The sequence below is a fragment of the Bufo gargarizans genome, unplaced genomic scaffold (genome assembly GCF_014858855.1).
Source record: "Bufo gargarizans isolate SCDJY-AF-19 unplaced genomic scaffold, ASM1485885v1 original_scaffold_2047_pilon, whole genome shotgun sequence".
Classification (NCBI taxonomy): Eukaryota; Metazoa; Chordata; class Amphibia; order Anura; family Bufonidae; genus Bufo; species Bufo gargarizans.
In genome coordinates, this window is record NW_025334620.1 from 1 (window position 1) to 249,065 (window position 249,065).

General features: G+C 45.2%; 4 protein-coding genes across 5 annotated transcripts; 3 read left to right on the forward strand and 1 right to left on the reverse strand.

Annotated features, from left to right (window-relative positions):
* Window positions 1-8,702: 8,702 nt before the first annotated feature.
* LOC122923901 (DNA fragmentation factor subunit beta-like) lies at window positions 8,703-24,775 on the reverse strand. Its single transcript, XM_044274761.1, has 7 exons — window positions 24,598-24,775; window positions 19,924-20,050; window positions 17,395-17,583; window positions 16,977-17,056; window positions 14,348-14,518; window positions 13,079-13,179; window positions 8,703-11,982 (listed from the first exon to the last, which is right to left on the reverse strand). Exons 1-7 carry the CDS (start codon window positions 24,727-24,729, stop codon window positions 11,763-11,765), a joined length of 1,020 nt encoding a protein of 339 aa, XP_044130696.1. The 5' UTR covers window positions 24,730-24,775; the 3' UTR covers window positions 8,703-11,762.
* A 160-nt stretch (window positions 24,776-24,935) lies between these two features.
* Window positions 24,936-164,308, forward strand: LOC122923902 (centrosomal protein of 104 kDa-like). Of its 2 annotated transcripts, none has more exons than XM_044274762.1 (22): window positions 24,936-25,010; window positions 35,553-35,683; window positions 36,398-36,571; window positions 40,968-41,106; window positions 52,389-52,448; window positions 53,013-53,089; window positions 62,029-62,197; window positions 70,040-70,195; window positions 74,452-74,703; window positions 75,766-75,969; window positions 76,061-76,228; window positions 93,731-93,904; window positions 107,729-107,905; window positions 113,906-114,112; window positions 120,056-120,172; window positions 121,066-121,096; window positions 133,878-133,953; window positions 140,105-140,213; window positions 140,299-140,437; window positions 147,222-147,289; window positions 155,911-156,001; window positions 163,780-164,308. In XM_044274762.1, the coding sequence occupies exons 2-22, from the start codon at window positions 35,571-35,573 to the stop codon at window positions 163,920-163,922; spliced, it is 2,844 nt and encodes a 947-aa protein (XP_044130697.1). In that variant the 5' UTR covers window positions 24,936-25,010; window positions 35,553-35,570; the 3' UTR covers window positions 163,923-164,308. The 2 variants fall into 2 exon arrangements, with proteins under 2 accessions (XP_044130697.1, XP_044130698.1); XM_044274763.1 differs by having other exon boundaries at window positions 24,986-25,047.
* Window positions 164,309-185,886: 21,578 nt separating this feature from the next.
* LOC122923903 (UDP-GlcNAc:betaGal beta-1,3-N-acetylglucosaminyltransferase 7-like) lies at window positions 185,887-187,567 on the forward strand. The gene has a single exon (XM_044274764.1). It carries the CDS (start codon window positions 186,129-186,131, stop codon window positions 187,491-187,493), a length of 1,365 nt encoding a protein of 454 aa, XP_044130699.1. The 5' UTR covers window positions 185,887-186,128; the 3' UTR covers window positions 187,494-187,567.
* Window positions 187,568-242,717: 55,150 nt separating this feature from the next.
* LOC122923904 (leucine-rich repeat-containing protein 47-like) lies at window positions 242,718-248,256 on the forward strand (the record flags this gene model as incomplete). The annotated part of the gene is made up of 2 exons (XM_044274765.1): window positions 242,718-243,281; window positions 247,789-248,256. Coding segments are annotated over exons 1-2 (1,029 nt in total), but the record flags the coding sequence as incomplete, so codon positions are not given.
* Between the last annotated feature and the right edge of the window lie 809 nt (window positions 248,257-249,065).

Genomic DNA, 249,065 nt, shown 5'->3' on the forward strand with positions numbered 1-249,065 from the left:
GACCAAAACATTGACATTTTGGGTCCATGGCCTGGAAACTCCCCAGATCTTAATCCCATTGAGAACTTGTGGTCAATCCTCAAGAGGCAGGTGGACATACAAAAACCCACTAATTCTGACAAACTCCAAGAAGTGATTATGAAAGAATGGGTTGCTATCAGTGAGGAATTTGCCCAGAAGTTGATTGAGAGCATGCCCAGTCGAATTGCAGAGGTCCTGAAAAAGAGGGGCCAACACTGCAAATACTGACTCTTTGCATAAGGCCGAATGCACACGGCCGTTTTTCACGCCCGTGAGCGGTCCGCGGAACCGCGGCCTGGATTCCTGTTGAGAGCAGGAGCGCACGGCGTCATTGGTTGCTATGACGCCGTGCGCTTCCTGCTGCTGCCACAGTACAGTAATACACTGGTATGATCTATACCAGTGTATTGTTGTACTGTTGCGGCAGCAGGGGGCGCACGGCGTCATAGCAGCCAATGACGCCGTGTGCTCCTGCTCTCAGCAGGAATCCAGGCCGCGGTTCCACGGACCGCTCACGGCCGTGTGCATTCGGCCTAAATGTCATGCAATTGTCGATTTTTAAAAGCCTTTCAAACGTTGAAGTGCGTGTAATTATATTTCACTACATCACAGAAACAACTGAAACAAAGATCTAAAAGCAGTTTAGCAGCAAACTTTGTGAAAACTAATATTTGTGTCATTCTCAACTTTTGGCCACGACTGTACATTGCCACCCTTCCTGGTGGAGTACTTGCGCTACCACAGAGTGCAGTGTTTGCCATAAGCATTACCCCCTTTCATTAGTGGGATAATTGCAAAATTGCCCCTTCAACGAGTGATCCACTACCGTGGGGAATGAGTACACATCTTGGATGTTGCACTTCAACTACTCCACGGCTATAGGTGCCTTTTACAAGTGGAGCGTAGCGAGTATCGATACACGCTGGTGACCTGTACTCTTCTTCTATTGGTATTTTGGTGCCGCCAGTGGATACTGGGGCTGTTTCCACGTTGTGTTCCTTTCCTTCGGTGCTGGTTTGGGGCATGAATATGACAACCCCTCTCCTCAGGGGGTTGCCCAGAGTCTCTCATGTGTCCTGGAGTCCCCCCTCTTCATGGTCCTCCTCTGTCTTCAACAATATGTAGTGCGTACACCATGGCATGTAATATTGTGATTACGTTCCAGCAAGTCGAGTGTTACACTGACTCTATTCTCTATCCGCCATTCCTGATGTGGGAAGTGGTTGTGCTGGCACTCTGGTTTAGCTTTGCAGCGTGTTCCCCTCCACTGGTGTGGATTTTACACTGGTACTAGCGTTCGCAGTCGCTGCAGTGGGGCATTCCCTCAGGTAGGGGTTCTACCCTGACGCTGGCTTGGCGGTTGTTCCTGTTCAACTCCATTCCCAGGTGGAGTGTTTACGGTTAGCTTTCCTTCGCTCGGGCAGTATGGTACCACGGCTTCTACCGGATTCCTCAAGCCTCCCCCGCGGTTTGTGCTGGCGGGTACGCTGCGGCTCCTACGGTACGGGATACTGGAGTAGCCATTACATACTCTGGCTCCTTCGTCAGGTGTGGATTCTTCTAACGCCGATTTCGGTGGCGTGCACTGCATGGCCTCCTCCTTAGGCGAAGTATGGCAACACCACTTTCATTCGGTGGCTACTTCCGTGTTGTGCCAGTCTTAGATGGGGAATGGGCTTCGCCATGCCTCCTTTTTCCTTCCGTTTTTTTCTTCTCTGAGTTCACAGCCACTCCGCAAACCTTGGTAGCTTCTACGTTACTACTTCCCCTCATCTACGCTGATGCAGGGTATTGGTTCTGTGTTTTTTTTTTTTCTTTCAAGTCTTGTTCCGGACCAACTGTTGGGCTGTGACGTTTCCATATTCCTCCTTCTACAGGTGAATCCTACCCGTTGGTCCTGGGTGTACTACCCGTATCTACAACTACCTCTCAAGACTTGACTAATGACTGCCACGTCAGTCCGATGGTAGTCATGCCTTTTCACTGCACATTCCGTGGCTAGACTACGAGACTTGCCACGCTAGGCGGAGGGGGGTGCTGTCACTACTCACCACCGTTGATGGAGTTTCGTTCCTGGAACAGAACACCCCTTCTGTTCTTCCTCCTTGAGGCAGGAGTTTTTTCTCTCGTCTTGGTCTGGTCGAAAATTCCCGTCGAGCAGCGTTGCTACGCCGTCAATACACGGTCGCTGACGGAACTCAACCGCCGGTGATTCTCATATCGTCTCTACCTATCCAATCTATTGATTCTTTGGCTTGCGGTTGGACATACCTCATTCAGGCGTTTTTTTTCTCTGTAGTTTATCAGCCAGCTTCTCAGTCTTCCCACAAGCCTTCGGCTCTGGGGATATCAGTGGACCAATTACAGTTTCCGTGGAGCGCTTCCCTTTAGCAGAGGTGGACCCTGCGGTCCTGGGTTTTTGGTTTAGTCCTTGGCTCCTTGGTAGGTCAAGTTCGGCACATTTATCCTTTTCCAGCGTCCTCTGACTCTGACTTTCCTTCAGGAAATGGCACATACGATTCTGCCGTACCGTCCTCCTTACCGCCTTGGGATCTGAACTTAGTCCTTTCAGCGCTCCGGAATTCTCCCCTTGAACCCTTGCGGGAGATGTCTCTCCAACTCCTTCCTGGAAGGTCGTTTATTTCTTGTGGCTATCACATCCATCTGACGGGTGTCCTGGTTGGGGCGCTCTCTTGCAGAGAACCTTCCTGGTTCTTCGCAGGGGTAAGCGGTTCTCCGGCCCGTTCATTCCTTCTCCTCTGATTTCCATTTCAATGATGACATTGTCCTTCCGTCACTGTCCCTCACCTTCGCACCCTAGGGAAAGGGAGTTACACCATTTGGACGTTGTCAGGGCTCTAAAGATTTATTTGCCGGCCTCCAGTTCCTTCCGGTATACGGACTTCCCTTTTTTGGTCATCCCAGAGGGTCCTCAAAAGGCATTGGCGCCCCCCAGGGTCGCAATTGCCAAAGCATTCTGCACCTGGGGCAGGGTTCCGCCCTTCGGTGTCACGGCTAACTACACCAGAGCGGTGGGCGCTCTTGGGCTTGGAGGATTCAAGGTTCGGCCGCGCGGTTGTGCAAGGCGGCTGCTGTCCTCCTTTCGCACATTCACAAAATTTTGCCAGGTGCATACTTGGGCTTTGGGCCGCATGGTCTTGCAGGCGGCAGTTCTGATGCCTGCAGGGACGCTTGCTTCCATGGGTCTGTGGTTTTTCCCTCCCTGTGGCCTGCTTTTGGACGTCCCACGGTTCCTGTGTCCCCCAATGAATATGGGCGAGAAAAGGAGATTTTTGTATAACTTACCAGTAAAATCTCTTTCTCGCACAGCACCCACCCAGTATTGTTGTTCGGCCACAGTCGTGGCTGTTGCTGGTTAGAACCTAGTGGGGTTCTTAGCATTGTTGGTGTTCCACGTCGTTTCGTTGGTTTACTTGCTTCTCCTCCTGCTTGTACACAAACTGAAGCTCTCTCTCCAGGCTGGAGGGGGTATAGCTGCCAGGAGAGGAGCTAACAGCTTTATCTAGTGTCAACGCCTCCTAGAGGACATAGCTATACCCACGGTTCCTGTGTCCCCAAATGAAGAGCGAGAAAGAGATTTTACTGGTAAGTTATACAAAAATCTCCTTTTTCAGAATTGCTGAAAGCTGTAAACGTGTCATGTTTGACAGCAGAAGTGACCTACAGTTTCCAGTAACAAGCAGCAGAATTGTCGGCAGCTCTTGTTGTGATTGATAATAAAGACACAATAAATCTTTCAAGTTAGTGCAGAATAGTAAGTGAATTGAACACTCTGTTATACGGTATGTCAGTGACTTATGTACAAGCGTAGCAAAATTGAATTTGTCAAATGTAGCAGGACTGCATCCGTTTTCTCATGATCTACAATGCACAAGCAATACAGTATCCACAGAAATGACCAAGCGGGGTAACACTCTAATTTCTGTATTCTCCTGTCTTTTCAGGCACTCCGCAGCCAGCACACTGGAATGAACCCACTACCTTATGCTTCTTACACTTGAACTGCGTTCAAGCCAAAGTGCTTTTATTTGTGTATAAACTGAGATCCATTCGCTTGTAATCAGTTTCTGAAGTGAATGGAGGAAACGGAGGGTGAGCAGTACACCGTCCCAAAGCTTCTGGGCTTTTGTTGCCAATGGAAAAGTGTCTTCAGGGACTTATCGTGTTGAATCCTGTACCCTTCAGTGGTGGTATTCCTGCTGCCAGGAATATCAGTATTAAAGGGGCACTCCCATCTTATCAGGTATGGCTCATCTGCAGGATAGGCCATAAATATCCAGTAGATGAGGGGCCTCTGGGAACCACACCCTGACCCCATCAGTCCGGCCTCTGGCCACCGCATCCAGGCTGTAATTTAATAGAGGAGTGACCAGGATTACTGAAACTAGCTGCTTGTGGTATGCTGTTTCCGTAAATCCAGAAACTGCGTAGCACAGCGAGCGCGGCTGTTTCTGTATACCCGGCCACGTCTCTGTTCTGTCGCAGCCAGAGATCACCTTGTCTGGGTCAGAGGGCCCACATCTATCAGACATTTATGGCCATTCCTGTGGCTATGCCATAAATGTCTCAGATGGGAATCCCTTCCCCCACACACAGTGATGTGTAATTTATATTACTTTTGTGTATATTACGTTCACTACTTTTTCTGTATGTAACATTGAAGGAATTGGTGGAGCTGAAACTATTCAGAATGGAGGAAAAGAAGAAAGCGAATTGTCGAGCAACGGCTGGAGAGTCACAAGATGTGCGCCTCAGGTGTTAAGGTGTCGTGCGAGACAAAGGAATTTGAATGACATCCTGTAGGGGCAATTTAGGAAACAGTCAGATGTAGCAGAGCTGAGGTTGTTTTCTGTGGCTTCCCATCGGATTGCATTTGCTTTCGCTGCACAACTGCTTAGTCCCTAAGATTTGAATGACCCATTCAGCTCTGCTTCATCTGTTCACACAGCGATTGAAACGTTAGCGTTGAATAGTATTTTCTCTTTTGCTTAGTGAAGGCATGGCGCAAAGATTGACACTTTTAAGTGGAATAACTGCAGATTTAGGAGGGCGGAGTTTGTTGTGCGGCATGACGTGCACGCTGTGGCTTTCTAACGGACTGCAAGTTAACCTACTGCATTCTCTCAGGGAGTTAACACTAGAGACAGAACAAGCAGTCAAATCACAAACTCAGCCCTGCTGCATCTGTATGTGTGTGTATATATGTTTACTGTGTTTTGAAGAATTATGTATTGACTATATTAAATGTCACTTATGGTAGTGTTTGCATCTAAAGGCACCCGCAGGTTTAGTTAGTGGTTCCCTGCAGGGTTGTCTCTTCTATATATGTAAGCTGAACAGAGAAAAGCTTTAATGTCCTGGATGAGACCGAGCCAAAAAGTCCACTGCTGCCCCCAACCCGTGTCCACGTCATAATCCTTCCGTACTACTTCTGATTGGTAGTCGCTCAGGAGTGAGGTGCTCGAAAATTGTCACCTGTTCCTTGGTCCTCCTTTGCTAGGAAACAATGTAAACACAAAAAGTAGGAAGACTAATGGACTGTCTTATTATTAACTATTGCATTTGTAAACTAGGTTTTTACTTAAAAAGGTTGCGCAGATTATTATTTAATTTTTTCTTCACATTCCAGCCTCGAATATCTGTGGAAAACTCCATCCTCACCTGCTGCCGCTGCTGTTCCATTCTGACTCCCTTTACTGGTCTGCGGTCCCCATCTGTCAGCTTCTGCATGGACAGCATGACTCTGACCTCGGTGGTGATGAGTCCCCAAGCGGTGTGTCACTGCTTGGTCATGTTCATATTGGGGACATGTCACCGCCAATGCCAGCCGCCATGGCACATGCAGCCCTGTACATGCAGAAAGGAAACAAAAGACCAGTAAAGAGAGAACCAGGAGGGAGCAGGTGAGTATGGATTCTCCCACTAGTATTCCAGGCTGTGGTGCAAATTTAAAGAGGACCTGTCACCGCTCCTGACATGCCTGTTTTAATAGCTTCATGCATTCCCCATGTAATAACAGTTTTGGAGAATCTAGTCTTATGGCACTATTATGTGCCATTCCTGTATTATTTCTACTGGAAGTTATAAATAAAGTATTAGCAGTCTGCAGTAAGGGTACAGAGGGGAGGTAACAAGTTTGGGGGGGGGGGGGGGGTGTACCTGCACAGACTGAAAATGGCAGCTCTGATTGGATAGAGTGAGTCTGTGCAGGTTCACACCCCCAACTGGTTACCTCCCCTCTCTACCCTTACTGCAGACTGCTAGCAATTCAGTCATAACTTCTAGTAGAAATGATAAAGAAATGGCACAACATACAGACATAAGAATAGATGCTCCAGAACTGTTATTACATGGGCAATGCATGAAGATATTAAAACAGACAAGTCAGGAGAGGTGAAAGGTCCTCTTTAAAGAAAGAAAAAAAAATCTTGACAACCCCTTTTAAGTACCACCTGAAATTCAGTGACTGCATTTAGTGTGAACTGCATATAAACTGAACCCGGCGTCAGTAATTCCACCATGATATGCAGTCCTCCCTGCTTCTTGTGACTTATGCCAACCGCTCTCCAGCTCAGGAAGGTGCCACTTGTAATTAGGATCACTTATTAGTGATTGGATCCTGCTCATCTGTTCTCTCTGCTGCCTTCAGTCCAGTGGTCTTCAATCTGTGGCTCTCCAGCTGTTCAGAAACTAGAGTTCCTAGTATGCCATGGTGGCATGCTGGGAGTTGTAGTTTCTCAACAGCTGGAGATCATTGGTGTAATCCGTCCCCATATGACTCTCATAGTAAAGGTAGCTCTGCCAATCATTTACACGTTTACTAATGTCCCATCCTCCATTAAAGCTGGCGGAGGCGTGGCACGGTCACTTATGCCTTATGATGGGCATCATCATGTCAAGCCTAAGCACTACATAGCACCAGTGCAACGTGGCCCAGCATATTTGGGACATCCCAAGCCATGGTTGGATTGTCAGACCAAGCCCTCAGCGGTCCGGTAAGCAGTCTGGTTGCAAGGGACAGATGATACAGCCTGAGGGCAATTACCTGCTGAGTATGGTAGTGCCTGAGTAGGTGCCTTATGTCGACTGCTTCAGGAATGGAATGGAAGGTGGAGCTCACTGTTAGGGCAACCTTTGCCTAGATTGTAAAGTATAAATGTAATTGGCAAAATGCAGGGAAAGCAAGAAAAAAATGAACTGCTCGACTTCAGTAGTTCAGTTATGGAGCTGTGAATCAATGCCAAATATTAATAACGGGGTTTACTAAAGCGACCCCTTTCCATATGCTGTACAAGTGCATATGAACAGAATAGAGGGGTCTAGAGCAATAGTGTGTAAGATTGCCATCACACCCATTTTATTTTTGTATCTTTTTTACATTTTGATTCCCACAAATGAAAATCCCAGCAGTTCATATCAATCTATAATGTACGATATATGTTGTGTTCAGTGTTAACACCATAAAAAAAAAAGAAAAAAAATCACAATGGTTCATGTTTGCTTTTTTCCAGATGCATCTCCACCCTTGTCTGTAGGTTGTTCCTGGTATTGCAGCTCATGCCCATTAACTTGATTGGGTCTGAACTGCACTAGAGGAAGCCCATGGACAAAAGTGTTTCTGCAGAAAAAAAAAAGACCTGATAAAGTGCTCAGAGGGTTGAACGCTGGAGACGTAAGTACAGATGCAGGTCAGACAGGCTGCTAACGTGGGACTGGGATTCTGGCCCTTAGGTGTAAAGGTGCCGCCAAATAAGATCATTTGTGCCATCTAAACAGCATCTGCTGCCAGGAATGATTCTGTATGGGGACGAGCAATGGCATTAGCGATCACATACACTCCATACTGTAGAGGAGATCGTTGTATGTAAATGAAGCGTTCTTCAATGACGAGCAGACGATTGCTGGAAATGAATGCTTCCTTCCCGACAGCGGTCTGCTCAATTGAACAATTTAAAGGAGTTCTCTTATCTGAGACAATGTGGGAATATCGCTAGGATATGCTCCCATTGTCTGATAGGTGTTGGTCCCAGAAGTGAGACCTGCACCTATCTCTAGACCAGAGCCCAAAAGTGAAGGAGAGCAGACTGCTCATGTGTGGCTGCCCTCCATTCATTTCTAAGGGACAACCAAAAATAGCCACTTGATCAATATCGAGAACAGAGTGGGCCAAAGTGGTGGCTGGAGGACTCCAGTCCGGCCACCACCAAGCGCTCTCCCCATAGTGAATGGGAGAGCGCCACTCATGACTGTCCACCCCTCCCATTCACTTCAATGGGCCTGACTGAAAAAGTCGAGCCAGCACTCAGCTATTTTTGGCAGCCCCATAGAAATGAATGGAGGATGGCTGTGCAGTGCGCTGTCCACCACTTTTTAGGCTCCCTTTAGGAGATAGGTGCAGGTCCCACATCTATTAGACAGTGGGGACATATCCTAGTGATATGCCCCCATTGTCTCAGAGGAACAACCCCTTTAGGCCCTGCAAGGAGTCACAAGCAATCAACATAATAGCAGCCAATGTAGTTACCCACAAGGTTACTGGGAATGTCAGCCATTACATGTTGGTTTACACATCCAATACCTTTAAACCCAATGATAAGAGAGACATGTCTAGTAGAATGAAAGGATTTCCTAACAGTGTTACAAAGTTCAAATCCAGTATGTCACCAGCCACCTGCCCCCATACAACACTAAACATTTCTTTATCAATGCACGACAAGATGGAGAAGATAAGTTAAAAAAATATTATTTTAATAGCAATGCAAGACAAAGTATGTATAAAATCATCAGTGCATGTGACATTATTCTGGATATGAAATGATATAGTGTGTATAGCATACCTCCAGCAAACTTAAAATATTAATCTGAGTGTTAAGTCACGTTTCTAATCTAGAATTAAAACCTGAGTGATCTGTGCTTTTTAGTATCTTAAAGGGGTTGGCCCACCTGGGACTGATGGAATAGCGCTAGGATCAATGTCAGATTGGTGCGGCTCCCTTGTCTGGGACCTGGTTCTTTTTCTAGAATGGGACTCCTGGAGTGAACAGAGAGCGGTCACCCTCTGTTCACCACCATGGTAGTTCCAAAAATAGCTGAGTGCTGGCTTGGCTACTTCCAGCAGTCCTATAGTGGTGATTGTGGAGTTCTCCATTCACCACTTTGGGACCGTGAACCATAATGGAGTGAACTTGGCTACAGCAATAAATGAAGAGCACACTGTGCATGTGCGGTATGCTCTCCTTCACTTTAGAGGACCCATTCTCTAGATAGGTGCAGGTGGTCCCACATCTGGGACACACTCCTATCTGACATTGATGGCATATCTTAGCAATTTCAGTATGGAGTGGAACAGCCAGAAACCTGATTTACTGCAGCCCATTACTTCCTCCCTGCTCGATTCCCCTTCAGAGATAGTTCATGATAATAAATTAAACATCGTAAAGCAACCCTCTAGTTCAAGAAAAAATAAATTCACAGTTACTGGGGAACGAACAGAACATTTACCCGGTAACCTCCTTTTTATCTTTACCTCGGCCTACTCTTTAGCTATACAAGATGGCCGCACCGCTTCTCAGACTATCTGATACACACTGTGTATTGATGGTCCAAAACATTTCCCTGGTCTTGGATAGCACAGCGCTGCTTGAGCACTGCTGGCCAATCCGAAGGGAGCAGGAAGTGTCCTTGGTGTAGGAGGTGCACAGTATACATCAGGTAGTCTGAGAACCAGTGTGGTCGCCTTGAATAGCAGCCCAGGAACTGGCAGATCTGCAGCTGAAAAGAAGGGCATCAGGTAAGTGTTTTGCTAATTCCCCAGTTAATGAGAATTGTTTTTCTTGAACTGGAGGGTCACCAAACAGAACTGCAAACTGTTTATATGCCTATAGATGGAATTTGCTAGTTTAGTCATGTGATCACAGCAGCCTTGGCATGGATTCAAGCTGTATATAGGAGTGGTGGCTGTAATATGAGCTACCAAGTAATTTTGGAAAGTCACTGACCATCAGAGGGCTGAAACTCCACTGGTTCTGTAACAGGCTAAATGCAGCACACAACAATGTAAGATCATGGTTTGTAGATACCACTGGAGATATTTTAATACGGTGTGGGCCATGAAAAATACATTTATTTACTTGTTTGCTTTGCACAGGAATGTGGAAGAAGGACATAGTTATCAGTTACAGGAGATGCTGGAAGTGGTTTCCACCAGCAGCTATGCACAGTTGTGCGCATTTTAAATTTGGTAACGCCACATTTCAGTTTGGGCAATGTCTGGGGATTTATTTCATAAACCTTACCCTGCAGGTAACTCCACAGATAAGTTACACACATTTAGGTTTGGCGACTGTGCAGGTCACAACCCTTTGCCTACTGTATGTTCTTCTAAGCATGCTGCATGAACTTGGCAAGGGAATTTATGTGAAACTGGATAATGTCATGAGGCATGGACTCACGGCACAGGGATGTAATACTACCACTTTACAAAGCGTTGGTGCGGCCTCATCTCTAAACTGATTCATGGAGGGTTTTAGTAATGAGGAAAGATTAAAAGAAATGTATTTAGTCTTGGGAAGAGACATTATTAAGCTATAAAAATCCACTCAAAAGACAAGGGGGCACTGCCTCCGATTGGGGGAAAAAAAGGTTCTGGCTCCAGAAGCATCAAGGCTTCTTGACAATAACTGTGGAATAGTCTACCTCAGGACCTGGTCACAGCAGGAACATTGGACAGTTTTAAAAAGGGCTTAGACCAAATCTTAAAATTAAATAACATTAATGCTTATTTTAATGTGTAGAAGATTCGCATCCCCACCTGTCCCTTTTGTTGAACCTGTCTTTTTTTTTTTTTTTAAACCGTACCATGTACAGCAAGTTACCCCATCTTGCTGAAATAAACGCTACTCATGCTTGTGTTAACTGTGCATGGCAATGGTCGAAGAAGTCCATGTACACATGTGTTCCTATTTTCATTAAAGAATATTGCATCCACGATCCTGATAGCCCCGCACCAAACATCGATTTTTGGCTCGTGCTGTGTGAATGCAATTAACACACGTGTTTAGATGGAAGCACACTCTTCGGACATGATGTGTTATAAGTCCAATTGTCCATCTGCGATTATATACAGTAGCCATTTGCAATATGCCACACGCTTTTGTTACCCCTTGCAGAAGTGATACCCGGTACAAAATATTTCCGTACACGCTGACATGCGCCTCCGGGGATGACTTTCACATAGATTTCCTATGGCTTCTCATAATTCTCTCCCAAAAGCAACGATGATGAGTTACCAAACATGTGGCTGTCTTTTTCGGGCATGGGCCACGTCCGAAGCCGCTTACTTCAAAACTTTGGAATAATACTGTACAAAGATTAGTCTCTGTACAGTATTAGAATGTATGGCATCCAATGAGCCAAAGTTATTTACAAAGTGGCACATGACTTCGGTAATTGATTTTTAAAGTGAAAAACCACTTTAAAACTTGAAACCGGACTTGGCTTCGGTTCCGAGGTACCAGTTGAAAAAGAACTCTGCTTCGGTTCCAAGTTTCAAAGTTCTTTTCCACTACAAAAATCAATTACCGAAGTTATCATGCACGGCTTCGTGAATGACTAACTTGGCTCATCGGAGCCCATACATTCTTCGCTCAACACTAGACATAATATATAAGCTGCTAAAAATAAAAATAAGTTATATAAAATGTGTGTCTTGAGGATTCCTTTCAGTTCTTTGTCTTCCTGACAGGTTTTCTTTTGATGTAAATCATGGCGTCATCACACGTCAGGTTATGCGCAGTTTTCTTATGGCAGGCTATGTGAACCAGTTTCAAGTTTTCCACAGTAAACAAGAGATTAAAGAAATACTTCCAATTGATTTGCCTCCCGTTACATTCCCCCAGGGCTTCAGTAAGGCGAGGCAGGATGGTCCGCTTCTTTTCTATCCTTAAGATAAGAATACAGAATTGTCATCTTGTTAGAAATTCAGTGCAGACATTTGTTCTTTCACACCTGCGTTCTTTTGTTCCGGCATAGAGTTCCGTCATCGGGGCTCTATGCCCGAAGAATCCTGATCAGTTTTATCCTAATGTATTCTGAATGAAGAGAAATCCGTTCAGGATGCATCAGGATGTCTTCAGTTCAGGACCGGAACGTTTTTTGGCCGGAGAAAATACCGCAGCATGCTGCGCTTTTTGCTCCGGCCAAAAATCCTGAAAACTTGCCGCAAGGCCGGATCCGGAATTAATGTCCATTGAAAGGCATTAATCCGGATCCGGCCTTAAGCTAAACGTCATTTCGGCGCATTGCCGGATCCGAAGTTTAGCTTTTTCTGAATGGTTACGCTAAAGTCCTGTTTGCCATGGTAAAGTGTAGTGGGGAGCTGGGGAGCAGTATACTTACCGTCCGTGCGGCTCCCCATGCGCATGGATGACGTGATCGCATGGCACGTCATCCATGCGCATGGGGCGCTCTGACGTCATTCTGGAGCTCACTCCACTTTCACATATGGCTAAAGTCAGTTTTAGCCAAGTCAGATTTATGATCGGCCCTTTAAGACTGTAATAAATGTGGTTTGACGGTAGCAGTTTATCCGTCAGTAAGCAGCTTTACAAAAGTCGCACGTTTTTATGAAAAAGTCGCATGTTCTATTAAAAAGTCTTATAAGATAAGCATGGTCCTCACTGGAGTGAAATTGCGACTTTTTTAATAGTCCCAATAGTAAATCTGTCTAGAGATTCATTTACGTAAGAAAACACGCCCACTTTCAGAAAACTGGCGAGCATAGTACAGAGCAGAAATTTGTGCGCAGTTTTAGCGTTTGCGCATTTTTTGGGGACTTTTTCACTCCATTATTCTGACCTGAGCTAATGATAAATCTGGCCCCATGTCTTTACAGAATCAAACTTACAACTGAACTGAGGAGTCCGGGTAATAAGTCTGGAATATGGCCTGCTCTGTAACGTGGATTCCTGCATCCGCTGAATGTTACACTGAAGTAAAGGAGGCTATTACTTTTTTTTTTTCTACACTTGGCTCTTACCTGTGGTCCAGGTTCCAGGTACTGAATAGAATTCTACTCTCTTTGTTACTGTAGGGATTAATGGAGTGCCTGGAACTGCAGTCATCCACGTCAAAAGGACCCTACAACACAGTAATGCACATACATAAGAGAAATGCAGCAGTGCTGTGCGCGTGTACATACAGTATGTATATATAACATTTGGCAAGACTCTGCTTCCCACACACCAGTCTTCATCGCGACATATCTCAAAAACTGTAGTCTACACGAGCTAGGAGCTGGCATAGACTTCCGCTATAATTTACACCAATTTCTGGCAGAAGCCCTGCCCCTCCTGCTAAGGGTCCATTCACACGTCTGCAATTTCGTTCCACATTTTGTGGAACGGAATTGCGGACCCATTCATTCCTATGGGGCAGCACGATGTGTTGCCCGGACACGGAATTGCGGACCCGCACTTCCGGGTCCGCAATTCCGTTTCCGAAAAAAATAGAACATGTTCTATTCTTGTCCGCAATTGCGGACAAGAATATGCATATTCTATAGTGCCGGCAATGTGCGGTCCGCAAAATGCGGAACGCACATTGCTGCTGTCCATGTTTTGCAGCTCCGTGGATCCGCACAACACGTTGTGAACGTGTGAATGGAGCCTAAGCCCCACTCGTTTTCTTGCCACAGTAGAAGTAGGCATTTCTACAATGTGACCTGTAAAAAGTACAGGATGCACATGTCTGCATCTGTATTTTGCGGATACGATCGTGTGCACAAGGCCTTAGGGTACTTTCACACTATAATTTTTATTTTCCGGCATAGAGTTCCGTCCTAGGGGCTCTATACCACACTGATCACTTTTATCCTAATGCATTGTGAATGGAGAGTAATCCGTTCAGGATGTCTTCAGTTCAGTCTTTTTTGACTGTTCAGGACGGAGATAATACCGCAGCATGCTGCGGTTTTATCTACTGCCAAAAAAGCTGAACACTTGTCATAGGAATGTATTAGTGCCGGATCTGTCATTCAAATTGACGGATCCGGTATTGCGCAGACCTTTAAAAATGTGAAGAAAAAAAATACCAGATCCGTTTTGCCTCATGACACTGGAAAAACGGATCCGGCATTGCAATGCATTTTTCTGACTGATCAGGCATTTTTCAGACTGATCAGTCAGAAAAAATGATATGCATACAGTTTGCCTGATCAGGCAGGCAGTTCAGGCAACAGAACTGCCTGCCGGAATCAAACAACGCAAGTGTGAAAGTAGCCTAACTCTAAACGGCTGATGGATCTTACTTGGCATGAAAACCATCCCTCTGCAGTACATAGACGGCTGGTCTTTTCTTCTGTTCTATCAAAGTAACATCCATTGTACTTCACAGCTCGGAGTTCATTGCACATGGTCTCTGTGAGCATCTTGTAGTCCTCTCTCACCGGTGGATCTAATGTTGCAGCCAAGGACTGAACCTAAAGGAGCAGAATCACATAGGATTTATTGCATCAGACTAATGACTACTCCAATTCACTGCCATCTAGAGCTGTCAAAGAGAGCAAACCAATTTCTTGTGGTTCGATTGGTACATGAGACTCTAGGTCTCAGTTCTTGTTCTTCTAGTGTCCCCTACACACTTCCTGCTGCTAATAACTAGGGACCAATGTAAAATTTAGGTCATTGGATATGTATACAGATCCTTCCCCCTAGTGGTGGCAACTGGCAAGTGAGCTTTTTACAGTATACGTATAATGGAACAGAGGATGGCTTCTCTCTGTGGAAAGAAAAGCAGCATGTATGTAGCCTAATCAAGTATATCAGAATATGCTATTGATTGGTGGGGGTCTGACTGCAGGGGTCCTCACCAATCACCAGAACGAAGGTCCGGGCCTCTCCAGCATTTTATTTGTGCAACTCAAAAACAACAAAAGGAGGCGCTCTGTTCTGTGGGCGCCTCGATTCTAAAAATCGTGGGGGTCAGACCTCTAGGCATATTCTTGTAATTTTGTTACAGCTGGAAATCCCCTTTAAAGAATTTAGGCTTCTGTGTTTCACAGCCATTAACCCCTTAGTGACCAAGCCTGTTTGGGCCTTTATGACCAAGCGTTTTTCTTCCTTTTTTCATGGACTCGTTCCAAGAGCTATAACTTTTTTATTTTTTCGTCTATATAGCTTTATGAGGGCTTGTTTTTTACGGGACAAGTTGTAGTTTTTAATGGCACCATTTTGGGGTACACATAACTTTCTGATAAACTTTTATTAACTCTTTCTGGGAGGGAGATGGGGAAAAATAGCAATACTGCCACTGCGTTTTTACATTATAAATTTTACGGCGTTCATTTTTCGGTACAAATAACATAATATCTTTATTCTCTGGGTCAGTATGATTACAGTGATACTAAATACTTAGTTAATTTTTTTTAAGTTTTACTACTTTTTTTTTTTCCAATAAAACCCCTTTTATTAACCCAAAAAATGATTTTGCATTGCCACTTCACAAGACCCATAACTTTTTTTTTTTTTTTCTATGGAGTTGTGTGAGGGCTTGATTTTTGAGGGACAACTTGTATTTTTCATTGGTATCATTTTGGAGTAAATGCCGCTTTTTGATCGCTTGTTATTAAGTTTTTTTCCGTGGAAACTAAGGATAAATTAGAAATTCTGTCTTTTTTTTTTCGGCGTTCACCATAGGGGACAATTTATGTAATATTTATGTAGTCCGGGTCGTTACGGACAAGGCAATACCAAACATATGGGGGATATTTTCTTTTTGCAATTTTTTTCATTGAAAAGCGTATTTTCAATAGGAAAAAAAAGCATATATTTTTATTTTCTGGATTTTTTTAAATTTAATAAATGTGTATATTTTTTTTCTATTTTTTTTACTTAAAAGTCCCACAAGGGGACTATAATATACAGTATTTTGATTGCTTTAAAAATGTAATGCATTATCTCTATAATTCATTACATTTCAATAGCAATGCTATTCAAAGATTGACCAGCAGGCTGCACCAGAGAGGCACAGCCTGCTGGAGAGAACTGAAGACAGGCTCGGGGCCCTGATCGGAAGCGAGGTAAGCTTCCCAACACATCAGCACCCCGCAATCTTATTTTCGGGGTGCTGATGGGAGACAGAGGGAGTCCGCTCCCTCTGTCACCACTTTACATGCAGCGGGCGCCATTGCGCCCGGCATGTAAAGGGGTAAACAGCCCGGATCGGCACTTCTGCCAGTCCGGGCTGTTAGAGCAGGGCCCCGGCTCTCAGCCCCGGCGGTCCAGCCTAAGGCCCCTTAGTGACCACCGTAAAAACACGTATGGGTGGTCACTAAGGGGTTAAAGGGAATGGCCAGAGGATATCAGAACTCCCTGTAATATGACAGCAACCCAGAACCTGAGCCGCTGGATGCAATCGCCTGTTATCCCCATCGGGCACCTACTAAAAGAAATGGCTACTCATGTAGTCCATGGTCATCCTAGCTGGTTTTTGATGCTTCCCATTCATTTCAATAGGAAATTCTGTGGGGGTTCCACCCCAAGATAGAGAAGCAAGGGCTGCTTCCTATTGACATGAATGGCAGGCTCTTTTAAAGAGGCCCTGTCCCCTCTCCTGGAGCAACTATTCCTATGGCTCTATGTTGTGCCATTCCTCTATTATTCCTGCTAGAAGTAATGAATGAATTGCCAGCAGTCTGCAGTACGGGTACAGGGTGTTAACAAGTTGGGGGGGGGGGGGGGGGGGGGGGGGGGGGTCCCTGCACAGTCTGACTATCCAATCAGTGCTGCCATTTCAGACTTCGCTATTAAAACTGGCATGTCAGGAGCGGGGACAGGTCCGCTTTAAGGCATTTTTTCGGAGACGATTTGGGGGCGGAAAAGATCCAAAATCAGCACCAAAACTCTGTGTGAACTGGCTTCAAGTGTATGAGATGTTACCTCCTTCATATAACTGCGGACTCTGCTTTCACAGCTGTTCCTCATGTAGCTGGACTTGTTCTTGTATCGCGGCTCTATTCCTAGCAGAGAGAAGAAGACCATAAGGCTGGGAGAAAACCGACTGTCTGCGCTACTCATTTGCTATGCATTTTTCTTTATGTGAAAAATCTATAAAAACAGTCAACGCCCGATCTGTGGGGTCTTCCTGCAATCTCTGCTGATCACAAGGGTGAAAGATGATTGGAAAGCAATGTCACAATGGGACAACATTTTCCTAGGACCCCTTCTACTTCTTCTGATGGGTAGGGGTTAAAGAGGTGGGATCCCCATCTATCAGACATTGGTGAGATAGCCTACCTAACCCTACCAAGGTCTGGGGCGAGACAACCCCTTTTTAGTACAGAAAACCTCCACAAACCTTCAAACCAAGATTTGTCGTCTTCCCGGTTTTCAGCCAAGATATTTTCATTCAGGTTCTGAATAAAGTCCACCAGAATCTTCCTCCTCTGTGGAGCCTGCTCATCGGTCAGCAGCTTTCTGGCGGCTTCAGTAACATCTGTCTGTCGTGTGTAAAATGCATTTAGCAAGCGGCCGATGTCGGTGACAACTTTTTTTTCCCAGCAAAACAAAAAGAAATAGAAAAATATTAGTAGACAGACTATTGGGTTTAGTAGTGATTCTCTGTTACCCACAGAAGGCAAAGGGTTCCGCTGAGCCCAGGTCTTACAGAAAATGGTCAGAACAAACTTCACTCAGAGATTAGGGTCCATTCACACGTCTGTAGTGTATTGCGGATACGCAATACACACGGCCGGCACCCCATAGAAATGCCTATTCTTGTCCGCAATTGTGGACAAGAATAGGACATGCTCTATTTTTTTCCGGAGTCGCGGACCGGAAGATCGGCGGCGTGCTCCGGAAATGCGGATGCAGACAGCACATAGTGTGCTGTCCGCATCTCTTCCAGCCCCATAGAGAATGAATGGGTCCGCACCAGTTCCGCAAAATTGCGGAACGGATGTGGACCACAATTGCGGACGTGTGAATGGAGCCCAAGTCATCAGTATCTGATCGATGGGGGTCCGACACCTGGGACCCCCGCCGAAAAGCTGTTTGAGAAGGCACCGGTGTTCCTGTGAGTGCCGCAGCCTTCTTGCAGCTTACCAAGCACAGCGCTGTACATTGTATAGTAGCTGTGCTCGGAATCGCGCTCATTTACTTAAAGGGGGCTGAGTTGCTCCTAGATTATGTGAAACATGAACATGAAGTCACTCGGCCTAGGGAAAGCAGACCTTGGCGCTAACAGCAGTGCCGCTGCCATCTCAAACAGCTGATCGGCAGGGGTCCTGGGGGTCAGACCGCCACCGATCAGATATAGGTCATCAGTATTAAAGTCTTGGAAAAACCCTTTAAGCTCTGGACATTCTGTAATGTCAAAGACTCAAAGTGATCATGTTTCATCATCAAGAGCAAAAGTAGCTCTACAGGAAATACCCATTGGCTTACCACTCATTCAGCCATCTCTCCTGATCCCCCCAAACACATGCACGCTCAGCTCGACGAAGCGCGCATGTGTTCTGAACAGGGAGTCAAAGGGACTTTCCAGGAGGTTAATATTGATGGCCTTTCCTCAGAATAAGTCATCAATATCTGATCTTTGGGGGTTTGAATCCCAGCGCCCCCGCCAATCAGATGTTTGAAGAGGCTGCGGTGCTCCAGTTACCGCTGCAGCCTCCTCACAGCTTACTATCCTCCAGCGCCATACATTGTATAACTGCTCTCCTTGGTATTGCAGCCCAGGTCCATTCACTTGAAGGAGACTGTGCTGCAAATAGACCATGAAACCAATGAATGAGACATCACTGGTCTGGAAAGAGACCGCAGTGCCAGAGCGCCGCAGCCTTTTCAAACAGCTGATCGGCAGGGGAGCTGGGAGTGATAGGTCATCAATATCAGCTCGGCAGGGGGGTCCGACATCCGGAACCCCGGCTGATCAGCTGTAAGAAGGAAAGGCGCGCGCAGTGTGCACATAGACATAGCAGCGGTGAGCAGTAAGAGAGACAGGAGACGGCACACTGCGCGCGCCTTCCCTTCATACAGCTTATCTGATATTGATGACCTGTCCTGAGGAAAGGTCATCAATATTAATAGCCCAGACAACCCCTTTAAGTGAGTCCCAGACTCTTCAGTGGCAGATTATCTCCCTGAAAACAATGGGGTATGATGTGAGCCGTCAGCCCGATCTTTATCTTCCCCAACATCTGCTACCTGAGGAGAGTCAGGAGGCTCCTCCATACATGTTACATATTAGATGGTCAAGCAGTCCAGCTGATCTACTTCTAATGTGTATGGTCATCTAACGACGTCCACCCTAAGGCTAGATACGATTCATTCTAAATAGATCCTGTGCGCTCTGATCTGCACTCATGGTGGCCGAATTACTTACCCTTTTAGGCTACCTTCACACTAGCGTTTTTGCCAGATCCGGCAGGGTTCAGCAAAAACGCTTCCGTTACTGATAATACAACCATCTGCATGAACGTATCCGGTTGTATTACCTTTAACATAGCCAAGACGGATCCGTCATGAACTCCATTGAAAGTCAATGGGGGACGGATCAGTTTTCTATTGTGTCAGAGAAAACGGATCTGTCCCCATTGACTTGCATTGTGGGTCATCCGTCTTGCTCCACATCCCATGACGGAAAGAAAACCGCAGCATGCTGCGGTTTGCTCTCCGGAATAAGAACGCAACCAAACCGAACGGAATGCATTTTGGAGCGTTCTGTTCAGTTCAGTTTTGTCCCCATTGACAATGAATGGGGAGAAAACGGAAGCGTTCTTTTCCCGGTATTGAGACCCTATGACGGATCTCAATACCGGAAAATAGAAATGCTAGTGTGAAAGTACCCTTAGATCATCTATAAGCAGCAATGTATAATACTCACATCCATCCCAGGTCTGTCCAGGAGTCAGAAAGACAAGTTCTGTGTTATCCGGAAGATTCCTCAGGTATTCATCACTTAATTCTGTGCCATCTTCATACAAACAGACCCGAGCGCTCTTAAGAGGCAGCTACAAGTAATATGATCACGATAAATTAGAAGATTTCTAAACCAGGACAGAGATTGGACTTAGAACAGCCCCGATTCGCTTAATCCGTGTCACTGTAGTACAGTAAGGTACGTATTCTATGAGATGACTTTGATTTATTTCCTATGGAGTTTTTTTGTGTGTCGAATCCAACAGAAGGAAAATTGTGCCGCTTTCCATGTATGACGGATCATGGAAACAGCAGAATAGTAATATTATAATATGGTGCCATACAAAGGGATTACATACTAACACACAGAGTGCCTTATAGCAGTGCCCCTGTACTAGGGGTGGGCGATATGCAATATAAATTTGTGCCACGATATGGATTTTGTGCATATCGCCGGACCGCGATATGACCACGGAGCAGTAGTGAAGATCGGTTACCATGGCAGCCAGGAGTCACGCTACTGAAGTCCTGGCTGCCATGGTATGTTAGTGAGCAGCATTATACTCACGTGCGCTGTGGCCGCCGGTCGCTCCTTCTTCTGTCTGTGTGGCGCATTGCTAATGCTTATAGCATTAGCAATGCGCCGCACAGACCTATGAGAAGAAGGAGCGCCCGGCGGCCACGGCGCACGTGAGTATAATGCTGCTCACTAACATACCATGGCAGCCAGGACTTCAGTAGCGTCCTGGCTGCCATGGTAACCGATCGGAGCCCCAGTATTACACTGCTGGAACTCCGATCGGAACTGCCCACTGCCTCCAATGATGGGGGGGAGGAGGGGGACCCTGTGGCCACTGCCACCAATGATTATTACTGGGGAGGGAGGGGGGGTGGATTTGAGTTACCAGAGGGGGCTGATCAGAGGCTGGGGGGCACCTGAGAGGCTGGGGGCGGATCAGAGGCTGGGGGGCTGATCAGAGGCTGGGGGGCACATGAGAGGCTGGCTGCCATGGTCAGCTCCCTGCTGCTGTGTGCACAAAGCACAGGGCAGCAGGGAGAGTGTAAAGTCCTATTCACCCTAATAGAGCTCTATTAGGGTGAATATGACAAGGGTTCTAGCCCTTAAGGAGGCTAATAGTTATTAAATAAAAAGTTTTAAAAAAAAGTTTAACCCCCCCAAATATAGAAAACAATATATTGCACATGCTTGAAATTATATCGCAATATAGATTTTAGGCCATATCGCCCACCCCTACCCTGTACACACAACACTGCCGTGTATACTGTGCGCTGTTAGGACATGAAGGGAGTAGTAGTAGAATCATCACAGCTCAGTGCCATAGGCTACAGACAATGCTGGGTCAGGATCCGATTCCAGCACCATGGATAGCTTTAGTGATTTATAAATCTGTGTCTATCTTTTTCAATTTGGTTACAGTTTAGTATACAATTTGTTTTAATGTAGCAACAAAATAGCACTTCATTCTGTCTGTCCTGTGCGCGTCTAGGGGCTCATTCCGACGGTGGAATTTACCAGCAAAATTTTGGCATGGACACTGTGCCAAAACTCCGCCACCAGCCGCCTGGTGCCTGCCATCCTCTTTATTTTAAGGCTCATGCCCACAAACGTAAGGGCTCCATGCCCGTGCTGCGGACCACAATTTGCAGTCCACAATGCAAAGGCACCGACCATGGGGCAGCCGCATGCGGATCGCGGACCCATTCACTTGAATGGTGTCCGCGATCTGCCACCGACGGTTCACACCGCAAAAAAAGGAGTGCATACACTATTTTTTTGCGGTGCGGAGGCACTTACAGTAAACCCACGGTAGCACTCCGTAGGGCTTCCAATCCGTGCCTCCGTTCCGCATCTCCCGGATTGCGGACCCATTCAAGTGATGCAGGCAATACAGCCAAGGCCGGGTAGCGGCCGTGTACATGAGCCCTTAGGCCCCTTGCAGACGAGCGTATCTGGATTATGTCCGGATGCGTTCAGTGAAAACTGCGCGATTTTGCAAACAAAGCCATTCATTTTTGTTTATGATCGCGCTCAGTTGTTTAATTTTTATCACGCGGGTGCAATGCGATTTACTGTGTTTTGCACGCGCGTGATAAAAAACTGAATGCTTACAAACAACATCTCTTAGTAACTATCCGTGAAAAATTGCATCGCATCCGCACTTGCTTGCAGATGCGATGCGATTTTCACGCAGCCCCATTCACTTCTATAGGGCCAGCAATGCGTAAAAAACAAACAAAAAAAAAAAAAGCAGAATATAGAACATGCTGCGATTTTCATGCAACGCAAAATTGATGCGTTAAAACTAACGCTCAGCTACACAGACCCATTTAAATGAATGGGTCACGCATTGCACCCGCGCGGAATTCTCGCTCGTGTGAAAGAGGCCTTAATCTGTGAATGTTGTCCAGACAGTCACTGCTTGAAGCCACAGCGGCTGTCGGCTCGCAGGCTACTTTCACATCCGTCACAGGATCTCAAAACTGCAGCAAAACACTTCCGTTTTCTCCCCATTTATTTTCAATGGAGACAAAACTGAACAAACTTGAACGGAGCGCACCAGAATGTATTCTGTTCCGTTTATAAAACCACATAAAACCAATGTGTGTGCGTCATCAAGGGATACTGAGCAAGATGGATCTGACGTGACACACAATTTAAATCAATGCTGCTGGATCCGTTTTTTTGGGCGGCCACTGACTCACAATGGGTTTATTTTAGAGATAATACAACCAGATCCGTTCGGATGCAGACGGTTGTATTATTGACCGGATGCGTTAGCTCCACTGAGTTGTCGAGATCGGGTCCATTGCATGCAAAATGAACAATCGTGGCAGAAACCGCAGTGGTTTCTGCCCCGGAGTACCCGGCTGAGTTTGACAGCGCCAAAATCGGCCGTGTGAACAGGCCCTTACGCTACACGACTTTGCAGTTTGGCTTTATAGAGAAGCCACGTGGCATCCACAATGTCTCTGCACCCTCGAGGCTTTCTGTCCATCCACGCCACATGCCTTTGGTGACCTGTCATGGGTCTGCTGCACTGTAAACAGGGCTAGAATAGTAGTGCCTACTGTACCCACCAGTAGGCGGATGTAGGGTACGTGCGGCTGCTGACATTTTATGGACACCTTGTAAATGGAATGCCCCGTGTCTGGATGATACATAATAATCTATAAGGGTAGAAGGGGGTTGCTGGTGAGGGGTCCAGACGTGACCATAATCCGTGCGGCGGCGCTACATGCAGCAGTTTTCTAAAAGATCCTTAGAAATGGATTGTCAGTCTGTTGCTAAGGCTACTTTCACACTTGCGTTTTTCTTTTCCGGCATAGAGTCCCGTCCTAGGGGCTCTATACCGGAAAATAACTGATTAGTTTTATCCCCATGAATGGAGAGCAATCCGTTCAGGATGCATCAGGATTAGTGATGAGCGAACTTCTGTTTTATGTTCGGCGTCTAAAGTTCGGCTTCCGGTTAGCGGAGAATCCCGATATGGTTCCCGATATGGATTCCGACTTCCGTTGTGGTCCGTGGTAGCGGAATCAATAATCGGCCATTATTGATTCCGCTACCACGGACCACAACGGAAGTCGGAATCCATATCGGGAACCATATCGGGATTCTCCGCTAACCGGAAGCCGAACTTTAGACGCCGAACTTAAAACAGAAGTTCGCTCATCACTAATCAGGATGTCTTCAGTTCAGTCTTTTTGCCTTTTCAGGACGGAGATAATACCGCATGCTACGGTTTTATCTCCGGCCAAAAATACTGAAGACTTGCCTGACAGCCGGATCCGACATTTTTTTCCATAGGAATTTATTAGTGCTGGATCCGGCATTCAAAATACCGGAATGCCGAATACCGGAATGTGAAAAAAAATCGTTACGGATCCGTTTGTCCATATGACAAACGGACAGACGGATCCGTTCTTGCAATGCATTTGTGAGACGGATCAGGATCCTGATCAGTCTTAAAATGCATTCAGTTGGCATACGGTTTGCCGGATCCGGCAGGCAGTTCCGGCGACGAAACTGCCTGCCGCAAGTGTGAAAGTATACAGGTTTAGCTGCAAAACTGTGCGGCCATTACCAATAAACAGTCCGTTTTAAAGGATCTATTGGAAAAATGCTGCGGCTCGCACCCCCGTGTGGTCTGATGTACCCTGCCTAAGGGCTCATGCACACGAACGTATTTTTTACAGGTCTGTATGTGGCACCATTCATTTTAATGGGGCTTGGAAAAAAAATGGAAATGTCTCCGTGCGCGTTCCGTGTCCATAAAAAAAAAAAGAACATATCCTATTCTTGTCTGTTTTGCGGACAAGGACAGGCATTGTTACAATGGATCGGCAAAAAAAAAAAACATGTAACACGGACGTCACACGGATGCCATCCGAACTTTTTTTGCGGACCGCAATATACATACGGCCGTGGGCAAACCCGCTTCAAAATTAGACAAAAAAGGAATGCAAAACATGGATTTTGATGCGGAAATTCCACGGCCGTGTGACGTACGGGCGCTGTACGGATCCGGCCTGTGCGGTCCTTGTACTAGTAATGGCAACGATTTCAGCAACAAATCTGCAGCATGTGAACACACACAAGACATGTATCTTATTGTACCTGGAACTTCTTACAGCCTTTCTCCAGAAGTTCCCTCAGGTTCCTGCAGCCAATTCCATACTTGCTACTCCCTTGCAGTGTCCTTATTTTAAAAATCTTCATGTGCTTCTGGGTAGAGGAATGGCTGCCCATAATAGGAGATTCATATCTCTTTCACAACACCATATTCCGCTGTACATTTCCGACAGCTTCCTATGGCGCATGCGCAATCTAACAATTTGCCAGCAAAAGACCGCTGCCTTCCAGACTGTTAACATGAAACGCATGCGCGGTAGCTAGAGGGGCAGAGAGCACATGCGCACAAGCCCAAGTAGCCATCGCTATTGGACTACACATCCCACAATCCCTATCGGTTGGAGACTGTTGTCAAGCGGTGGTTATGGAGATGGTGAAGAGGAGCTAGCTCCCGCAGGGTAATGTCCTGGGTACAGGGCTGAGGAGAGTAACACTGTGGGTATTCTCTGTAGGGCTTCTGGGTGCAGTCCGGGCACAGAGGGGAGGCCGTTCTGCTGCCGCAGCCTGAGGTCCATCCGTGCTCCCTGTACTGTAGGTGCTATGTGATGGTGTGGGTGCTATATGATGGTGTGGGTGCTATGTGGTTATATGGGTGCTATGTGGTTATATGGGTGCTATGTGATCATATGGGTGCTATGTGATCATGTGGGTGCTATGTAATCATATGGGTGCTATGTGATGGTGTGGGTGCTATGTAATCATATGGGTGCTATGTAATCATATGGGTGCTATGTAATCATATGGGTGCTATGTGATGGTATGGGTGCTATGTGATGGTATGGGTGCTATGTGATCATGTGGGTGCTATGTAATTATGTGGGTGCTATGTAATTATGTGGGTGCTATGTAATCATATGGGTGCTATGTGATCATGTGGGTGCTATGTGATCATGTGGGTGCTATGTAATTATATGGGTGCTATGTGATGGTGTGGGTGCTATGTGGTTATATGGGTGCTATGTGATGATATGGGTGCTATGTGATGATATGGGTGCTATGTGATCATGTGGGTGCTATGTAATCATGTGGGTGCTATGTGATCGTGTGGGTGCTATGTGATCGTGTGGGTGCTATGTGATCGTGTGGGTGCTATGTGATCGTGTGGGTGCTATGTGATCGTGTGGGTGCTATGTGATCGTGTGGGTGCTATGTGATCATGTGGGTGCTATGTGATCATGTGGGTGCTATGTAATTATATGGGTGCTATGTAATTATATGGGTGCTATGTGATGGTGTGGGTGCTATATGGTTATGTGGGTGCTATATGATTATGTGGGTGCAGAACATTCCAGATCTTCATGCCCTGTGTATTTGGAGGCGCCGTCATCTCAGGACACAACCGAGCGAGGAAGAGGAGGTTACTACGTTATCAGCGGTGGTACTCTCATTACTGCTGTCATAGACGTATTATCAGCGGTGGTACTCTCATTACTGCTGTCATAGACGTATTATCAGCGGTGGTACTCTCATTACTGTGGTCAAATACATGTTATTATCAGTGGTGGTACTCTCATTACTGCTGTCATAGACGTTTTATCAGCGGTGGTACTCTCATTACTGCGGTCATATACATGTTATTATCAGTGGTGGTACTCTCATTACTGTGGTCATAGACGTGTTATTATCAGCGGTGGTACTCTCATTACTGTGGTCATAGACGTGTTATTATCAGCGGTGGTACTCTCATTACTGTGGTCATAGACATGTTATTATCAGCGGTGGTACTCTCATTACTGTGGTCATAGACATGTTATTATCAGCGGTGGTACTCTCATTACTGTGGTCATAGATGTATTATTATCAGCGGTGGTACTCTCATTACTGTGGTCATAGACGTATTATTATCAGCGGTGGTACTCTCATTACTGTGGTCATAGACGTGTTATTATCAGCGGTGGTACTCTCATTACTGCGGTGGTACTCTCATTACTGCGGTCATAGACGTATTATTATCAGCGGTGGTACTCTCATTACTGCGGTGGTACTCTCATTACTGCGGTCATAGACGTATTATTATCAGCGGTGGTACTCTCATTACTGCAGTCATAGACGTGTTATTATTAGCAGTGGTACTCTCATTACTGCGGTCATAGACGTATTATTATCAGCGGTGGTACTCTCATTACTGCAGTTGAAAGGTTTTTATTTTTTTCCTGTTGGGCCACCTCTCGCCTGGATACAAGATGAAATACTGTTGAGCTACAGTCGTGTCGCTATACGCTCTGTCTCTCCAGCAGTCGCGTCGCTGTCTCTCCAGCAGTCGCGTCGCTGTCTCTCCAGCAGTCGCGTCGCTGTCTCTCCAGCAGTCGCGTCGCTGTCTCTCCAGCAGTCGCGTCGCTGTCTCTCCAGCAGTCGTGCCGCTGTACGCTCTGTCTCGCTCCAGCAGTCGTTATCAGCGGTGGTACTCTCATTACTGCTGTCATAGACGTATTATCAGCGGTGGTACTCTCATTACTGCTGTCATAGACGTATTATCAGCGGTGGTACTCTCATTACTGCTGTCATAGACGTATTATCAGCGGTGGTACTCTCATTACTGCTGTCATAGACGTATTATCAGCGGTGGTACTCTCATTACTGCTGTCATAGACGTATTATCAGCGGTGGTACTCTCATTACTGTGGTCATAGACATGTTATTATCAGCGGTGGTACTCTCATTACTGTGGTCATAGACGTGTTATTATCAGCGGTGGTACTCTCATTACTGTGGTCATAGACGTGTTATTATCAGCGGTGGTACTCTCATTACTGTGGTCATAGACGTGTTATTATCAGCGGTGGTACTCTCATTACTGTGGTCATAGACGTGTTATTATCAGCGGTGGTACTCTCATTACTGTGGTCATAGACGTGTTATTATCAGCGGTGGTACTCTCATTACTGTGGTCATAGACGTGTTATTATCAGCGGTGGTACTCTCATTACTGTGGTCATAGACGTGTTATTATCAGCGGTGGTACTCTCATTACTGTGGTCATAGACATGTTATTATCAGCGGTGGTACTCTCATTACTGTGGTCATAGACATGTTATTATCAGCGGTGGTACTCTCATTACTGCAGTTGAAAGGTTTTTATTTTTTTCCTGTTGGGCCACCTCTCGCCTGGATACAAGATGAAATACTGTTGAGCTACAGTCGTGTCGCTATACGCTGTGTCTCTCCAGCAGTCGCGTCGCTGTCTCTCCAGCAGTCGCGTCGCTGTCTCTCCAGCAGTCGCGTCGCTGTCTCTCCAGCAGTCGCGTCGCTGTCTCTCCAGCAGTCGCGTCGCTGTCTCTCCAGCAGTCGGTCCGCTGTACGCTCTGTCTCTCTCCAGCAGTCGTGTCGCTGTACGCTCTGTCTCTCCAGCAGTCGTGCCGCTGTACGCTCTGTCTCGCTCCAGCAGTCGTGCCGCTGTACGCTCTGTCTCGCTCCAGCAGTCGTGTCGCTGTACGCTCTGTCTCGCTCCAGCAGTCGTGTCGCTGTACGCTCTGTCTCTCCAGCAGTCGTGTCGCTGTACGCTCTGTCTCTCCAGCAGTCGTGTCGCTGTACGCTCTGTCGCTCCAGCAGTCGTGTCGCTGTACGCTCTGTCTCGCTCCAGCAGTCGTGCCGCTGTACGCTCTGTCGCTCCGGCAGTCGTGTCGCTGTACGCTCTGTCTCTCCGGCAGTCGTGTCGCTGTACGCTCTGTCTCTCCAGCAGTCGTGTCGCTGTACTCTCTGTCTCTCCAGCAGTCGTGTCGCTGTACGCTCTGTCTCTCTCCAGCAGTCGTGTCGCTGTACGCTCTGTCTCTCCAGCAGTCGTGTCGCTGTACGCTCTGTCGCTCCAGCAGTCGTGTCGCTGTACGCTCTGTCTCTCCAGCAGTCGTGTCGCTGTTCGCTCTGTCTCTCCAGCAGTCGTGTCGCTGTACGCTCTGTCTCTCTCCAGCAGTCGTGTCGCTGTACGCTGTCTCTCTCCAGCAGTCGTGTCGCTGTACGCTCTGTCTCTCTCCAGCAGTCGTGTCGCTGTACGCTCTGTCTCTCTCCAGCAGTCGTGTCGCTGTACGCTCTGTCTCTCTCCAGCAGTCGTGTCGCTGTATGCTGTCTCTCTCCAGCAGTCGTGTCGCTGTACGCTCTGTCTCTCTCCAGCAGTCGTGTCGCTGTACGCTCTGTCTCTCCTGCAGTCGTGTCGCTGTACGCTCTGTCTCTCCAGCAGTCGTGTCGCTGTACTCTCTGTCTCTCCAGCAGTCGTGTCGCTGTACGCTCTGTCTCTCTCCAGCAGTCGTGTCGCTGTACGCTCTGTCTCTCTCCAGCAGTCGTGTCGCTGTACGCTCTGTCGCTCCAGCAGTCGTGTCGCTGTACGCTCTGTCTCTCCAGCAGTCGTGTCGCTGTACGCTGTCTCTCTCCAGCAGTCGTGTCGCTGTACGCTGTCTCTCTCCAGCAGTCGTGTCGCTGTACGCTCTGTCTCTCTCCAGCAGTCGTGTCGCTGTACGCTCTGTCTCTCTCCAGCAGTCGTGTCGCTGTACGCTCTGTCTCTCTCCAGCAGTCGTGTCGCTGTATGCTGTCTCTCTCCAGCAGTCGTGTCGCTGTACGCTCTGTCTCTCTCCAGCAGTCGTGTCGCTGTACGCTCTGTCTCTCCGGCAGTCGTGTCGCTGTACGCTCTGTCTCTCTCCAGCAGTCGTGTCGCTGTACGCTCTGTCTCTCTCCAGCAGTCGTGTCGCTGTACGCTCTGTCTCCTCCAGCAGTCGTGTCGCTGTACGCTCTGTCTCTCTCCAGCAGTCGTGTCGCTGTACTCTCTGTCTCTCCAGCAGTCGTGTCGCTGTACGCTCTGTCTCTCTCCAGCAGTCGTGTCGCTGTACGCTCTGTCTCTCCAGCAGTCGTGTCGCTGTACGCTCTGTCGCTCCAGCAGTCGTGTCGCTGTACGCTCTGTCTCTCCAGCAGTCGTGTCGCTGTACGCTCTGTCTCTCTCCAGCAGTCGTGTCGCTGTACGCTCTGTCTCTCTCCAGCAGTCGTGTCGCTGTACGTTGTCTCTCTCCAGCAGTCGTGTCGCTGTACGCTCTGTCTCTCTCCAGCAGTCGTGTCGCTGTACGCTCTGTCTCTCTCCAGCAGTCGTGTCGCTGTACGCTCTGTCTCTCTCCAGCAGTCGTGTCGCTGTACGCTCTGTCTCTCTCCAGCAGTCGTGTCGCTGTACGCTGTCTCTCTCCAGCAGTCGTGTCGCTGTACGCTCTGTCTCTCTCCAGCAGTCGTGTCGCTGTACGCTCTGTCGCTCCAGCAGTCGTGTCGCTGTACTCTCTGTCTCTCCAGCAGTCGTGTCGCTGTACTCTCTGTCTCTCCAGCAGTCGTGTCGCTGTACGCTCTGTCTCTCTCCAGCAGTCGTGTCGCTGTACGCTCTGTCTCTCTCCAGCAGTCGTGTCGCTGTACGCTCTGTCTCTCTCCAGCAGTCGTGTCGCTGTACGCTCTGTCTCTCCAGCAGTCGTGTCGCTGTACTCTCTGTCTCTCCAGCAGTCGTGTCGCTGTACGCTCTGTCTCTCTCCAGCAGTCGTGTCGCTGTACGCTCTGTCTCTCTCCAGCAGTCGTGTCGCTGTACGCTCTGTCTCTCTCCAGCAGTCGTGTCGCTGTACGCTGTCTCTCTCCAGCAGTCGTGTCGCTGTACGCTCTGTCTCTCTCCAGCAGTCGTGTCGCTGTACGCTCTGTCTCTCTCCAGCAGTCGTGTCGCTGTACGCTCTGTCTCTCTCCAGCAGTCTGTCGCTGTATGCTGTCTCTCTCCAGCAGTCGTGTCGCTGTACGCTCTGTCTCTCTCCAGCAGTCGTGTCGCTGTACGCTCTGTCTCTCCGGCAGTCGTGTCGCTGTACGCTCTGTCTCTCTCCAGCAGGTCGTGTCGCTGTACGCTCTGTCTCTCTCCAGCAGTCGTGTCGCTGTACGCTCTGTCTCTCTCCAGCAGTCGTGTCGCTGTACGCTCTGTCTCTCTCCAGCAGTCGTGTCGCTGTACTCTCTGTCTCTCCAGCAGTCGTGTCGCTGTACGCTCTGTCTCTCTCCAGCAGTCGTGTCGCTGTACGCTCTGTCTCTCCAGCAGTCGTGTCGCTGTACGCTCTGTCGCTCCAGCAGTCGTGTCGCTGTACGCTCTGTCTCTCCCGCCGTCGTGTCGCTGTACGCTCTGTCTCTCTCCAGCAGTCGTGTCGCTGTACGCTCTGTCTCTCTCCAGCAGTCGTGTCGCTGTACGTTGTCTCTCTCCAGCAGTCGTGTCCGCTGTACGCCTCGGTCTCTCTCCAGCAGTCGTGTCGCTGTACGCTCGTCTCTCCAGCAGTAGTGTGGCGCTGTACGCTCTGTCTCTCTCCAGCAGTCGTGTCGCTGTACGCTCTGTCTCTCTCAGCAGTCGTGTCGCTGTACGCTGTCTCTCTCCAGCAGGTCGTGTCGCTGTACGCTCTGTCTCTCTCCAGCAGTCGTGTCGCTGTACGCTCTGTCGCTACAGCAGTCGTGTCGCTGTGTACTCTCTGTCTCTCCAGCAGTCGTGTCGCTGTACTCTCTGTCTCTCCAGCAGTCGTGTCGCTGTACGCTCCTGTCTCTCTCCAGCAGTCGTGTCGCTGTACGCTCTGTCTCTCTCCAGCAGTCGTGTCGCTGTACGCTCTGTCTCTCTCCAGCAGTCGTGTCGCTGTACGCTCTGTCTCTCCAGCAGTCGTGTCGCTGTACTCTCTGTCTTCTCCAGCAGTCGTGTCGCTGTACGCTCTGTCTCTCTCTTCCAGCACAGTCGGGCGCTGTTACGCTCTGTCTCTCTCCAGCAGTCGTGTCGCTGTACGCTCTGTCTCTCTCCAGCAGTCGTGTGCTGTACGCTCTGTCTCTCTCCAGCAGTCGTGTTCGCTGTACGCTCTTGTCTCTCCAACAGTCGTGTCGCGAGTACGCTCTGTCGCCTCCAGCAGGCGTGTCGCTGTACGCTCTGTCTCTCTCCAGCAGTCGTGTCGCTGTACCTCTGTCTCTCTCCAGCAGTCGTGTAGCTGTACGGCTCATGTCTCTCTCCAGCAGTCGTGTCGCTGTACGCTCTGTCTCTCTCCAGCAGTCGGTCGCTGTACGCTCTGTCTCTCCAGCAGTCGTGTCGCTGTACGCTCTGTCTCTCTCCAGCAGTCGTGTCGCTGTACGCTCTGTCTCTCTCCAGCAGTCGTGTCGCTGTACGCTCTGTCGCTCCAGCAGTCGTGTCGCTGTACGCTCTGTCTCTCCAGCAGTCGTGTCGCTGTACGCTCTGTCTCTCTCCAGCAGTCGTGTCTGCGTACGCTCGTGCTCTCTCCGCAGTCGTGTCGCTGTACGCCTCTGTCTCTCTCCAGCAGTCGTGTCGCGTACGCTCTGTCTCTCTCCAGCAGTCGTGTCGCTGTACGCTCTGTCTCTACTCCAGCAGTCGTGTCGCTGTACGCTCTGTCTCTCTCCAGCAGTCGTGTCGCTGTACGCTCTGTCTCTCTCCAGCAGTCGTGTCGCTGTACGCTCTGTCTCTCTCCAGCAGTCGTGTCGCTGTACGCTCTGTCGCTCCAGCAGTCGTGTCGCCGTACGCTCTGTCTATCCAGCAGTCGTGTCGCCGTACGCTCTGTCTATCCAGCAGTCGTGTCGCCGTACGCTCTGTCTCTCCAGCAGTCGTGTCGCCGTACGCTCTGTCTCTCCAGCAGTCGTGTCGCCGTACTCTCTGTCTCTCCAGCAGTCGTGTCGCCGTACGCTCTGTCTCTCCAGCAGGTCGTGTCGCTGTACGCTCTGTCGCTCCAGCAGTCGTGTCGCTGTACGCTCTGTCGCTCCAGCAGTCGTGTCGCTGTAACGCTCTGTCGCTCCAGCAGTCGTGTCGCTGTACTCTCTGTCTCTCCAGCAGTCGTGTCCGCTGTACTCTCTGTCTCTCCAGCAGTCGTGTCGCTGTACGCTCTGTCTCTCTCCAGCAGTCGTGTCGCTGTACGCTCTGTCTCTCTCCAGCAGTCGTGTCGCTGTACGCTCTGTCTATCCAGCAGTCGTGTCGCCGTACGCTCTGTCTCTCCAGCAGTCGTGTCGCCGTACGCTCTGTCTCTCCAGCAGTCGTGTCGCCGTACGCTCTGTCTCTCCAGCAGTCGTGTCGCCGTACGCTCTGTCTCTCCAGCAGTCGTGTCGCCGTACGCTCTGTCGCTCCAGCAGTCGTGTCGCTGTACGCTCTGTCGCTCCAGCAGTCGTGTCGCTGTACGCTCTGTCGCTCCAGCAGTCGTGTCGCTGTACGCTCTGTCTCTCTCCAGCAGTCGTGTCGCTGTACGCTCTGTCGCTCCAGCAGTCGTGTCGCTGTACTCTCTGTCTCTCCAGCAGTCGTGTCGCTGTACTCTCTGTCTCTCCAGCAGTCGTGTCGCTGTACGCTCTGTCTCTCTCCAGCAGTCGTGTCGCTGTACGCTCTGTCGCTCCAGCAGTCGTGTCGCTGTACTCTCTGTCTCTCCAGCAGTCGTGTCGCTGTACTCTCTGTCTCTCCAGCAGTCGTGTCGCTGTACGCTCTGTCTCTCTCCAGCAGTCGTGTCGCTGTACGCTCTGTCTCTCTCCAGCAGTCGTGTCGCTGTACGCTCTGTCTCTCTCCAGCAGTCGTGTCGCTGTACGCTCTGTCTCTCCAGCAGTCGTGTCGCTGTACTCTCTGTCTCTCCAGCAGTCGTGTCGCTGTACGCTCTGTCTCTCTCCAGCAGTCGTGTCGCTGTACGCTCTGTCTCTCTCCAGCAGTCGTGTCGCTGTACGCTCTGTCTCTCTCCAGCAGTCGTGTCGCTGTACGCTCTGTCTCTCCAGCAGTCGTGTCGCTGTACGCTCTGTCGCTCCAGCAGTCGTGTCGCTGTACGCTCTGTCTCTCTCCAGCAGTCGTGTCGCTGTACGCTCTGTCTCTCTCCAGCAGTCGTGTAGCTGTACGCTCTGTCTCTCTCCAGCAGTCGTGTCGCTGTACGCTCTGTCTCTCTCCAGCAGTCGTGTCGCTGTACGCTCTGTCTCTCCAGCAGTCGTGTCGCTGTACGCTCTGTCTCTCTCCAGCAGTCGTGTCGCTGTACGCTCTGTCGCTCCAGCAGTCGTGTCGCCGTACTCTCTGTCTCTCCAGCAGTCGTGTCGCCGTACGCTCTGTCTATCCAGCAGTCGTGTCGCCGTACGCTCTGTCTATCCAGCAGTCGTGTCGCCGTACGCTCTGTCTCTCCAGCAGTCGTGTCGCCGTACGCTCTGTCTCTCCAGCAGTCGTGTCGCCGTACTCTCTGTCTCTCCAGCAGTCGTGTCGCCGTACGCTCTGTCTCTCCAGCAGTCGTGTCGCTGTACGCTCTGTCGCTCCAGCAGTCGTGTCGCTGTACGCTCTGTCGCTCCAGCAGTCGTGTCGCCGTACGCTCTGTCTCTCCAGCAGTCGTGTCGCTGTACTCTCTGTCTCTCCAGCAGTCGTGTCGCTGTACTCTCTGTCTCTCCAGCAGTCGTGTCGCTGTACGCTCTGTCTCTCTCCAGCAGTCGTGTCGCTGTACGCTCTGTCTCTCTCCAGCAGTCGTGTCGCTGTACGCTCTGTCTATCCAGCAGTCGTGTCGCCGTACGCTCTGTCTCTCCAGCAGTCGTGTCGCCGTACGCTCTGTCTCTCCAGCAGTCGTGTCGCCGTACGCTCTGTCTCTCCAGCAGTCGTGTCGCCGTACGCTCTGTCTCTCCAGCAGTCGTGTCGCTGTACGCTCTGTCGCTCCAGCAGTCGTGTCGCTGTACGCTCTGTCGCTCCAGCAGTCGTGTCGCTGTACGCTCTGTCGCTCCAGCAGTCGTGTCGCTGTACTCTCTGTCTCTCCAGCAGTCGTGTCGCTGTACTCTCTGTCTCTCCAGCAGTCGTGTCGCTGTACGCTCTGTCTCTCTCCAGCAGTCGTGTCGCTGTACGCTCTGTCTCTCTCCAGCAGTCGTGTCGCTGTACGCTCTGTCTCTCTCCAGCAGTCGTGTCGCTGTACGCTCTGTCTCTCCAGCAGTCGTGTCGCTGTACGCTCTGTCTCTCCAGCAGTCGTGTCGCCGTACGCTCTGTCTCTCTCCAGCAGTCGTGTCGCTGTACTCTCTGTCGCTCCAGCAGTCGTGTCGCTGTACGCTCTGTCGCTCCAGCAGTCGTGTCGCTGTACGCTCTGTCTCTCTCCAGCAGTCGTGTCGCTGTACGCTCTGTCGCTCCAGCAGTCGTGTCGCTGTACGCTCTGTCTCTCCAGCAGTCGTGTCGCTGTACGCTCTGTCTCTCCAGCAGTCGTGTCGCTGTACGCTCTGTCGCTCCAGCAGTCGTGTCGCTGTACGCTCTGTCGCTCCAGCAGTCGTGTCGCTGTTGGCTCTGTCTCTCCAGCAGTCGTGTCGCTGTACGCTCTGTCGCTCCAGCAGTCGTGTCGCTCTACGCTCTGTCTCTCCAGCAGTCGTGTCGCTGTACGCTCTGTCTCTCCAGCAGTCGTGTCGCTGTACGCTCTGTCGCTCCAGCAGTCGTGTCGCCGTACGCTCTGTCTCTCTCCAGCAGTCGTGTCGCTGTACGCTCTGTCTCTCTCCAGCAGTCGTGTCGCTGTACTCTCTGTCGCTCCAGCACATGTCAATTGACAGGATTTGATTTCAGTAAATCCATTACAAAGCTGCGGGCCATATGGAGGCAGCCGGCTATGTGGCTGCTGCTGTGGGTGGTCTCACAGTGTAACAGGCAGCTGTCAAAGTGACCTGCGACTGTAGTAATAACTGTAGACCGCCCCCAGTGGGTTACCTATGGTATAGACTGTGCTCTGTAGGGGCCCGCTATGTGCTCTCCAGAAGGGCATGACATCTGTCAGGCATCTACTTTCTATAAAGATCTGATAGATCTGTGTCCGACTGCATGCTGGGAGTTGTAGTTTTGCAACACCCGGAGATCACTGGTGCAGCACATCCTCCTAGGTTAAGATGCAGGACCCTACCCTGTATAAATGATGTACCGTGTCTCATACGCTTCCTGCCTGTCTTGGCTCTGCAGCACTGTACACCTGTGTCATTAGTCCAGACCATCCTTACCTTTTTTTTTTTTTTTGCAGGGTCTGCAAACCTCCAGCATGCCACACAAGATAGGATTTGTTGTGGTCAGCTCCTCTGGCCACGAGGATGGATTTAGCGCCAAAGAGTTGATGGTTCATGCTCCTACAGTCAGCGGCTGGAGATCCCCAAAGTGAGTACAAAGTTTGCCATGTTTTACCGTTTTCCCACTTTGAAGTATTAAAGGGATTTTCCAAGATTTTTTAACTGGTCACCTACCTTCTGGATAGGTCATCCGTATCTGATCGGTGGGGGTCCGACACCTGGGACCTCCACCGATCAGCATCTTGAGAAGGCATCAGCACTCGCACAGTGCCGTACATTGAGAAAGTGTCGTCACTGGCCTAGGAAAAGCTGTGAGAAGGCCATGGCGCTCGCAGGAACACTCATGTATCACTGTAGATAGTAGTCCAAAATCAGGGTGATCCGCAAAACACGGACACCGGCAATGTGCGTTTTCGCATTTTGCGGACCGCACATTGCCGGCACTCTCATAGAAAATGCCTTTTCTTGGACAAGAATAGGACATGTTCTATTTTTTGCGGAACAGAAGTGCAGATCCGCAAATGTGGACAGCACATTCCGGCCCCACTGAAAATGAAGGGGTCCGCACCTGTTCCGCAAAATTGCGGAACGGATGCGGACCCATTTTGCGGTCGTGTGAATGGACCCTTGCACTGCGGTATTTTTATTAATATGGTCAAGTAATTCTTTGCCGTTCCAATTTACCGCGTGGGGTACACTATCCCATATATAACGGACTGTCTCATTGCACCAATCGTTTATTTTATCCGCAGCCACCACAAGTGCAGTGTCGTTTTAGTTACTGTATTGTCTTTTTATGCAGGTTTTGTCAGTATCCTCAGGAGATCGTCATCCAAATGGTAGAGAGATGCCGGATCCGGAAGCTGCAGCTGCTCGCTCATCAGTACATGATCTCCTCCAAAATAGAGTTTTACATATCGGAAAGTCTGCCTGAGTACTTCACCCCTTACCAGACCGAGCGCTTTCGTAGGTTGGGGTATGTGTATCATGTTTACTCTACCCGGAAGCTTTGCATGTCTGTGTCTTTAAAGGATTCTTCTATTTGAAGGTCATATTCCTGGCCTGACTGGGGGTCGAATGGCCTGAACTGACCTCATTATAGGGATGTAAGATACTGTCCGTTTGGGTCATTACAGCTGTGAGCGATCAGGGCTCTCGTCCATAATACAGTGCCCATACCCCTTAAACCTTTCCATATTTTTTTACTTTACACCCGCAAACTTAGGGTCCGTTCACACGTCCGTAAGTGTTTTGCGGATCCGCAAAACACGGACACCTGCAATGTGCGATCCGCAATTTGCGGACCGCACATCACAGACACTATAATAGAAAATGCCTTTTCTGGTCCGCAATTGCGGACAAGAATAGGACATGTTCTATTTTTTTCAGAAACGGAATTGCGGATCCCGGAAATGTGGATGCGGATCCTGAAAATGCGGATTCGCATCCGTTCCAGCCCCATTGAAATTGAATGGGTCCCCAAATTGCGAAACACATCCCTTAAGGTGCTTTTGCCATCTCAGACAATGGGGGCGTATCGCTAGGATATGCCCCCATTGTCTGATAGGTGCGGGTCCCACCTCTGGGACCCGCAACTACAATGAGAACGGAGCAGGGAAATAAACGGAAGGCGCATGCGCAGCCGCCCTCCATTCATTTCGATTGGGCCGCCGAAAATAGCCGAGCGCTGGCTTAGCTATTTCCGTCTGCCCCATAGAAATGAATGGGAGCAGGGGCCGCGCGTGCGCTTGGTGGTGGACGGACCCCAGGAAATCTGGGGTCCTCCAGCCACAGCGCTCCCTGCTCCGTTCTCCTCGTAGGTGCGGGTCCCAGAGGTGGGACCCGCACCTAACAGACAATGGGGGCATATCCTAGCAATATGCCCCCATTGTCTGAGATGGAAATACCCCTTTAAATATATTTTAGTGGGATTTTATGTGATAGATGAACACAAAATAGCAAGTATGTGTGAAGTGAGAAGAAAATGATACATGGTCTTCAAAATTTTTTATAACTAAAAATCTGGAAAGTGTGACATCATTTGTATTCAGCCCCCGGTACTCCGATACCCCTAAATAAAATCCAGTGTGACCAACCAATATAGTACATAGAGTCCATGTGTGTAATGTATTCTCAGTATAACTACAGCTGTTCTGTGAAGGCCCAAGAGGTCTGTTAGAGAACATTACTGATTAACCCATTCAGTACCGAGCCACTTTTCACCTCAAATCCCAGGCTGATTTTTGCAAATCTGATATCCGTCACTTTATGTGGTAATAACTTTGGAACTCTTTTACTTATCCAAGCCATTCTGAGATTGCTTTCTCGTGACACATGACAGTCATAAATTTAAGTCAATATCGTTCACCTTTTCTTTATGAAAAAATCCCATATTTACCAAAAAAAAAAAAAAAAAAATGGCAATTTTCTAAATTTCAATTTCTCTGCTTTTAAAACAGAAAGTGATACCTCATAAAGTATTTATTACTTAACATTCCCCATATGTCTACTTTATGTTGGCATCATTTTGTAAATGTCATTTTATTTTTTTAGGACGTTAGGAGGCTTAGAAATAATTTTTCAAATTTTCTACAAAATTTCCAAAACCATTTTTTTTAAGCACCAATTCAGTTATAAAGTGATTTTGAGAGGCTTACGTAATGGGAAAAAAACATAAATGATCCTATTTTAGAAACTACACCCCTCAAATTATTCAAAACTGATGTTACAAACTTTGTTAACCCTTGAAGTGTTCCACAAGAATTAAAGGAAAATGGAGGTGACATTTCAAAATTTCACTTTTATGGTAGATTTGTCATGTTATTCAAATTTTTCTTGCTACACAGCAAGGGTTAACAGCAAAATAAACCTCAATATATATTACTCTGCAGTTTACAGAAATACCCCATATGTGGTGATAAACTGCTCTGTGGGCACATGGCAGTGGTCAGAAAGGAAGGAGCGCCATATGGCTTTTGCAGCGCAGATTTTGATGGATTGGTTTACGGGTGCCATTGGTTTTTATTTTTTAAGTGATTGTCTTATGTGACGTGTTCATTGGTACCATTTTGGTGTACATAGTACTTTTTGATCGCTTGGTATTACACTATGTGTGAGGCAAGGTGAAAAAAATTTGCTGTTTTGGCATAGTTTTTTAAATATAAGGGGGCATATAATGTGATATTTTTATAGAGCAGATTGTTACGGTTGCGGCGATACCTTATATGTCTATCATTTTTATTTTTGTTAAGTTTTACACAGTGAAAGCCTTTTTAAACAGAATAAAATCTTTTTTTTGTGTTGCCGATTTCTGAGAGCCATATTTTTTTTTTTTTTTTCTTTTTTCCCCGATTGTCTTAGGAAAGGGGCTCATTTTTTGCGGGATGAGATGACGGTTTGATTGGTACAATTTTGGGCTAAATACGCTATTTTAATCGCTTGGTATTGCACTTTTTGTTTTGGCACTGTTTATATTTTTTACGGCATTCACCTGACGGGTTTGAGTTGTAGTTTTACAACAGCTGGAGGGCCGCAGGTTGAGCATGCCTGGTTTAGATCAAATCATATTTATGCCCAGTCAAACTCCAGACCTAAATCCCATTGAGAATCTGTGCCAAGATTTGAAAATTGCGGTTCACAGACTCTCTCCGTCCAATCTGACTGAGCTTGAGCTATTTCGCAAAGAATAATGGGCAGAAAATGTAGCCTGTAGATGTGCAAAGCTGGACGAGACAAACTTCCAAAGACTTGTAGGATTACGATTCATTTGTATCTCAAATATATTACCTATTGAACCCATAATATCTCCATAACTCTGGGCAATTCAACATTAAATGAATGACCAAGGAAATTTTTAATCAAAATTATTGCTGGATTTTTATTTACAGATTTTTTTTTTTTTTGATGCATTGAAATTTCAAAAAATGTTTGCAAAGATGGACATGTCCTTTTAAAGGGGTAGTCCAAGCTAGCTGAAACATGAATCGCAGACAGGAGGTTGTGTAACAAAAGAAATAGCTAGTCGCCACCTGACTGGAAGTAAAGAGGTCCTATTCTTGGTCAAAAGACCGCTGCAGCCAATCACTGGTGTATACTGGTGAGGTATGCCCTAATAGTGTAAGGGTACTTTCACACTTGCGTTTTTCTTTTCCGGTATTGAGTTCCGTCACAGGGGCTCAATACCGGAAAAGAACTGATCAGTTTTATCCGCATGCATTCTGAATGGAGAGTAATCCGTTCAGTTTGCATCAGGATGTCTTCAGTTCAGTCGTTTTGACTGATTAGGCAAAAGAGAAAACCGCAGCATGCTACGGTTTTATCTCCGGCGAAAAAAACTGAAGACTTGCCTGAACGCCGAATCCGGCATTTTTTCCCATAGGGATGTATTAGTGCTGGATCCGTCGTTCCGTTCTGCGCATGCGCAGACTGAAAAAAAGGTGAAAAAAATAAATGCCGGATCCGTTTTGCCGGATGACACCGGAAAGACGGATCCGGCATTTCAATGCATTTTTTCAACTGAACAGGATCCTGATCAGTCTTACTAATGCCATCAGTTAGCATACATTTTCCCTGATCCGGCAGGCAGTTCCGGCGACGGAACTGCTTGCCTGATCTCTCTGCTGCAAGTGTGAAAGTACCCTTAGCTAGGTCCTTTTATACTTCCTCTCCGTGCCCCTAATAGGGCGTGTGGACAGGACTTGTCTAAGTGAGACAGCTGTTTTCATTGCAAGGTCCTGATGGGAGTTATTAGAGCTTTAGAACAGTGCAGAATGTCATTCCCTAATCTTTCCACTAGATGGCGCTGATAGTCAGCACTTTTCATGAGAACAATCTAAACGGCATAGTGCAAACTACAAATTGAACTGCAGGAAGTTGGGTTCTTTATTGAGCCCCAGTCTTTTTCTTCCCTGTCGGGAAAGCTTTTTGATAAATGCTAAATCCCTTGCCCTGAAACTGCTTGGCCAACCTCTCGAAAGGGTAGTCTAGGACAGTAGTAGCCAACAGGTGGACTGCATTCCAAATCCAGACCACCACTGATGGACTGCAGGGTGGTCGTAACGATGGAAACGCGCAGTGTATAATGTGATGGAAAAATGAATCCAGCCAGCAAAGGACGCAAAATGGACAATGACATTACATTAGTAAGTGCCTTGTATTACCATTTATTACGTAGAGGAAGTCATTTGCTGAAGCGAGACATCCCCTTTAATGAATGATAGGTGATCCATAAAGAGGTGATTTATTGTTCTTTAGGGACGTATGGATCCATCCTTCCAGTTCTGTCCCGTACAACATCCGTGTGATGATGAATGTTCACCTCCAGGTAGTTTATGAGATGAAAACCTTATTAGTCATCTTCTCTACTGTTCCAGGTATGTAGCGCTGTCAGATAATGAAAAGACTGGATACAAGGCCCGGGAACTGAAGTCCGTCTACGTGGATGCCGTAGGGCAGTACCTGAAGCTGATCTTTCATAAGAACTTTAGTAATAGATATAATCTCTACAACCAGGTAACTACAAGTGTCAGCTATCAGCCAAACCATTACTGTATTTTTTGCTTTATAAGACCCACCCGATGATAAGACGCACCTAGGTTTCAGAGAAAAAAATATTTTGAACCAAATAACAGAATATTTCACACTGGTATGAGGATAAATTGGGAGGTCGGTGGATGATGCACTGTTGTGTGGCTATAATCCCCCTCATCCTAAAGACCACAACCATATACTGCAGTACATTGGTGTATTCCTAAGGCTACATGCACACAACCGTATGTGTTTTGCGGTCTGCAAATTGCGGATCCGCAAAAAAAAAAACAACTGATGACATCCGTATGCCATCCGTTTTTTTTTTTGTTTTTTTTGCGGAGCTACGGAATGGACATACTGATGAGGACAGCACACAGTGTGCTGTCTGCATTTTTTGCAGACCCATTGAAATGAATGGGCCTGCATCCTATCCGCAAAAATAACAGAACGGACACGGAAACAAACAACGTTCGTGTGTATGTAGCCTAAGGATGAGGGGGTTATAGTCACATTTAATATTAACACTGTCCAGAGACTTTCCCGAAATTGACATGTGTACTACCACTGTAGTACATGGGTCCATTCCTATGGCTGAGGGGGTTATAGTCATATTTAACACACAGTAAATTTTTAAGTCGGCCCCTGAGTTATCACTCACCCAGGGCCTTTAGATGACAGTGCAGGGGATAGCACAGGGCGACGGAGGCCACTAAAACGTCTTCCTTCCTCCTGTCTCACATCAGCGGCGCTCTGTAGCAACATCGCTCGTAGCCGGGCTGGAGGGAGCAGGCTTATTGGTGGAGGCGGCAGTTCCCGCCTGCGCTCACCACCAATCAGCAGTATATGTGGGCAGCAGAGGAGAAGGAGCACTGCTCAACTCTCTCCTCCTCTTCTATGGAGCGGACCCAGGCGGCAGCTACGTATTAGGAACGTGCGGGCTGCGGCATTCAGTTTCAATCAATGTTTAACTTCTGCCACCCGCCCCACACTTAAATCGCAGGATCAGGAGTAGGCTAAGTAAAAGCTCCTGCGATCCTGCAGTACTGCTGGCCACCTTCATTTCCTGCACTATCGCTTTATAAGACACACTGGGACAGATTTATCATGACTCTGACAGCTCACTCCACTTTCACATATGGCTAAAGTCAGTTTTAGCCAAGTCAGATTTATGATCGGCCCTTTAAGACTGTAATAAATGTGGTTTGATGGTAGCAGTTTATCCGTCAGTAAGCAGCTTTACAAAAGTCGCACGTTTTTATGAAAAAGTCGCACGTTTTTATGAAAAAGTTGCATGTTCTATTAAAAAGTCTCATAAGATAAGCATGGTCCTCACTGGAGTGAAATTGCGACTTTTTTGCGACTTTTTAAATAGTCCCAATAGTAAATCTGTCTAGAGATTCATTTACATAAGAAAACACGCCCACTATCAGAAAACTGGCGAGCATAGTGCAGAGCAGAAAAAAGTTGCAAATTTTTGCGCAGTTTAAGCGATTGTGCAAAAATTTGCGACTTTTTCACTCCATTATTCTGACTTGAGCTAGTGATAAATCTGGCCCACTGACTTTTTCCTCCCACTTTGGGGGGGGGGGGGGGGGAGGTGCATCTTATAAAGCGAAAAATATGGTATGTGCATACATGTACAGCACTGTATCTGTTACCATGCATTTTCTATATGGGCAGATCTAGTCTGACAGACATACACTTGATTAACTGTCTGACTAAGAGTAAATGGCTGTGTTCATATCTACAGTGAATTTACCACAATTTTGAAAAACCACAGCAAAAACCATGACATGGCCGCAGCATGTAAACACAGTCTAAGGCCTCGTCATTCACATCTCCGACAAGCAGATCCAGCTGCCTGATCCAGCGCAAATTCCGTCAATCGGGAGTTTAAAAAAAAAACGTTGCGTTGCAATGGTTTTTGTACGGCCGAAATCTGGCATTTATGCAAAAAAGCATCCGTATTACAGCCTGACCTTAGAGTGAATGCGGATCCAGTGGTGAACTAGAGTCGGGGGATATCAAAAAACATTCCTACAATAACAATATTAAGAAATGTATTGCGATAACGATATATATCGTGAGAAATGCCCAATTTAGAAGGGAAAAAAACACTCAAAACATACTGGAAACTTGGTGACAGACTCTGCCCACTTCCTCCGTCCTGTCTGGTCCTCAGGCAGCCCAGACTTGCTGTCCTATAAAGCCTACAAGGAGACATTACACTGTATGGGGCCACAAGAAGAAATGATACTGTATGAGGTTTGTACAGTATAATGTTTCCGTGTTACCCCCATACATTATAGTAATGCCTGCTTGTACACCATGTAATGAGACCCGGGCCGGGGGAGTGAGCGGTGAACAGGGCTTTCACTCACCAGCATCTACAGCACAGTGTATACAGGTATATGGGGTACAGCACAGTGTATACAGGGTGCAGGGTCAGTGTATACAGGTATATGGGGTACAGCACAGTGTATATATAGTGCAGGGTCAGTGTATTCAGGTATATGGGGTACAGCACAGTGTATACAGGGTGCAGGGTCAGTGTATACAGGTATATGGGGTACAGCACAGTGTATACAGGGTGCAGGGTCAGTGTATACAGGTATATGGGGTACAGCACATTGTATATAGGGTGCAGGGTCAGTGTATACAGGTATATGGGGTACAGCACAGTGTATACAGGGTGCAGGGTCAGTGTATACAGGTATATGGGGTACAGCACAGTGTATACAGGGTGCAGGGTCAGTGTATACAGGTATATGGGGTACAGCACAGTGTATATATAGTGCAGGGTCAGTGTATACAGGTATATGGGGTACAGCACAGTGTATATAGAGTGCAGGGTCAGTGTATACAGGTATATGGGGTACAGCACAGTGTATACAGGGTGCAGGGTCAGTGTATACAGGTATATGGGGTAGTAGCACAGGGTATACAGGGTGCAGGGTCAGTGTATACAGGTATATGGGGTACAGCACAGTGTATATAGAGTGCAGGGTCTGTGTATACAGGTATATGGGGTAGTAGCACAGTGTATACAGAGTGCAGGGTCAGTGTATACAGGTATATGGGGTACAGCACAGTGTATACAGGGTGCAGGGTCAGTGTATACAGGTATATGGGGTAGTAGCACAGTGTATATAGAGTGCAGGGTCAGTGTATACAGGTATATGGGGTACAGCACAGTGTATACAGGGTGCAGGGTCAGTGTATACAGGTATATGGGGTAGTAGCACAGTGTATACAGGGTGCAGGGTCAGTGTATACAGGTATATGGGGTAGTAGCACAGTGTATACAGAGTGCAGGGTCAGTGTATACAGGTATATGGGGTAGTAGCACAGTGTATACAGAGTGCAGGGTCAGTGTATACAGGTATATGGGGTACAGCACAGTGTATACAGGGTGCAGGGTCAGTGTATACAGGTATATGGGGTAGTAGCACAGTGTATACAGAGTGCAGGGTCAGTGTATACAGGTATATGGGGTACAGCACAGTGTATACGGGGTGCAGGGTCAGTGTATACAGGTATATGGGGTACAGCACAGTGTATACAGGGTGCAGGGTCAGTGTATACAGGTATATGGGGTAGTAGCACAGTGTATACAGAGTGCAGGGTCAGTGTATACAGGTATATGGGGTACAGCACAGGGTGCAGGGTCTGTGTATACAGGTATATGGGGTACAGCACAGTGTATATAGAGTGCAAGGTCAGTGTATACAGGTATTGGGGGGACAGCACAGTGTATACAGGGTGCAGGGTCAGTGTATACAGGTATATGGGGTACAGCACAGTGTATACAGAGTGCAGGGTCAGTGTATACAGGTATATGGGGTACAGCACAGTGTATATAGAGTGCAGGGTCAGTGTATACAGGTATATGGGGTACAGCACAGTGTATATAGAGTGCAGGGTCAGTGTATACAGGTATATGGGGTACAGCACAGTGTATATAGAGTGCAGGGTCAGTGTATACAGGTATATGGGGTAGTAGCACAGTGTATATAGAGTGCAGGGTCAGTGTATACAGGTATATGGGGTACAGCACAGTGTATACAGGTATATGGGGTACAGCACAGTGTATATAGGGTGCAGGGTCAGTGTATACAGGTATATGGGGTACAGCACAGTGTATATAGAGTGCAGGGTCAGTGTATACAGGTATATGGGGTACAGCACAGTGTATACAGGTATATGGGGTACAGCACAGTGTATACAGAGTGCAGGGTCAGTGTATACAGGTATATAGGGTGCAGGGTCAGTGTATATGGGGTACAGCACAGTGTATACAGGGTGCAGGGTCAGTGTATACAGATATATGGGGTACAGCACAGTGTATACAGGGTGCAGGGTCAGTGTATACAGGTATATGGGGTACAGCACAGTGTATACAGAGTGCAGGGTCAGTGTATACAGGTATATGGGGTACAGCACAGTGTATACAGAGTGCAGGGTCAGTGTATACAGGTATATGGGGTACAGCACAGTGTATACAGAGTGCAGGGTCAGTGTATACAGGTATATGGGGTACAGCACAGTGTATACAGGTATATGGGGTAGTAGCACAGTGTATACAGGGTGCAGGGTCAGTGTATACAGGTATATGGGTTACAGAACAGTGTATACAGGGTGCAGGGTCAGTGTATACAGGTATATGGGGTACAGCACAGTGTATACAGAGTGCAGGGTCAGTGTATACAGGTATATGGGGTACAGCACAGTGTATATAGAGTGCAGGGTCCGTGTATACAGGTATATGGGGTACAGCACAGTGTATACAAGGTGCAGGGTCTGTGTATACAGGTATATGGGGTACAGCACAGTGTATACAGGTATATGGGGTAGTAGCACAGTGTATATCGAGTGCAGGGTCAGTGTATACAGGTATATGGGGTAGTAGCACAGTGTATACAGAGTGCAGGGTCAGTGTATACAGGTATATGGGGTACAGCACAGTGTATACAGGTATATGGGGTACAGCACAGTGTATACAGGTATATGGGGTACAGCACAGTGTATACAGGGTGCAGGGTCAGTGTATACAGGTATATGGGGTACAGCACAGTGTATACAGGGTGCAGGGTCAGTGTATACAGGTATATGGGGTACAGCACAGTGTATACAGGTATATGGGGTACAGCACAGTGTATACAGGGTGCAGGGTCAGTGTATACAGGTATATGGGGTACAGCACAGTGTATACAGGGTGCAGGGTCAGTGTATACAGGTATATGGGGTACAGCACAGTGTATACAGGGTGCAGGGTCAGTGTATACAGGTATATGGGGTAGTAGCACAGTGTATAAAGAGTGCAGGGTCAGTGTATACAGGTATATGGGGTACAGCACAGTGTATACAGGGTGCAGGGTCAGTGTATACAGGTATATGGGGTAGTAGCACAGTGTATATAGAGTGCAGGGTCAGTGTATACAGGTATATGGGGTAGTAGCACAGTGTATATAGAGTGCAGGGTCAGTGTATACAGGTATATGGGGTTCAGCACAGTGTATACAGGTATATGGGGTACAGCACAGTGTATACAGAGTGCAGGGTCTGTGTATACAGGTATATGGGGTACAGCACAGTCTATACAGGGTGCAGGGTCAGTGTATACAGGTATATGGGGTACAGCACAGTGTATACGGGGTGCAGGGTCAGTGTATACAGGTATATGGGGTACAGCACAGTGTATACAGGTATATGGGGTACAGCACAGTGTATACAGGGTGCAGGGTCAGTGTATACAGGTATATGGGGTAGTAGCACAGTGTATACAGAGTGCAGGGTCAGTGTATACAGGTATATGGGGTACCACACAGTGTATACAGGGTGCAGGGTCAGTGTATACAGGTATATGGGGTAGTAGCACAGTGTATACAGAGTGCAGGGTCAGTGTATACAGGTATATGGGGTACAGCACAGTGTATACAGGGTGCAGGGTCAGTGTATACAGGTATATGGGGTAGTAGCACAGGGTATACAGGGTGCAGGGTCAGTGTATACAGGTATATGGGGTACAGCACAGTGTATACAGGTATATGGGGTACAGCACAGTGTATACAGAGTGCAGGGTCTGTGTATACAGGTATATGGGGTACAGCACAGGGTGCAGGGTCAGTGTATACAGGTATATGGGGTACAGCACAGTGTATATAGAGTGCAAGGTCAGTGTATACAGGTATATGGGGTACAGCACAGTGTATACGGGATGCAGGGTCAGTGTATACAGGTATATGGGGTACAGCACAGTGTATACAGGTATATGGGGTACAGCACAGTGTATACAGAGTGCAGGGTCTGTGTATACAGGTATATGGGGTACAGCACAGTCTATACAGGGTGCAGGGTCAGTGTATACAGGTATATGGGGTACAGCACAGTGTATATAGAGTGCAGGGTCAGTGTATACAGGTATATGGGGTACAGCACAGTGTATACGGGATGCAGGGTCAGTGTATACAGGTATATGGGGTACAGCACAGTGTATACAGGTATATGGGGTACAGCACAGTGTATACAGAGTGCAGGGTCAGTGTATACAGGTATATGGGGTACAGCACAGTCTATACAGGGTGCAGGGTCAGTGTATACAGGTATATGGGGTACAGCACAGTGTATATAGAGTGCAAGGTCAGTGTATACAGGTATTAGGGGGACAGCACAGGGTGCAGGGTCAGTGTATACAGGTATATGGGGTACAGCACAGTGTATACAGAGTGCAGGGTCAGTGTATACAGGTATATGGGGTACAGCACAGTGTATATAGGGTGCAGGGTCAGTGTATACAGGTATATGGGGTACAGCACAGTGTATATAGAGTGCAGGGTCAGTGTATACAGGTATATGGGGTGCAGCACAGTGTATACAGGTATATGGGGTACAGCACAGTGTATACAGAGTGCAGGGTCAGTGTATACAGCTATATGGGGTACAGCACAGTGTATACAGAGTGCAGGGTCAGTGTATACAGGTATATGGGGTAGTAGCACAGTGTATACAGAGTGCAGGGTCAGTGTATACAGGTATATGGGGTACAGCACAGTGTATACAGGTATATGGGGTAGTAGCACAGTGTATACAGAGTGCAGGGTCAGTGTATACAGGTATATGGGTTACAGCACAGTGTATACAGGGTGCAGGGTCAGTGTATACAGATATTAGGGGGACAGCACAGTGTATATAGAGTGCAGGGTCAGTGTATACAGGTATATGGGGTACAGCACAGTGTATACAGGGTGCAGGGTCAGTGTATACAGGTATATGGGGTACAGCACAGTGTATACAGGGTGCAGGGTCAGTGTATACAGGTATATGGGGTAGTAGCACAGTGTATACAGGGTGCAGGGTCAGTGTATACAGGTATATGGGGTACAGCACAGTGTATACAGATATTAGGGGGACAGCACAGTGTATACAGAGTGCAGGGTCAGTGTATACAGGTATATGGGGTACAGCACAGTGTATACGGGGTGCAGGGTCAGTGTATACAGGTATATGGGGTACAGCACAGTGTATACGGGGTGCAGGGTCAGTGTATACAGGTATATGGGGTAGTAGCACAGTGTATACAAGTATATGGGGTACAGCACAGTGTATATAGAGTGCAGGGTCAGTGTATACAGGTATATGGGGTACAGCACAGTGTATATAGGGTGCAGGGTCAGTGTATACAGGTATATGGGGTACAGCACAGTGTATACAGAGTGCAGGGTCAGTGTATACAGGTATATGGGGTACAGCACAGTGTATAGAGTGCAGGGTCAGTGTATACAGGTATATGGGGTACAGCACAGTGTATACAGGTATATGGGGTACAGCACAGTGTATACAGGGTGCAGGGTCTGTGTATACAGGTATATGGGGTACAGCACAGTGTATACAGAGTGCAGGGTCTGTGTATACAGGTATATGGGGTACAGCACAGTGTATATAGAGTGCAGGGTCAGTGTATACAGGTATATGGGGTACAGCACAGTGTATACAAGGTGCAGGGTCTGTGTATACAGGTATATGGGGTACAGCACAGTGTATACAGAGTGCAGGGTCAGTGTATACAGGTATATGGGGTACAGCACAGTGTATATAGAGTGCAGGGTCAGTGTATACAGGTATATGGGGTACAGCACAGTGTATATAGGTATATGGGGTACAGCACAGTGTATATAGAGTGCAGGGTCAGTGTATACAGGTATATGGGGTGCAGGGTCAGTGTATACAGGTATATGGGGTACAGCACAGTGTATACAGAGTGCAGGGTCAGTGTATACAGGTATATGGGGTACAGCACAGTGTATATAGGGTGCAGGGTCAGTGTATACAGGTATATGGGGTACAGCACAGTGTATACAGGGTGCAGGGTCAGTGTATACAGGTATATGGGGTACAGCACAGTGTATATAGGGTGCAGGGTCTGTGTAGACAGGTATATGGGGTACAGCACAGTGTATACAGAGTGCAGGGTCAGTGTATACAGGTATATGGGGTACAGCACAGTGTATACAGGGTGCAGGTCAGTGTATACAGGTATATGGGGTACAGCACAGTGTATACAGAGTGCAGGGTCAGTGTATACAGGTATATGGGGTACAGCACAGTGTATATAGGGTGCAGGGTCAGTGTATACAGGTATATGGGGTACAGCACAGTGTATACAGGGTGCAGGGTCAGTGCATACAGGTATATGGGGTACAGCACAGTGTATACAGAGTGCAGGGTCAGTGTATACAGGTATATGGGGTACAGCACAGTGTATATAGAGTGCAGGGTCAGTGTATACAGGTATATGGGGTACAGCACAGTGTATATAGAGTGCAGGGTCAGTGTATACAGGTATATGGGGTACAGCACAGTGTATACAGGGTGCAGGGTCTGTGTATACAGGTATATGGGGTACAGCACAGTGTATACAGAGTGCAGGGTCAGTGTATACAGGTATATGGGGTACAGCACAGTGTATACAGGGTGCAGGGTCAGTGTATACAGGTATATGGGGTACAGCACAGTGTATACAGAGTGCAGGGTCAGTGTATACAGGTATATGGGGTACAGCACAGTGTATACAGGGTGCAGGGTCAGTGTATACAGGTATATGGGGTACAGCACAGTGTATACAGGGTGCAGGGTCAGTGCATACAGGTATATGGGGTATACAGGTATATGGGGTACAGCACAGTGTATATAGAGTGCAGGGTCAGTGTATACAGGGTGCAGGGTCAGTGTATACAGGTATATGGGGTACAGCACAGTGTATACAGGGTGCAGGGTCAGTGTATACAGGTATATGGGGTACAGCACAGTGTATACAGAGTGCAGGGTCAGTGTATACAGGTATATGGGGTACAGCACAGTGTATATAGAGTGCAGGGTCAGTGTATACAGGTATATGGGGTACAGCACAGTGTATACAGGGTGCAGGGTCAGTGTATACAGGTATATGGGGTACAGCACAGTGTATAGAGTGCAGGGTCAGTGTATACAGGTATATGGGGTACAGCACAGTGTATATAGGGTGCAGGGTCAGTGTATACAGGTATATGGGGTACAGCACAGTGTATACAGGGTGCAGGGTCAGTGTATACAGGTATATGGGGTACAGCACAGTGTATATAGGGTGCAGGGTCAGTGTATACAGGTATATGGGGTACAGCACAGTGTATACAGGGTGCAGGGTCAGTGTATACAGGTATTAGGGGGACAGCACAGTGTATACAGGGTGCAGGGTCAGTGTATACAGGTATATGGGGTACAGCACAGTGTATATAGAGTGCAGGGTCAGTGTATACAGGTATATGGGGTACAGCACAGTGTATACAGAGTGCAGGGTCAGTGTATACAGGTATATGGGGTACAGCACAGTGTATACAGGGTGCAGGGTCAGTGTATACAGGTATATGGGGTAGAGCACAGTGTATACAGAGTGCAGGGTCAGTGTATACAGGTATATGGGGTACAGCACAGTGTATACAGAGTGCAGGGTCAGTGTATACAGGTATATGGGGTACAGCACAGTGTATATAGGGTGCAGGGTCAGTGTATACAGGTATATGGGGTACAGCACAGTGTATACAGGGTGCAGGGTCAGTGTATACAGGTATATGGGGTACAGCACAGTGTATACAGAGTGCAGGGTCAGTGTATACAGGTATATGGGGTACAGCACAGTGTATACAGGGTGCAGGGTCAGTGTATACAGGTATGTGGGGTACAGCACAGTGTATATAGGGTGCAGGGTCAGTGTATACAGGTATATGGGGTACAGCACAGTGTATACAGGGTGCAGGGTCAGTGTATACAGGTATATGGGGTACAGCACAGTGTATACAGAGTGCAGGGTCAGTGTATACAGGTATATGGGGTACAGCACAGTGTATACAGGGTGCAGGGTCAGTGTATACAGGTATATGGGGTAGTAGCACAGTGTATACAGAGTGCAGGGTCAGTGTATACAGGTATATGGGGTACAGCACATTGTATATAGGGTGCAGGGTCAGTGTATACAGGTATATGGGGTACAGCACAGTGTATATAGGGTGCAGGGTCAGTGTATACAGGTATATGGGGTACAGCACAGTGTATACAGAGTGCAGGGTCAGTGTATACAGGTATACAGGGTGCAGGGTCAGTGTATACAGGTATATGGGGTACAGCACAGTGTATACAGGGTGCAGGGTCAGTGTATACAGGTATATGGGGTAGAGCACAGTGTATACAGAGTGCAGGGTCAGTGTATACAGGTATATGGGGTACAGCACAGTGTATACGGGGTGCAGGGTCAGTGTATACAGGTATATGGGGTACAGCACAGTGTATATAGGGTGCAGGGTCAGTGTATACAGGTATATGGGGTACAGCACAGTGTATACAGGGTGCAGGGTCAGTGTATACAGGTATATGGGGTACAGCACAGTATACAGAGTGCAGGGTCAGTGTATACAGGTATATGGGGTACAGCACAGTGTATACGGGGTGCAGGGTCAGTGTATACAGGTATATGGGGTACAGCACAGTGTATACAGGGTGCAGGGTCAGTGTATACAGGTATATGGGGTACAGCACAGTGTATACAGGGTGCAGGGTAGTGTCCCAGGCTCCGCCCCCCTCTTGCCCCTCATTTCGCGCCCAGCCGCCCCTGCCTCTTAGGCCACGCCCCTCTGTCCACCTGTATGTCAGCACTTATGTTTCCGGGTGATCGGGTCAGGGGTCCTCAGACGTTCTGTCTATTTAATACAGGCATCTATTTTCTCCTTTGCTTTCAGGTTGCACTTATAGCAATAAACATAATTGGGGACCCCGTGGACGATAATGAAGAGAACCTGGTAAGCCCCAATTTGTTGGTAGCGGTGAAGCAGGTCGCCCACTAGATAGAAAACGCATTTATAACGGTATTTCTAAGGTTTAACCCATTCCCACACAGGTACCCGCAGAAGGCTATGGGAGGCTAGCTGTGATTGCCTTTCATTTAACCCTTTCATTAGCTGGGTGGCCTTCCTGAGATTGGGACTTTCCATGTCTCTGGGTTTCAGGACGTACATAGGCGTGCCCTGAGAATTGCCAGTGGCACAGAGGACAGCGTGTAGGGATAAGCCGTCCCCTGTCCTGATATGTCTGTTTTACTAATTGATTGTATGCTCCCTGAGATATCACTTCTGGGGCTTTCATTCTTACGACTCGGTGTCGTTCCTCTGTTAATCCTCCTGGAAATGTCAATGACAGATTGTGTAGGGACACCAATCACCACCACCCAATTACACTCGCCGACTCCGCTCAGAACATGGTTGTAGTAGTCCACGCTGTGCCCTCTTCGTTCCCTGTATAGCGTACACTGCAGAATGGTTCTGTTAACCCTTTGAGTGACTGACTGCTTCTTTGTTTGTTCACAGCCGACAAGAGATAAACTTATTGACCAGTACCTGGGGAGCAGCCTGGAGGACGCTGGCATCGATACAACGCACACTGGGTGAGGTTTACCTGGGTTTCCTTGGGTTCTCTGGTATCATACTCCCAAAAAATATTGGTCCAAGTTTGTGTGTTAGGGTCCATTCACACGTCCGCAATTTTTTTCCGGATTTTGCGGACTTACTCATTTTCAATGGGGCCGGAACGGATGCTATGTGCTGCCCGCATCCACATTTCCAAATCCGCAATTCCGTTCCCGAAAAAAAAATAGAACATGTCCTATTCTTGTCCGCAACTGCGAACAAGAAAAGGCATTTTCTATTATAGTGCCGGCCATGTGCGGTCCGCGAAATGCAGAACGCACATTGCCGGTGTCTGTGTTTTGCGGATCCGCAAAACACCTATGGACATGTGAATGGACCCTAAGAGAGGTGAGGTTGTGGGGGCCTTGGGGACAAGGACCGATGTCAGTGATGGCAAACTCTGTATAGCCCTGTGGAGTATGTCAGCGTTAGAGCCTAAAGGGGTTGGCCCATCCAGCATATTGTGCCATCTATGTCAGGTAGGTTGGGGGTCCCACCTCTGGCGCCCACTCCTATCTAGAGAACTGGGCCCCCGAAGCGAAGGACACGTGCTTGACCTGCTTCTCATTCATCCGTGTGGTCTCAAAGCCTTCAATGGAGTGCACATTGTGCAAGCACGGCCACCTCTCCATTCACCGCTATGGGACTGGCGGAAATATGTTCGGAACTCCCATAGCAGTGAGCAGAGGGTGACCGCACATGCGCGGCTGCTCTCTGTTCACCTAGGAGTTCCCATTATGGATATAGAAGTGGGTCCCAGACATCGATGGCATCTCCTAGCAATATCCCATTAACTTCCCAGATGTCCATATGACTATGTATGCGATCGGCACACAGATGCAATTTGGTAGAAAATTCACTAGGGGGAGCAGTGACCTTGATGGTGTTTCATCATGTTATACTATACAGAAGTGAATAATAAACGGACTGGTGATACTTACCCGAGTAAGGGCTGTGTTACAGATATTCTGACCAGTCATTGCTCAGATCTATTGCTATACACACCAACCATTGGTCTGATTGGGCAGAAATTGGGCAGATAATCTGTTGGTGTTATACAGCCGTAAGGGAGAGTTCACACCTCCGTTTTATTTTCCGTTCTTTTGGTTTGTCCGAAGAACAGAAGAAAAAAAATCCTGTAAAAAAGAAAATAAACGGATCCTGTTTCACATTTGGCATCCGTTTGAGCCATTTCCTTCTGAGATCCGTTTTTTTTAGTCGGAAGAAAAAGCACTGCAGGCAGGAGGATTTTTTTCACTGTTTAATAAAATCAATCTCAAACGGAAATGGCTCAAACGGATGCCAAATGTGCAACAGGGTCGTTTTTTTTTTTTTTTGTTTACAGAATCCTGATTCTTTTTTCTGTTCTTCAGAAGAATGGAAAATGAAACGGTGATGTGACCTCCCTAAGCAGAGTATATCCTCCTGGCCTGATACCTTCATTAGCTGTCCTGTTATACTCCAGTGGTCTGTGTGGCACAACTTGCATCACTTTCTTCAACCAAGTCAGACTAAGATTTCTTAGAATCCGTTGCCAGAACTACCTGCCGGATCCGTAAATCCATATGCTAACGGATATCTTTTTTTTCCGCATACGGATCCGTTAGACTTTATTCATAGAAATACCAGATGTCTTTCCGGTATTATCCGGAATAACGGATCCGGTATTAAATTTTTTCAAAACCAGATACGGCGATGCAGCAATTTCCGGAACACTTGGTACCGGATGGCATTAATACATTTCAATGGAAACTAATCCATTAAGTGCGGTAGTGTTCCGGAATTTTGTCCGGTCAAATACTGTACAAGGGACGGAACGGAAGACATCCTGATGCATACTGAACAGATTGCTTTCCATTCAGAATGCATTGGGACAAAACGGAAGCGTTTTTTTCTGGTATTGAGACCCTTTACCAGATTTCATTACCGGAAAAGAATAACGCTAGTGTGAGAGTACCCTGACAGCAGGAAAAATACAACCTGAGTGGAGGGATCTGTCCAATACTGCCAGTGTCTGCCGGCTGCAGGTGATGTACAGTATACCTGCCCGGACTACAGGAGAAAACCTGCTACTAGAAGTGTCTCCAGATGTGAAGAGGCTCATCCAGAGCTCTCAGGGGAAGCCAAATGTTCTACAGAAGAAATCCTGTTAAGCTTTCATTTTAATTCATTTTCTGCACCTCCCTGTGTGTTCTGGAGCGTGTCATAGATATTGCTTTTAAAGGGCATCTGTCTGTAGACTTGTACCTATGACACTGACTGACCTGTTACATTTGCGCTTGGCAGCTGAAGACATCTGTGTTGGTCCCGTGTTCATACAGTACAGACCAAAAGTTTGAACACCTTCTCATTCAATGAGTTTTCTTTATTTTCATGACTATGAAAATTGTAGATTCACACTGAAGGCATCAAAACTATGAATTAACACATGTGGAATTATATACATAACAAAAAAGTGTGAAACAACTGAAAATATGTCATATTCTAGGTTCTTCAAAGTAGCCACCTTTTGCTTTGATTACTGCTTTGCACACTCTTGGCATTCCCTTGATGGCTTCAAGAGGTAGTCACCTGAAATGGTCTTCTAACAGTCTTGAAGGAGTTCCCAGAGATGCTTAGCACTTGTTGGCCCTTTTGCCTTCACTCTGCGGTCCAGCTCACCCCAAACCATCTCGATTGGGTTCAGGTCCGGTGACTGTGGAGGCCAGGTCATCTGGCGCAGCACCCCATCACTCTCCTTCATGGTCAAATAGCCCTTACACAGCCTGGAGGTGTGTTTGGGGTCATTGTCCTGTTAAAAATAAATGATGGTCCAACTAAACGCAAACCGGATGGAATAGCATGCCACTGCAAGATGCTGTGGTAGCCATGCTGGTTCATTATGCCTTCAATTTTGAATAAATCCCCAACAGTGTCACCAGCAAAGCACCATCACACCTCCTCCTCCATGCTTCACGGTGGGAACCAGGCATGTAGAGTCCATTCATTCACCTTTTCTTCGTCGCACAAAGACACGGTGGTTGGAACCAAAGATCTCAAATTTGGACTCATCAGACCAAAGCACAGATTTCCACTGGTCTAATGTCCATTCCTTGTGTTCTTTAGCCCAAACAAGTCTCTTCTGCTTGTTGCCTGTCCTTAGCAGTGGTTTCCTAGCAGATATTCTACCATGAAGGCCTGATTCACACAGTCTCCTCTTAACAGTTGTTCTAGAGATGTGTCTGCTGCTAGAACTCTGTGTGGCATTGACCGGGTCTCTAATCTGAGCTGCTGTTAACCTGCGATTTCTGAGGCTGGTGACTCGGATGAACTTATCCTCCGCAGCAGAGGTGACTCTTGGTCTTCCTTTCCCTGGGGCGGTCCGCATGTGAGCCAGTTTCTTTGTAGCGCTTGATGGTTTTTGTGACTGCACTTGGGGACACTATCAAAGTTTTCCCAATTTTTCGGACTGACTGACCTTAATTTCTTAAAGTAATGATGGCCACTTGTTTTTCGTTACTTAGCTGCTTTTTTCTTACCATAATACAAATTCTAACAGTCTATTCAGTAGGACTATCAGCTGTGTATCCACCTGACTTCTCCACAACGCAACTGATGGTCCCAACCCCATTTATAAGGCAAGAAATCCCACTTATTAAACCTGACAGGGCACACCTGTGAAGTGAAAACCATTTCAGGTGACTACCTCTTGAAGCTCATCAAGGGAATGCCAAGAGTGTGCAAAGCAGTAATCAAAGCAAAAGGTGGCTACTTTGAAGAACCTAGAATATGACATATTTTCATTGTTTCACACTTTTTTGTTATGTATATAATTCCACATGTGTTAATTCATAGTTTTGATGCCTTCAGTGTGAATCTACAATTTTCATAGTCATTAAAATAAAGAAAACTCTTTGAATGAGAAGGTGTGTCCAAACTTTTGGTCTGTACTGTATGTGCCCGCATTGCTGAGAAAAATGATGTTTTAATATAAGCAAATGAGGCTCTAGGAGCAACAGGGGTGTTGCCGTTACACCTAGAGGCTCTGCTCCCTCTGCACTATGATTGACAGGGCCAGACAGTGTAAATGTGATCATGTCTTCCTGCCCCTGTCAATCAAAATTCAAATAGAGCTGCAGCGCCCTCTCCAGAGAGTGTAACGGCAAAGCCCCCGTCGCTCCTAGAGGCTCATTTACATATATTAAAACACAATTTTTCTCAGCAATGCGGCCACATATGAACATGGGACCAACACAGATAGATGCCTTCAGATGCCAAGCGCACATGTAACAGGTCAGCCAGTTTCATAGGTACAAATCTGCTGACGGCACTACCCTCTATTCTCAGAGTCAGGGTCCATTCACACGTCCGTTGTTTCTTTCCTGATCTGTTCCGTTTTTTGCGGAACAGATCTGGACCAGATCTGTACCCATTCATTTTCAATGGGTCCTGAAAAAAAAAAATCAGACATTGTGCTGTCCGATTTTTATCAGGACCCATTGAAAATGAATGGGTCCAGATCTGGTCCGCAAAAAACGGAACAGATCAGGAAAGAAACAACGGACGTGTGAATGGACCCTCAAGCTGGGCGATATGGCCTAAAATCTATATCGCAATATAATTTTGAAGCATTTGCGATATTACGATATATTATTTTCTTCTGTATGTATCCAAATTACATGGCCATCATCATCCATTTCCCCCAGCCGGCGCCATCAGCCCCATGCCATTGCCATTTGCCATCATCAGCCCCATGTGCCATTTGCCACCATCATCATGTCCCCCAGCCAGCGCCATCAGCCCCATGCCATTGCCACCATCATCATGTCCCCCAGCCAGCACCATCAGCCCCATGCCATTGCCACCATCATCATGTCCCCCAGCCAACGCCATCAGCCCCATGTGCCATTGCCACTATCATCATGTCCCCCAGCCAGCGCCATCAGCCCCATGCCATAGCCATCGACCCCCCAGTAGATTTGGGCCCCTGCTACTTACCTTTCCTGCACGGCTGGCTGATAGAGTCCGCAGGAGACGGGCCGCGTCTTCTTCCCAGCATGCACTGGGAGGGACCTGATGTCACACACAGCGTCAGCCAGCTCACTGACGATGTGTGAATGCAAGGCCCTGCAGCGCGGTGCAGAGTCGGGAGGCCACGGAGCGGTGAGTGAGAAGCTTCTTCCATTCACTACCGCTCCGTGGTCATCTGTCACGATATGGCGATATAACTAAAATCTACAGTATATCGTCAGCCGAATTGATGACGATAATATCGTACATCGTTTATATCGCCCACCCCTACCTCAGAGTATGGGATAGGTGTTTGATCAGTGGGGTTGCAACTGAACAGGCGTACCACGTTCCCCCATTTTTGAATGAAGCAACGGTCACATATATTTGCTGCTACTCGTTTCTGCAGGATATAGACAAGAACTGTACTTGACGATCTCCAGCAGCCGCATACAGTTGATTGGAGTGATAGCGAACATGAAGGACCACCAATTCATTCAAACATGGGAACGTGGGATCCTCATTTATGTGATCGTGGAGGTTTCTACAGATGGACCCCCACCAGCAGGGCCGTCTTTACCAAGGGGCAAAAGGGGCAGCTGCCCTGGGCCCAGTTGCTCCTGGGGGGTCCAAGGCAGCTGCCTCTTGAGCCCTGCTAGCTACTGCCCCGGGTGTCAGGCTGTCGGCTACACAGGCATCATGATCGTACTGTGCTAATGATCTTAATTCTAGGACCTTAATGACATCATTACCATGTGACCAGTAACCTAGCAATTACTGGTCACATGGCTATGAGGTCATCACAGGTCCTACAGAAGTTAACTGTGGAGCTTTTTTGTGTAAAGATTACATCAGAAAAAGGTGACAGGGGCTGTTATGTTAATATACTGTAAACTACTGTATAGTGGGGTGCTGTATACTGTGTGGTGGGCTGTATATTGTGTGGTGGGCTATATATTGTGTAATGGGCTGTATATTGTGTGGTGGGCTGTATACTGTGGGGGGGTGGCCTGTATACTGTGTGGTGGGCTGTATACTGTGTGGTGGGCCTGTATAGTGGGGGGGGGCCTGTATAGTGGGGGGGAGTGCTATACTGCTGTACTGTATAGTGTGGGGGGCTGTATCGTGTATAGTTTGGGTTGCTGTATACAGTGAGGTGTTGTATACCGTGAGGTGCTGTATACTGTGGGCTGCTATACTGCTCTACTGTATACTGTGGGGTACTGTATAGTGTGGGGTGCTAAACTGCATACTGTGTGGTGCTGTATACTATAGGGTGCTATACTGCATACTGTGGGGTGCTGGGGTGCACTGTAACACTAGGGTGAGCCGAGCCCTGGTCTCCTTCCTGCAAAGCGGTGCCCACTTCCTGCCTGAGCCCAGCTGCCCAGAGCACTGATCCTGAGCCGCTGAAGTCTTCAGAACTAGAAGTATTTACAGTCATTCACTGGACTCTACCAGATGTGTGGATTTTTTGTGTGTGTGTTGTGGTGGAGAGCGTGATTGCATGCTAAGGTGTGGGAAGGCGGGATCCAGGGGGCCCAAGTAAATTTTTGCCCGGGGTCCAATCAATATTAAAGACGGCCCTGCCCACCAGTTAAACATCTATCCCCTATCCTGTGAATAGGGGATACATTTTGGTCATGGGAAAACCTGTTTAAAGGGGTTGTCCAAGTTATTTTTATTGATGACCTATCCTCAGGAGGGGTCCAACACCTGGCAACCTCCGATCAGCTGGTTGAAGAGAAGATGCGTGCCGTGCCAGTGCTACCTTCTCTTCATTGTTTACCTGCTCGTCATCGCAACAGCAGCTGTAAGCAGGTGTAACTACAAGAAGCCGTCCCATTCACTCCAATAGGACGGCTCGCTCCTATATAAGTGTTCCTATATTAGATGTAATTACACTGCTCACCGCTGCTGTTGCGACGTTTCCTGAATCCCCCGCTGATATCAGCCAGACAGCTCCTTTAAAGTAGCGCTCCCACAAAATGTTTTATTCATTGACCTGTTAGAAAGGTAATCTTCTTACTGGTGACTGTATTTGTGAGTTATCCCCTCCCTTCTACTTCTCGGCTGTGTCATGTGACCAGCAATCAGACTTTCCAAATAACACAGCTTCTTATGTGTGGACAGGAAGTATTCCTATGGGAGCCTCACTCTAAGTCACATAGGAATGAATAGAGAAGTAACTGACTTCCTGTCCTGTGTCAGATGGAGATCAGAGAGTTGGTCACATGACACAGCTGAGGATTAGAAGGGAGGTTATAACTCACAAATACAGTCACTGATGTGACGATTACATTCACTACAGATTACATCACGTACCTTTCTAACAGGTCAGAGAATATAAAATGTTGTAGGAGTGCTACTTTAAGGTTGAGATATAGCGGTACCACATTATGGCACGGAACAGAGGACACTGCAGTCCATGCTACAGTAAGTGGATATGTCACTGCGACCACAGAAGTAGTGTGCTATCCTTGTGGAATATCGCAGAATGAAGTGCACAGCTAGCCACGTAGTGTTTAGAAGAGACTGGCAGGTGCAGTGTTAGGGCTAGTTCACACTGCGGATTTTGCAATTGGAATTTTGCAGTTTATCGCCCACGAAAGGAAATGTCCTTTCTTGGGCTACATTCACACGGCCGTAAGTGTTTTGCGGAACGCACATGACCAGCGCTATATAGAAAATGCCTATTCTTGTCCATGATTGCAGAAAAGAATATGACATGCTCTATATTTTAGCGAGGCCGTGGAACGGAACTACGGATGCGTCCGCACCCTTTGTGGAACAGATGCGGACCCATTAATATGGTCACGTGAAAGGACCCCTAGTGTGTTGTCTGCATGGATGTCGCTGGAAACTGCAACAGGTGTCCGCTCACACCATCTCTCACCGTGATCAACCCTATTAAACTAGGTACACTGCCTGACAGCGCTGATCTTGCTGAATACAATGATACCTTCCATTTTTCAATCGGACATCCTGTTGCAGTGAAATCCTAATTTATGAATATGCTAATGAGATGCTCGGAGGAGTGAGGGGCATCTCTAGCCCCTCCGAGCACCAGTTAATTTCCTCCTCTCCTCCATCGCCACTCCCCCTCCCTTACTGATTGACAGTTCCATGCATCAGCTTTGACGCCAGACCTTGAAATCTTGCGCATGCGCCAATGAGGTTACAGTTGTTAACATCTTGTGAAGCTGCCTCTGCTCAGAGATTAGAACTGCGCATGTGTTGATTGCCTGTGCAAGATTTCCGGGCCAGGCATTGGAGCATTGAGGATGCTTGGTCCTGTCAATCAGTACGGGAGGGGAGGGGTGACACAGGAGAGGAAGAGGTGAGGTGGTGCTAGAAGGGGCTACGCCTGCCCCTCAGTGCTTTGAGCATCTTATTAGCATATTAATAAAAGTTAGGATTTCTTTGCAGTGGAACATCCGATGCAGAAAGAAAGGTAACGTTCAACTCGCCATGAACAACCCTACCAGGAATGTGCCTGGTGTAATAGAGTTGTTCATGGGGACTGATGCTCTTTAACTCCATTCAATGGGGCTAAACTGCAAGCAGGTCCTTTGCATTCAATTGAAAAACCACTGCAGCAACCAAAAGGCAATATCTGCCGTGTGAACTAGGGCTTATTCAGACATCCGTGTCTGCAGAGATCCGAGTTCAGGACAAGTCACTGTTTTTCTGGTGCACAGAGACAATGGTAATGCCTTATATGCAAATCTGGCCAGAGGGGTAAGTATAAGATGATTTTTTTATTTTATGCTATTGCAGGGCTTTTCTGAGATTTTTAGTTATCTCCGACAACCACTTTAAGATAGATTTCACATCCATATTTTCTAGCTGTAACATTTTCATGCTTTTCCACAGATTTGGCACTGTACCACTCTGCTGCGCTAAGACTAATTGTCTTGCTTTGCAGGAAACATGACACCATTTCACCACTTGATGACTTGGCGTTTGATATGTACCAGGATCCAGAAGTCGCACAAATAATTCGCAAGTTGGATGAGAAGAAGCAGGAGGCGGTCCACCATGAGCACTATGACTATGCCAAGAAGCTCAAACAAGCCATTGCTGATCTGCAGAAGGTGGGGGACGTGTACTGTCGTCATAAGTGAAGGCAGTTTAGAGGATGTGATCCTAGCACAGGCCTAGTGACAGCAGTACAGAACCATATAAAGGATGTAAATCCTTCAGAAAATAGCAGGAACCTGTCATCAACTTTATGCTGACCTTACTGATGGCAGCATAAAATAGTGACAGAAATGCTGATGTCAGCGGTGTGTCACTCATGAGCTAAGAGTAAGTGGTTGCTGAGAACCAGCATCATAATCACTGCAGCCCAGGCCTTGAAAAGAGTCCAGTCTACCTGAGAAGAGTCCTGGTTATTCATAATCTCCTGCTCTCTCGCCATCTGCTGATGATTGGCAGTTCTCTCCTAGAGAGAAAGGGAGAAAACTGGGTATTAGACTGTCAGTCATCAGCAGGTGGGCAGGAGAGCAGGAATCCATGAATATCCAGGACTCTTCTCAGGTGGCCGGGACTCTTTTCCAGGCCCAGTCTGCAATCATTGTGATGTTGGTTCTCGGCAACCACTTACTTTTAACTTATAAATGACAGACCGCTGAATCATCTCGCCCGTCTGTACTTTATACTGCCGTTAGTATGGACAGCATAAAGTTGATGACAGGTTCCCTTTAATACAAGGCACTTACTAATGTATTGTGATTGTTCATATTGTCTCCTTTTCCTGGCTTTATTCATTTTTCAACTAAATGATTCGCTCACCTTCAGAGGGTGCAGCCAACAGTTTAACGTGTTTTGGGTGCTCGATAGTCTCCTCTGACAGATAATGTCAGGGGAGAGAAGGATCAAGCGAAATGAATATTTCCCCCCGATCCTTTAGTTCTCCCAGGACATAAGCCGGGAGCTAGAAAATGGAAAATATGCCATTTTGACCCTTTTTTTTTTCATTTCGCCTTTTTCCGTATGGGATTAATACTTTTATATTTTGATCGTACGGGCATTTACGCACACGGCGATACCCATGATGTGTATTTTTTTTTTATTCTCATTTTGGGGAAAGGGGGTCATTTGAACTTTTATATTTTTTTTATTTGTAAAAACTTTATTTTTTTACACTTTTTTTAATAACAATCAGCCATTTGATTGCTATTATCATTGACTCTAATGCACTTGCATTGGAGTCTATGATGATTTTACTACTTTCCTATGGAGCCCTATTACAGGCAAGGGCTCCATAGGAAATACTATGCAGCAGCCTCGTGTTAAAGACTATGACAGGGGCTGCTGCACACATGCTCCGGCTCCTCCGATCGCCGCACAGGGGAGCCGGAGCTGAAAAAAAAAAAGACGTGTCTGTGATTTTTTTTTTTTTTGAGGCTGGTGGTACATGATTAGATTATATTGGTGGTAATTATCATCATTTTACAGCTCACAGTAAATGCTGGTAATGAGGAGTTATCAGTATGCTGAGCTATAGACATGTGATACTTCCAATCTTTATCATTCATTATGGTTCTCCAATTTATCTGTAAAAAATGTTGGCTGTCCTTGATTTCGTAAAAGTTATTCAGAAAAAAGAAAAATTCTGGTTGGCAACCCTGATGCCCACAGAGCCTAAATAACTATTTATCATGAAGTTGAGCCGTAAATGACAAAAGCTGAAAGAATATTGTGAGATATCACACTGAATAATCTCTAAATATAATGAAAGTGAGTATTGAGATAAATGTCCTCCAAACCTATCCATTTAGGCGGGACCGACCAACAGGCGACCCCAGGCAGATTTGGAAGAGATAAGGATCAGGCAGTTGGATAGACACTACTTAGGCTACTTTCACACTAGCGTTCGATCGGATCCGTTCTGAACGGATCCGATCATAATAATGCAGACGGAGGCTCCGTTCAGTACGGATCCGTCTGCATTATTTTTAGCATATAACAGCTAAGTGTGAAAATAGCCTCGTACGGATCCGTCCAGACTTTCAATGTAAAGTCAATGGGGGACGGATCCGCCTGAAGATTGAGCCATATTGTGGCATCTTCAAACGGATCCGTCCCCATTGACTTACATTGTAAGTCTGGACGGATCCGCACGCCTCCGCACGGCCAGGCGGACACCCGAACGCTGCAAGCAGCGTTCAGCTGTCCGCCTGTCCGTGCGGAGGCGAGCAGAGCGGAGGCTGAACGCCGCCAGACTGATGCAGTCTGAGCGGATCCGCTCCATTCAGACTGCATCAGGGCTGGACGGCTGCGTTCGGGTCCGCTCGTGAGCCCCTTCAAACGGAGCTCACGAGCGGACCGACGAACGCTAGTGTGAAAGTAGCCTTACCCGTCCCTGGCTCCGCTGATGCTGCTGTCCACTGCAGGCTCTTCTGCCTGGGTCCCAACTGGATGTGGCTGCTTCTTTTATTCTTGTTTAGCTTCATTTACCCTATGGGTCCATTCACACGTCCGAATCCGTTCCGCAATTTTGCGGAACGGGTGCGGACCAATTCATTTTCAATGGGGCCAGAATGTGCTGTCCGCATTTGCGGATCCACATCCGCATTTGAGGGTCTGCACTACAAGATTAGGCATTTTCTATTATAGTGCCGGCGATGTGCAAACGCAATTGCGGAATGCACATTGCCGGTGTCTATGTTTGCGGATCCGCAAAACACTTATGGACGTGTGAATGGACCCTAATGCAGCTGAACAGGAAAAGAAGCAGCCACATCCAGTTGGGACCCAGGCGGAAGAGCCTGCAGTGGATAGCAGCATCAGCAGAGCCAGGGACGGGTAAGTAGTGTCTAAAATATCTCCCTTTAACATGGTAACAGCTACGGATCAGGTGAAATGGCCGGAGAACCCTTTTAACAGACCCTGATCAGCGCTGTCTGTGTACAAAGCTCCCACAGGAGGCTGTTTCCTCTCTAACTCGGGCTCCTTTAGATGCCCAAGTTATAATGAAAATAGTGAAAAAATCTAACAAAAAAGTCAATTTAATGACCTTTTAGGGGACATATGTACCAGAAATAAAGTTTAAAATAAGTATAAAATTCCGTGAAATACAAATAAAATAAAAAATAAAACGCCAATGCCAACGGAAATCTTTGCTTTATCACCTCACTTACGCAAAACTATACATATTATATGTCAAAAATAGGGAACCCAGGACCCAAAATAGGGAGCCCATTTTAATAATGTGTCATCAGAAAATGACTTCTTGTTTAAATCACATTTTAAGTTTACCAAAGTTTTGATATTTTTAATTTTCCATGTCAATATCTATATTCAAACAAAAACCATGACATCCTGCAGTTTTCGCACTGTCCTCTAAGCCTAATAGGCGCCACTTCTTAGTCTTTACAGAGGACTTTACTACAGGTATCTGCTTATCTGTCATTTTAATCCTGCCTGTAATGAGATCACCTCTATGTATAGATTAGACAGGATCCACCATTCATAATAGGTGATTGTCAAATATTATCTATTCTTTCCTTGTACAATGACCTCTGCACAGGGCACAGAGCATGCCTAGAAGACTCTCCCATAGAAGTCAATGAGGTCCCCTCCTCACCATTGTGTCTATGGCCCATGTGGCTGCTGTAAAGTAATTTTTTTTGAATGGAAGGGGTATTCCCATCTCAGATAATAGGGGCCTATCGCTAGGATATGCCCCCATTGTCTGATAGGTGCGGGTCCCACCGCTGGGACCCGCACCTACAACAAGAACGAAGCAGGGAGCGCTGTGGCTGGAGGACCCCTGATTTCCCGGGGTCCGTCCACCACCAAGTGCTGCTCCTATAGAAGTGAATGGGAGAGCACCGCGCATGCGCGGCCCATTCTCCCATTTATTTCTATGGGGCAGACGGCAATAGCTAAGCAAGTGCTTGGCTATTTTCGGCGGCCCCATAGAAATGAATGGAGGGCATGCCTCCGTTCATTTCCCCGCTCGATTCTCATTGTATCCTAGCGATATGCCCCCATTGTCTGAGATGGGACAACCCCTTTAAGAACAGCTCAAGCAAGATGGCCGCCCCCCATAATAATTTTTTAGGAAATAGAAGTATATATGTAATCAGAAAATAAAAACAGATAAGAAAAAAAGGATATGTGCTGCTATCTGGTTTTAACTGGCAGATAAACTTTTTGGTGACCCATTCACTTAAATATAGCACTATAGTGTGAAGACTTTAAAGGGATTCTGTCATCAGAAATGAGCCCTTTAAGCTAAACATATGGCGATGTCCCTTGTAAAACACAGAATCCTAAAGTGAGTTTATCTAATGCCCCTGTGGCTCTATATTAATAAAAAAAAGACGTTTATATCACCTGCCAATCACTTCAAAATGTGTCCAAGGGGACGTCTCCTAGTAAAAGGTGCCCGGCTGCAGCCATGTCGTTTAGGTGCCCAGCGCCGCCTTCTGTAGTGAAATCGCCTTCCCCCCTTTCATGCGATCCGTCTACCTCACGTCATCACTGCTTCTCTAACCTCCGCTCGCTTCATCCAGATCCCACGCGTGCGCACTAGGTTGGATGGCTGAGATGGGCTGTAATAGGGCAGTCAGTGGAGGTTCGACCGAAGTGCACCGGCCGGCGCATGCGCACTTCGCTATACGAGGCCGCTGCCAATAGTCCGCACGGGCGCATCAGGATATACCTAGTGTGCACGTGCGGGATCTGGATGAAGCGAGCGGAGGTTACAGAGGCGGCCACGAACTGAAGTAGGCGGATATAATAAAAGGGAGGGCGGTGATTTCACTTGAGGAGGCGGCGCTGGGCACATAAACGACATGGCTGCAGCTGGGCCCCTTTCAGCATGAGACGTCCCCTTGGACACATTTCGAAGTGATTGACAGGTAATATAAACGTCTTTTTTATGAATACAGAGCCACAGGGGCATTAGATAAACTCCCTTTAGGATTCTGTGTTTTACAAGGGACATCGCCATATGTTTAGCTTATAGGGCTCATTTCTGATGACAGAATCCCTTTAACATTTTTGTACAGTATTCCCCCAATAAAACTAAATAAAGAAAAAAATGCTAAAAGACATATTAATAAAAAAAAAGCCCTGTGTGTCATGTAAAAAAAAGGTTGGGTTGCAAAAATGATTATGTTAGTCCAACAAAAAGTTCCTACCATTTAACCACCAGGTGTGCTAAATCACAAAAAAGTGTCTTGGTCATTAAGGGGTTAAATGTGGCCTGGGGCGAGAAGAATGTTTACTGAAGTCCTAAGGCCTCATGCACACGACCGTTGTGTGCATCCGTGGCCGTTGTGCCGTTTTCCGTTTTTTTTCGCGGACCCATTGACTTTCAATGGGTCCGTGGAAAAATCGGAAAATGCACCGTTTTGCAGCCGAGGCCGTGATCCGTGTATCCTGTCCGTCAAAAAAATATGACCTGTCCTATTTTTTTGACGGACAACGGTTCACGGACCCATTCAAGTCAATGGGTCCGTGAAAGAACACGGATGCACACAAGATTGGCATCCGTGTCCGTGATCCGTGGCCGTAGGTTGCTTTCATACAGACGGATCCGAAGATCCGTCTGCATAAAAGCTTTTTCAGAGCTGAGTTTTCACTTCGCGAAAACTCAGATCCGACAGTATATTCTAACACAGAGGCGTTCCCATGGTGATGGGGACGCTTCAGGTTAGAATATACTGAAAAACTGTGTACATGACTGCCCCCTGCTGCCTGGCAGGTGCTGCCAGGCAGCAGGGGGCAGACCCCCCCCCCCTGTTTTTAACTCATTTGTGGCCAGTGCGGCCGCCCCCCCCCCCCTCCCTCCCCTGTAGTTAACTTCTTGGTAGCCAGCCCCCCCTCCCTCCCCTGTAGTTAACTAATTGGTGTCCAGTGGGCCCCCCCTCCGTCCGCTATAGATAACTCATTGGTGTCCAGTGGGCCCCCCCTCCGTCCGCTATAGATAACTCATTGGTGGCCAGTGGGCCCTCTCCCCTCCCACCCCCTCCTAATTAAAATCGCCCCCCTATCATTGGTGGCAGTGGTGAGTACCGATCGGAGTCCCAGTGTAATCGCTGGGGCTCCGATCGGTAACCATGGCAACCGGGACGCTACTGCAGTCCCGGTTGCCATGGTAGCTTAGCAATTTGTAGAAGCTTTATACTTACCTGAAGAGCAGCGATGTCTGTGACCGGCCGGGAGCTCCTCCTACTGGTAAGTGACAGGTCTGTGCTATAAGCAATGCGCCGCACAGACCTTTCACTTACCAGTAGGAGGAGCTCCCGGCCGGTCACAGACATCGCAGCTCTTCAGGTAAGTATGAAGCTTCTACAAATTGCTAAGCTACCATGGCAACCGGGACTGCAGTAGCGTCCCGGTTGCCATGGTTACCGATCGGAGCCCCAGCGATTACACTGGGACTCCGATCGGTACTCACCACTGCCACCAATGATAGGGGGGCGATTTTAATTAGGAGGGGGAGGGAGGGGAGAGGGCCCACTGGCCACCAACGAGTTATCTACAGCGGAGGGAGGGGGGGCCCACTGGACACCAACGAGTTAACTACAGGGGAGGGAGGGGGGGCCCACTGGACACCAACGAGTTTACTACAGGGGAGGGAGGGGGGGCCCACTGGACACCAACGAGTTTACTACAGGGGAGGGGGGGGGGGGCGCCGCACAGGGGAGGGAGGGGGGGGGGCGGCCGCACTGGCCACCAATGAGTTAAAAACAGGGGGGGGGGGTCTGCCAGGCAGCAGGGGGCAGTCATGTACACAGTTTTTCAGTATATTCTAACCTGAAGCGTCCCCATCACCATGGGAACGCCTCTGTGTTAGAATATACTGTCGGATCTGATTTTCACGATGTAGCTCATATCCGACAGTATATTCTAACATAGAGGCGTTCCCATGGTGATGGGGACGCTTCAAGTTAAAATATACCATCGGATTGGAGAAAACTCCAATCCGATGGTATAAAAGAACTCCAGACTTTACATTGAAAGTCAATGGGGACGGATCCGTTTGAAATGGCACCATATTGTGTCAACTTCAAACGGATCCGTCCTTATTGACTTGCATTGTAATTCAGGACGGATCCGTTTGGCTCCGCACGGCCAGGCGGACGCCAAAACGACTTTTTTTTCATGTCCGTGGATCCTCCAAAAATCAAGGAAGACCCACGGATGGAAAAACGGTCACGGATCACGGACCAACGGAACCCCGTTTTGCGGACCGTGAAAAAAAACGTCCGTGTGCATGAGGCCTAAGTCAAATCAATTCAAGGTCCACCTGAATGCTGTACTGGGAGGAAAGCTGGTCCAGCATCTCTAGACCCAGTGAAGTGTACGAAACCAAGGTGCCCAGAAACAGATCTGTATGACTGGAGAAGGAAAAGTCTGCTTGTCAACCACTTTTTTTTTTACTTTTTTTTATTCTAATGCATCTAAAATAGAAGATAAAGCAACTCTGCAACTGGTCCTCAATTAAAATCTACTACCATTATGTGTATACAGCTCCAGTGCTGTCTGTGTCTCCATGGAAACGAACCCTGCGTGGATCGGCCCAGTGTCTTGCCCACTTCCTCCTGTCTTCTACTTCTTAATAACGTACATCTCATACATTTGGTAGGTTAACAAGGACTAGAGGACAGGCGAATGTCAGTGTGACTGCAGGATCTGTCTTCAGGGGTTTGTTTGTAGTCTGTTGCCATGGAGACACATAGCTCTGCATTTTTTTAATGTTAGATGCAATGGTGCAATAAAAATCATTGGTTGTTCAGGTGAACATACCCTTTAACACTTCCCCTCAAAAAAGACCACCATCATCATCACCTTCATGGTCGAGTTCTTACGGATTTTCATAAATCTACAGATTGAAAAATCTAGTAGAAGAATGGCTGCTCTATCACTAACATGAATTACCCTCAGCTAGAAGTAACCCTTCTTCTTCTCTGCAGGTCGGGGAACGTCTTGGGCGATATGAAGTGGAGAAACGCTGCGCTGTGGAGAAGGAAGATTATGATTTAGCCAAACAGAAGAAACAGCAGATGGAAGAATATCGCCTGAAGGTCTACCAGCAGTTAGAGCTGCACGACCTACTGGACATTGCCCTGGTAGGTACCAAGGTTTGATGACTTCTTCTTACCAAGTGATTTTCCAGTCTGAGGACTTCCGAGGTGTCTGCACAGTGAAGGGAGCATCTCATACTATTGTACCTGTTCCCTCTCAAGTTACCTTGACTGTGTTCAGGATCTTCAATGACAGTGACAACGGCAAACATTTGGAATGGGTTTTTCTCACATAGGCGGACTGGGAACTTAGTGGCCCTGGAAAAAATAATAAAAGTGACCCCATTTTGTAGTCGGGTCCAAATTGATGGAAGGATACCACAGTCCATCACAAAATACTGCCCCAGCAACACAAAATACATCCCCAAAAACCACTGGCCAGCCATGAGGAGGGCCCAGGCAGCCCCTTGGGCCTCAGCCCACCGAGAAATTTCCCTGTAAGGTCTATGGTCAGTCCGCCTCTGCACATAGGGGACTTAAAGGGAATGTGTCATCAGAAAATGACCTATTGTTTAAATTATGTTTTTATGTTAAACACATTTTTTTATATTTTTTGCTGGTTGTTTTTAATTTTCCATGACAATATATTTAAACAAAAAATATTAAATCCTGCTGTTCTCGCACTAGTCACTAAGCCTTAGAACAAACGCCTGTAAGGAAACCAAGTATATTTAAACCACATTCGGTAGTTTCCTCCCGAACTGCCAGAGCCTGGTGAATATGGCGCTCCGTTTGGCAGTTGAAGTAGACGAATTCCATCCGAAATGCCAATAACTTTATAAGATGATTCCCTTAATAAAGCATGCGGATCCCCAAACATCAGCCGAAGTCAAGAAGAAGGGTACAAATAGAACATGCTTTAATTATCACACACAGGCTTTTTATGCAAGTCCCCATGCAAGGGGACATCCCACAGGGAGGGACACAGTATAGCCAATCAAGTACAATGGAAACATAAAACCCTTCCAGCATAACCATGCAATGCCCTCCCCTAGTCCTGGAGATAATCAAGCCTGATAAAGTAACAACTTGATTATCTCTAGGCAGAAAAGTCACAGTTTTCCCCAATATCTGGAACACCCCTTTATACATGAGGTATCCCCACAAATCATATGTCCCCTGATAGCTCCGATCTGGGGGATCAACATATTCAAATTTCACCCAGATCGGTTTAGGGGTTCTCAAAGAGACATGGAAGTCTTCTGTGACTGGTTCACCCTGGGTGGGCTTCGTTCGGTAGTTACACGTACCGAATGGCATAGGAAGAAATATTGAAAGAAAAGGGGGATTTCTTCACAACGCCATTTTGTGGTCTGTGCAGATCACTTTACTGCAGTTATGTGCTTATCTGTCATTCTAATCCTGCCTGTAATGATATCACCTCTGTGTACAGATAATCAGGATCCACCATTCACATTAGATGATATTACAGCTTACCTACTCCCTACTCAGCTCTGCACAGGGAACACAGCATGCCCAGAAAACTCTCCTATAAGAGGTCAATGAGGTCCCCTCCTGACCAGTGTGTCTATGAATCATGGGGCTGCCATAAAGTAATTCTTTAAATGCTGTTAAGAACCGCTCAGGCAAGATAGCCCCCCCCTCCCCCCTCATAATCATGTTCAGCAAATAGAATTTAAAAAAATCTGTTATTAGAAAATAAAAATAGATTAGAAAACAGATGAGACAAATAGGAGATTTGCTGCTATCTGGTTTTAACTGGCAGAAAAAAATATTACTGGGATGACTCCCTGGGGGGTCAGTGGCTGGCATATAGATGCTCTTTCCCAGCATGCAACACTCCCTAGGGTCAATTTCATAGGAAGCCAATTTAAAGGGGTTCTGCAGTTTGTTTTAACTGATGATCTATCCTCTGGATAGATCATCAGCATCTGACCGGCGGGGGTCCGACACACGGGGCCCCTGCCGATCAGCTGTTTGAGAAGGCAGCGGCGCTCTAGCAACGCCGCGGCCTTCTCACTGTTTACCGCAGGCCCAGTGACGTGACGACTAGTATCATCTGGCCTGGGCAGGGCTAAGCGCTGTTCACTTGAATGGAGCTTAGCCGCGCCCAGGCCAGTTGATACTAGTGATTTCAGATGTAGCATCTGAAGCTCGCTGCTCTTATCACTAATTATGACAATAAACAATTTATATAAATATATATATATATATAGTGACACAGTGAGGAGTTGTGTCTGGCAAGGCAGGTATTTTCCTCCTAGCATGCGCGGCTGGGCTGGTTTCCAGCCAGGTGAGGTCAAATACCGGACCGGAGTTTAAGTACCGATCCGGGTTTTGGCAGCACCTGCTGTCCTTAAATAGGCAGCTGGGCTCAGCAGAGATGTCTCTGTTTTGGGGATCTGAGGCTTTGTGCCGTGCTGGAGGGCTGAGAGCTGCACGCTGGGGAAGCAAGATGACTTGTGTTACAGTATATGAACTTTCCATTGTGTGTGAATTAACACCAAGACTGCAAAGTTTTGTGCAATTGTCTCAAGTGTGAATTAACACTGACGTTTTGAGTTAAGAACTTGTATTTTGCCTCTGTACTGCGCCCGCTTACCCTATCTACCAGAGCGAAACCCCACAATATATATATTATAATAATTTTTTTTTAAGTGTTTTTTTTTCTGGGTGTTTTATATTGATGACCTGTCCTCAGAATAGATCATCAATACCTTATTGGTGGTGGTCCGACACCCGGCACGCCTGCCGATCAGCTGTTTGAAGAGGCATCAGTGCTCTGGGGAGGCATTTCACCACTCTATGGTCACATCTTGGGGGTCCCATGAGGAGAGAGAGGTGGGCCAGTCCTTCTCTCTAATCACTTAGATGCCGCGGTCAGCATTGACAGCTCATCTCAGGGCTTTAACTGTGCAATAACTCAGATTCCCTGCTGGGAATACGGGTGCCAGGACCGTATAATACAGCTGTCACCCACAAGTGATGGCACAGACGCAGCTCCTGGGTATCTGCCATCACATCACCATAAAATGCTGGGTGGTAACTCACTGCGCTCAGAAACGCAATACTACAGCGATGAAAGGGAAGGGGTTAACATGTTCATTGAAAGCCTTCAGACGCAGTATCAAAGCACCATTCTTTCTGTGCATTGATAGCAGTTTTTTTTCTATATGTTAACAGATACAACAAATATTTCCCTATGTGACAGGACATTCCCGAGGAATTATCACCCCCCACCACCACCCGAACCGAGATCAGGTTTCACAGAATAGAGGGATTTCTCCTTAATTCCTAATAGCTTTTTAATGACAGGAGAGGAAGGACAAGAAGATAAGATCTTTGACCGTGTGCCACAGACATTGAAAACCCAGTGCGTATTACTGCGGTATGGCACTGGTCAGAGACCTGTAGTCCTCCAACTTCCCTGACTTTTTTGTCCATGTTTCCCCTGGGGGAAAAAAAAAGTTTGAAAGGAAACCAAGTGTAATATCTAGTTCATATTCATAATTTTTTTTTTTGTAAGAAAACCTAAAACTGGGAATCTATCACCAGTTTGATGCTGCCCCAGCTGCTATGCTAAAATCTTGTACAGAACATCCGCAAGCTGTACACTACACGGTGCACACTGGCGAGTCCCGGCTCCCACCCTCCGCTTTGGAGAAAATATGTAACTCGGTGACGGGGGGCAGGTAGATGAGCGACGTCATGCATCTGGGGTCTGATCAGTGCGCTGTGTATTGGAGAGCTCAGGAGCTGGAACTGTTCAATACAAGATTTTAGCACAACGGCTGGGTCAGTTCTAGCAAAAAAATCTTGCTAAAAAGTTCCTGCATCCTATAGTTCACAGTAGGGTGTTACAGCAGTGCCTGAACTCCTTGACTGCTTCCTTAAATGATTCTGCAGAGCACTCATACAACTGATAGGTTTCCTTAATTCTGTACTGAACCTGACTTACATCCTGTATTATACTCCAGAGCTGCACTCACTATTCTGCTGGTGGGGTCACTGTGTACATACATTTATTACTTAATGTGTACTGATCCTGAGTTACAGCCTTATTATACTTCAGAGCTGCACTCACTATTTTGCTGATGGTTTCTGAAACCAGTCCACACACACGCTAATAGCTTAGCTCACTCCCTATAATGCAGAGGAACAATCTTTTCCCAACACTGTGGGCCAGGTAAGTAGGACCCCCCGTCTGGACCCTCTCTCCACACACTGCTCTCTGACTGCTGAAGTCTTATTGGTTAATGGGAATATGAATACAGTTGTTCCTTAATTAAATGTACGTTGTTCATTCTCTTAACGTTCTGTATGTCCTGCTTCTCGTTAAGATACGTAGAGCTCCTGAGCCATCTCTGGACCCACTGGAGCATGCAACCAGCCCCCAGCCTCAGCAACAGCACAAAGCAGCAGCCTCTCCCCCGCCAGACAAAGTGAGAAGTACAGAGAAGAAGAATAAGGAGAAAAGGGAGCGGCAAGTGGCACCCGAAAAACAACTGAAAGTCACCTCTCCTAAGCCTGCTCCGCAGCACCGTTCTCCATCTCCTCCTCCAGCTCCAGCCGCAGCTGTTCCCAGCGTCAGTGTAAGTGCTCCAATAGCCGGGATGTTAGCAGTATTCTGCATTTTGCTGCTATAGGATTTGCTCCGGTAATTTACTGGTAATTTAATAAGTATAAAAGACATAGGGGGTCATTTATTAGGACTAGCGTTTTAGACACTGGTCTTAATAACCCCTGTATCTGGCGGTGGATCCAGCGAAGTTATGAACAGGCACCGGCATCTACATAATTTCGGCATATCCAGCGCCCGTCTAAATGCTGTCTTACATTTAGACTGTTTTCTATGCCTAAAACAGGAGTAGAAAATGATGAATGAGACGGGCCTGCCAGCTTTGCCCCTCCCACGCCACGCCCACTTTTTTAGACCTGGTGTGAGAGCGGAAAAAAAATCACAGATTGCGCCAGAAATACGCCTAATATAGACGTGTTTCTGGATAGTATTTTATACTGATAACCTATCCTCAGGATACGGTCATCAGTATCTGATCGATGAGGGTCCAGAAGCCAGAACCCCTGTCGATCAGCTGTTTAAAGAGACCTCAGCGCTCTGGTGAACACCGCAGCTTACCAAGAACAGCGCCGTACATTGGATAGTCGCTATGATTGGTATTTCAGCTCAGCTTCATTCACTTGAATGGGACTAGGCTGTGCCTAGACTGATGAATGTGACATCACTGGCCTAAGGTAAGATGTGAGGAGGCTGTGGCGCTCACCGGAGGACCACGGCCTCTTCAAGCAGCTGATCGGCAGTTGGACTCCCGCCAATCAGATACTGATGACCTATCGCCAGTACACGTCATCAGTATAAAATGCTCAAAAATAATCTCTTATATATTTAAGATTTTTAAAGGGGTTTTCCACCCTTTCGATATTGATGACCTATCCTCTGGATAGACTATCAATATCAGATTGGTGGGGTCCGACACCAGGCACCCCTGCCCATCAGTTGATGGAGCCACACCTATACTTTGGATAAGTGACAAATATTGTTTGTGGCCAACCGATTTAAAAAAGCTATAGAGGATTTTTAGGGATTTTGGTGTAATCTTCTAGTTGACTTTTTATATTTCTTCTTGTTTTTTAAGGTTGATGCTTTACCCTATGACGAGCGACCTCTTCCAGCTCAGAAGAAGCAGAATGATGATTCATTTAATTACCTGGAGTCCGAAATAAATGACGATGTTGTTGGGGATACCCCCAGGAGCAGGATCACCGGTGAGCCAGAGCCACTGACCGAGAAAGCTTTGAGAGAGGCTGGATTTGCCATTGAAGTCTTCGGTGAAGCTTTGGTAAGCATCTGTCAATGAAAAATGCTAATAGATAAGCAAATAAAGAAAGGGATTGTATTCACTATATATTATGAATGTGTGTTTGTCTTAGGTTGCAGGAGCCTATTCTAAGACCTGGTCTTACAGAGAAGATGCCTTAGTAGCCGTGTATAAGAAGCTGTCAGACGTGCCCACAACAACCTCCAAAGACGATTTAAAGAATATGCTGAGGGCAGCGGTGTTCCTTATTCGAAGAGCGATCAAAGACAAAGTATCTTCAGTAAGTCACTGCAACGTTATCATGAACTATCTAGACAGGATTAACTATATACTATTAATAAAGTTGGTCAAATCAGAAAATTTAAAAGGGGTTCATAGATAGATAATCTTCAGGATAGGTCATCAATATGAGATCAGCCGGGATCCGAAACCCCCATCGATCACCTAGCCATGGCACTCACTGGAGCCCAGCTTATCAAGCACAGTGCCGTTCATTGAATAGTGGCCGTGCTTGGTATTGCTCAGCCACATTTACTTGAATGGGACTGAGCTGCCATTTGACCAATGAACATGACGTCACACGTCTTTATGCAGCTGATCGACGGCGCTGCCTGGAGTTGGACTCCCGCCGATCTAATATTGATGACCTATCCTGAGGATGGGAGAACCCCCTTTAATCACACCGTCTCCCATGTTTCATTACATTCTGGATCCTCTCCACTCCTCTTTCCATGAACCCTCCTATTAATGTGAGTCCACATGTATCGGACTTGCTGCAGATTTAAACTGGGATGGTACAAAATGTTATCCACAAGCTGCGGAGATTTTTCATGTGGATCTTGACCTGTGAAGCAGATTTTTTAATCTGAAGAACATCAATTCCCCATTGACTCACACAATGTAATGTTGCAGAGTTTGCCACAAGTTTCCTACCACTTATTTTATCAACTCGACAGGGGTATCTGCAGATCCAAGCCGCACTGTGCTCTGCATTAAATCTGTGTTCTTCAAAATCTGCACAATTCTGTCCGGCCATGTGGAGATAATCTGCAGCAAATCCAATATTGAATCATGGTTCCTGAATCGATTTGTCTCATCTACAAGAGTTCTTCACCCGCGAGGGGCTGTCCCCGCTGTTGAAGAAGCTCCTTCTCCCCCCATCTGCCGCGGTGCATGCAGTTCCTTCCCGGGAGCAGAAGTGGAGCCACTGTGCTTAACCCGCTTCTTGTCAGACCCGGGGGAGATATTTGCATTGGAGCCTTCTCTTTCCTGGTCCATCAGATTTGATGAGAAGAATAACACAGTTTATCCTTACCATAATAGGTCAGTGTGATCCATCAGGCGCCCGAGGTATCTTGCTTTATGATTGGAAGTCCTAATGAGAGCGTGAACTCCACACCGTTCCATGCCTTTCTCAATTCTTTTGCTAATGCATCTGTTAGAACAGATTATTTCTTAATCCCTCGAGTGCTGCCAAAACCCCCTTTTTTGGGCAAAAACCTGTGTTTGGACAGTTTTCTATATACTATGGCTCCAGTGTGGTCTGGTCTGTCACTCTAATCTGTGTTTGCATAGGTCTATAGGTGTTGGATAGGTGCAAGTTCACAAGTTTTCCCAGTAGCTGCGGTCGTCAGGTTAAATGCCATCAACCGGGCTTTTAGTTTATTTTTTGTTTTTTTTTGGGAGTAGAAAGTTCACCAGAAGCTAAAAATGGAAATAAAGATGATATCTAAGGGATGAAACATCCGAAGTCGATTTGCTCATCCCTAATGATATCCCAAGATGGTTCGTAATATACTGCAAGGAAAATGTAAAGAAGCTAAAATTGCGCATATTTTATCGGATTTCTTTTCCGCCCTATCTGCTGACATTTTGGCTGCTTGTTTGCTGTCGGCAGAGACTGAAAGTTATACGTCAGGTTTTATCCAGAGAAGCATGACTACGAGCTGCTGTACTCCGCTGCCAGCGGCCTGTAGTCAGAGCGGCTGCGCAGCCACTGGAAATTCCGTATTCCTGCAGCTCTTGGCTCAGCAGTAGCAGATAGATTGGTGACTATTATGAAACTGATGTATAAGTAGTTTTGCATAAAAGTTGGTGAAAATTGTAGCTTCAGTCTGAATTACCATACGCCAGACTGAAACTGCAGTTCATGGGTTCCGTTTTTCTCTCCACTGACTAAAAATGATGTAGGGCGATAAAAATCACAAATTATTAGTCACTAAAGGAATTTATAATTTACTCCTTTTTATGCAACATAAATGGTGTAAATCGCATGATAAATTCACCCTTCCATATCGGCAGTTTGTCTCCCTAGGTTCTTCAGAAATGCAGCGCCAGCGGCGTTCACAAGATTCGCCGCACCTGCGCACTTCATTCTCTATTATGGGCAGAGGCACAAGAGCGTTTACTGCGCATGTGCCAGCCCGTACATTTAGCCGGCCTTGTGCCTCTGCCCATAATGGGGAATGAAGTGCGCAGAAGCGGCAAATCTTGTGAACGGCGCTAGCGCTGGATTTCTGAAGAACCTAGGGTGGGCCAGAAAGGTGAAAGGGCAGTGTTTTCATATGAAAAGCGACGAGGGGCCTGGGCACTGGCCGCTTGAAAACCGCCACTGGGCACCTTCAGAACCTAATTAACATATTGAATAAAAGTGTTTTTTTTTGCGAAAATAAGCGACGGACAGCTATACGGTAAGTAGCATTCCAATATGGGGACTATAATGCAGATCATAGTGTATAATGGTCAGTTTAGGTGAAAGACTCCCTTTAAAAGGGTTATGCGATTTATTAAAGGATATTAACACCTTTGTAAAAAAAAAAAAAAATTTATTTTGTGGAGAAAATAATGACTCCAATTGGTTCTGTTTATCCTTATTTTTTTTTTTTTGTTTTGGTTCTACAGCCTGCTGTGCTTCCTATGCACAGCAGGCTGCTCTCGAGCGTGTGGGGAACATCCCCCCCACCCCCCGTTCTGTATGGCCGGTGTAGTGATGCAAGTCAAAACCACCCCCCTTCAGAATGGCATCACAGCTGTCCTGCATGCCTCCCGCCCCCCATCCTGTCAAGGCTGGACACATAAACCCATAACCCCCTCTCCTAGTTCAGGATGGCCGAGCGGAGCCCCTCCCTCCCCTTCAGGACGGCGCGGCAGCACAGAGAACCCCAACATCCCCCCTCCACCTTCAGGATGGCTGAGGGGAGCAGAGTGTCAGCTGTAACACACAGCTGACAATCTGCTTGAAATGGCCGACATCGGTGCTGGCACCCATGTCGGCCATTTAACCCCTCCCATACCACTGTCCTTAGGGCCCGTAGTATGGAAGGGGCTAATCATCGGGCTGCTGGCTTGCCATGGTATATCTGAGCCTGATCAGGCTCCTGCTAAAGGCAGGAGCCTGATCAGACTAAATGTAATTGTAAACCATTAGACCCACTGGATCTTCAAGAACAAAGTGGGTCTTGGTCAAAAAAGTGTAAAAAAAAAAAAAAAAACTAAGTAAAAAAAAAAAAATAAGTAAAAAAAAAAAAACATACTTCTTCCTATATCCGCACATATAATTGGTTAAAAAAAATACTAAACATGTTTGGTATCGCCGCGTCCGTAACGACCCGATTTATAAAAGGATCATGTTGCTTTCCCTGCACGGTGAACACCATACAAAAAAAAATTATGATAGAATTGAAATTTTGCCCACCTCACTTCCCAAAAAATGGTATAAAAAGTGATCAAAAGAGTCATACGTACCCAAAGTTAGGACCAATCAAACTGTCACCTCATTCTGCAAAAAATGAGACCCTACCTACGACAATCACCCAAAAAATATAAAAAATATGTCTTTCAGAAAAAGGAGACACAAAAACATGATTTTTTTTTTCAAAAATGCTTTTATTGTGTAAAATCAAATTTAAAAAATGCACATATTATGTATCACCGCGTCCGTAACAACCTGTTCTATAAAAAAAAATTTAAAGCCATTTTTACCACCTTAGGCTACTTTCACACTAGCGTTCGATCGGATCCGTTCTGAACGGATCCGCTCATATTAATGCAGACGGTGGCTCCGTTCAGAATGGATCCGTCTGCATTAGAACTTAGAAAATTTTTCTAAGTGTGAAAGTAGCCTGAGCGGATCCGTTCAGACTTTACATTGAAAGTCAATGGGGGACGGATCCGCTTGAAGATTGAGCCATATGGTGTCATCTTCAAGCGGATCCGTCCCCATTGACTTACATTGTAAGTCGGAACGGATCCGCTCGCCTCCGCACGGCCAGGCGGACACCCGAACGCTGCTTGCAGCGTTCAGGTGTCCGCTCACTGAGCGGAGCGGAGGCTGAGCGCTGGCAGGCGGATGCATTCTCAGTGGATCCGCCTCCACTGAGAATGCATTAGGGCCAGACGGCTGCGTTCAGGGCCGCTCGTGAGCCCCGTCAAACGGAGCTCACGGGCGGACACCTGAACGCAGGTGTGAAAGTAGCCTTACATCACAAAAATGTAATACCAAGCGATCAAAAAGTTATATGTGCCCCAAAATGGTACCATACAAACCATCTCATCCCGCAAAAAATGAGACCCTACATAACACAATCGCCCAAAAATTAAAAAAAGGCTTTCAAAAAATAGAAACACAAAAGCATATTTTTTTCCAATTTTTTTTTATTGTGTAAATCCAAATAAAATAAATTGACATTCGGTATCGCTGCGTCGTTACGACCTTCTCTATAACAATATCACATTATCTACTCTTTGGTAAACATTGTAAAAAATTTAAACTGTGCCAGAACAGCCATTTTTTGGTTACCTTGCCTCACAAAAAGAGTAATTAAAATTTATATATTTATATATATATATATATATATATATATATATATATATATATATATATATATATATATATATATATATATATATATATATATATATATATATATATATATATATATATATATAGCAGAAATCCAGGGCAGCACACCTAGTAGTAGATAGTCGGGTGCCAGCGATGAAAAACACCTGACCAGGGTGTATGATACAAAAAAATTGAGACACCGCAGCACATCCGTTGGTGAAAAATTGTGGACCTTTATTCACCCATGTGACGTTTCAGTCCGCTTACTGGGACCTTTCTCAAGGCTTGAGAAAGGTCCCAGTAAGCGGACTGAAACGTAGCATGGGTGAATAAAGGTCCACAATTTTTCACCAACGGATGTGCTGCGGTGTCTTCATTTTATATAATATATATATATATATATATATATATATATATATATATATATATACACACACACACACACACACACACACACACACACCTACCTCTAGTAAAAATTTCTATACTGCAGGATTAACCCGAATATATATATATATATATATATATATTGTAAGGGATCGCCTCTTATTTGGGGGTCATTCGCACAGATATCTTCAGGACACCAAGTTTAAGATCCAAACACTGTGCTTTATTGCGGCACATCCGCATAAACAATAATACAAAATAACAAACACTTGCCCGGCTAGGCTCTAACTAAACAAATAGATGCCTGACTCACCTAAGTCCCTGTTCACACCCTGTGAACACGTGCGGCTTTCTGAGCCAAAGTCCCACAGCCTCCTGGCTGTACAGAGCACAGTACGCCCACTGTCTCCAGTCCAGTGTCTTCTTGGGGAATCGTGGTCACTCAGCCCTCCTGGCTTGGACCACACTGAACAGAGCCTCCAGGCCTCTGTCCACAGGTAACACACTCCCCCCTTTCTGACACTCTAGGAGGTGCTTTGTGCTAGGCTGATTACCTCCAGCTTCTCTCACCTGTGGTGGAACAGGGGTGTGGACCGAACTATCCACCCCTTCCTTGCCTCTAACCTGAGTGAGACCTGTCACTGTCTCACAATATATATATAACAATGGCAGCACAGCGGGCCAAATATCAATATGGAGGTGCAGGCCAATGGATCCGGCAACAAATCCAGGACAATATAAGAATAAAAAATAAATGGCAGCACTCTCACAAAAAATTAGTGAAAAGAAAAACACTTTATTCACCCCTGTGGTCGCAACTAGGGATGACTGAACTTGTGTTTCAAGTTTGGCGTACAAGGTTCGGGTTATGTAAGAATTCCGTTATGGATTCTGCTACCACGGACCATAACTAAGGGTCCATTCACACGTCCGCATAATTGGTCCGTATCAGTTCTGCAATTTTGCGGAAGGGGTGCAGACCCATTCATTTTCAACGGGGCCACAAAAGATGCGGATAGCACCACCATGTGCTGTCCGCATCCGCACTTCCGTTCCGAGGCCCTGCAAAAAAATAGAGCATGTCCTATTCTTGTCATGGACATGAACAGGTATTTCTATCATAGTTCCGGCCATGTGCGGGCCGCAAAATGCGGAACGCGCATGGCTGGTGTCCATGGTTGGCGGATCCGCAATTTGTGGACCGCAAAATAGTTCCGGACGTGTGAATAGACCCTTATGGTCCGTGGTAGCGGAATCCATCACAGAATTCTTAGATAACCTGAACCCTGTACGCCGAACTTGTGTCGTAACGGTTTAGCTCATAGCTTGAAAAAAGACTCTGTGAATGGGGTGCAGGGTGCAGGACCCCTACTGATCAGATAGTGATGGCCTATCCTTAGAATAGGCCATCACTTGTAGACCGTTGAACAACCACTTTACGGATGCACAGCAGTGCTGACATGAGAAATCTCCCACGAGGGGCTTTTAGGAGAAACACTCTGCATGAGGTGTGGAATAGCGATCACAAGACTTGTGCTGGTATCTGTGTATCACTTGCTTATGTGAAGCTCGGCTTGGATTAAGCTTTGGTTATAGTTTCCATGCCAGTTCTGCGAGAGGGACTTTAATGAGTCCGAATGACTAATTGCAATAATAAATCCTGGATCTGGGCATTGTTTTTTTGTGTTGCTGCCATAGTGAAGCTATTGGAAGCTCTGCCCGACTGCATCCGCAGCCCTCATAGTCTCTTCAGAGACTCCCAGTCTTGTCATACCCCCTGTTTTTTACAAAGGGGTCTAAGATAGACTGTGTTTGTAATTTCCTCCTCATTTTGGACTTGGTTCTGTCTGCAGAACCCGAACAATGGATATGTGAGTAATGTACGAGCTAGCAAGAAAGGGAGCCAGCGCTGGTCTAATGGAGATGATATCTTAATCAGTAACAGCTGCTTTTGGGAAGTGGTCCTACTTAACATCAGGAGCTTCATGCAGCTCCTTAAAGGGAGTCTGTCACCAGTTTTATGGCGTCCTAACTAAGGGCAACATAAACTGGTGACATGACAGATCCCCGTAGCAGAATGCTTGTTTAATTGACACAATACGAAGTGGATGTGCCTAAGGCCTCATGAACACGACCGTGCCGTTTTTTTTGTGGTCCGCGGATCCGCAAAAAACGGAAGCCGTCCGTGTGCCTTCCGCAAATTGCGGAAGGCACGGGCGGCCCATTGTAGAAATGCCTATTCTTGTCCGCAAAACGGACAAGAATAATACAGGTTATATTATTTTTTTTGCGGGGCCATGGAGCGGTGCAACGGATGCGGACAGCACACGGATTGCTGTCCGCATCTTTTGTGGCCCCATTGAAGTGCAAAAAATGCGGCCCGGATGCGGACCACAAAAATGGTCGTGTGCATGAGGCCTAAGGCTCAAGAAAATAGCGCTCAATTGGGCAGTACGATCTAGCACTTCAATAGGACAAAAAGTGCTTAGTGATTAGAGGCTCTCCTTTTGGAGTTGTGCTATGGTAGGCACAACTCTACTGTAGTCATATCAAACGAAGAAAACGGGTGCCTTCGGATGTGCAGCCGCAAGATGAGGATCCAATGTAGAAGGTTGTCCAGTCCCTCTTCACTGGCCGTTGCGTAAAAGAAAGAAGAAATTCTCAGTCAGAGGCAGGTGGGCGAGGATAGCCGTGAGCTCATGAATATGAGGACTCATTGGCATGCGCTAGCAGCATAAAACTGCTGACAGATTCCCTTTAAACTGAATTCCACCTTTAGGCAGCACATGGGGTCACATTTAGAAATGTATAAAAGTCACACATTTTTATGCACCTTACATATTGTGTCAAAATGTAAAACTTTTAACATTTCTTTGTTGCTCTTGCCCCAAAAAACTGGTGTAAATTGGCAGAAACTAGCATAAATTTCAGTTTCTGGCACAAGATGCAACAAATGTATTAAGAGACACACTCTTGGCCACATCTTACTCCCATGTTCATATGTGCCCGCATTGCTGAAAAAAGAGATGTCTTAATATATACAAATGAGCCTCTAGGAGCAACGGGAGCGTTACCATTACACCTAGGGGCTCTGCTCTCTCTGCAACTGCCACGTCCTCTGCACTTTGATTGACAGGACCAGGCGGTTAAAACGTCATCACACCTGCCTAGCCCTGTCAATCAATGTGGAGAAGGTGCGGCAGTTGTAGAGAGAGCAGAGCCTCTTGGTGTAAAGGCAACGCCCCCGTTGCTCCTAGACGCTTATTTACATACCGGTATGTTAAAAATTAATTTTTCTCAGCAGGGCAGACACATATGAACATTTAAAAAAAAAAAAAGGGGAGGGACAGAAAGGGTTAAACATAGCAAATAATAATTACTCACCTCATTTGGGGCTGTTCCAGTCCTGCTGCCCGCCACTTACTGCTCCCAGCTTGACATACAGGAAATTAATGAGTAGATTTGCCCGCTCATCACTGGCTGAGGTAGGTGGCCACTGATTGGCTGAGCAGACATCTGTAGCCACTTCCTGTGTGGAGTCAGGAACAGAACGTGGAGAGCAGTGGGACCAGTGCAGCATCTCAACACCAGCGGAGGGTATTAATGAGGTATTTCTTCTTTTTTATTAATTTTTTTTATATATTTTTTTGTTTTAAAAATTATTTTACAACTTAAACCAAAATAAGTATTGGCACAATAAAAGCTTATGACATGTTGATATATATATATATATATATATATATATATATATATATATATATATATAAAAATAAAATAAAAATTGCGTAAAAATGATCCCATGTTCATATGTGCCCACATTGCTGAGAAAGGTGATGTTTTAATTTATGCAAATGAGGCTCTAGGAGAAATGGGGGCGTTGCCGTCAGTTCTAGAGGCTCTGCTTCATCTACAACTGCTGAGCCACTTTCATCAGGCATGATGAGGTTCTCACTACCTGGCAGATCCGAGTATCTAAGTATCCAGTGCCTGATCTTCACTTCTGTCTACACCTTTACTCTTTTGAGTTGTTTTCTATCTATTTCTGTGAACATTTTAGGCCAAATAAGTCAAATTCACTCCTTAAATTGTCATAAGAACTGCAGAATTTGACTAGGAGGTAGGGATCAGACGGACGCCTTCTCAGAATAAAGCTGTCATCCGTATCAGCTGTTGTGTGTGGATCCACTTATTTCCATACAGCAGGTATGAGGCCGGATTCACAGTGTCTTGCAGCGTCTTTTGTGACATTTTTAAAGCGCCACAGAATTTAGAGAAATAGAACAGGGATCAGCAACCTGCAGCACTCCAGCTGTGGTGAAAAGATGGCTATAGTGGTAGTTTTGCCACATCTGGAGTGCTGAAGGTTGCTCACCCTGTTCTATGACATATCAAAAGCTTTCTAAAAAATTCTGCTGACCCTGTCATAGAAAAAAGGGAGAGATGCACTTGCATATCACACGGTCTCCTCACTGCATGAGACGCCTTTCCTCTCTCCTCCTTCTAGCGATCAGTGGGGGTCTCAGCACTCGGATCCCCACCGATCAAAACTTTTCATATGGTGCTATAATATATCAAAAGTCTTTGAAACGTTTTCGACCCTTTAACCGCTTTTTTTTTATTTATTGGCAAACATTTATGTTACAAATGTAAAGAACAAATTTGAAATGAATTGCCATGAAAAACACCTGAAATCAAGTTTTTTTTTTAAATACACATTCAGAAACACTGAAACCATTGTGGATATGAAGGAGCCCTGAATGTAGTACTACACTGTACCCATTGACATTAATGGTTGATTATGTGATACACTATTGCGCCAAAAGCTTTTGTTGATAGGTTAATGGTTGTCTATGGCACATTATGTCTGTGTCTTTCGACAGTAGTATATGTGGGGAAGATTATACTGTTTTACTCCTTCTTTTAGATCCCATTGTACATTATTTTTGAACCAAAGTTCTGTCTGCAGGAGATGAAGGGTGGGTACGTGCAGGAGAAGAAGGGTTGGTACTTGCAGGAGATGAAGGATGGGGTACTTGCAGAGGATGAAGAATTGGTACTTGCAGAAGATGAAGGGTGGGTAATTGCAGGAGATGAAGGGTGGGTACCTGCAGAGGATGAAGCTTGGGTACTTGCAGGAGAAGAAGGGGTATACTTGCAGTAGATGTAGGGGGGTACTTGCAGGAGATGAAGGATGGGTACATGCAGGAGATAAAGGGTGAGTACGTGCAGGAGAAGAAGGGTGAGTACATGCAGGAGATAAAGGGTGAGTACGTGCAGGAGAAGAAGGGTGAGTACGTGCAGGAGAAGAAGGGTGAGTACGTGCAGGAGCAGAAGGGTGAGTACGTGCAGGAGAAGAAGGGTGAGTACGTGCAGGAGAAGAAGGGTGAGTACGTGCAGGAGAAGAAGGGTGAGTACGTGCAGGAGAAGAAGGGTGAGTACGTGCAGGAGAAGAAGGGTGAGTACGTGCAGGAGAAGAAGGGTGAGTACGTGCAGGAGAAGACGGGTGAGTACGTGCAGGAGAAGAAGGGTGAGTACGTGCAGGAGAAGAAGGGTGGGTACTTGCATGGGATGAAGGATGGATACGTGCAGGAGATGAAGGATGGGTACTTGCAGGGGATGAAGGATGGGTACTTGCAGGGGATGAAGGATGGGTACTTGCAGGGGATGAAGGATAGATACTTGCAGGTGGTGAAGGATGGGTTCTTGCAGGAGATGAAGCTTGGTTACTTGCAGGAAATGAAGGATGGGTACTTGCAGGGGATGAAGAATGGGTACTTGCAGAAGATGAAGGATGGGTACTTGCAGGAGAAGAAGGGTGGGTACTTGCGTGGGATGAAGGATGGGTACTTGCAGGAGAAGGATGGGTACGTGCAGGAGAAGAAGGATGGGTACGTGCAGGAGAAGAAGGATGGGTACGTGCAGGAGAAGAAGGATGGGTACTTGCAGGAGAAGGGTGGGTACGTGCAGGAGAAGAAGGATGGGTACTTGCAGATGAAGGGTGGGTACCTGCAGGAGATGAAGCTTGGGTACTGGCAGGAGAAAAAGCGGGGGATACTTGCAGGAGATGAAGGGGGGGTACTAGCAGGAGATGAAGGGGGGATACTTGCAGGAGATGAGGGGTGGGTACTTGCAGGGGATGAAGGATGGGTACTTGCAGGGGATGAAGAATGGGTACTTTCAGGAAATGGATGGGTACTTGAAGGGGATGAAGAATGGGTACTTTCAGGAAATGGATGGGTACTTGAAGGGGATGAAGGATGGGTACTTGCAGTAGATGAAAGATGGGTACTTGCAGAAGATGAAGGATGGGTATGTGCAGGAGATGAAGGGTGGGTACTTGCAGAAGATAAAGGATGGGTATGTGCAGGAGATGAAGGGTGGGTACTTGCAGAAGATAAAGGATGGGTATGTGCAGGAGATGAAGGGTGGGTACTTGCAGAAGATAAAGGATGGGTATGTTCAGGAGATGAAGGGTGGGTATGTGCAGTAGATGAAGGGTGGGTATGTGCAGTAGATGAAGGGTGGGTATGTGCAGTAGATGAAGGGTGGGTATGTGCAGTAGATCAGGGGTCAGTACTTGCTTTCAATTACAGTAGAAGTAATTTATCAAGTTACGACAAAGCACCCCACCCTCGTGTAAGTTTTGTTTCATTCTGGAAACACAACGTAAATGATTTTCTATTCACTTTTTATGTGGAAACTATTATTTAGACACTTGGATGTGGTGATTTATTGAATTCTTCCCAATCCCCTTGGGTTATATCACTTAAACTAACACAGTAATTCGGGGCATTATGTTTAGTGCTGCTTCCAGAACTGGCGCCTCTCCCTGGCATGTCATAATGTGCACTTAAGCCTATTTCTACTGCCATAACTTGTTACCGGGTTCATTTAGCTAAAAGTCTCTGCTCTGTGATCAGTGTAATGTTGGTGTACCATTAAAGGAACACTCCGGTGAAAACAAACATTGTGGTATTCACTGCTATTCCTTAGTCCCATAGCAGTGAATGGAAAGGACACCGTGCATGTGCAGCCCGCTCTCCTATCTCATTGGGGCCTCATCTTGAGATAGGAGCGGGTCTCAGAGTTGAGACATGCACCTCTTGACTGTTTATGGCATATCCTGTTGATATGCATAAAGTTCCAGATGGGACAGCCCCTTTAGGAGGTTGTCTCCACAGCGGCCACTGCAGTCAAAATGTATTATAACTTGCTGGCCATTCTGAATTAGAGCCACTCTAATGGAGAAGCTCTCCAGTCTGGCTCATTGTGTGTGGTCCGAATAGGACACATGGACAGGGATTTTCTTCGAGAGATAACTTCTTCATGACATCTGTGCAGCTTCTGTGATATTTGGCTGGAAAATAGCACTGCATGCTTCAGTATGTTTTCCCATCAAAACCATGGACAGTTATGAAGGACTTTTGTGTGATCGGGATCCTCCCTAGTTTCACGGGTAACGCTAGGGAGGCTTGTCACCATCACCGCCTGCCATTGGCTGCTCCCCCCCCGACACCGGATGTTTTCATCCACCCATGGGGAGAAGCAGCTGCGGCGGTGCGGTGACCAGGAGTGGCACAGAGATCGGGGTAAGTATATTCAGTGTGAGGGGCCCGGGCATATGGGGGACATTTTTTAGTCTTGGATAACCCCTTTTAAGGCTATGGACACCATTGCATGGATTTTATTTGTTTATTGTCCTCCTAAATGCAAAACCAAGCCACTTTCTAAATAGTCCATAACAATATCCATTTTGCTTCTGCAGAGTGTGTGTAAGTTTTTCACCTAGCTGCTGAATGTGACACAAAGCCATCAGAGCACTGCTTCTGTTTGTGATGGTTCTCTCTGCTCTCCCCCGACCTTCTCTGTGCTAGTGGCGGTGTGGACATGGAAGAGAGGATCAAAGGAGAGCCGATCACAGGAGCTGTAGAGATTTAGGAAGGCATTTTGCTGGGAGAAGGAAACAGCATCCTGGACACACAGATCCAACATCCTGGTATATTACTGGGAGAGACACGCACACGAGAAAAGTCGGAAACTAGGAGCAGGTTGCAAACTGAATATCAGTAAAGAGTGATGGAATGAAGACTGGAGAATGAAACGCAGTGCAGCCTTTTTATTCAGCTAAGATGTACAAATCATCTTCTCCCATGTCCAAGTTGTTAGTTGGACGTGTATTTCTAGTTCTGTTCATCAGTGGGATATAGATGATCCGTTTAGTTATGTTCCATTGAAAAACTGTAAGGACAGCACGTTATAAATGGAAACCACGAGGCAGGCGTGGACAGGGCCCGGCGTGTGTTACTATCTAGTTGTTGGATCATACAGACTCGCTGAGTTGAGTTTTCATTATTGATCCGTAACATGTCATGAAGCTTTTTTTATTGGAGGTTTTTACTGCATATATCAGGAGTCGGCAACCTTCATCACTCCAGCTGCTGTGAAACTACAACTCCCAGCATGCACACTTGCTTAGCTGTTCTTGTATCTACCATAAAAGTGAATTGAGCATTCTGGAAGTTGTCGTTTCTAAACAGCTGGACGTGCCTGATCTCTGGTATATGTGATATGGAATAACGGAGTAATGATCGGCTATCACAGAACCAAAAACCTAGCATAAAACATAGCCTTTATTGTATATGTTATAATTAATATAGAACAAAATATAAAGAAAGTACTAATCCCCCCCCCCCTCCTAATATATCCAATTTCCGTATACAGGTCACAGCCGTGCAATGATTGGAATGTTAATATCCACAAGGATAATGGATAATAAACATCAGTAAGGCTACTTTCACACTGGCGTTTTTGCTGGATCCGACAGGGTTCAGCAACAACGCTTCCGTTACTGATAATAAAACCATCTGCACCCGTTATGAACGGATCCGGTTGTATTATCTGTAACATGGCCAAGACTGATCCATCATGAACTCCATTGAAAGTCAATGGGAGACTAATCCGTTTTCTATTGTGTCAGAGAAAACTGATCCGTCCCCATTGACTCCGCATCCTAGGACGGAAAGCAAACCGCAGCATGCTACTTTCTCTTTGCTTTCCTTACTCAATATAACAGCAATGCTGGCCTTATTAAAAACGCCATTAGAAAAAACTGGGCGCTCCTAAAAAATGATCCGGTTTTAGGGAATGAAATCTTGAACCGTCCGGAGGTTATATATAAAAAAGCCCCAAATCTCCGGAATCATTTGGTACATAGCTCTATCCCTAAAAACACTCTAAAGAAAAGAGGGAACACATTTACATAGTGTGGTTTTTGTCCTCCATGTAAAAATAGGACCAGAGAGAGTAAACAGAGGGGAACACGGACTATACATTCAAACAAGAGAAATCAAGATTATTTTTTTTTTAAAAAGGAGAAATTACATGTGAGAATACTGGAGTGTCCTTGTGGCCTCCAATATGTGGGCCGGACGATGAGAAAATTGAAGACAAGAATTCAAGAACATAATAGGAATATTAAGAAAGGGTTGGAGACACATAGTGTCTCTTTACATCTTAAAAAGGTTCATCAAAAAAATCCGAGTGGCTTAGTATTTGTCGGTATTGAATTAGTGAAGCCATGTTGGTGGGGAGGAGATCCTTTTGCGCAAATCAACCAATGTGAAGTTGAATGGATGTATCAATTGGATACGCTACAACCGCAGGGGTTAAATGTGGACATGACCTCAAACCATGTCTCATATGAGAAAGTATTAGTAGAGAGAATAGTGAGGTACCTTATCGGCAGAAGGATCGAGGAAGAAAGACCTCTATGAATGCATAGAGGAGGTGTAGTCGGAGATAGGTTAGAATGTGCCGTGTGACCATATCACGTGGTGGAGAGGATAATAGCGTGGGAGTTAGGTGGATAATAGGGATGGCTGCTGGTTTTATTGGCGGGGGGGACTTATGGAAAGAGTTTAACACATATAGCGAATTTGATAATAATGATGATATGAATGTATGGATTTTTAGATGATTTTTATATTGAATGCTAAGTGTGTGAATTTATGACGTGTGGTAGAGGTGGGATCTATTTGTGTATTTAAAGACATCCCTAAAGTGTGTGGAGTGTACGCCCCTGACGAAGCTTGGAGCGAAACTCGGGTCGGGCAGGATTACGAGGGCGCTCAACCTCTTTGAAATGCTTTTTATTCAACTACATTTGTGAGTACAATAAATTCCTTTTTATTTGACCCTTGGAGACAGTGCTTCACTATTGGTGTGATTGTTTGATGCTCCACAGGAGTGTCCACTGAGAAAAAGGAGGATACATGTGGACTCGGTGTTTTCCTATGCTCTGAATTAGGCCTCATGCACACGACCGTTGTGTGTTTTGCGGTCCGCAAATTGTGGATCTGCAAAACACGGATGGCGTCCGTGTGAAATCCGCAATTTGCGGAACAGCACTGACAGACATTAATATAACTGCCTATTTTTGTACGCAAAACGCGGACAAGAATAGGACAGGTTATATTTTTGGGGGGGAACGGAGCAACGGATGCGGACAGCACACTTGAGTGCTGTCCGCATCTTTTGCGGCCCCATTGAAGTGAATGGGTCCGCATCCGAACCGCCAAAACTGCGGCTCGGATGCGGACCAAAACCCCGGCCATGTGCATGAGGCCTTAAAAGTAGCACTTCCTGAAAAATTGGAGCAGCACGGTCCTACAAAAACGATGTCTTTGCAGTATTCCCTCCCAAAAAGCAAAGCACCCGCCCAAAAGGGTTGACCCCAGGGTTCGCCTAGGTGGCCCTAGTAGTTTCTTCCTTTTGGCATCACCAGTAAGACCCTGATGATTTCCTCCAAACTCTGTGAGTGTAACAAACTACAAGCTCTGGTATCTGGTTATTGCCTTATCAAGTTTCTTTTGATAATGCCTCTTTTCGGTCACATCATTTTTAGGTTACATGCTTGTGGATGGTATCTGTCCAACCATTGCACGGCTGTGACCTGTATAACGAAATTTGATATTTCAGAAGAGGCGGGATTAGTACTTTCTTTATTTTTTTCTTCTATATTCATTTTAAGACAATGCCTGTGGTCTCTGCTCAGGGACCAAATGGAGACGCAGAATGCATTACAAGGATGAGTACTATTTGCAATTCCCAGGATGCCTTTTAAATCTTCGGTTGGTGCAGACGTGTAATTTGGGGAAGAAGCATTTTATTTCATGTTTTTTCTTAGAAAAATGTAGTTGTGATGGCACACTCTCATCTAGTATAAACTGAAATAGGTTATTATGTTTAAAAACTTATTTATTTATACTTTTGGTATAAAAGCAATTTGATAGACTGGTTGAATGGTTTTATAGTTGATATCCAGGTGTTACGGGCAGGCTGGATGCATATACTACTATAGCTGGGTACATACAGTGTTAGAGTACACAGGGATAGAGAGAGAACTGTCGTGTATATCCGGTTTGAAGTACTGTCTTGGTGTAGGTTCCCAGAACTAAAGTGCTGTATGCAGGCTGAATACACTAAAGTGCTATATAGAAGGTTGGGTACAATAAATGCTGTGTGTCAGCTAAAATATGAAAGAGCGGTGTGCAAGCTGGATACACTAAAGTGCTGATTATAGGCTGGATACATTAAAGTGCTGTATACAAACTGGATGTATTAAAGTGCTAGATGCAAGCTGGATACACTTGGGTACTGCAAGTAGGTTGGATGTGATAAGTGCTAAATGCTGTGTACATTGCTATAAATAAGCTGGATATAAATAAGGTCTTCAGTGTTAGCTGAATACATACAATTGAGTAAAGCTGAATATAAAAGGTAAACAATATTATCTAAATATACACAATTGTAAATTGATCAGTGTGCATATAAGTATATAAAACACGGAGAGAGAATGCACCAAACCGATATAACACTGACTATGCTGGCAAGACATAAATGCAGGTATTAAAAGCTGAGACTTTTGCCAATATATTCCAATCATGGAGATATCGAACCCCATCATGCACCACGTCACGGTTCTGGACCCCTTGCCATGCTGAGAACCGTGACGTGGTGCATGATGGGCTCCGATATCTCCATGACTGGAATATATTGGCAAAAGTCTCAGCTTTTAATACCTGCATTTATGTCTTGCCAGCATAGTCAGTGTTATATCTGTTTGGTGCATTCTCTCTCCGTGTTTTATATGATTAATTGCTACATCCTTTGTAGTTTGCTCTTGTGGTGCATGTGGACCGCGCCGACATCCTCCATTGTATGCATAATTTGCTGGGGTTAGTCGATTACTGCGGTCCACATGCGGTCGGGCTGCTCCCCCAATAAAAGACACGCCACAGTGTCAGGGGTTTAGCAGCTCCTCCAGAATTGCCACTATATTTTTTTGTTTTTCTCTTTCTGCAGTGTGCATATAAGTGCTTAAAATCAAAAAGACCACTAGGTAAACTGTGGATACAAATTCCGTGCACTGAAATATTGTTCAGGACAAAAAGAAATGTCATGTTTTTTCTTAGAAATGTATCTGAACTTGTACTGTGATACACTCTGATTTACTACCTTATGAATGTGTTTTTGTTTTTTTCTTTTAACCAGGTTTTCCAGGCCTCGCTCAGACTGCTGAAAATGATTATAACTCATTATATTCCCAAACATAAACTGGGCAAAGGTGAAACGGTGCACTGTGTGGAGAAAACACTGCCAGATCTGCTGTCCAGAACAGGCGATACTGCCAGTAGGCACAGGGTGATGGCATCCAACTTCATTCAGGTGGGGAAATAACAAACATCACTAATGTGGGCATATATAACTAAATATCCAGTGCCTGACACAGGCATCGTCAAGTTTATTATGGAAAGGATACTTTATGGACATTTTTACACGTAGCCACAGGCATTTCCAGTATAGAGGGTCTGTAGAACTGGGTAGAACAACTGATACAGCTCGACAACCCTTTAGACAATTCAACTACTGGAAATTCTTGATAGGAGATTTTAATGACACCACCATAGAACGGGCCTTTATTTATAGTTGTGCTATAGACTTCCAATACCAGAAATCTCTGAGCAGTGCCAAACTAATGAGCCACTCCTTAACCACTTTACAGTTTTGCCCAAGCTCTGCTCGAGCTTTGAGAAAAGGACTTAACAGTTCAGCCAAGGCAGAGCTTGGGCATCAGGATGAGAGGGCTGCTTTAGCGCTCATATCTCAAGATTGGTAGCAGATATGGGGGGGCGGAGCCTAGCCACGCTGCTGAATGGCCGCACGAGCTTGAGCTCCTCCAGCATTCCGGCTCATTTGCCCTATATAAGCTTACAATTTGCTTGATTATGGGGAAACCTGGCAAAGAAAGGAACAGAGGAAGCTCAGAGTCTACCCCACTGCACTCCAAACAACCAGAGATGGAGAAGTTTCTCCGGAAAACGCTGAGGATTGCCGCGCAGAAAGGCCCCAATATGGCGGCATCTGTCGCACATGACTCCGATGCAGGAGAACTTTCAGATGCAGGCAGCGGCTCCGATATATCGGACAGGAGACCCAGAGACCCGCCTCTCTCGGAGCGGACCCTTCGCCGGGTCCTTGAATCTGCCCTCTCACCTTTAAAACAGGATCTGTCCGACATCAAGGATGACATGAAGCACCTGGGGCAGAGAGTGGTTGCACTAGAGGCCACGCAAGAGGCCATCATGACCTACGAAGGTAAAGCGTCGGAGGTGCTGGCGTCTCATAAGGCCTTGCTAAACGATGCCTTCCTGAAGCTGGAAGACCAGGAGAACCGTAGCCGCCGGCGCAATATCCGCATTCGCGGCCTACCTGAGTCGATTGCAGCGGAGGCCTTACCGACAGTGGCGCGTGAGTTGTTCTCCATGATGCTCAATCCTGACAGAGCGGCGGGAATCGTGGTGGAGCGCATACACAGGGCGTTACGCCCTAGGCCTAAACCGCAAGAACCGCCACGTGATGTAATTTGTGGCCTATTGAGCTACGCTGATACCGCAGCCCTTCTGAAAAGGCAAAGAGAGATGGAAGTCCTGGAGTATGAGAATACCCCGATCCAGATGTTCCAAGACCTTGCGCCATCCACTCTGGCCAAACGGTGCCTGTTCAAGCCTCTCCTGGATGTCCTGAGGAAAACATCGACCCCGTTCCGATGGTTGTACCCTTTTGGGCTGGTGATCTCCAGGAATGGTAAGCTACTTACCGTTCGCTCACCAGCAGATCTTGACTATGTTTGGAGGTCCCTGGAAGTCCCTCCGGTGGAAATCCCCTCATGGCTGCCGGCCGACCAAGATGGCTCCCTTCCCGTTCCACCTCGTGTGACCGCTTGGCAGACGGCGTCCGCGGGCAAGCCGGATCGTTCGGGACGCAGCAGGATGGACAGGGCCCTCACCTGATTTGAACCGCGGTGACTTTGGCGGTGTTTGTAAGAATACTTTGCTGCTATTTCACATCTCCAATTTAGGAGATGAATGTCTCTCATCCTCAAGTTATACAGGTTATTAGAGGCGAACTTGGCCTTTACACAGTTTCATTTTTTATTTCCCTGGCCTATCTCTTATTTGGGCTTACTGTTCTCTTAAGCTGTTTAACCAATATTGTGAAGTCTCACTGGTATTAATGAACGCTACCTCAAGGATAACGAACTCTGATCCCCATTTGCAGGGTTATGTCCGGACAGATACAGGTGCTGGATGTATTTTTTGTTTTTGGTCTCTTTTGTTGTAGACCACAAGTGCTTTACTTGTCCCCTCGCCAGTTAGACATGTTTAATGTTCTCTCCTTTATGTTTTGTTTTGTGTTCCCCTCTCTTCCCTTCCCCCCTCCTGCTCATATCAATTGTGTGCTTTTCAATGCTTCTGTGAATGTCCTATGCTTTTATTCTCCTGACTGTAGGCAGAAATGTCTTCTATTGTAGTCGCCTCACTAAATGCACATGGGCTGAACGAGCCATGTAAAAGGTCCCAAACACTGTCTCTCCTTCTGAAGGATAAAGTCTCAGTGGCGTTTCTGCAAGAGACCCATTTCAGAACGGGTAAAATTCCCAACTTTTCCCCTAAGAAATTTGTCCAGTGGTTTCACAGTACACATAACTCCGCCAGTAGGGGGGTTAGTATAGCTGTGCATAAATGCCTCCCCTTTAAACATGTAGCTATTTCAGCAGACCCTGAGGGTAGGTACATTTTTGTAAAGGGCTTATTGGGTGACTCCCCAGTGACTTTTGCCAATTTGTACGCTCCCAATAAAGGCCAAGTACCATGGCTCGTTCAGACCCTTGCATTATTGTCCTCCTTCTTAGAGGGACTACTGGTGTTGGGGGGGGGCGATTTTAATGTTGCCCTGGAGCCAGCGGTGGACACCTCGGCGGGCAGACCTTCTGTGTCTTATAAGCTCTTGAAAAGGCTAAAAATTTCCCTGAGAAAGCTTAAAGTCTTGGATGTTTGGCGGATCCTGAACCCCAATGGCCGAGATTATACATTTTACTCACATGCCAAGTTGTCCTTTCACAGATTGGATTATTTGTTTCTGTCTGATTCGAATATACGTAATGTCTCTGGAGCCCGGATAGGTAACATCACATTATCTGACCATGCCCCTGTTATTATTAACTTCTCCCTGTCCGGTCCACAGAGGAAAGAGCGCTTATGGCGTCTCAATGACACTTTAATTTTAGACCCTAAACACGCCTGCAAAATTAAGGCCTCGATTTTCTGAGTTTTTTGCGCTTAATGACACCCCAGACTCCCCTCCTTCCCCTTCCATACTTTGGGAATCCCATAAGGTGGTCCTGAGGGGGGAACTTATCGCTTTGGGGGCTTTTGTGAAGAAGCAAAGGACACAAGCTTTGGATGCCTTACTGGCGACCATAGCCCGCCTGGAATCCTCCCACAAGGAATCACAAGCTATAAGCACTCTAGCAGAACTAACTGAAGCCAGAACGCGCTTAAAAAACTTATTAAATGTCACCTCTGCAAAGTTGGTCCTGCGTTCCCGATTCAAGGCCTATGCCCATGGGAATAGAGGAAACCGACTGATGTCGGCCATTGCTAAGAAGCAGTTTTCTGACTCCTTTGTTTCCTCTATTAAAGATTCCAAGGGTAAAATGCATAAGTCCACCCCGGATGTCGCCAAAGCATTTTGCGCCTTTTATGAGACCCTATATAATTTACCACCCCCTAATGGGACTACCCCCGGGGATCTATCTGAAGCCACAGACAAATTTTTGCAGACCCTGAACTTCCCTTCCGTATCCTCACCCAAAGCTTCCCTTCTGACTAGGCCCATCTCTGACTCAGAGGTTCGTAAGGTCCACATGTCTATCCCAACAGGTAAAAGCCCCGGCCCAGATGGATTTTCCATTGCATATTATAAATCCTTTCAGGATGTTTTAATCCCACGTTTCAGGAATTTGTGCAACTACCTTCTGACAGGGGGCTCCTTGCTCCTCACTCCTTATTGGCGCACATCACTGTCCTCCATAAGGAAAATAAGGACCCGACATGCTGCAGTAACTACAGGCCGATATCTCTGCTTAATAATGATGTGAAGTGGTGGGTGAAGATCTTGGCTACCAGGCTTCAGGATGTTCTCCCTGACATTGTGCATGAGGAACAAGTAGGTTTTGTCCATGGCAGACAGGGGTCTGAGAACACGGTGCGGCTTCTCCATCTTGTAAATTGGGCCAAGAGATCCTCTAAGCCCTTGGTTTTGGTGAGTACGGATGCAGAGAAGGCCTTCGACAGGGTCAGCTGGCTCTTTATGTCGCGGACTCTGTCGAAGTTTGGCCTCCCAGACCAGTTTATTAGCGCCATTAACACCCTATATTCGGCCCCCTCTGCCATGGTCAAAGTCAATGGAGCATTATTCCCACCATTTCGCATCACTAATGGGACGAGGCAGGGGTGTCCCCTCTCTCCTGCACTATTCATATTGGTGATGGAGACCCTCTTGTGTAAAATTAGAGCGGACCCGGTCATTAGAGGCCTTCAGATTGGCCCCTATACTCATGTTACTGCAGCATTCGCGGATGATCTTTTGGTTATGATTTCCAACCCTGCAGAGGCCTTGCCCAAATTGTTGAATACATTCGAGGATTTTGGATTCGTATCCAATTTTAAAATAAATTATGGGAAATCCATGGCACTTAATATCTCTTGCCCCCAATCTGTAGTCAATAATCTTAAACGTACCACCCCATTTACCTGGGCCTCCAGAGACATTACGTTCTTGGGGACGCATGTTTCGGCCAATGTCCAAGACCTAGCCTCCCTTAATTTTGTGCCGCTCTTACAAAGTGTCCGCACCCATCTACAGAACCTGAAACTTCCGTTTGTTTCATGGATTGGGAGAAAAAATTACCTTAAAACTTTCATCCTCCCCAAATTTCTATATTTGCTGCAGGCCCTCCCTATTTGGCTACCGAATTCATATTTTACAGAAGTCCGCCGAGTGTTCACACGCTTCCTCTGGAATGGCAAATCGCCACGCATTGCCTATTCTGTCCTCACAAGAGACAGGAAGTTTGGAGGCTTTGGGATGCCAGATGTAAAGTCATATTACACTGCTGTTCAGTTATGTAGATGTGTGGCCACCCTATCCCGCCAATCTAGCTCCCTTTGCTCACGTCTTGAGTCTGTACTGCTCACCAACCAAGACCAGCTTACCCTATGGGGTGTTAGACCCTTCTCAGCCAATCATTATGCATCCTCCCCAGTTTGGAAGGGAATGCTAGTAGAATGGTCCAAAATGGTCCAATCCCAGCTGTTTTGCTTCCCTAATCCATGTATGCCTCTTAAATTGTTACAAAGCTATATTCACCCATCTGTGTCGAACCCCTCTGGGATTTGGTCTAGGCTCGCTGACTTGTCCCTGCGGGATGTCCTTCTCCCAGATGGTAGTTTGCAGTGGGATTTAATAATGGACCGCCCCGAGGTTAGGGCAGCTTCCTTTTTCCATTTGGCGGATTTTAAAAGGGATACTAAGTTGTGTGTTGGACCCTTCGCTGGCAGCAGCTCCCCTTCTTGGCTTGAGAAGAAGGTCCTAGCTCCTAGGCCCCACCTTAGACCATTATCCCAGATGTATAAGGAAATGCTTTCCTCCTTACCACCGGAACTCGGTTATGTGACCTTGTGGGAACTGGAGCTTTCTTTGACCCTGACAGAACCGGAGAGGGCCTTTGTCCTGGCCCACTCACATGGCTTCAGTCGTTGTGTGAGAATTCAGGAGAATTCTTTTAAGCTACTAAGTAGATGGTATAAAACTCCTGAATTCTTACACAAACTCAACCCTGAAATCCCTGTGACCTGCTGGAGGTGTGGCGTAGAAACTGGTTCATTGTCACACATTTGGTGGCTCTGCGATAAGATCCAGCCGTTTTGGAAGCTGATAGAATCCATGATCAATAGTGTATGCAACTCCAAGATCGTCTTGGATGCCAAACTTATCCTATTGTGGTGCCCTAATAGCACACTGACTCCCTCCAAGAATAACCTCCCAACGATGTTGATTACTGCAGCTAAATTACTAGTCCCCTTTTTATGGAAAACTGATTCCCCTCCAACTCTCCACATGTGGACGGACAAGGTGGATCAAATCTACCGCTTTGAGGAACTGGCGCACTGGGAGACAAACTCACGCCACTGCTTCCTAAAGCTATGGTCTCCGTGGAAGTCTCATAGGAATTTTCCATGATAGAGCAGGAACCCTCCCTTCCCTGGTTCTTTACCCCTGCCTCCCCGAATGTCCTCCCCTTATTCCCTTTCTTTTCCTTTTGATGTATATCCCTGATGATGCTGACAATCGCTTGTATTGTTTACACATGGTATGTGCACTGGATGACTATTTTGTCTCTTAATGTTGCTGTACTGATGTCATGTGTGGGCATGTGGCCTTGATCTTTACCTCAATAAAAAGAAATATGGTTAAGATTGGTAGCAGATATGGAGATATGGGCCTAGTCTTGTTTGAAAACTGGCATTCCAAGCTTTCAAACAAGACCAGAATCACAACATTATCTCCAATACTTTGGGGGCTATAGGTGTTATAAATTGAGTTGGGAGTAAAAACAGCGAAACCTGCCAACCAGGCCCATATCTCTAGCTGCTACCAAACCTGAGATATGAGGAGTTAAAGCAGCCCTCCCTTCTTCAGTCTGGAGGAGGGGGCAGGGGCATTGGGGATCTGACAGCCTGTAGGAGGAAAGGGAAAAAAAATATGTGAATCCCCATAAATACATTTTACAAAATAACGTTAAAGGGAATATGTCAGCTCTGAAACAACCCCCAAACTAGTGAAAGTGGTGTGTAATGTACCGTAAGTAATGCTGTGCTCCAACATACCAGCAGTAAAATGCATTGAGAGGACTCCCAAGCTTACACACTTACAACACAAAGTGGTTTTCCAAGATTTTGGGGGGTTCTGACACTCGGGACCCCGCTGATCAGCTGTTTGAGAAGGCATCGATGTTTCTGTGAACACCGTGGCCTTCTCCCTGCTTACCAAGCACAGCGGCGTACATTGTATAGCGGCTCTGCTTGGTATCGCTTTCAGCCCTATTCACTTCAATGCAAGTCAATATGAAGATAAAAATTACATAGTCAGGGTCAGCATCATTTACATTATACACTGCTTACTCTAGTTTCTAGATTATAATTTTTTTTATTTTTTATCTTTCCCTCTAAAAATAAAATTATAAAAGTTATTTAATACCTTATATTTACCCGAAATTGTTCCAAAAAAAAAACGACAACTCCTCCTGCAAAATTAAAAATTATTTTTAGAACAAAAGTTAAAAAGTGATGCAACGCAGTGGGGGGAAATGTTACTGGTGCTTAAAGGGGTTGGCCACTTTCTGGTTATTGTTGACCAATGTGTTTGTGCGGTGATTATATGGCACTCACTAATATAGCCTTTGTTGAAATTCTGCTCCATTTTCTATATTTTATCCGGTATGCTCCCTTTTGTGCTGTCCACACAGAGGTCCTGTCCATAATATGATGGAGGGTCATGTGACCAGGCAAATCACCTCCATGTGATGCCTCCTCCATTTATATACACTGCACCTGCCATCTGTACTTGTTTGATGGGAGTTTAGTGCACTTATCGTACATGTTGGGCCTATATTTTGGACGTATGCCATCATTTGGGAAATCACTGGCCGCATCTACATTTATTTCAACTCAATGTTCTGTTTAGCTGTTTCTGAGTCACCTGCTCCCAGTGTATTCACTCCCAGTGCATATCTCAAACATATCTATAGCTCCCGAGGCATCTTTCATTTTTTTTTACATGGGGTCCTAAGGCCAATATACAATGACGAGCAAAAGGGTAACAATGTTTTGAACTTTTGACTTTCAGGCTTCATGTCTCACCATCTACTACAGCTTCGATCGTAACACTACCATCATTTTATTGACAATCCTCTTGGCTATCTCATACATAAATTGGACCTTCAGCTATTTAGCATATGATTAGTTATGCAGATTATTGTCATGTGACTGCATTGTCACTGTTTTGCTCCGGGTGGTGGAACAATCTTTTTCTTCTTGTATACTACAATTTACAACCTGTTCTCACAGTCCATATTAGCTCAGTGTGTTATTAGGTCGGTTTCCAAGCGAAAGGTCCCTGGTTTGAATCCAGGAGCAGCCATGAAGAAGATTTCCCAAGAAAAAAAAAAACGCATCAATAGCGGTATCTCGGCCAAGAAAATTGCAAAACTGCATCCCATGAGTGCCATGACAGTTGGAAGAATACGAAATGAAGTCCGTCCATCCATTCCAAACCCAAGAGGTGGACATCCAGGAAAAATATTGGAGTCAAAAAGTCGGCTCATCACAAGGTTCGGCGCGACTAGCACGGCAGTAGAGGTGGCTCATATTCTTTGTAATAGTGAGATTTACGTCCATGCAAGCACCATGTGGCGCACATTACACAAGTCTAAAATAGTGGCCTGAAAAAAGGCAAAGAAGCCTCGACTTCAATATCGTCATAAGAAGCATTGGCTCGAGTTTGCAAAAAAGTATGAACAGTAGAAGATTGGAAACGCGTGATTTGGAACTATGGGATGAAAGACAATAGACTGGGGCAAATGGGTCTGGAAGAGACACGGGAAAAGGGGGCTAATGGATTAAGAAAGTGTGTTTCACAGCCAAAGGTGTTGGATACTTGACCAGGATTGATGGTGATCTCAATGCTGAGCTATATGTGAGTATACTACAAGACTAGTTACTTTGTACACTCGAGTACTATGGGTATAAAAAGTAGGGATCGACCGATATTGATTTTTTTAGGGCCGATACCGATAATTTGTGAACTTTCAGGATATTCTGGGAATTTTCATTTTTGAAAAAAAAAAAATTCCTACACAAATCTGCAGAAAATGTATATATTGTTAACGTGTAGGTTTTATTTTTGTAAATCTTTCTTTTTCATTCATACTTAAAATATATATATATATATATATATATATATATATATATTTTATTTTATTTTTACTAAATTTTAGCCCCCTTAGGGACTAGAACCCTTGTCCTATTCACCCTAATAGAGCTCTATCAGGGTAAATAGGAGCTCACACTGTCCCTGCTGCTCTGTGCTTTGTGCACACAGCAGCATGGAGCTTACTATGGCAGCCAGGACTTCAGTAGCGTCCTGGCTGCCATGGTAACCGATCGGAGCCCCAGGATTACACTGCTGGGGCTCCGATCAGATGAGCAGGGGAGAGGGGACCCTGTGGCCACTGCCACCTATGATTAATACTGGGGGGGGGCTTGGGTGGGGGATCGCACTGAGCCACAAATGATTTAATACTGGGGGGCGCACTGCGCCACCAATGATTAATACTGGGGGCTTGGGGGGGGCGCACTGCGCCACCAATGAAGAGAAATCTCTCATTAATTAATATACAGGAGGCGGGAGCTGGCTGCAGAATCACATAGCCGGCTCCCGACCTCTATGAGCGGTAGCTGCGATCCGCGGCACCTGAGGGGTTAACTACCGCAGATCGCAGCTATTGCTCATAGAGGTCGGGAGCCGGCTATGTGATTCTGCAGCTCCCGCCTCCTGTATATGAATTAATGAGAGATTTCTCTTCATTGGTGGCGCAGTGACCACAGCCCCTCCCCTTCTCTTGTCCCCTGTCCTCCCATTGGCGGCAGCAGCAGCACAGGGGGAGGGAGACGCTGCTTCCTTCTCCCCTGTGCTGCTGAGGGAACACGGAGAGCGCTGAGAGAAGCGTGTTCTGTGTTCCCAATAAGTTATCGGAATATCAGCAAAATAGTTGCCGATACCGATAACGGTCAAAATACTGAATATCGGCCGATAATATCGGTAAAACCGATAATCGGTCGATCCCTAATGAAAAGGACGACATGGCGTTCCAGCAGGACAACCGCCCGAAGCATACACAGAGATTGGCGAAGAAATGGTTCAATGACAATGAAGTAGAGGTGCTGGATTGACTCCCACAGTCTCCAGACCTCAACCCAATCGAACACTTGTGGGTAGAATTGAAGAAAAAGCTGAATTGGTACCCAAGTGTGCACCAACATGGGAACGTGTAGAAGAGACCTGGGAGCAGATTTTGGACGAGACAAAATAATAATAAAATAGTAAAAGTTAAAATTTTGAGTTTTAGAAGCCAAACAGTAACAATGCAGTTACATGACAAGAATCTGCATAACTAATCATATGCTAAGTAGTTACAAGTCCAATTTATGTATGAGACAGCCAAGAGGATTGTCTATAAAATGATGGTAGTCTCACGTTGGAAGCTGTAGTGTATGTGAGACATGGAGCCTAAAAGTCAAAAGTTCAAAGCATTGTTGTTCTTTTGCTCATCAGTGCACATGTCCATACAGAGGTATACATAAGGATATCATCCAGATGTGTACCTGCGACCTACTATGCAAATGCAGTGTGAACAGGCCCTAACGTAGCTTGGTGACACCCATTGCTCACATCTGTGGGTGTCACCCAGCTTGCCAGAGATCCTGAATGGCATATACAGTCAGGTCCATAAATATTGGGACATCAACACAATTCTAACATTTTTGGCTCTATACACCACCACAATGGATTTGAAATGAAACGAACAAGATGTGCTTTAACTGCAGACTGTCAGCTTTAATTTGAGGGTATTTACATCCAAATCGGGTGAACGGTATAGGAATTACAACAGTTTGCATATGTGCCTCCCACTTGTTGAGGGACCAAAAGTAACGGGACAGAATAATAATGATAAATCAAACTTTCACTTTTTAATACTTGGTTGCAAATCTTTTGCAGTCAATTACAGCCTGGAGTCTGGAACGCATAGACATCACCAGATGCTGGGTTTCATCCCTGGTGATGCTCTGCCGCGCCTCTACTGCAACTGTCTTCAGTTCTTGCTTGTTCTTGGGGCATTTTCCCTTCAGTTTTGTCTTCTGCAAGTAAAATGCATGCTCAATCGGATTCAGGTCAGGTGATTGACTTGGCCATTGCATAACATTCCACTTCTTTCCATTAAACTCTTTGGTTGCTTTTGCAGCATGCTTTGGCTCATTGTCCATCTGCACTGTGAAGCGCCGTCCAATGAGTTCTGAAGCATTTGGCTGAATATGTGCAGATAATATTGCCTGAAACACTTCAGAATTCATCCTGCTGCTTTTGTCAGCAGTCACATCATCCATAAATACAAGGGAACCAGTTCCATTGGCAGCCATACATGCCCACGCCATGACACTACCACCACCATACTTCACTGATGAGGTGGTATGCTTAGGATCATGAGCAGTTCCTTTCCTTCTCCATACTCTTCTCTTCCCATCACTCTGGTACAAGTTGATCTTGGTCTCATCTGTCCATAGGATGTTGTTCCAGAACTGTTAAGGGTTTTTTAGATGTTGTTTGGCAAACTCTAATCTGGCCTTCCTGTTTTTGAGGCTCACCAATGGTTTACATCTTGTGGTGAACCCTCTGTATTCACTCTGGTGAAGTCTTCTCTTGATTGTTGACTTTGACACACATACACCTACCTCCTGGAGAGTGTTCTTGATCTGGCCAACTGTTGTGAAGGGTGTTTTCTTCACCAGAGAGAGAATTCTTCGGTCATCCACCACAGTTGTTTTCCGTGGTCTTCCGGGTCTTTTGGTGTTGCTGAGCTCACCGCTGCGTTCCTTCTTTTTAAGAATGTTCCAAACAGTTGTTTTGGCCACGCCTAATGTTTTTGCTATATCTCTGATAGGTTTGTTGTGCTTTTTCAGCCTAATGATGGCTTGTTTCACTGATAGGGACAGCTCTTTGGATCTCATCTTGAGAGTTGACAGCAACAGATTGCAAATGCAAATAGCGCACTGGAAATGAACTCTGGACCTTTTATCTGCTCATTGTAATTGGGATAATGAGGGAATAACACACAACTGGCCATAGAACAGCTGAGAAGCCAATTGTCCCATTACTTTTGGTTCCTTAACAAGTGGGAGGCACATATGCAAACCGTTGTAATTCCTACATCGTTCACCTGATTTGGATGTAAATACCCTCAAATTAAAGCTGACAGTCTGCAGTTAAAGCACATCTTGTTCATTTAATTTCGAATCCATTGTGGTGGTGTATAGAGCCACAAATGTTTGAATTGTGTCAACGTCCCAATATTTATGGACCTGACTGTAAATGTGCATTATGAGATGTCACTGCTCATCCGTGTAAAAATAGCCGAATAGAAAACGGCAAGACTTGTTTTTTAGAGGAAAATGCTGTGTTCTTTTATGTCTCTGCAATTGATAATTGATGACGGATCAGTGCGTATAATGTCTGCAGAGCAATAATACTTGATGAAACCCTCAATGTAAATATCAAGACAAATCCCTCGGGAGTGTGGTGTGAACAATACATGCCTTGTTCTGGCCCAGCCGTCCCGGCTCTGCTATGTTCCAGCTTAGCCAGGGAAACAGTAACACTCTGTATTAACTCCCTGCCTTTAGGGACTTGTGCCGTTATTTACCGCCGCACACTCTCGGCTTGGAAAATAAAACACACGTTTCCTCTCAACGCGTCTACAGAGTTAATAGCCTTCTTGTGAAAGCCATAACCCTCTCGCCCATCTCCCCGGTGGTACATGATTATTTCATGGGCAGATTTTGGCCCGAGCACAAGGGATTCGTAATCGTACACTTGAAAGTCATTACAGATGCACTTTTGTGCTGGTCAGACGTGACACACCGAAGTGAATAGACGCAGAAGAAATTCTAGAAAAGTCTTTGAGAGACGTTGAATCTTTATTTCAAAGTGTTTTTCATAATTGCTTTTGTACGGCGTACAGTGCTAAGACTGCGAGGAGACCTTCACAGGAACATAAATTGGGACAGCTGAAAGCTCTGCCACACAGAACCAAAAAAAATGCATTAAAAGTAAGCTGATCTCAATGTCTCCCCCTGCTGGGACCCCCAGAAATCTGTAGGGACACCTGACAGTAGGTGCCAAGTTTCCCTGCAGCGCCACCACTGGGGAAATGAAGCATTACACAGTGTCCATTCAGATCAGTGGATTGTTTGATGTCCTCCAGAGTAAATCCTCTCTGAAAACACTCTTCATTCCTGACAAGCACTGAGGCTTGGCTAAGAATTATTACTATACGGGTCTTCTAAGCTGAACAACTCCTTTAAAGAAGCACTCTGAGATTTTTTTTCTTAGCCTATATAGTGCAGGATAGGCCATTAGTAAAGAATAAGATATAGACTTGTGGATGCCTTTTTATTTGATGTGCAAAATATGGGTTGTCTGCCATCTTGATTCCTTATTTCCCTCAGATATGGTTTTCTAATGAATCTTAGAAATCATGCCTGGCTTTGCAGAGACAGAGGGGGTAGCGTCTCATCTCGCTGCTCTCTGAGGACAGCCATGACTGACCAGTGAGATAGAACTGCTGTCCCCTCACTCTGCAGGGTCTCCATGTTTTCCTATATGATGCAGCTTGAGCCCATCAGCCCTCTCTGCCCTGTCCTCTCACCTGTCAGAGACCAGTGTGAAGCTCCATCTTATACACTGGAGAGTCATCACACACAGATGGTACAGACAGGCCGTGTGAGTCAGGAGGGTTATATAACTGCAGCTAATCTCTGAATACACTCACTACTATATATCTACACTCCTCGTCCTTTAATGTGCATTGATGTTGATTTATTTTGTCTTATGATTGACTGATGTGAGAGGATCTTCTGGAAGACATATTAAGGTGGCTTTCCCTGTTAACATGACGTTGTATTGTGGCCACGTTTAAGCCCTCAGCTGCAAATTTACTTTAAGCCATAAGGATAAGAAGCCTTTTCTGTAGAATTCATGAAGGAAATCTCCAGAAGTTTCCTGCACCTAATTGAGGAGAGGATGCTCAGAGGTCTGCTGCATATTTAGTCCTATTACTGCTGGAGGAATATTTTTCTGGTTGCTGTAATAGTATCAAAAGTCAGGAAGTTCTGACTTGTGTCCTGGAAAATGAACTTCAGCAGCTTTTACTGTTTTGCTTGGCTCTGTGTATGAAAAACCCTCTTAAGTTTCTGAACGTACTTGCTATTAATTATGCTTACCATTAATATGATGCATATGTATTTCTTGCAGGAGATGGCGCTGTTCAAGGAAGTAAAGCCCCTACAGATAATTCCAGTTAATCTGGTTCAACCATTGAAAGGAACGCTACCATCAAGACTAGCCTTAAGCCAAGTAGAGCTTGTGGAAAACCTGTTGAAGGAAATGGGCACAGACAATTCTGGGTTCACCGTTGACAACGTCATGAAGGTAAATGTTTATCTGGATTGCCCTAGATACCTTGGAACCTCAAGGAAGTTATAAGTAAGTGAAAAGGGTTTTCCAAGATTTAAATATTGGTGACCAATCCTCAGAATAGATCATCAATATCAGATCATGGGGCTCCAACTCCCAGCATCCCTGCCGATCAGTGCACATGGCCTTGTGCGTTCTTTTCTTGAGCAACTTAAAGAGGTTGCTCCTAACACCCCTCACTTTCCATACATATGCCCCCAATACCTGTTTTTCATGTCCGAGCTTTCCTTCCCCCCTGGAAGACATCACATTATCCTGGCAGATCTGTTTACTTTCTCCCCTTCTTGTTTTGTTGAATACATAACTTTATTGATACACAAGCCTGGCTGCACTGCGCAGTGATGAGTCACAGGCTGGCCATGCCTGCAGCATACACCCAGACAGGAATCTACTTCTCACTCTGTCTCCTATCAGGTGTGTGCCTGATACACAGCCTGTTGTGTGCGATACTGCCTGCTGAGCTGTGTATCTAATCCCATCTTCTATGATCCTGCCTGCTGAGCTGTGTATCTAATCCCATCTTCTATGATCCTGCCTGCTGAGCTGTGTATCTAATCCCATCTTGTATGATCCTGCCTGCTGAGCTGTGTATCTAATCCCATCTTCTATGATCCTGCCTGCTGAGCTGTGTATCTAATCCCATCTTCTATGATCCTGCCTGCTGAGCTGTGTATCTAATCCCATCTTCTATGATCCTGCCTGCTGAGCTGTGTATCTAATCCCATCTTGTATGATCCTGCCTGCTGAGCTGTGTATCTAATCCCATCTTCTATGATCCTGCCTGCTGAGCTGTGTATCTAATCCCATCTTCTATGATCCTGCCTGCTGAGCTGTGTATCTAATCCCATCTTCTATGATCCTGCCTGCTGAAGTGTGTATCTAATCCCATCTTCTATGATCCTGCCTGCTGAGCTGTGTATCTAATCCCATCTTCTATGATCCTGCCTTCTGAGCTGTGTATCTAATCCCATCTTGTATGATCCTGCCTGCTGAGCTGTGTATCTAAACCCTTATGCACAAGACAGTATCCATTCTGCAATCCACATTTTTTGCAGTCCCATTGAGTTCTATGAATTTGAGGACCAGGATAGGACATATACTATCTTTTCTGGAACTGACATATGGATATGTAAAGTACACTGATGACGTCCCTGTGCTTCCCACATCCGTGTGTCAGTTCTGTGACAGATGGAAAATGTCCTATTCTGGTCCTCAAAATGCAGATGGAAAACCCACATAACTCAATGGGACTGCAGAAAAATGTGAATCTCACACGGACAGTAACCTTATTTAGTGGTTCCGCAACTGCAAACCGCAAAACAGATACACTTGTGTGCCCTATCACTCATACTGAGCGCCCATAGCAGTGACATCCACAGCGCCCCCATAGCAGTGACCTCCACAGCGCCCCCATTAACCGTGACTTCCACAGTGCCCCCATTAACCGTGACTTCCACAGTGCCCCCATTAACCGTGACTTCCACAGTGCCCCCATTAACCGTGACTTCCACAGTGCCCCATTAACCGTGACTTCCACAGTGCCCCCATTAACCGTGACTTCCACAGTGCCCCATTAACCGTGACTTCCACAGTGCCCCCATTAACCGTGACTTCCACAGTGCCCCCATTAACCGTGACTTCCACAGTGCCCCCATTAACCGTGACTTCCACAGTGCCCCCATAACAGTGACCTCCACAGTGCCCCCATAACAGTGACATCTAGAGTGCCCTGCTGTAGGCTGATAGCTGTAGGCTGTTCGGGCATGCTGGGAGTTGTAGTTTTGCAACAGCTGGAGGGCCGCAGGTTGAGCATGCCTGGTTTAGAGGGAGTAGCTTGTGTTTTTGGTCTGCCTGCTGTCTGACATTCTTATTGCTGCCCTGAATGGCGTCACACTCTAACAACAGGAATGCCAGAGTTGGCACACGCCAGGAGGTTATACCAACCAGCTGTTATATTGTGAAGGAGTTGTGCAGAATATTGGTGCAGACACTTTAGGAAAGGATTTTTTTTTTCTTTTGGGTCAGTAGCAGGACATTTATAGACGTGTAACTACACTGCTACCTGGGGTAATGAGCCTGATTGCATTGTGAATTTTTTTTGGGAGAAATCTCATTGCTGATCATCGTGGTTAAGATTCCACACTGTCATCACTGCTATGCCACCCTCTCCTAGGACAGCATACAGTATTGTCAAGCACGCTGAAGCTGTGTCTTTTTCTCTGCATAGGGAGAAAGCTGTCAATCAGTGATTAGCAGGTGGGGGGAGGCAGCATATCAGTGCTAGCATAACACTTCAACAGCTCAACTGTGCGTTCCACTGGAATACAACTGCTGCAATCAGCCTGCTTGAAAGTGCTACATGATACCCTTAGAGAGCATAACAGTGATGCCAGGCTGTTAAAGAGCAATACACACAGGCCTTTAAAGGCTATGGACACATTTGACACAGAAAACATTATTTCTCGTAAATGGAATTGGAATTGGGGGACACAGCACCATGGGTATATGCCCAGCTGCCACTAGGAGGCTGACACTAGAAAGGAAAAGTGTTGGCTCCACCCAGATGGGCTATACTGTCTGCACAGACACTCAACTAACCAGTTTTAGTCTAGTGTCCGTAGGAGGCAGACCTGACCTGCTCTGTTTTTATTGCAGGTCTTGCTTCTTTTTTATTTTTATTTTATTTTCTTCCTGCTGCAGGATGGGGATTCATCGTGGACCAGATGCACCTCCCCCCCCCGCCGGTTCCTACCCCCGCCCGTTCACCTTTTCCTGCCGCTTCAGTAATCGAGGGCCCGGCTTTTTCCTTGCCTAGGCCGCATACTCTCATACCCCCCCCTCCCCTTTTTATTGTCCGCTCCTCGGCTCTTGGGAGAGGTCTCCTCCCCTCCTATCCCAGTCAAGCGCTGGCTTTTGCCCTGTGGGCAGAGTTTGCTCTTAGCTTCTGCTTCTGGGCCTCCATCTTGTCAGCACTCGTGGATCTCAGATTCTTGCCTTTCTTCAGACAGACCTCTCCTCCTGGCCTCCCTCAAAGGTCAGTTCTCGGCCTTGTCTGTTCTTTTCCAAAGGTCTTTGGCTTCTCTTCTCGTTCCCAAGTGAAAAACTTCCTTCAGGGGGTGGCTCATCACGTCCCTCCCTTCCATTCTCTAGTGGAACCATGGGATTTGAATCTGCTCTTAGATGTCCTTCAGTCCTCTCCCTTCGAGCACTTGAAGGAGATCTCTCTTTCTTACGTCTCTTTTAAGGTTGCCTTTCAACTCGCGATTACCTCCATTTGCAGAGTCTCTGAGCTAGTGGCGCTCTCTTGCCGGTCTCCCTTTTTGGTTTTTCACCAGTACAAGGTTGTCCTGCGCCCAGTTCCCTTTTTTCTTCCCAAGGTGGTTTACTCCTTCCACATTAATGAGGAGATTGTACTGCCTTCATTCTGTCCCAACCCCTCTCATCCCAGAGAGCGTTCTCTCCACCGTCTGGATGTGTTTCGGGCCCTCCGGCTGTATCTCCAGTTACAGGAGTCCTTCCGTCGTTCTGACTCTCTTTGTCGTCGCTGAGGGCTCACGTAAGGGTTTACAAGCCTCCAAAGCCACCATTTCCCGTTGGAGTTGGTCGACTGTCAAGGAAGCCTATGTGGCGAAGGGTCGTGATCCCCCTTTCCGGTTGAGCGCTCACTCCACTAGGGCGGTCGGGGCATCCTGGGCGGTCCAGCATCTGGCCTGTTGGCTTCACTTTTCGCTCTGGATTTTGGTGCTCATACTGCTTTAGTACCAACTGGTTAGTTTAGTGTCTGTGCAGAGGGTATAGCCCATGTGGGTGGAGCCAACACTTGTCCTTTCTAGTGTCAGCCTCCTAGTGTCAGCTGGGCATATACCCATGGTGCTGTGTCCCCCAATGCATCCAACGAGAAAAGGATTTTATGGCAAGTACAGAAATAAAAATTTTTCCTTTCTTAAGGCTCATGCACACAAACGTATTTTCTTTTTGTGTCCATTCCATTATTTTTTATTTTTTGCGGACCGCACACGGAACTATTCATATCAATAGGTCAGCAAAAAAAAAAAGTTACTCTGTGTGCATTCTGCAAAAAAATAGAATATGTCCTATTATTGTCCTCATCACGGACAAGGATATACTGTTCTATTAGGGGCCAGCTGTTCCGTTCTGCAAAATACGGAATGCACACGGATGTCATCCGTATTTTTTTGTGGACCACAAAATACATGCATAAACCCTCATCAATTTTATTTTTTCTGGTACAAAAGATTCTAAAGACTAAATTTGTAAACCCATAACTTATGTTTGTACTGTGAAAATGGATTCTACTAAGTGTAGCTAAAACGAATAATTAAATGGTAAATAGAGGCAGCACTCTGAGATCTCTTTATTCAATCACTGCAACGTTTCAGATCATTTTAATAGAGCCTTTGTCAAGCAGTGACTGAAGTGCTCAGCAGAGTTCACATACTCGCAACAATGTGAACATGATTATTCAGTGATTAAATCGATTAGATAAACCAAACATGATTTTCCATAAAAATTCATACTCAAGTGTATGTTCACTAATTGTATAACGCCTTATAAAGACGTCAAAATGACCATTGGTAAAATACATATGAGTGAAATCATAATAAATACATCTATAGTGATTACAGCGATAATTGGGGCCTCATTATACCATATGGTGCACAAGTGCAACTAATTAAGATCAATAATTCATACATAGTTGGAGCTTTCATCCTCCAGAAGACTCCATAAGCGGGTAAAGGCCTCTGCACCGTGATCAGAGGGGGAAAGGGCAGCTCCCTCGTGTGGATTCAGAACATCTAGTTCCCATGCGCACGCGCTCTCGAATTACCGTGCCCACACTGCAGATGGAAATGTCTGTGCAGCCAGTGTTTACAGCGCATGTGCTTTCTGACCTAGCGTCTACCGATGCTCTGTCAAAGCCTAGAGCGTGCTACTAATAGGGATATTGTCCAAAAAACAACAAATGTAAAAAATACCTAATACCTATATTTTTTCAATTTATTTGTGAAAGAAAAAGGAAATAAAATATGTGTATGTTTGCATAAGTTACACACAAAGCCCGCCATACTATTGCTAAAACTAATAAATACATTATTTTTTATGAAAGAAAAAGGTGGGGAAATGTGTGTATGTGTATGCTCATAGAGTGCTGTTTGGTAAAACTAATAAATATAACTTTTATTTTTTTTCTTTATGGGACAGTCAGGTCAGCAAGAGCTTAAAGAAGTTGAGCAAATAGCATTTATCATGTAGAGAAAGTTAATACAAGCACTTAGTAATGTACTGTGATTGCCCATATTGCCTCCTTTGCTGGCTGGATTAATTTTTCCATCACATTATACACTTCTGGTTCCCACGTTTATGACCACCCTGCAATCCAGCAGTGGTGCCGTGCTTGTACACCATAGGAAAAACTGCTGATCTCTCCGGTGGCCGGGACCGTGGGAGCGCACAGAGGCTGGTGCTTTTTCCTATAGTGTGCAAACGCGGCCACCACTGCTGGATTAGTAAGCGCCTTGTAATAACTTTCTCTACATGATAAAGGCCACTTGCTAAAGTGAGACAAGCCCTTTCTTAATTCACAAGACAGCAGAATCACAGTTAACTTTACAACCAGCAGGGGTCGCTCTAACATCAAGGATTCTAGCTGAGCACAGCCCTTCTGGCTTTTCTGTACAGTGGATCGCCTGCCACAGCGATCACATGTTCAGAGACCACTTTGGCTAGTCTCCGGGAACTTGACTGTGATCACAGCTGCCCAATAACAGCACGGTCACAGCGATCTGCTGCTCCCCGGGGTGCTGGAAGATGGTATCTCCCTCATTTTACAACCAGTTATATGCTAACAATTTAGCACCAAACATTTCTGAACAATCAGCGGCAATCAGACCCTTCTTACTGCTCTGATGTCTGTAATGTGTTTTTCCCTCTTAGTTTGCTTTAGGGGCACTGGATTACACAACTGCAGAAGTGCGTGACAGAGCAGTGCGGATTATACTCTACTTGTACCAGCAGAATCGCGCGCAGGTTCTCGAGCACATGCCAACGGATGACGCCACCATACGCAAAAACATTCTGTATAAAACCCTGTTTGATGGATTTTCCAAAATTGATGGCAAACCCACAGAATCTGAACTTAAGGTACGAGTCCGGGTTTATGTGGGAGGCTTTCAACTTTCTTCCTTTTACTCATATTTCACATTTAATATTTCACATTTCAATACTTTTTGAATGCTCAGCCGAGGATCAACACTTTTAGCATGTTACCATGGGGTAAATTGGCCAGTGTTTTGGTGCTGAAATATGATATCTGTATCTTTAGATCACCAAAGTGGTTTGGAAATACTGCTTATGTAAGCCAGTGTGCTGTCCGCATCCTTAGTTCCGTTCCACAGCCCCTCAAATAAGATACAGGATGTCCTATTCTTGTGCGAAATTGCGGACAAGAATAGGCATTTCTATCACCGTGACGGCCATGTGCTGTCCATAAATTGTGGAACGCACACGGGTCGGTATAGATGTTTTTGCGGACCGCAAAACACTACAGTTGTGTGAATGCGCCCCTTACTGTCCTGTTCCATTGCAGCCCTCCGTCCTCCCTGTTGGCCTTTTTTTGCCAAGACTAGTGGTGACTTGCCCATATACCACATGTGACTGCTGCAGCCAATCACTGGCCTCAGTGATTGGCTACAGTGATCATATGTGGTATCTGGGCACATTATCTTTGCAACCAAGACATTACATCTTGACTGCAGTGGTAGAGGAGAGGAGTGGTAGCACAGAAACGGAAGTGGCTCAGGATGGATTTTTTTTATTATGCTTATATATACAGTACAGACCAAAAGTTTGGACACCTTCTCATTCAAAGAGTTTTCTTTATTTTCATGACTATGAAAATTGTAGATTCACACTGAAGGCATCAAAACTATGAATTAACACATGTGGAATTATATACATAACAAGCAAGTGTGAAACAACTGAAAATATGTCATATTCTAGGTTCTTAAAAGTAGCCACCTTTTGCTTTGATTACTGCTTTGCACACTCTTGGCATTCTCTTGATAAGCTTCAAAAGGTAGTCACCTGAAATGGTTTTCACTTCATAGGTGTGCCCTGTCAGGTTTAATAAGTGGGATTTCTTGCCTTATAAATGGGGTTGGGACCATCAGTTGCGTTGAGGAGAAGTCAGGTGGATACACAGCTGATAGTCCTACTGAATAGACTGTTAGAATTTGTATTATGGCAAGAAAAAAGCAGCTAAGTAAAGAAAAACGAGTGGCCATCATTACTTTAAGATGTGAAGGTCAGTCAGTCCGAAAAATTGGGAAAACTTTGAAAGTAAGGGCTATTTGACCATGAAGGAGAGTGATGGGGTGCTGCGCCAGATGACCTGGCCTCCACAGTCACTGGACCTGAACCCAATCGAGATGGTTTGGGGTGAGCTGGACTGCAGCATGAAGGCAAAAGGGCCAACAAGTGCTAAGCATCTCTGGGTACTCCTTCAAGACTGTTGGAAGACCATTTCAGGTGACTACCTCTTGAAGCTCATCAAGAGAATGCCAAGAGTGTGCAAAGCAGTAATCAAAGCAAAAGGTGGCTACTTTGAAGAACCTAGAATATGACATATTTTCAGTTGGTTCACACTTGTTTGTTATGTATATAATTCCACGTGTTAATTCATAGTTTTGATGCCTTCATAGTCATTAAAATAAAGAAAACTCTTTGAATGAGAAGGTGTGTCCAAACTTTTGGTCTGTACTGTATATATATATTATATATATACATATATCCACCCACAATGCATTTGGAAAGTCTTCAGACCCTTTGACTTTTTTTCACATTTTGTTATGTTGCGGCCTTGTGCTAAAATTATAAAAGTTCAAGTTTTCCTGTTCAAGTGCTCATGTCGATAAGATGGGGGTGCGTGTGATGATGCATGTTATTCAGCGTCCTCCATAGTAAAACAGCACCCTGAAAACAGGCACAGTGCAAGAGGCTGAATGGTGTGTGTGATTTGTGGGAAAACCTCTTTAACCGCCTCCGGACCGCCTAACGCAGATGTGCGGTCCGGAGGCGGCAGCCCTGCGCACAGTGACGCATATACGCGTCATCTCGCGAGGGCCGAGATTTCCTGTGACCGCGAGCACACAGGCGCGCGCGCTCACAGGAACAGAAGGTAAGCGAGTGGATCTCCAGCCTGCCAGCGGCGATCGCTTGCTGGCAGGCTGGAGATGTGATTTTTTTTTAACCCCTAACAGGTATATTAGACGCTGTTTTGATAACAGCGTCTAATATACCTGCTACCTGGTCCTCTGGTGGTCCCTTTTGTTTGGATCGACCACCAGAGGACACAGGTAGCTCAGTAAAGTCGCACCAAACACCACACTACACTAAACCCCCCCCCCCCCCCCGTCACTTTTTAACCCCTTATCACCCATGATCACCCCATATAAACTCCCTGATCACCCCCCTGTCATTGATCACCCCCCTGTCAGGCTCCGCCTTGACGTCCGTATGTGTTTTGCGGATCCGATCCATGGATCCGTAAAAATCATACGGACGTCTGAATGGAGCCTTACAGGGGGGTGATCAATGACAGGGGGGTGATCAATGACAGGGGGTGATCAGGGAGTGTATATGTGTGATCACCCCCTGTCATTGATCACCCCCCTGTAAGGCTCCATTCAGACGTCCGTATGATTTTTACGGATACATGGATCGGATCCGCAAAACACATGCGGACGTCTGAATGGAGCCTTACAGGGGGGTGATCAATGACAGAGGGGTGATCACCCATATACACTCCCTGATCACCCCCTGTCATTGATCACCCCCCTGTAAGGCTCCATTCAGACGTCCGCATTTGTTTTGCGGATCCGATCCATGTATCCATGGATCCGTAAAAATCATACGGACGTCTGAATGGAGCCTTACAGGGGGGTGATCAATGACAGGGGGGTGATCACCCATATACACTCCCTGATCACCCCCTGTCATTGATCACCCCCCTGTAAGGCTCCATTCAGACGTCCGTATGATTTTTACGGATACATGGATCGGATCCGCTAAACACATGCGGACGTCTGAATGGAGCCTTACAGGGGGGTGATCAATGACAGAGGAGTGATCACCCATATACACTCCCTGATCACCCCCTGTCATTGATCACCCCCCTGTCATTGATCACCCCCCCTGTAAGGCTCCATTCAGACATTTTTTTGGCCCAAGTTAGCGGAAATATATATATTTTTTTTTGTTTGTTTTTTCTTACAGAGTCTCATATTCCACTAACTTGTGTCAAAAAATAAAATCTCACATGAACTCACCATACCCCTCACGGAATCCAAATGCGTAAAATTTTTTAGACATTTATATTCCAGACTTCTTCTCACGCTTTAGGGCCCCTAAAAAGCCAGGGCAGTATAAATACCCCACATGTGACCCCATTTCGGAAAGAAGACACCCCAAGGTATTCGCTGAGGGGCATATTGAGTCCATGAAAGATTGAAATTTTTGTCCCAAGTTAGCGGAAAGTGAGACTTTGTGAGAAAAAAACAAAAAAAATATCAATTTCCGCTAACTTATGCAAAAAAAAAAATTCTATGAACTCGCCAGGCCCCTCATTGAATACCTTGGGGTGTCTTATTTCCAAAGTGGGGTCACATGTGGGGTATTTATACTGCCCTGGCTTTTTAGGGGCCCTAAAGTGTGAGAAGAAGTCTGGGATCCAAATGTCTAAAAATGCCCCCCTAAAAGGAATTTGGGCCCCTTTGCGCATCTAGGCTGCAAAAAAGTGTCACACATCTGGTATCGCCGTACTCAGGAGAAGTTGGGCAATGTGTTTTGGGGTGTCATTTTACATATACCCATGCTGGGTGAGAAAAATATCTTGGTCAAATGCCAACTTTGTATAAAAAAATGGGAAAAGTTGTCTTTTGCCGAAATATTTCTCTCACCCAGCATGGGTATATGTAAAATGACACCCCAAAACACATTCCCCAACTTCTCCTGAGTACGGCGATACCAGATGTGTGACACTTTTTTGCAGACAAGGTGGGCAAAGGGGCTCACATTCCAAAGTGCACCTTTCGGATTTCGCAGGCCATTTTTTACACATTTTGATTGCAAAGTACTTCTTACACATTTGGGCCCCTAAATTGCCAGGGCAGTATAACTACCCCACAAGTGACCCCATTTTGGAAAGAAGACACCCCAAGGTATTCCGTGAGGGGCATGGCGAGTTCCTAGAACTTTTTATTTTTTGTTGCAAGTTAGTGGAATATGTAAGAAAAAAATAAATAAAAATAAAAATCATCATTTTCCGCTAACTTGTGACAAAAAATAAAAAGTTCTATGAACTCACTATGCCCATCAGCGAATACCTTAGGGTGTCTACTTTCCGAAATGGGGTCATTTGTGGGGGTTTTCTACTGTCTGGGCATTGTAGAACCTCAGGAAACATGACAAGTGCTCAGAATGTCAGAGCTGCTTCAAAAAGCGGAAATTCACATTTTTGTACCATAGTTTGTAAACGCTATAACTTTTACCCAAACCATTTTTTTTTTTGCCCAAACATTTTTTTTTTTATCAAAGACATGTAGAACAATAAATTTAGCGAAAAATTTATATATGGATGTCGTTTTTTTTGCAAAATTTTACAGCTGAAAGTGAAAAATGTCATTTTTTTTGCAAAAAAATCGTTAAATTTCGATTAATAACAAAAAAAGTTAAAATGTCAGCAGCAATGAAATACCACCAAATGAAAGCTCTATTAGTGAGAAGAAAAGGAGGTAAAATTCATTTGGGTGGTAAGTTGCATGACCGAGCGATAAACGGTGAAAGTAGTGTAGTGCAGAAGTGTAAAAAGTGGCCTGGTCATTAAGGGGGTTTTAGCTAGCGGGGCTGAAGTGGTTAAAGGGTTTCTGTCACCAGATTTTACCCCATTAAGCTAGCTGACACTAGCGATGTGCTAATGTCAGCTAAACCTAACTAGCCTATTCCTACTTTTATCTATGCCCCCGTTACGCCAAAAATCTAACTTTTATAATATGCTAATTAGCCTCTAGGAGCGTGGGGGGTGGGGGGGTTCCGTTCTCCCATCTTTGTCGCCTCCCTCCAAGTCCTGATTGACAGGGCCAGGCAGAGATCGCATCTGTCTGCCAGCCCTGTGCTCTGGTGAAATCTCGCACCGTTCAGCATTGAGCACAGGGCTGGCAGACAGATGCGAGCTCTGCCTGGCCCTGTCAATCAGGACTTGGAGGGAGGCGACAAAGATGGGAGAACGGAGCCTCTAGAACAGTGATGGCAAACTTTTGAGAGGCCGAGTGCCCAAACTGCAACCCAAAACCCACACATTTATCGCAAAGTGCCAGCACAGCAATGTAACCTGAATACTACAGTCCAATATAGTATATCTATCATGTACTTTATGATTTAGCTATAATAGCCTGCCTACATCCAGTGCACTGCTTGTGCTGTTCATAGTGCGCCCTGTGCTGATGAAGGGCAGGAAGAGTCTAAGGTATATTGGTACGCCAGGGCGTGACTAGAGACTAGAGAGGGCTCTGAGTGCCACCTCTGGCACCCGTGCCATAGGTTCGCCACCACTGCTCTAGAAGGAGGAACAACCCCCCCCCCCCCCCCCCCCCCACACGCTCCTAGAGCATAATTAGTATATTATAAAAGTTAGATTTCTGGCGTAACGGGGGCATAGATAAAAGTAGGAATAGGCTAGTTAGGTTTAGCTGACATTAGCACATTGCTAATGTCAGCTAGATTTATAGGGTTAAATCTGGTGACAGAAACCCTTTAAGACAAAACCTTGAGTTAGCAATGATCACAGTTGGATGTATAGCCTAGCAGCAGACAGCGATCTATATACAGAATGGCTGGAAAAGCATGTTTATGTGATGAAGGAGAGAGACCCCTCTGGCACCGCTTATCTCCCATAGGAACATCGGGCATGGGGTTCATTGCTTTACCAGATGGCAGAAATCGGTGTAAAAGCTGGTCTGCTGAAATGAGCAGCATAGAGCATTCTGATATACATTCATCTATTTGGATTTCTTTTCTTCCCGTTTTCAGGCACAGAAGAAGGCGGCAGCAGAAGAAGCAGAACGGAGGAAGAAAGAGGAGATTCGAGCTCTTCAGGAACAGCTGGCAGCCCTTAAGGAGATGCAGTCTGAGGTTCAGGCTGGCAAGGTACATGGCTGTGTATATTGGCCTGGAAGTTCTCCTCCTCACGTGTCACCTATCCAGGAGACTCGCTGGAAGTCAGTCTGTTCCAAGTCTGTCACACACTGACAGAAGGCAGAGCTCTGGGAGAACATGTCTGACACAGTAATACACTTGTGTGAGGCAGACGAGATATTTTATTCCTGAAGTCATGGTGATGGAACCAGTTCAGAGAACACTTACCTGGTGACCCTCTCCTGATGATCCACCAGTTCTCAGGCTCCATTTCTGTCATCCAAGATGGCCGCACCGCTTCTCAGACTACATGATGCATGCTGTGCATGTGGTAGTCCAAGACACTTCCTGATGTCCTTGGATTGGCCAGCACTGCTCATGTGAATAATGCTGGCCAATCCAAGAGCAGGGCCGGACAAGCAGGGAGTGTCTTGGGCTACCAAATGTACAGCCTGCATCAGGTAGTTGAAAAGTGGTGCGGCCATCTTGGATGACAGAATAGGAGCCTGAGAATCTGTAGATCTGCAGCTGAAAAGATGGAAGGGAGGTGACTATAGAGTTTTCTGTTCATTCCTAGCTAATGGGATTTTTGTATTTTTTTTTTTTTTCTCGAACCAGAGTGCCACTTTAATGGCTACAGTAACATGCTTATGTTCTTAAAGGGGCTCTGCGCATGATTGGAGCATATACTGCCCCCCTCCCTGACCTGTAATATGTTGGGGTGTATCCCTTCATCCAACTCTTTTTATTGGTTTTGCTCTTGAAGGTAGCTTGGGTGCCACCTGCTGGTTATGTGATATTACCGCAGCAAACTGGACATTTTTCCATTGACAAGTCCAACAGGTTTTCTGTGGTTTTGCATGTTGTACATTCATTTACAACAGCTTTTCTTTCTGTGTTTTTAGGGGAAGGAACAAATACCAAAAACAAAAGTAGGTAAGTCGGTTGCAATCATTGTAAAAACGACTGCATCTTATAGTTGTAAGTAGAAGATAACCTGTTTTCTAGTAAAAGCCTTGTTAACTTTGGCATAGTTGGACTCTGTTCACATACTCAGCATGTATTTTTATGTATTGAAAAATGTAGTTAAACCTTCAAAAAATTTTTTTTACCTACAAAGTGATTAGCATAAAGAAAAAAAAGCCACCTAACTTTTCACAGGCACTCCCTTCCAGCACTGAGGGTCATGTACTCGCTGCCGCTAGTTCTTTGTGGGCCAGAAGTGTGACATCCCGTCCACAAGCGAAAAAAAGACATATTTTTCTTCTTTTTTTTTTTTTTGTTCATTGCTGACATACAAAAAGTGTATACAGGGGATACCGGATATGTGGGGGTTATATTATTGTGTATGTGTTTGTGTCTGTCTGTCTATCTATTTATCTATCTATTTATCTATCTAATATCTCTCTATTATCTATCTATCTCAGTGTTTCCCAACCAGTGTGCCTCCAGGTGTTGCAAAACTACAACTCCCAGCATGCCTGCACAGCCAAAGGCTGTCCGGGCATGCTGGGAGTTGTAGTTTTGCCACAGCTGGAGGCACGCTGGTTGGGAAACACTGATCTATCTCATATCTATCATCTGTCTATCTATCTCATATCTATCGGTCTCATATCTAAGAAAAGTCCCAGTAAGAGGACTGAAATGTCGCTTTGGTGGTTAAAGGGGTTATCCCTTGACTAATGACAACCTCTTTCTAACAAAGCTAGAACCATGCCTGTACCTCACATGGATCCAGAGATCTCCCCATTCATTGCTCTGCTAGATTTATATCAAGCTGAAAGCTCAAGGGGAGTGTCTTTTCTGCTGCAGCTAAGGGGGCGTGTCCCTGCTCTCCCTATCACAGCTCAGGAGGCAGTTAAGGATGAAACTGAGCATGTGCGGCCTTCTCAGTGAGCAGGTCAAAGAAATAGGGAAAAAAAAGAGCAGCAGGTGGCGCTATACAGATACATTTTATTGAATAGCTCACTGGCTATGCTACATTTTTAATTACATCCAATTACAAAAGTATTCAGATCCCAGTGCTGGTTTGAAAACTGTAGATTATTTTTCATGGGACAACCCCTTTAACCACCTCCGGACCGCCTAACGCACATGTGCGTTCCGGAGGTGGCAGCGCTGCGCACAGTCACGCATATACGCGTCATCTCGCGAGACGCGAGATGACGCGAGTATGCGCCCGCGCGTGCGCAGTTCGCGCCGGCATTTCATCGAGAGGTATTTCGTCAGCAACCTGCCAGCCAATGATCGTGGCTGGCAGGTTGCTGATTTTTAAAAAATCCAATCAAAGTGCCAGATAGCAGATCATATTTGTAAATATGATCTGTTATATGGCTGCCTGCTCCTCTGCTGGTTCTTTTCGTCGGTTGGATCCAGCAGAGGAGCAGGCTTCACAGTGAGTACACCAAACACTACACTATAGCCCCTGATCACCCCCCTGAACCCCAATTAACCCTTTGATCACCCCTTTGATCACCCCTGTCAATCACAAGTGAAAAGAAAAAAGTGATCAGTGCAAACTGTCACTTTTTTTTTTCACTGTTATTGACCGTTAGGTTTTAGGTATAGTTTAGGTCCCTTGGTTAGGTAGTTAGGGATCAGTTAGCGCCCAGCCCACCGCACCGCAGTCCGTTATTCGCTGATTAGCGTATCGCTAATCAGCATTTGTACTTTTATAGTATCTGGAAGTGATCAAAACTGATCACGGTCAGATCTATAATAGTATTAGTGTCACTTTAGTTCGCCCTCCACCCAAAACGCAGTGTTTGCCCGATCAGGCCTGATCGGTCGCCCACACGTGCGTTCGCCCACACCCGCCCCACCGCAGTGACAAAAAATAAATTTTTTTTTGATCACTGCACATTCACTTTACACGCACTGCGGCGATAAAAAAATCAGTTTTGATATTTTTTATCAACCGCAGCGGCCTCCGGTACTTCGCTAGCCTCCCCTTTGTAAGACAGGCTTGCTTTTTTTTTCTTGGGTAGTCTCAGGGAATACCCCTAAATTTAGTTGCCCACATGTCTAACAGGGGGTATTCCTCTGAAGAGGCCTACAGGCTTCTGACCCAGTCGGATGAGGAGTGGGAAGCCCTCATCTGATGAATCCAGCGGGTCAGAATACGAACCTGTAGAAAGCAGTGGCTCTCTGACCCAAAGTTCGGACGAGGAGGCTGAGGTCCCTGATACCACCAGGCGTACCCGGCCCCGTGTCGCTAGACCGCAGGTTGCGCAGGATCCGCTTCAAGAGCAGCAGAGTGGGGCTGGTGCTGTCGGATTACGTGGTGAGGCATACACCAGCAGCCCAGCCCTCCCTGGACCTAGTACCAGCACTGCCGTACAACCTGGTGAAGTAGCGAGCACCAGAAGGGCAGTTGAAGCTGGTACGGTGGCACGTGCAGTAGTGACCCCGTCGCAGCCACCGCAAAGACGTGCCCGTAGAGCCCCTAGAATCCCAGAGGTGCTGGCAAACCCTGATTGGCAGTCCCCAACTTCAGCCGCACCTGTAGTTTTCCCTTTCACTGCCCAGTCTGGAGTTCGGGTTGAGACGGCTCAGATCGGTTCGGCCCTGGGATTTTTTGAGCTGTTCTTGACTGCGGAGCTTTTAGACATAGTTGTGGCCGAAACAAACAGGTATGCCACACAATTTATCACCGCTAACCCGGGAAGCTTTTATGCCCAGCCTTTCCGGTGGAAACCAGTCCAAGTTTCCGAACTTAAAACTTTTCTGGGCCTCCTCCTCAACATGGGCCTGACAAAAAAACATGAATTGCGGTCATATTGGTCCACGAACCCGATTCATCACATGCCCATGTTCTCTGCTGCCATGTCCAGGGCACGTTTTGAGGCCATCCTGCGGTTCCTGCACTTTAGTGACAACACCGCCTCCCGTCCCAGGGGCCACCCTGCTTTTGACCGGCTCCACAAAATTCGGCCCCTCATAGACCATTTCAACCAGAAATTTGCAGATATTTATACCCCAGAGCAAAACATCTGCATAGACGAGTCCCTGATACATTTTACCGGGCGCCTTGGCTTCAAACAATACATCCCAAGCAAGCGCGCCCGGTATGGGGTCAAATTGTATAAGCTCTGTGAAAGGGCCACAGGCTATACCCACAAATTTCGGGTCTATGAGGGAAAAGATCAGACCCTGGAGCCGGTCGGTTGCCCTGACTACCTGGGGAGCAGTGGGAAGACAGTTTGGGACTTGGTGTCACCCTTATTCGGCAAGGGGTACCATCTTTATGTGGACAATTTTTACACAAGTGTGGCCCTCTTTAGGCATTTGTTTCTAGAACGGATTGGCGCCTGTGGTACCGCGCGAACTAGTCGCGCGGGCTTCCCCCAACGGCTCGTTAGCACCCGTCTTGCAAGGGGGCAGAGGGCCGCACTGTGTAACGAAGAACTGCTCGCGGTGAAATGGAGAGACAAGCGTGACGTTTACATGCTCTCCTCCATTCACGCAGACACGACAATACTAATTGAGCGAGCAACCCGTGTCATTGAAAAGCCCCTCTCAGTCCACGACTATAACCTCCACATGGGAGGGGTCGACTTCAATGACCAGATGTTGTCTCCGTATTTAGTTTCCCGACGCACCAGACGCTGGTATAAGAAGGTGTCTGTATATTTAATTCAATTGGCTCTGTACAATAGTTTTGTTCTCTACAGTAAGGCTGGGAGAACTGGATCCTTCCTCAAATTTCAGGAAGAGATCATCGAGAACCTCCTGTATCCAGGAGGTTCCGTGGCCCCAACCACCAGTGTAGTTAGCCGTCTACACGAGCGACATTTCCCCAATGTCGTTCCTGGTACCTCAACCCAACAGTCACCCCGAAAAAGATGTCGTGTCTGTAGCAGGAGTGGAATAAGGCGTGACACCCGCTATTTCTGTCCTGACTGTCCGGACCACCCTGCCCTATGCTTTGGAGAGTGTTTCCGGAAGTACCACTCACAGGTACACTATTAGCATAGGGATCATCTCACCAGGACAGGCACACAGGGCTATTAGGGCCCATTCACTCACTGCTGCTGCAAACGTCTCCTTTCACATGGGACAAAGTGCATAACGCACTTCGCCACATCTTTGGGCGATTTGCGCTTTGCACATTGACCCATGGGGAAGGAGAGGTTTGTTCTATAAAGGTAAAAAAACAAAAAACAAAAAAAAAAAAAAACAGGTAAGCAAACAGGTTAATGTTTAGTTCCAAAAGTTAAAGTTACACGTTCTGTTCCAAAGTTAATAAAATTATTGCGTTGTGGCCTGGTTTTTTCTTTTTTTTTTTTTTTGTCTTTTTACCTTCCAGGTGGACCAACCGATCGACCAGCTGCAGCACCGATGTGCATTCTGACAGAAGCATTGCGCTGCTGTCAGATTACACGCAAGTCGGTGTATGCGGCGCTGCAAGACGGGATTTTCTCCTCTGCAGTGACAGATACGTTTGCCGAGGCATACGAGCTGAGGAGGAGGCGGCGTTCCTATGCTTTGGCAAACACTTTGTGTATATATATATATAAAATAAAAAAATCCCGGCAATGATTTATTCATCCACATCGATTGATGCGAATGGAGAAATCTGGTTTGCCAGGGCATACGAGCTAAGTGGGTATGGATGTAGGGCGGAGCTCCTATGTCCTGGCAGACGCCTTTCCCCTCCATTTTTTTTTTTTGGCAGAGATTTTTTCATCCACATTGATCGATGCGAATGAAGAAATCTGTGCCGTTCATTTTTTTCTTTCAGCCCAGAGGCTGAACGGAAAAAAAAATCTCATTACCTGTATGCTCAATATAAGGAGAATAGCAGAAACTCCTAATGCTGGCCATACATGTAATGATTGCGGAGACCCTCAAATGCCAGGGCAGTACAAACACCCCACAACTGACCCCATTTTGGAAAGAAGACACCCCAAGGTATTTGCTGAGGGGCATATTGAGTCCATGAAAGATTGAAATTTTTGTCCTAAGTTAGCGGAAAGTGAGACTTTGTGAGAAAAAACAAAAAAAAATCAATTTCCGCTAACTTATGCGAAAAAAAAAAAAATTCTATGAACTTGCCAGGCCCCTCATTGGATACCTTGGGGTGTCTTCTTTCCAAAGTGGGGTCACATGTGGGGTATTTATACTGCCCTGGCTTTTTAGGGGCCCTAAAGCGTGAGAAGAAGTCTGGGATCCAAATGTCTAAAAATGCCCTCCTAAAAGGAATTTGGGCCCCTTTGCGCATCTAGGCTGCAAAAAAGTGTGACACATCTGGTATCGACGTACTCAGAAGAAGTTGGGGAATGTGTTTTGGGGTGTCATTTTACATATACCCATGCTGGGTGAGAAAAATATCTTGGTCAAATGCCAACTTTGTATAAAAAAATGGGAAAAGTTGTCGTTTGCCAAGATATTTCTCTCACCCAGCATGGGTATATGTAAAATGACACCCCAAAACACATTCCCCAACTTCTCCTGAGTACGGCGATACCAGATGTGTGACACTTTTTTGATGCCAAGGTGGGCAAAGGGGCGCATATTCCAAAGTGCACCTTTCGGATTTCACCGGTCATTTTTTACAGATTTTGATTGCAAAGTACTTCTCACACATATGGGCCCCTAAATTGCCAGGGCAGTATAACTACGCCACAAGTGACCCCATTTTGGAAAGAAGACACCCCAAGGTATTCCGTGAGGGGCATGGCGAGTTCCTAGAATTTTTTATTTTTTGTCGCAAGTTAGTGGAATATGAGACTTTGTAAGGAAAAAAGAGAAAAAAAAATAAATCATCATTTTCCGCTAACTTGTGACAAAAAATAAAAAATTCTAGGAACTCGCCGTGCCCTTCACGGAATACCTTGGGGTGTCTTCTTTCCAAAATGGGGTCACTTGTGGCGTAGTTATACTGCCCTGGCAATTTAGGGGCCCAAATGTGTGAGAAGTACCTTGCAATCAAAATGTGTAAAAAATGCCCTGCAAAATCCGAAAGGTGCACTTTGGAATATGTGCCCCTTTGCCCACCTTGGCAGCAAAAAAGTGTGACACATCTGGTATCGCCGTACTCAGGAGAAGTTGGGGAATGTGTTTTGGGGTGTCATTTTACATATACCCATGCTGGGTGAGAAAAATATCTTGGTCAAATGCCAACTTTGTATAAAAAAATGGGAAAAGTTGTCGTTTGCCAAGATATTTCTCTCACCCAGCATGGGTATATGTAAAATGACACCCCAAAACACATTCCCCAACTTCTCCTGAGTACGGCGATACCAGATGTGTGACACTTTTTTGATGCCAAGGTGGGCAAAGGGGCGCATATTCCAAAGTGCACCTTTCGTATTTCACCGGTCATTTTTTACAGATTTTGATTGCAAAGTACTTCTCACACATTTGGGCCCCTAAATTGCCAGGGCAGTATAACTACGCCACAAGTGACCCCATTTTGGAAAGAAGACACCCCAAGGTATTCCGTGAGGGGCATGGCGAGTTCCTAGAATTTTTTATTTTTTGTCGCAAGTTAGTGGAATATGAGACTTTGTAAGGAAAAAAGAGAAAAAAAAAAAATCATCATTTTCCGCTAACTTGTGACAAAAAATAAAAAATTCTAGGAACTCGCCGTGCCCTTCACGGAATACCTTGGGGTGTCTTCTTTCCAAAATGGGGTCACTTGTGGCGTAGTTATACTGCCCTGGCAATTTAGGGGCCCAAATGTGTGAGAAGTACCTTGCAATCAAAATGTGTAAAAAATGCCCTGCAAAATACGAAAGGTGCACTTTGGAATATGTGCCCCTTTGCCCACCTTGGCAGCAAAAAAGTGTGACACATCTGGTATCGCCGTACTCAGGAGAAGTTGGGGAATGTGTTTTGGGGTGTCATTTTACATATACCCATGCTGGGTGAGAAAAATATCTTGGTCAAATGCCAACTTTGTATAAATAAATGGGAAAAGTTGTCGTTTGCCAAGATATTTCTCTCACCCAGCATGGGTATATGTAAAATGACACCCCAAAACACATTCCCCAACTTCTCCTGAGTACGGCGATACCAGATGTGTGACACTTTTTTGATGCCAAGGTGGGCAAAGGGGCGCATATTCCAAAGTGCACCTTTCGTATTTCACCGGTCATTTTTTACAGATTTTGATTGCAAAGTACTTCTCACACATTTGGGCCCCTAAATTGCCAGGGCAGTATAACTACGCCACAAGTGACCCCATTTTGGAAAGAAGACACCCCAAGGTATTCTGTGAGGGGCATGGCGAGTTCCTAGAATTTTTTATTTTTTGTCGCAAGTTAGTGGAATATGAGACTTTGTAAGAAAAAATAAAAAATAAAAAATCATCATCATTTTCCGCTAACTTGTGACAAAAAATAAAAAGTTCTATGAACTCACTATGCCCATCAGCGAATACCTTAGGGTGTCTACTTTCCGAAATGGGGTCATTTGTGGGGTTTTTCTACTGTTTGGGCATTGTAGAACCTCAGGAAACATGACAGGTGCTCAGAAAATCAGAGCCGTTTCAAAAAGCGGAAATTCACATTTTTGTACCATAGTTTGTAAATGCTATAACTTTTACCCAAACCATTTTTTTTTTGCCCAAACATTTTTTTTTTATCAAAGACATGTAGAACTATAAATTTAGCGAAAAATTTATATATGGATGTCGTTTTTTTTGCAAAATTTCACAGCTGAAAGTGAAAAATGTCATTTTTTTGCAAAAAAATCGTTATATTTTGATTAATAACAAAAAAAGTAAAAATGTCAGCAGCAATAAAATACCACCAAATGAAAGCTCCATTAGTGAGAAGAAAAGGAGGTAAAATTCATTTGGGTGGTAAGTTGCATGACCGAGCGATAAACGGTGAAAGGAGTGTAGTGCCGAAGTGTAAAAAGTGGCCTGGTCATGAAGGGGGTTTCACCTAGCGGGGCTGAAGTGGTTAAAGAACACTACTTTTGATCTACATTCTTAGGAGTTCTATGGAATTTTTTTGTTTTATTTATTTGGATGTTGGATCGCCTTTTACTGCTGTGCCATCCACATTAAAAAAAAAAAGTATTCTCTATCTATACTATTTATCTGTCTACCTATTTATCTATCTCCTATCTTTGGCTCTATCTATCTATCGAGAAGCAAAAGACAAGTCTGGACACATCCTTTTAACTGGTGTAATTTGTAGATAATTATAAAATTGACTTCCAATATGTGAAACTTGTGTGATATCTGAATCTTGGCCAGACTTTTCTCAGAAACACACTGGACGTGTCATTTTTGACCTATCCTTCACCTGAACACAGCACCAATTCAGATGAGCCATATTGTGACTCCTCCGGTGCTATTAGGAAGGATCACCTGCGGTTCTTCAGACTGGATTTAGGCTGGGTTCAGACCTGAGCGTTTTACAGCGCGTTCCTACGCGCTCTAAAACGCTCAACAGGCAAGAACCAATGATTCCCTATGGGAATGGTTCTCACCTGAGCGTTTTACAGCGCGTATGATCGCGCTGTAAAACGCCCGACGCCCCAAGAAGTACAGGAGCTTCTTTGGGGCGTCTTTTCGCACATTCCCGTACATAGACTTTAGCGGGAACGCGCGACAATGGGCGTTCGCTTGTTCCGGAGCCGCGATTGTAAACGCGCATACAATCGCGCATAAAGAGCGCTCCATCCCGAACGCTCAGGTATGAACGCAGCCTAAATGTTTAACCATGTGCATCTGGCAGAATGATGGACCCACAGAACACGTCATGTAAAGAACTTTAGGAAACGTCAACCTCATCTCATAAACAGGTAAAACATAGGTCAAAACTGACACTTTCAGGTTGTTTCTGAGTAAAAGCTAGTCCAGACTAATATGTCACATGACCCCCTTCCCATTGGAAAAACCTGAGCTGAATTCAAAATGGCAGCCGAAAACATTACGTCCAGCAAATACCGCAGCCTCCCTCCCAATTAATACTTTCACACATAGGAAGTCCGCACACAAATGACACAATTTTGCCTCACTATATATATGTGTGTGTGTGTAATTTTTTTCTGTCATTTTTAATAATTTTTTTTTTTTTGCTCTTTTCATTCCATAAAGGAACTTATATAACCTAATTTCTTTTATTTCCTACAATATCCCGGCAGTACTTTGCAGTCACCTGTAGGGGCACTAGCTATGGCCCGTGAGGTATTATTACAGTAGTGTCTGGAAAGGGTTAACGTTGCTACAAATTAACAGTGTCCGGCCATGAGGACTCTTATCTACCTGCATTACTAATGATTAATACGTTCTAGGGGCATGAACTTCTGGGGCTGTAGCTACACCCATAAGTTTTACATGACTGTTTAGACATGGCGTGGACTGCATCCATCTATGTCACACACCGTACAACAATGATGGGGTCTGAAAGATTGATAGATTTGTCCCTATTGTCATGGTGGACTCCATGACCTCCGTGTTTTTTATTACTGTGACCAGACCTATCTTATCCAATATAGCACTGTACATAACATAAATAAGACGCTGCACTGCTCCCCAGGGCTCTGCTCCGGTCCTGCTCCTTCAGGTCCCCAGGGCTCTGCTCCGGTCCTGCTCCTTCAGGTCCCCAGGGCTCTGCTCCGGTCCTGCTCCTTCAGGTCCCCAGGGCTCTGCTCCGGTCCTGCTCCTTCAGGTCCCCAGGGCTCTGCTCCGGTCCTGCTCCTTCAGGTCCCCAGGGCTCTGCTCCGGTCCTGCTCCTTCAGGTCCCCAGGGCTCTGCTCCGGTCCTGCTCCTTCAGGTCCCCAGGGCTCTGCTCCGGTCCTGCTCCTTCAGGTCCCCAGGGCTCTGCTCCGGTCCTGCTCCTTCAGGTCCCCAGGGCTCTGCTCCGGTCCTGCTCCTTCAGGTCCCCAGGGCTCTGCTCCGGTCCTGCTCCTTCAGGTCCCCAGGGCTCTGCTCCGGTCCTGCTCCTTCAGGTCCCCAGGGCTCTGCTCCGGTCCTGCTCCTTCAGGTCCCCAGGGCTCTGTTCCGGTCCTGCTCCTTCAGGTCCCCAGGGCTCTGCTCCGGTCCTGCTCCTTCAGGTCCCCAAGGCTCTTCTCCGGTTCCCGCTCCTTCAGGTCCCCAGGGCTCTGTTCCTTCAGGTCCCCTGTGGGTACACTTCAGGACAGGGTCACGTGGGCAGTCACTAGCCTCAGCACTGACATGTCCGCAGTCCCGCACATGACCCATCATCACTGAGGACAGCGATTGGCTGTAGCGGCTCAGGTGACCCATCTGGAAGTTTACACGTTGGAGGCCGGAAGGAGCTAGACACTGGACAACCCCTTTAAAGGCTATGGATACATTCAGCTGTATACCAGGAGTATTCCCAGTGTATACAGATGTGTTGGGATGTGAACATGGACGTATATAATTGTATATTCTTCCAAATGACAAACCCCACCCTGCTACTCTTTCTTTACTGTACTATAGTTCTGTTACTCTGTGGTTTTTGCTGCTGATGTAATGGAGTTATTGTACGTAAACTGTTCCAGGGCAGTGGTAGTCGGTGACTATTTCCACCATCACGCTCCACTTACATACATGACTTCATAGCTTTAATGAGTAAAGTGACCTGTAAGTCATCAGGCTGCGAGAGGGGGGAGGGCGGTCCAGCATTTAAATTTTAATGATCTCTCCTGCAGATAGTTTATCAATATTCTTCAATGGGACTGGACTGCACAAAGGCCATTTGACCAACGCACGTGATGTCGTCAGCCTAGGAAGTGGCCACAGTGCTAACCTAAGTGCCATAACCTCTTCTAACTACTGAATGGCGGGCGTGCGTGCCAGAAGTCAGACCCCCAACCAGTCAGTAATCAGTGATTTTTAAAGTGAAAAATCCCTTTAAAATCTCACTTATCACATTATTCAGCATTTTAATAGGTTTATTGTCCGTCTAACATTATAATTCTAAATGTCAGCAGGAACTTTAGTTTCACAGCTCTGTTTAAGTAAATGATATAAAGCTGCAATACCGGTCTTAGCCACTGGACAAGGGGGTGCTGTTTTGTTTTATAAAAGGTCCTTATTTTTAAATGCTTGGTATTGTGATTAGGGCACTGTTCACTCTGGTGTTGAAGTCCACCGCGGTATTTTTAAGGCAAGAATGGGGCAGTCTGTAACAGTATTTTTGCCATCAAAAATCTGGAACCCAATGGACCCCATAATAAGACACTGGGATTCGTGTGGGTTCATTGATTACTGTTAAAACTGGACCCTAGCATGAACAGAGCCTTCTGTGTGCCCAGTGACCCCTTTATGGCACCCCCGCTGATCTGCCAGGTTGACAAGTTTAGCTGCTGACATAGGTGTGTCTGTATTCATTGCCTTAGCAATCACAGATTTTAAATGACAAACATTTCAGTCAAACTGAAGACTGAAGAAAAAAGACCTTATAAAACGGACCAACAGCAGCATTACCAAAAAGAAAGTGTAAAGCACAAGAGGCAGGAAATTGGAGGACAATGAAAGGACGTGTAGCCATGGGACATTTATTGGGGGTATCCTTCTTAGAAGCAGTGCACCGTAGATTAACTGGGAACTTATTGGAGACTATATTAACAGCTGCCAGCAGGGGAAGGAGACTGACACAGAGCTTTTTGCGGACTTTACAGCTGTGAGAGTGGGAATATGTCTGACTGGACACTTACTTGGGGCTCTATGTACTGCTGCCAGTGGGGGAAGAGACTGACTAAAAACTGATTGGAAATTATATTTACAGCTACCAGTGGGGGAAGGAGAGTGACTGGTGCTGATGTGGAGCAGAGAGGATTGAAAGGTATATGGAGTGCATGCAAAGGGGTTTAGTAAGTTGTGGGCGGCGGGCGATCTGACACTGCCCAGCGGCGGGCGATCTGACACTGCCCAGCGGCGGGCGATCTGACACTGCCCAGCGGCGGGCGATCTGACACTGCCCAGCGGCGGGCGATCTGACACTGCCCAGCAGCCTCCCCACAGTAGCACAGATTAGTGGCACTGAAGGAAGAGAGAAGGAATAGACATTAAAGGTGTTCTTTCAAAGTAAGATCTTTCGTCCTACTATTGGATGAAAATATTAACCACGGCCTACATCTTTTCAGATGAATTTGGTCTGTCATCTGTCAGCTAAAATGATTGTTCGTTGTTAAAGGGGTTATCCAATCCTAAAAAAGCCCCCCCCCCCCCCTAATATGCCGGGCCCCCCACGCTGAATATACTTACCCAGGCCCCAGCTCCCTCCGCTGCTCCTGGTCCCCGCACCGCCACTGCCGCTTGTCCCTGTGTACAGCTTGGACCCGGGTAAGTATATTCAGCGTTGGGGGCCCGGCGTATGGGGTGGCTTTTTTTAGGATTGGATAACCCCTTTAAATTTCACACAACAGATGATCATTTTGGTTGAAATCTTACGTTTTGATCAATTTTAGACTAATGTGTATGGCCAACTTTGGTCTAAAAGAAAATAGATTCTAATACCATGAGGCAATTGTAAATGTACTATTCTGGACCCTGAGACTGTTGGGTGACTATAGAAACTATGCCAAATAGTGCAAACTATAAGAAAAGCAGAAATTGTTTTCACCTCATCTTTTCCAGAAAAGTTGGTCAATGCAAAAGAGGAACTACCAAAAATACACCGCTAACTTGAGAATCTTAATTATTGAGCTTTTCTAACTGGAAATGTTCTGTAATGTGAGTGAATGACCTCCCAGCCTGTGCTGAGCTCACATGACTATTTATTTGAAATGTTCTTTTTTTTCTAAGATGGCAAGAAGTTATCCATGTCTCCAAACAACGAAGCTCTAGATGACCAGTCCTCCGTTACTAACTACTTAGATAAGTAAGTACAATGTGTGCATTCACAATAGGTTTGCAGCCTTATTGTCAGCGGCACAGAGGATTAAAGCAGAAGCCGATTGGACTCGTCACTGTTTACTGAATGGGTTGGAAGTTATGCTGAACTGTTCTGGGAGTCTACCGATGGATTATTTCCTATTCATGTATATCTTTTGACTCCTCCGGCTTCCATTTATAATGTCACAATCAGTGGGCGCTGTCATATTTATTCTTAGCCAGCCGTTAGAAAAGCTTTCCCTAGGCAGAAGTAGGTCAAAATGTAAATCTGAAAAGGTCACCTGTCGAACAGATCTGTCATGTGTGAACAGTTCTCAGTCTGCTCTCTGTGGGTGACTCCTAATATACCTTTCAGTTGAACATTTTGACCCTTTGATTAATATCAAGTCATTTATTGGAAAAGGTTCCTATATAGGTAAGATGATAGTGATAGATCTGGAGAAATGAATAGATGGGCTTTTAGTGTACATTAACCTCTTAAGGACACAGGGCGTACCTGTACGTCCTGTTTAGTTCCGATCACCGCCGCGCAGCTCAAATCATTGAGCAGGCACCCTGGGACAATGCGCCGGGGGGTCCTGTGTCCCCCTCGTGTCGGCGATCGCAGCAAACTCCTCGGCTCCTTTTGTGTCCGGGAGCCGAGGAGAGAGGAGCAAGCTGCGCGGATCTCCAGAGCCAGCACCCCCATCTGTGCCCCAGCACCCCCTTCTGACCCTCCACAGTAAAAGTTATTTAGGGAAAGGTTAGGTACAGGTTAGGTTAGGCAGGGATATTCGGGGAAAGTTAGTGGGGGAAAAAAATAAAAAATAAGTGTGACCCTAGACCCCGGCTGATCAGCGAGTTTGACTTTTTAATTTAATGTAAAAAAAAATTGCCCTTTTTTTATTTATTTATTTATTTTTGTCTGTTAGGTTTAGGGTAAGAACATGAACACCCGTGCCCCCACACACGCACACCAAATAAAGTTTAACACACACACTCCCTTATGGCCCGCCGGATGTTCTCGGCCGAGGAGGCATACGCCCAGCTTGCCTCCGAGAGCTCCAGTGAGGATGAGGTTGACCCCACTTTCCTTTTGTCATCCGCGTCCTCATCATCTAGCGATGATGATGAGCCCCCAAGGCGGCGGAGACGCCGCCAGGTGGAGCAAGGGGACCGCCATGCTAGGGACCCTGTGGCCCACACTAGTACGAGCAGCTCTGGCGCTCATACTAGTTTTTCGGCCCATCAGATAAGTCCACCTGAGCCCCCTGCCAGTGAACTTGTCTGGTGTACCCCAGAGCATTTTGAGCATGCGATTTCTGATTTTGTTGGTCATCCAGGAATCCAGATTCCCACAGTGGGCTTCACTGAATATGACTATTTTTTTTTATTTTTTTCAGTGACCACTTTGTAAATCTAATGGTGGAGCAAACAAACCTGTACGCTCAACAGTTCGTTGCTCAACACCCGGGCTCCTTTTTGGCTAAGGCCGGTGGCTGGACTCCGGTCCGTGCAGCCGAGATGAGGACGTTTTGGGGCCTCGTGCTGCACATGGGCCTAGTAAAAAAAACCTAGTGTCAGGCATTACTGGAGTGGGGACGTCCTCTACCAGACCCCACTTTACAGTACGGCCATGACACCATGACACGTACCTGGTTTGAGGCCATCCGGAAATGCCTGCATTATGCAGATAATGCAGCATGTCCCCCCCCCCCCCCCCCCCCCCCAAGGTGATCCTGCCTATGACCGCCTGTGCAAAATCAGGCCGGTCATCGATCACTTTGGGGCCAAATTTGTGCAGGCCTATGTACCTGGAAGGGAGGTCGCGGGTGATGAGTCTCTCATTGCTTTCAAGGGGAGACTGATTTTCCGCCAGTATGTTCCCTCTAAGCGGGGGAGGTATGGCGTGAAGCTGTACAAACTTTGTGAGAGTACCTCAGGGTACACTTACAAGTTTTGTGTGTACGAGGGGCGAGATTCCCGTATTCAACCCCCCAGAATGTCCCCTCACTCTGGGTGTTAGCGGGAAACTTGTGTGAGACCTTATGCACCCACTGCTAGATAAGGGTTACCACCTGTACGTGGATAACTTTTATACTAGAATCCCCTTGTTCCAGTCTCTCGCCGCCGGATCCACGTCCGCTTGTGGGACCATGCGGAAAAATCAACGCGGCCTCCCTACCCACCCCATCCAGGTACCTATCCCCAGGGTCGCGACCCGTGCCCTTACCACTGGAAACCTGTTACTGGTCAGCTATAAGGACAAGAGGGATGTCCTTGTACTGTCCACAATTCACAGTAACGGCATCACCCCTGTCCCTGTGCGAGGTACCGCGGCAACGGTCTTCAAGCCCGATTGTATCGTCGACTACAATTGGTATATAGCTGATCAAGTCCTCAAGCCATATAATGCCATGCGCAAAACCCGGGCATGGTACAAAAAAGTTGCGGTCTACTTGGTACAGGTTGCCTTGTACAACTCTTTTGTGCTGTCCCAGAGCACTGGCAACACAGGGAAATTCCTCCAGTTCTATGAGGCAGTCCTCAAGGCCCTGATCTTTTCTGACCGGGAAAGAGCAGGCCGGAGTACCTCGGGAACTGGAGGCGCCCGGATCGTCCCTGGCCAACACTTTCCAGGTGTGGTCCCTCATACTGGAAAGAAGGGACGGACCCCAAAAAAGTGCAGAGTGTGTCACATGAGGGGGATACGGAAGGACACCACCACTTAGTGTGACACGTGCCCCGATCATCCGGGCCTCTGCATTGACGGTTGCTTCAGGGAGTACCACACTTCCATGGAGTACTAAATTTATAATCCCCTTTACCAATTTTAGCCACTGACAACCGGGGAAAAAAACTATGGTTCTCAGACTTGAGATACTATAAATATTATTTAGTAAAACTAAAATAAATAAAAAAAAAAGTAGACATATTAGGTATTAGACTATGGAGATACTAAAATGTTTGTTTTTTTTGTTTATAAAAAGATAATATTGTGTAAAATAAAAAAAAGTAGACATATTGGGTATCGCCGCGTCCGTAAGAATCTGCTCTATAAAAATACCCCATGACCTAACCCCTCAGATGAACATGGTCGAAAAAATTAAATAAAAACGGTGCAAAAAAAGGTATTTTTTGTCACCTTACATCACAAAAATTGTAAAAGCAAGCGATCTAAAGCGAGTCATATGCCCCCCAAAATAGTGCCAAAAAAACATCCTCCATCCCACAAAAATTGAGCCCCTACCTAAGATAATCGGCTAAAAACAAAAAAAAACTGACTCTTAGACTATAGAGATACAAAAATGTTTTTTTTGTTTATAAAAAGATAATATAGTGTAAAACATAAATACATTTAAAAAAAGTAGACATATTGGGTATCGCCGCGTCTGGAAGAATCTGCTCTATAAAAATACCCTATGACCTAACCTCTCAGATGAACACAGTCAAAAAAAGTTAATAAAACTGTGCCAAAACAGCTATTTTTTGGCAAATTTTCCATTTTAATCCGTTTTTTTTCCAGTAACAAAGCAAGGGTTAACAGCCAAACAAAACTTAATATTTATTACTCTGATTCTGCAGTTTACAGAAACACGCCATATGTGGTCGTAAACTGCTGTATGACCAAACGGCAGGGCGCAGAAGGAAAGGAACGCTGTATGGTTTCTGGAAGGCTGATTTTGATGGCCTTTTTGTTTTAGCACCATATCCCATTTGAAGCCCCCCTGATGCACCCCTAGAGTAGAAACTCCATAAAAGCGACCCCATCTAAGAAACTACACCCCTTAAGGTATTCAAAACTGATTTTACAAACTATTAATCATTTAGGTGTTCCTCAACAGTTTGTGGTAAATGGAAATGAAATTTCAGAATTTTTATTTTTGGTAACCTTGCCTCACAAAAATGTAAAATAGAGAAACCAAAAATCATATGTACCCTAAAAATAGTCGCAACAAAACTGCCACCTTATCCCGTAGTTTCCAAAATGGTAACTTTTATGGAGTTTCTACTCTAGGGGTGCATCTGGGGGGGCTTCAAATGGGACATGGTGTAAATAATCCAGTCCAGCAAAATTTGCCTTCCAAAAACCTCACGGCACTACTTTCCCTCTGCGCCCTGCCGTGTGCCCGTACAGTAGTTTACGGCCACATATGGGGTGTTTCTGCAAACTACAGAATCAGGGCAATAAATATATAGCATTTCGTTTGGCTGTTAACCGTTGCTTTGTTACTGGAAAAAATTTATTAAAATGGAAAATTTGCCCAAAAATTTAAATTCTCAAATTTCCTCTCCATTTGCCAATAACTCTTGTGCAACACCTAAAGGGTTAACATAGTTTGTAAAAATCAGTTTTGAATATCTACCGTGTGCCTGTACAGTAGTGGGGTGTTTCTGCAAACTACAGAATCAGGGAAAAATATCGTTTTGTTTGGCTGTTTACCCTTGCTTTGTAACTGGAAAAAATGGATTAAAATGAAAAATTTGGCTAAATTCTGAAATTTTATCTCCATTTGCCATTAACTCTTGTGGAACACCTAAAGGGTTAACGACGTTTGTAAAATCAGTTTTGAATACCTTGAGGGGTGTAGTTTCTAGAATGGGGTCATTTTTGGGTGGTTTCTGTTATGTAAGCCTCACAAAGTGACTTCAGACCTGAACTGGTCCCTAAAAATTGGGTTTTTGAAAATGTCTGAAAAATTTCAAGATTTGCTTCTAAACTTCTAAGCCTTGTAACGTCCCCAAAAACTAAAATGGCATTCCCAAAATGATCCAAACATGAAGTAGACATTTGGGGAATGTAAACTAATAACTATTTTATGTATTATAGAAGTAGAGAAATTTAAACTTTGGAAATTTGCTAATTTTTCAAAAAATTTGGTATATTTTTATAAATAAAAATGACTTTTTTTACTTCATTTTACCAGTGTCATGAAGTACAATATGTGACGAAAAAACAATCTGAGAATGGCCTGGATAAGTCAAAGCGTTTTAAAGTTATCAACACATAAAGTGACACTGGTCAGATTTGCAAAAAATGGCCTGGTCCTTAAGGTGAAATATGGCCGTGTCCTTAAGGGGTTAAAGGCTATGTACACCTTTGGGAACTATTTTTTGTATTATTGCATTGTATTTATTTTGAGCTAAAAATCTTTTTTTCAATTGGTCTTTTTTTTTAAATATGGAATCCTTTTTTGTGTACATAGCTGAGATGCTCTACTAGCTGCCTGTGGAATTTTTGTCTTTTCCGGTAGTTGGGGAGCTGACAAGCTCTTTATCTCTGCTTTCTGACCTTGATAAACACTCATCAAAGCTCACTTCTTATCTTTCTGAGAGGAATGTGGCTTAAATAAGTGTTTATGATCTCTTAGTAAATTAGAGAAAAGGGTTAGATGACTGGTACAAAGTGGCACACAGTTAGAAAAATAGTTAACCCTTTGTGACAGAATGGCTCAATATTTTTAATAAAGGCCAATGGAATATATAATTTGTACTCAAAAATTAGTAAAATGCAATCATAAACAAAAATTGCTTTCAAAGGTGTACATAGCCTTTAAGGATCAAGCCAATTTAGGCAGTGACATTTTTATTATTTCAAACTGTCCCCCCATCCAAAAAAAAAAAAAAAAACAGGAATACCAGCAATGTGCATTTTATTTCTGACATTTTTCTGTGCATATAAATAACATGATATCATAATATTTCAGATATTTTTGAAAGCAGTAATACCATTTTTTGGAAAGTTTTAATGTTTGTGGGATTTAGACAGGGCAGTTATTGGGACGGAGCGTTCCTAGAGGCCCGATTATAAGTCTCTGTAAAGGAGCCTTTAGTCTTCTGCTGCTGCAGAGATTCTCATTTTTTCTAGATACTTTAGGTTTCCCCATAGGTCTTTTGTCTCCAGTCTGTGGCCCTCCAGCTATTCTGAGACTGTGGCTGTCATGCTGGGAGTTGCAGTGTCACAACAGACGGAGAACCACAGATTGATTGACTACTAATAGGTCATCAGCCCTCATACATCAGATACATACTGCTCAGTTAGTTGGCTTCCTATGAAATATTCCCTTATTGGTGAATGTAATTGGAGTATGGGCCCTAGGACAGAAACTGAAGTGATTGATGGCCTACAAATCTCCAGAAATGTGTCTTATTTGCAGTTTATGCATCTTCTGTGGGGAAAGAGATGAGTCATTCACCGAGGAAGGCTTGGATCTCCATTACTGGAAACACTGCCCAATGCTGAAACGTTGTGAACACTGCAAGCAGGTAAGTGACTTTTGACAAGACATCTATGGCTCCTCATAAATATCCTGTAAAAACCTCCTAATTCATTTCTGTCATTCATACTCAGGTTGTGGAAATCGCCAGTCTGACGGATCACCTTCTGACCGAGTGCGATCACAAAGACTTGTTTGGCAAATGCCAGCGATGCTCTGAGGCCATATCTAAGGATCACCTGCTGGAGCATGTCAAGTCAAAGACATGTAACCGTAAGTATCTGCTGGTAACTACTGTATATTAGTGATATATATTCATAATTTTGAATATTCGAGATTTTGTTTTATTGCTAATTTTCGTAATGCAAATTTTTATCGCAAATTTTTCAATTGCCGAGTAAAAACATGATTCCTCCCTGCTTCTTGCTTGTGGGCCAATGACTCATTGGCCCACAAGCAAGAAGCAGGGAGGAATCATGACTTTAAATGGGAAAAATGATGGATATTCTACAAAACAAATATATAGCACTATATCGAAAATATTACCGTATTTTTCGCTTTATAAGACGCCCCATGACGATAAGACGCACTTAGGTTTTTGAGGAGGAAAATAAGAAAAAAATATTTTGGACCAAAAGGTGTGCTTTTCGAACTAATGGTGGTCTGTGGATGCCGCACTGTTATGAGGGATCTGTGGATGACGCACTGTTAAGGGGGACCTGTGGATGACACACTGTTATGGGGATCTGTGGATGATGCACTGTTATGGGGATCTGTGGATGACACACTGTTATGGGGGGGATCTGTGGATGGCACTGTTATGGGGGGATCTGTGGATGATGCACTGTTATGGGGGGATATGTAGATGACGCACTGTTATGGGGGGATCTGTGGATGACGCACTGTTATGGGGGGATCTGTGGATGATGCACTGTTATGGGGGGATCTGTGGATGATGCACTGTTATGGGGGGATCTGTGGATGATGCACTGTTATGGGGGGATCTGTGGACGATGCACTGTTATGGGGGGATCTGTGGACGATGCACTGTTATGGGGGGATCTGTGGACGATGCACTGTTATGGGGGGATCTGTGGATGACGCACTGTTATGGGGGGATCTGTGGACGATGCACTGTTATGGGGGGATCTGTGGACGATGCACTGTTATGGGGGGATCTGTGGATTACACTGATGGGGGAATCTGTGGATTACACTGATGGGGGGGATCTGTGGATTGCACTGATGGGGGATCTGTGGATTGCACTGATGGGGGATCTGTGGATTGCACTGATGGGGGATCTGTGGATTGCACTGATGGGGGATCTGTGGATTGCACTGATGGGGGATCTGTGGATGACACTGATGGGGGATCTGTGGATGACACTTATGTCATCCACAGATCCCCATAATTGTCATCTACAGATCCCCCATCAGATGCATCAGTGTGGAGGGAGGAGGCGGAGACACTCATGGCAGGGCCCGGTGCAGTGATTCTACTCTAATACACCGGGCCCCGCAGCTGTTAAGTACATTCAATCCGAATGGGTCCGCAATTACTGTACTGTACTTACTGTAGTACCTTATGTATAGCATTAAGACGGCGCAGACCGGCAGCTCCCTCGGTCATGCGCTGCAGCTCCCTCCTCATGCGCCACCTGCCTGCTTATCTCACTTTATGAATGAACAGGCAGGCGGCGCATGAGGAGGGAGCTGCGGCAGGCGGCACATGAGGAGGGAGCTGCGACAGGCGGCGCATGAGGAGGGAGCTGCGGCAGGCGGCGCATGAGGAGGGAGCTGCGGCAGGCAGCGTCTTAATGCTATACATAAGGTATACATAAGGTACAGTAAGTAAAGTACAGTAATTGTGGACCCATTTGGATTGAATGTACTTAACAGCTGCGGGGCCCGGTGTATTAGAGTAGAGTCACTGCATCGGGCCCCGCCATGAGTGTGCCCGCCTCCTGCCTCCAAACTGATACTTTGCTGGCCACGCTGTGCAGCATAGCGGCCAGCGAAGTATCCTCTTTATAAGATGCATGGCCATTTCCCCCCCACTTTTTTGGGGGAAAAAGTGCATCTTATAAAGCGAAAAATACAGTAGTTTTTTCAAATATTCTTAATATTCTAAAACTAGAATATATAGCAATATAGCAAATATTCGAAAAAAAATGAATATAGAGCAATTTAGCTAATATAGTGCTATAATCTTCTTTGTCTAATAGTTGTAATTTTTTTCTTATCTGAAGTTAAGATTGGAAAAAAATGTCACCTATTGAAAAAAAAGATTCTAGCACTATATTAGCTAAATTGCTCTATATTAGTTGTTTTTTTATATTCGCTATATTGCAATATATTCTTGTTTTAGAATATTACGAATATTCGAAAAAACTAATATATTTGTTTTTTCGAATATTCGTAATATTCTAAAACAAGAATATATAGCAATACAGCGAATATAAAAAAAATTAAGAATATAGTGCAATTTAGCTAGTATAGTGCTATAATCTTCTTTGTCTAATAGTTGTAATTTTTTTCTTATCTGAAGTTAAGATTGGAAAAAAATGTCACCTATTGAAAAAAAAGATTCTAGCACTATATTAGCTAAATTGCTCTATATTAGTTGTTTTTTTATATTCGCTATATTGCAATATATTCTTGTTTTAGAATATTACGAATATTCGAAAAAACTAATATATTTGTTTTTTCGAATATTCGTAATATTCTAAAACAAGAATATATAGCAATACAGCGAATATAAAAAAAATTAAGAATATAGTGCAATTTAGCTAGTATAGTGCTATAATCTTCTTTGTCTAATAGTTGTAATTTTTTTCTCATCTGAAGTTCAGATTGGAAAAAAATTACAACTATTAAAAAAAAAGATTATAACACTATATTAGCTAAATTGCTCTACATTCGTTTTTTTCGAATATTCGCTGTTTTGCTATATATTCTTGTTTTAGAATATTACGAATATTCGAAAAAACAAATATATTCAAGTGCTATGACTCATTGGCCCACAAGCAAGAAGCAGGGAGGAATTATGTTTTTGCTCGACAATTGAAAATTTGCATATTACGCGATCATTACCTTGTCGATTTTTCGAGGGAAAAAATCATAGAATATAGCGAATATTCGAATTTGCAAATATTCGCGAAATATCGCGAATTCGAATATGACCCCTGCTGCTCATCACTACTGTATATACTGTACTTAGATATGGATCATAGAGAATAAATATCTGCTCATGTTTCCTTGCACCTCAACTGCATTCGGGCTGTCTATCTAAAGATGGCCCCTACTGGAAATATTACTTGAAACTTTTTTTTCTGGGGAAGAAAAGTCTAATGTGTGAGGAAAGCCTAAGAATGCTACAGATTGTGATGAAAGGGGCTTACATATTGATGACCTGTGATCAGGATAGGTTATCAGTAGCTAATAGGTGGAGGTCTGACCAGCACCCCCGGCGATCAGCTGTATGAAAGGGCCACAGCACTCGGTATTCTTTACCAAGCACAGTGCCATCATTGTATAGTGGCTGTGCTTGGTACTGCAGCTTAATCCTATTCACATGAATGGAAATGAGTGTCACAAAGGCTATGTGACCAATATATGTGATGTCATAGGCCCATTCCAAGAGCTAATCAGCAGGTGGTGTTGAGAATTGACTACATCAATGAGATATTGATGGCCCATCCCGAGGATAGATCATCAATAATTAAGAGGAATCTGTCATCATGATCTTGGACTATTATCCGCAGTAATAAATGAGTAGTGCTGAAGATATGGAGTCCAAATCACCATTCCTTTACTGGCAGCATTAAAAGCTGCACTGAAACACACCGTCAGGACTGCTGTGCATGTGCACGAGTCCTCTCCATTATGTTAGTATGGCGCAGCAGTCTGAACTATGTATTTCAGTACAGCATTGAGTTCTGACAGTGCTTGAATGGGGAGCAGTAGGAAAATAAGAAATGGCCATCTGGACTACGCATGGTGACAAAGGGGTTTTCTGGAATTTTAATATTGATCATCAATATCCGATCAGTGGGGGTCCGACACCTGGAGGCAGTACTATCTGTGCCTGTATCATTTACAGGGAGGCAGTACTATGTGTGCCTGTATCATTTACAGGGAGGAAGTACTATGTGTGCCTGTATCATTTACAGGGAGGCAGTACTATGTGTGCCTGTATCATTTACAGGGAGGCAGTACTATCTGTGCCTGTACCATTTACAGGTAGGCAGTACTATCTCTGCCTGTATCATTTACAGGTAGGCAGTACTATCTCTGCCTGTATCATTTACAGGGAGGCAGTACTATGTGTGCCTGTATCATTTACAGGGAGGCAGTACTATCTGTGCCTGTACCATTTACAGGTAGGCAGTACTATCTCTGCCTGTATCATTTACAGGGAGGCAATACAGCCTGCGTCTACATAATTTTACAGGGAGGCAGTACTATCTGTGCCTATATCATTTACAGGGAGGCAGTACTATCTGTGCCTATAACATTTACAGGGAGGCAGTACTATCTGTGCCTATATCATTTACAGGGAGGCAATACAGCCTGCATCTACATAATTTACAGGGAGGCAGTACAGCCAACATCTATATCATTTAAATGGAGAGACCGGGAGATAGTATTTTCTGTGCCTACATAATTTAAAGGAAGTTAGTACTATCTACATCATTTAAAGGGGAAGTATGATCTGTAAATACATCATTTACAGAGAGAGGGATACAGTCTGTGTCTCCATCATTTACAGGGAGGCAGTACTAACTGTGCCTTTATCATTTACAGGAAGGCAGTACAGCCTGCATTTACATCATTTACAAAGAGGCAGTACAGTCTCTGTCTATATCATTTACAGGGAGGCAGTACAATCTGTGCCTTTATAATTTACAGGGAGGCAGTACAGTCTTTGTCTATATCATTTCAGGGAGAGACAGGGAGGCAGTACTATCTGTGCCTTTATCATTTACAGGGAGGCAGTACAGTCTTTGTCTATATCATTTACCAGGAAGCTGTACTATCTACAGACCATCAGTTAAAGGGAAAGGCAGAGAGTCAGTACTATGTGTGCCTACCTGACTTACAGGGAGGCAGTATTTTATTGCATTGTTCTATAGGTCCCCGAGCAAGGTGACCACTGCCTTACACTGAAGCTGGTCACCTTGAAGTAAGTGGAAGTCATGGCAAACCTTTTTGGAAACCTGATTTTCTGCATGACTCTGAGAACCATGAAGCCCAGTATCTGCCTTTCTGACATTATCTCCCATATCCCCCCATATTTATACAGGAGATTAGTCGGTAAGAAGTTGTTTTATGCCCAAACAACATGGCTTATATCAAATGTTTCACGGTTTGTATTTGGTGCCCCTGGTTCTGTCAGTGACCAGTCTTTGCAATGCATGGTTAATCAGAAGTATCTGACATTTTACAACACATCTTTGTGGTCCCAGTGCCGCTGTCAAGTCTGCTACATCCTACATGGCAGGTCGACATGATTCTTCATCTCTGAATTGTCAAATGAATAATTTTATCCACATAGGAACTTATAAAACTGAACTGCCAAAGCCAAGAGTTACTAGTATGCCCACAGCTGGCAGGAGACTTTGCCCCCCACACCCTGGCACCCTGCCACTGCCATACAATGATCACAGGCGTGTCTCAAACACTGTTCCCAAAGAATTGCCTCATCTGAAATGGACATTATTCCAAGTCCTTACAGTTACTGTGACCGAATTCACAAAGGCTTGGGTGGGTCCATGTATACAAGATGTCTCCACCAGATGTATGTCTTTCTTGAGGAGGCCAATGATTGTTACACACTGGAAACCCAAAGTATGTGGCCAAGAGGTCCAGTTAGTGCATTAGTAATGCTCTTGCTCTAGTAAGGCCCCATCAAGTAAATGAACATCTAATTGAAGCATGTTTGTTTTTAAACCGTTGACTTCTGGAAAGTGTTTATGTCCTCCAATCAGGTTAGAAAATGTGGATATTTTACCAGTCTGAGATCAGAAACAGCTAAGACTGACCGCTGCCAAGCCAGTCTAAGGGGGGATTCACATCAGCGTTTCCCTTTCTGTTATAGAATTCCGTTCAAATGCGATTAAAAAAGAAAATAACAGAATTGCTATAACGGAAATCCAAACGGAACACTTTAAAAGGCATTCGGTTTTAACCCGTCCTGATACCCTTATAAACGGAAAGGGAAACGCTGATGGGAATCCCCCCTTATATGGCCGTCTGAATTTTAGCCTTGTGGGGTTGTCCAAAGTATGTCCCTAGTAGCCAGTGTTTCTCAGATTGTTCAGGGTGCCAGCTCAAGGCTAATGTTTGGCACACTTATTCCATGTATTGTACATCATAAAGGTCCATTTATTTGTTATGTTTTTGGTTAAAATATATGTTGTACAACTGAAAACGCCATGTAAAATTAAGTTTGCTATAACAATGCATTAAAGATGTTTTTTATGTCTAGAGGTAACTTACATTCATGTGAGGGATATGGCCCTATATTTTTCTACTGGTTTGGCAGACACGCATTAAACTTTTTACATATTGTTCCCTGCTCTGGCTCAGCTCTGTGCAGTAATCCCTCCCGGTGATCCGGTCCGTTAAATATAGAGAGCGTCAGAAGCGCCATGTGGTGCGGTGCTGCTGCCTGCCCATAGCCACCACTAGAGTAGAGCAGGGAAGCAGTGGGAGATGGATCCATGAACACAAATGCTGAAAATATGAGTTGTAAAAAAAAAAATAAAGCATTTATCAGCACATTAGATTTACACATCTTGTTAATGACTAGGGTTTTTGGGTAACCATTTCAAACCATAACTAATGCTGTATTGATCAGGTCTGAATACTTTAAAGGGTGTTTAATTGGTGGTTCCAGCACAGTCGCCCTTATGCATGTGCTGCTGTGCCTGTGTAAACAATGACGAGGGCCCTGAAGTCATACCTAAAGTAAAGCCATATATATTCCTGAAAACCCCTTTAAAACCAAGTAGCATCACATCTAATACTTTTATATTTTTTTTTTTTGTTGACAGCTGCTAAAGGAGAAAAAATTGCAAACCGCTGCCCCTTATGCCACGAAAACTTCATACCAGGAGAAGAGGTAACTAAAAATGATGACATTAAAGGGGTATAGGAGAATCGAAAAAACATGGCTATTCTCTTCCAGAAATATTACTCTTGTCCGTGAGCTGTGTCGGGTAAATGAGGCTGAGCTGCAGTACCAGACGTCACCTCCGGACAAGATTAGGTGTTTACCTAATCGTATACTGTATGACTTATTGTAGTTTTCGGGTAAGGTTGGAGACGTATTACCCTACTTCAAGGTGCATAACCCTTAAACTGCCCAGGCATGTCTGTGTCCTAATAGTTCTGAAAAACATTGCTTTCATAGGGCTGTAAAATATTGTCTCTTCCTGTGATTCCCAAATGTTTCCCCCTCCCCCACCTTTCAGACATTTATGGCATACACGGTCAATAAGCCATAAATATTTCAGATGATTGGGAGTCCTAGAACCCAACATGGTGATTTTTGGACTCGAAAAAATTTGTGAAATCCTGGTCTGGAGTTTACATCTTTGTATCATATTAAAGCCAAACTTATCCCTGTACTGCCTTCAGTGACCCACTGATTACAGAAACATTTCTGCCAGTTATCAATTCCCTCTTACCAATCACAGAGGGTATGTGCTCTCTAATTCCCACAAATGTAAATGTTTATTTTATCTTTTTGAAGCTCTGGGATGTCATTTTCTCTACTCTCAGAAAACATGAGTATGGGGTTATAGAATAATATTTCTTTAATTTTATAATTTGGGTTTATTTGTGCATGTGAAAATTGTCCTAGCATGATCAACCCTATTAAATGATATCTGATTCCCTGATAGTGCCACTTGCCCGCCGGGCCCCTTTATTTTGTCTGTATGCTAAACGGCTGCAGAAATATCAGCATTTTTATTTATATGCAAAAAAGCAAATTGGAGCACTACAGGGCCAGGCTGAATACTTGGAGCACTGCTTTTGTAACACCCCCTGCTCTGCACACTCCCCTTCCCCTTAATTGACAGGACTACACATCAGCATGGTGAGGGCAGAGCTCTGTATTAGAGCTGTGTCCTAGCATTTACATATGATATAGACTACTTACTGTAGCCTTACCACATTGAGAAGAGTAGATTTCTATGCTTAGAAAGCTAATAATAAAGTAATAACATATTATTGCTTTATTCCCCAGAACAATATATGATATCATAAAGAAATCAATAATATGTACCAGCTTTCTAATTGTGGAAAAACATTATTTTCTATGTGGTAAGGCTATAGCTTGGTAGTAAATTTTCTGCTATGCATATAGAGATCCTAAGTTCAAGTCGCAGGGGAGACTTTTATATGGTGTTTTTTTCCTCTTATTTTTTTTCCTCTCTCATTTAAACCATAATGAAAGGCTATAGCCTTACTATATTGAGAAATGTGTTTTTTATCCTTAGAAACCTAAAACATATTACTGGTTTATTCACAGGCACAATATATGATTATAAAGAAACCAGCCATCTATATTAGCTTTCTAAGTATAAAAACATTATTCTCAATATGATAAGGCTCTAGCCTTTTATTATGGGTTAAATGGGGGGACAAAAAAAATAAAAAAAATCTCAAAGTCTCTCCCAAGATTAAAACCTGAGATCTCTACATGCAAGGCTGACCACTTACCTGTAGGCTACAGCCTTCTTATAAATTGAGGACTGTGTTTTTTCTATACTTAGAATTCTAACACGTATTGCTGGTTTCATTATAATCCTATATTGTGCTTGTGAATAAAGCAGTAATATGTATATTAACAAATATGATTTTTCTGCAGATCCACACCAAAGTCTGGTGTGGATTACCGTGGACTGCAAAGGGTGAAATCCAGTGCATAAATTCACATGCTACAGACTTAAAATCTACACCGCCGGTCAAGTAATGTGCGGATTTCATTGTGGAGCAGATTTAGCAAAATCTTATCTACTTTGCTACTATTGTATACACTGCAGATTTTCCACATGCAATCTCGCTAAGGAAGATCCTCTGCGTATCTTTGACATGCGGCTGAACCCTTGGTCTTCGGTTTTTATGTTTTCTTCTCAGCCTGCTTGTTTCATCCAAAATTGTAATTTTCTTCTTTCCTAAATAAGGAACATTTTTAATAATTGGAGAAAACATAATTTGTGCCTTGTCCCACAATATAAATATTACATCTGACCGCTGCTTAATGATATATTACTGCAGGAATAATAATCATTGTCATTTATCCTGAGGATAACCGGGACGGTTCAGTACATTGTAAATACACAACACGGGAGCCCGGCCCTGAAGTGACGGATTTGTTGTGTAACCATCGACCTGCTAAACCTATCATCAGCAGGATCCATTCTGCTTTATACTATATACATAGAAATCGCACCCTGTCATTACTCCAAGTATCAGCAAGGGCAGCAATCATGGAGGCCGAAAGTGTCGGTGATCAAGGTTCAGATTTTAATTAAAGTCATTAGTGAAGAACATTTCTCAGTGGTCTCTGGGGAAGCTGATGACAACTTATTTGGCTGATAATCCAGCTCCTACAGGGGATATCTCCCACCTTCCCAAACTCCTGAAAATTTCTTACACTATGGACTGTTTTACTTCATGGTTGAAATTCCAGTCCATCCAGGGTTTGTTACCCAACTTTCCCAGATTTCTGATGATAAATCTTCTAACTTAAAAGGGGTTGTCTCACTTCAGCAAATAGTATTTATCATGTAGAGAAAGTTAATACAAGGCACTTACTAATGTATTGTAATTATCCATATTGCCTCCTCTGCTGGCTGGATTTTTCCATCACATTAAACACTGCTCGTTTCCATGGTTACGACCACACTGTAATCCAGCAGCAGTGGCCGTGCTTGCGCACTATAGCTTCTCTGGTGACCGGGACTGTGGAAGCATGCATAGGCACACATGCCCAGTACTTCCGTACCAGCCAACTCGTATCTGTGCTGCAGCGGTGGTCATAACCCCTGGATATGAGCAGTGTATATTGTAAAGGAAAAATGACTCCAGCCATCAAAGGAGGCAATATGGACAGTCACAATACATTAGTAAGTGCCTTGTAATAACTTTCTCTACATGATAAATGCTATTTGCTGAAGTGAGACGACCCCTTTAAGGGGATTGGCCCACAAACAATCATTATTACCGTTCCACAGGATAAGAAATAAATGTATAGTCGCTGAGGGTCCAACCACTGGTAACCCTGCCATTCACGAGCACTGGGTTACTGATTCCCCCTGTGTGAATGGAGTGTTAGTTTGCATGGGTGACCACCATTTACTCTTGTTGTGGTCACCCATGTGCACTACTGCTACTTTCACACGGGCGACTTGGGGACCTCCATTCTTTTAATCAGTGGGTGGACCCCCAATGATCATACAGTTATAACCTGTCCTGTGAATAGGTGATAAATGTTGTACTTTGGACAATTCCTTTAATTCTTCACCATTGTGAGCCAGAAGCAGAATCCCCACCAACTGTAGTGGCCCTGCCGGCGTCCTGCATTCACTTACACATTACAGCTCCCTCCATGGATGGTCACACAGCTTTCCCAGATGTCTGAATGGTAAATCTGGCTACTTGTGTAGCAGCAGCGATCACTGAATGGCTGACAACCCCCTCCCTCAAAGGCAATATTAGGTTGGTTTAGGGTTACTGGTAATATTTGATTTCTGGTTTCTTAGTCTCTATTCAACGTCTTATGGTTTTTCTTCTTAAGTCTAAGTAGATTTATGTTGCTCCAGACAGAGTGCCAGTTGGCATTACTGTAATGGGTGGCGGTGGGTGCGATTTCTCCTCCAGACCCCGTAATCAGATGAATATTCCCTTCATCAGCTTTAACTCTCCTGTAAGCGATCTCCCCGCAGCACCTGTAATAAAGGACACAGAGTTATAATTTCAGATAAAGGCATGTTGTACTCTGCTCAGCTCATTCTCCGCTCCACTTCCAGCGTAGCCTTCATGTCTTATGTGTTTCTTTAATTGGAAAAAGAAAATCAGTAGGAAGGGGGGTTTCTTGGTTATGCGATAGTTTGCCTCATTCCAGGAACAGATTAAATAGAGGGGCCTTGGCAGAGAGGGACGTGGGTACATTTTCAGCCTTTTTTTTTACACATATTTCAAGTTGGCAAGCTTGATGGACAAGGTCAGTATGTAGCCATTTGTGCAGTAAGTGGATGCTGGATGGTGGGGATTAAAATGACTGAAGCAACTAAATCCTCTTCAACTTTGACACCCAGGACCAATGCATTTCATGGAGAGGCTTTACCCTGGAGCCACATGAAACATCACATAACCGCAGTCCCTATTATATGTCCGATATCACGAGCGATGCAGTCATCTTGTTACCAGTAAGTTTCCTTGATCTGTACTGAGCACCGTTGTCTCCTCCAACTGGAATAGGGACCTGAGGATAGGTCATCAATATTAAAAGCCCAGACAACCCCTTTAATGTCTAGTCATATTATTAATTTAGGGCCATTTTTAGGGTGGGGTCATTTTTGGTCTGGGCTGGTTTAATGAGGCTGTTCAAACTGTAAAATTGCAGCACCAATGTATTTTCCCCATTGTATTTTTCATCTTGCACTGACTTAAAGAAAAATACCCAAGATCCCCTAGAGGAATGCTCTTTAGGTTTGTAGTATTCTAAGCTATTTCATTTTACTGTTCTAATCTCATGAAGCCTAAATTTTAGACCAGGGGTACTCAAGTAGTTGATGTAAAGATCCACATATGGTACCTGAGTAGCACTGCAGGTAAGGCCGGGTTCACATCACCGTTATGGATTCCGTTATTGTTTTCCGTTATAACATGGTTATAACAGAAAATAACGGAATCTATAAGACGGAAGTCAAAACAGAAACCTATAAGAGGCATTCCGTTTTGATCCTTCATAATAGAAGTCTATGGGCAGCATAACGGATCAGTCCTGGTTTCCATTATGCGGTCTAGTCCTGCGTAACGGAAGCCAGGACGGATCCGTTATGCTGCCCATAGACTTGTATTATGACAGAATGCAAAACGGAAGCCTTTAAAGGGCTTCTGTCACCCCCCAAAAGTCATTTTTCATTTTTGGGCTAATTAAAATCCTTATAGTGCGATTTTTTTTATATATACCCTTTTCTGTTGTCTAGTTTCTTTAAAAACCGCACTTTTATAATATGTTAATTACCTGGCTACCAGCAAGTAGGGCGGTTACTTGCTGGTAGCCGACGCATCCTCCTTTAAAAAAAACGCCCCCTCCTCCTGTTGATTGACAGGGCCAGCGAGCGCTCTCCTCCTCCGGCTGGCCCTGTCTGCGTTCCAAATATCACTCCTGCGCCGTACCGGTCTTCAGTCGGCGCAGGCGCACTGAGAGGAGGACGCTCGCTCGGCCGCTCCTTCCTCAGTGCACCTGCGCCGATGACGTCACATCTACACCCGGCGCAGGCGCACTGAGGAAGGAGCAGCCGAGCGAGAGTCCTCCTCTCAGTGCGCCTGCGGGCAACATAGGCAGTTTTACCCTGATTAATGAGGCCTGAAATTATTCATATTATATTTTGGACTTTGAGCTTTTTACCATTCATTTATGCCAGGGTGAAAGAAAGCAATTACCGTATTTTTTGCTTTATAAGATGCACCCAATGAAAAGACGCACCTAGATTTTAGAGGAGGAAAATAAGAACAAACATTTTTTTTCATCAGACCCCCCATATCGGATACTCAGATCAGACCCCCATATCAGATCGTCTGGTTAAAGCCCCATATCAGATCTTTAGATCAGACCACCATATCAGATCCTCACATCAGACCCCCATATCAGACCTCAGATCAAACATTAAAACAAATAAATTTACTTACCTCTCCTGCTCCACCACTACTCTGCAGGTCCAGCGGTCTCTCCTGCGGTCACTCTCCATTTTCTTCTCCGGCTCGCACTTCACTGTGACATGACTGCGTAAAGCGTCAAGTCATAGTGCGCGCACTACATCCTGACACTCTACGCAGTCAGGACAGTGCAGCACGGCCCCAGGGAGGGGTGAGTACAGGCAGCGCTCGCAGTGCCTCACTCCTTCCATAATGGAAGCGCTTACTAGTATTTGCTTTATAAGACGCACTTTTGGGGGAAGAAAAGAGTGTTTATAAAGCGAAAAGTATGGTAAACATTATAAACTGCATATGTGTTTTAAACCATATCTAAAAACATAAACTATGGGGGTAGTTTATCAAACTGGTGTAAAGTAGAACTGGCTTAGTTGCCCATAGCAACCAATCAGATTCCACCTTTCATTTTCTAAGGGAGCTGTGGGAGTTGCTATGGGCAACTAAGCCAGTAAAGCAGTTTGATAAATGACCCCCTATATCTACAGGTTTTCTCTGGCAGTTCTCTAGAAAATAACTGGAGTGGCATCGCCCATGCTCCATTCAGAGGGGGAACAGGACCACGATTCTCAGCGGTCAGACCCCCTCCAATCATATAATTATCCCCTATCCTGTGGGTAGAGGATAACTTTTAAATCTGACCTCCTTAATATGCAGCAGACATATTAGTTATACGTAAGTTATGCTTCTTCATGTGGAGCGGGTTTAGATGAAGCTCAGGGGAACATTTGCAGTTTCTCTCCTTCATTAGTGAGGCTTGGCATGTTTACATGTATACAGAGTGTTCAGCCGCTTGTATCATCTTCCCCCACCCCGTGTCTCTCCCATGTTTCTTCCAATAACACGGTAACACCACTTCCAGTCACACGTCTTCAGCCCTGCCAGCATTCATTACAGGCGGACCGTCCCTTGATAATGCCGTCTGCTTAAAGGTCTTTCTAGGGGCACAACTGTAACGTCAATGTGAGGATCACCCACCAGTCTGTGAATGAATCGTGTCTTTGTTTCTGCCTGGATTCATTTGTCTAACAAATATACTCTCTTTTTTTTCCATCTTTATTATCCTTATATGAAAGAAAAACTTCCATAAAATAGATCCTGCCAGTGCATGCTTTGCCAGCCACACCCACAATACATGGCATCCCGCATATTGAAGGGGTTCTGCCAGGTTTCAAATGCATCCTTTATCCACAGGATAGGAGATAATTATCTTATTGGTGGGGGTCCGACTTCGGAGACCCATCAGGCCAATCCATTGTGAAGTTTAAGCAGCACAGGAATAGGCTTTGTCACATACATGATTGAAATGTGGTACCATTCTCCCTTTCAGCTAGGGCTCCACCGCAACATTTGGGCACCGACAAGTTGCTCTAAAATCAATGTGGTGGGATAAAATCATGTGGCAAATAGAAGAATATTTTTATTTTATTGTATTCATTTATATGGAATTTACATTTTCCAGTTCTGTACAGAAATTCTCGTCACTCACAATTGAAATTCTAAATTCACCTGAAAACCCATGCAAACATGGCTAGAAGCTGTGCAGATGTTCCCCTTGGTTGGATACGAACCTGGGACACCAGCGCTGCAAGGAAAAACATTTGTATTTTTTGTGGTCGCTCCACAAGGCGAAGAGGAAGCCCCCCTTCACAGCTGCTGGCTGGGTATGTAACGATCTGGTGCTCTCAGCATTAATTAATTCTAGGAGCATCAGGTACTTGTGCACCTGACCGGCGGCTGCAGGAGCTTTCCTAAATTTAAGTGTATCGCCATCCTCAGAATGACCATACAGTTGTATACTGCGCCGGGGGTGGCAGTATGTTGTGCTGCACTGTGGTATTTGATTCTGCTGGGGCGGTACTTTGTGCTGCACTGTGGTATTTGGTTCTGCGGAGGTGGTACTTTTTGCTGCACTGTGGTATTTGGTTCTGCGGAGGTGGTACTTTTTGCTGCACTGTGGTATTTGATTCTGCTGGGGCGGTACTTTTTGCTGCACTGTGGTATTTGGTTCTGCGGGGGTGGTACTTTGTGCTGCACTGTTTTCGCTGCCTACTTGTGTTGTCTCTGCCTTCTTGAGCTGCCTTTTTGTCAGTTTGGATCCGCCTACAACATTGGGCTCCTTTTTAGGTTATTTTCCAGGGTCACTTTAAGCTCCCAGTCAACCGCTGCTTGTTACAATGACATGAGATGACTCACCAGTAAATGTTATTAGTGAAATGTGTGCAATAGCATAATTTCATGTAATGCAAGAAATGTTGATGTTTACAGGGATAATATATATTATATACCAGGCATGGCCAACCTGAGGCTCTCCAGCTGTTGTAAAACTACAACTCCCACCATGCCCTGCTGCAGGCTGATAGCTGTAGGCAGTCTAAGCATGCTGGGAGTTGTAGTTTTGCAACAGCTGGAGAGCCTCAGGTTGGCCATGCCTGTTATATACCTTGGTATGCCATCAGTGTGTGATCAGTGGGCATCTGGCCACTGGGATCCCTAATGGGTCTGAGAATGAGAGTGCCTGGTGGAGAGTTGGCCTCCTATAAGCAGAGTAACTCTTTCTGTGTCTCCTATAGATCAGAATGCAGTACTGACTGGACACAGGAGACCCTCTGAGGTTCTGGACACCCAAGTGCTTGGTTTCAGTTTGGGTTCCAGCTGTCAGTACAAAGATCAGACATTTATGGTGTATCAAATCAATCGGGAAAAAACTGAAATAAATAAGTGCACATATAGCAACTGTTTGCGCAGGAAAAGTAAAGAATTGTTGCAGGAACGTGTTTCTTGATTTTTCAGGCTTGGAAATCTCACCTAATGGGGAAGGATGGATGCAAAACGAATCCTCGCAGGATACTGGCTCTTCAAAGAACGCAGGCAGGAGCACAAGGTTAGAGATGTGTCTGTGTAAAACCGTATGTCAGCACCCTAAATACCGCACTAGGGGCAATATGAGAGCAAGACCCCCGCATTAACACCAGTCTCTGATCAAGTTTTGGGTCATGATGCTTTATTCAGGCCTGGACGCCTCCCATCCTCATTTTCTACAGTCATGTAAAAGGTACCGACATCTTTTATGCAGTAGGGGCCACCCCGGCTGCAGTTGCCTAAAGTTGTCCCAAAGACATGAGGGGCACATGTACTACTGCTGTGCACATGCTTTCTGGCATATAAAAGTTGCACATTTTTGTGAAAGCAGCATTTTGCACAAAACTTTGCGTCCTTTCAGTTTCCAACCACTGACGGCACAGGACCTGCGGACAGTCTGAGGTTTATGAGGCCTGGCTGGTAACTGCATGTTTCCCTGTTGAAGTGTTCACACCCAGTCTAATGGGCCTGCTATGAAGGATCAGAGGTAAGAGTGGCTGTCTGTCTATTACCAGTGGCTAAAAATGTGAAAACTGCATTGTGACTGCAATGTCCGCCTCCCCCACACCAAGTTCACCTTTATAGTGGAGCTATAAGTTGTTTGATAAGTTCTCCACTCTTAAAGGGGTTGTGTCACGAAACATATTATACATTTTTCAAACCAGCACCTGGATCTGAATACTTTTGTAATTCCATGTAATAAAATTTTTTGTATAGCCAGTGAGCTCTTCAATAAAATGTCTCTGTATAGCGCCACCTGCTGTTTGTCCTTTTCCTTATTTTGTGTCCGTCTCACTGAGCTGGTCGAACACGCTCAGTGTAAATCTTGTACTGTTACCAGCCATATGATCTGTTAGAAGCTGTGGCAGGTACAGGGAGGGGACTGCAGCAGAAAGGACACGCTCCCTGAGCTGCCAGGCTGAAGATAATCTAACAGAGCAATTGGAGAAGTGAATGTGGAGATCTCTGGACCCATGTGAGGTACAGGGCTGGTTCCAGATTTGTTAGAAAGGTATTGTCATGTACTATATGATGTCTGTTTTTTTTGTTTTTTACATCAGTCAGGGCATGACCCCTTTAAGAGTTGTTTTGGCTGTCCTTGTAAAATAGAGAGAACACTGTGGTCACCAAAATTGGATTTTCCATGACTACGACAAAGTACCAGCTATACGAAGGGAATCTATTTTGGACTCCATAAGTGTGCAGAGCCTCTATGTGCACAGTCAGGGGAAACATCAGTTGTGGTGGCCGTAGTCTCTTATATGATAGGCAGATACGGGGCCAGAAAAATCAGCTCCAGGCTGTGGGGACCCGAGTCCTGGATGAATGTGAATCACATCTTTGTGTTTTACAGTTGATATACAATAAATGCATAGAATTAGGCTACTTGAAAAGTTGCATTGCTTAACGGGGTTATCCGAGGCTGGAAATGCCCCCTCGCACTGATTCTACTTACCTGGCTCCTCACTCCCTGCGCCGGTCCTGGTCCCCCACGCTGCCGCAGCAGCTTCTCCCCGTGCGCAGATGAAAACATACGTGTCAGGGGGCTGTTTGGGGTTAGCAGCCAATGGCAGGCGGTGACGAGGACGAGCCTCCCTAGCATTGCACCTCCCTAGCATTCTACCTCCAAGCTCCTTTCTGATTTACTTACAGTCTCTGCTGGACCAGAACACTTATGCCACAGCAGCAGCCTTAGACGTGACACGTATATAGACGTCACACTGTCAGCCCTACTCCCTGTCCAGCCATATGAGATATGGTCCCTGGTGTCGGAGTACCCCTTTAAGCCATTCTGCCCCTTGAAAAAAAAATCCAGGCCCAACAACCTATTTGAATGATTCTGGTCTATTAGAAACAATCAGCAAGGTTGTTGTTGTCATACACACCCCTAACAGCTTAGCTGCATGAAGCAGGGTCATCAGATTACCGTCCAGAGCCTAGCATAAGAACTACCTTTCTCATAATGGAAATCCTCAGCGCCTGCTCTATGCAGATGAAAAATCATTAAAAGGGTTTTCCAAGATTTTAATACTTATGACATATCCTCAGGATAACTCATCAGATTCTGATCGTTGGGGGTCTGACACCTGCCCCCCACTGATCAGCTGTTTGAGAAGGCACCTGTGCTCCTGTGAGCGCCGTGGTCTTCTCCGTGCTCACCAAGTACAGCGCCGTACAGATAGATCATCAGTATCAAATATCGGAAAACCCTTTAAAGGGAACCTGTCATATTGAACATGGTGTCTGAGCTACAGGCATGACTAGGGTTCAGCGCTGAATCCTGCAGAATTATGAATGCAGCTCTGGTCTGTAACATAGGCTGTAACTCAGGAGGATTGTGATTTGAATGGCTCTTTAAGTAGTTCTAAAATGTATAAATTTATATAGTGACAGTGTATATAAAATAGTATAGTCCAGTGAGGAAACGCCCTGTGGTTAGAAGGGCCTATTTCTGTCTATAGAACATATATATATATATATACCGTATTTTTCGCCGTATAAGACGCACTTTTTCTTCCCCCAAAATGGGGGGGAAATGCCCCTGCGTCTTATACGGCGAATGCAGTCAGTTTTACATCGCTGGCAGCGATGTAAAGCGAGCGGGGACTCTGGGAGGGACTGGGAGGAGGAGCTGGGGCCGGCAATAGCGGCGGGGCGGTGCAGTCACTGTACTAAAGGCCCGCCCCGCCGCTCCGGTGTACTAATAAAATATGTCATATTCAATTAATGGTTATTAAATATGCCGCTTTATGCCTAATAGTACCTTAAATCCTAAGCGCATCCGTACAATGCAGGCCGGGCGGGCGGCAGCGTAACTCCCTGATGTCACGTGCCTGCGCCGCCTACTTTATGAATGAAGCAGGCGGCGCAGGCAAGTGACGTCAGTGAGTGACGCGCCGCGCCGGCTGCCCGGCCTGCCGGCATTGTACTGAAGCGCCTAGGATTTAAGGTACTATTAGGAATAAAGAGGCATATTTAATAACCATTAATTAAATCAGACATATTATATTAGTATACTGGAGCGGCGGGGGATCTGTGGATGGCACAGTTATGGGCTGGGAGGGTCTGTGGATGACACATGTATAACAGTGCCATCCATAGATCCCCCCCCTGTAACAGTGCCAGCCACAGATCCCCCCATAACAGTGTCTGTCATCCACAGTTCCCCCATAACAGTGTCCGTCATCCACAGTTGCCCCCATAACAGTGTCCGTCATCCACAGATCCCCCCATAACAGTGTCCGTCATCCACAGATCCCCCATAACAGTGTCCGTCATCCACAGATCCCCCATAACAGTGTCCGTCATCCACAGATCCCCCCATAACAGTGTCCGTCATCCACAGATCCCCCCATAACAGTGTCCGTCATCCACAGATCCCCAGTAATAGTGCCATCCACAGACCACCTACTTCCAAACCCACAGCACACCTTTTGGTTAAAAATATTTTTTTTCTTATTTTCCTCCCCAAAAATCTAGGTGCGTCTTATACGGCGAAAAATACGGTACTCAGAAAAGATTTATTTCAGTAGATATTGTTGAGGTATGTTTTTCCACTCTGCACTATGATACATCATGTGTCTGTATATACAGTGCATTCGGAAAGTCTTCACTCACTTTTTTTCACATTTTGTTATGTTATGGCCATGTGATAAAATAAAAAAATATATAAAAAATTTCCGCTATATATATATGCACTCAATACCTCATACTGAGAAAGTACTAACAGGATTACAAATGTATTAAATGTACAAAAATTTTGCATGACATAAGTATTCAGACCTTTTGCTATGACACTTGAAATTTAGCTCTGAGAGCTTCCAATTTCTCTTGATCATCTTTGAGATGAGATGTTTCTTCATGTTGACTGGAGTCCAGCTGTGGTAAATTCAGTTGAAAGCTACACCCTTGTCTGTGTAAGGTCTCACTACTGACGATGCAGATCAGAGCAAAAACCAAGCCATGAGGATGAAAGGACTGCCTGTAGAGTTCAGAGACAGCATTGTGTGGAGCCATAGATCTGGAGAAGGGTACAAAAAGTTTCTTCTGCAACTTACAGAAGGTCAGCCATCACTGCAGCTTTACACCAATATGAGCTTTATGGCAGTGGCCATAAAGAGGCCTCTCCTCAGTAAAAGACACATGAATGTTTGCATAAAAGCAGCTAAAGGACTCTCAGACTGTGAGAAAGGAGATTATCTGATGAAACCAAGATTGAACTTTTTGGCCTCCTTTCTAAGCATCATGTTTGGACTGGGAATCAGTCACCTGCCTAATACCATCCCTACAGCGAAGCATGGTGGTGGCAGCATCATGCCATGGGAGTGTTTATCAGTGGCATCATACCCAAGAAGACTGGAGGCTGTAATCATTGCCAAAGGGGCTTGAACTAAGTCCAGAGTAAAGGGTCTGAATACTGAATGCAAGATTTTAGTTTTCTGCTTTTCAATAAATTACCAAAGATTTCTAACTTTCTGTTTTCACTTAGTCATTATGGGGTATTGAGTGCAGAATGGTGGGGAAATAGAACATTTTTTATTTTTTTTGAGGTGGCGAATCAGTAGAATCCACGAATCCCTTGAATCTTGCTGGATTCGTGGCCTCAAATCCCGACGTTTGATAACATGATTCGTCTGATTCGTTGATATGCGGGCGGTTTACTTTTAAATCAGCGAATTTTTATTACCTTACAATGAAGCTCCAGTAACAGGCAGAGCAGGCGGCATAATGTCACTTACTCACGTGACGCGCCTGCTCCACCTGCTTCATTAATAAAGTGGGCGGAGCAGGCGCGTCACTTGAGTGAGTGACGTTATGCCGCCGCCTGCTCTGCCTGTTACTGGAGCTTCATTGTAAGGTAAAAAAGATGTGCTGAACCTGATTTAAAGTTAAAGTAAAAGTTACTGCTGGGTCGGAGCTGTTATGGGGAGGGGGATCTGTGTATGGCACTGTTATGTGGGATCTGTGGATGGCGCTGTGAAGGTGGGGGATCTGTGGATTTCGCTGTATGGGGAGGGGGATCTGTGGATGGCGCTATTATAGGGGGGATCTGTGGATGACACATATAGCATAAGATGCTATATAGTGTCATCCATAGATCCCCCCCCCCCCCATAGCATTGTCATCCACAGATCCCCCTCCCCATAACAGTGCCATCCACAGATCCCCTCCATAACAGCGCCATCCACAGATCCCCCCCCGTAACAGTGCCATCCACAGATCCCCCCCATAACAGTGCCATCCACAGATCCCCTCTATAACAATGCCATCCACAGATCCCTCCCATAACAGCGCCATCCACAGATCCCTCCCATACCAGTCTCATCCACAGATCCCCCATAACAGTCTCATCCACAGATCCCTCCCATAACAGTCTCATCCACAGATCCCTCCCATAACAGTCTCATCCACAGATCCCTCCCATAACAGTCTCCTCCACAGATCCCTCCCATAACAGTCTCCTCCACAGATCCCTCCCATAACAGTCTCCTCCACAGATCCCTCCCATAACAGTCTCCTCCACAGATCCCTCCCATAACAGTCTCATCCACAGATCCCTCCCATAACAGTCTCCTCCACAGATCCCTCCCATAACAGTCTCCTCCACAGATCCCTCCCATAACAGTCTCCTCCACAGATCCCTCCCATAACAGTCTCCTCCACAGATCCCTCCCATAACAGTCTCCTCCACAGATCCCTCCCATAACAGTCTCCTCCACAGATCCCTCCCATAACAGTCTCCTCCACAGATCCCTCCCATAACAGTCTCATCCACAGATCCCTCCCATAACAGTCTCATCCACAGATCCCCCATAATAGTGTGTCATCCACAGATCACTTTGTTTCTTACACCGTTCACACAATTCTTATGTACAGGATTTGTTGTATTCGAGATTCAAAAGATTCGATATATTCGAGAACCTTTTTCGGATTCGAAAAAAAATTGGATTCGTCCCACCTAGAATTTTTTTTTATTTTAGCACAAGGCCGCAACATAACAACCGTAGGTATCTAAATCTGTGTCACTGGCTCTCACCACACACTAAACATCTTCAGGTGATTGGAAGTTATAATAACGACATTTAAGTAAGTTAGCGTCTGATAATCCTGAAAGTGGGACAATCTTCCGGATAGACCTTCAGTATCAGATCGGTGATGGTTCAATACCCAAGTACCTCCACCAATCACCTGTTTCAGGCAGCCCTGGCAGCTGTGCAATGTACAGATCTAGAAGCAGACAACTCCATACAATGTATAGTGGCCATGCCGGGGTTCTGCAAATAAGCCCCAGGCCTGGAAACTAGACAGTGAACACAGCCTTCTGCTACTGCTCTGTACATTGGTTGCCGCTGCCCTAAACAGCTGATTAATGGAGGTGCCTGGTGTCGGACCCCCACCGCTTTGTATTGCCCTTTCCTGGAGATAGGTCATCAACATCTTAGCCCAAACCCATTTAAAGGTTCTCTCCACTTATAGGTAGATTATAGGTAATTTCTAAAAATGTTAAAATGGCTGACTTATCCTTCGAATTCCTTACTAATATTAAGTTGTGGTGGTTTGACCCCCAGAAATCCCAGCGGCTATATAACGGCTGTGCTCAGTATGGCAGCTCAGTCCCATTTACTTGAATGGGACTGACCCGCAGAAAGGCAGCTACCTAAGGATTGGTCATTCATATTTAAAGTTCTGGAAAGCACCATTAAAGGACTTATTGTAGGGTTGTTGCGGGTATCGAAATACCGATACCCAATCGATACTTTTGTCCCCATATCGATACGATACCGGGATTTGACATTTATCGATACTAGGCTGCCCTACTGCGCAGCATAGTATCAGAAAACATGGAGCGCGCTGCTGTCAGCGCGCTCATGTTCTGTCATCAGCACTGGGGAGAAGGAGTCACTCTCTCCCTCCCCCTGTGCCGCTGCTGCCAATAAGAAGAGAGAGGGGCGGAGGAGGGGCAGGCGCACTTCGCCACCAATTATAGTTAACCTTTAATGCAGGAGGCTGGTGCCGGCAGCAGAATCACATAGCCGCGATCAGCGGCACGTGAGGGGTTAACTGCCGCTGATCTGCGCCCCCCCCCCAGTATTAAAAACATTGGTGGCAGTGGCCACAGGGTCTCCTTCCCTTCTCATTGGTGGTGCAGTGGCAGCTTCTGATTGGAGCCCCAGCAGTGTAATCCTGGGGCTCCGATTGGTTACCATGGCAGCCAGGATGCTACGGAAGCCCTGGCTGCCATGGTAACATCCCTGATGCTGTGTGCACTATGCACAGGGCAGCAGGGAGAGTGTGAAGTCCTATTCACCCTAATAGAGCTCTATCAGGGTGGATAGGACAAGGGATGAAAAGATCCCAGGTTCTAGCCCCTAAGGGGGGAAATGGTTATTAAATAAAAAGTTAAAAAAAATAAGTATAAATCACCCCCTTTCCCAATTTTACATATAAAATATGTAAACAATAAATAAATAAACATCACATATTGCCATGTCCGAAAAGACCGAACTATTAAAATATTTAAAAAAATCTCCTATATGGTGAATGCCAGAACAGAAAAACATTTAAAATAAAAACTGCGCGATTCGCCATTTTTTTAAATGCACGTGGCTTTTTTTGTGGGGTTTTTTTTGTGTGGTATCGAGTATCGCAATAGTTTTTTATGGTATCAAAATCTAATCATAATTTTGGTATCGCAACAACTCTAACTTATTGCCAATAGACATTGCCATACACAAGGCAAGTGTTTCATTTCATATTGCATGTTTGTCACTAACTCATCATTTTTTAATTTTTATCCAGCCGCCCCTAAAGCCGGAGGGTCAACTGTAACAAAAACAGGGACTACAGGAGCCAAGCCACGTCCATCTATCGCTGGCAGTAAGATCCCTGCCCCAAGGGCTGGTCTGAATAAAACTACAAACAAACCGCTGCCGAAACGGTGACTGAAGACTCACGTGACTCTGGGTCCAAGAGGATCCAAAACAGCTTCTCTGCTTGGTCAAAGCCCTTAATGTTTGTATCTCCCTATCTCCTACTACTGGTACTGACTGCGAGAGGCCATTCAGTCCTATGTAATATGGTGGGAAACAAGAGAAGCCGTCGTGTTCTACCTCTAATCATGCAATAATGTCATTTGTACACGTCACACACACGGATAGAGCCGGCGCTCTCTTTTATATATTTATTATTCTCTCAAAAGAGGCAAATATCCACAAGGCCCATGTTATAGAATATTACACATTTATATTTTATGCCCTAGTCTTAGGGTACTTTCACACTTGCGTTGTGAAGATTCACATGCTGCGGTATTTTCTCCGGCCAAATACGGTAAGAGTGACTGTACTGAAGACCTCCTGATGCATCCTGAACGGATTGCTTTCCATTCAGAATGCATTAGGATAAAACGAGAGCCCCTGTGACGGAACACAATACCGGAAAACTTTAACGCTAGTGTGAAATTACCCTTAGATTTTACTTTTAATAATTTTTACTGTAAATTGGACCTTGCTCGTTAGAGAGAGAAGTACGCAGAAAATCCATATTTCAATGTTTTTCCCAAAATTCTGATATGTTCACAAGCAAGATAAATGGAAGCCGAATCTCACCAGTCAGAAGCAATTAGGGGTACATCGGTCCAAAAGTACAATTCTCAATATACTCGCAAGTGGAGATGAGAGGAGAACCTTGCTTGATTTGACAGATCTTTGAGGAAATAACGCTCTGCGTTATAAGTCTACACATAGGAAAAAATCTGCTGTGGATCTCGCTGCACATGTGCGGCAGTTCCGCAGCAAAATCTGCATACAGTATGTTACATGCATACATAGCTGCGCATTCACCATGTATTTCAACCATATATATTGAAGGGCTGAAAATCTTGATGCTGCCAAAAACAACAGTATCTGCTACGTAAAAACAGATGCAGATGGGCAGCTTGAGTATACGTCCCAGAACATTTGCAAAGAAATACGGTTTCCTGTAGAGTTGGTTACAGAGTTACAGGGGTATTGCTGCTGGAAATAGCTGAACTTGTGCTCACGGATCTTCCGATGATGCTCGGGTCCCCGCGGCGCTCCACTCCCTGCTCCTGTCTCAGCATTCCAGGAAATGACCGAATTGCGTTTCAACCAATCGCTGGCTGAGGTGGTTCATTCCAGCAGCTAGTGATTGGCTGAACGTCAGTCACTGGCAGAAAGTAGAACATGGTGGGACCCTGGCACTGTTGGACCAGCAATAGTGGGAGTCCAAGGTGATTATACACCATATTTTTTACAGCATGTGCAGCCTAAGGAAACACTTTTTGTGCTGGAATACCCCTTTCAGGCTCCATTCACACATCTGCAATTCCATTCCGCATTTTGCGGAACAGAATTGCGGACCCATACCTTGCGGAACGGAATTGCAATCGCAGTTCCGGGTCTGCAATTCCGATCGCAATAGCGGACAAGAATAGGCATATTCTCTTAGTGCTGGCAATGTGCGGTCCGCAAAATGCGGAACGCACATTGCCGCTGTCTGCAAAATGCGGAACGCACATTGCCGCAGTTTTTTTTTGTGGATCCGCAAAACACACACGGATGTGTGAAGGGACCCTAAAGGGAATGTGTCACCAAAAATTTCTTCTGCTAGTTAAAACCAGATAGCGACTCATTTCCTTTTATGCTAATCTGCTTTTATTTTTGATTATTCTCCTTCCTGAACATGATACATCTCTAATAGCATCTAGAGATCTGCTTCACGGTAGCCATCATGAGCCGTAGACACAGCGGACAGGAGCTGACCCATTGATTTCTATGGGAGAGTTTACTAGGCATGCTCTATGACCTGTGCAGAGATCCAGAGGGAGTAGATAAGCTGTGATGTCACCTAATGTGAATTGTGGAGCCCATGTTATCTATGTATAGGTGATATCTGTTATTCTAATCCTGCCTGCAATAATAAGCAGTTAACTGCAGTAAAATGATTTGAGCAGACCAAGCAGTGGCATCTATTAATAGGTCTGCGGGCAAGTGTGAAAACTGCATGATCTATGTTTTTTTTAAAATATATATGTTAACATGGAAAATTAAAAATAACATCACAAAAAATTCTTAAAAAATATGTTATAACATAAAAACAGGAGTTAAACAATGAGTCATTTTCTGATAACAGATTCCCTTTAACTATACCTTCTGTAATATTCTGCGTACAGGACGCTGTGCTTCTTGGTGCAGTTCACAGAAGCGACATTTATGAACTTGCTCACACCACGGAGACATCACACCTAATGGCCGCTTTCTATGTCACGTACTTTAACAGTAGGGCTCACTATAATATATTATTTTCTTATACAATCACATAAAGGGACTACTTGAATTGAGATCTTCCTTGTATTTAGTGATTGGGGGGCTCCATTCTCACAATGGCTCTAAGGTCATAAGCATTGAACAGGACAATGATTGTAATACAGAAACCGTATTGGAAGCATTTCGGCTTAATTAGTAGCGTTCTCTGGGCGGATTTCTGCCCTGCTGATCAGTAACCTGGATCCAGTAGTTATCTGCATTGCTGCACCCACCGACCTGCCTGTTGTCCAGGCTTTGGGCACATTATGACCAGTGTGGATCGAATCGAACTTCGGATCATAGATCTGAAGTCGATTCGTTCTAACCCTTAGTTTTAATGCTCCATTGAGGCAAAATTCGCTCCACCTGAAGTCGTGCGAGACTTTGGTGAATGAATTCGGTATTCGCTTCTGCATCGACTTCCTGAAACAAATTTTTCCTCAACCGAGCCAATACATTTTAATGCTGTATGGAGACAGGTTGCCGTACAGCATTAAAACGAAGTGTTAGAACGAATCGACTTCAGATCTGTGATCCGAAGCTCGGTTCGCTAAACACTTAGGCCTCTTGCACACAAATGTTTTTTGTTTTTTTTTCGTTTACGTTCCGTTTTTGCGTTCTGTATACGGTACATATACGGAACCATTCATTTCAATCGATCCGCAAAAAAAAAGGAATGTACTCCATATGCATTCCGTTTTTCCGTTCCGTTCAAAGATAGAACATGTCCTATTCTTGTCAGCATAATGGACAAGGATAGTACTGTTCTATCAGGGGCCAGCTGTTCCGTTCCACAAAAAACGGAATGCACACGGACGTCATCCGTATTTTTTGCGGATCCTTTTTTCCTGGACCGCAAAATACTGAAAAAGTTATTGTGCAATAGGCCTAATAAAGACCCTAGATGTTCCCCTGTGGGAAATCCAGGCAGTCATGCACTGCACCAGTGGGGGAGAAACAGTCCAGAGCGAACTGATACTATTCTCCACTCATTGTTTCTGATTGCACAGCCTTTATAAAGAAATAATCCAGGCAGATTCCGATCTATTGAGCATAGTGCAGACTTCATGGCCAGAGTATTTTAATTATTATATTTTTTTTTAAGTAACACAAGTTGTCAGAAGTTGTCCAGACTTGCCATATAGAGGTCTGGGAAAGCTGCATGACCTCCCCTGTGAAAGCCGCATGGGCAGACAAATTTTAAGGGATTACCCGGTAATTTATATTGGTGGCCTTAATGTTCTTTGGATAGGTCATCAATATATGATCAGCGGGGGTTCGACTCCCGGGACCCACTCTGATCAGCTGTTAAAAGGGGCCAGACACTCCGTGAGCGCTGTGGCCTCTTGCTAGGCCATACAGTATGACATCACTGCACAATGGTCACGTGGCCTGGTTGAAGTGAATGGGCTGAGCTGCAATACCGAGTACAGACGCTATACAATGTACAGCTGTGCTCGGAAAGCTGCCCTCACCAGAGCTCTGGGCAGAGCAGCAGCTCCCTTAAACAGCGGATCGGGCAGGCGTGCCGGGATTCTGCCCCCCACCGATCTGATAATGAGGATAGGTCATCATTATCTTTACATGGATAACCCCATGTGGCTGAGCAGAGTTTTTTTTACAATTTAATTGGAGTGTTTTTATACTTTTTTTTTTTTACATGTTATTGATTATGTTGCATTTAAAAAAAAGATGCATAAAGTTTCAGTCTGCAGTTTTCACTTTTTATTCTTTTTTTTTTAGACCCCCTTATGTTCAGTTTGCAACCTGCTACTAGTTTCAGACTATTTCCATGTTGGTGTGTCCCTCCCAGTAATGCATGCTAGATCTGTGTGTCCAGGATGCTGCTGTACTCCCCTGCATACTGCCTTGTGCGTGCTTTCCTCCCTATGTACAGCCTGTATGATCTGCCATCTTTGTATCCTTTCCTCCCTCTCCAAAAACATCTGCCACGTAGACATCCCTGCTACCATCTGTAACACTAAGTGAGGGGAAGGAGAGACCAGACAGAGGTGTCAGAAACAGGATGAAGGCTCTGATGAAAGGAGGGGAGAGCAGAGCGTTGTGAGAAGGATCAGTGCTCTTTATGTCAGATTCAGCAGCACCAGCAGCTAGATGAAGGAATTACACTCTGCAGAAGCAAAATGATAGGACATTTGATGAAGACTATTAAGACATTTAGCATTTAGGAGAAATGAATGGAGCCCCCTACAGAGTATTTTTAATGAACATTAATTATTTTCAATTTTGCTGGAATTGTGTGTCCATGATAAAATACAGCCATGGCTAAATGCTGCTTGTGAAAAGTACATCTGTGATTTAGTCTTTGCATGTTCCTGAACATGTATGTGTGCTAATGTGTTATATGTATACTAGTATGAACATTTATGAAATCTAAATATATATATGTATTTTTATGACTTTTGGTTCTTCTCGATGTGTGTGATTTTGTCCTATGTGTGTCTACACAATGGCAGGCTGGTTAGTGTTGCATTTCACTTTATCACACATATCAATGCACATTCATGGTACGTCCTACTTTGTCTACCAAGTCACTGATAACACTATAGAGAATAACAGTCATCCCCTTAACATAAATGGCCACCCTTTCACAGTGCCAAGTTTGGGCCAAAATTTGTAACTTTTTTTTATTTATATTATATTTATTTAATTGTATTTCTTTTTGGTGTATATAGTATATTATTTTTGGTATTAATGGGAACCTTTGACCTCAAAAATGCATCTTCAACCGCCAGCAGTGCCTCGTAGTAGCCCGCAGCCTGTTAATAATCATATGTTTCATCCTGTTGTCTGATGCTGCGTAAGTTAAAAAAAACAGTTTTATTCTCATTCAGCGCTATAGTGGCGGCCAGTTTGAAGTCAAGATGGCAGCAGCCTCCTTGCTTCAAGTCAAGGTAACCGCGTCCCCTAACCGTCCCCTCTTGCCTGAGAGTGACAGCCTGCAGTGCGGCCGCGATTCCCCAAGTCTCGCGCATGAGCAGTGCGCTCTGTAGTAATGAGCTATCCTATCTCCTGCTGCCGCTGTTAGGGTCCATTCACACGTCCGTTGTTTCTTTCCTGATCTGTTCAGTTTTTTGCGGAACAGATCTGGACCAGATCTGGACCCATTCATTTTCAATAGGTCCTGAAAAAAAATCAGACATTGTGCTGTCCGATTTTTTTCAGGACCCATTGAAAATGAATGGGTCCAGATCTGTTCCGCAATAAACGGAACAGATCAGGAAAGAAACAACGGACGTGTGAATGGACCCTTAGCCGGGTTTCAGCGGCGCAACGTGCATGCACGAGACTTGGGGAATCGCGGCCGCACTGCAGGCTGTCACTCTCAGGCAAGAGGGGACGGTTAGGGGGTGTAGTTACCTTGATTTGAAGCAAGGAGGCCGCTGCCCCCTTGACTTTAAACTATAGAGCTGATGGAGAATAAAACTTAGTTTTTTTAACTTGCGCAGCATCGGACAACAGGATGAAACATATGACTATTAACAGGCTGCGGGCTACTACGAGGTACTGCTGGCGGTGGTAGATTCATTTTTGAGGTGACAGGTTCCCTATAAGCTCCAGATTCCTTGCATAGGCAGTCATGTGGTAAAAGTTTAGGGTTAAGCTGGTCAGCACTTGCTTAGTGCACGCTGCACGGAAGAAGGAGAAATCTCCGCAATCAATGGATTAATGAATCCCAGCAGCTGTGTCTTTGCGGTATAATTTTATTCCAGATATGTCCTACAACCAGGACACGTTTCCGAAAACATGCCTTCATCAACAAGTTGATGATGAAGGCATGTTTGCCGAAATGTGTCCTGGATGTAGGACATATCTGGAATAAAATTATACCGCAAAGACACAGCTGCTGGGATTCATTAATCCATGTGGTAAAAGTTTGTCTGCAGCCACCACAAGAGGGAGCTTGGGGGCTTACTTCATGAGTTTGTACAGTATAACAGTATGCAGTAAGCTCCCCCAAGTGGTGGTTGAGGGAGCCAGAAGGCTCTTATTATTCATCTGTACAAGGGATTCGGAGCTTTGTATCTGAAAAATACAACTGAATTCAAAAGATTTGAGAATGAATAAGCTTACGCAGGCTAAGTGAATAAATATATTTACTATGTGTGATTAAATGTAAAATAACTTACATTCTGCCTAAGATTACTTCCTGCCTAAGATGACGTTTTAACTGGAGTCCCCCAAATGTACATACGCAAACCAGAGTTATTCCCCTCCTCCAGTGTGCATCATGCATGTTTATGAGATCACTTAGGAATGGTGTCTTAGCAGCACAATGGGGGATGGGTACTTCTCTAACACACTACATTACAAGGGAAACTTTATTATACAGACTAATATAAGTAATATAAAGGAGACAGAACCAATCATTACTTAAAAATACTCCTACAATTCACCAATATAAAGAAATAGTCAGAAAATAATATGCACAAATTTTGAACTTTAAGTGTTAAAGGTTAAACATAAGTGCTTGTCCCACTGGTAGCCTTTACTCTAAACCAGGCAGAATTAACAGTAAATGGTAATGAGCAGAGTTACCTTTTCTTAGAAAAGCTCAGCTCATTCTGCACCTGCTGTGCTGAACATTAGGGCAGGTGGGATCCAGTGGAAGTACACATGATGGCCTTGGAGAGGTAATTTCCGACAAGCCCCAGAATGCCTTGTGTGTGCCTCCTCCTGATTGGTCCTTCCAAAGCTGCCACAATGATGCCTACCCTCCTTCCCTCTTGCTGCTCGGTAATCAGTTTAGCAGACGAAGACAATACCGCACTTGTGCAGTAGTTCGCTGGCTCTCCTGGCAGCTGTGTGCAACTGCGCATGCTCAGTTTTGTCAGCAGTGGGAAAGCAGAGTAGAAGAGACAGCCAAATGACAGCTCTAGACTCAATGCGCCCATAGTAGCAGCATAGATCTGGCTGCACAATCTGTTTGACTGCACATGTGTCCTTGTGTAAAGCCTCATTGAATGGGTGTGCACAGGACCATAGCTCGCTGCTCCTGCCTGTACCCGCTCCTCTGAAATCGCTGCATAGCACATCTGTACAGGATATTCTGCGCCAATGTGCTATGCCAGGCTTTAGTGGCGCTGAGCGGGCACAGGCAGGAGCTCTACATAGCACATCTCTGCTCCTGCATGTCCTTGCTTGGCTCCACTAAAGCATGGCACAGGATATCCTGCACAGATATGCTATGCAGAGGTTTCAGCAGAGCGGGCACAGACAGGAACAACTATATGTGCTCCTGCCAGTATACGGCTCACTGCAGCACAGCTTGTAAAACAAATCAATAAATAAAGTATAATACAGAAATTATTATTAGGGTATTTCTAACAGTTTAAAAGCTATTTCTTGAAAGTTCAGGTACATTTTAACCACTTCAACCCCGCTAGCTGAAACACCCTTAATGACCAGGCCACTTTTTACACTTCTGCACTACACTACTTTCACCGTTTATCGCTCGGTCATGCAACTTACCACCCAAATGAATTTGACCTCCTTTTCTTCTCACTAATAGAGCTTTCATTTGGTGGTATTTCATTGCTGCTGACATTTTTACTTTTTTTGTTATTTTGTAAAATTTTGCAAAAAAAACGACATCCATATATAAATTTTTCGCTAAATTTATTGTTCTACATGTCTTTGATAAAAAAAAATGTTTGGGCAAAAAAAAAATGGTTTGGGTAAAAGTTATAGCGTTTACAAACTATGGTACAAAAATGTGAATTTCCGCTTTTTGAAGCAGCTCTGACTTTCTGAGCACCTGTCATGTTTCCTGAGGTTCTACAATGCCCAAACAGTAGAAAACCCCCACAAATGACTCCATTTCGGAAAGTAGACACCCTAAGGTATTCGCTGATGGGCATAGTGAGTTCATAGAACTTTTTATTTTTTGTCACAAGTTAGCGGAAAATTATTTTTTTATTTTATTTTTTTTTCTTACAAAGTCTCATATTCCACTAACTTGCGACAAAAAATAAAAAATTCTAGGAACTCGCCATGCCAAAAAATAAAAAATTCTAGGAACTCGCCATGCCCCTCACGGAATACCTTGGGGTGTCTTCTTTCCAAAATGGGGTCACTTGTGGGGTAGTTATACTGCCCTGGCAATTTAGGGGCCCATATGTGTGGTAAGTAGTTTCAAATCAAAATGTGTAAAAAATGGCCGGTGAAATCCTAAAGGTGCTCTTTGGAATGTGTGCCCCTTTGCCCACCTAGGCGGCAAAAAAGTGTCACACATGTGGTATCGCCGTACTCAGGAGAAGTTGGGGAATGTGTTTTGGGGTGTCATTTTACATATACCCATGCTGGGTGAGAAAAATATCTTGGCAAAAGACAACTTTTCCAATTTTTTTATACAAAGTTGGCATTTGACCAAGATATTTCTCTCACCCAGCATGGGTATATGTAAAATGACACCCCAAAACACATTCCCCAACTTCTCCTGAGTACGGCGATACCACATGTGTGACACTTTTTTGCAGCCTAGATGCGCAAAGGGGCCCAAATTCCTTTTAGGAGGGCATTTTTAGACCTTTGGATCCCAGACTTCTTCTCACGCTTTAGGGCCCCTAAAATGCCAGGGCAGTATAAATACCCCACATGTGACCCCATTTTAGAAAGAAGACACCCCAAGGTATTCAATGAGGGGCATGGCGAGTTCATAGAAATTTTCTTTTTGGGCACAAGTTAGCGGAAATTGATTTTTTTTTTTGTTTTTTCTCACAAAGTCTCCCTTTCCGCTAACTTGGGACAAAAATGTAAATCTTTCATGGACTCAATATGCCCCTCACGGAATACCTTGGGGTGTCTTCTTTCCGAAATGGGGTCACATGTGGGGTATTTATACTGCCCTGGCATTTTAGGGGCCCTAAAGCGTGAGAAGAAGTCTGGAATATAAATGTCTAAAAAATGTTACGCATTTGGATTCCGTGAGGGGTATGGTGAGTTAATGTGAGATTTTATTTTTTGACACAAGTTAGTGGAATATGAGACTTTGTAAGAAAAAACAAAAAAAAAAAACAATTTCCGCTAACTTGGGCCAAAAAAATGTCTGAATGGAGCCTTACGGGGGGGTGATCAATGACAGGGAGGTGATCAATGACAGGGGGGTGATCACCCATATAGACTCCCTGATCACCCCCCTGTCATTGATCACCCCCCTGTAAGGCTCCATTAAGACGTCCGTATGATTTTTACGGATCCACTGATACATGGATCGGATCCGCAAAACACATACGGACGTCTGAATGGAGCCTTACAGGGGGGGTGATCAATGACAAGGGGGTGATCACGCATATAGACTTCCTGATCACTTCCCTGTCATTGATCACCCGCCTGTCATTGATCACCCCCCTGTAAGGCTCCATTCAGACGTCCGTATGTGTTTTGCGGATCCGATCCATGTATCAGTGGATCCGTAAAAATCATACGGACGTCTGAATGGAGCCTTACAGGGGGGTGATCAATGACAAGGGGGTGATCAATGACAGGGGGGTGATCAGGGAATCTATATGGGTGATCACCTCCCTGTCATTGATCACCCCCCTGTAAGGCTCCATTCAGACGTCCGTATGTGTTTTGCGGATCCGATCCATGTATCAGTGGATCCGTAAAAATCATACGGACGTCTGAATGGAGCCTTACAGGGGGGTGATCAATGACAGGGGGGTGATCAATGACAGGGAAGTGATCAGGAAGTCTATATGCGTGATCACCCCCTTGTCATTGATCACCCCCCTGTAAGGCTCCATTCAGACGTCCGTATGCGTTTTGCGGATCCGATCCATGTATCAGTGGATCCGTAAAAATCATACGGACGTCTGAATGGAGCCTTACAGGGGGGTGATCAATGACAGGGGGGTGATCAGGGAATCTATATGGGTGATCACCTCCCTGTCATTGATCACCCCCCTGTAAGGCTCCATTCAGACGTCCGTATGTGTTTTGCGGATCCGATCCATGTATCAGTGGATCCGTAAAAATCATACGGACGTCTGAATGGAGCCTTACAGGGGGGTGATCAATGACAGGGAAGTGATCAGGAAGTCTATATGCGTGATCACCCCCTTGTCATTGATCACCCCCCTGTAAGGCTCCATTCAGACGTCCGTATGCGTTTTGCGGATCCGATCCATGTATCAGTGGATCCGTAAAAATCATACGGACGTCTGAATGGAGCCTGACAGTTGGGTGATCAGGGAATCTATATGGGTGATCACCTCCCTGTCATTGATCACCCCCCTGTAAGGCTCCATTCAGACGTCCGTATGTGTTTTGCGGATCCGATCCATGGATCCGTAAAAATCATACGGACGTCTGAATGGAGCCTTACAGGGGATGATCAATGACAGGGAAGTGATCAGGAAGTCTATATGCGTGATCACCCCCTTGTCATTGATCACCCCCCTGTAAGGCTCCATTCAGACGTCCGTATGCGTTTTGCGGATCCATGTATCCGTAAAAATCATACGGACCTCTGAATGGAGCCTTACAGGGGGGTGATCAATGACAGGGGGGTGATTAGGGAGTCTATATGGGGTGATCAGTGGTTCATAAAGGGTTAATAAGTGACAGGGGGGGGTGTAGTGTAGTGTGGTGTTTGGTGCTACTTTACACAGCTACCTGTGTCCTCTGGTAGTCGATCCTAACAAAAGGGACCACCAGAGGACCAGGTAGCAGGTATATTAGACGCTGTTATCAAAACAGCGTCTAATATACCTGTTGGGGGTTAAAAAAAATCACATCTCCAGCCTGCCAGCGAGCGATCGCCGCTGGCATGCTGGAGATCCACTCGCTTACCTTCCGTTCCTGTGTGCGCGCGTTAACAGGAAATCTCGGCTATCGCGAGATGACGCACGGATGCGTCCAGAAGGAATGAATCAACCACCTTCCGGACGCATCCGTGCGTACAGTGGTCGGGAGGTGGTTAAAGGGGTTTTGTCACTTCAGCAAATGGCATTTATCATGTAGAGAAAGTTAATACAAGACACTTACTAATGTTTTGTGATTGTCCTTATTGCCTCCTTTGCTGGCTGGATTCATTTTTCCATCACATTATACAGTCGTAGCCAAAATTTTGAGAATGACACAAATATTAGTTTTCACAAAGTTTGCTGCTAAACTGCTTTTAGATCTTTGTTTCAGTTGTTTCTGTGATGTAGTGAAATATAATTACACGCACTTCATACGTTTCAAAGGCTTTTATCGACAATTACATGACATTTATGCAAAGAGTCAGTATTTGCAGTGTTGGTCCTTCTTTTTCAGGACCTCTGCAATTCGACTGGGCATGCTCTCAATCAACTTCTGGGCCAATTCCTGACTGATAGCAACCCATTCTTTCATAATCACTTCTTGGAGTTTGTCAGAATTAGTGGGTTTTTGTTTGTCCACCCGCCTCTTGAGGATTGACCACAAGTTCTCAATGGGATTAAGATCGGGGGAGTTTCCAGGCCATGGACCCAAAATGTCAACGTTTTGGTCCCCGAGCCACTTAGTTATCACTTTTGCCTTATGGCACGGTGCTCCTTCGTGCTGGAAAATGCATTGTTCTTCACCAAACTGTTGTTGGATTGTTGGAAGAAGTTGCTGTTGGAGGGTGTTTTGGTAACATTCTTTATTCATGGCTGTGTTTTTGGGCAAAATTGTGAGTGAGCCCACTCCCTTGGTCGAGAAGCAACCCACATGAATGGTCTCAGGATGCTTTACTGTTGGCATGACACAGGACTGATGGTAGCGCTCACCTTTTCTTCTCCGGACAAGCCTTTTTCCTGATGCCCCAAACAATCGGAAAGAGGCTTCATCGGAGAATATGACTTTTCCCCAGTCCTCAGCAGTCCATTCACCATATTTTCTGCAGAAGATCAATCTGTCCCTGATGTTTTTTTTGGGAGAGCAGTGGCTTCTTTGCTGCCCTTCTTGACACCAGGCCATCTTCCAAAAGTCTTCGCCTCACTGTGCGTGCAGATGCGCTCACACCTGCCTGCTGCCATTCCTGAGCAAGCTCTGCACTGATGGCACTCCGATCCCGCAGCTGATTCCTCTTTAGGAGGCGATCCTGGCGCTTGCTGGACTTTCTTGGACGCCCTGAAGCCTTCTTAACAAGAATTGAACCTCTTTCTTTGAAGTTCTTGATGATCCTATAAATTGTTGATTGAGGTGCAATCTTAGCCACAATATCCTTGCCTGTGAAGCCATTTTTATGCAATGCAATGATGGCTGCTCGTGTTTCTTTGCAGGTCACCATGGTTAACAATGGAAGAACAATGAATTCAAGCATCACCCTCCTTTTAACAGGTCAAGTCTGCCATTTTAACCCAATCAGCCTGACATAATGATCTCCAGCCTTGTGCTCGTCAACATTCTCACCTGAGTTAACAAGACGATTACTGAAATGATCTCAGCAGGTCCTTTAATGACAGCAATGAAATGCAGTGGAAAGGTTTTTTTGGGATTAAGTTAATTTTCATGGCAAAGAAGGACTATGCAATTCATCTGATCACTCTTCATAACATTCTGGAGTATATGCAAATTGCTATTATAAAAACTTAAGCAGCAACTTTTCCAATTTCCAATATTTATGTAATTCTCAAAACTTTTGGCCACGACTGTACACTGCTTGTTGCCATGGTTACAGCCACCCTGCAATCCATCAGCAGTGGCCGTGCTTGCACACTATAGGAAAAAGCACCAGCCTATGTGCGCGCCCCCACTGTCCTGGCCACCAGTGAGGCCGGCACTATTTCCTATAGTTTGCAAGCACAACCACTACTGATGGATTGCAGGGTGGTTGTAACCATGGAAACGAGCAGTATTTAATGTGATGGAAAAATAAATCCAACCAGCAAAGGAAGCAATATGGATAACAACAATACATTAGGAAGTGGCCTGTAGTAACTTTCTTGACATGATAAGTGCTATTTGCTGAAGTGACACAACCCCTTTAAGGTGGGTTTCACCGATTGTTTCTCAGCAAAAATTATCTGTAAAAATGCTGACATTATTAGAATCGGTCAATGATCACGCGGCCTGGAGCGGTCACCTGTGGGCCACTAACTACCGGGAGAGCTGCTGCTGCTGCACTAATGGCGCTTATCTGGGTCAGATGAGCTCTTTTTTAAGTGTCGCCGTGCTCCAGGATTCATTATTTTATTTAGTAACCTTTTATTTGTAGATGTGTGATATATGAGGATAATAATTTAGTGGCCCACACACGACCTCCTCAGCCTCGTCATTCTCACATATACTATGAGAGAGCTCTATGTCCTCACTGCAATGTCTCCACATCATATAAAGTCTAGGTTTCTCTGGCTTTCTGGCAGCACACTGGCCTCTAGTTCGGTGGCCCTGGAAAGAAAACACTGGCTTGCTGCAGGCACTCATATTTTCCTATATACTGCTGGTCTATGTCAGCAGCCTGTGGCTGGAGGTGACCTATATTAATGAGACTGCAGGAAGGACTGTCACTGCGGGCAGTTCAGATTAATTTTCATTTATTCAGAAGATTAATTTAATTTCAAATACTCTATTATTACACACAATGAAATCACTAGTAAAGAAAAAAACGTCATACACTCTGCATACTGGGAAATTCACAGCCGATGAGGACCGGAAACCAGTTACCCTTTGGATATACTGGTATAAGTGCTTAAAGGGTTTTTAGAAATTGGGTTCTGGCACCCAGCATGCCCACGATTAGCTGTTTGCAACAGGCACCGGAGCTAACAGAGAGAACGGAGTCGCAAGCACAGCTCCACACTCTGTGTAGTGGCCATGTGTGGTTACTGCAGCTCAGCTCCCACTCAAGAGAATAGTAGCTGAGCTGCAGTAGCTGCTTTATTTTCTGTGTGAGTTCCAGCAGCTGCTGCAAACAGCGAATCGTGGGGGTGCTGGGTGCAAGAACCCCCCAGGTCTGCTGTTCATGACCTATACTAAGGATAGGGCATACCCCTTTAATCCCAAACAGCTTTTCAAGTTGTCCTCTTCTGTCAAGACCTCCCAGAGTGTCCGAGCTGAGGTGGTGATCATACTCCACACTAATGCAGATCTCCAGAGCAAGCTATGTGCAAACATTGAGCCACCCAAAAAATGCTGAGCGATTTCAGCTCTGAAGACTGCAGAATTGTGAATTCAGCTCAGAAATATAATGCAGTCTATAGATCATTCTAAGGATTGTAAGTCAACAATGGCGCACATTTACTATTCACGTAGATGATGTACACTTAAACCTGCTGTCTACATCCGCACCACGTTTATCACAGGGGCTCGCAGGCTTTTGTCTAACACTATACTAACTACTGGTTAAGGCAGAATTTTACTCCAGAATTGTGGTGCATTTTTGGTGCAAACATCCACTGTCTGAACATACCCTAAGGCTGGTTTCATACAGTTATAAGACTGTCCCCTAAGTCGCATTTTAGGGGACATGCCGTGTTATGGTAGCGTACCTTAGAATGCTACCGCAACTAATAAATTCCCCTCCAAGACTTTATTACATAGAAATTTTTTAAATCCTGCAGAAGACTCCGTCAGCCTAGCATACATGTTTTGGGCATAGCCAAGCTATAAGTAAGGGCTATGGGGGACATTTATTAAGACCAGCAGTTTAGATGCCGGTCTTAGTACCTAGGCGCCGCCCGTGGATGCGCCATAGTTATGTAGAGGTGCAGGCCTCTACATAACTGGTGCTACCTCCAGCAGGCCGTGCGACATATTTAAATCTACGCCAGCTCCCTGCTAGTGTAGATTTGTCATTTTCCACTCCCAAAAGTTCCAGGGGTGGGTATTTATCATTTGCAGTGGTTTTGGTGTTTGTGTTGGTTTGTGAAGTTGCTCCAAATTTATGAAATGGCGCACGCTAATAATCTGTCTGGCACAAGTGCAAGGTGGTGTCTGTAAGAGTACAACAGGGTGTTGCCTGGGGTGGAGATATGACTCTTACAAATGTCACACATAGGAAACACCAATAGTAGAAAACTCACAGAGTGAATATGCGTACTAGGCCTGTACACCAAGTATCAACACCAAAGAAGAAAAAAGGCAAAGCACGACTAACAATATATATAAACTTTATTAAGGTTCCCAAAAAAGGGGAAAATACAATGAAAAACAATACATGGGTGGACGAGAGACACACAGGGTGGGAAAGGAACACAAAATGGACGACATGTAAAAACTATTCATGGAAAGGTCAAGGAGATACTAAATAATTGATAAATACCCGAATGGAGTACATATTACAATGACCACCCAAAAATGTGAACAGGATATTGGAGCCAGATACAGTACATAAGTTAAAGTGCAAAAAAATACAATGTACATGGACAATAAAATGAACACTATGATAAATAGAAAATTACATAAATACCAGAATAGTGATCCAAAAGAGCCCCAACACGCGTTTCGCGTAAGCTTCCTCAGGTCATTGTAATATGTACTCCATTCGGGTATTTATCAATTATTTAGTATCTCCTTGACCTTTCCATGAATTGTTTTTACATGTCGTCCATTTTGTGATCCTTTCCCACCCTGTGTGTCTCTCGTCAACCCATGTATTGTTTTTCATTGTATTTTATCGGATTTTCCCCTTTTTTGGGAACCATAATAAAGTTTATATATATTGTTAGTCGTGCTTTGCCTTTTTTCTTCTTTGGTGTTGAAATGTCACACATAGGAAATGTGCCTTCAAACACGTCTAAACACAAAACATATCCTAAAACCTAGTGAAGTAAGGAGTAAGTGGGTGAATGTTGCAGAATTTTGTGCAAACAAAAAGATGTGAAGATTCATGGGACAAAATACTGCCACAAACCAGACCTACCTAGAATGAGAACTGTCCCCCTTGGAATTGATCCAAGTCTACTCTTGTGGTGGACACAAAGATGCGCTGGAAGCCGGAGGGTTACAGAAATCTGCATTATATTGGACTTAGGGTGGGTTCACATCACGTTTTATGCCTCCGTTTGATGAATACATTAGAAAAAAAAAAGATACAAAATCGCAGCACACCACCTTGCATAAGTGTGCACACCCTCTTATAACTGGGGATGTAGCTGTGTTCAGAATTAAGCAATCACATTCAAAATCATGTTAAGGCCTCTTGCACACAAACGTTTTTTTTTTTTCATTTATGTTCCGTTTTTTGTGTTCCGTATATATGGAACCATTCATTTCAATGGATCCGAGGGGAAAAAACGGAAGGTACTCCGTATGCCTTCCATTTCCGTTCCGTTCAAATATAGAACGTCTATATCAACTGTACTTTTTTTTTTACAATGGAACTCTATGTTGATGAATGCCACTGTACGGCATCAGTCTGCGGCATCCATTTAACATATACGTTTTTTGGATATGTTAAATAGATGGAAAAACATGATGTGAGCCCAGCCTTAGACTACTTTTCTGCCAGGGGAGGCTGGAATTGTACGTTTTTCACATGCATTAAACTGGTAGCACTTTTTTACTTTGCTGTTTCTGTGATTTATGTGAATTGTAGAACACTAGTCTCAGGAGAAGTGTTCTCAGAGGAAATGACGTGATTCTGGGCTAAGACCCGAAACTGCTTTATAGAGGGTGTCACATTTGCTTTCCATGCATACCGAGCTGAGGACAGCGTTTGTAGGACTGAATCCAGACTGTATAAAAAGGATTAGCAGAATCCAGTTCTTCCAGGGTGATACAAGTCACTCCATCTGCTATTATTCTGTCAGCTTCATATATCGAATGTTGGAAAACAAGTATCTTTAGTAGACCCTTCTATGTACAGTGGCTATAAAAAGTCTACACACCCCTGTTAAAATGTCAGGTTTCTGTGATGTAAAAAAAAAGGAGACAAAGATAAATCATTTCAGAACTTTTTCTACCTTAAGGGTCCATTCACACGTCCGTTTTTTCTTTCCTGATCTGTTCCGTTTTTTGCGGAACAGATCAGGACCAGTTCTGGACCCATTCATTTTCAATGGGTCCTAGAAAAAATCGGACAACACAATGTGTGCTGTCCGTTTCCGTTGTTCCGTTCCGCATGTCCGATTAAATATAAAATTATTATTCTGTCAGCTTCATAAATTGAATGTTGGAAAACAAGTATCTTTAGTAGACCCTTCTATGTACAGTGGCTATAAAAAGTCTACACACCCCTGTTAAAATGTCAGGTTTCTGTGATGTAAAAAAAACTTTTTCCACCTTAAGGCTACATTCACACGTCAGTATTTTTCTATATCCCGAATTTCGGTCCGTTTTTTGGGGATCCGTTGTTCCTAAAAATGTTTCCGTATGTCATCCGTTTTTTGCGAATCCGCAAAAAATGGAAATATGTATAAATTTCACAAAGCAAATAAAGTTGTTTGGATTTCTTTGAAAAAAAATAAAATAAAAAAGTGAATAAGTGATTTCTGTGGGCAGGATTTAAGGACAAGTTTTATATTTAATCGGACATGCGGAACAGAACAACGGAAACAGACAGCACACATTGTGTTGTCTGATTTTTTCCAGGACCCATTGAAAATGAATGGGTCCAGATCTGGTCCAGATCTGTTCCGCAAAAAACGGAACAGATCAGGAAAGAAAAAACGGACGTGTGAATGGACCCTTAATGTGACCTATAAACTGTACAACTCAATTGTAAAACAAACTGAAATCTTAGGTAGAGGGAAGAAAAAATAGAAAAATAAAATAATATGGTTTCATAAGTGTGCACACCCTTAACCCCTTAAAGGGACACTGACAGGCCGAATAAGCATAATTAGCTGTATATATGTATGCACAGGTCTTCTATTGTGTAATAAAAACATATAAGTCTAACCCCTGTCCACCTTATGAATACTGTAAAATGATGTTTTATAACCTGATAGAATTGCTCGTCTTTCTGCCCAAGGGGCGGCGTTTCAGCTTTACTTCTGCCCAGGCAGCCGCCCCCCAACCGCCGTTCTGAAGCGCCACCCAGCTCATCAATATTCACTTTGCTGGGCGGCTTCTGCTGTCCCCGACGTTCCGAGATCCGGCGCATGCGCCCGGCACCCTCACTGGCCGGGATCACATCGCACCTGCGTCCCCTCTGCTTCGAGGCCGCTTCAGCCTCTGCGCCTGCGCCGGGCACTTTTCTCAGCAGCGCAGAAGCCGCCCAGCGAAATGAATATTGATGAGCTGGGCGGCGCTTCAGAACGGCGGTTGGGGGAGGCTGCCTGGGCAGAAGTAAAGCTGAAACGCCGCCCCTTGGGCAGAAAGACGAGCAATTCTATCAGGTTATAAAACATCATTTTACAGTATTCATAAGGTGGACAGGGGTTAGACTTATATGTTTTTATTACACAATAGAAGACCTGTGCATACATATATACAGCTAATTATGCTTATTCGGCCTGTCAGTGTCCCTTTAAGGACTCAGCCCTATTTCACCTTAAGGACCAGGCCATTTTTTGCAAATCTGACCAGTGTCACTTTAAGTGCTGATAACTTTAAAACGCTTTGACTTATCCAGGCCATTCTGAGATTGTTTTTTCATCACATATTGTACTTCATGACACTGGTAAAATGAAGTAAAAAAAAATCATTTTTATATTTACCAGTTCTAACTTGGAATTATGGCCAAAAAGTTCAACCTTGGCTTCATCAGACCATAACACCCTTTTCCCACTTGCTTTTGGGAGACTTCAGATGTGTTTTTGCAAAATGTAGCCTGGCTTTGATGTTTTTCTTCGAAAGAAAAGGCTTTCGTCTTGCCACTTTACCCCATAGCCCAGACATATAAAGAATATGGGAGATTGTTGTCACATGGACCACACAGCCAGTACTTGCCAGATATTCCTGCAGCTCCTTTAATGTTGCTGTAGGCCTCTTGGTAGCCTCCCAGACCAGTTTTCTTCTCGTTTTACCATCAATTTTGGAGGGACGTCCAGTTCTTGGTAATGTCACTGTTGCGGCATATTTTCTCCACTTGATGATGAACACCCATAGTATATCTAATGCCTTGGAAATTCTTTTGTACCCTTCTCCTGACTGATGCCTTTTAACAATGAGATCCCTCTGATGCTTTGGAAGCTCTCTGTGGACCATGGCTTTTGCTGTGGGATGTGACTAAGAAAATTTCAGGAAAGACCAACTAGAGCAGCTGAACTTTATTTGGGGTTAATCAGAGGCACTTTACATGATGGCAGGTGTATGCTGACTCCTATTTAACATGATGTTGAATGTGATTGCTTAATACTGAACACAGCTACATCCCCACTTATGCAACCACATTATTTTATTTTTTTTTGTTTTCTTCCCTCCACCTAAAAGATTTCAGTTTGTTTTTCAATTGAGTGGCACAGTTTATAGGTCACATTAAAGGTGGAAAAAGTTCTGAAAGGATTTGTCTTTGTCTCATTTTTTACAGCACAGAAACCTGACATTTTAACAGGGGTGTGTAGACTTTTTATATCCACTGTACTTATATTGGCAATTACCCAAGTAACAGTTACCTAAGGTAGACTCATTATTGGGATCATTTCCTCTGAGTCTTGTAGTAATAGAAGATGGAGAGTCATGGACACAGATGGATTTCCTTCGCAGACAGAATACAGGCTGCCATAAACGTTGCTTGAGTTCTGCTGGCGGATTTGAATACTTGTAGAGCAATCCCAAAATGTACTATATATGCTAAACAATCAAGCTGAGAATTTCTTTGGACATTTATGCCCCTGACCTCTTCTTTCAGAATCCAAGTAGAAGAAACTTACAACAGCCATTTTCTTCAGATATGAAGCCGTAATCTCAGAGTCAACCAGGCTTGATAAAAATCCATAGTCCTTGCACATCCCTCCACCTTTCCCTCTCAGTCTGGGGTTCTTTTTGTATTCCAAGTCAACAGTTATTTTTTCTGCTGTAAAATGTGCGCGATTTATGGAAAAGTCAACGAAATGGAACTTAAAATGTCCCTCAGTTTGAAATTCAAATGTTAGGAGGTGTGTGTGTTAGGCTCAAATTGATGAATTTAGCTTAAAAAAGTGTTTATGTGGTACCAGAAGTGCAGCTCTAAGAACTGAGAGAATGAGCCATGAGACGGCTTCTCTGATGGATTTCACTGTGAAGGGAACAGAACAGCCTGCAGTTTAAGTGAAATTACTCAGGCTGCAGAAGACAAAACCTATTGGAAAAATGTTTTGTAGCCCAAAATAAGTGCTATGCAATCATAATGATAATAATAGATTCTGCCCAAAGGTGTCCATTGCCTAACAGCCACTTGATTTCCTTACAGGATAACCACAAATTCATGTCAAGAAGTGATTTCTCTCTCATACCTACACCAATGTGTATTAGGTCCTCCAAATGTGAAAAAATTGTGATATGAGTTGCGTTCCATATGACTAAATTTGTGTTTACCAAAAAAAAAGTGTTCCAATAGACTTCTTTTAGATGGCGTTTGGCCTGAGCATGCCAAAAAAACTGTCATCAGTGCCCTGGTAAATTTGCCTCAATGTGTTATTTGGGACTGGCTACTGCTGTAAATAACCAGGCCGGCAATCTCTAGAAAAGAAACATGGGTCTCACATCTACATGGCGTTCATCTGTTGTTTCTCAGCATAATTTCTAAACGTACAAGTATTCAATTAGCAGGAGAGTGTATAAGGGTTAATAGCTCCTGGGTCTCAGACTAGTTTTTGAGACCACATGGATCGGTAAGCTTTTGAGATCTGTTCACATAGGGTAGTACTGCATGGGGGCTGTGCCTGTGGTTGGTGGAAACCAATGCCAGGGTGGCTTGACCCTACAGCAGGGGTGTTGTTGGGTTGCTAGGGCTCGAAGCCGGTGGGTGCTGTATGTCAGGGGTGGTGGTTGCCGCGTCGTGCTGCGCCAAAGTAGAGTGGGGACCTATTGGAAAATGGCCACCTTGACTGGGCTTATGCATTTTGTTTAAAACATATACAAAGCAAATTATGCTGAAAATCAATAGCTCAATGCATGTGGGTGTGCGGCCCATGTTCCTTTTCTGCAGATTGGCAAATAAATAGCCTGGTTGAGATGTCGGTTGAAGCTCCTGGGCTCCAAGGCAAAATCCATACAAAGGCCCAAAACGATCACTTGCTATGCTTTTGGCTTCTTACGTGCTGTGGGGGTCATTGGTCCACTTTCAAACAGGCAACCTTACAGCTGAGCTCCCACAATGCACTTCTCTCTGGTAACAGGAAACTAATATCTGGAAGAACAAAGCGTCTTATAACTCAAAATGTGTACATAATCAGTAAATCAAAGTATTTACAATATTATTCAGCATCATATGTAGATCGCAACTGTGCAATGTTGTAAATTATGGAGTTTCCCTTTAAATATGTAGTTGTTTAATATTCTTCCCATTATAAATAGTTTGTGAAGATACAGGCTTTCTGTGGTGTGCTCAGAAGGGAAGGAGACACACCTTCACAAAACCACAATAGTCTTGTACGCAAAGTGTAAGCAGAGTGCTGTGAAAGGGTTAAGCTCTTACGCCGACCAAGTGTGGCTTCCAGTAACATGATCTGCAGAAAAGTTACTGGCTGCACAAACCAAACCTCCAAGCATCAGTCTGCATCTGGCAAGTCATTGAGCTGACTGTTCAGAAGCAGGATGATCTATATATCTACCATGGAGAGACATCAGCAAACCTGGGGCAAAGAAAAGACCATTGTCTGCAAGGCATGATCCCTCCAGCTTCAGCATCACACGAGACAAGACTGAAGCACGTCTGCAAAGCAGGTATGAGCAGACTCCTCAAGAAACAGACTGCAATGGCATGGGAAAAGCTCCAGGCTTCTTAGTTCAGAAAATATTTTATAAGCTGCTTCCTCCCTGTTCATGCATTTTCTACAGATTTGGTTCTTACCGCCATGCTATGCAGACCTTTATTATTTATCTCACAGCCATAAAAGACAAGGGAACAGAAGAGTTCCCAACCTCAGTGACATGCCTCCCATCACAACCTCAAACATGGAGTGCCTTTTCAGAAGAAGGAGAGTGCTAAAAACCTGCTTAACCTTGTCGCTACTATTTGCCACCCTGGTCACCATACATAAACTGAAACTAGTCGAGGAAGGAACAAAGGGACGCCTGGCATTCCATACTAGAATAATGAATGAGTGGTTGCAACCAGACAATAGTTCCTCCAGGAGGAACAGCAAAGGAACCACTAGCAATTCTGCTGCTGCTGCTGCTGCTGGTGATACCTCAGTAGGGTTGAGTCTGCCTCCACGAAGGTGGGACATTAATGAGAGTAGATGTCCTGAGAACACTGGTCTAAGAAGACAACCTTGGTTCAAACATGTGGATCCTAGATTCCATCAGTTTATTTTGCATCGGCATTGCAGGTATTTCCCATTGTTGCTTAACCACCCTGAGAAATGTCAGGGAGATGTCCACCTGCTCATAGTGGTGAAGTCCATCATTGAGCAACATGATAGGAGAGAAGCTGTGAGGAGGACATGGGGCAAAGAGAAAGAAGTAGATGGCAAGAAAATCAAAACTCTGTTCCTTCTTGGAACTACATCCATAGGTAAAGATCACAGGAACCTCCAGAGACTCATTGAGCAGGAGAACCAGATTTATGGGGACATTCTACAATGGGATTTCATGGACACTTTCTTTAACTTGACTCTTAAAGAGGTGAACTTCCTAAAATGGTTTCACATATATTGTCCAAATGTTGAGTTTATTTTCAAAGGTGATGATGATATTTTTGTGAATACTGAAAATATATTAGATTTCTTAGCCTTCAAAAAGGAAGACCCTCTGCTGCCAAGCTTATTTGTAGGAGATATTATATCCAGAGCAGTTCCGATTAGGAATAAACAAAGTAAATATTATATCCCCAAAGAGTTGTATGACAAACCCTATCCAGTGTACGCTGGTGGAGGTGGCTTCCTAATGGCTTCCGCTCTAGCCAGAAGACTGTTTATAGTTTCGGAGAACATCCAGTTGTTTCCCATTGATGATGTGTTTTTGGGAATGTGCCTTAAGGCCATAGGTGTGGAGCCCAAGTTGCATCCAGGATTTAGAACATTTGGAATCAGCAAAAAGAGATCAAGTGCAATGAACAGTGACCCTTGTTTCTATAAGAGCTTGTTGGTGGTCCACAAGTTAAGCTCAGAAGATCTCCTTAAAATGTGGAATGTTGTCCATGATGAAAAAATTGTCTGTGGTAAAAGGGTTAATATTTACAGGTGATATGATTGGCCTAGAGGGGGAAACAAATATGATTTTATTTTCATATAAATTGTTTACATTTCTCTAAATTAATGTGGGAATTTTTTTTATTTTTTTTTATTTGTTTTGCTTTTGCTTTCCAGCTGGTTTGGAAATAACATCAAAAGATGACACTTACTGCACTTTATATGATGTAAAAAATTGTAATAAAATCAGATTAATCATTTGTGGACACATAACACAAGCAGAAGCACAATAATATATAGAAAATTGTTTCAAAAAATGTTAACCTCCTGTTCTAACACCCCCCCCCCCCAAAAAAATAAAAATAAATAAATAAAGCATTCTAAATTGTAATATGTTCATAATAAACTGTTAAAATACAAAATACAAATTTTTTTGGGCCATTCAAAACAAAAAAAGGAATAATTTTTTAAAAAATCTACTGATTTATATCCCCCTCCCCCCAAACAAAAATGACGTATTAATTATAAAGATTGTTAGATTTCTTTTTTTGAATTAAGTACAAAATAATGACAGAATTTTAAGATGTAACCCATGAATTACTCGCTGATGGGGACATTGCTTTGTATCACAAGATGGGTTCTGGTTAAAAAAAAAATGTCGGAAATATAAAAAAAAATGCTAATTACGATTAATATGTGATCATCTATAATATAAAAAACAAAAAATTCAGTTTTGCTTATTGTTTTGACAATTATCATTTTTATTATTTTTTTAAATATGATAGTTGATGTAGTACAATGGAAATTTGATTATTTAAATAGTATTCATGTGGAAATGATATTGAAAATTTCATTTTAGGCATATACCATAAGTAAGAAAACCCCACCTAGTGGAATCAGCCTCAAAATATACTCCGTAGGTAGAAATTGTGTGTGTATATACACACACACATATCAGGGGAGCAGATACCATGGGGGTATATCATGAGACTATACACCATTAGGTTAATATACAGATATAAAAGAAAGGGCTCATGTGCACGACCGTATCTATTTTGCGGTCCGCAAAAAGTAGGGATGACGTCCGTGTGCATTCCGTATTTTGCGGAACAGCTAGCCCCTAATAGAACAGTCCTATCTTTATCCGTAATGTGGACAATAATAGGACATGTTCTATTTTTTGCGGAAAGGAAATACGGACATACGGAAATGGAATGCAATTAACTTCCGTAACTTCCGTTTTTTTGGGGCGACCCATTAAAATTAATGGTTCCACATACAGTCCGCAAAAAAAAACCAGAACAGACACGGAAAAAAGAAAACGTTTGTGTGCATGAGCCCTAAGGCAATTTCTCAGTTATATTGGTTTCTAGAAAAGCTGGGTACTATCACATTCCCCATCCGGATTGGTACATAAACCTCTGAACGGAAAATGCAAAGATGTGGGAATGTACCAGTACAACTCAGACTTTCCCTTCAGAACTCTTGAAAAGCTGGGTGAAAAAACGCATGTTACCCAGCTTTCCTAGAAACGGATAAAACCGAGAGATGCTGACCATTATTAAAACTGTTCAAAATGTCACAGTGGAAATGAGCGCATTTCTGGATGCAGTAGAAATTGTGAGAAAATGTGACGCAAACTCGCTGTACAAACACATAGTCAGGCGTGTATATGTTACATGTATATACGGCGATATCTGTACACGCGCGGCAGAGGTAAAGTTGTCATTCGCCACTTTGTGATAATTATGAGATAAGAATGTAGTAGGTTTAACTTCAGGTCTATAGAAAACCGTATAGTAGCACATGATACCATAGAGGGGTATTGTTTTCCATATGTTGAACTTTGTTCTGCAACTTCTGACAAACTCGCCCAGACTACATCTGACTAATTAGCACTGCTGCAGCTAATTTAGTCAGCCCTGCGGCATCCGAGAAACTCAGCCCCTGTGCAACTGATAGATGTGGTCCTGCTACATCTGATAAGCCCAGCTCCGCCACAGTATGTCTTGCCAACGCTTGAGTACACTGACAAACTCAGTACCACTACATCAAGAATCTCAGGTCAGCTTCAGGCCTTATGTATTTTGCAGTCTGCATAATACGGACGACCTCCGTGCTGCATCCTTCTTCTTTTTTTTGCGGACCCATTGACTTCACTGGGTCCATGGTCGCGCATTTCTCAAGCATAGGACATGTTCTATCCTTTTGCACCATGAACCCATTGAAATCAACGGGTCCTTAAAAAAAGGATGCAAAAAGGACGTCATCTGTATTTTACGGACTGCAAAATACATACGGTCGTGTGCATGAGGCCTAGCCAGGTATGCTTTTGCCGTGCAGCGACCTTGTGCTTCAGTGTTTAGCACCAAGCAGGATTTTCGGTGACATTCTGGACAGTGTGATGTCGTGTTTGATATTTTTTTTTCAGTTTTTACACTTTTTTTTAAATACTTTTTTCGTATAATTATCTTCACTGTGCAGCTCTTGGCGTCAGGGGAGACTTGATCTGTGTGTTTCCTCTATGTACAGATCGCAGGCCATCAGGTCACTATTACCAGTATACATATATGGGAATGCAGATGGATAATTACAGTAAAATGAGTACGAATGAAAGAAATCAGCGTAAAATAAATATTAATTACTTCAGATTGTATCTGTCGTTATAAACATTTTTTTTCATTGTTGGTGATTTTTTGTGTGTGTCTTCATGTGTCACATTGGTGAAACAGAAACAATGGGTGACATTTACTGATTTCTGTAGTCCAGTATTTTACTGGGAAAACTCATCCCGGCGTGTGTTAGTACTGCCATGGAATTAACATTTCGGTTCTATAGACCTTCTTCAGCAATATGGCTGCAGGAGATGTATGATGATGCCTGGAAGTCACCTGAGAGCTGGGCTCCGGTTCTTAAGAGGGTGGTGTGCATGCATATACAGTTGCAAGAAAAAGTATGTGAACCCTTTGGAATGATATGGATTTCTGCACAAATTGGTCATAAAATGTGATCTGATCTTCGTCTAAGTCACAACAATAGAAAATCACAGTCTGCTTAAACTAATAACACACAAAGAATTAAATGTTACCATGTTTTTATTAAACACACCATGTAAACATTCACAGTGCAGGGGAAAAAAGTATGTGAACCCTTGGATTTAATAACTGGTTGAACCTCCTTTGGCAGCAATAACTTCAACCAAACGTTTCCTGTAGTTGCAGATCAGACGTGCACAACAGTCAGGAGTAATTCTTGACCATTCCTCTTCACAGAGCTGTTTCAGTTCAGCAATATTCTTGGGATGTCTGGTGTGAATGGCTTTCTTGAGGTCATGCCACAGCATCTCAATCGGGTTGAGGTCAGGACTCTGACTGGGCCACTCCAGAAGGCGTATTTTCTTCTGTTTAAGCCATTCTGTTGTTGATTTACTTCTATGCTTTGGGCCGTTGTCCTGTTGCAACACCCATCTTCTGTTGAGCTTCAGCTGGTGGACCGATGGCCTTAAGTTCTCCTGCAAAATGTCTTGATAAAGTTGGGAATTCATTTTTCTTTGATGATAGCAATCCGTCCAGGCCCTGACGCAGCAAAGCAGCCCCAAAACATGATGCCCCACCACCATACTTCACAGTTGGGATGAAGTTTTGATGTTGGTGTGCTGCGCCTCTTTTTCTCCACACATAGTGTTGTGTGTTTCTTCCAAACAACTCAACTTTGGTTTCATCTGTCCACAGAATATTTTGCCAGTACTGCTGTGGAACATCCAGGTGCTCTTGTGCAAACTGTAAACGTGCAGCAATGTTTTTTTTGGACAGCAGTGGCTTCCTCTGTGGTATCCTCCCATGAAATCCATTCTTGTTTAGTGTTTTACGTATCGTAGATTCGCTAACAGGGATGTTAGCATATGCCAGAGACTTTTGTAAGTCTTTAGCTGACACTCTAGGATTCTTCTTCACCTCATTGAGCAGTCTGCGCTGTGCTCTTGCAGTCATCTTTACAGGACGGCCACTCCTAGGGAGAGTAGCAGCAGTGCTTAACTTTCTCCATTTATAGACAATTTGTCTTACCGTGGACTGATAAACAGCAAGGCTTTTGGAGATACTTTTATAACCCTTTTCAGCTTTATGCAAGTCAACAATTCTTAATCGTAGGTCTTCTGAGAGCTCTTATGTGCGAGGAATCATTCACATCAGGCAATGCTTCTTGTGAAAAGCAAACCCAGAACTGGTGTGTGTTTTTTATAGGGCAGGGCAGCTGTAACCAACACCTCCAATCTCATCTCATTGATTGGACTCCATTTGGCTTACACCTCACTCCAATTAGCTCTAGGAGATGTCATTAGTCTAGGGGTTCACATACTTTTTCCACCTGCACTGTGAATGTTTACATGGTGTGTTCAATAAAAACATGGTAACATAAACATTTTTTGCGTGTTATTAGTTTAAGCAGACTGTGATTGTCTATTGTTGTGACTTAGATGAAGATCAGATCACATTTTATGACCAATTTTTGCAGAAATCCATATCATTCCAAAGGGTTCACATACTTTTTCTTGCAACTGTATATGGATACACACGCACCACCATCTTAAGAACACAAGCCAAGCTCTTAGATGACTTCCAGGCATCATCATACATCTCCTGCAGCCATATTGCTGAAGAAGGTCTATAGGGCGAAATTTCATGGCAGTACGAACACACCTAATAACCTTGTTTTACTATGTTTGTCCGGATTATAAAGTACTGGATTTCCAACTGCAATTGAACTTGAGTGCTGTGGATTTCTGCATATGGAGATGGCACCAAGACCTCTGTGTGAACCAAGAGTGAATTCTAGCCATGTGCAGAAACATACCCCTGATTGATCAGAAAAAAGGGAATGACCCCAGGTAACCCCCGATGAAAATACAGGGACAGTGCCTATGTGTGTACCATACAGATGCTGGGGGGTACCCGACAAAGGGTGACTCGGTACAAGCTCCGAGCGTAATAACAGAAAAAGGGGGGGGAGAAGCTTAAAGTACCAGACTTATGATTAGAAAAATACAAAATGTTTTTATTATGAAATACATGATAAAAAAGTACACATGTAATACATGCCACAGACAGGGTAAGGGAACAGGGAAGAAAAAAGAACGCCACCCTGGAAAGACACACTGGTCACAATGGAATATATAAGGCATATAATAGGAAAAGATTATAATGTTGTGAGCATGAGGAACATACAGCAGTGTGTGGTACAATGACCACCTCATGAACACACAGTATAAAGGAAGAGTAAGTAAATGGATAAATGGAGGGTGGGTGAAGATCACAGAGTCTCAACCGGCATGGCAGTAATGCACAGAGTACAAAAAACCAGATAAATGCAAATATATCAATTGCAAAGATGATGAAGAGCCGAGTGAGGAATCTCAACAACGGCAGCATAAAGTCATGACGGGAGAGCTGCGATCTAACACTCACCTAAGAAGGACCAGATGTGAATAAGAACCAGGGTGGCGTTACCCCAACGCGCGTTTCGGCGTGCCTTCGTCAGGGGGTAACGCCATCACTGCGGACCAGGAATTTAAAGTCTTCCCCAGCCAATGGGTATAGCACTTACTCGTCCCCTGGTGTGTTGGTGGATTGGCGCGCGCGATTCGCACACCGGAACTCCCGGCAGTCCCACGTCCGGCGTCCCGTCAACACGCCCACATCACGTGACAGCGTCACCTGATCGGGCGGTATGACGTGTGGACGCGCGGGCGAGGGGTGCCGTAGGCGGCGACCAAAAGCGCGCGCACACAACACAGCAAAGGGAGGAGGAGCGGGACGTCAGAATACCAGACAGATGTATCATACAAATTTATGAACAGAAAGAAATACAAGTACAAATACAAATACAAATACATGGATGGCGCATTCAAAATAACAATATAAAGGGCAACCAGACATCCATACATCATGCAACAGTATATCCACAGTCATACAAGGTGTGAACATGATGTAAATACAATAGTAACATATAAATATATATGTATATAGTTGTCTCACTCATTAGTATGACGAAACATAATTGAAGTAAACAAAGGAAATAGAATCAAGTATTATCTATAATGATGAGGTAAAAAAATATAATGAATAAGTGAAGGACTAGAATACATAATAAATATATAACAAAATGGACACAAGGAACAGTACACCGTGAAGTGTAATAGTGAATTCATGAATGAATAGATATTAAAAAATGGTGTTGAAAAAATTGAGAAAAATTCATATAATTAGTGAAAATAGTGATGAAAACGGAGAATAGGTACATAAGGTAAGTGAGTGTAGGCACACTAATTATGCCGTGACGGAGTGAGTGCCATAAATAATGGGGCAGCAAGAGAGGGTAAGTGCATAGTACGTGCAAAGAGATAATATTGATGGTAAAAAATCCTAATAAAAAATATATCTAGATAATAAACACAAGCAATATGAACTGTGAATATCTAAATCCAAATAGCATATATAAGAGTGTGCATGGAAAGGATGCCTGAAATACAATAAGAATGCAAGAAAAAATATGAAGAGGGAAAGATGTTATTGAATAAACAGTCCACAATAGCATCAACATTAAGTGATACTCTATCTCCATGCATAGCGTAATGTATGTAATAAGTGTCAAAACGAATCAGTCGAAAATGACATTGCAGGACTTCATGGAAGAAGGGCAGCCACAAGGAAAAGGTCCAGTACTAACTGAAGTCGAATGGAACGGACAATAAATACCGACGTCCCTACAAACAAATATAAAAGTGCTATAAAGGAAGACAAAAAGACAAAAGATAAAGACAAAAAATCAATAAAATGTGTAAGAGAAAAACGTACAAGCAATTAAAAGAAATGATGAAGTCCACAGTTGTGGGCCCAGCGGTTACAAAAAAGCAGAGAAACCCAGATTGTCATTCAGGCCCCCGGGACGTAATGTCCCCAGGGTCCAGATCCAGCGGCTTTCACACTGGGCTAACCTCTTGGATATACATCCCGCACGAAGGTCCACCTGAATGCAATCGATCCCTCTCACTTTCAGGAACTTCGGATTGCATGAATGGAATTCCCTGAAGTGCCTAGCGATCGGTTTAAGGATTTCACCTTCCTTTACTTCCTGTGCATTCAGAATATCCCTCACGTGCTCCCTCACACGGACCCTCAGTTCTCGGGTTGTAAGACCTACATAGATCTTGGGACAAGGGCACTGGGCGTAGTACACCACTCGTGTGCTGGAGCACGTGAGGGTATGGTTAATCCTGAATGTTTTGTTGCCAGAAGAGTCCATAAAGTCAGAGGCCCGCTCCATGTTGGGGCACGCAGAGCATTTGCCACATGGTCTAAAACCGGTCTTAGGGTTGCCCTGCCCTGGAAAAAGAGGGGGGGGGAGAGTTGGCTGGAGGTAACCTCTAACCAAATTATCACGCAAAGTATTTTTTCTTCCCTGTTCCCTTACCCTGTCTGTGGCATGTATTACATGTGTACTTTTTTATCATGTATTTCATAATAAAAACATTTTGTATTTTTCTAATCATAAGTCTGGTACTTTAAGCTTCTCCCCCCCCTTTTTCTGTTAATACCCCTGATTGAGCTTTGCTGTATAGACTGGAGCAGAGTCAGCAGAATCATCTCATATCAATATAGTGTAAAGGCTGTATGAGAGAGGCAGATTATGCAGGTGATTGTTCCTTCCCGGCTGCTTGCTAACGGAGAAGACTGCTGCAATTACATGCAGCGATCTCTTCAGTATTGGGGGCGAGCGATTCGCTAATGCCATTGCTGGTCCCCATGTGGAATCATTGTTTGGCATTAGACACCATAATCGGCCGCCAGCAACTTATTTTTAAATCTGTTGAAAGAAAAGATTGGGATTGCCTGATGCTCATTCATCGGGTAATTGGCGGCAGTATTACACTGCCAGATCATCGTTGACGAGCGTTATGAAAGCTTGTTAGTGATGATCTGCAGACTATCTGCCAGTGTAATACACCCTTAAGTCTTTTGTGCTGCTGGAGGTCTAGACAAGGCAGGATAGTAAAGCAGCCCATGCACATCAGAAATACATACCAACCAACTATTTGGACGGTCAAAGAGGAACACTGTATGAAAGTATGTTCATTGTATGAAAGTTCAATTTTCCCTGCATATTTATACAATTCAATAGTTTTCTTTTATACAATAGTGCAAAAACTATCTGAATATAGAAATTTCTAAAATCCAAATTACATCTGATAATGAAATAATATATAAGGCGATCTCTAATATACAAAAAGGAACCAAACAAGCATTTTCTGGATCAATATTGTAAATGTAATAATGCTAATCTATACTTCAGATAAAAAAGAGGGGAAAGAGGGACTTGGGTCAAAAAGAGGGACTGTCTCTCCAAAAGAGAGACATTTGGGAGATCTGTATGTACCAGTCGAACCCTCTGACTTCATCAGACCATCTAATATGAACAGGCTCAGACTGTTCCCCTGGGAAGGCGGGGATTCCTCGGTGGGTCCTCCCCAGCCTCCTGCATCCAGAGATAGTTTCAGAAGACACAGGGGTAATTATTTATTTTGTTTCTGAGGAGACATAATTAGTATAACCACTAGGTGGCAGTATCGTACAGTGATGCAGCCTTCTACTGATGTAACATTCTACAGGAGGCGCTGCTGGCTGTGGACCAGGAGAGAACATGTCTGGCCATCCTCCCTCCCTGCTGTCGGGAGATGTGGCTGCTGAGAAGGACTCCTCTGCGGAGTTCAGAGGTCTGTGACTGTACAGAGCAGTGAGCTGTAGTAGACTGTAAGGGGGGCATAGGAGATTTGTTTCTAGTAGAGTCAGACCTATGTATGTGTATGCATGTTTCTCTCTGCAGAATTCAGTTTTATTATTGTGCCAAGGGTCCCTGTCCCAGTCACCCCTCTCTAGTGCTCCCGTTCCAAATTCCCCCTAATGCCTCTGTATACTGCATGTGTCTCTAGTATTAACACATATGGTTTACATGGCGGCAGTGATGATATTCCGTATTTACAGGCGCATACAGGTGGTGGAGGATTTAAAGGGGGTTTTCCAGGTTTTCAAGTATCCCCTCTCCACAGCATAGGGCATAACTATCTGACTAATGGGGGTCCGATGCTGCAACCCCCACTGATATCAAGAACAGGGGTCCTGTTCTCCCGCTGCTCCATTCTCTTTATGTGCAGTATGTGGAGGTTAACTTTTATTAGGCTCCATGCCAAACATTTATGCTTAAAGGGGTTCTCTGACTCCAGCAAATAGCATTTACAGTATCATGTAGAGAAAGTTAATACTACGCACTTACTAATGTACTGTGATTGTCTATATTGCCTCCCTTGTTAGCTGGATACATTTTTCCATCACATTATGCACTGCTTGTATCCAGGGGTTACGACCAGCCTGCAATTCAGCAGCAGTGGTCGTGCTTGCACAGTATTGGAAAAGGCCGGGAGTGCGCATAGGCCAACACTTTTCTTATAGTGTGCAAGCATGACCACCACTACTGAATTGCAGGGTGGTCGTACTCCCTGGATACAAGCAGTGTACAATGTGATGGAAAAATGTATTAAGCCAACAAGGGAGGCAATATAGACAATCACAATACATTAGTAACTGGCTTGTATTAACTTTCTCTACATGATAAATGCCATTTACTATAAGTGAGACAACCCCTTTAAGTGTGCTATACTTAATAGTGTTAGGATCTGTCACTGGCAGGCACCTGCAGCCCGGGCCCTGTGTACACGGAGCAGGTACCTGTGTGCGTTACTGGTACGGTAATGCACCATAAAAAGTGTCCATAAAAATGTTCCCCCTCCCCCCCCACTAGTGACCATGCTCCCCCCTCCTCCTGTCCCCCCCTAGTGATCCTGCTCCCCCCTCCTCCTGTCCCCCCCTAGTGATCCTGCTCCCCCTCCTCCTGTCACCCCACTATTATGCCTGTTCCCCCCCAGTAGTGACCCTGCTCCCCCCCAGTAGTGACCCTGCTCCCCACTCTTCCTGTCACCCCACTAGTGACCCTGCTCTCCCCTCCTCCTGTCACCCCACTAGTGACCCTGCTCCCCCCCACTAGTGACCCTGCTCTCCCCTCCTCCTGTCACCCCACTAGTAATCCTGCTGTGACCTATGTATAAGTGTTGAGTGTGCCGCATGTGTCTTGTGTCTGACTGACTTCAGTGCAGGATGTTCATATATGTGCAAATTCTGGGGCACATGTACGTTTGTGCATTTTTTGTAGCTATGTTGTCACTGAAGGTACTGAGGTGCAGACATACTTCTTGCACACAGGCTCTTTGCTGTGAGTGTCTGCCATCATACTTCATCTTTAATATTTCTGTTATCACTGTAAGGTGGGCCGCCAGAATCGGTTTAGCCTGTAGGACATTGGCAGATTTTCTGCCAGATGGTCGCTAACCAGCATTTGTAGTAACGCTCATTAGCGATGATCTGTCAGTGTTGCTGCCGATTCCCCGATGAATGAGCAAACGCATGCTGGAAGATCACAATTTGCCGGCAGCAGATAGTGCTGTCTAATCATGATCTGCCGCCAGCAAATAACTAGACAGCAAGGGGACGAGGGATGGCATAACGATCGCTCCTCCCAATGCCGTGAAGGAGATCGCTGCATGTAATAGCAGCGGTCTCCTCCGCTAGCGAGCAGGCAATTGCCGGGGCAGGAACACATCTGTCCATCCAGTTTGGCCTCTTATCCTGCAAGTTGATACAGAGGAAGGCAAAAAAAAAAACTGTGAGGTAGAAGACAATTTTCCCCACTTTAGGGGGAAAAAATTCCTTCCCGACTCCAATCAGGCAATCAGAATAACTCCCTGGATCAACGACCCCTCTCTAGTAGCTATAGCCTGTAATATTATTACACTCCAGAAATACATCCAGGCCCCTCTTGAATTCCTTTATTGTACTCACCATCACCACCTCCTCAGGCAGAGAGTTCCATAGTCTCACTGCTCTTACCGTAAAGAATCCTCTTCTATGTTTGTGTACAAACCTTCTTTCCTCCAGACGCAGAGGATGTCCCCTCGTCATAGTCACCGTCCTGGGGATAAATAGATGATGGGAAAGATCTCTGTACTGACCCCTGATATATTTATACATAGTAATTAGATCTCCCCTCAGTCGTCTTTTTTCTAAAGTTAATAACCCTAGTTTTGATAATCTTTCAGGGAACTGTAGTTGCCCCATTCCAGTTATTACTTTAGTTGCCCTCCTCTGGACCCTCTCCAGCGCTGCTATTTCTGCCTTGTTCACAGGAGCCCAGGACTGTACACAGTACTCCATGTGTGGTCTGCCTAGTGATTTGTAAAGTGGTAGGACTATGTTCTCATCACGGGCATCTATGCCCCTTTTGATCCCTTTTGATCCAACCCATTATCTTATTGGCCTTGGCAGCAGATGCCTGACACAGTTTTTTTCAGCTTAGTTTGCTGTTCACTACAATTCCTAGGTCCTTTTCCATGTCAGTGTTACCCAGTGTTTTACCATTCAGTATGTACGGGTGACTTGCATTATTCCTTCCCATGTGCATAACCTTACATTTGTCAGTGTTAAACCTCATCTGCCACGTGTCTGCCCAAGCCTCCAATCTATCCAGATCCCTCTGTAGTAGTATCCTGTCCTCTTCTGTGTTAATTACTTTACACAGTTTAGTGTCATCTGCAAAAATTGATATTTTACTATGCAAGCCTTCTACAAGATCATTAATAAATATATTGAAGAGAATAGGACCCAATACTGACCCCTGAGGTACCCCACTAGTGACAGTGACCCAATCTGAGTGTGTACTGTTAATAACCACCCTCTGTTTTCTATCATTGAGCCAGTTACTTACCCACTTACAGACGTTTTCTCCCAGTCCGAGCATTCTCATTTTATATACTAACCTTTTATGTGGTACAGTGTCAAATGCTTTGGAGAAGTACAGATACACGACATCCATTGATTCGCCGCTGTCAAGTCTAGAACTCACTTCCTCATAGAAACTGATTAAACAGTTTACCCACGACAGATGTTAAATTTACCGGCCTATAGTTTCATTTGCTATGTGCCAATCCTGTGGAACACTCCCTGTCAGTATAGAGTCCTTAAATATCATATGCATTTCATCTGACAGTTTATTTTTCTCAGTAAATACAGTGGAGAAAAAAATATTTTATACCTTTGCTTTCTCCTCATCGCTCTCTGCAACTCCCCCCTCATCACTCTGTAAAGGGCGAACACCTTCAGATTTATACTTTTTACCATTTACATAATTGAAGACTATTTTAGGGTTAGTTTTACTCTCTTTGGCTCACGTATTAACTTAAAAAATGCAGGTTTGCAACCTCTTAGTGCTTAACTAGCAATTACAAAGAGAGGGGATGCTAAAAACGCAAAATAAAAAGGTTTATTAAGAAAAATCAACATAGGATCCACTTATTTAAAGCCCAGAGGTTGAAACTGTCCCTCTAAGCAGCTATCCCTCAGAATAAATGAGCCAAAAATGGTGCAATGATACTGCTAAGTGGAGATAGACAACTCTTAGGGTTAAAATTTCAAACCCAAACGTCCCAAACCACTACCAGAATAAGAACGATTTCAGTGAGACAGCCGTTGATAAATTGTGCCTACATATCTTTTGACGTAATAACAGGAACACTAGCTGATTCACCACTATTACTGCAATTCACGCAACTGGTAAGCAACCACAACAGTCCCGCAATGAAACGTTACTTGATATAAAAGTTGCCCTCATTGCTCTAAAAGGCTACACATCTACTATTATCTACGGCTCAATGCATTTCTACATATATTAATGCCTCATCAGGAGCCCACGATGTAACCTATAGTGTTGGTCGAGCACCAAAGTGCTCGGGTGCTCGAGTAGAACACCTCAGGATGCTCTACCGACCACCCGAGCACAATGGAAGTCAATGGGAGACCCCGAGCATTAAACCAGGCACCCCCTGCTCTAAAGAGGGGAGGGTGTCTGGTTCATAGTAAAAGGTCAGAAATTGATGGAAACACCACCAAAATGGTTTGGGAACAGCATGGGAAGGATGTCTGGGTGCATCTTGGACTCCCAGGTCACTGCTGGGAATGATGTTGTCCGAGTAGTACGCCACTTACAGACTGACACTAATACGCACAAAACCGAAGATAAAATCGATTTTAGAGGAAAAAACTTGTATATAAAGTGCAAGTGCTGCCAAAAATTACAAGGAAGAGGCACTCCGATACAACCTGTAAATCGCATAAAGGAGGGCCTCATTCACATTGTGATACAATTGTTCAGGCAGTGGGACTCCTACACTCATACAGCCTATGCACTAAGTGAAAGGGCTGCCAAAAATTACAAGAAAACGAGACACTCCAATACACCCTTTATTACACATAAAGGAGGGCATCATACACACTCTTGAAAAATTATGATTGAGGTCTGCTGGTGACCCTCAAAAACATTAGGAGCAAGGGCCTGCTGGTGACCCTCTAAAACATTAGGGGTGAGGTTCTGCTGCTGATATGACCATCTAAAGCATTAGGGGTGAGGGTCTTCTGCTGAGCTGACCATCTAAAAAATGTTGTGGGCGAGGGCCTGCTACCAAGCTGACCTTATAAAACATTATGGGCGAGGGCCTGCTGCCGAGCTGACATCTAAAAACTTTTGTGGACGAGGGCCTGCTGCTGAGCTGGCCATTTAAAAAAAATTGTGGGCAAGGGCCTGCTGCCGAGCTGACCATCTAAAAAATGTTGTGGGCAAAGGAACTGCTGCCGAGCTGACCATCTTTAAAATTTTGTGGGCGAGGGCCTGCTGCCTCTAAAAATATAGGGGTGCGGGTCTGCTGCTGAGCTGACCCTCTAAAACATTATGGGTGAGGGCCTGCTGGTGACCCTCTAAAACATTATGGGTGAGGGCCCGCTGATGAGCTGACCCTCTAAAACATTAGGAGCGAGGGCAGTATAATAAGCATGTTAATATGATGGAGGAGGAGGATGAGAAAAGGGGAGATTGAGCCATATACCCTTTTTAGTGGTGGAAGGGGTGCATGGGAATACAGTGTGTTCAATACACCATAAAATACACATTTAGAATGCCTTTATGTTCAGCTCCTTTCCTCTGGTGGAGTAGAGAAGTCAGGAGCAATCCAGACCTTGAGTCAACCAGTCATCAATTTCAGTTGACAGGCGGATGCGCTTATCAGTTATTATGCCTCCAACAGCACTAAATACACGCTCTGACGTAACGCTGGCGGCGGGGCAGGCCAGCACCTCCAAGGCCAGCTTGGACACCCAATAGTTGTAAGGCACACAGGGATTACTGAGAACGCTGACACGGTCTGCTACGTACTCCTTCACCATCTTCCAAAATATTTCCCTCCTTGTGACACTAGGCCTCGCATTAGGGTGAGGGTGCTGGCGGGGTGTCATAAAACTGTCCCAGGCCTTGGAGAGTGTTGTCCTGCCTCTGTTGGAACTGCTGTGTGTTCCCCTCATCTCCCCTCCTCAGTTGGCCAAGGAACTTTTGGTATTGCACAATTTTTCTCATCCTCTTCACCACAGGTATGAGAGATGAGAAGTTCTTTTTGTAGCAGGGGTCGAGAAGGGTGAACAACCAGTAATTGGTGTTGGCCAAAATGCGTACATAAAGTTAGCCATGTGTGCCAGAGTCCCAACAGACAAGACTTCGCTGTCCTCATCAGGAAGATGACTCTCAATCTCCTCATCCTCTTCCTCCTCTTCTACCCATCCACTCTGAACAGATGGAATTAAACTTCCATGGGTACTACCCTCTAGCGGAGGCAACTGTCTCCTGCTCCTCCTCATCATCATCCAATTCGTGCTGAGAAGACGAACTGAGGGTAGTCTGGGTATCACCCTGTGTACTTTTTTTCCCCATTTCCACCTTTTCTACATGCAAAGCGTCCGCCTTAATTGTGAGTAGCGAGCGTTTGAGTAGACATAGAAGTGGGATGGTTACGCTGATAATAGTATTATCGGCACTCTGTGTTGATTCCTCAAAGTTGCGTAAAACCTCACAGAGATCAGACATCATTGCCCACTCGTCGCTTGTGAAGAGTGGAAGCTGACTGGAAAGACAACAACGATGTTGCAGCTGGTATTCCACTACTGCCCACTCCTGCTCACAAAGCCTAGCCAACATGTGGAACGTCGAGTGCCAGCATGTGCTCACGTCGCACAACAGTCGGTGAGCTGGCAATTGCAAGCGGTGCTGCATTTGCCAGACCGGCGGAAGCTGTCAATGACTTGGGGGAATGGGCACACACATGGCGCACCTATACCAGTAGCTCAGTCAAATTAGGGTAAGTTTTGAGAAGCCGCAGAACCACTAAGTTGGCTAGGCATCGGATGTGTGTGAGCTTGCCGAGCTCCAAAGCTGCCACCAAGTTACGGCCATTATCAGACACAAGCATGCCTGGTTCTAGGTTGAGTGGCGAGAGTCACAGCTCAGTCTGGTCCCTTATCCCCTGTCACAGCTCTGTGGCGATGTGCTGTTTGTCACCTAAGCAGATCAGTTTAAGCACGGCCTGTTGCTGCTTCCCCACTGCAGTGGTAGACTGCTTCCAGCTACTGCTGCAAAATGATAATTCAGAGGTGGAGGAGGAGGCGGAGGAGGACAAGGGGGGTTGCAGCCACCAACGTAGGTGGTGGTGGAAACCCTGATGGAAGTAGGGCCTGCAATCCTTGGCGTTGGTAGCACTTGTGCCATCCCAGGGTACAACTCTCTCCCAGCCTCCACAACGTTCACCCAGAGTGCCGTCAGGTAAATGCCAGGGTGCCGTCAGGGAAATGTAGCATCCCTGGCCAAAAGCACTTGTCCTTATGTCAGTCGTTAAGTAGACCTTCCCAATAACTGCGTTGGTCAGGGCACGGATGATGTTACAGGACACATGCTGGTGTAAGGCTGGGACTGCACACCATGAAAAATAATGGCGTCTGGGGACAGAGTACCGCGGGACAGCCACCGCTATCAGGCTGTGGAAAAACCTCAGCATCCACAAGCCTAAATGGCAACATTTCCAGGGCCAGCAATTAAGAAAGGTACGCATTTAGTGCTATGGTCTGTGGGTGGGTGGCTGGGTATTTGCGCTTTCGTTCAAAGGCCTGGAGTATAGACATCTGTACGCTGCGCTGGGACATGGAAGTGGATGTGCTAGCTGATGGTGCTTGCGAAGGTCCAGGTGCATGGCAGGAGGCATCCAGGCCTGCGTCTTGGACAGGGGATTGGCCAGCACGTAACACAGTGGAAGAGGAGGCAGTGGTGTGACCCGCAGACACTGGTTGTGGACCCAGGCGTTTGACCCACCTATTAGGGTGTTTTGATTCCATGTGGCAGATCATGCTGGTGGTGGTGAGGTTGCTATTGTTCACGCTTCTGCTCATTTTGGAACGGCACAGGCTGCAAATGACAGTTCTTTTATCGTCCGCACTTTCCTCAAAAAAGCGCCAGATTGCGGAACACCTACCCCATGGCAAAGGAGATTGCTGCAAGGGGGTGCTCCAGGGAACAGTTGCGGACCTGTTTGGTGTGGCCCGCCTTCTCCCTTTTGCCACCCCACTGCCTCTTCCAGCCTGTTGCAGTGCTGCCGATCCCTCCCCCTCTGTACTGCTGTCCTCGCTCGGTTTGCCACCTTCCCAGGTTAGGTCAGTGACTTCATCGTCCACCACCTCCTCTTTCACTTCCTCACTCTGGTCATCCTCCTGACATGTTGACCTCAGTTATTGACAACTGTGTCTCATCCTCATCATGAACCTCTTGAGACACTAATTGCAGTTGACTTATTGGCAACTGTGTCTCATCATCATCATCCAAATCGTGAAACACTAATTGCCGTTCCCCACCGTCATCTTCTTCTGACTGTAGATGCTCCAGAGTTTGAGAATCAGGGCACAAGATCTCCTCTTGTCCCTCTTCAAGCGGGCTTGGCGAGAGGCCCAAATTAAGGAATGGCGATGAAAACAGCTCCTCGGAATATCTGAGTGTGGGATCACTTGTTTGCTAAGACTTCAGTTTTAGTTTTCAGATTTCAGTCTATATCTGGGTAGTAACGACCTCATTATGATCCGCCCCCTCATCTATTTCCTTTACCTTTAGTAGTAGATTTTCTGTGGGCTCTGGTATATTAGGTGGTTTATAATAAACTCCTATTAGTTTTTTTATTATTGTTTTTGCCTCCATGTATCTCTACCCACAGTGACTCCACATGTCCATGTCCCTTATTTATATCTTCACAGAGTGTGGGCTTTAGACAGGACTTTACATAAAGGCAGACCCCTCCCCCTCCGGTTTTGGCGATCCTTTCTAAAAAGACTGTAACCCTGTACATTAACTGCCCAGCCATAGTTATCATCCAGCCATGTCTCAGTTATTCCCACTATGTCATAGTCCTCCTCACACATCACTAATTCCAGTTCACCAGTTTTATTAGTCAGGCTTCTGGCATTAGTATACATACAATTAAGAGATTTATGTATATTTTTTTACCCTACATCTTACTGTTCTAGTCCCTCCTTCCATTTTTTCCCCAGTCCCATTACCTCGCCCCCGGTATCTATCTGCACTATCTTCCCCTCCTATAACGTAATCACCCCCCCCCCCCAGTCCCTAGTTTAAACACTCCTCCAACCTTCTAGCCATCTTCTCCCCCAGAACAGCTGCCCCTTCCCCATTGAGGTGCAGTCCGTCCCTACGATAGAGCCTGTAGATGACAGAGAAGTCGGCCTAGTTCTCCAGGAACCCAACCCCCTTCTTCCTACATCAGTTCTTGAGCCACTTGTTTACCTCCCTAATCTTGCACTGCTTTGCTTGTGTGGCCTGTGGTGCAGGTAGTATTTCGAAAAACACTACTTTTGAGGTCCTTGCCCTAAGCTTGTGACCTAAATCTCTAAAATCTTTTTTAAGAATGCTCCACCTACCTCTAACTCCAATATGGACCATGACTGCTGGATCTTCTCCAGCCCCTCCCAGTAATCTGTCAACTCGATCTGCGATGTGTCGAACTCGAGCACCAGAAAGACAACACACCATTCGACGATCCCGGTCTTTGTGACAGATCGCCCTATCTGTACCCCTAATAATTGAGTCTCCCACTACCAGAACCTGTCTGGCCTGCCCTGCTCTCCTGATCCCCTGCTTACCGGAGCTGACATTCCCCTGACTTCTTTACCAATAATTGCCTGCAGAATCGGGCTGTCTAATACAGCCTTTTCACTGGTGGGTCCTAAGTACCCCAGTCCAACACTGAATACATATGGTGGCCTCCAGACTCTTCCCTGAGGCTGATGTCGGGGAGATAAGTATCAGGCATTTTGGATGTCAGTGCCCGACCCTTTTATGAGGAAGGTATATAGCAGCTGCCAGAAGAGATTGCTGTCGGCCAAACAAGTTTATTCCGCCACCAGCTATCTAAGGGTTCATTCACAAAACACGGACACCGGCAATGTGCGTTCCGCATTTTGCGGACCGCACATCGCCGGCACTCTCATAGAAAATTGCGGACAAGAATAGGACATGTTCTATTTTTTTTTGCAGATCCGGAAGTGCGGACTTGCAAATGCGGATGCCTACAGCGGAACGGATGCGGACCCATTTTGCAGACGTGTGAATGGACCCTAATATGTATGGCCAGCTGAACACTATCCACACAGGTTAAGCTTCCCGTCACTCTCCGGTCTCTGGGTGAGCGGCTGTACTCTATCTCATCAAGGAGACTATAAGTCAGGTTTCTGCATGGAGTTTTGGAAGAAGTGGGTCATGAAAGGACAGAAAGTATAAAGGACAGATACGACTGCTCCTCTTTTTTTTAATGACTCCTGGTTTTAGCTTCCAAAACTACATGCAGGAACCTCACTGTGTGAATGTGCCCTAAAAGTAGTTAACCAACCATATAATTTAATCTTTTTAAAGGCTCCCCATGGCGAAAAAGAATAAAATAAATCCATGCTCCAAAAGTGGTCTTTCCCTTCTGAGGCCAGCAGTTTACATCCATACCAAAGGCATTTCCGTAGCTGGGAGAACTCGGCTAACAATTTGAGGGGTGTCTGTCTAATGGGCACTAGAAGGGCATATCTGCTGAACATGAAAGAGAACCTGTCACCTCTCCTGACATGGCCGTTCTATTAACTACAGATATACTGTCCTCATACACGTTAGCACGGTGTGTAATCTGACATGTAGCTAAACCTTTTTGTCCTCTGAGAGAAAAGAGACTGTTCCGCTTTAAGGTTCTCTTTATTGCTCGTAGACTGACAGGAAAGGTGAAACTACAGAATAAAACAGTAGTATTTTAGAACATAAATACCATGGTATATGGCATAAAACACAGATTAACCTGCTATACATTCAGTATATGATATAATACAATGATAGTAATGAGCTATCAATACAAGAAACATAATACAATGCAGTAAATGACACATAGATAGTGCTCTTACCGACTATGCTCAAAAACAGGCTGAATAACAGATGATGTGACAGGAAAACCAGTGAGAGAGCATGGTTGCTGAGACATAAGATGATGGCTGTTTGCTGTACCAGCACAAGACTAGCAAGAACCAGGAACTACCCACAATGCACTGGGACTCCCATAATGCATAGAGAAAAACAGGCTGGGTGAAATACCTAAACTCATCAATAGATGGTGCTGTTACGACACAATGTAATGCAAATGAATTACAACAGTTAAAATGCCATGTCAACTGATAAAGAGACAGAAACAACTGGAACTGAATCTGGGGACAGAACACTCCCCGCTTGACGTCAACCGACGTCACTATTGTATTCTTTTGGTGCAAACAGTAGAACGAGTTCTCCTACTGGTCTGAGGAACAATTTGGTCTCTCCCTGTCTCCGTATTTTCAATTCTACTTTGCGTACAATTCCGTCCTTACTTGGGAATGTCTTAGTCACAAGTCCTAACGGCCACTCGTTTCTCCGTGACTGGCAGTCTTTCATTAGGACTACATCGCCAGTCTGGAGGTTAGGCTTGTTGGTTTGCCACTTTCTCCTCGGTTGCAGAGTGGGAATGTATTGCTTTTTCCACTTGTCCCAGAACGAGTTTGAGAGACTCTGTACTTGTCTCCATCGATTTTTGTAAAGATCTTTGGAATTGAATTCTCCAGGTGGAGCACAAATTTGTTCAGTCTTTTGGGTAAGCAGTGTGGCGGGTGTGAGAACTGTTGGGTCATCAGGATCGCTAGAAATCGGGGTTAGCGGTCTGGCATTTATGATAGCCGATACTTCTGCCATGAAGGTAGTCAGGCTTTCATGAGTCAGCTTTGAAGATCCTTCTTGTAAGAAGATTGAGTCGAGGATTCTCCGTGCGATGCCTATCATCCTCTCCCAAGCACCTCCCATGTGAGAAGAGTGTGGTGGGTTGAAGGTCCAAGTACATCCTCGTTCACTGAGGTATCTTTCTATGTTGTTAACATCCAAGTTGGAAGAGAGTTGTAGTTCTCTTGCTGCTCCGACAAAGTTTGTGCCTCGGTCAGAACGAATGTGTTTGACAGGTCCTCTAATGGCAATGAAACGTCGGAAAGCATTAATGAAACAAGAAGTATCCATAGATTCAATTACTTCAATATGGACAGCTCTGATGGACAGACAGGTGAACATAATCGCCCAACGTTTCCCGTGCGCACGGCCTCCCCTGGTTTGTCGGACAACCACAGGCCAAGGTCCAAACACGTCTAGGCCAACATTGGTGAAGGGTGGATCCATACTTAGTCGGTCATACGGGAGGTTTGCCATCTTCGGTGCCTGTGACATACCACGGAGTTTCCGACAGGTAACACATTTAAATATGAATCTGCATACACATCTTTTAGCTCCAACTATCCACATTCCAGCTGCTCTTAGAGCTCCTTCAGTAAACAGACGACCTTGGTGCTTTGTCTGTTCGTGGTAATGTTGCACGAGCAGAGTAGCTATATGATGCTGTCCAGGAACTATCACAGGATGTTTCTCTGCTAGGCCTACATCGGCTTCCATAAGGCGTCCACCTACCCTTAAGAGCCCATCTTCATCGATCACTGGGTCTAGTTTCCTTAAAACACTACCTTTAGGCACGGGTCTTTGGCTGACGACACAGTCGATTTCCGTAGCATAGGTTTCATGCTGTACAGCCTGGATAATTACATTTTTTGACCGCTCTAGATCGAGAGCTGTGTAGACATGTTTACAATGATGCCAACCTCTACAGATATCTTTATCTGCAGATGAGGTTGCTTTGTACGACCGAGCAATGTGGGTCAGGCAAGTGATGGCACGGACAAGAGATCTCCAAGTAGAGAACCTACTGAATCTGTGGGATTTCAGGTGGTGGTCCAGAGTCTCCGTATGTAACACAGATACCTGAGGACGTATCTCAACATCAGCATGGGGGTCTACTAGTTCAAACATGGCAGTTTCTGTTGTGTTGGGCGTCGGTTTATACAAAAAGGTGGGGCCTGTAAACCAAATTGTATCCTTGAGACGGTCAGCAGCGACGGATCTGGTTGCATGGTCTGCAGGGTTGAGATGAGTAGGTACATATTTCCATTGTTCAGGAGAGGTAGATCTTCTGATCCTTAGAACTCTGTTGTTGACGTAGACATAGAAGCGTCTAGATTCATTACAGATATATCCCAGTACTATCTTGCTATCTGTATAGAACTCAGAATCTTTAATCTCTAGGTCCATTTCTGTAGCGATGAGTTCGGCTAACTCCACCGCTAACACCGCGGCACATAGTTCCAGGCGTGGTATTGTGTGTTCCTGGAGTGGCGTTAGTTTTGCTTTACTCATGACGAACCCTACATGGCATTGTCCGCTGGTATCTAACGTCTTCAAGTAAGCTACCGCCGCAATTGCTTTGACTGAAGCATCGCAGAAAACACAAAGTTTTTGTGTCTCAACCTTGGTAGTTGGTATAGAAACATATGGACGTGCTATGTGAAGATCCGATAAGGCTGTAAGGGAATTCTTCCAGGCCACCCACGTGGTTCTTTCCTTCATGGGAAGGGGAGTGTCCCAGTTCGACCCTTCTCTGGTGAAGTCTCTTAACATAGCTTTACCTTCGATGAGTATAGGAGCTGCAAATCCCAGTGGGTCATATAAACTGCTTATGGCCGACAGTACTCCTCTGCGAGTAAAGGGTTTTTCTTCTTTGCTAACCTGGAAAGTGAAAGTATCAGCTTTTATGTCCCATAGTAGGCCAAGGCTCCGTTGCATCGGAGGCGAGTCAAAGCCTAGGTCTAAATCCTTCAAGTCTTCTGAATGGTCCTGAGAAGGAAAGGCTTCCATCAATTTCTGGCTGTTAGAAGCGATCTTGTGTAGCCTCAGGTTAGACAGAGAGAGCATCTCCTGGGTTCTTTTAAGAAGACTGATTGCAGTCTCATCTGAGGGCATTGATTTCAGACCGTCATCCACATAGAAGTCCTTCTCTACAAAGAGTCTGACATCCGCTCCGTACTTTTCTTCTACTTTCTGAACTGCGCGTCTTAATCCATAGATAGCGACTGCAGGAGAAGGACTATTGCCGAAGATGTGAACTTTCATATGATACTCTGTAACATCTTTAGAGGGATCGTTGTCCTTGAACCATAGGAATCTCAAGAAATTTCTATGTGCCTTCTTAACTAGGAAGCAATGGAACATCTGTTGGATATCAGCCGTGAATGCAACGGAGTCTCTGCGAAACCGGAGAAGCACTCCTATGAGCTTGTTGTTTAGATCCGGGCCTGACAGCAAAACGTCATTCAATGATACGCCTTCACACTTGGCACTTGAGTCAAACACTACTCTGATTTGACCTGGCTTCTTCGGGTGATACACGCCAAACATGGGCAGGTACCAGCGCTCTTCCGAGTCTCGAAGTACAGGTGCTAGCTCTGCATGACCATTCCGGAATATCTTTTCCATGAAGGTAAAGAAGTGATCTCTCATCTCAGGTTTGCTTCTTAGGTTGTGCCTGAGAGAGACAAATCGCTTGAAAACTTGCTCTCTATTGTTGGGTAAGCGTTGTCTTTGAGGTTTAAAGGGTAGAGGTGCAACCCAGCTTCTTGTTTCGTCCTGCACCATTCCCTGCTCCATTATATCTAGGAACAGTCTATCTTCGAATGACATCGCTATACGATTGTCTTCTTTAGTCTTGCGGAAGACTGTGGATCCCAGGTGGTCTTGATTGGCATCCCAGACGAAGTCATCGTAGGTGGGACCTGCAAAGGTACCTGGTGATGAAGTGCTTTGAGGCAGTTCCTTGATGAAGAAGTGATTTTCGCATGGTTGGAGAAGAGATGGGCGTCCATTCTCAAGTGTACTGGTAAGCATGCTGTAGACAGTTGTTGGTTTGTGTACACCTCCCAAACAGACTTCTCCTACAATGACCCATCCTAGGTCAAGTCTCTGGGCGTATGGAGCGTTGTGAGGTCCATTAATCTGCTGTCTAACCTTGTGGACCTGTAGGATATCCCTCCCGAGGAGTAATACTATCTGAGCCTCAGGATCAAGGTTCGGGATCAGGTGTCCTATACGCTTCAGGTGAGGCTGATGCGCTGCTACTTCTGGCGTGGGTATCTCGGACCTGTTGTCAGGAATCTGGTTACATTCCAGTATAGTTGGTAAAGGCAGACGCACTTGACCATCGCTGGACTCAACTATGTAGCCGCTTGCCCTTCTTCCGGCTGTTTCCACAGTACCAGCACAAGTTCTTAGAGAGTAGGGGGCACCGGGTCCTTTGATGTCGAAGCTATCAAAGAAGGCAGACTTCGCTAACGACCTGTTGCTTTGATCGTCTAGAATTGCATACACTTTGATGGCTTTGCTTCGGTCGTCTGCTGGGTAAACCTTCACTAGGGAGATTTTAGAGCAGGATCTGCCTCCTCTGAGGTCTCTGCAAACCTCCTGTACATTTAGAAGTAACTGCCAAAGTGTCAGTATTTGTGTCCTTCAGCTCCCCGCTTTGCTCTTGGGTTTTGGATGAAGCCCACGATGGTGGCCCAGGGTGTAGAGCTGTGTTATGGTTTGAGCTGTCACATTCGGCACACTTTGCACTAACCTCACAGTCCCTGGCGAAGTGCGAAGTTGACGAGCAGCATTTAAAACAGATGTTGTTCTCCTTGAGGAAGGTCTTGCGGTCTTCCACTGACTTTTCTCTGAAGGTTCTGCACTTAAGTAGAGAATGAGGCTTCCTGTGTAAGGGACACTGTCTGGTCGGGTCCTTGGGTTTGTCTCCTCCTTGATAGGAGCTGAACTCTTTATGGACTGCACCTGTGGAAGAAACGTTAGTTTTGTGGACCTCCACCGTTGCCCTACGAGGTTTACTGAGTGAGGTGGTGGCACATGACATCATGAAATCAAAGCTAGGATCATTTCTGATTTTTGCTTGTTCAGAGACAAAATCTACAAACACATTAAATGGAGGAAATGGTACATTGTAAGTCTGTTTATACCGAGAACCATACATGACCCACTTCTCTTGCAAGTTGTATGGGAGCTTCTGAACTATGGGATTCACACCTCTAGCAGTGTCAAGAAATGTCAATCCCACCAGATCCCCTTCTGCCTTTGCTACACTCAGTTCCATTAATAAGTCACTTAACTCTCTAAGCTTTGAATAGCCTTTGTTCACTATTTTAGGAAAGTCCTCAATTCTCTTAAATAAGGCGCTTTCTATGACCTCTGCTGCGCCATAAACCTCATTAAGTCTCTCCCAGACCCTTTTTAGACCAATGTCTGGATAATTTACATTGATGTCTCTAATCCTTCTAGCGTGTTCGGCGGACTCACTTCCCAGCCATTTTACCAGGAGATCCAGTTCTTCACTACAAGACAGACCTAAGTCTCTGATGGCATTTTGGAAGGAAGCTCGCCAAGCTCTATAGTTCTCAGCACGGTCGCTGAACTTTACAAGTCCCTTGTTGACCAGCTCACGTCGAGCAAGGAACCTGGCAAAGTCCATTGTGGCTTGATTGGCGCTGGAACCGGCTGGTGGTGTGTTGTCAGAGTGAATGTGTGGTGCATGGCCATACCTGTTGGAAGTCTCTGGTTTAATCCTGTCTGTGTAATACCGTTCTGAAGCAAAGGGCATCTCTCTTAGCAGGGGCGGATTTCTGATTCTCTGTTCTGGAGAGAAGTTGTTGTAGGCAGTTTCACTCTGATGTGTATTCTCTAGTCTGCTGCAAGGAGACCGATAGTCGACTTTCTGATGATCCAAATAAGCAGGTAGGCTTGGCTTGTCAACAAACCGCTTTGTATTAAGCTGTGGATCTGGGTCGTCGTCCGACTTGGAATGTTGATAGACATATTGTAAGGTACGCTGTTCTGGATCTTGGTATTCAACTTCTGGATGGACATTGCTGCGATGACTCTTGGTTTCCTGAAGTTCCGTGGCTTCTAGATACTCTGCTTCCGCTATGGCAGCTGCTGTCTCTTTATCTGCGGCCAGTTTTTCTAGAGAAGCTTCAAGTTGCGCTTTCTCTAGCTTTATCTGCACCTCTTGTTCTATGAAGCTGGCTTTTGCCTTTGCTGCTTCTGCTTTGGCGCGGGCAATGGCGGCAGCTTCTCTGATCGATGTCCTATTAGAGCCACTTATCTGAGACCTTGTCTTAATGGAAGATGCTCGACTAATAGACATGTTGCGACTGTTAGGAGACTGCTGCGATATCCGTAAGTAGGCTCTGCGTGGATAATGGCGGGCTCCGTATAGTCAGATATTCGGTGCGACTGTTAGAAGACTGTTGCGATATCCGTATGCAGGCTCCACGTGGATAATGGCGGCTCCGTCAGTCTGATCTTCAGAGCTTGTTCTCAGCAGTCATTTCACTGCTGTCTTTGGCAGTTATTCACTGAGCTTGTTCTCAGCAGTCGTTTCACTATACTGTCCTCATACACGTTAGCACGGTGTGTAATCTGACATGTAGCTAAACCTTTTTGTCCTCTGAGAGAAAAGAGACTGTTCCGCTTTAAGGTTCTCTTTATTGCTCGTAGACTGACAGGAAAGGTGAAACTACAGAATAAAACAGTAGTATTTTAGAACATAAATACCATGGTATATGGCATAAAACACAGATTAACCTGCTATACATTCAGTATATGATATAATACAATGATAGTAATGAGCTATCAATACAAGAAACATAATACAATGCAGTAAATGACACATAGATAGTGCTCTTACCGACTATGCTCAAAAACAGGCTGAATAACAGATGATGTGACAGGAAAACCAGTGAGAGAGCATGGTTGCTGAGACATAAGATGATGGCTGTTTGCTGTACCAGCACAAGACTAGCAAGAACCAGGAACTACCCACAATGCACTGGGACTCCCATAATGCATAGAGAAAAACAGGCTGGGTGAAATACCTAAACTCATCAATAGATGGTGCTGTTACGACACAATGTAATGCAAATTAATTACAACAGTTAAAATGCCATGTCAAGTGATAAAGAGACAGAAACAACTGGAACTGAATCTGGGGACAGAACAACAGATGTACACTAGATTTGATCACCGGATTATAAAGAATATACAATGCTGAGAACAGCCCAAACGGTTCAATATACTAAACACACCAAAAAATAGCACTAAACACATGCATATGTAAACATGAAAAAGTCTTTATTAGATACACATTATTTGTAACATGCAGAAAAACAGCAGCAAGGAAGGGGGAACCTTCAGTGAGGAACAAAAACAACCCTAGAGGGGGCTGAGGAGACAACACACAAGGGCACGTAGACTGCAGAGAGAGCCACACATAGAAAAGCCAATAAGGTAATGAAAGCCACCAGACATAAGAATCCGAAAGTAAGGGATGGTAGTAGGCCTATGTGTGGCAATAACTACCCAAAGATGTGTGTGGATCCCTCAGCCGCCTCCTCCCGGCGTCGTTTCGCCAGTAACACCTGGCTTCTTCCGGGAATGTGTTTCATGTTTACATATGCATGTGTTTAGTGCTATTTTTGGGTGTGTTTAACTACAGATGTAGCAAAGTTAACAGACACAGTGATAACACGTTAACTATGTAGATGTGATATCTCACCAAGTGTGACAGTTAACTGCTCTGCATTTGCATAGACTCGGATATGAGGAACAGGTCTTGCATTCCCCATGTAAATAACTATTCTGGAGCATCTATTCATATCACTCTATGTTGCGTCATTCCTCTATTATTCCTACTAGAAGTTCAAGAATAAAGGTACAACTACCCCCAACCAGTAACAATCATTTGTAGATGGCACAATATATAGTCATAAGAATAAATGCTCCATTGTAATGTCATATGGAATATAAGCATTTATTCAAACAGACATGTAAGGCTACTTTCACACTGGCGTTTTGGCTTTCCGTTTGTGAGATCCGTTCAGGGCTCTCACCAGACATCCAAAATAGATCAGTTTTGCCCTAATGCATTCTGAATGGAAAAGGATTCGCTCAGAATGCATCAGTTTACCTCCATTCCGTCTCCTTTCCGCTCTGGAGGCGGACGCTGCTTGCAGCGTTTTGGTGTCCGTCTGATGAAACTGAGCCAAACGGATCCGTCCTGACACACAATGTAAGTCAATGACACAATCTGGCACAATAGAAAATAGATCCGTCTTCCACTGACTTTCAATGGTGTTCAAGACGGATCCGTCTTGGCCATGTTACAGATAATACAAACTGATCCGTTCTAAACGGATGCAGACGGTTGCATTATCTGAACGGATCCGTCTGTGCAGATCCATGACGGATCCGCACCAAACGCGAGTGTGAAAGTAGCCTTAGGAGTCTTTAAAGGCTATGGGCACCTTTGAGGGTATTTTTTTATTATTGCACTCTACTCATTTGGGGGTAAAATCTTTGTTTTCAATTGGTCTTTATTAAAAATGTGAACAGTTTTTCTTCTACAGCTTTCAGTTTCAGTGCATTTGTAGACTCGCATGTCCGTGCTTCATACAGTCAGAGAACTGTATTTGATTTGCAGCCCAGGTCTCTGCACTCCTGCCATTGTTGGCACCAGCTGGGCATCCAATATGTATGCTCCTTTACTCCTCAGCCCTGTTGTCCTATGTCCAGGCAAAAAATAGCTTCTAAAACCAGTAGATCATGTATGGAGAAAAAGAAGAAGAGCGCTTTATGAGCAGGAGCATCACAAAGAGGTAAGTATCTATAGGATGTTTGTAGTTCTGCAGGCAGGTGGAAGTAAATCCCTGTTATAGACTGCAGTCTACGATCCTGCTTTAAGGACCGGGTTGGATCAACATAAGTTTATCTGACGTGAGGGAGGGATCATTTCAATCCTAAAACATGTCGTTTTTATCAACTAATAAACTCATCTAGGCTCTAAGAATATTCGTTTCCATCTTCGACAGCACCATTCACTCACATAATAAGGGTACTGCTTCTAAAGCCAGGAGACACAGCATGGCATGAGCTGGTTACAACATACACTAAAGTAATGCCTACCAATACCTGTGGGGTAACTCCACCCCTTGATAAATGCATTGGGGGCTGTAGTTTCCACTATACTGGTACCTCAGGGGCTTTGTGAATGCGATAATTAGCACGCCAAAACCAACACAGCACAGAAGTCAAATGGCGCTCCTTCCCTTTTGAGACCTGCATGTGACCAATCTGCAGCCCAAGGAGAAACTTCAGAACAATTTGTGGGGTGCTTTTTATCATAACCGTTGTGAAAGTGAAAAATCTCTTGATCTTAAACTACGTATTATTGAAAAAGAAAATTTTTATCATTTTTATGACCCAATGCGCAGAAACTTCTGTGAAACCCCTCGCAAAATGCACACTACACCCTTAGATGAATTCCTTTAAGGGGTGTAGTTTCCAAAATGTGGGTCTTTTAGGGCATTTTTTCTTGTGTTTTGGCACCTCAAGGGCTCAGCAAACATGAAATGGTGCCAGAAAAACATCCTAATAAAATAAAGGTGTGCCTTCCTTTCTGCTTCCGGTATTTGAGTCAAATAGCACACTAATTAGACCACGTATATTTCTAAAAACTGCTGAATCACTGAATCACTCGTACACATTGAGTTTTGTTTCTCTGTTATTACCTGATGTTTTACACAAAAAAATTTAATAAAACTGAAAATCTGCATAAAATTATCAAACTGGTGTAAAGTAGAACTGGCTCAGATTCCTCCTTTCATTTTTCAAAGGAGCTGTCCAAAATGAAAGGTGGAATCCGATTGGTTGCTATGGGCAACTAAGCCAGTTCTACTTTACACCAGTTTAATAAATGACCCCCTACATTTTCAAATTACTCCTTCAATTTGCTTGAATTCCTGTGAAAGGGGTTAATACATTTCGAAAATGCTGTTGCGAACACTTTGAGGGGTGCAGTTTTTATAATGGAGTTCAGTTTGGAAATATTCTTGAAAATTGTAAAAATTGCTGCTAAACTTTTAAGCCTTCTAAGGGTACTTTCACACTTGCGGCAGGACGGATCCGACAAGCTGTTCACCATGTTGGATCCGTCCTGCGGCTATTTCGCCGTGCTGCCGCTCCGTCCCTATTGACTATAATGGGGACGGGGGCGGAGCTCCGACGCAGCACAGCGGTGCACGGCGAAAGCCGCCGGACTAAAAAGTACTGCATGTCCGACTTTTTAGTCCAGCGGCTTTCGCCGTGCACCACCGTGCTGAGCCGGAGCTCCGCCCCCATCCCCATTATAGTCAATGGGGACGGAGCGGCGGTCCGGCGGCACGGCAAAACAGCCGCAGGACGGATCCGACATGGTAAACAGCCTGTCGGATCCGTCCTGCCGCAAGTGTGAAAGTAGCGTAACTTCTTAAGGAATAAAAATACATTTAAAAAAATGATGTCATTATAAAGTAGACATGGTCATTTTATTTTTTTCACTTTGTGAATTATGGTTATGTGTCTTGCAAGCAGGAAAAAAAATCTAATTTTGGAAATTGTAAATTTTTACACATTTTCTGTATATTTCAGATTTTTTCAGAAACACAAACATATCAACCAGAATTTATCACTACCGTGAATTACAATGTGTCATGAAAAAAAATCTCTGAATCACACGATAGGGTACTTTCACACTAGCGTTTTTCTTTTTTCGGCGCTGAGTTCCGTCCTTGCGGCTCAAATCCGGAAAAGAACTGATCAGTTTTATCCCCATGCATTCTGAATGGAGAGTCCGTCCCTCAGGATGCATCAGGATGTCTTCAGTTCAGTCTTTTTGACTGATCAGGCTTTTCAGAAAACCGTAGCATGTTGTATTTTTACCTCCGGCCAAAAATCCGGAACACTTTGACTGAACGCCAATTTTTCCTATTGACTTGCATTAACGTCGGATCCGGCGGCGTGTGTTCCGTCAAACTGGATCAGGCTTTTGCATGTTAAACCCGAAAAATGTGAAAAAAAAGTTAAAGTCCATAAATGGCGGATCTGTTTTTTCCAATGCATTTTTTTTTATTGTGATCAATATCCTGATCAGGATTCAAATGTAATCCGTTTTCACACGTTTTTCCGGATCCGGCGGGTAGTTCCAGTGACGGAATTGAACGCCGGATTCAAACAACGCCAGTGTGAAAATAGCCTAAGTAAAAGAGTCCCAAAGTGATTATCATGTACAGTGACACGTCAGATTTGAAACTGTGTCCTCAAAGCGGTTGTCCAGGATTTTTTGATTGATGGTCTATCCATAGAGGGACTTATAGACGGCATTTATAGTTAACAGCTCCCATTGAAGTCAATGATAGAAATGTAAATTCTTATAAAGCCATCCCTAGTGTCCACCGCAAGTCACAGGCAACTCTATTGCATATTTTTTAGAAAATCCACAGCAGAAATCCAAAGTTGATACTGACCAGCAGCTCCACATGCAGAACAACCCCACTGTAATTCCAAAAAGCCAATTCACGGATTATCTGTTTGGCAATAATGAACATGCTGTGGATTTTACAATCCATACTGCATCTCACATATATTTTCCAAAATGTGTTAATCGCGTATAACTGCACCCCCACCCCATGTTCCCTTCATTACTTAGGATTCTGTCAGAATTTAGAATTATGCAGCTGACCAGGAAGACTTGTTTTTTTTTTTTATATAAATTATTTTTTATTTTCATTTTCATCATATAAAAATTCCAGAAAACAAAAAAACACAAAAGAAAGAACAGATAACATATGCATTGACAGATTCAAGGAAGACTTGTGAACACATCTGGTCAGGACTTGAGTGGAAGAGCCCGCCGCCAGTCTGAATGAAGCAGAGATGGCCTTGGAGGTGTGACAGAGAGGAAACAATCTTTCCTAAACAGGGTGTGAAGTCTCCGTGATTCTCAGAAAAGCCTGGAGAACCCCTTTAAATCAGCTCAACAGGCTAACCATGTCCACTTTCCTACCCATTTTTCAAAATCTGAGTGAGTAGTATATACACTCACCTAAAGAATTATTAGGAACACCATACTAATACACTGTTGGACCCCCTTTTGCCTTCAGAACTGCCTTAATTCTACGTGGCATTGATTCAACAAGGTGCTGATAGCATTCTTTAGAAATGTTGGCCCATATTGATAGGATAGCATCTTGCAGTTGATGGAGATTTGAGGGATGCACATCCAGGGCACGAAGCTCCCGTTCCACCACATCCCAAGGATGCTCTATTGGGTTGAGATCTGGTGACTGTGGGGGCCATTTTAGTACAGTGAACTCATTGTCATGTTCAAGAAACCAATTTGAAATGATTCGAGCTTTGTGACATGGTGCATTATCCTGCTCGAAGTAGTTATCAGAGGATGGATACATGTTCTCATTCTGTTTACGCCAAATTCGGACTCTACCATTTGAATGTCTCAACGGAAATCGAGACTCATCAGACCAGGCAACATTTTTCCAGTCTTCAACAGTCCAATTTTGGTGAGCTCGTGCAAATTGTAGCCTCTTTTTCCTATTTGTAGTGGAGATGAGTGGTACCCGGTGGGGTCTTCTGCTGTTGTAGCCCATCCGCCTCAAGGTTGTGCGTGTTGTGGCTTCACAAATGCTTTGCTGCATACCTCGGTTGTAACGAGTGGTTATTTCAGTTAACTTTGCTCTTCTATCAGCTTGAATCAGTCGGCCCATTCTCCTCTGACCTCTAGCATCAACAAGGCATTTTTCGCCCACAGGACTGCCGCATACTGGATGTTTTTCCCTTTTCACACTATTCTTTGTAAACCCTAGAAATGATTGTGCGTGAAAATCCCAGTAACTGAGCAGATTGTGAAATACTCAGACCGGCCCATCTGGCACCAACAACCATGCCACGCTCAAAATTGCTTAAATCACCTTTCTTTCCCATTCTGACATTCAGTTTGGAGTTCAGGAGATTGTCTTGACCAGGACCACAACCCTACATGCATTGAAGCAACTGCCATGTGATTGGTTGACTAGATAATCGCATTAATGAGAAATAGAACAGGTGTTCCTAATAATTCTTTAGGTGAGTGTACATGCAAATGTGACAAAAGTTGAAAATCGCTATTTTAAGAGTTTTTAACACCAGAATTTGGGAGTGCAGGGCTTAAAAAAATTCCCTCTATTGAGTCTATGCTAATATACAGTTAGGCCCATATATATTTGGACACTGACACTAATTTTGTTTATATTACCTGTTTACTAAAACATATTCGAGTTATAGTTATTAAGCACATAAAAGGCCTGGAGTTGATTTGAGGTGTGGTGCTTGCATTTTGAAGATTTTACTGAAGTGCTTGCATTTTGAAGTAAACATGCGGTCAAAGGAGCTCTCCATGCAGGTGACACAAGCCATCCTTCAGCTGCGAAAACTACACTATTAGGAGTGGAAAAATTTACAGTTTGGTACATCCTGAGAAAGAAAGAAAGCACTGGTGACCTCAACAATTCAAAAAGACCTGGACGCCCACGGAAGACAACAGTGGTGGATGATTGCAAAATAATTACCATGGTGAAGAGAAACCCCTTCACAACAGCCAACCAAGTGAACAACACTCTCTAGGATATAGGCGTATCAATATCCAAATCTACCATAAAGAGAAGACTGCATGAAAGTAAATACAGAGGGTTCACTGCACGGTGCAAGCCACTCATAAGCCTCAAGAATTAGAAGGCTAGATTCGACTTTGCTGAAAAACATCTTAAAAACCCAATACACTTCTGGAAGAACATTCTTTGGACAGATTAAACCAAGATCAACTTCTACCAGAATGATGGAAAGAAAAAAGTAATCATGATCCAAAGCATACCACATCATCTGTAAAACATGGCGGAGGCAGTGTGATGGCTTGGGCATACATGGCTGCCAGTGACACTGGGTCCCTAGTGTTTATTGATGATGTGACACAGGACAGAAGCAGCCGGATGAATTCTGGGGTTTTCAGAGACATACTGTGTGCTCAAATCCAGCCAAATGCAGCCAAACTGATTGGTCGGCATTTCATCATACAAGTGGACAATGACCCAAAACATAAAGCCAAATCAACCCAGGAGTTTATTAAAGCAAACAAGTGGAATATTCTTGAATGGCCGAGTCAGTCACCTGATCTGAACCCAATAGAGCATTTCACTTGTTAAAGACTAAACTTCAGACAGAAAGGCCCACAAACAAACAGCAACTGAAAACCGCTGCAGTAAAGGCCCGGCAGAGCATTAACACGGAGGAAACCCTGCGTCTGGTGATGTCCATGAGGTCAAGACTTCAGGCAGTCATTGGCAACAGAGGGTTTTTAACCAAGTATTAGAAATTAACATTTTATTCACAATTATTTAATTTGTCCAATTACTTTTGAGCCCCTGAGATGAAGAAATTTAGTTTAAAAATGCTTTAGTTTCTCACATTTTTATGCAATCATTTTGTTCAACCCACTGATTTAAAGCTGAAAGTCTGAACCTCAACTGCATCAGAATTGTTTTGTTCAAAACCCATTGTGTTAATGTACAGAACAACAATTAGAAAAATGTTGTCTCTGTCCAAATATATATATATGGACCTAACTGTATGATGGCATGAGGACCAAGGCCTGAGGCTGCGCTACTGAGAGGTTGTAGCTGAATAGTAGTATATTGCGCTTCCAGAACATGGATAAAGCGTGTGAACATGTGCTGCACAGTGGACATCCATGCCTGGGTCGGATATAGCACATAGTAACGTGGAGCCTTCATCGATTATAGCTCTCCATTGTTGTTCCCAGTGTATACTCTTTATTCTACACTATATATTATTTACTCCTGTTTTAGGAACGGGGCTCTGAAAGCCTGTCATTTACAGGAGGTAAAAATAAGTCCCATCAAAAGAAGCTTATAGTATAATTACTACATTCGCCCTCTATGCATGCAATTATCACTGAGATGTCGCCGACCACGCAGAGCGTTACTGTAGATGGTCTCACTCATGAAATACATTACTGTGAATGGTTTTAGGTGGGTGTGGGAAAAATGCTGTAAAGTAAGAATGCTTCAAAAATAGAAGTGTTAATAGTTTATTTTTAATCAATTGACAAAATGCAAAGAGAATGAAGGAAAGCGAAATATAACTCAAATCGACACTTCTAGGTACACTTGCACACAGTTTTTGAAGGAACTCATGCAGTGTCCCACTCCATACTGGTAGTGGGGCCTTGTGTATATAAAGGTATTTGCAGAATGTCATTTTATTAGATGTATGCCTTCTAACAGGCTGCTTACACCTTGCATTGTACACAGACTGCGAGTCAGACCAAAAGAGCCGGCTAACCAAAGCTAGGGCTGGACTTTCTGAACCCAGAAGACAAGTAACCTACGAAGTAGCTACCGTCCTGAGTTGTGCACAGACCAAAGGTAGGCCTAAAGAGAAGAATGCAAGAGTGTTGAGAGAGTATAAGGAGAGACTAGTGGAAATGAGAGTGTTACCTCAGCCTATAGATTCTATTAACACCCAATGTTAGACAGGAGTTAGCCTACGGTAGCATAGGATTTGTAAGTGTATGCGCCGAAAAATAAAAAAAGGTATTTGGGATGTGGAAACGTCACACAGGAGATACCGCAGATAATGTCGCTGATGTCAGCAGCGGCTAATAAAAAATTACAGGGAATGTCACAGGTATTTGGGATGTGGAAACGTTACACAGAAGAAATACCGCAGATAATGTCGCTGATGTCAGCAGCAGCTAATATAAAATTACAGGGAATGTCACAGGTATTTGGGATGTGGAAATGTTACACAGGAGAAATACCGCAGATAATGTCGCTGATGTAACCAGAGGCTAATAAAAAATTACAGGGAATGTCACAGGTATTTGGGATGTAGAAAAGTTACACAGGAGAAATACCGCAGATAATGTCGCTGATGTAACCAGAGGCTAATAAAAAATTACAGGGAATGTCACAGGTATTTGGGATGTGGAAATGTTACACAGGAGAAATACCGCAGATAATGTCGCTGATGTAACCAGAGGCTAATAAAAAATTACAGGGAATATCACAGGTATTTGGGATGTAGAAAAGTTACACTGGAGATGTACCCCAGATAATGTCACTGTCCGCAGCGGACACCGTCTACAGGAAAAGTACACTGGATGTCACAGATATTTTTGGGATGTGCACACGTTATACAGGAGAAATACCGCAGATAATGTCGCTAATGTCAGCAGTGGCTAATATAAAAATACAGGGAATGTCACAGGTATTTGGGATGTGGAAAAGTTACACAGGAGAAATACTGCAGATAATGTCGCTGATGTCACCAGCGGCAATAAAAAAATGACAGGTAATGTCACAGGTATTTGGGATGTGGAAACGTTACACAGGAGATGTAGCACAGCTAATGTCACTGTCCGCAGCGTACACCATCTACGGAAAAAGTACACTGGATGTCACAGATATTTTTGGGATGTGCACACGTTATACAGGAGAAATACCGCAGATAATGTCGCTAATGTCAGCAGTGGCTAATATAAAAATACAGGGAATGTCACAGGTATTTGGGATGTGGAAACGTTACACAGGAGATGTAGCACAGCTAATGTCACTGTCCGCAGCGTACACCATCTACGGAAAAAGTACACTGGATGTCACAGATATTTTTGTGACATGCACACGTTACACAGGAGATGTAGCGCAGCTAATGTCACTGTTCGCAGCGGATACCATCTACGGAAAAAGTACGCTGATGTCACAGATATTTTTGGGATGCACACATGTTACACAGGAGATGTAGCGCAGATAATGTCGCTTTCTGCAGCGGAATAACTATTGCACGCTATTTAGTAAAGGATGTGCTAAAAATAGATATGGCTGCCACACACAATAGTCCTTAAAAGGACTTTTGGGTTTATAAAGTTTTAGCAATTTAGCGCAGGTTGCGCTAAAAATATATATTGCTGCTGCCACACACAACAGTAGGCCTTAAAACGACTTTTGGGGCTATGACAAGTTTTTCAACTTAAAAAAAAAAAAATTCACTCCTACACTATCTTTCCCTTCCTCAGCACAGCTCTCCCTGACTAACACTGAGCCGAACACGTGTCATCGGTTGCTATAAAGCACCCAATGGCGCGTTCCGGACAGCCAATCACTGTAATGCCAGTAACCAACATGGCTACGGCATTACAGTGAAGGGCAGCACTTACGTCCATGTTTATTGGCTGCGTAGCAGCCAACAAACGTGCGGGGAGAATGCTCGAGCATTCGGCCGAATATCGCCATGTGCCGAGCATTGAGATGCTTGAGCCGAATTGGTGTTCGGCCGAGCATGCTCGATCAACACTACTATTCATGTAATCCCAAACAGACTTAATGATGTTGAGATCAGGGCTCAGTGGGGGCCATAGCATCACTTTGAGGACTTTTTCTTCTTATTCTGAAGATGGTTCACAAAGACAAGATACTGCATCACTAAGGTCTCTCCCAGGCAAAGATTACAAAGTAGACTGGTGGGGTTTCAAGATGTGCTGTTCAAGCTCTTTTGAAGACGCACCAAGAAACAGGCAATGTTAAGGACTGTGGATGCAGTGGTTGGCCAAGTGAACTTATTGCAGCAGTCGAAACGCACATCATGCTTACTTTTCTTTGAAATTGGAAGATGTACAGCAGTGCGATCAGCTCAAAACTGGCAGAAATCAGTGGGACATCTGCAGTTCACAGTAGTCTGGCCAGAAGTGTTCTTCATGAAACAACTGCGACCAAATAACCATGCCTTCGATGTGGAAACAAGGCCAAGCGACTCAACTATGCACAAACACGTAGGAACTAGGGAGCAGAAAAATGGCAGCAGGTGCTCTGGACTGATGAGTCAAAATGTGAAATATTTGTCTCTAACAAAAGGAAGCTTGTTCGCTGAAGGGTTGGAGAGCGGCAGGGCTGGCATTAGGGACAAACTGGGCAATTGCCCAGGGCTCCGATGGAAAAGTTGGGACTTCAGAGTGGGGAATTTCCTGGCTTAGGAGTCCCTGCTCTGACTCCATATATGGATGTGTCCATATATAGAGTCAATGTTATGAACATGAAAGGGGTATTTCCAAGCATGGTCATTATGCTTGGGGACACCCTTTGTATATAAGTCTAATTTAAACTCTATTTTTTTTTATGTTTCTGTGGTGATTTGAACTCACAACCATCTACATTAAAGGCAATAACTTTAAAGGGGTTTGTCCGGGTTCAGAGCTGAACCCGGACATACCCATATTTTCACCCTGGCAGCCCCTCGGATGTTACCATCGGAGCATCTCATGCTCCGATGCACTCCCTTGCCCTGTGCTAGATCCAGGGCAAGGGCTCTTTTGTTTACAATAACACACTCCCGGGCGGAGGATTCTGCCCAGCAGTGTGTTCGGTGATGTCACCAGCTCAGATGAGCATGCTTTAGCGCTGCCCTAGCCGTTTTACTGGCTAGGGCAGCGCTAAAGCCACCCATCAGTGCTGGTGACGTCACCGTGCTTCCTGGCAGCCCCATGGAGAGCCTTAACCGGATCTCCTGAAAATACCTCTGCCCTGTGCGATTTAGCGCAAGGCAAAGGAGATCAACGGAGCATGAACTGCTCCGATGCTCAAGTCAGGGGGCTGCCTGGGTTAAAATGGAGGTATGTCCGGGTTCAGCTCTAAACCCGGACAACCCTTTTAACCACTGATCTATAGAGCTCAATGGTAAGTCATTGCTGAAAAACCTCATAGATATTTCTCTTGTATAATACAAAAGAAACTTCTATGAGGTTTTTCAGCAATAACTTGGTGGTTAAGGTTTTTGCCTTTAAAGTAGATGGTTGTGGGTTTAAATCCCCACAGAAACATTTTAAAAATAGAGGCTAAATAAAACTTAAATACAGAGGGTGCCCCCAACAATAAAAAGTTTGATTTTATTAAGAAAAAAAATGGAGCAAAATGTAATATAACACCCGTATTAACCCACACCAACCGTTTTACCTTGTGTAACCAGTATATTTTGTTGGGAAAGTTGGCAACCCTAACAGCACCCCCGCTCAGGACGTTTATAGGCCCATTCACTGCAGCAACCTAAGCCTCATCAGGACTTAGTAAAAAAAAAAAAATTCTTTTCATTGCGATATTCTGACCCTCATAACTTTTTTATAGTTATGTCTACGGAGATGTGTGGGGGCTAATTTTTTGTGGGACGATCTGTCATTTTTGACAATACCATTTTGGGGTGTGTATGACTTGATCACTTTTTATTCAATTTTCTTGGGAGATAAAGTGATGAAAAACACATATCGACCTTTTTTTTACGGCGATGCCCATAATGCTATTTTTTTATTTTTACGTTTTTTTATATTTTCATTACTTTTTCTATTTTTTGTTGCTATGATAAGTCCCCCAAGTGGACCACAACTTACAATCATCACTTTATCAGATGTATATTGCTCCATTATTCTGTATAGAAATCACTATATCACAGTTCAGTGCTGCCATCTGGTGGCCGGAACTGGGATATACTAACAATGAGCCTGGAAGCCTAGTACAGGCTGTGGCTTATTTATAGAACAAGATGCTTTCCCCAATCTCCGCTGGGGGAAAAGCGCGCCTGAAAGAGGAATCCTGCGCTCCCGGTTTTTAACACTCTCAGATGCCGTGAGTGAGGGAAACTCATTGCTGTGAGGGGAGGGGGCGTGTAGCGTATTCTGGGGCTATGATGGTGAAGAACTGTGTTAGGAGCTTTATGGGGTGTAAATCTGTGAGGGAGGGCCAGAATCTACAGAATGTAACTGTGTTGTTAGTACATTATTACAAGATTTTGGGCCCCACTTTTGATTTTTCTCAGAGCCACATTTTGTCTAAAACCGGCCCTGGAGAACGGTACAGTACAGTGATAAGTGTCTTCAGGCAACAGTGAAGCATGAAGAAGGTTTCTTACAAGTTTGACGCTGCATTTCAGAGTGTAGATAAACCGCAGCGCTCCTCAATTCATGCAGTGATGTATTCTCAAGCCCGCACCTTGAGGTGGTACCTGCACCTATCAGACATTGGGACATATCCTAGTGAGTCCTTTACGTGACAACTACCAAGTGCCTCACTGCATTCTAGTGGTGTTCTCACAGTGGCACATGTCCTGGTACCATCCTAAGTCTCAACCAAAGTAAGACAGATGGTGAAGGTGGACAGGGCTTCCAGTCACACTCACATATTCATAGATCCGATAAGTAATACCTGCAAGCCCTGAGGAAACAATCATATCTCCCATCATACTGGAAAGCCAAAGAACATAAGAGAAAGGTCTCACATGGCTGAGGGCTAGAGTGGAGCCGTCCGTCAATGAAAAGATATACCAAAGATTACTGCCATTGTCTGTGAAGGTTCTCATTTATCCAGGTCATGGTATATCTGTAAAGAATAAATCAAGGCAACTGGACTTACTGTAGATTTCTTAAAAAACGTTTCACTCGTTCTTCCGAGCTTTCTTAATTCTTGAGAAACCTCGTTGGAAGAACGAGTGAAACGTTTTCAAGAAATCTACAGTACGTCCAGTTGCCTTGATTTATTCTTTACAGATATTACTGCCATTGTCCATGTTTCCAGGCATAATCTCATTGTAATAATATCTGTAACAAAAAGAAGACAATAGTTGAAAACAATCTAAACACAACTTATTAAAAATAACCCTAAACAGTTCATCCATACCTTGTTTGGGTTCCCACTTCTGAAAGTGTTCCTACACGGGTCACTTTCAGAAGAGCAAACCCTACCTCAAGTCCCTATTGAGTTCCCTTGGTTTAAACATGTCTAATTAAAAAATCCATTTTAGTTCCAGCCTTTAAGAAGGGATTCACAATCACTCCCACTCCTCTCTTTAGAGACTCCATCTATAATCCTAATACTAAATTGAGAGACAATGGGGGAGATTTATCAAAACTGGTGTAACGTAGAACTGGCTTAGCTGCCCCTAGCAACCAATCAGATTTCACATTTCATTTTTCAGAGCTTGAAAGGGTCTAGTTGATTAGGTGCTATGGGCAACTAAGACAGTTTTTCTGTACATCAGTTTTGATGAATCTCCCCAATTACGTCTGTATTTAGTAAAATGGTCAGGTACAGAAAGATCTGTTAAACCACTCTGTATCTACAGTGATTAAATCTACTCTTGGCATCCTGAGTGGTTTCACCCACATATAGGAGCCCACATGGGCAATGACGTACATAGATCAGAAAATCAGAATTGTGAAGAATTGTTTGATGTTATGTCTTTTTTCAGTCCTTGGGTGCTCAGGACTGATGACTCAAAATGTGAAATATATGTGTCTGTAACAGACGGAAGTTTGTTCGCTGAAGGGCTGGAGAGCGGTACCGTAATAAGTGTCTGCAGACAATAGTGAAGCATGACGGAGGTTCCTTGCAAGTTTTGGGGCTTTTTTTCCAGCAAATTTACTTGGTGTTAATGGTGTCCTCAGTGTTGGAAAATATGGGTAGATAATTGTCCATCATACAATACCATCAGAGAGGTGTCTGATGATTGCCTCCAAATTTATTCTGCAGCAGGACAACCCCTGAAAGCATGATATGGCCCCAACAGAGTCCTGAGCTCAACATCTTCCAGTCCGTCTGGGATTACATGAAAGGACAGAAGGATTTGAGCAGGCCTACATCCACAGAAGAACTGTGGTTAGTTCTCCAAGATGTTTGGAACAACCTCCTTGCTGAGTTTCATCAGAAACTATGAGCATGTGTACCTAGAAAAATAGATGGTGTTTTGAAGGCAAAGGGTAGTATTACCAAAAAATTATTAAATTTACATTTCCTTTTTCTTCATTCACGTTGCATTTTGTTAATTTATAAAAATACTAAATCAAAACTTGTATGAAAGCTTACTTATTTTACATCTTTTTTCCACACCTGATTTATAGGCGGGAATCAGACTAAGATGACAGATTCCTAACTAATCCCAACACCAATGTAACAGGCAGTGGGTGTGGACCTACTCTACCAACTAACAGGTTTGGCTTTGGGCTATCTCTAAGGGCATTATCTTGGCAATTTCCTCTTTTTCACCCTTTAACCCCTATACAGGGATCTGGTCTTCGCTGCAGAGGAGTTACCAGGCTGCTACCCTTTGAAATGGTCCCAATGTAGTTGGTTGATGATCTACAGGGCTTAGAGACACAGGTGCAAGAACCAAGGAGGCAGGCAATATTCATAGTCCGAAAAGACAAAGGTAATAGTGACTCACTGTACCTTTAACAAAGGAATGGTGCTACAAAGCCCCATTGGTCCACCCAACCAACACAATTATATAAGAAAAAGGTAAAAAATTGGGCTGAGCACTCAAAAACTGGAATACTGCATGTATAAGGTGATAAGTTAAAAATATTTATTCTATGCAAGGCACACACAATAAAAATGACTTTAAACTGATATATAATAACAAACACGGACATATAAGTCCTAAAATAAACTCTGCATTAAATGGATCCAAATAAATATGACGATATGTTGCAATATAGTATCAGTTAGTACTCCCACACAAAGGGGTTAAAATACCCGAAATGCAAAGTTTGGTATGTTTCCACCTCAGGTATAAATGGTGAGTGTGTGTATACACCTCAGGTTCAGTTAGCCAGTGTCATTGATTGATTAATCTACAGGTGTGTTAATCCACCTGCAGGAAAATGCCCACACTGTTCCAGGACAGATTAATTAACTGTGAAGCAGTCATAAAGTAAGGCGGTATGGCAGAAGAATTTGCGGTGTATTCGTAGCGTCCCACTGTACTGCGCCACCTAAAACGCCTTTTGCCTTTCCGGACAGCTCCTATTGCTGTAAGTATCCTTTGTGAACGGGCCCGTTCATATGGTCCTCAATTGACCAAGTTTATGGTAAGTAAAGTACGTTCAGATGTTCGCAGGAATCTGAAGGTGTATAGTACAGCCAGTGTCCGGCAACACCAGGAAGTCGGTGGGATTCCAGAGAGATATCTTTCAATCTGCAATTCTTCAAAGAAGACGCTGGATAAAGACAAATATACAGTTTCTCATCTGTAAATACAGCAGGTCCTGACAAAAAGCATTTCGGGATTTCCTCTATACCCCTTACCTTTTTCTAATATTCATAGTCCGGTGACAGGCCGAGGTCAGGGCAGGCAACAAATCCAAGAAATAAGTCCGAGGTCAGGACAGGCAACAATGGGGCAATGTGTGAAACAGGCTAAGGTCAGGGCTGGCGGGCAGGAGTCAGAGTTGGTTGTCAGGCAGGAGTTCTGTAAATGGGTAGTCAGACAGAATATCGCACCTTCACTGGTAACTAGAGACTAGAAAACTATAAGCTCAGACACCCTCCCACTGGGAAAGGTGCCTTAAACACCCAGGGACTAGTCTTGAGCGCAAATATTTGAATCAGTAATTTTAATAGCGAATATCATCACTTCGAGAATTTGCAAATATTTAGAATGTAGTGCTATATATTCGTATTCGTTGATTATTTATTGCGAATATCGACACTTACCAACATCCCTAGCAACCAATAGGAAAGTTGCCTACCCCTTAGTGTTGATCGTGAATATTCCAATCGTTAATTTCTATTGTGAATATAGTACATTGCTGGTTTTCGCAATCAAGTGAATAATGACTGGAGATCACAAAATATTGCAAATTCGAATGTTGCCTATGCCGCTCATCAGCAGGGACCACCAGCCATAGGCTGGAGAAGAATTTGGGTGTGCATGCGCTATCCCTTTAACTGCTCCAGGACCCTGTGATTTTCTGCTTTTGTTTTTCACTCCCTGCCTTCATTAACTTTTTTTTATTTTTCCGTTCACATAGCCGTCTGAAGGCTTGTGTTTTGAGGGACAAGTTGTACTTTTTAATGGCAACATTTACTATTGCATACAATGTAGTAGGACGGTGGAAAACAATTCCAAATGTGGTGGAATTGGAAAAGAACGGGTTTGTTTTTACGGTGTGGTAAATCGAACTAGTTGCCTTAATTCTCTAGGTCAGTATAATTACAGAAATACCACATTTAGATAGTTTTCCTTGTTTTAATACTGAAAAAAAATTTAAACTTTGGAAAAAGTTCATTTTTGTCTTTTAATCACCATATTCCCCATAACTTTTTTTATTGTTATGTTTACGGAGCTGTGTGAGGGCATTTTTATTGCGAGACAATCTATAGTTTTTATTGACACCATTTTGTAGTGTGTTACGACTTTTGATCACTTTTTATTAAATTTATCTTGGGAGGTAAAGTGACAATCGGCCATTTTGATTCCGTTTTCCATTACGCCATTTGTTGTATTGGATAAATATTTTTATATTTATAGTTTTTGGAATCAGTGATGGCCATGATGTTTAATTCTTTTTTATAGTTTATTATTTTTTTATTCTAGGGAAATGGGGTGATTTGAATTTTTATATTTTATTTATTAGATTAAACTTTTTTTTTTAAGCCAGCCTAGATGACTATAACCTGCAATCATTATTAGATTGCCTCTTGTATTCTGTATTGCACAGCAATGCATTACAGAATAGTGAATTCAGTAAATACCAATGCAGTGCTGCCACCTACAGGCCTACATTGGAATATACTAGTAATCGGCCTGTAAGGCTTGTAAAGGCTTAGTTCTATTACCAGTACTGTCTTCCCCAATCTCAGCCAATGAAAGGCAGCCTGGACCAGGAAGCGTGCGACTCCCAGTTATAGCACTTGGGTACCATTTTTAAAGACCAGTGTTCCATCGGACATGTATGACAGAGGTCCGGAAAGGGTTAAATGGCCACAAAAAGAGACTGTTTTAGCCAAATAGGAAGTGTATAGCTCAGCCCAAGTGCTTTATTTAAATCAGTACAGGTCAGTACTTCTCTCATGATCCTGGAGCTGCCTCTGAGTGAGCGTGAAAAAGTTATGAAGCAGATTCTCCACTGCCTTCTGTGAGCATTAGATGAGAGCTCGTCTCCATCCACCAGATCTAGGAGAACTGCAAACTAGAGACAGAGCCTGCCCATGGGAAAACCGCCAAATACAAGTGAATAATGGCACTATGGTACTATGACTGTGCACATTATCCCTGTATTATCACATCACTGTGTACATTAGCTCTGTACTGTGATGTTACTGTGTACATTACCCCTGTACTGTGACATCACTGTGTACATTATCCCTGTACTGTGACATCACTGTGTACATTAGCTCTGTACTGTGATGTTACTGTGTACATTACCCCTGTACTGTGACATCACTGTTTACATTACCTCTGTACTGTGACATCACTGTGTACATTACCCCTGTACTATGACATTACTGTGTACATTATCCCTGTACTGTGACATTGCAATGAGCCGGACCGTGGTACGGTGGCCAACTATGCAGTGGGTCAGGATAGATGTATAAAAGTCTATGGTTTGTTCATGACACCAATTGCAATGTGCGCAGGTACTGTCTCAGGGCCCTTTAAGATGTTATAGCTCACGTACCAGGTGAGGAATGCCAGAGTGGGGATAGTGTCTCTGTGTAATGTCAATGGTGTCTCCTACCTGGGTACGGCTGGACTCCTGGATCCTGGATCACTTGCAATAAATGAGTGTTAGGCCTCATGCACACGACCGTTGTGTGCATCCGTGGCCGTTGTGCCGTTTTCCGTTTTTTTTCGCGGACCCATTGACTTTCAATGGGTCCGTGGAAAAATCGGAAAATGCACCGTTTTGCAGCCGAGGCCGTGATCCGTGTATCCTGTCCGTCAAAAAAATATGACCTGTCCTATTTTTTTGACGGACAACGGTTCACGGACCCATTCAAGTCAATGGGTCCGTGAAAGAACACGGATGCACACAAGATTGGCATCCGTGTCCGTGATCCGTGGCCGTAGGTTGCTTTCATACAGACGGATCCGAAGATCCGTCTGCATAAAAGCTTTTTCAGAGGTGAGTTTTCACTTCGCGAAAACTCAGATCCGACAGTATATTCTAACACAGAGGCGTTCCCATGGTGATGGGGACGCTTCAGGTTAGAATATACTGAAAAACTGTGTACATGACTGCCCCCTGCTGCCTGGCAGGTGCTGCCAGGCAGCAGGGGGCAGACCCCCCCCCCCCTGTTTTTAACTCATTTGTGGCCAGTGCGGCCGCCCCCCCCCCCCCCCTCCCTCCCCTGTAGTTAACTTCTTGGTAGCCAGCCCCCCCTCCCTCCCCTGTAGTTAACTAATTGGTGTCCAGTGGGCCCCCCCTCCGTCCGCTATAGATAACTCATTGGTGTCCAGTGGGCCCCCCTCCGTCCGCTATAGATAACTCATTGGTGGCCAGTGGGCCCTCTCCCCTCCCACCCCCTCCTAATTAAAATCGCCCCCCTATCATTGGTGGCAGTGGTGAGTACCGATCGGAGTCCCAGTGTAATCGCTGGGGCTCCGATCGGTAACCATGGCAACCGGGACGCTACTGCAGTCCCGGTTGCCATGGTAGCTTAGCAATTTGTAGAAGCTTTATACTTACCTGAAGAGCAGCGATGTCTGTGACCGGCCGGGAGCTCCTCCTACTGGTAAGTGACAGGTCTGTGCTATAAGCAATGCGCCGCACAGACCTTTCACTTACCAGTAGGAAGAGCTCCCGGCCGGTCACAGACATCGCAGCTCTTCAGGTAAGTATGAAGCTTCTACAAATTGCTAAGCTACCATGGCAACCGGGACTGCAGTAGCGTCCCGGTTGCCATGGTTACCGATCGGAGCCCCAGCGATTACACTGGGACTCCGATCGGTACTCACCACTGCCACCAATGATAGGGGGGCGATTTTAATTAGGAGGGGGAGGGAGGGGAGAGGGCCCACTGGCCACCAACGAGTTATCTACAGCGGAGGGAGGGGGGGCCCACTGGACACCAATGAGTTATCTATAGCGGACGGAGGGGGGGCCCACTGGACACCAATGAGTTATCTATAGCGGACGGAGGGGGGGCCCACTGGCCACCAACGAGTTAACTACAGGGGAGGGAGGGGGGGCCCACTGGACACCAACGAGTTTACTACAGGGGAGGGAGGGGGGGGGGGGGGCGGCCGCACTGGCCACCAATGAGTTAAAAACAGGGGGGGGGGGTCTGCCCCCTGCTGCCTGGCAGCACCTGCCAGGCAGCAGGGGGCAGTCATGTACACAGTTTTTCAGTATATTCTAACCTGAAGCGTCCCCATCACCATGGGAACGCCTCTGTGTTAGAATATACTGTCGGATCTGATTTTCACGATGTAGCTCATATCCGACAGTATATTCTAACATAGAGGCGTTCCCATGGTGATGGGGACGCTTCAAGTTAAAATATACCATCGGATTGGAGAAAACTCCAATCCGATGGTATAAAAGAACTCCAGACTTTACATTGAAAGTCAATGGGGACGGATCCGTTTGAAATGGCACCATATTGTGTCAACTTCAAACGGATCCGTCCCTATTGACTTGCATTGTAATTCAGGATGGATCCGTTTGGCTCCGCACGGCCAGGCGGACGCCAAAACGACTTTTTTTTCATGTCCGTGGATCCTCCAAAAATCAAGGAAGACCCACGGACGAAAAAACGGTCACGGATCACGGACCCACGGACCCCGTTTTTGCGGGCCGTGAAAAAAAAACTGTCGTGTGCTTGAGGCCTTAGTAGGAGTAATTGAGGAACTCGGTAGCAGTAAATGAGATCCAGACTTGTGATATAATTCAACTTGTCTTTACTGAAGGCAGCATAAATCCATACGAGTTACAGCAATAGTCCTTTAGGTCCCAGCAGGTATTGGCAATATGTGGCAGGGATCAATATCTCTTCTGCTTCTTATCATGTGCCTGGAGAATATGGCAGGAATCTATTTATTCTGCTCTGTCTATCTTCTGCTGTGTATGGGCCTGACTAGCTGAGGAGGAATTTGGCTTCTCCTGGTCTCTGGATGTTACTCACAGCTTGGCTCACAGGGGATGCTTCTTCCTGGAGGCTGGAGGTGGCGGCTTTCTTGTCCACCAGCTGAGGCTGATGGCTCAGGCTGGGAATGTTCTCTGGTCTCAACCGAGACAGGGTCCTGGTTTGCGATCCCTATTTTCTGGGAGCTCCAACTAACACAACCTTCCCCTAGCTGGGGTGGCTGGAACACTAACTAGAACAGTGGTGGCGAACCTATGGCACGGGTGCCAGAGGCGGCACTCATAGCCCTCTCTGTGGGCACCCACACCCTTGAAAATGTCTAAGCCATATAAATATGCCTTAAACTCTTCCTGCCATTTATCAGCGCACAGCGCACTATGAACGGCACAAGCAGCGCACTAAATGTAGGCAGGCTATTATAGCTAAATGATAGATATACTATACTGGACTGTAGTATTCAGGTTACATTGCAGTGTTGGCACTTTGCGATAAATATGTGGGTTTTGGGTTACAGTTTTGGCACTCGGTCTGTAAAAGGTTCGCCATCACTGAACTAGAACTTCCTCTCCTCCCCATGAGACAGGATGTCGAACATTCCACACCTCCTCAAAGAGGGGGAAGCTAAACTGGAATGTACTATTCCAGTCTAGCAATACTAAACTGTCTAAGGTCCTGCTACATATCGCTGCCACCTGCTGGTGTAAATGGAAATTACAGCATAATACATAAAACAGGCCTAGAAAATGCATATAATGGCCCAGATTCAAGAAGCACTTGCGCGGGAACAAGTGTGATTTGCGCCGCGCAAGTACTGATTTGCTCCTATGCAAATTTGCGGCTGATTCTGTAAACCAGTTAAGCCTGAAATGCGGCCATTTTCCCGCGCACGCAGCCTAGCTGTTCCTGCGCAATTTTCGTGCAATTTTGCGCGGGGTGTAAGTTGCGCCTTCATGGAATTCCCTCAGCGAATATGCAAATTAGGTACTGCCGATGATTCAGAAACATGCGCGTGTGATGCGCATCTTGCGCTGGAAGCGTGCAAGCTTTTTTCCCTGGGCAAACTTGCTCCTGTTAAAAGCAGGGGCAAGTTAGCAAAAGATGGCCAAATGTCATCTGAAGGAGCGCGCAACTTCAGCAGCACCTAGACAGACGATCTGAACAAGCAGAGCACCCACATTTTCGGGACCTCACATCTGTGCACCAACATGCCAGGGGCAGCTATGGTTCTTGATATTCTATTGACTGAGCCGACTCGTAGGAGGGCACGGGAGAGGATTTACAGAGGGCGCTACAACCTTTTTCAGATGACTGATACTGAGGTGTATCGCATGTTTCGCTTTAGCCCTGAAGTCATCCTTGAGTTGGTAACAATCCTGCAGGATGACATCAGCAGCCCGACCCATCGGGGACAGGCAGTGCAGCCACTGGTGAAGGTAGTGGCAACCCTTCATTTTTTGGCAACTGGCTCATTTCAGCGCACAGGTGGAGTGGTGGCGGGGATGTCCCAATCCAGCATGAGCAGGTGTGTGCACCAAGTGATCCCTGCAATACTCAGACGAATGGGCACACAATTTATCAAACCAACCACGGCTGACGTGCGGCAGAAGGCAATCAGTGATTTTTATTTATTAGCCAGATTTCCACGCACTGTGGGTGCAATAGATTGTACCCATGTGGCACTACGCCCCCCCCCCCCCCCCGGCACCTCGAGCATATCTACTGCAACAGGAAACATTGGCATTCGATAAATGTGCAGATGATTGTGGATGCACATGGCCTCATATGGCATGTCTGTGCCAAACACCCAGGGTCAAGCCATGACAGTTTTATTTACCGACACAGCCCCATCCCAACCGAGTTTGACCAGAACATGTATGGAGACAGCTGGCTGATTGGTGAGTGACATGGGTGTCAGGTATGACTGCCCCCCCCCCCCCCATGATGCACACATCACAAGGGGCACATGCACGACTAACATCCTCCTGTCTTTTCCCTTCCAGGTGACTCTGCCTATGCCCTGGGACCTCACATGATGACCCCATTTCGTAACCCTCAAACACCAGGAGAGGAAAGATATAACGAAGCCCATGCACGTACCCGTGCGGTGGTGGAGCGCACATTTGGCATCCTTAAATCTCGATTCAGATGTCTGGATAAATCAGGGGGGACCCTATTGTATTCACCCAACTTTGTATGCCAAATCGTAGGGGCATGTAGTATTCTCCACAATTTAGCTCAAAGAAGGGGCATGCACATTGAGCTACGCAATGACCTTACCCCCGAACCACGCAACCCCCCCCCCCCAAGAAACACTACCGGATCTTCTGAGGGAAGAGCAATCCGGAATGGTCTTGTGGAACGTCTCTTTGCACATTAAACACACCCTGATCTTGTCACAAGTATAATGCATGTATGTACACCACTGTAGTCCCTAGCACACACCCGACACATGCACCCCCAATTGGATTAGACCCAACAATACCCCATGGTATTAGGGAGCAGCAACGCCGCGTCAAGGCTCCAATTATGTTGCTGTCCATTCATACACCTTTCACATGGCAGAGGGTGACACCCCTTTTCCAGCAGGAGTGCCACCCCCCCCCCCCCCCCATTCACACACCAGTCACACTGTAGTATACACTCCTCACCGTGTGTAGGGACTACAAATAAATCTAAAAACTCATATCCTGAGCATATAAAAAAAAAATAATCTCATACCCTGAGCATATCGAAAAATAATAAAAAAATCATATTGTGTTGAGCAAAAAAATGTAGACATAAAATTATTTTTTTGTTTTTTTCTTTGGGCCAAGGGTGCCCCGGCTCTGGCTCCTCAATCTCCGTGGTGCGGAGGAGGCATGGGGTGGGGATGGAGGGGTGGGGGGAGGAGGGGGGGGGGGAGCATCAACCCCTACTTCCACACTCCTTGCAGGTGGTGGCTGCATGCCCTCCATGGCGTTGGCCAGGCGGGCAAGGATGGTGTTGGTCTGGGCCAACATCCGCATTTGGCGGGTGGTGGTATCCCGCTGATGCCGGCGGGTAACTCTCGCCTCCTCCTGCACTGCAGCGGTGTTGGCCTGCACAGCAGCGGTATTGGCCTCCACCGCAGCTGTCATCCTGCTTAACAAAGCTGGTGTGGTCTCCAGAGCCACCAAGCAGGTGACTATGGCCTTAGAGTTGCCACTAATTTCCCCCAGGCTCTGTGCCACATGTTTGTCCCGGTCCTCATGCAGGGTGAGGGCATGCTGCATAGAGGTGGAGGTGGATGCCATGCTGTCCGCCAGACGACGCACCTCTCCCACCATGGCCCCTATATGGCGGGTCTGCAGGGCCTGCTCCTCCAGCAGACCGTCACGGAGGCTGGAGGATATATGCCTCGTTTTGGACAGAGCCTTCCTGGGAGGAGAGGCTCGGCCACGGACAGAGGGAGAAGGGGAGGGGTCCACAAGGGAGGGGCTTGCCCTGGAGGGGCTTGCCCTGGAGGGGGATGACGTGCTGGGCGGGGGGGTGGTGGGTTGCACAGGGATGGTGGTATCCTCCTGGAGGGAGCCAGAGTCCTCCTGGATGAGGAAAAAGGAATCCTCCTCCAATACCACTTGCTCCTCCATACTTGGCCCCGGTATGATCTCCTCCTGGACCAGCATAGCCAGAATGTCCATGGGGCCTGACTGGACCCCTGGCTGTGGTCTGGATGGGCTGGGTCGAGCCGCAGCCGAAGACGGCCCAGCTTCTTCTTCCTCATCACCACCTGTGGATGACACCAAAACGACATATTTTGCTGGTGCAACACACTTCTCATATGTTCACTTGTACCCCCTCCCATGATGCACAGCAGATATGAAAGAAAAATAACTTACCAGTCCCCAAGTTCCCAACAGTGGAGTCGTACCCTTCAAGTCCCTCCACCTGCTCCTGCACGAACGTTTGTGCAATAAGCTGCTCCTCCTGATTGAGCCGGATCATACATCGCGGACCACCTCCCGTGCCACCGGTATGCTTCCTGATAAGAGCCAGTTTTTCACGGACCCTGCGCCTCATATCATTTAATTTCTTCTGGATGTCATCCCAGGTACGCACTTCATTACCCAGGGCATTGATGTCCAGGGCAATGGCTTCATATATAGCCCTCTTTTGGGCAATGGTGGTGTTTGCCCGCTGGGCACCATATAGGACTTCCTTATGCTGCTGGAGTGCAGCAATCAGGATGTCCATCTCTGCAGCCACAAAGTTGGCCTTCCTTATTTTGGTCCCTTTGGGAGGTGCCATGTCTTGCAAAAGGGCTGAATTTCCTTGCTCGGGGGGGGGGGGGGGGGGGTAGGAAAAAGCAGGATGAAATTCAGCAAAGAACCTGCGCAAGTCTGCTCCTATTTATTTGCTCAGTGCAAGCAGCTGAGCAGGATTTGCCCTGAAATTATGCTAGCAAACCTCTGCTGAGCCGAAAATTCCTCATTTACATAGGGGCACACCCACTTTGACTTGCACGGCCTTGCGCCCTCAGCTTTGCCTTAAACAGGAGCAAATTAAATGAACAAACGATTCCTGAATCAGGTGGCAATTTGGCAAAATTGCTCCAGCGCAGAGAAATTCAGCTGAGCGGCTCAGGTGTAAGTAATGGGCAAATCTACCTGAATCTGGGCCAATGACAATAGATTATACAGAATGACAATACACATACACTTAACATGTGGTAGCGGGGAAAAAGAGTTTGGTAACATACTCCGGGATGTTAGAACATCACTTCTGTACATTATCACTGTACTGTGACATCACTGTGTACATTGTCCCTGTACTTTGACATCGCTGTGTACATTACCCCTGTACTGTGACATCGCTGTGTACATTATCCCTGTATTGTGACATCACTGTGTACATTATCCCTGTACTGTGACATCACTGTGTACATTATCCCTGTACTGTGACATCACTGTGTACATTACCCCTGTACTGTGACATCACTGTGTACATTATCACTGTACTGCGACATCACTGTGTACATTACCCCTGTACTGTGACATCACTGTGTACATTACCCCTGTACTGTGACATCACTGTGTACATTATCCCTTGTACTGTGACATCACTGTGTACATTATCCCTGTACTGTGACATCACTGTGTACATTTCCCCTGTACTGTGACATCACTATGTACATTACCCCTGTACTGTGACATCGCTGGGTACATTACCCCTGTACAGTGACATCTCTGTGTACATTAGCTCTGTCCTGTGACATCACTGTGTACATTAGCTCTGTCCTGTGACATCGCTGTGTACATTAGCTCTGTCCTGTGACATCGCTGCGTACATTACCCCTGTACTGTGACATTGCTGTGTACATTACCTCTGTACTGTGACATCGCTGTGTACATTACCCCTGTACTGTGACATCGCTGTGTACATTATCCCTGTACTGTGACATCGCTGGGTACATTACCTCTGTACTGTGACATTGCTATGTACATTACCCCTGTACTGTGACATCGCTGTGTACATTACCTCTGTACTGTGACATTGCTGGGTACATTACCCCTGTACTGTGACATCGCTGGGTACATTACCCCTGTACTGTGACATCGCTGTGTACATTACCTCTGTACTGTGACATCGCTGTGTACATTACCTCTGTACTGTGACATCGCTGTGTACATTACCTCTGTACTGTGACATCGCTGTGTACATTACCCCTGTACTGTGACATCGCTGTGTACATTACCCCTGTACTGTGACATCGCTGGGTACATTACCCCTGTACTGTGACATCGCTGTGTACATTACCCCTGTACTGTGACATCGCTGGGTACATTACCCCTGTACTGTGACATCGCTGTGTACATTACCCCTGTACTGTGACATCGCTGTGTACATTATCCCTGTACTGTGACATCGCTGGGTACATTACCTCTGTACTGTGACATCACTGTGTACATTACCCCTGTACTGTGACATCTCTGTGTACATTACCCCTGTACAGTGACATCTCTGTGTACATTATCCCTGTACTGTGACATCGCTGTGTACATTACCCCTGTACTGTGACATCACTGTGTACATTACCCCTGTACTGTGACATCGCTGTGTACATTACCCCTGTACTGTGACATCACTGTGTACATTACCCCTGTACTGTGACATCGCTGTGTACATTACCTCTGTACTATGACATCGCTGTGTACATTACCTCTGTACTGTGACATCGCTGTGTACATTACCCCTGTACTGTGACATCGCTGTGTACATTACCCCTGTACTGTGACATCTCTGTGTACATTACCTCTGTACTGTGACATCGCTGTGTACATTACCCCTGTACCGTGACATCTCTGTGTACATTATCCCTGTACTGTGACATCGCTGTGTACATTACCCCTGTACTGTGACATCGCTGTGTACATTACCCCTGTACTGTGACATCGCTGTGTACATTACCCCTGTACTGTGACATCACTGTGTACATTACCCCTGTACTGTGACATCGCTGTGTACATTACCTCTGTACTGTGACATCACTGTGTACATTACCTCTGTACTGTGACATCGCTGTGTACATTACCTCTGTACTGTGACATCGCTGTGTACATTACCCCTGTACTGTGACATTACTGTGCACATTTTCCCTGTACTGTGACATCGCTGTGTGCAGTAATGAAAACACTCCGTACTGCAGAAAGCAGACTCCTGATTTATTGAAGGAATACCCAGTGGGACATAATGGCGCCATACATTTGGGCTTAGTCCCCTTCCTGCAGTGCCTTATATCTTCAGTGCAGCATCCCTGTGTCAGATGAAGGCCACGTGGGCCGAAAAACATCCAATATCACTGTATTCCTTCAGTAAATCATGTACCGGTAATAAAAAACAACTAAAGGGGGAGCTTCCCTGGTGTAATACGTCTGACGAGCTCCAGCACCACACCAGATAACAGCATGCTTACTCCTACCCTCTATAAAACTGTCCTATCCTTGTCCGTAAGGCTACATGCACACCACCGTTGTGTGTTTTGCGGTCCGCAAATTGCGGAACAGAACGGGCGGCCCATTGTAGAAATGCCTATTCTTGTCCACAAAACGGACAAGAATAGGACAGGTTATATTTTTTTTTGCGGACCACAGAAAGGAGCAACGGATGCGGACAGCACACAGAGTCTTTTGTTGCCCCATTGAAGTAAATGAGTCCGCATCCGAGCCGCAAAAACTGTGGCTCGGATGCGGACAAAAAAAATGGTCGTGTGCATGAGCCTAATACAGACAAGAAGAGGACTTTTTATATTCTATTTTTTTTTCTGAAGGGGAAGGGGGTTGTGGAGCCGACATATGGACACGGCCAGCACACAATATGCTGTCCGCAAAAAATATACATCAGATGCGGACAAAACCTGCGGTTGTGTGCATGAGCCCTTAGGTAGAAGGAGACGGGGCTGCCGCACCTGCCCGCCAGACACATCCACCGAAAATGTAGTAGAATCAGCAGGCAGAGAAGAATCTGGATAAAATGGCGCACTGCTCTGGATCTTTCTTCACAAAATGTTTATTAAAACATCAGAAATGAAATACAAAAAGCAACGCGTTTCAGCTGCGCTGTGCTGGCTTCCTCAGGCTTGCAAGGCTGAGAAAAGGCTGCAGCCACTGCTGAAATGCGTAGATTGTTGAATAGAGGCTCAATTACGACCTCTAGCCTATAAATGCAGTAGTCAACGAGCAGCGATTGGTTTGGAGTTGAGAAATGACGTCACGTTTCGTGATTGGTTGCAATTCCTGTTGATGAATGACGTCTAGCGCCCTGATTGGTCCGTTACTCTTGCAGGCGTCTAGCATTCTAAATGGTCGTATTACTGACAGGAAATAGGATTCCAGCTCTCTGATTGGACGCATCACGTCCTGGAGACTGACGTCTGGCCTCCCCATTGGTCCTACTATTGGACGGAGGATGACGTCCAGCTCTCTGATTGGCTCCGCTCTAGTTCCGTGAATGCACGTGTATTATGGTCCGTGGACAACATGGCTGCGCAGTGGTCAGAGGTAGAGCGGGCGGAGAAGGAGAAGCGGCGGGAGCTGGTGCTGCAGGGAGCGGACGAGCGGCTCCGGCAGAGTGATGGCCACTTACCGCCCGCTCTCTTCTCCCTCACTCTCCTCAATTACTTGGAGGTGAGCGGATGCTCCGAGCTGCGGGAGCTCCCGGCTGATCTGGGCCGCCTCTCCCACTTGCAGAGCCTGATCCTGTGCAAGAACAAGCTGCGGAGCCTCCCCCGGAGCCTGGAGCAGCTGCGCGGCCTGAAGGTGCTGGACGTGTCGGGGAATGAGCTGGAGGAGCTGCCGGCCGAGCTGTGTAACCTGCCGGAGCTGTGCACGCTGAACGTCAGCTGGAACCGGCTGCGGGAGCTGCCCCCGGGCCTGGAGCGCTGCACCAAGATGGCGGGGCTCAACCTGTCCCGGAACCTGGTCACCCGCCTCCCCGCCGGCCTCATGAGCCCCCAGCTGACCCTGCTGGCCTCCATCACTGCCGCCGACAACCAGCTGCAGGAGCTGGGAGGGGAGATCGGCCACCTGTCGGGGCTGAAGGTAGGGGGGTGTCAGGGGGGCAGGCAGATCAATGGTGGCCACCCAGTGTGCCGCCACATAGGTGATGGCTGTCAGCGGCACATCATGTACACGGCCACTGTGCCACTCATTTCTGTAGGGGCAGATCAATGGTGGCCACCCAGTGTGCCGCCACATAGGTGATGGCTGTCAGTGGCACATCATGTGCGGCGCTACGTCCACTGTGCCACTCATTTCTGTAGGGGCAATGGACGTGACAGAAGTGCCATCCAGTGACACCGTAGCACAGCATGCTGCAATAGTGTGAATACGGCCTAAATCTCCTGTCCATAGGGTTACATTAGCCAGGCAGTCCTTCTGTACTTCAGTATTACCACTAAAGCAGGGATGGCCAACCTAAGGCTCTCCAGCTGTTGCAAAACTACAAATCCCAGCATGCCCAGGCTGCTTACAGCTATCAGCTTACAGCAGGGCATGTTGGGAGTTGTAGTTTTACAACAGCTGGAGAGCCACAGGTTGGCCATCCCTGCACTAAAGTAAGAGGATGGGAAGTGCAGTAGACCGCGCTGTACATGTAGTGCTTGCTATGCCTGTAAGTCATCAGAAAATGACCTGTTGTATAAATCCAGGCTTCACACGGCTTGTCACCAGTGTCACGGCATGAGAGCAGGCTGACCTTAGACCTGTGCACTGCTCAGCTGAAGTGATCTGTCTTTTGATCTCATTCCAATATTTGGCTGCTTTTCAGTGAAAATAAAGTTTTGATTTATGCAAATGAGCCTCTAGGAGCAATGGGGGCGTTACCATTACACCTAGAGGCTCCGTTATTCCTGCTGCCCCCCTGCACTTTGACAGGGCCAAGCATTGTGAACGTCCTTGCCACTGATTTGTCAGTCTCGCAGCTGTTGCACGCGGTTCAGTAATCGGCGCAGTACAGGGAGCGGGCTCACTGGCGGACCTCTTCTGTAGTACGCCTGCGGCGCAGAGCAGGTGTGAGACTTTGAGAAATTGGTCGCAATGATCTTGCTCCTAGAGGCTCATTTGCATATATTAAAGCTTCTCTTTTCACTGAAGTGCAGCCGCCTATTGGGATGGGATCAAGACAGATCACTTCAGCTGACCAGCGCACAACTCTAAGGTCGGCCTACTCTAGTGCAATGGCAGAAGCCCTATATGTTACACATATTGTAAAGAATTTAAAATGTACTTTAAATGTAAAGAAAAATCTGGCAGGTTTGGCAATGGCCACTAAGGCTAATAACGGCACCACTTCCTGGTCTGTGCAGGTGACTTTCAGAAGTCCTCTACTTATCATCACAGGCAGGATTATAATGACAGATATCACCTGTATAGAGATAACACAGGATCCACCATTCACAATATCTGATATCACAGCTTTTCTACTCCCTCCTGACCTCTGCACAGGTCACGCCTAGAAAACTCTCCCATAGAAGTCACTGAGTCCCCTCCAGACTATTGTGTCTGTGGCCCAGGGGGGGCTGCTGTGGTGTCCACCATAATTGTGCTCAGAAAATAGAATTTAAAAAAATCTATCAAAAATAAGAATATTAGGAAAATAGCATATGTGCTGCTAACTGCTTTAACTGGCAGAAAAATGATAGGTGACACAATTCTTCTAATCTTAAAAGTAAAATTTTTTTTGCAATGGGACCTATGGATGACAGGTGCATCCCTACCTTTACACAGGTTTGAAAAAGTGTGATGGCGAACCCTTCACAGAGTGCCCAAACTACAGCCCAAAACCCACCTATGTATCGCCAACACGACAATGTAACCTGAATACTACCGTCCAATACATTATATCTTCCATGTACCTTTATAATTTATCTATAACAGCCTGCCTACATTCAGAGCGCTGCCCGTGCCGTTCATAGGCTTATTGGTACACCATAGACTTTTTACAGGGTTCAGGTGCCCACAGAGACTAGAGAGGGCTCTGAGTGCCACCACTGGGTTAGGCCATGTTTATTTGTATGAAAAAGTCTGACCTATGTGACGCAGACTCAGAAATCTGAGCGTGACCCTCTGATTTCTATTCCATTTAAAATATTTGGTAGTGCACCGACATAACATTTGTGTTTTTATGTTTCGCCGTATACACGGCGTCCTCAGGGGTTCGGGCACACTCTGCCCGAACCCCTGAGGACGCCGTGTATACGGCGAAACATGTCGGGGGGCAGCGTGAGGCTCTAATTTTAACACAGGCTTCACTGGCGTATATGTATAGAAAGCAACTATAGACACAGTGCTGTGAATAAAGACAGGCAAACGCGGAGCCTGCAATGGCAATATTGTGGCTAGACAATAAATAAGAAACAAAGGCCAGTGTTACTGGAAATTTTAAAACACAAATGTTATGTCGGTGCACTACCAAATATTTTAAATGGAATAAAAATTAAAAGTTACGTCTTAGGTATTTGGTAGGTGCAGGGAAAAATAGGTGGAAGAATAAGTCCTAAAGGACATCAGTATTAATTTGTTGTTAGCCCAACACACCTTATCCCAGCACCTTAAGGGAAAATATAGATGTTGATGACCCTCTGATTTCTGTCACTGTGAATGCCACGGATTAGCCCCCTTCTTGATGTGGTATTAAAATAATGGCATGAACAGCAGAACAATGGTCGGCAGGATGGACACGGGTTTGCCGTGGATTTCTTTGTAGAATACACTCCAGCTTCCACTGTGTGAACATGGCCTTAAGGCCTCGTTCACACGACTGTTGTTTGGGTCTGCACGCGAGCCACACATTTTTTGTGGCTCGGATGCAGACCCATTCACTTTAATGGGGCCGCAAAAGATGAGGACAAGAATAGGCATTTCTATTATGGGTGGCCGGTTCCATTATGTAAATTGTGGCACGCACACGGGCATCCGTGTTTTGCGGTCGTGTGCATGTAGCCTAAAGGAAATGAATGGAGTTTTGTGGCAGGTAACGGTAGCTGAAGGGAACCTGTCGCCAGTTGTGTGCTGCATACGGGACATAAAACTGGCGACAGAGGTCAGAATGGCTTAAAAAGGAAAATAAGTCATGATCGGTACTCCTGTTCCAGCGCTTCCTGGGTCCCCTGCCGGTTTTTACTTCTTGGTCCCTGTTGACTGCTCACCGCCACCTGCTGAGGCGGTCATCCCGATGAGTGGTGACACTTCCTATGTATCGAGAGGAACCAGGAAGTAGAGACCGGCGGGTGAGCGGCAGAGGAATCGGTAAGGCAGTACTTTTTAAGATTTTTAAGCTATTTTGATGCTCTAAAAAAAATAGTGACTGACAAGACAATTCTTTTAAAGTAGTTTTCTAAAGCGCCTCTGTGATAAGGTGTGTAAAAGGGGGTTTCCAGGGGAATAATTTAATGTAAAAACAGGGTTGGAATGAGTTAAAGGGGTATTCTCATCTGAGATATTGGTGACATATCATTGGGATATGCTACCAATGTCAGATAGGTGCAGGCCCCAGAGGTGGGATCTACACCTATCTCCTGAACGAGACCCCCAAAGTGAGTGGAGAGCACACAGCACATGTGCAGCTGCCCGCCATCCGTTTCTACGGGAGTTCTGACCCTAAGTTCACACCTGAGCGTTTTACAGCGTGTTCCTACGCGCTGTAAAACGCTCAACAAGGAGAAACCAATGCTTCCCTATGGGAATGGTTCTCACCTGGGCGTTTTACAGCGCGTACGATCGCGCTGTAAAACGCCCGACGCTCAAACAAGTTCTTGAGCTTTTTTGGGGCGTTTGTCGTGCGTTTCCGTACATAGACTTCAGCGGGAACGCGCGACAATGTGTGTTCGCTTGTCTCTGTATGCGCGATTGTAAACACCGGTACAATCGCGCATACAGAGCGCTCGTTTCAGAACGCTCAGGTCTGAACCCAGGGTGAAAGTAACTGATTGCTGGCTCGGCTTTCCGGAACGCCCACGGAGGTGAATGACGAGGTGGCCCACGGTATGCTCTCCATTCACTTTTATGGGATTTCCAAAAATAGCAGAGCTTGACTCTTTTCAGAACTCCTATAGAAGTGAATAGAGAGCACACTGCGTATGTGCTATGCTCTCCTTCGGGGTCTGTTCTAGAGATGGATGAGGGTCCTATAGGTAGGACCCGCACCTAACTAACATTAGTGGCATATCGTAGCGATGCCACCAATGTGTGAGATGGAACAACCCCTTTAATGAGCCCTCAGAAAATGCAGATGCAAAAAAACCCATCTATTTTCAAGTTTTTTATTTTTTAAGCAGTTTGGTTGCTATGGGCAACACCTCCACTTTTTCTCCTTGCACACATTTTGATAATCTCCCCCAGAGTTTCCCAGGAAGTTGTCAATTAATACGTTACCTGATATTTTATATCTACGACCGTGCACCACATGAGCTGTGTGAATGGGACTTTATCTGCACTAATATGTTTTAACAAACTGCAGCTCCTGAATATAAACAGGAATGTTTCCTGTCACTGACAGCAAGCATGCCTCATTATTTTCCCCCCTTTAACCTTCTGTTGCCATTCCTAGAGTCTGGACCTCTCCAATAACCAGCTGACGGAGATCCCACCGGAGCTGGCAGACTGCACCAAGCTGAAGGAGATCAACTTCAAGGGCAACAAACTGAAAGATAAACGGCTGGAGAAGATGGTGAATGGCTGCCAGACCAAATCCATACTGGAGTATCTGAGGGTCGGAGGCCGCGGAGGGGGAAAAGGGAAATCCAAAATCGAGAATGCAGTAAAAGAGGAGGTGAAGGACAAGAAGAAGAAGCAGAGGAAACCGAAAAAGGACAGTGGAGGAGATGATGAGGACGAGGAGGTGGAAGACATGAATAGGATGATGCTGAGGGTCCTTCACATATCTGAGAACCCTGCAGCCCTCATAGTCAGTGCCAGTGCCAGCGTGAAGGATGTGCGGCCGTATATTGTGTGCTGTGTGGTCAAAGGGATGAACCTGAAGCCTGGAAACGCCCTGAAACGGTTCCTAACAGCACAGGTAAAAGTCCTAGTCTCCCTGATATGAAGCCCCCTGCCCCGATACATTGGGTTTTATTTCTCAAAGCTTAAAGGGAACCTGTCACCAGGATTTTGCGCATAGAGCTGGGGACATGGGCTGCTAGATGGCCACTAGTACATCTGCAATACCCAGTCCCCATAGCTCTCTGTGCCTTTATTGTGTTAAAAACCCGTTTTGATATGCAAATGACCCTGATATGCGTCCTGTATCCGGAGATGAGTCCAGCGGAAAGGAGCCCAGCACCGCCCGCGTCCTCCGAATCTCCTCCTTGCTGGCTGACGTCACAGAGCTGGAGCGCCGAAATCTCGCGATGCGCGAGCTAGCGCATGCGTAGTTCATTCCCTGTGCTGATGCCAGCACAGGGAATGAACATGATGCCGTCCCGCTCTGTGATGTCAGCCAGCAAGGAGGAGATTCGGAGGACGCGGGGCGGTGCTGGGCTCCTTTCCGCTGGACTCATCTCCGGATACAGGACACATATCGGGTTTATTTGCATATCAATCAAAAACGTTTTTTTAACACAATAAAGGCACACAGAGCTATGGGGACTGGGTATTGCAGATGTGCTAGCGGCCATCTAGCAGCCCATGTCCTCAGCTCTATGCGCAAAATCCTGGTGACAGGTTCCCTTTAAAAACTGGCCTTGTTGCTTGTAGCAACCAATAAAGGCTCTGCTGTGATAAATGAGGCCAATTACTCCAGTATGGCTGAAGGAAACTTAGTGGCACAAACCCCAGATGGAGCTGAGATAGCAGCCATGTTGAAGAATGACAGGGTAGCATTTTAAA

Excerpts from the sequence above, each read along its gene's own strand:
- LOC122923901 (XM_044274761.1), bottom strand. The coding sequence starts at position 24,729 with ATGGGCAGCCATTCCTCTACCCAGAAGCACATGAAGATTTTTAAAATA. Across the intron at positions 20,051-24,597 it reads AAGGCTGTAAGAAGTTCCAG|CTGCCTCTTAAGAGCGCTCG; the intron begins GTACAATAAGAT and ends TATTACTTGTAG. Across the intron at positions 17,584-19,923 it reads TGGACAGACCTGGGATGGAT|TTGTCACCGACATCGGCCGC; the intron begins GTGAGTATTATA and ends GGGAAAAAAAAG.
- LOC122923903 (XM_044274764.1), top strand. The coding sequence starts at position 186,129 with ATGCATTTTCTACAGATTTGGTTCTTACCGCCATGCTATGCAGACCTT.
- LOC122923902 (XM_044274762.1), top strand. The coding sequence starts at position 35,571 with ATGCCACACAAGATAGGATTTGTTGTGGTCAGCTCCTCTGGCCACGAG. Across the intron at positions 35,684-36,397 it reads AGCGGCTGGAGATCCCCAAA|GTTTTGTCAGTATCCTCAGG; the intron begins GTGAGTACAAAG and ends CTTTTTATGCAG. Across the intron at positions 147,290-155,910 it reads ACTTCATACCAGGAGAAGAG|GCTTGGAAATCTCACCTAAT; the intron begins GTAACTAAAAAT and ends TTGATTTTTCAG.